At 40.5% G+C, this 288,358-nt stretch overlaps 2 pseudogenes; both read left to right on the top strand.

Annotated features, from left to right (window-relative positions):
* Positions 1-202,755: 202,755 nt before the first annotated feature.
* Positions 202,756-203,285, top strand: LOC138432324 (large ribosomal subunit protein eL31-like; annotated as a pseudogene).
* Positions 203,286-245,779: 42,494 nt separating this feature from the next.
* On the top strand, positions 245,780-248,179 carry LOC138434528 (nucleophosmin pseudogene; annotated as a pseudogene).
* Positions 248,180-288,358: the final 40,179 nt, after the last annotated feature.

Below are 288,358 nucleotides of genomic sequence, written 5' to 3'. Positions count from 1 at the left end.
GGTCTTTTCAAATGAGTCATTTCTTTGCATCAGGTGACCAAAGTACTGGAGTTTCAGCTTCAACATCAGTCCTTCCAATGAATATTCAAGACTGATTTTCTTTAGGATGGACTGGTTGGATCTCCTTGCAGTCCAAGGAACCCTCAAGAGTCTTCTCCAACATCACAGTTCAAAAATATCAATTCTTCGGCACTCAGCTTACTTCACAGTCCAACTCTCACATCCATACATGACCACAGGAAAAACCATAGCCTTGACTAGACAGACCTTAGTTGGCAAAGTAATGTCTTTGCATTTTAATATGCTGTCTAGGTTGGTCATAACTTTTCTTCCAAGGAGTAAGCGTCTTTTAAGCATAGGAGATGATCTAATATGGAGCCATGGTTGGGAACCACTACTGAGGTCAGGAGTTTCACCAAGAACCACACCTTTCAGGGGTTTTTGCTTTGGAAAGACCCTGCTTTGCTAATAAACAGCAGACTGTAGTCTGATGGAATTTTAAAGAAGTTATTTGATCCAAACTTTATGGTGGTCTCATTTATGCCTGATGACTGTCAGCCTTGCAATAAGGGTTGAGACTGAGGTTTTTCAGACTATGGGCAATGGCTTACTAGTAGGGGATGAAATAGATTTTGATGGTTATAGCTGACGGAATAAATAATTTAAAATAAATGAAAGAGAATAAAAAGTGTTTTATGAAAATAAATGAAACAATCAAAAACATCAATTCACCACAAATAACGAGTATTACTTTGTAAAATGTTTTTTTCTGTGTGTGTGTGTGTGTGTGTGTGTGTGTGTATAAAGTTGTTTTTGATCCTGATGTAAAATGTTAAAGGTTCATCTTGATAAAGTTCATGGTCAAATAAAGTGTGTAGAACTCTGACATTTAATGCTAATACTTGTCCCAAATGTGAAATGTTTCTCATTTGTTTTACATGAGAAATGTGGGGCTCTGAAAGATTTCATAACTTCTCCAAGTTCATCCAGATACACCAAGGGACAGTGATTCAGAATTCAGGGTCAGCCCTGTGTGTCCACAAAGCCTAAGCTCCCTCTGTTATACTAAGATGCCTTACTACCATCTACCACCCAGGCTTACACCAATATTTGGCATATCTTTAAGTTTTCTCTCACCTGATGCACAAACTAGACAGACAGACGACTAACAGAGTAAAGTAAAAAAAAAAAAAAAAAATCTTAAGCCTTTTCCCTTTAAACTTCTATTAAGGGAAGGAGGCTCACCTGCTTTTATTTCGGGGCTTCTCACCCTTGGAACAGGAATGTTTTATCAGCTCCAGTCTGGTTCCTCCTCCTCCTATCAACAGAGAGTTGAAGAGCACCTTATATTGTCCTGCCTGTGATAACTCCATATGCTCTTACAGATGATAGCTGGGATATCCTCAAGGAGAACAAATTCACAGCAATCTAAAATAGTAATGGTTCATTCTCTCTGAAGAAGCACAGGTTCCCTTAAAATATTCAAACCCAGCAGGTTTGAGCTGTGAATATATTAAGCAGTGCTGAAATGTTTCTTAAGTAAATTCATTACTGAAATGTAACACATATATAGAAAAGGACTTAAACCATAATGGCACAGTGCAGTGACTTATTATAACCTGAAAACACTCATGTAAACATCACCCACATCAGGAAAGAATGAAGTAGGACACCTAAAAGCACTTCAGTGGCCTCTTCTTGTCACTAATTCCCCACATGAGTAAACAGAACCCAGACTTTTCATCATAACTTGCCTATTTTGAATTTTTTTAGTAAATGGAATAATCATGTTCTTTAATCCCTTTGTGTCTGTCTTTTTATATTCAACACAGTATTTTGAAGCTTCACCCGTATTGTATGGTTATAATTTGTCTATTTCTGTTGACATTTAATATTCCATTACATTAATATACAACAATGGGCTAACCCATTCATCTATTATGGCCATTTGAATATTTTCCAGTTTGAAGCTCTGAGCATTTCAGTGCTGCTATGAACATTTTGCTAGACATCTTTTGGTGAACATATGTTTGCATTTCTGTTATTTATTAGGAGTGGAATTGCTGGGCAAAGGTATGCATATGTTCAGTTTCAATAGTTCCTGCAAAAGAGTTTTCCAATACTACACATTTTTCTTTCCTATCAACAGTGTTAGGAAAGTTCCAGTTGCTTCACACCTTCACCAAAACCTGGTATGTTCAATATTTTTACCCATCTTGGGCCAAGGTTGAGTGTGTGTGTGTGTTCACGCACATATGTGCACGTGTGTGTATCTGCTTCAGTTCAGTTCAGTCACCCAAGCATGTCCGACTCTTTGCGACCCTAGGGACGGCAGCATGCCAGGCTTCCCTGTCCATCACCAACTCCTAGAGCTTTCTCAAACTCACGTCCATATATTTCTTTTTCAAAATCAATTTCACTGTGATTTAATTTACATATAAGGAACTACATTCATTTAGAATATAGAATTCAATGAGCTTTGACAGATATTTACACCCATAAAACCACTGCCTCAATCAGCACAGAATATTTCCATATCCCAGGTTTTCTCATACCCCTTCTTCATTTTCTAGGAGAGAGATTAGAAGAGGAAGGAGCTTCCATTCCTTGTTGTGGGCTACCTTGCTCCCCAGGCTCCAGGAGACCAGGATCTTTTCTTTACTGCTGGATGAATGCAGTTTCCACAGTGCTGGGTTCCTTGTAGGTCACAACTTTCCCCAGCTCTCAACTCAGGCAGTCCTGGCAGAAGACCCAGAAAGCATAGCATTAATCTCATTAATTGTATTTAAACCACCATATGGCCCAGTAATTTCACTAAAAAAGACACATATATCCCAGTGTTCACTGCAGCACTATTTACAGTAGCTAGAAAATAGATGCAACCTAGATGTCCATCAACAGATGAATGGATAAGGAAGATATGGTACATGTACACGATGGAATACCACTCAGCCATAAAAAGGAACACATTAGAATCAGACCTAATGAGGTGGACCAAGCTAGAGCCTATTATACAGAGTGAAGTAAATCAGGAAGAGAAATATAAATATCATATACTGATGCTTACATATGGAATCTAGAAAGATGGTACTGATGAATTTCAGGGCAGCAATGGAAAACAGATATTGAGAACAGACCTATGGACACAGGGGAGGGGAAGAGGGAGAAGGTGAGACCTATGGAAAGAGTAACATGGAAACTTACAATACCGTGTGTAAAACAGGTAGCCAATAGGAACTTGCAGTATGACATGGGGAACTCAAACAGGGGCTCTGTGACAATCTAGAAGGTGGGTTGGGGAAGGTGATGAGAGGGAGGTTTGGGAGGGAGAGGACATGGTTGTACCTATAGGATGATTCTTGTTGATGTATGACAGAAAACCACAAAATTCTGTAAAACAATTATTCTTCAATTAAAAAAAAATAAGTGGCAAAAAAACTATATTTAATTTCAGTTTCTTTCAATTTAAACATAAATATTCACAAAGAGTTAATGACTACCATAGTGTACAATGCAGGTTTCAATTTTACTAAGAATTTGTATCAGAATTATTGCATGTTATACAAATATCTCTCCCTGTTGGTACAAATGAATTTCGTGAACTGAGAGTGTCTTAAGGGCAGATTTTGACTTATTCGGTACATTTCACTATATTTTTTTTAATCAGGAAAGCAAAACTCAAACGTTTCATTCAAATAATCTTTCTACAAGTTTTCAGTAATAATCCTGTGGCAACTCCTTGACTCTTTCTGTGATTTGTGTTAAAACTTCAAGCTTTTGAACTCAAAGACTCTTTTCTTAAAATTGAAATATAGTTGATTTATAATGTTGTGTTAGTTTCTGTGTGCAGTAAAGTGATTCAGCTTTATATACATCCATGCATACAAGTATATGTGCATTCTTTTTCAGATTTTTTTTTCTCTTAGTCGATTATAAGATGTTTTTAATATAGTTCCTTGTGCTGTACAGTAGGACTTTCTTGTTTGTCTATTTTATATATGGTAGTTTGTATCTGCTAATCCCAAACTCCTAATTTAGTTCCCTCTGCTTTTTCCCCTTTGGTCCATAAGTCTGTTTTCTATGCAAAGAGACCCACTGTTGATTTTCATCTCTGGGTCTTCCCATCTGCTATAGTGAGCAAGCCTACTAGTCTCCCTAAGCTTCAGCTTCCTCACCCATATAACTGGGAAATCAGTAGATATGAAACCTATTTAATGAGTGTCTGGCACATCCTAGCCCTTGAACAAACGTGTGTTTTTGCCCACAAATCACTTGATCTATTGAATGGTGCTAATAAACACCCGTATTCCATAGGATCTTATTATCTTATGAACCCTCTGGAAAGTGCAAAGCATTCTGAAAAATGTGAAGTGTTGCTCCCTGTGTTGAGGAGGAAAAGAAATAGTAATAGACATGAGTTGAGGCCTCTGAAATAAGGTACAATTCATACTGAGGGAAAGGGGTGTGAGAGCTGTGACTATGCCAAGCAGCAGCTCCTAACAGGGTGCAGGGGCAGAACTTCTGCCAAGTTCCAAGGAGTGGGTGGAGGAAAAGAGGGAGGAGGTAGGAAATGGGGGGCTGAGCATCAGATATTGGGCCAGGTGTTGCTTGCGTGCTTTATTGACAACAGTGTTCACTGCTGTTTATCAGTTGTCCAATGGAACTCTGACCAGAAACTGTGCTAAAACATTTAATCCTCACACACAAAAACAAACTACTGTTGTCCCCATTTTATAAATACATCTGAGGTTTACTAGGAAAAATAACTTCCCCAGGGCCACATAACTAGCTGACATATGTGGCCAGCTCAGTGTGATTCCATAATACATGCCCTTGACCACTACACAGTGTATCTCTGCCTCCACGTGCTTTTCTCCTTAATCCTCTTGAACTCTGTGAAGTATATTTTGCCACCTTTTATAGATGGGTTTTATATTTCAGAGTTGAAATTACATTTCCCAAATTCATAGATCTGGAATTCCACTTGGAGAACTAGGGTTTTTTGGACTCAGCTATTTTGGCTCCACATCCAGGACACTTTATGTCATACTAGGTAATAATGGTGAAAATAATAAAAACTCACATAATTAAGACCTACTATATGTCAGGCACTATTTTACACATTCTACACGTAGAATTTATTTTATCCTCATACGAAAGTTTAAATTTCTTCATCCCCATTTACAGACAATGAAAAAGAAGCTCAGAATGCTTAACTACTATGCAGGGTGCATAATAAATACAGAAGCTGGGATGTGAACTTGAGCATCGTGGTTCCACAGTCTCTTTTTAATCACTATGTTAGAAGCAACCTCAATGTCAGGGTGTCTCACAGGTGGGCTAACCTCTGGGACTACACAAATGCCTGTGGGCATGATTGAAAGCCACAGTGTGAAATAGGCAACTGCAGAAAGGAATAGTAAAAAGGAAAATTGCAGGTAACAGAACTCTGAGAAGAGCAGCAAGCTCATTAACCAAGAAGGACTGTCATGGTTTTTTATGGTCCAAAGAATTGCTTTGCTTTAATTCTAACACACGAGACTGGCCTTGCTCTATCAACAGTGGAAATCACTCACATCTAGAATTGACATGAGAAACTGATTTATTTTCATTGTTCATTACAGCAATTCAGTGCAATTTATTTAGGACCACTGTCTCTCACTCAGAGGGAAACTCATAACGCAAACACATTAATCTTGGGAGACAGTATCTTGGATACCAGCAGTTTGGATAATTAGATTGTTACTCTCAGCATGCATGGTCTGTTATAAGCAACAAAGGAGCTTATCAGATTCTAATAACCCTTAGTGAATATTATACAAACTAAACACAAAGACATTCACAATTCTCAAATAAAATTCCAAAACTTAGATTCCTCTATGCCTCTTCTGTTTGCCAAGGGGAGGTCCAATATATATTTTCCTTTTGCAACTGAAAGGCCATATTCTCTCATCAAAAGCCTGGCTGGAACATTTTTTTATTAAGCCTCTAAAGGTTCTTCATTAAAGAAAATTTGAAATTAAAAATCGTGAGCAGTGTGACCTTGAAATCACTAGAGCTTATGTTCGAAGTCAAGATCCATCAAATATATTGTAAGTTTCTATTGATTTGTGTAAGTTGAACCCTCAGATACCTAGTGACTTTCAGCCAATAGAATCCCCCATTAAGTGTCTCAGAAAATAATGGTTCAGATAATGGAGAGGCTTTGACACAAAACCTCAAGCTTAAACCACCCTCCTAGTTGGATATGACGGAGAAGGCGATGGCATCTCACTCCAGTACCCTTGCCTGGAAAATCCCATGGACGGAAAAGCCTGGTAGGCTACAGTCCATGGGGTCGGGAAGAGTCGGACACTACTGAGTGACCTCTTTCACTTTTCATTTTCATGCATTGGAGAAGGAAATGGCAACCCACTCCAGTGTTCTTGCCTGGAGAATCCCTGGGACGGCAAGCCTGGTGGGCTGTCATCTATGGGGTTTCAAAGAGTCAGACATGACTGAAGCGACTTAGCAGCAGCAGCAGCAGCAGTTGGATATGAAGAAGCATCTGGGATTGATAATCCTCCTGCTATATCCCCTGGCCAACAGCAAGATGTGACTATGTCTTTGACATAGACAATAGAATATATATTTGGACATGCACTCAAAGAAAGTGACTGGGCCAGGTGGTCAAACTCTCAGAAATATAAAAGTCACCCAAAGTTCACAAACAGCTGTTGTACTTCAGAGATACTGGAAGTTATGTCTCCTTCTTCTGTGCATCCACTCTCTGATCTACATTTTACACTACTGAGTTCCATTCTACTACCACGATTTTGTGGATATGACCTAGATTTTTTATTCTTGTGAGTTACCTCACTCCTCCCCAGTGGACTGAATCATTGCCCCACCTACCAGTGACATCACCTATCTCTGACCTCAAACAGTTGCTGAATGTTTGAGCGTAGAATTCCAGGTTGCTTAGATGGATTATCATTTCTGACTAACTCAGCTTATTTATTTTTTTGCACAATGTTCTATTAACCAAGGAGCTATGTGGCCCCAAAGATTGTCCTCCTATTCTATCTTTCAGCAAGTGGAGGAAGAGAAGGCCAAGAGGACAAGAGGATCCTGCTGCTACAAAGAAATGCTTGACAATACTGATGTAAGGGAAATGGCAAGGCCTGAAAGAGTTAAAGCCGTTCTACATGCTTGTGCTGAGGGTACCACTCTCAGGCTTCTGCTCTTCTCCTCGTGTGTTTTCATCCAAACATAAAGATGTTATTAGTCTTTTCTCTTGCCTTGTCATTGCTGCACATGTTATTGTTATTGTTTATAAAACCTGCCTCCCATTTCCCATTGTTTGCCCTTGTGTCTCCATCTAAGCCACTTCCCAACCTGGAATGCTCTCCCCCTGCCAAGATATTTCTCTTGATAGAGAAGGATTTCCCCTTCTGTGCTCTCTCAGCACAATGCACGTGCATTCCTGCTCCGAGCACATGGCATACATATGGCAAACACTGATTCTCAGCCCAAGGTGAGCCAGGATTTTAATCCACCCTGTGGGTCCCTTTTCCTGACCTTTAAGAAGAGTATGATGATACTTAACTCGCAGGTTTATTGTAAGAATTAGAGGAAATGACATATATAAACCTGTTGGGGAGAACTTTCACCTTATAGGCATTTTAAGAAATCAACACCCCTTCCCTGTTCACAGCTTTCTTCCCTGCTGACTTTGTGCTGTTACAAAACAAGAAATGGCCCTCAGTAACAGTTTAATGGACATAAATATTATTTATTGAGAGTTTACTATACGTAACATGCTGCTTGTGACACTTTACCTTCTTTAGCTCGTTTAATCTTCATGAGATATTCATGGGTTCGGTTCAGTTCAGTTCAGTTCAGTCACTCAGTCATGTCCAACTCTTTGCAACCCCATGAAGCACAGCACACCAGGCCTCCCTGTCCATCACCAGCTCCCAGAGCCTATCCAAACCCATGTCCATTGAGTCAGTGATGCCATCCAACCATCTCATCCTCTGTCGTCCCCTTCTCCTCCTGCCCTCAATTTTTCCCAGCATCAGGGTCTTTTCAAATGAGTCAGCTCTTCCCATCTGGTGGCCAAAGTATTGGAGTTTAATCTTAAACATCAGTCCTTCCAATGGACACCCAGGATTGATCTCCTTTAGGATGGACTGGTTGGATCTCCTTTCACTCCAAGGGACTCTCAAGAGTCTTCTCCAACACCACAGTTCAGAAGCATCAATTCTTTGGTGCTCAGCTTTCTTTATAGTCCAATTCTCATATCCGTACATAACTACTGGAAAAACCATAGCCTTGACTAGATGGACCTTTGTTGGCAAAGTAATGTCTTTGCATTTTAATATGCTGTCTAGGTCAGTCATAACTTGATTATGAGTATGAGGTCGCTCAGTCGTGTCTGACTCTTTGCGACCCCATGGACTGTAACCTACCAGGCTCCTCAGTCCATGGAATTTTCCAGGCAAGAGTACTGGAGTGGGTTGTCATTTCCTTCTCCAGGGGATCTTCCCAACCCAGGGATCGAACCGAGTCTCCCGCATTGCAGGCAGACGCTTTACCGTCTAAGCCCATGGGTTAGGTTCCATTTATTAGTCCCATTTTGAAAAAGAGAAAACTGTGGTGCAGAAAGCTCATGTAACTTTCCCAACTTACTTTGCAAAGAGAGTGAAGTTGAGATTCAGCCTGGGTTGTGTCATCTGAACACAAGCACTTATCTTAGTGTGTCACCTTTAGTGACTGATCATTAAATATTTGTTGTGTGTTGGAAGTGCAGCTCAAAATACCACATCCTTTCTCAGAGTCTTTCAGCCCACAGTGACTTTGCTTTTCTCTGGGCTCTCTTTTGCTCTGTTAGTGTTTCTCATTAAGTGGTTAATCACTTTCATATTCAGATGTTTTTCATTTTTTCACCCAGGCCACCCCAACTAAATTGAAAGCTCCTGACCTAGCACCCAATAACTTCTAAATAAATACGGATCCCCTGGATAATGATTGACATGACCAGCATTTATTATGGAATATGTAAGTCTGAATATGTATGATTTGGCATGCTGCGGTTCATGGGGTCACAAAGAGTCGGATACGACTGAGCAACTGAACTGAACTGAACTGATTAAAACAAAATAAATTTAAATGAAACAGTAGTATTCATTCATTTTTTCATTCAACCATCAAAGTACCTACAGTATTTTAGACAAGCCAAGAAAAATTATGGACTTTGAAATGAGCAAAAAAAGTTTTGATTACTATATCTCCTCTCTAGCACATCTTTTCAGGGATTTTCCTCTGCCTTTTATTGACTTTGAGCTATTTCACAACTTTGTTGGTTGAAGAATACTGATAATAATGCAAATGATTCTTGTCCACAGAAATGCAAATAAATTATGGCTTGTGGAACACGATTGATTACCGCCCTGTGGATAGGCTAGTTTTATAATAATTTTAAGGTTCATTTCATTTTCCCTTTCTGTCTATATATTTCTCATTCTTCGAACACTCCTTGAAGTTGCTGTTGCCTCTTACTAATTTCCTCATTAATTAACTAAAGCTTCTGATATGAGCTCATTTTACATTTGCTTTATTTATATTTACTTATATTTGAAATTCATGGTTTTACCCTTTCGAGGAAAATATCTTTTTATAGACATTATAAAGTGCTCAAAATGAAATGTCTATCCAATGTCCTAAGTAAGCATGCGAACTTCCAAACACAAATCTAGATTCTGTCTCTTAACTAAACTTTCTACAGTCTCTTTTCACTTTGGATGAGATATTTTTTTAAATGAGATATTTTTACATACTGTGAAATTCACCATTTAAATTACACAATTCAGTGGGTTTTATTATGTTTAAAAGGGCTTCCCTGGTGGCTCAGAGGTTAAAGCATCTGCCTGAAATGCAGGAGACCTGGGTTTGATCCCTGGGTTGGGAAGATCCCCAGAGAAGGAAATGGCAACCCACTCCAGTATTGTTGCCTGGAGAATCCCATGGACGGAGAAGCCTGGTGGGCTACAGTCCACGGGGTCGCAAAGAGTCGGACACGACTGAGCGACTTGACTCACTCACTCACTCACTGCTGCTGCTGCTGCTGCTAAGTCGCTTCAGTCATGTCCGACTCTGTGTGACCCCATAGCAGGCAGCCCACCAGGCTCCCCCGTCCCTGGGATTCTTCAGGCAAAAACACTGGAGTGGGTTGCCATTTCCTTCTCCAATGCATGAAAGTGAAAAGTGAAAAGCGAAATTGAAGTCGCTCAGCCGTGTCTGACTCCTAGCGACCCCATGGACTGCAGCCTACCAGGCTCCTCCGTCCATGTGATTTTCCAGGCAAGAGTACTGGAGTGAAGTGCCATTGCCTTCTCTGCACTCACTCACTATTTTGTTTAAAAGGTTGTGTAACCATCACCACTATCTAATTCCAGATCAATTTTATCACCCCAAAAAGGAATCCCGTATGCATTAGCAGTCACTCCCTATGGCCCCCACACTGATCCCAGGCAAACACTGATCTACTTTCTGTCTCTGTAAAATCCTCTTATCTGAACATCTCCTTTAAATGGAGTCATAATTTGCATCTAGCTTCTCTATCACTTTAGCATGATGCTTTCAAATTTTATCCATGTTATAGCATATATCAATACTTCACTCCTTTTCATGGCTGAATAATATTCCATTGGGAGGATATATTACATTTCGCTTATGCATTCACCTGTTGATGGACATGTGGGTTGTTTTCATTCCATGGGGGGGCTATTATGAATGCTGTTGTTATGATCCTTTGGAAACAAGTCTCTTTTGTGGACGTACGTTTTCAATTCTCTTACGTATATATCTAGGGGAGAAATTTCTGGGTCATAAGGTAACCCTCTTTAATTTGTTGCAGAACTGCCAGACTTTTTCCTGAAGTGGCTTCCCTGGCAGCAACATAGGAAGTTTCCAGTTTCTTCACACCCTTATGGAGGAGACTTCTTTTTGCAAATAGTAAAAGAGGAACACCTGAGAAAGCAAAGCCCTGAAAAGCAGCTAAGGTAACGCTTGAGTAATTACCATGTTACTCATCTCACAGGCCCCTACAAAAATGCTGTCCTCCACTAAAACTGCTGGGCTCCACTGGCTCTTTCTCCAAAGGATTACTCTTGCCTCTACACTCTGCAGACCCAACTATGACAATTTACAGGTGAATATTAGCTTTTGCATTTTCTCATTGATATTTTTGCTTGGCTCATAGGAGGAGGCTGGGTGACATTATTCCTGTCCAGCTCCAACTTAACATATCCAGACCTGGAGACTACTGGGAACCATCAGGAACTCAGAAATATGACAGTGGTCCTGTCCTTCAAGCCAAATCCTCCTGGGGCTGAGCTGATTGGCTATACCATTATCATCATTTTAAGTCTTGGGAGCCCTAGGACTAAATTTTACTTAAATAGCACAGCTCTTTAAGCCAGCACTGTGCCAAAGCCCAGGCTAGATATTAAGAAAATTGCTCTGTGGGCAAATATGAGTCCTAATAAAAGGAGAAACCCTCCAACATTTCTCCAGGCAGTTTGCCAGTGCCTGTGCCGTGGCTGACAGGTAAGCGTGGGAAGTGGAGGGAGAAAATGTGTGTGGGCTGGTCAGAATCTGTGCGAGTTCAAGGATTTTACTTTTTGGCTGCCTCTTCCAAGGCGTGTGCTGTGAGTTACATGACTAGCTGGGCAACCCAGGATCCTCACACCCATCTGGTGGCTCTTGCCAGCTCAGTACGTGTTTCAGCCAGCCTGTCTAGGATGGCAATTGAGTTTGCTGCTGGAAGGCTGAGCTTTGGTGTGGTTTCACACCAGGCCTCTCAACTGTGCCCTTTAAAGTTTCATCACTTCCAACCAGCTGTTATTTCACTGCCTGCGGTTTTCTGTCTAACAGTCTATAAGAAGATTAATAGTTCCTTGGTTAATGGGATCATGATTTTAACACAAGACTGCAGTCAGCTCCAAGGGACTGCCGATAGAATTCTCTTGCCAGCTGAGGGGTTCGTGGAATTTTGGAAAACTGAAACTGGCTTCCTCAGAATGCAAGTTCTATTTCTTTCTGAGATGGTAATAACAAAGGTAGTCAGGTCCTCCATGTAAATCTCCTGAGCACAATAATAACTTCACACCAGTTATGACAGATCAGTTCCCCTCAGGCCTTTTGAGTCTGTCTTTTGAGCTGAAGAAATAAAAGAATTCATTTAGAGCAGTGGTTTTTCAGCAAAGAGAACAAAAAACAGTTTTTTGCACATTGGTCTTTTTAAAATACAAATACTCCCAGGTGACACTTATGGCAAAGAACCCACCTGCCAAAGCAGGAGATGTAAGAGACACAGGTTCAATCCTTGGGTTGGGAAGATCCCCTGGAGAAGAGAATGGCTACCCACTCCAGTATTCTTACCTGGAGAATCCCATGGACAGAGGAGCCTGGTGAGCTACAGTCCATAGAGTCGCAAAGAATCGGACACAACTGAAGTGACTTAGCATACATTCCCAGGTTATTCCATGGTTCTCAAATACATCAACTCCTTTGCAGGTGAATCAAGTTGGTTCAATAGTCAGCAGCATCGATGCTTCCATCTCTGGGAGATGGAATCCTCTGAGCCCAGCGACTGCCTCTCTTAAGTCCTGCCCCGACATCCTCTCCATGGACTCTGCTATCATTCCCTGTGGAACTCCTTTCTGTCCTCAGGAACTACTATTTGGGCTTATCAGTTTCCTCATTGTGTGTGTCCAGTCTCCTCAGTTAACTTATAATGGAAGATGATAAAGTAGTAAATTCTAATTGGATAGCTGTGAGTGCATTTGATTTCACTTAATCTTGAGAAATGAGAATGATAATTCCCATCTTACAGATGATGAACCTAAGGCCCCATACAACTTAGGTCATTTGTCCAAAGTCACACAACTCATGGTCAAGCTTAGATTCAAACCCCAGTTCAGGTGATTCCCAATCTCTGGCTTGATCTGCCGAACTGTATTTGGGGATAAACCCTATAGAAACGCTGCCATGTGTCCGGGTTCTCTAAAACTATAGTGTAGTTATCTTGCTCTGTTAAAGAATTATGTTCTCAAGGTTTATGTTCCTGATGTGGGTTCTCTGACAGATATATAGATGTATCCTTGGACCCTAGATGCCATGCATAATATATCAGGTCATGTCAGGTCAAAATGAGATCAGTACTATAAGGTCATAAACAAAGACATATTTTTAAAGCCTGAACTGGCTTGTCATGAACACATCTTTCCATTTCCAGCTAGATTCTAACCAAACAATGTTAGATTACATTAAGCCTTACATATATGGGAAAACCCATTTTCCCCTAAACCAATTAACGGGGTCATCTTTCGCAATTATCGCTATAATCAAGCTAATGTGTTATTAAGAAGACTGAAATAATTGGTTGTGATCTGGTTACTTTGGTCAATAAATAATTGAATTGAGTGACCATTAAGGAAAATTTAATCCATTTCTCTGCACTGAGTCAGTCCACAGTATTCAGTGTGGTGGAATATGAAGCTGTATGTGCTGAATTTTAGAGCTAATATGAGTGTTCTGATGTAATTTACTTCCAACTTTGCAAGTAAGACCAAACACCATGCTGCCTCTCTGCACGTTTCTTTATAGTTTCCAATATGCTTTATTGGTGTTCTTTTTCCTTTCTTGAGATGCCCAATGCTCCCTCCCAACTTTGTCATGCTAACTCCTGTTAGCCCAGTTATTTCCTAGTCATCCTTTGAATCTACATTCAATTTTAATAAGAGAAAGCTGACCTGAAGCCCCCTAACATGTATTCTTATAGCATCAAAATATCCCTTTCATATCAAGCATTCTAGTTGTAATCTGATGTCTAATTTCTATCTCTTCTGCCAGTATGATAACCATAAAGGGTAAGAATCAAGGGCTCTGGGTTTTGGTTATGTTTTTGGAGGGAGGGAGTTTTTTCTTCATTATATCCCTAACACCCTCCAGAGTGCAATCACATAGTAGGGGCTCAATAAGTGTCTGTAGATTGAATGACACTATGAAGGCACAAATAAATGAAGGGTAAAGACAAATAACATTTACTGAGTGCCTGTGTGTGTGTTTAATCCTCACAACAATTTCATGAGAAAGACATCACACCCATATGTTTTATCAAAAGAGGTAACACACTTCAAGGGGTTGATTTTTTTTCCAGCAAAACTTGAACTCAGACTTTTCGTAAAATCAGTCTGTAAGAATGTGAATCCACTGCTCTTTCCACCGAAGCTTTCCTTTATATGTTTACATACCACTGCGTCCTGAATCCCACTTTCACTTCTTAAGGGGAAGCTCAGGTGTGAGTTGCCTCTTGGGCATTTTCTGGATTCGCAGCCAGTGCCACTATGGGTCCTGCCTCAGTAAGCATCTCATTGTTGAAGGCTCTTTGTTACTTGAAACACAGCTTTCTTTGTGAATTCCATTTCTGCTTTTCCTCATCACTTCTCCTAACAGTAACCCACAGGTAAAACAATGGTCTGAGGATTTTGCTAAACCCTACGCCCAAGCCAGGAGACAGCAACATGGTTCTTGGTGAAAATTTAAAACAAGGATGGAAAAGGTAATTTTTTGAGAGGCCATTAGGAGAAGCATTATAGACAGAAAGGCAAGCCCTAGAGAACATTTATATGAATGAAGTTTATCTTCTAACCAGGGAATATGTTAATGGAAGTGCTGCTGCTACTTAAGAAACAATAAAAATGCAACCGAAAGTCTCCCAGCTGCCCCCAGGGAGAGGCAACCCTTGGGCAGACAGATTACACACTCCTCTGTGCTCAAACTCCTTCACAGGAAGCATCTTCCAGGGCTCAACATTAGCTCTGCCCACAGTCAGCAAGAACCACAAGCTATTTTTATGTGAACTCTGACTTTTAAAATGTCTACAAAGTGATGAAAAATTTATAAAGTATATATGGGCTATCCACTTGCATCTGTCTAGCTATTGGGCTATTGAGGCAAAGTTGAAAGGCTATCTTTAGTGATGGGATTTCTTCTCTTATTGGATAAATTTCCAAGGTTCTAGGTCTACTTGAAGACTCTATATTTATCATGAATACTTTCCCTCTTTGTTTCATGATCTGTTTGTGTCAAAGATTGGTTCCCAAGTAAATTAGATAGCTTAGGAGACCCCAAGACATCCTCTATTTGACCAGGGTTGTCAGATTAAGCAAATAAAGCTATGGGATATTCAGGAAAACATTAATTATTTTGAATTGTCCATACACTGTAGATTGAGAGAAAAGAAAAATATGGAAATATATATATTTGATACTAAAAAATTATTTGTATTTTATCTGAAATAGCTGATAAGTATCTAAATTACATATTTCTTTCTTTAATATATTTCTCTGCTGAGTTGGCTTTCCTGACAAGTTACTTATTTTGCAGAATTTGCTTATAAAATTTCTTACAGTTACAGTCTAAGTTCCCCTCATATTGTAACATAGCTTATACAGTGGTCACATCCAACTTACTTTGTTTTTTGTCTATTGAACATTCTCTGTTGAGAAGCTATGCTCAAATTAACATTGTAAGCCAGTATACTGAACATGTACATGCATAAAATGAACAACGTAAGACTTACTCTTATAATCTGATTTTTTTTTTAAGCACACAGTGCCATCTTTCATGGCATAGCTTACTTTTCCATTCTTCAGGAATACATTGAATCACTTGATCAACAATTTTTTAAATGTTGTTCACTGACAAAAAATGAAAGAGCATGATCATCAAATTTCAATCCCTTCTTCAATACTACACATACTATAAGAGTATTTAGTAACATCCATATATTAGAATTGAATTTTTCAAGGGATAAAATCCATTTCAAAAGATAGACATGGCAAGTACTGTAATAATTATCCACTTCAAGTCAGATTTTCTTATTCTGTTCATAAGTAAGTTTGTCCTTTTAAGAACAGCCTTAACACTTGAAGGATAAATTTTTCTGTCATTTTTCTTTAACACATTCAATGAGTTCCTTCAAGTGATGGAGTCTTCAATAATACTGTTTGCTTTTCTCTTAATTTGCATAATCTTACTGCTAAAGAGATATTGAAAACTGTAAGTGATAAGAAGTAAGTAGACTTCCCTTAACAGATTACTTAAAAGTCAATAAGATTTGGGAGGAGGCATCCCTTCAGAATTAAAATATACTTTTAGTGCTTTGAATATACTGAGGATTCTCTCAGTTGCATTTGTCAAAGACAGTCAATGGGCTTTGGGAATGTGAGAAGATTGAAAAATACTAAATGACAACAAGATCACAAAAATCCTTTAATTGCTCAATTCCAACCATACAATATGACTTCCCTGTAGCTCAAATGGTAAAGAATCAGCCTGTGATGCAAGAGACAAGTGTTCAGTCCCTGAGATGGGAAGTTCCTCTGGAGAAGGGAATGGCAATACATTCCAGTATTCTTGCCTGGAGAATTCCATGGACATAGAAGCCTGGCAGGCTATGGTCCATGGGGTGGCAAATAGTCTGACACAGCTGAGCGGCTCACACACGCACACACATACACACACACACAACCATACAAATACCAAAGTACAAAGATTTCATGACAATTACTTCAATGTCAATAGAAAGACCATCAAATGCTATTTGACAGCATGACATAGAATATGGGCAGGTCAGCTAACACCTTCCATAGAATCATCTATGTTTCACTTCAACACTGATTGCATGTTGTCTGTCCTTGTCTTCAAATATTTACTAAAATTGGTATTTATATTACCTCCTCAAAGGCAGTAAAAATTTTCTAAGTTCTAACTCAACTTGAGAGCCTTTGCAAAACTTTGCTATTATTTTGAACTCTCATCTAAAAGGGATTTTATTCACAATAGTCTTATAAGCAAGTCTTTTCAAGACAATACATTTATTAACACATATGCATTTATGTGTGTGTGTTCAGTTGCTCAGTTGTGCACGACTTTTTGCAACCCCGTGGACTATAGCCTGCCAGGCTCCTCCATCCATGGGGTTTTCCAGGCAAGAATACTGGAATGGGTTGCCATTTCCTACTCCAGGGAATCCTCCTGACCCAGGGACTGAACTCAGGTTTTTTGCATATCGTCATTGGCAGGCAGATTTTTTACCACTGCACCACCTGGGAAGCCCACATGTATATATACTATATATAACATACAGTATTTCACAAACAGAGGAAACTTTTTCTGCAATGCGATTACTTGCATCCATGGCTATGCCTTAAGAAAAAATCTCTGATAATCTCTATAATTATGAATAGAGCTAGAATGTTTTTAATAAATATTATTGTAGACTGCATTCAGCACTTGAAAATTTGCTTACAATTTTCAAATCTGAAAATACTTCTGGAAGCAGCTTTCGGGCTTCCCTGATATTTCAGCTGGTAAAGAATCTGCCTGCAATGCAGGAGACTCCGGGTTGATTCCTGGATCGGGAAGATCCCCTGGAGAAGGGGTAGGTTACCCACTCCAGTATTCTTGGACCTCCCTGGTGGCTCAGATGGTAAAGAATCCACCTGAGACCTGGGTTCCATCCCTGGGTTAGGAAGATTCCCCCAGAGAAGGGCATGGCAACCCACTCCAGTATTCCTGCCTGGAGAATGCCATGGAGAGAGGAGCCTGGCAGGATACAGTCCATAGGGTTGCAAAGAGTTTGAGCAACTAAGTAGGGCAGAGCACAGCAGTCCCTTCAAACACTTCTTCAAGGCTGAAAGACTAATGATGACATACAGCGCAGAAGGGGCCATCTCTCACTTGCCTTCCTGGGAGGCTGTCACCAGATGGCTCCTCAGTGCCACCTGGATTCTGACAAGGTCTGAGACTTTCTGTCTCACTCCTACTTAGAGTAGAGCTGCAGGCTGCTAAATGGCTATCTGCAGCAAGAATGGGCTTTTCAGCACCAGGATGTCCCACCATTCATGGCATAGTGTCTAGACCCTCTTATTCTGGTGCTGCCCTATTGAACAAGGGACACAGAAAACTAGCACACTTGCTCCTCTTGCTTTCGCTATCTCTATGTATAATAAGCTATTTGAATATTATAAGGGATCATTGTTTCTGTACCAACCAAATCTGTCAGCTTTGCCTGACACAATCCCCATGCTAAGTCTTTCCATTGCAGAGTGCACATCCAGTTCACAGGAAACTCTCAAGCATGTCTTTGGATGCACTGAGAGCGGGGATTGATTCCAAGCAAGGAGCAACTCTCTTTTTCTCTACCATCAAAACAGTAAGACAAAAATATCAATCATCTGTGACCACAGTGATGCCCTATAGCAAACAACCTCAAATCTCAGTGGCTTAAAATAACAGTAGTTTATTCTTATACCTATGGATTGTTTGTAGCAGCAGAGTCTTTCATTCTCCTTATACCAGGTGGCTAGCCAGGCATGTTCTTCCCATGACAAAAGTGGAGAAACTGACAGGCCTGCCCATACACATTCCAAGCTCTTGCTTGAATCAGTTGCTAACACCCTATTGATAAATCGAGTCCCATAGTAGAAGGATGGATCAAGACACAGGAGAAGCATACTCCACCCATGGCCATGGACAGGGAAGGACTTTTTTTTAATGATAGGCTAATTTTCCACATCCAAGAATCACTCTGTGTTACAGGTTCAAGGGACACAAAACCAGCTCTCAGGTTAGCTCTGTTACCATCTCTCTCTAAAGGCGAAACATCTGTTGCTCCTTATCTTAGGCATGGTACTAAGCATAACTCTTTTCAAAGAAATCCTTGCCAGAAACCCTCCCCTCATCTCCACCTATCTAGACTTTTTTATAATCCCCATGAAGATTAGGGGTATAGTTGATTTCTGATTCCCTTCTTGGAAGTCCTGCAGGGCGATGCTTTGCAACTCACTTCAATATCTAATATTCGGTGCATAAGGGCCACTAGCACACCTTCCATTGTAGCAACTTCTTACACATCCAAAACCTGGGAATGCACGCTGCAGATGATCAACTTGGGGGCTTGAGAAAGAAAGTGTAACTCCAGTAAAACAGGGCATTTGCCATCTCTCTTAATATTCAATCTCCTGTTGGTTAGATTTTGAGAAAAAAAATAAACACACACAAAGCTGCATAATCAGGAATCCTGGGGAAAGTCCTAGAGAGAATGAATTTTCAGCAATGTTAAATCCTCCATGTCTTTCCTGGTTTTGCCACCAATGAGAACTCATGTCCCCTCTCTTCAGGCATCACCTGCCCAGAAATTAATTTTCATTGTGTGGCAAGTATACAATTCAATGGAAAGCCATCCCACTCTATTTTCTACCTAAAACTCTGCTTCTAATTGCTCTTCCATGTGTACAGGAACAAACCTTTCCCTCTCCTTTTACTGATGGCTCTTTCTCACATTGAGTGAAAAAGAATGAAGCATTGACAGCAGTCAAAGGAAAGAAGAGACAGACATATATTAAACAAAAGAAGTACCAGTGTCTTCATCAACCATACCTCAGAACATTAAGCAGTTTGGAATAAGCCATACCCTATAAAAACTGGGATGCAGCTTAAGCATATCCTTCTATTGAGGACTGGTGCATTTTGACCGTGTCAAAGACATATTAATTAATTAACAATGGACCCACTAAAATAATAAATTCAATTAAAATGTTTTGAGGAGCTGGGTATTCGTAGGCATTTAAGAAAATAAGAGTGAGATTGCTAGGTGAATGCCTTACAGGGTTATCTTTTCAACTGGACAAAAATTATTTGCATCTCAGCAAGACTGACCAATTAACATTGACTTCACAAAATATGAGTCTTTAATTAACAATACATAGCAGAGCCATGAAAGGTACATTTCCAAAGATAAATGGTCCTTCTTGGGCTTGTTAAATCATACCCCAGGACATTTTTAGAAGGTCATTTTGTACTCCCTTGGCCATAAACAAGTTTAGGAGAGCTTTTCTCAATAAGGATATCTGGGCATGTTTATGCATTTGTGGATGAGGTTTGGTGAAATTCTATTTGCAGAGGGATTGAGGAGCCTCCTGGGAAATCATTCATGCTATTCCCACTGGTGAGTTGAGCTGTGTTTGGGCAGGTCTAGCAGTGGCGTGTCAAGGGCAGGTCAGTGGGAGCAATCCTCTCTGAGTGCTGGCAATAAAGGGATATACTGTCTGTAGAGGATTTAACAACAGTAATATAACCAACTGAAAGTTCATCTGCTTTTGATTATCACCTTGCTCTAGCAACTCTGAACAACATGAGTGATAAAATATTCATCCCACTAGGGCAGACCACTCCCACCTCTCTCCTCGTTGGCATGGAACTGATGTCTGGGCACCAACAGGAAGATATTATGGAAGTGCGTGGCAGTCGGCTAGAGGAAACAGAACATATTGTAGGGAAGGTAAGTTAGACTAACTCGGAAACAAACTCTCGCCTCGTGATAATATGATCTGGCGAGGCATTCTGGGTGCACGATTGTTACGTGGGTTGAATTGTTTCTCCCCCAAATTCATGTGTTGATATCCTGTCCCCCAGTATCTCCCAACGTGACCTTATTTGGAAGTAGAGTCATTGCAGATGTAATTAGCTAAGTTCAGATAAGGTCACTAGGATGAGCCCTAGGCCATTGTGTCTGGTGTCCTTATACAAAGGGAACGTTGGGACACAAAGACACACGCACACAGGGAGAACATCATGTCAAGGTAAAGGCAGAGACTGAGGGAGTGCTTCTAAAGCCAGAAAACCCCCAGAAACTAGGAGAGAGGCGTGGATCAGATCCTTTCTCACAGCTCTTAGAAGCAGCAAAACCTTGATCTCTGATTTTAACTTTCAAAACTATGAGACAATAAAGGTCTGTTGTGTAAGCTGTCCAGTCTGTGGTACCGTGCTCTAGCAGCCCTGGGGAACTAATTCAGTAGCCCCAGGCCTGTTGTAGCACTCATCACATCCGCAGCCCTTGTCCTGGTGCATGGTAGCTATCTACTAAGACGGCAGCAGTTGGGCTTAACAGTCAAGGTAAATTGCACTTCAATATATAAAGCTCTTTATAGCTTATGAAGCCACTTCCATCCTCGTGTGGTAAATTGGCCAAGTATTTCCAGAGAAGAAAACTTCGTTTCAAAGAAAGCAAACTATTTGCTCAAGAACACAGAGTTTGTATATTGACCCTAGAGCCAGGGCTCTTGGCAAATGCCTCTTTTTTTCAACTGTCTCCTTGCATGATGACTGAGTAATCTCCTAGATCTCCTAGGATATGGAATAGAATTATAATAACATAAATATTCTTTCTTATCTAATCAGAAAACTAATGTATTTATCTCAAGGGCTGGGCAGGTTTATGCTAACTGGACAGTCCATGCGTTTGGAGTGACTTCTACAGGATTTAGGTACCAAAACTGAGTTGTCTAGTTCATATGCCCCCACACCTTCCCATGGGAGGTTCTAAGAAGATGGTAGAAGTCCAAACACCAGTTGAGTATGTATGTACTTATTTATAAAGCTATTAGGTTGAAGAAGTTTAATAGAGATTATCTTCACTAAAGCACAAATTACCTTTCTTCACCATAGGAAATCAGTCACATGGCTTCTCTTGTTCAATTATTTCTCATTAATCAAGATCTAACTTAAGGGATTTCAGAGAAGGGATGTATTAATGTCAGGTGTACTTATTGCACAAATCTCCCTGGGAACAGTTGAGAGTTGGGACGGGGAGTTGAAGTTAAATTTGATTTAAAATATGGAATTAGGGTATGCCGGTGGGAAGAAAATAATGGACAAATGCAAGTAGATAGTCTGTAAGCTCTAGTTCTGATATAATATCATACACTATTATCTTTGTAACTCAGAATTTTATTCAGTCATTCATTCATCAAGTATTTATTACAAACTCATTAAGTGCTAAGCACTGTTCTATAAACTGGGACTCAGCAGTGAGTAAAGCAAAGTCGCTGCCCTCCTGAGTCTAATACAGGGATGAGGAAGATGGATAATACACCAAGAAGCAAATACAGTTGTCCTCAGTATCCACAGGGAATTAGTTCTAGCACAGCCCCCAGATACCAAAATCTGGGGATACTCAAGTCCTTTATATAAAATGATATCATATTTGCATACAAATTATGTGTATCTCCTGTATGCTTAAAATCACCTGTGGATCACTGGTAGTACCTAACACAATGTAACCGCATGTAGATAAATGCAAACACAATGCAAATATTGTATAAATAGTTTCTGGTGCATGGAAAATTCATGTTTTGCTTTTTGGAGCTTTTTAGAATTAAAAAATATATTTTCAATCCTCAATTGGTTGAATCCAAATTGAGGATGCAGAAACTGTAGATATGAAACCGAGATATGAAACTGAGAGCTGAGTGTATGCCTATATACTGGGTAGTAATAATGGCTATAAAGAAAAGTTAAACCAAATAAGGAGAAGTGAAACCTCTGTTGTATTTGTATAGTAATCTGAACAAAGTGAATCAGAGAGATGTGTAAATATCTGAAAGAAGAGCTTTTGAAGCAGATAAAACAGCAAGTGCAAAGGCCCTAAAGCAGAAGCTTAGTTGACGTAGGAGGGAGGCCAGGATGGAAATACTCAGTGCATAATGACTGATTAAGTGGTCAGGGACTAGCATATTTTGAGTACAAGTTTACATTGTGTAATAAAGGGAGAAAGATTATCCATAGCATATGTTATCTTTAATTTTTATGTTTACTCAATTTTTAGCTTTGTATGTCTTTTGAGAAATCATAACAAAAACATAAAAGCTTTCATTTATTGAGTTCTGCCTCAGTGTTCAACCCTACACGAAGGGCTTTACAAATATGATCTCACTAACCTTTACAACAACACTTAAAGGTAGATATTGTTATTCCCATCTCACAGATGAGAAAACTGAGGCTGCAAATGTTTAAATGACTTTGTTATCATTGTAAAACTAGAAAAGGAGCATGAAGATTCAGTGAGGCTGGACTGATTGCAAAGCATTTGGCCCTTAAACACAAAACTTATTCTTACAGGTCAAGTTTTGACTTAGAGGTTACATTTTATCTGAAGAGAATTTTTAAAATATGCAGCTTCTTGCAGTATTCTCAAGCTCCATAATACTTGAGATGGACTATATTGCTTCTCAGGTTCATTCAAAATATACTTTTTGGTGAATGGGTTTTCTCTCCATCTTTATGCCTTACTGTATGTTTTAATTCTGCTTCCTTTGAGTATGTTTGTTCACATGTTCGTTAAGCTTGTGTTGACTGCTTACTGTGGGCTGGATGCTCTGCTGGGGCCACAAATTAAAACGAGGTGGCCCTGACCTCGATAAGGCCCAATCCCCACCTATCGGCAAAAAGGCAACATTGTGGGTTTGGGGTAGATCTCCAAGCATCCTACCAGCAAGAACAAGATGGTACTCTCAAATTAAGCAGTTCAAGGAGAGATTAGTAAAGTATGTATGGAGACCTTTTATGACTATTTAGGTGTAGGCAGAATGTAGGCAAATTGCAATGAACAGAGCAGGACCCTGGTGCACTAGGGAAGCCGACTCAATAGCAATTGCAGGCATTTTTCATTTATGCTAGGATACCAAACTGAGTTTCAATAAACTTTTTTGCTTTGAAAATCCTGCCAAATTTAGTGTGTGAATGCCCCTAAGATTCTATTTTTGATAAATGAAAATGCCCTTAAGAAAATGTGTTGCATTTTCCCCTTGCTCCCTTTTCTATCAACATCAAAAACCTCTTGCTAACAGTAGCCTTCAATGATTTCAGTTACCTTTAATGGAAAACTCTCAAGTGCTTTTTGTTGCCATTTTCAGTTTCCCAAAGGCGCCATTTTTATGCCAAAGAATTCTCTGCTTACAGTAATCAAATCATCTATTGTTTGCAGTAAACGAAAGAAAGACTTGTATTTTATCACTAGGATGAAACTTCAACTCAATTCAACTTTGTGCCTCTCCATTTCAGAGACATGCAGAAAGTATTGCTTTCAGGAATGTATTATTTATCTGTTGCTGCATAACAAATTACCCTCAAAACTCATAGATTTTTTTTAAAAGAATTATTATCTCAGGTTCTATGTATCAAGGACTCAAGAAATATTTAGCTGGATACTTCTGACTTTGAGTCCCTCATGATGCTGTAGTCAAGATGTCAGCTTGGGCTGCAATAATCTGAAAGTTTGACTGGAGCTAGAAGATCAGCATCCAAGATGACCCACTCTCATGGCTGTGGACAGGAAGCCTCAGATCTTTGTCTCAGAAGCCTCTCCATGGACTGTTTGATGTGCCCTTAGGCCACCATGCTGTCTTCTTTCAGAGTCAATAACCCAAGAGAGAAAAGCTGAAGTTCCAGTGCCTTTTGCAAAGCTACATGCCATCACATTAACATATGCTAGTTACTAGGTTCTCACACTGATGAAAAGGAGACTTAAACTCCACTTTTTGAAGAAGTATCATAGAATTTGCAAACATAGTTTAAAGCCATCACCAGCAGCATATGGGTTCACTACTCATGCACCCATTTAATCAAAAGATTTACTGTTGAATGTCAATCCTTTTTATTTTCTTATCTCTTAATTTCAACTGCTTGCACTAGCCTGTGTCACCAGCCTTGGTAGTCTTTGGTCATTACTAGAGGAATACTTTGCATAATTAGAAAGCACAGGAAAGCAAAGGAATAAAAATAGAGCCATATTAAGGAGGGACTATATTTATCATGATAAAGCCCAATATTATCATCAAAGAAGGACTTCACCAAGTGCTCTGATGAATAAGAGTATAAATGCTGGTTTCTTTACAATCAAATCTAGCCTTTTGAATGGTTTATTGAATTTGTCAGTTTCTTTAGGCTAAGTTTAATAAAAAGATTTATCAATAGATGTGTGAAACAACATATAAAGAAGTTGCAACAATTTTTAGGAAATCCACAAAATCAGGCCACATATTTGCAAGATTCTGGAAAATGGTCCTTCACAAAGGGAAAAGATAATTGAGGAATGAAAGAGACACATTCATGGTGACCAGTAACCCAGTAGGATGGAGTGTGGCATTTATGTTTCTGTGTTCCATTTTAGATTCACTGCAGGGTTTCATGACTGTCTCACCCTCAACCAAAAACCACCACCCTTAACATTGTACCATTAAGTGGAATAGCAATGTGCTTATGTTGACCTGGAATATAAAGAGGTACAGGCTGGTGAAACAAGGCACTGGTGAAATGAAACCAAAGATTAACTTTAGTACTTTTTTCATTGGCTTGTGCAGTGAGAAGAGTATCTCTGACTCACCCTTCTGTCTCTAAGATCATAACGAAAATAGTTCTTATATTTGGTTTCCCAGGGAATAAGATTAAACTTGCAGAAACATGATTACAAAGACTTTATAGACTGTCCCATGGAACTTCAATGCTTAAAAGAAAATTTAACTTAGCAAATTCAAGTCTCTGTGATATCTACAGCTGTCTAATCAGTTACCTTTCTCAATCCATATGGCCAAAGTTTGGACATATAAAATACTGGTTCTGTGTTTGCATTTTAAGAATAAAGAGTAGCCAACATTTCTGATCAGTGAGGCCCTACCTAACCCCAATTTACAAGTTAAAGCCACTAGGGGAAATACTGGTTTATTAATATAAGGTATGTTAAAGTGAGACCATTCTGGTCTTAATTGCAACTGAAGTATCTCTAAGATAGGTTCAGTTTATCAAATTAGGTGTGGGACAAACACTCAAACACATAATTTTCAAAGTAATGATAGAAAACAAGTTTCACCACTCTTAACCCCTTCAGTAATATCAAGGCTATAAAAACTGTACATTGTGTGAAGTAACAGGGATATTTCTTCAGAAAGAGCTGTTGTCATCCTGAGTCTCTAATTCCCCCAGAAAGGAGGGAGAGGAGTATTACCTTCTTTACCTAAAGTCCAAAGAGGAGGCTTTCATGAGACCACTTGGACACTTTCAAAGAACTACTTTTTCTCTAAAGTTGCTAACACAGAGCTAATTTCATTCTAAATCATTCATAATTTCATCCATAATTTTTATCAATGTCTTCTAGACATTCTGATTTTGTGAACTGAGACTGTCGCCATGACAAAGTTATTGAGAGGATATCTATTACCTAAGAATGACTGAAAAGTCCAGAGACTTGAAAAGTTTTCATTCTGTGGCTTCATAGAAGATTCTCATACAAAATACACTTTAAAGGTAAAGAAGAATAAAAAAAAAAATCAAACTTGTGTTTCATTACATATGTTTAGCATATCATTTATATATGTAATGAGATCAGTGACTTTTTCCCCTATAAAACTAGACCATCTCCTTCTGACTGGAGATGCCAATTTCCACATCCGAAGTATTTCACATTCTAGTAAATTTCCTAGAATTGAAAGTGTTCATTATGATGACTGTAGCTGGGGCTAACAGAGTTGGGCAAGGTTAACCACAAATAGATGTTCATGAAGGTAGAGTTATCATGCATTTTAAAAAGTTCCTACCAACTCACTCATGTCTTTAGCTCTGCAATTAGACACTTCTACCATTTATGAGTTTATATCTTTTTAAATGTGAACTACTGGGAGTGCTTCCTCCTTTCTTGCTTTCTTATCTATTATCTTAACTGATTATGAGAATGAACACATTAAGTAGGTCTCATCTGACCTACCTGCCAAGTGTAAATGAGTGTGTTAGATCCATTATTCAAAGAAGATTTTAAAAGGAAGAATGAAAATAAGGATATGAAGCTGAGAGAAAGGAAAGGAGATAAGAGATTCCTTCAGGGGAAAAAATGTTCAATAGACAGAAGATAAATTTTATTTGCTGAATATTGTCTGGACCTGATAATGGAATCCAGTAAGGTTTACTGTGATCTACCTCATGGACCACTAGACAATCACTCAGATATGCACCCATTTAAATAAGACCATGGCTACTGATACTGTTAATGCCTTTCAAAGTATTTGATGTCAATGAACTCTAGGCATTGTCTCAATAAAATGCCTTGTGGAAGGACTTGACTTATTGGAGTGGATAGAAGTTTTTTCTGAGTGGTCTAAAAGGAAAATAATTGTACAATGAGCAAGTAAATGGAAAGAATCAAGATCTCTGTCTCCAAAATGACAGTAGACATGATGACATGAGGCATCATCACTTCTCATGGATCTAAAGCTGGAAAAGATCTCTCAGTATTTGGCATCCAAACACAAGTCTTCCTTCTTTTTGACACTTCCTCCATCCATAGTAACTGTGAAAGGAGTCAAGTGGCTCTTAAAGAACCCCCTAAAAGGCCAGTGGTGGAATTGGTACTCAGTCCAGAGATGAGAAAGATGAGACTTTTTTGTGGGTATGTGGAAATCCTCATCAATCGCCTTGAGGACAACAGACAGATACCACTTAAAACGCAGTTTGAGAGACTTAAATTGCATACCCAAGGTTGGCATTTTTCCATTGTTACTTCCTAGAAATCAGAGTCATTAATCAATGAAATGGAATGACTATAGAATGCCTGGAAACAAATGACCAAGATTAGCTACTGCTGTATTCTGTGTCTCTTCTTTGTCATCCCCTTGGCAATAATTTCATTCTCTATCTTAGCAGTTTCTTTGGCTCCAGTGGAAGGCTCATGTCATCTCACTGAAGTCTGTTGTCCGTTGATTAGGACCCTGGAACCAACTGTTTCAGCCTTTTAGGCTCAAGATTCTGGCACTGTTCCCTAAGTGTAAAAATGGAGTCAATTTGGCGCAGAGATGAACCAAGGTTTGAAAGGAATATGTGCTTGAAACTGGAGTGGGGTTACCCTGAGTGTATCATTGGTTTCACTGACATTAAAATACAATACTTCTTTCACTTCAGTGCTCAAGGTTGAGGGTGTGTTCCACATTCCCAAATAAATTATGTCTCAGATACCAGCTGGGTATGTTTGTGATGTAGGTGATGACCCTTACCCTCAATCATTCACCTCAATTTGCGCTTGGGCATCTGTTACACATTTGATCTATTCCTTTCATTATTGTTATTATTGCTCCATGTCAAGAAGAGTATGTAGACTGAATATTGACTTGCCAGAAATAATAGCTAAAACGTGCAGCTTCACACTATGAGGGAAAGTGGTTTAGCACAAACCTCAGGGTTGGAGAAGAGGAGTTCATTGAATGAAGGTCATCCTTGAGCAACCTTATAAAGAAAAGGGAAATTTTGCTTATAATAGTTAAATTTTCCTTCCTTGAGCAAAACCAATCTAGTCAAAAAATAACTGGAATTAAGCTACAGTTAGGTTGTTCTCAGAAATGAAAACAATATCTGTAAGTGAGAATTTTCTAAAGTTGTTAAGAGGTATCCACTCCAGTACTACTGCCTGGAATAATCCCATGAACAGAGGAGCCTGGTAGGCTACAGTCCATGGGGTCGCAAAGAGTCGGACACGACTGAGCTACTTCACTTTCACTTTCACTTATGAAGAGATTCACTAAAGTTAGAATTGGAAGATCTAGTGGACTGCTCACATGAACTTTGGGTTGAAGTTAGGGGCTTCCTGATAGCTCAGTTGGTAAAGAATACCCCTGCAATGCAGGAGACCCCAGTTCAATTCCTGGGTCGGGAAGATCTGCTGGAGAAGGGATGGGCTACCCACTCCAGTATTCTTGGGCTTCCCTTGTGGCTCAGCTGCTAAAGAATCTGCCTGAAATGTGGGAGACCTGGGTTCGATCCCTGGGTTGGGAAGATCCCCTAGAGAAAGGATAGGCTACTCACTCCAGTATTCTGTCCTGGAGAATTCCATGGACTATACAGTCCATGGGGTCACAAAGAGTCGGACACTACTGAGCGACTTTCACTTTCACTTTCTGAAATGATTAAACCACAATTCATCAAATGTTACGGTAGAAGAAACCCTGGAGGTGATGGCATTCAACTCCTTAATTTGCAGATAAATGAATGGAGACCCACAGAGGAAAAGTGGTTGGTGAAGGTCAAATTGAAATATTGGCTGAGCTGTAACCAGAATCCATTTCTCACCTCCGCTCGTTGCCTCAAAAAAAAATCTTTACACAACAGCTGCTTCACATAGAGAGGTTAAGTTCGGTTGAGATCAAAACACTTATTTTGGATTATTTTTATCAGTCAAGGTCCAATTAGAAAAGCAGAAATCATGCTAAGTGTTTGAAAGAGTGGATTTGATACAAAGACTGGATTGTGAAGAGTGAAAGAACAAAAAGAAGTAGCTGGAGTAATCAGATATTAGAAACTTCAGGAAGAAGTTACTACCCCCAGGATTGAGAGGAGAAAAGAGACGGAACTGGACATTCAAAACCGAGGAGACAGGAGGAGAGAGCCTTCTGCCTCCCCATCTCAGGATGCAGAGCAGAGTACAAACGTCTATGTATGCATCAATCTACTAAGTACTTTATTCTGGAAATGCTAAAATGAATAAGAGAGAAACAGATTTTCACTTTGGGAACCAAAGGAAGGTCTTTTCATAATCACTGTTAAGACCTGATTTTGTTGTTCAGTTGCTCAGTCGGGTCCAGCTCTTGCAAATCCATGGATAGCAACATGCCAGGCTTTCCTGTCTTTCACTGTCTCCTGGATTTTGCTCAAACTCATGCCCATTGAGAACAATGAATAATAGGTTCACCAACCCAATACGCTCCCCAAGGTTTGAAAGGTAATTTTAGACATGATAAGTGCTAAAATAAAAATATAAAAGGGTTATCTAACAGAAAGTAATAGGTCAGAGGTAGGTTGGTCAAGGAAGGTCTCTCTGAACAGGTAGCACTTTAAGTAAGTCCTGGTGGAAAACAGGAATGAGCAAAGGGAAAATCGGTTCAAAGGCCCTGAGGCAGGATCAAGTTTAGTGAGTTCAAAGAACATAAAGAGAGCCAGGATTGATGGAGTATAGTCTGAAGGCAGAAGGGCAGCATAGTAGATTAGGTTGTATTTAGAAAATATTGATTTTCCCTACCCCATCTCCTGTACAATGTCACAAACCTCATTCCATAGTTCATCAGGCACTCCATCTATCAGATCTAGGCCCTTAAGTCTATTTCTCACTTCCACTGTATAATTATAAGGGATTTGATTTAGGTCATACCTGAATGGTCTAGCGGTTTTCCCTATTTTCTTCAATTTGAGTCTGAATTTGGCAATAAGGAGTTCATGATCTGAGCCACAGTCAGCTCCTGGTCTTGTTTTTGTTGACTGTATACAGCTTCTCCATCTTTGGCTGCAAAGAATATAATCAATCTGATTTCGGTGTTGACCATCTGGTGATGTCCATGTGTAGAGTCTTCTCTTGTGTTGTAGGAAGAGGGTGTTTGCTATGACCAGTGCATTTTCTTGGCAAAACTCTATTAGTCTTTGCCCTGCTTCATTCCACATTCCAAGGCCAAATTTGCCTGTTACTCCAGGTGTTTCTTGACTGCCTACTTTTGCATTCCAGTCCCCTATAATGAAAAGGACATCTTTTTGGGTGTTAGTTCTAAAAGGTCTTGTAGGTCTTCATAAAACCGTTCAACTTCAGTGTCTTCAGCATTACTGGTTGGGGCATAGACTTGGATAACTGTGATATTGAATAGTTTGCCTTGGAGATGAACAGAGATCATTCTGTCATTTTTGAGATTGCATCCAAGTATTGCATTTCGGACTCTTTTGTTGACCATGATGGCTACTCCATTTCTTCTGAGGGATTGCTGCCTGCAGTAGTAGATATAATGGTCATCTGAGTTAAATTCACGCATTCCAGTCCATTTTAGTTCACTGATTCCTAGAATGTCGACGTTCACCCTTGCCATCACTTGTTTGACCACTTCCAATTTGCCTTGATTCATGGACCTGACATTCCAGGTTCCTATGCAATATTGCTCTTTACAGCATTGGATCTTGCTTCTATCACCAGTCACATCCACAACTGGGTATTGTTTTTGCTTTGGCTCCATCCCTTCATTCTCTCTGGAGTTATTTCTCCACTGATCTCCCGGGCAGAGTGTATTTTCCTGTCACTTGATTTAGATCTTGGTCATGTGACTTGCTTTGTATTTAGCTGACATGACCTGACCAAAGATTCTGAAATTTTCTCATGTAGTTGTGCTTATCCTTTTATACTCCAGCATTTTACCATAAGAATAACATGCCTAGGATAGCTGCTGGTCTAAGTAGAATAAATGACATTCAGCAGATCTAGACACAATTTGCAGTCTGGAGCCAAGCCTAACTAAGTCCAGCTTAGATCAGCCATCTCTAGCCAACCTACCAGTGTTATTGAATGCTTATTATTGTGTGTCACTGAAATGTAGTGTATATTATACAGCAGTAACTAACACATTGGTACAAAATAAAATCAGAGAAATACTCAGAGGCCTTGAAAGCCACAGTGAGGATTTCATAGTTTTGAGAATTTGAGTTTTTTAACACAATTATGGGGCTCTAAAGCAAAACTGTGTTTGTTAAATGAAAGAGTTCTATGTAGCAGAGAGATATTGGCTTTAGCTCTCAGAATTAGAAAGTTATGTGGGGGAAAATATGAGGGTATAAGTGACAGCCTCCATTATCTTGATAAATTATACCTCCATTCAATCAAAAGTGCAGAAAACTAGTCCAGTTCAGGCAGACGTCAAAATATAAGGAGACCCAATCTGCTTACAATGTGTGAGATGTGGGTTCAATCCCTGAGTTGGGAAGATCCCCTGGAGGAGGTCATGGCAACCCACTCCAGTATTCTGGCCTAGAGAATCCCCATGTGCCAGGGTCCAGCCCCGGTGGATCCAGGGTGATTCGAAGGTGGGGGGACGGCGTCGGCATCTTTGGAAAAATGCATATTTAATTACAGATATAGAGAGAGATTAGAAACGGATAGTGTAGTAGGAAGATTAGTGGAGAAAGAGGCTGAATAACTTGGATTACGTGGAATAGCATCCATGCTCCAGATGGGAATTCAGCCAGAAAAACGAGGAGCAAGAAAGAATGACATGGGGGTATCAGTCTTTCCAGAAACTGATCCGATTTCTTTATTTTTGGGTTTGCTTATATACCTTTTGTTACACATGGGGATGAATACAGAGTCACGTGGGGGTCAGCAGTCCTGACCTTTATCAAAATCAGATGCTTCACATAAATGTATAAAAAAGGTCTTAGGGATATTACATCATCTTCTGGCCATGAGTGAGACCTGCTGACATTTTATGATCCTTTCTTTCTGATAACCAAAAAACTTATTTCTTCCAAAGGTGTTTTTTCTTAAACCAGGTACCACCCTCCAAATAAAGTTACATTCCTATAGGGTGAGGGTGTAGTGAGTTACAATCAAGAAAGGAATTTATTTAACCCAAGGTTAACATGCTTAATCTTAAACGTTAATACTTATTTCTCCTATATGTTAGTTATATTCATTATAAGGGCAGGGAATATGGAGATTTAGCAGCAAACATCAGCCCAACAAATGAAAAGCCTTTCACCAATGCTCCCCTTAAGATCTATTTAGTCTTAAGATAGTGATAAAGTTACATTTTTACATAGCAAGGACACAGTGATTTATAACAAAGCACAGTGATCTATTACAAAAGAGAAAAGCCATTAACTCAAAAGTCTAGTATTGCTAACATCAAAAACTACTATATTTCCTTTTCTATAGTCCAAATACATTGATTAATATATTCCCAGGTGCCTAAGGATATGGAGCCCTGGAGGCAATCATTGACTCAACAAGAAGAAAAAGCCCTATGCTAATTAAGACTCTCAAAATACTCCAAAGCTCTCTGTGCTGTTGATGGTTAAGAGGTAGTAAACAATCATGTGGCAGGAGTATGGATAATCCTGTCACACAAGCTAGTCCGTCAGCAGAGAGGTTTGACCTGAGACATCCTTGTCCCACCCAGGGGAGGGAATTAGCAGCAATTATTGACACAACAAATGAAAAACCCTTCACCAATATAATTCCTAACCAACCCAGTATACTAATAATTTCCAACTCCCCAAAAGAATTTGCCTTTAGTAAGTCTAAAACATCTCATGCCTCTCAGATTGGGAGGCTGTAAACAATCACATGTGGCCAGAGGAACCTATACAGGCAGGCTAGATAACCTTCAGAGGAGTCCGTAAGCTGAAACACTCTTGTCACGCCCAGGAATTTTTATTGCCTTGGAGCTGCACGTTTACTCCTTCTCCGAGAGAAACGGTTATGGGGGAGAGCATAAAACAGACTCTGGTTTGGGGGTAGATGCTCGGGAACAGGGGGTTTCCTGAGGCTTGATCAAGCCTTTGCGTATGCCAAGCCTCCTTCCTCATGACCTTTGCCATGGGTGGAGTTCCTCACGCTGGCCCCCAGCACCCACGGATGGAGGAGCCTGGAGGGCTACAGTCCATGGGGTTATAAAGAGCTGGACACGACTGTTTGACTACGCACAGACACGATTTGATCAAGAGAGATTCGTGACACTGTTTTCGGCAGCACAGCATGGAATAGGTGGAACACCAAACAGCAAGCATTGTGTCCAGGAAAACAAAGAGAGACCCAATAGCTGGGAGATGCCTGGAAATAATAAGACAGGAAATAGGTCCCAGGCAGATGATCTAAGAAGGTCATGCAGGACAGAGGAGCCCCAGGTTCCCAGCTAAGCTTCTGGCCTCAGAAAGAGCTGGACTGACAGGCTGAACCACAAAGAGGCTCAGCATTTGAAAGGGCTGAAAAGTGAAAGTGTGAAAGTGATAGTTGCTCAACTGTGTCTGACTCTTTGTGACCCCATGGACTGTAGACCACCAGGTTCCACTGCCCATGAAATTCTCTAGGCAAAAATACTGGAGTGGGTTGCCATTTCCTTCTCCAGGGGATCTTCCTGACCCAGGGATTGTACCCTCATCTCCTGACTCTCCTGAATTGGCAGGTGGATTCTTTACCATCTGAGCCACAAGGGAAGGGTTAATCCTAAGATTTCTACTGAAGTCCTCAATGCTTCAGCCATCTTGTCAGGAGCAATCAGAGGCTGTAGGAGAAGAATAACTAACTACACCAAGGGGCACTGGTGGCATCATGTTCTGGTGTAATTCTCTGCCAGCAGCTGCCTTTACAACCTTGAGAATTTTTCTCTTCTTTACTTCCAAGCATCTTTTGCCTACTAAGAACATCTTGTTTTCTTTGGTGAACTACCCATCTCTTTCCAATGCACTCAATCCCAGCTCATCCCAGTTACAGTGTTAAGAACAAGAATTAGGTACAGCCAATCACAGCCAGAGAATGTTCTCCAGGAATGCGCACATGACCTACTCTGGACCAGCTCATACACCCTGGAACTTTACCTGGAGCAGTGAGTGATGAGACATTCTCTCTGCTGAGGTTGTAACTTGGAGCTGTTGCAAAGTCAATTGGTTACCATTTAGGAAGAAGCTATGAAGGAATAAAGTCAACAGAGAACAGAAAGATGAAACAAGATATTTTGGCAACATGATCTGAACACCTGAATCCAGCTGCTCCTGAAGATGATGCTGTTCTACAGCTTTTCAGTTACAGAAGCCAACACATTTCCTTTTCTGTCAAGCTGGTTCAGGGTTTTCTGTCATTTACAGACAAATGAGTCAGGGAAGTCACTTCACCTCTCTGAAACCCTCTCTGCTCTCAGCTGTAAATTGATGGCTCCTAAGGATGCCTTCCACTTGGAGCAGCCTTCAGACTTTGATTGTGAGACAGAACAAAACAATTCATGTAGATTGTCCACAGCCTCCTCCCAAGAGAGTCATGTATCCGCCAGCACATACTCCTCCCTTCCTTTCATCCTCCTTTGAATGAGAAAATCTTCCTCCTTGCTAGAAAAAGGCTTAGTCAGCCTACATGATAAATAAACGAAGAAAATTGAAGAGGAAAGTAAGGGATGAAAGTAGGGCTAGCCCAGAAATTGAGAGAGGTTTTGTGAAAGACTGTATCCTTACCCAGAGTGTGTAATCTGTGCAGAGTGTGGTGGACATAAACACAAGTCAGAAGTTTCCTATGTGAGTTGCTATGGATCCACATTTGTCTTTTGAAAAGTGCAAGTCAAGGATTTGGCTGACTTCCGCAGGACTATATTTCTTTAATCATTAGTGTTCTCTAAGGCTGAGCCCCAGAGTGAATGAGTTTTGAAGGGTCCTTGTGGACCACCACTCTCCTTCTGACACTGTGACTGCTCCCTCCATGGGAGTGTTGCGATATATCCTGAGCAGTGCTGCAGATGGCACTGGGGAGAAAAGGAAGGTGCGCTCACCTGAGCAGCTGTGTCTGTGGAATGCCAATGAATGAACTGTCAGGAGATGGTTCTTAGGTTTCCCAACTGTCATATAGGCTAAAAAAATCAATTGATGAATGAGTGGTTTAGCCAGCTCTGTGGTTAAGCATTTGTAGTGGCACTTGCCTAGTTGTTCCAGACATTTTAACAAATAAATTGGATCAAATGCTTGGCAGTTGATCAATGGCTCAGGTCTCAGCCATCATGGTGCATGCAGCTGCTGAGACACAGTGGTCACCAGTGCATTTGATGCAAGCTCTGCGGGAGCTTCTTCTGCTATTGATTCACCTTCACAAAGTTCACAAGCAAGAAAATTGCATTACTAAGAAATTACATGAAAAATGCATCATTAGGATTGTGCAGGTATTTAAAAGTAAAAGATGTGTACATATGTAAAGATTAAAGAACCATCAAGAAGAGATTATTGGACCTTTCAAGAAATAGTTTGATAAGTCTTCTGAGAGAACACCAAATTGCATTATTTTGGTGATAAAAACCCTCCAATTATCTACTATTAGCTGTCAATTTCAGTAGAAAGTCTTATTATTCATGATCCTCCATGAGATAGTCCAAATATGTCTTTCTAGTCTGATATCCTTCTGGACTTGCGGTTCACTTATCTCCTCAAATTGTAGACTAAATTGAGCTTACATGTGCTTTTTTTTTTTTTTCCCAGAAGGGGGAAGGTGGAAAGATCTACAACTTGTATCAAATACTAGAAAAGGTGAAGAAACCCAGAGAGTCTACAAACCACTGCTCCAGGCCAGGGGTCTGTGAATCTGGATGGAAAAATTAAATCTTCATTTTTGCTAATCATTTTAACTAACTGAAATTTATCATTTCTTTTGATTGTGAATGTAGGCAACAAAATACAGTAAGTGATTATAGTACCTATTATTTTGTTACCAGTAAAAATTATAGATCTTCTCCTAGCACACTGCTGGTACAGCAGACATCTCAAAATATCACACATGCTTATCACTGCTTCAACATTATGGTAGTTCTTAGTCTTGCCGCTAGATCTAGTCACTGAATGCATTAATCCAAGAGCACAGGTGTGTTTTTTAAATCATATACCTTAACTTTTTAATATTTATTTTGATAACTGTTTTTAAACGTAGTTTTTTTAGTACTTTTCATGCAACTAAAAGCACTGCTATGTATAACATAGATGACTAATAAGGATTCACTACAGGGAACTTTACTTAGTCCTCTGTGGTGATCTAAATGGGAAGGAAATCCAAGAAACAGAGGATATATGCATATATATAGATATGCATATATAACTGATTCACTCCTATATAGCAGAAAATAGCAGCATTGTAAAGCAAGTGTAATTCAATAAAAATTCATATAGGTGGAATCTAGAAAAATGTTATAGATGATCTTATTTGCAAAGCAAAAATAGAAACACAGATGTAGAGAAAAAGTGTATCAATACCAAAGGGAAGTGGGAAGTGGGAGGAGTTGGGAGATTGCGACTGACACCATCGATTCTATGCATAAGACAGATAAATAATGAGAACATACAATATAGCACAGGGAATCCTACTTAATGTACTGTGTTGGCCTGAATGAGAAAGAAGGTCAAAAGCAAAGGATTATATGTATATGAGGGCTTCCCAGATGGCGCTAGGGGTAAAGAACCCGCCTCCCAATGCAGGAGACATAAGAGATGCAGGTTTCATCCCTGGATGGGGAAGGATCCCCTGGAGAAGGAAATGGCAACCCACTCCAGTATTCTTGCCTGGAGAATCCCATGGACAGAGGAGCCTGGCAAACTACAGTCCATGGAGTTGCAAAGAGCAGGACATGACTAGGTGAAGCAAGCAAGCAATATGTATGTGTATGGCTGATTCATTTTGCTACACACTATAGTTGTAAAGCAACTATATTCCAGTAAAAATTAATTAAAACAAAACTTTTGTTCCTGTTTTTAAAAAATAATATAAACAAGATATTAATCTGCAAAGTGGATCCATAGACTTAGTCATATTGCCAAAGCACATAGTACAAAAAAAAAAAAAAAAAAAAGATTAACAACATTTGATCTTAGCTTACTATCCCCAACTCTCTCTCCAGGCTGAAACAGCTCCTAGTTTGACAAGTATTCCAAGCTTTCTGATTACAGCACTTTTGGTCCACCCGTTTGTGCCAAATCCTGCTCACCTTCAAGAACCATCTTAAGTGCCTCTTCAATGTGAGACTCTTTTTTTTTTTCAACCACCAGAGAGGTGACTGCTCCATCCTTTAATTCTCTATGGCCATGTGCTTGCAACTCTCCTACGTCATTCTAAATTAAAAGCTTGGCGACATAGCCTTACTCCACATGGTAGAAGAGCATGTACACTTCCACCAGCCAGTCTGGATCTGAATCCTGTCTGCATTCATTTCCTGGCGCTGAATAAAACTCTGGGTGCCTTTGTCTCCTCACAGTTCTAGATGCTCGAAATCTGAGATCAAGGTGTTGGTAGTGGTGGCTTTTTCTCTCTCCTGGGCTTGTATTTGGCCGTCTTCTCCGTGTGTCCTGATGTGGTTTTCCTTTCTACCTATCACATTCTGAGGCACTAGCATTCAGACTTCCACATATGACTTTTAGAGAGACACAGTTCAGCCCACAGCACTATGTATACCACAACCCAGGTGTTTTACCTTAGAAAAAGTTCTCAACATCTCTTTTAGCCTTGATTCCCTTGCCTGTAAAATGGAACTTATTTCATGTAAGTGGTAGAAATTACAACTGTTGTAGGAATGAAATGAGTCATCTCCCACAAAGTACCAGGAACAATGCTGGGACGTGCCAGCAAAGCTAGTGGTGGACATTTCCAGTACGCTTGCTGGACAGTTCCTAGAAGGCAAACGTGACTTCATATTTGTCTCTTTCTTCTGTTGTTCCTGGGACACTGCTTTTAACATGATAAATATATTTTGAGTTGGTCACTTAATTAATTTTTCAAGAACTGCTGTGTTGATGGGAGCTAAGAGAGCGATCCTGATGCTGCTGCGTCGCTCCAGTCGTGTCCGACTCTGTGAGACCCCACTTTCAAGCATCGGAGAGAAAGATCCTGAGATACTGACAAAACATGATAAGCTGCATGCAGCTCAGAGAAAACCTAGCCCCATTTTTTTCTTGCCTCTCGAGAACCAAAGGCCCTTTTGAAAATGTGAACTCTTGTGTGCTCAGCCTAATCTACGCAACAGCACTTAAACCCCATAAAAAATGTCTTCTCTCTACAGGAATTTCAGGGAGTTAGAGGTCTTGTTTCTGTGATAAATTTAAACAGGGGATGTTATCCAAATTTTGTAACCTAAGTAAAAGGAGAATTCTCATATCACTGGGGATATCTTCACATTGAACCTGGTTCTAATTTTATCCTATTAATCTTAAATGAATAGACTACTTTGGGGATATAGATGATGTTATAGGAAGTAGAAAATGCTCTGAGAACTCAGTGTAAAAACCACTTAGTTCAATTGTTTCTACTCTTGTTTAATATAATACATATATGCTTACAAAGCTTGCCCATGCTTAATGGAAACTTTGGAAAGACATTTTGTTTTGTGAGAATTTAAGTTGATAGGCTGCCATGGAATCAGCTTTATTTTTGTGAAATTGCCTTATAATTATTAGAAACTGGCTCTACATGGCTGCCTCAAATGAATATGAGTTCTGTGAAAATAATTTTCCTAATATTTGCATAACATACTTTAAAAAACCAACAACAACAAAAGACCTTAAGATGGTTAAATGTAATAATATTTTATTTCATATTCTTATTTTAATGGTGCTTTTGGCTCCAAGCCCTTCATTACTACCATTTTCTTTTTTTTTTTTAACTTTTTATTTTTACTTTATTTTACTTTATAATACTGGATTGGTTTTGCCATACATTGACATGAATCCACCACGGGTGTACATGCGATCCCAAACATGAACCCCCCTCCCACCTCCCTCCCCACAACATCCCTCTGGGTCATCCCCGTGCACCAGGCCCAAGCATGCTGTATCCTGCATCGGACATAGACTGGTGATTCGAATCTTACATGATAGTATACATGTTTCAATGCCATTCTCCCAAATCATCCCACCCTCTCCCTCTCCCTCTGAGTCCAAAAGTCCGCTATACACATCTGTGTCTTTTTCGCTGTCTTGCATACAGGGTCATCATTGCCATCTTTCTAAATTCCATATATATGTGTTAGTATACTGTATTGGTGTTTTTCTTTCTGGCTTACTTCACTCTGTATAATCGGCTCCAGTTTCATCCATCTCATCAGAACTGATTCAAATGTATTCTTTTTAATGGCTGAGTAATACTCCATTGTGTATATGTACCACTGCTTTCTTATCCATTCATCTGCTGATGGACATCTAGGTTGTTTCCATGTCCTGGCTATTATAAACAGTGCTGCAGTGAACATTGGGGTACATGTGTCTCTTTCAATTCTGGTTTCCTCGGTGTGTATGCCCAGCAGTGGGATTGCTGGGTCATATGGCAGTTCTATTTGCAATTTTTTAAGGAATCTCCACACTGTTCTCCATAGTGGCTGTACTAGTTTGCAGTCCCACCTACAGTGTAAGAGGGTTCCCTTTTCTCCACACCCTCTCCAGCATTTATTGCTTGCAGATTTTTGGATCGCAGACATTCTGACTGGTGTGAAGTGATACCTCATTGTGGTTTTGATTTGCATTTCTCTGATAATGAATGATGTTGAGCATCTTTTCATGTGTTTGTTAGCCATCTGTATGTCTTCTTTGGAGAAATGTCTATTTAGTTCTTTGGCCCATTTTTTGATTGGGTCATTTATCTTTCTGGAATTGAGTTGCATAAGTTGCTTGTATGTTTTTGAGATTAGTTGTTTGTCAGTTGTTTCATTTGCTATTATTTTCTCCCATTCAGAAGGCTGTCTTTTCACCTTGCTTATATTTTCCTTTGTTGTGCAGAAGCTTTTAATTTTAATTAGATACCATTTTTTTTACTTTTGTATTTCATCCCATTTTCCCCTACCGTAAAACACTCTGAATATGATTGGATTCCGAACTGAGCTGGTCTCTGGTGCAATAACATTCGTGACTCCTTTTTCTGTGAGCAGGGAGGGGACAGGCAGGATGGAAGGGAAGGAGTCCCTTTTCTCTCTGTGGGAATAAGCTCTGGGATTGCCCTTTAAAAGAAGAATCTTTTCTGGATGATTTTTCTAGAATACATCCTCCTCCCCATTCATGATCCGACTTTGACTTTATCAACTCTCTAAAGCCACTTTGTTTGTAAAATGTTAAATAAAATATCTATTGGGACATTTCTCTTTCAATTCTAGAGTGTAATTTTACCAAGATTGAGAGGACCAGGGAGTCTATACAGAAATCTCTGAATGAAACTCAATAGAAATTCCTGGAGGCAGAGCCAGGGGCAGAGCTGCCAGGAAGCAGACCCCCAGGCAGTTATCTCTAGACCAAACAGGACCCTCCTGCCAGCATTGAGCTGAATTACTCAATCCATTTCCTAGGGTTCTTTGCACCATCTCCGTATCATTGAAATGCCCATCATCTGTATAAGTGAGGTTCGTACTTCACCACCTTCTTATAACTTTTATCAACTTCTGAAATACAAATTTCAAATTAGAGGATCTATGTCCTACTCTAACCCTATTTCCATGCAGGTGGGAAGCAGTAAGGATACAGCAGGCAGCCTCTGACATGGCCCTCAGTGATTCCTACCTCCTGGCTTTCACATCCTTGTGTAATCTCTCCCTTTGCATGTGGACTGGATGCAGTGATTTGTGAACAGAATATGGCAGAAGTAGTGGGATCTGAGATATCACTTCTCAGATCAGGGTACAAGAAGACTGGCTTCCCTACTGGATGCACTCTCTCTCGTTCTGTCATGGGTGGCTCACCCACCACTAGGCCAGTCACCATGTCATGAGGTGGCCCTGTGGAGTCTTCCTGTCTTTAGACTTGAACTAAAGCATTAGCTTTTCTTGGATCAGCCTGCCAGTTCCACATGGGGAAAACCCAATGCTGGCTAACTGACAAAAAATCATGTGAGAGTACTTAGCAGCAGAGTGTGTTACTCAGGAGTCTCCAGCAAAACAGAACCAATAGTGTGTGTGTGTGTGTGTGTGTGTGTGTGTGTGTGTGTGTGTGTGTGTGGATTTATTATAATGAATCAGCTTATGTGGTTATGGAGGCTGGGAAGTCCCAGGATCTGCCATCAGTAAGCTAAAGACCCAGAAGAATGGACCATGCAGTCCTGAGCACCAGAAGAACAAAATGATGTTCAGTTCTAGTCCAAAAGCTAGTAGGCTGAGTCAAGAAGATTCAGTGTTTTAGCTCAAGCCTAAGGGCAGGAAAAGACTACTGTTCTAGTGCAAGGCAACCATGCGGGAGAAGTTCCCCTCACTTAGGGAGGGTCAGTCTTTTCAAGACTTCAACTGATTGATGAGGCCCACCCACTTTGGACTTTAATCTCAATCAAGAATACCCTCATAGGCACACCCAGAAGAATGATTGACCAAGTATCTGCCCCAGTCAAGCTGACGCATGAAATTAACCGCTGCACTGACAGCTTCAATACGTCTGGGTGACAATTGTCATGGCCAGCAGACTGACAGTAACCTCCAGCAAGACCTAGACAGAATTGCCACGAATGACTTTTCTTGGTTTACGTGTGTCTCAAATATTGAATGGGACCAAAAATAAAAAGCTATCCACTGTACATCCAATATTCAAATCTGGCTGGGTACCCATTCACAGGATGTGCTATTTATGTGATGGGGGTGTGTGAGCCACAGCCAAGAATTCCTGGAGTATCCCAATGGCTAAAAGATAAACGTCCACATCCAGAGATGGTACAGAGGGTAGTTTCTCAAATTTTAAGATTCATTTGAATTTCCTAGTAATCTTGCCAAAATGCAAATTCTGATTTTTAGATTTAAAATGGGGTGACTGTGAGGGTTCTGGAATTGATGCCCCTCAGATACCCAGGGACAACCTTATATGTTTTGCTCTGCTGCTGAGCTGATGATCAGAAATATGAATATAGAAAATTGTGTCTGAACTGGTGAGTTGGACAGGAAGCAAGGTACCAAGTGTTCAGGATAAACAGAAGAGAAAATTACTAACCAAAATGTGCTTAACTTTGAGAGGGAGACATGCAGCCACAGTCATGACTCTGTCACAGTCATATGGCATAACTTTTGGTCAATGATGCAGCAGGGCCAAAATATCTTCTGTGTCCTAAATTCTGCTGCAGTTGCTATGGCAACACTCTCCTGCATTTAGCCTAGGAAAAGATGACAGTGAGATGCAGAGCATGGTTTTTGTTTCTTTTTTTTTTTTTCTATTTCTTAGAAACTAATGAAGGTTAGGGCCTGAAGGGAGCATACCTCTGGTCCTGCCACAGGTAAGAATCACATGGAAAGATTGTTTCCACCTTAGAAAGGCAGAGTTACTCTCTCTCTGGAAAATAAAGCAGACGTAGATTTAACTTTTTCATTCTGGGAGGCAGGGAGTATTCTTTTAAGAGACAAGGCAAGATTAAATAACAATTAGGGAGCTAGATATTTCTGGAATCTTGACATAGGAAGCTCAGTCAGGTGGGCCAGTCAATCCTCAGCACATATCTCACCTTAAGAAGGCTCTCCCTGCCCCAACTTGACACTCTCCCGGGTCTCAGCATGAGAGTAGAAAGCAGGGTAAGTGTGCAATTCTGGCACTCTGGGAGTGGTGAGGAACCTTCTCTACAGTAGATCCATCATCTCAGGTTCAAGTTGCCCTGGTGGATGTAACAGAGCTCTTCCTGCATTTGCCTCAGCCAGGCACTAGCTGTGTGACCTTGGGAAGGCCATTCACTTCTTACCGTATCAGTCTCCACATTTATTGCTCCCCCCATGATTAATGTCCCCAAGCTTAATAAATGGGGGATAGTAAAGCTCTTTTGAACGTCTGGAAGTTCACGGTTCACCTATTGCTGAAGCCTGGCTTGGAGAATTTTGAGCATTACTTTACTAGCGTGTGAGATGAGTGCAATTGTGCAGTAGTTTGAGCATTCTTTGGCATTGCCTATCTTTGGGATTAGAATGAAAACGGACCTTTTCCAGTCCTATGGCCACTGCTGAGTTTTCCAAATTTGCTGGCATATTGAGTGCAGCACTTTCACAGCATCATCTTTCAGGATTTGGAATAGCTCAACTGGAATTCCATCACCTCCACTAGCTTTGTTCGTAGTGATGCTTTCTAAGGCCCACTTGACGTCACATTCCAGTATGTCTGGCTCTAGGTGAGTGATCATAACATCATGATTATCTGAGTCGTGAAGATCTTTTTTGTACAGTTCTTCTGTGTATTCTTGCACCTCTTCTTAATATCTTCTGCTTCTGTTAGGTCCATACCATTTCTGTCCTTTATCAAGCCCATCTTTGCATGAAATATTCCCTTGATATCTCTAATTTTCTTGAAGAGATCTCTAGTCTTTCCCATTCTGTTCTTTTCCTCTATTTCTTTGCATTGATCCCTGAGGAAGGCTTTCTTTTCTCTTCTTGCTATTCTTTGGAACTCTGCTTTCAGATGCTTACATCTTTCCTTTTCTCCTTGGCTTTTCGCTTCTCTTCTTTTCACAGCTATTTGCAAGGCCTCCCCAGACAGCCATTTTGCTTTTTTGCATTTCTTTTCCATGGGGATAGTCTTGATCTCTGTCTCCTGTACAATGTCATGAATCTCAGTCCATAGTTCATCAGGCATTCTATCTATCAGATCTAGTCCCTTAAATCTATTTCTCACTTCCACTGTATAATCATAAGGGATTTGATTTAGGTCATACCCGTATATTGTCACCCTGCTTATTTAACTTACATGCAGAGTACATCATGAGAAATGCTGGACTGGAAGAAACACAAGCTGGACTCAAGATTGCCAGGAGAAATATCAATAACCTCAGATATGCAGATGACACCACCCTTATGGCAGAAAGTGAAGAGGAGCCAAAAAGCCTCTTGATGAAAGTGAAAGAGGAGAGTGAAAAAGTTGGCTTAAAGCTCAACATTCAGAAAACGAAGATCATGACATTCAGTCCCATCACTTCATAGGAAATAGATGGGGAAACAGCAGAAACTGTCAGACTTTATTTTTTTGGGCTCCAAAATCACTGCAGATGGTGACTGCAGCCATGAAATAAAAAGACATTTACTCCTTGGAAGAAAAGTTATGACCAACCTAGATAGCATATTCAAAATCAGAGACATTACTTTGCCGACTAAGGGCCATCTAGTCAAGGCTGTGGTTTTTCCTGTGGTCATGTATGGATGTGAGTGTTGGACTGTGAAGAAGGCTGAGAGCCAAAGAATTGATGCTTTTAAACAGTGGTGTTGGAGAAGACTCTTGAGAGTCCCTTGGACTGCAAAGAGATCCAACCAGTCCATTCTGAAGATCAGCCCTGGGATATCTTTGGAAGGAATGTAGCTAAAGCTGAAACTCCAGTACTTTGGCCACCTCATGGGAAGAGTTGACTCATTGGAAAAGACCCTGATGCTGGGAGGAATTGGGGGCAGGAGGAGAAGGGGACAACCGAGGATGAGATGGCTGGATGGCATCACGAAATCGATGGACATGAGTCTGAGTGGACTCTGGCGGTTGGTGATGGACAGGGAGGCCTGGCGTGCTGCGATTCATGGGGTCGCAAAGAGTGGGACACGACTGAGCGACTGAACTAAACTGAACTGTAAGAGTTTGAAGGGCTTCCCCGGTGGCGCTAGTGGTGAAGAACCCATCTGTCAATGCAGGGGATGTAAGAGAAGCAGATTTGATCCCTGGGTCAGGAAGATCCCCTGGAGGAGGGAATGGCAACCTACTCCAGTATTCTTGCCTGGAAAATACCATGGACAGAGGAGCCTGGCCGGGGGCGGGGGCGGCGCTACAGTCCATAGAGCTGCAGAGTCAGACACAACTGACATGACTTAGCACAGTGCAAAAACTTTCAAAATAGCAATTGTTAAGGCATTTTGGTCAGAATTACAAAGCTGGCTTCTGAATCCTTTCTCCCCTTTGAAATGGCAAAGAAAATATTAGTTGTACCTACAAAAAGCCCCTTCCCCAACTCCTTTCATCACCGACTGTACCCACCCAAGAAGGGTCTGGACTGAAGGTAGAAACAAGGCAGAAACAATAGGTGCCACTGGCCTCTAATGTGCAATATTTTGTCCTGAACCTTCATCTTTTCTCAGGGACCTATCTATGGGATTCAGAAGGAAATGGCAACCCACTCCAGTGTTCTTGCCTGGAGAATCCCAGGGACAGGGGAGGTTGGTGGGCTGCCATCTATGGGGTCGCACAGAGTCGGACACAACTGAAGCGACTGAACTGAACTGAACTATCCTTTGATATTGGACTCAGACACGTGACTTTCTCTGGCCAAGGGCACATGGACAGAAGTGACAGTGTGCCAGTTTCAAGCCTTTGCTGTCACCATGAGAAGATCACAACCCGGTCAGCTCTCTGGTCCTAGGAGGAGGACGGGAAATAGAGCAGAGTTGTTCTGGCTCCTTCCCAGACCTGAGGAACATCGCCAACAAGCAGAGCCCAGCTGGGATGGACAGACCCCCTCACCCATCCACAGACATGTGAACCAGCCCAGTGCAGGTGAGGGAGTTGGCCACCAGCCCAAGCTAGACCCACAGACCCCCAGCTGATCCAAGCTGCAAGAGTGAAAAGATTGTTGCCTTATGTCTTTGAGTCTGTCTTGCAATGGTAACTACCTGGTCAATTGTCTCACTCAAGACCATTTGCTTCAGGCCATTTTCTCACAAAAGGAAGGAACACTCCGACGACAGAAGTTCAAGTTAGGCTGGTGTTCATTGAAAGGACTGATGTTGAAGCTGAAGCTCCAATACTTTGGCCACCTGATGCAAAGAGCTGATTCATTTGAAAAGACCCTGATGCTGGGAAAGATTGAGGGCAGGAGGAGAAGGGGACGACAGAGGATAAGATGGTTGGGTGGCATCACCGACTCAATGGACATGAGTTTGGGTGGAGTCTGGGAGTTGGTGATGGACAGGGAAGCCTGGCGTGCTGCGGTTCATGGGGTTGCAAAGTGTCGGACATGACTGAGCGACTGAACTGAGCTGAACTTAGAGAGTAGCCTTGCCACTCAGGGGTGGGTAAACTCTAATTTCATGCTGGGGTAGTTCCCCCAATAACTAAACCCAGCATCTTCTCAGGTTTATATAGTGTTGTGATTGATATAATATTTGTAAGATTTTATATATATGTATATATATATATATAGTGGAATTGACTCGTTATAGCAGTTACATTGTAGGCACATATTAACAAGTTATGTTCTTCTCACAGTTAAAAATAAACATCAATGGTTATTTAAGGTTCAAGTTTATTTTTTAGTAAGTAACGGAACTTGTATGTTCAAAGAGCAACATCAACACGATCGAATCACAGTGACTGTTTTCCCACTACTGGATTAAGCTTGCTCTGCGGCTAGCTCTTCCTCTGCCCTGGAAATAATCTACGATAGGCACTGAATTTTATCTGCCCATCCTCAGGTAATAAAACCACTTTAGTTGACCCCCGTTTCTCAGTTTATCTCCTTTCAGTATTTAGTGTGTCCAGCAATAATCCAACTCTCAATTCATTTATAAATCAAGCTTCCCTCTTTGCTAGTCAGACCTGCTTCAAGGCAGGAGTCTCCCAGAGGAAGGAAGGCACGATGAGCTTCTTCATTTCCCAAACTTTCAGTTTCTCCTGATGTTTCTTTCACCCACTAAGATTTCCCTACCTTAGGGAAGGGCAAGAGGGGGAAGAAGACAGGGCAAGAAAAGAGCAGAAAACTCTTATTTCACTGACACTGATCTTGTGGTGGTGCTTCCTGGCTGGGGCGTATATACTATCACGGTGTGCTTAGCTTGAGTTTGGGGGGACACGGCTCCACAGGGCTCCCCCACCTGGAGGTCCCTGGCACAGTAGTGTCTCATCTTCCCTGCCTGGCACATGTGTGATGTCTCCCACTGTGCAGGTTCCCCGGGCCTAACTGCAACCTTCCTTTGGGTCTGCAATACAGACCATATCTGCCAGCCTGATGTCCTTTAGATTCTCTCATGGGGGTCAGACACCATCTGCCAGACTTGAGGGGTCACATATCCAGGATTCCAATGACCTCCTGCAGCCCAGCTTGTTAGGAAAGAGAGACTTCCTCATCCCTCCTCCATGAGAGATGGGAGCGGGAACAACAACATAGCTCCCACCAAAGAAATCCCTTCTCTGACGTTCAGCTTCTTTTGTGGCCTCTCTGACCTCTCACAGGCCAGGAGTAGGTGGTCAGCCAAGGTCCATAAATCAGTACTTAAATAGCCACCTACGAGGCAGCGGCAGCCTTTGACTCTAGAATGTGACAGAAATGACACCTATGTTGTAGGGCTCCACCAGCGCTAAGACAGAATCCCATTCCTGCATCCTCTCTCTCATACACACACACACTCACATACTCCTTCATCTTCAAAGTTCAGCCAAAAAGGAAAGCAGGGAAGCCCACCATCTTGTAGTCTGCTGAGATATTTCTGAGGAAACTAGTAACCAGGTGTCATGGTTTCCCCATCTCCCCCCACCCCCCATGCTCTCACTTATAATCGTTCATAGCTGCATGGATTTGACATTTCCATTCCCACCCATGATGCAAGCTCAACACCTTCTGAAGGGGAGAGGGCCTTAGGCGAGACAAAGAACCAAAAGAAGACAAAGGCAGGCAAGAAGGCAGTTTTGTAATCATGCTGCTGCTGCTGCTGCTAAGTTGCTTTAGTCGTGTCCAACTCTGTACAACCCCATAGATGGCAGGCCACCGGGCTTCCCCATCCCTGGGATTCTCCAGGCAAGAATACTGGAGTGGGTTGCCATTTCCTTCTCCAATGCATGAAAGTGAAAAGTGAAAGTGAAGTCGCTCAGTCGTGTCCGACTCTTAGCGACCCCATGGACTGCAGCCTACCAGGCTCCTCTGTCCATGGGATTTTCCAGTCAAGAGTACTGGAGTGGGGTGCCATTGCCTTCTCCTTTGTAATCATGCCTGATACCAAACAGTCCAGACAGTTCAGAGTTTTCATCAGGTCACTTCTCCACCCAACTGTGTCCTCAGCTGCCACACTATTAATTAAAATTCAGAACAAATAAGCATTTCAGGACTTGAGCAGTTTCTGGAGATGCTAGAAAAAGCTTGGAAAAGTCATGGAACCAGAGACACCAAACAACTATTCCAGATGGCCGGCACTACCAAGATGACTTGGGCAATCCCACACATGCAAAACATTTCTCTCCCAGAAAGACTGTTGAAATAATCATTTTCAATGATTCATTAATAGTTAAAAGCTTATGGCTCTTTCTTAGGCAATTTTGGATTGGGAAGTCTTTTCTTTCAGAAGATCAGTTAATAAGAAAGGAGATATGCCTTGGTGATGGTGATCAATGGCATTGTTGTGGCCTGTCCACTGGCTGCGGTTTCCACATTGTTTTACTGCTTCTCCAGGTGACCAGCCATGTAAAAGGGTAGTCTTGAACTAAATTAAAGAAAGGACAAGGAGGTGAAGAGAATGTGAAAGTACTAAATTAAAAAGGACAGGAAACAATAGTGCGAAGGAATCTCTCTCCTTATTCATTTTGGTGTTATTTCTTCTCAAAGAGAATAGCTAGCAAATGGGAGGAAAGGAGACAGAGAGGGACACATTAGTGGCTCAAGGCATTCAGGGAAAGAGAAAAGTGAAACACCAAGGTAGAAAGAACTGAAGCAAGAAGGAAGAATTAGAGAATTACCACCAATAAGAAATTTAGATTTTGTAAACAGAAAAAAAACACCCATATAATAAATATTAGTTTAAGTGCCTATCTGCCAAAATTTAGTCTCTAAAGCATTTATCTTGAAATTGTTCATTATTACAACAAATTAGAAACAACATAAGTGACCAATAGTATTTTAAATGGTTAAATAAATGATGGTCATTAAGACAATGATATGAGGGGGGAGGGGGGGGAAGGGATAGTTAAGGAGTTTGGAATGGACATGTACACATTGCTGTGTTTAAAATGGATAACAAATAAGGTCCTACTGTATAGTACAGGGAACTCTGCTCAATATTATGTAGCAACCTAAATGGGAAAATCTGCCTGCAATGCAGGGGACCTGGGTTCGATTCCTGGGTTGGGGAGATTCCTGAAGAAGGGAATGGTGACCCACTCCAGTGCTCTTGCCTGAAGAATTCCATGGAAAGAGGAGCCTGGTGGGATACAGTCCATGGGGTCACAAAGAGTCGGACACAACTGAAGCGACTAACGCTAAATGGGAAAAGAATTTGGAAAAGAGTAAATGTATGTATGTGTATAACTGAATCACTTTGCTGTATACCTGAAACTATCATAACATTGTTAATCAACTGTACTTCCATACAAAATTAAAAGTTTAAAAAAGACAGTGAAATGATAGGTAGCTATTACAAATTACATATGCAAATATACTTATTGAAAGAGCACTACATACATACTATGTTAGTAACTAAGGAAGACTGTAAGAGCAGACTGTAAAAAGTACAGGCAACCTGATCAAAACTGAAGGAAATAAGTTATATATGTATGTGTGTGCGTCTAATCACTCAGTCATGTCCGACTTTTTGGGACCCTATGGACTATAGCCTACCAGGCTCCTCTGTCCGCAGGATTTTCTTGGCAAGAATCCTGGAGCAGGTTACCATTTCCTACTCCAGGGGATCTTCCTGACACAGAAATCAAACCATGTCTGTTGCATCTCTGGCCTTAGCAGGCGGATTCTTTACCACCGCGCCCTATTCAGATATATGTGTGTAGAAAAATGTCTGGAAGGATGTACGCCAAATCATTACAAATAATTATTGTTAAGTGATGAGATTATAGGTGATTTTAATTTTTCATTTTTCCTTTTTGAATATTTTTACATATTATCCAATAAAAATATCTACATGTTTATCAAGTAATTAAAATGTGTAAAATTTTTATAAAAATAGGAAACCTTTCCAAGAGAAAGAGTCTTTCACTGAGAAGCTGTACCTACATACTGGATCTCAAGGCTGATGCAAACTGTCAGTTTTGCCACCAGAGCTGAGACCAGTAACAGCTGTAAGGCAAGGGGGCCTCTTACTCTAAGGGAGGAAGCAGTCGGAGACAGGCTTTCTTATCGCCTTTTTTTTTTTTTTTTTTTTGCTGCTCCCCTGAGTGCTGCAGCAGAAGAGAAGGCTGAGGAAGGAAATATTCCATGTCTTTGAACTCCTGCTTATGCTATTTGTTATATATATATATATATATATATATATATATATATATATATATATATATATGTATGTATGTATATACCATAGAGTCCTAGGCTATCTTTATAACAGCACAATGGTATAGTTGACTTACAATGTTGTGTTAGTTTCTGGTGTACAGTAAATTAATTCAGTTATGCATATACTGGGGAGCCAAAAAGTCCCTTCAGCTTTTAAATAAAAATAAAAGACACATTTTTCATTTTCACCAAGAACTTTATTAAACAACAAATTTACCATTTTGTTCTACTACGTTATGCTATTTTTCAGGCAATGTCATCTTTCCAAATTTTTTTAGTGTTTTTGAGCAAAGAATTGTTCCAGATGCCCTTTACAGTTCTTCGGTGAACTGAAGTTTTTTTCATTGAGAGAATTTTGTAAAAACCGAAATAAATGGAACTCTGAAGGCACAATGTCTGGTAAATATGGTTGATAAATCAGAACTTCCCAGCCAAGTTGTAAAAATTTCTGCCTGATTATCAGAGAAACATGCAGTCTTGCATTATCCTGATGGAAGACCATGCATGTTCTGTTGACTAATTTTGGACACTTCATTGAGTACTGCTTTCAGTTGGTTTAATTGGAAACAGTACTTGTTGGAATTCATCATTTGGCTTTTCAGAAGGAGTTCATAATAGAGAACTCCCTTCCAGTTCCACCATGTTCACATCACCTTCTTTGGATGACAATTGGCTTTTGGTATGATTTGTGGTGGTTCATTTCATTTGCTCCACAATCTCTTCCATTTCACATTATTGTACAGTATCCACTTTTCATTGCCCATCACAATTTGTTTTAAAATGAAACATTTTTGTCACATTTCAGTAGAGATTGGCATGTGAAACCCAAGGATCAAAGCAATTAATATAACAAAGCTGCTGCTGCTGCTGCTAAGTTGCTTTAGTCATGTCCGACTCTGTGCGACCCCATAGATGGCAGCCCACCAGGCTCTGCAGTCCCTGGGATTCTCCAAGCAAGAATACTGGAGTGGGTTGCTATTTCCTTCTCCAATGCATGAAGGTGAAAAGTGAAAGTGAAGTCTCTCAGTCATGTCCAACTCTTAGCAACCCCATGGACTGCAGTCTACCAGGCTCCTCCGTCCATGGAATTTTCCAGGCAAGAGTACTAGGGGAGATGATTTTCAACACTTGATTTGGATATTTTGAGTATGTTAGCAGCTATTTGTCACATGGCATAATGTTGATCATTCTCAGTTAATGTCTTGATACGATCACTATCAACTTCAACTGGTCTACCCAGCCATGGAGAATCATCCAGCGAGAAATCTCCAGGACAAAGCTTTTTGTAAGCCATTTTTTACATATTCAATTAGCCACAGTAACTTCTCCATTTCTTGCATTTTAGTTGCAATTTAGCCTTTCTTGAAACCATAAAGCATAATATGCCAAAAATATTACTTTTTTCTTTCATCTTCAATATTTTAATAAAATGACTACACAAAAATTAACCAGTTTTGATAATTGTTTTAAATGCATTGCTGATATAACAGCTGTTGCCATACAATCTAGCAAAATTGTTTCAAATTAAAAGAAATGAAGCACTATTAGAGCTATTTTATAGAAACAACTAAACAAACCTTTAGGCCAACCTAAATATACGTATTCTTTTTCATATTCTTTTCTATTATGGTTTGTTACAGAATATAAAAGATAGCTCCCTGTGCTACAAGGTAGAATCTTGTTGTTTTATATATATATATATATATATATATGTATATATATATATATATATGTGTGTGTGTGTGTGTGTGTATATATTAGTGTGTATCTGCTAATTCCAAATTTCTTAATTATCCCTCCCACTCTTTCCTTCTGGTAACTGTAATTTTGTTTTCTATGTGACTCTATTTCTGTTTTGTAAATAAGTTCATTTGTGCCATATATTAGATTTCACATATAAATGGTATCATGTGGCATTTGTCTTTCTCTTTCTGACTTCACACGGTATGATAATCTCTAGGTCCATCCATGTTACACGGCACTATTCATTCTTTTGTGGCTGGGTAGCATTCCATCCTGTATATGTCCCACATCTTCTTTACCCATTCATCTGCCTGTGGACACAGGTTGCTTCCATATCTTGGCTATTGTAAATAGTGCTGCTAGGAACATTGGGGTTCATGTATCTTTCTGAGTTAGAGTTTTCTGCGGATATATGTCCAGGAGTGGGATTGCTGGATCATATGGCATCTCTATTTTTAGTTTTATAAGCACAGTGGTGCACCTTTGAGGGGCACTGGGATGTTATAGAAAGAGTGATTGTCTAAGATATAGAAGTGGTGGATCCCGGTTCCAGCTCTGCCACTAAATTTGTTGACCTCAGGCAATTTCAATTCAATAAACATTTATTAAGTGTTTTTTTGGTATGTCAGACACACAGCTAAACACTAACATGCAAAGATGAATACAATGCTATTTCTACATTTTAATAACCCAAAGCATAGTCAGGGAGATAAGCAAACAAATGTGTATCAAACAATTTGATATACATTATAGTAGAGATATAAATAAAATATTATGAGATTTCAGTGATGGGGAAGCCATATCTTCAGTCAAGGTAGGCAGGGTTTGGACATTAGAAAGAATGTTACTTAAGAGGTGGGCCTCTAAATGTAAGAGAAGGACACAGCAGGCAAAGTCACTTTCCTTTTTGGATCTCAGTTTTTTCATCTTGAAATGACAGCTGGACTGGAAAAACTGCCAACCTCTGCATTTCTCAGGGTGGATTGACTGCCCACCATCCTGATAAAAGCTCCAGCCTTCGTTATGTGGCTAATGCTGTCCTGAACTCCTAATCACTCTGTTCAAGCAAGGTACTGGGTTACTGAAATAGTTCCCCTAAGTTGAGAATTTGGATTAAAGCAATCATTTGTGTTAGAAAAGCTGGCTTAAAACTCAATATTCAAAAAACATTAAAAAAAACTCAACATTCAAAAAACTAAGATCATGGCATCTCGTACCATCACTCCATGATAAATAGATGGAGAAACAATGCAAATAGTGACAGAGAGAGAGAAATTAAAAGATGCTTGCCCCTTGGAAGAAAAGCCATGACCAACCTAGACAGCATGTTAAAAAGCAGAGATATTACTTTGCCAACAAAGGTCCATCTAGTCAAAGCTATGGTTTTTCTAGTAGTCATGTATGGATGTGAGAATTGGACTATAAAGAAAGCTGAACACCAAAGAACAGATACTTTTGAACTGTGGTGTTGGAGAAGACTCTTAAGAGTCCCTTGGACTGCAAGGAGATCCAACCAGTCCATCCTAAAGGAAATCGGTCCTGAATATTCATTGCAAGGACTGATGCTGAAGCTGAAGCTCTAATACTTAGGCCCCCTGATGGGAAGAACTGATTCACTGGAAAAGATCCTGATGCTGGGAAAGATTGAAGGTGGGAGCAGAAGGGGATGACAGAGGATGAGATGGTTGGATGGCATCACTGAATCGATTGACATGAGTTTGAGCAAGCTCTGATGATTGGTGATGGACAGGGAAGCCTGGTGTGTTGCAGTCCATGGGGTTGCAAAGAGTTGGACATGACTGAGCAACTCAACTGAACTGTGTTAGAAAAATGTCTCCAAACTCGGAAACAAAGCCAAAATGATGACTGCAAACTCAATGCCATACTGACACCTTGCCCCTCTGGCCCAGTAGTGCTTATTTAATTCTATAGAAAAACGTACCTCTGTTGACATTTCTATTTACTATTGATTAGAGCTCAGACTCTGTGAGGTTATGTGCTAACTTGCAGATTTTTGTCTGGTAGAAATGCAAATTACTTTTGTTCAATAGAAGAGATGACCCAAAGGTTACAGTTGTATTGTCTTGTAGGCTATTCAGCAGATTTCTCTCTCACTTACACACACACAAACAACCGCTCCCCCCCCCAACACACAGCACATGCACACATCATATTTATGTGTATTTAATCCCTACTAGATTCTGTAAACCCCAGGTTCTTTAATGTTGCTTGCAGCTTTATCATCTTACTTGTTGCTTTAGTAAAAACTTAATACATTTCGACACTTGTTCATCTATATTTGAATGAGTCATGGCTTTATATTTTTTAAAATGATGATTTGCCATATTTTAAAAAAAAAGATTGCTTCCTTCTTTTTCTGAGAATCAGTTGCAGAGATTTTGATCTTTCCAATATTTGCTGCAGTGGGCTCCTGTTTTGTGTGTGGACTCACTTTGTTGTTGTTGTTCAGTAGCTAAATCATTTCCAACTCTTTGTGACCCCAGGAACTGCAGCACACCAGGCCTCCCTGTCCACTATCTTCTACTTTAGCTGGACTCACTTTAGCTGTCCACATTTACTTCTTGCTGAACCAAGAGAGTGCAGCACTGTAACAGCATCATATTTTAGGATTTGAAATAGCTCAACTGGAATTCCCTCACCTCCACTAGCTTTGTTTGTAGCAATGCTTCCTAAAATTCACTTGACTTCACATTCCAGGATGTCTGGCTCTAGGTAAGTGATCACACCATCATGATTATCTGGGTCGTGAAGATCTCTTTTGTATAGTTCTTCTGTGTATTCTTGCCACCTCTTCTTAATATCTTCTGCTTCTGTTAGGTCCATATCATTTCTGTCCGTTATTGTGCCCATCTATGCATGAAATATTCCCTTGGTGTCTCTATCTTCCTGAAGAAATCTTTAGTCTTTCCCATTTTATTGTTTTCCTCTGTTTCTCTGCACTGATTACTGAGGAAGGGTTTATCTCTCCTTGCTATTCTTTGGATCTCTGCATTCAAATGGGTATATCTTTCCTTTTCTCCTTTGCCTTTCACTTCTCTTCTTTTCTCAGCTATTATTAAGGCCTCCTCAGACAACTATTTTGCCTTTTGCATCTCTTTTTCTTGGGAATGGTCTTGATCACTGCCTCCTGTAAAATGTCATAAACCTCTCTCCATAGTTCTTCAGGCATTCTCTCTATCAGACCTAATCCCTTGAATCCATATGTCACTTTCACTGATAATCATAAGGGACTTGATTTAGCTCATACCTGAATGGTCTAGTGGTTTTCCCTGCTTTCTTCAGTTTAAGTCTGAATTTGATAATAGGGAGTTCATGATCTGAGCCTCAGTCAGCTCCTGGTCTTGTTTTTGCTGACTCTGTAGAGCTTCTCCATCTTTGGCTGCAAAGAATATAATCAATCTGATTTTGGTATCGACCATCTGGTGATGTCTGTGTGTAGCAAATTTGGAAAACTCAGCAGTGGCCACAGGACTGGAAAAGGTCAGTTTTCATTCCAATCCCAAGGAGAGGCAATGCCAAAGAATGTTCAAGCTACCACACAATTGCACTCATCTCACACGCTAGCAAAGTAAAGCTCAAAATTCTCCAAACCAGGCTTCAACAGTACGTGAATAGTGAAATTCCAGATGTTCAAGCTGGATTTAGAAAAGACAGAGGAACCAGAGATCAAATTGCCAACATCCGTTGGATCGTTGAAAAAGCAAGAGAGTTTCAGAAAAAAACATCTACTTCTGTTTTATTGACTACACCAAAGCCTTTAACTGTGTGGATCACAACAAACTGTGGAAAATTCTTAAAGAAATGGGAATACTAGACCACCTTCCCTGTCTCCTGAGAAATCTGTATGCAAGTCAAGAAGTATCAGTTAGAACTGGACATGGAACAACAGATTGGTTCCAAATCAGGAAAGGAGTATGTCAAAGCTGTATATTGTCACCTTGATTATTTAACTTATATGTGTAGTACATCATGAGAAATGTCAGACTGGGTGAAGCACAAGCTGGAATCAAGATTGCTGGGAGAAATATCAATAACCTCAGATATGCAGATGACACCACCCTTATGGCAGAAAGCAAAGAAGTACTAAAAAGCCTCTTGATGAAAGTGAAAGAGAAGACTGAAAAAGGTGGCTTAAAACTCAACATTCAGAAAACAAAGATCATGGCATCCAATCCCACTACTTCATGGCAATTAGGTGGGGAAACAGTGGCAGATTTTATTTTTTTGGGCTCCAAAATCACTGCAGATGGTGACTGCAGCCATGAAATTAAAAGACGCTTGCTCCTTGGAAGAAAAGCTATGACCAACATAAACAGCATGTTAAAAAGCAGAGACATTACTTTGCCAACAAAGGTCCATCTAGTCAAAGCTATGGTTTTTCCAATAGTCATGTTTGGATGTGAGAGTTGGACTATAAAGAAATCTGAGCAGCAAAGAATTAGTGCTTTTGAACTGTGGTGTTGGAGAAGACTCTTGAGAGTCCCTTGGACTGCAAGGAGATCCAACCAGTCCATCCTAAAGGAAATCGGTCCTGAATATTCATTGCAAGGACTGATGCTGAAGCTGAAGCTCTAATACTTTGGCCACCTGGTGGGAAGAACTGACTCATTAGAAAGACCCTGATGCTGGGAAAGACTGAAGGCATGAGAAGGGGACGACAGAGGATGGAATGGTTGGATGGCATCACCGACTCAATGGACATGAGTTTGGGCAAGCTCCGGGAGTTGGTGATGGACAGGGAAGCCTGGCATACTGTAGTCCATGGGGTCTCAAAGAGTGGGACACAACTGAGTGAGTGAATTTTACTGAACTGAATGGAATCAGGAGAGTACTTAGGGTTTGTCCTTCTGACAGTGATCAAGGTGAAGTTAGCACCCCACACATACATGCATGTGGGCATACATGTACACTTACCCTGCCGCCCACATACACACAAGATCTGGTTTGCTGATTTACTGAATCTTTATTAAAAATAAGGTAGATTTCTGAGACATCTTTATTTCCTAAGATGATCCTCACTTTTGGAGGTTATATATTTTTACATATGACCTTCAGATTGCTTTTACCCTGCAGCATTAGTCATATGGTGTCTTATATTTCATAAAAACACTTTTTTGTATGCTATCCCACTCATTCCCTTAAATTATTCCTGTGTGAAAGCAGAAAGTACACAACCATATACAAAACAGATCACTAATTAGAACCTACTGTATAGTCAGGGAACTGTACTCAATGCCCTGTGGTGACCTAAATGAGAAGAAAATCTTTAAAAAGGTGGATACACATATATGTATGACTGATTCACCTTGCTGCATGGCAGAAACTAACACAACATTATGAAGCAATTCATCTCCAATAAAAATTAATTAAAAAATAAAATGTGATGCTACCAACTTTCTTTGTCTGACTCAGAGATGGATTGATTAAAAAGAGAACAATAATTCCAAAGGCATACTCTTTATGGGATTTTAACTAAGGTGAAAGTGTGAATAAGAAAACATTAGAGAGTATATAGAGTGAGAGAAAGACTGCAGAGAAAATACAGACAGTAAAATAAATTTTCCTATAAAACAAGGAAAAGGAAATAAAATGAAAATCCTCAGTCTAGTATCTCTGATTATTAACTGATGGGATATAAGATAAATCTGCATATTAGAGGACATAATTATTTGCATTTCTCCACACTGGAAATAAGAAGCAAGATTAGCATTAAAAAAAGATGGAGAAGAAATAGATGGAAGACAGTGATCTTCGGGACCAAGTTTAAAGTCAAAGAGGATAGTTCTTGGTACAAATTTAATCATGAATTACCCAGATCTGCTTTTCCTTCATCCCATGTCTCCATTTGCATTCTGTGCTTTTAGTCACAATGGGAATCCGTGTTACATAATGTAATTAATTCATATTTCAAATGGGAAATCATTTTTTTAAAAGCGGCATGTTATCTGGCACTGAAAAATCTAGCAAAGTCCCTGGGATCATTTGTGAAGTGTTTATAAGGACATGGAGAGTAGAATGTAAGTAACAACCCACCTGGGAAGCATACCATACAGTCCAACTCCTGCAAACTTAGAGTTTTCTAAAACCTCTCAAGCTAACACCATTCTCTAATCAAACTAACCACAGTTTTCAGGAATTCTTTCACATCTACCTTCTAATTAATTACTTTTGGGAGCTAATTAAACACATGAATTTGGGGAGTTAATCTAAAGAAAAGATATTTATTAATAAATAACTGATAACTCACTTTTAACAATTAGATACCCCAAGAATTGAGTGACATTTAATCAAATAGAGTACTTGTAAAATAGTACTTTTTCTGATATTTTTGTTGAATAAGTCAATTTGACTATCTTAATTTTACAGATGAAAGAGACACAGAAAAGTAACTCACTATGCTCACTCAATGAATCAAGACATTATTGTCAGGGCTATATTCTGACCTCATCCATAAGCCCTCAATCTTTTCTGAGGTTCAAAAAATACAATCAAAGCCTTCCTTTGTCTTTCCAGGCAGAAAAATATTACAAAATTTTTCCCCTGTAATTTAGAAAACACCTCAATTGAAGCACTGTCACATTGCATTTCAATTAGTTACTTGCATTATCAATCACATCAATTCACCTTTCCCAACTTTGTATCTGTGTGTATGTGTGTGTTATTCTCTCAGTTGTGTCCGACTCTTTGTGGCCCCATGGACTGTAGCCTGCCATGCTCCTCCATCCATGGGATTCTCCAGGCAAGAATGCTGGAGTGGGTTGCCATTTCCTTCTCCAGGGAATCTTCCTGACCCAGGGATCAAACCTAGGTCTCCTGCATTGCAGGCAGATTCTTTACAGTCTGAGCCACCAGAGAAGCCCCATTTCATCTCTAATTATCTAGAAAACATGAACAAAAAGTACAATGGTCAAAAAAATTTGGAGAAAATCTGGATTAAGCATAAGATATTTCTTTACTGCAAGACTTCTCAGAGGCTTTGAAAGTCACAATGTATTATAAGTCTAAAGAATGAGATAGAGTATTTCTCAAATTTTTTGACTAAAAGACTTTTTTACTCAAAACACTAATGAATCTGTCCAGAGTCTAGCTCTGTGCTGTGCTGTGCTTAGTTGCTCAGTCATGCCCAACTCTTTGCGACACCATGGACTGTAGCCCACCAGGCTCCTCTGTACATGGAGATTCTCCAGGCAAAAATTTTGGAGTGGGTTGCAGTGCCTCCTCCAGGGGATCTTCCGAACCCAGGGATGGAACCCATGTCTCCCACATTGCAGGCAGATTCTTTTTCTGTCTAGGCCAATAGGGAAGCCCAAGAATAGTGGAGTGGGTAGCCTATCTCTTCTCCAGGGGATTCTCCTAACCCAGGAATTGAACCAGGGTCTCCTGCACTGTAGGCAGATTCTTTACCAGCTAAGCTACCAGGGAAGCCCAGAGTCTTGCTCAGAGAAGCCCATTTAGGAACTAACTGATATACTAATCTTGAGTGTATCTTATTCACTGTGTATTCACAGCGACTACATGGTGCCTGGCACATAGTGGGTACTTTCTAAGTCAACGATTTCTCAGTTTATTTTCAACTCAGGTCTTTGAAACTCCATACTCACATATTTAACTGCCTATTGACATCTTCACTTAACCTCATGGGCATCTTGAACCCACCATTTCCAGAACTGAATTTTAGATCTTCCACTTGCAGCCTTCCTGTCTCAGTAACTGCCAGCTCCATCCTTCCAGTTGTTCAGGCCTAAAACCTTGGAGTCATTCTTCACTCCTTTTTCTTATCAATTCACTGTAAAGCACCATTTTCTCCACTTTAACAATATATCCCTAATCTGACTACTGGTCACCATCACGGCCACTAAGCTGATCCAAACCACCACCATCTCTCACCTGGATTCCTGGGATGGGTTTCTCCCACCTGGCCTCCCTGTGTGTACTCTTGTCTTCTATTCTTGAGCCTCAACATGGCAGCCAAGAGGATCCTTTTATTTATTTATTTATTTTACTTTATTTTACTTTACAATACTGTACTGGTTTTGCCATACATCAACATGAATCTGCCACGGGTGTACACGTGTTCCCAATCCTGAACCCCCCTCCCATCTCCCTCTCCATACCATCTCTCTGGGTCATCCCAGTGCACCAGCTCCAAGCATCCTGTATCCTGCATCGAACCTACCCTGGCAATTTGTTTCTTATATGATATTATACATGTTTCAATGCCATTCTCCCAAATTACCCCACCCTCTCCCTCTCCCATAGAGTCCAAAAGACTGTTCTATACATCTGTGTCTCTTTTGCTGTCTCACATACAGGGTTATTGTTACTATCTTTCTAAATTCCATATATATGTGTTAGTATACTGTATTGGTGTTTTTCTTTCTGGCTTACTTCACTCTGTATAATCGGCTCCACTTTCATCTACCTCATTAGAACTGATTCAAATGTATTCTTTTTAATGGCTGAGTAATATTCCATTGTGTATATGTACCACTGCTTTCTTAGCCATTCATCTGCTGATGGACATCTAGATTGCTTCCATGTCCTGGCTATTATAAACAGTGCTGCAATGAACACTGGGGTACATGTGTCTCTTTCAATTCTGGTTTCCTTGGTGTGTGTGCCCAGCAGTGGGATTGCTGGGTCATATGGCAGTTCTATTTCCAGTTTTTTAAGGAATCTCCAGACTGTTCTCCATAATGGCTGTACTAGTTTGTATTCCCACCAACAGTGTAAGAGGGTTCTCTTTTCTCCACACCCTCTCCAGCATTTATTGCTTGTAGACTTTTGGATCGCAACCATTCCGACTGGCGTGAAGTGGTACCTCATTGTGGTTTTGATTTGCATTTCTCTGATAATGAGTGATGTTGAGCATCTTTTCATGTGTTTTAAAACAAAGTAATATCATGTCCCTCACAAGCTTGCATTGGCTCCTCTTTTCATTCAGAGTAAAAGCCCATCTTACAATGGCGTGAAAGGCCCTACATAATCTGGGTCTTTGTTACTTCTCTGTCTCTGTTTCTTTCCTCCAAATTCACTGCCCTCCAAGCTACTGGTCAAATAGACCAGATACTTTCCTGCCTTTGGCCTTTGAAACTCAGGTTCCTCTGATTGGAGCATACTAGACCCACAGCCAACTTTCTCAGTTGTCAAATATTTTCTCAAGTATCACCTACACAATGAGGCCTACCCTGACACATGTACTTAAAATTGCAACTTAGCCCCATTCCATCCCCTCCACTTCCCCTTACCCTGCTTTTGAAAAAATTTTTGTTCCATAGCTTTCGCCTCTCCTGCAGTTCTACATAATTTACAAATCTATACATTTTTTTATACCTTCCTTCATTAGAATATAGGCTCTGTGTTTGATTCCATGATAACACTCAATGGACAAGAACAGTGGAGGGTATAAAATACATGTTCAGTAAGTGTTTATAGAATGAGTGAATGAGGTATAAATGAAATTCAATGCATACTGGATACTAAATAGGCTCAGACTAGTTCACTGTGAATTCTTTATGTAGCTGAGTTCTACTGGCAGAAAGCCAAACACTATGAGGCTTTTTCCCTTTCAAATGAAATCAAGATTATATTTATGGATTAATCAGACAAGCCCAGGGTGCATTAAGTCTGTGTTTACTTAACCTGACCAAGACAGAAACCACACAGAAGGCTTGGTAGTTAGCAGAATGTTGGTCTTGATGAACTTATTGAAATGTGATTACATGAAAGAGTGATGTCCAAGAGAGTTATGGAAAGAAATATTAAAACCTCCAATGATATCAGTTCAGTTCATTCACTCAGTCATGTCCGACTCTTTGTGACCCCATACTGCAGTACGCCATCTTCCCTGTTCATCACCAACTTCTGCAGCTTGCTCAAACTCATGTTCATCAAGCCAGTGATGCCATCCAACCATCTCATCCTCTGTTGTTCCCTGTTGTCTTGAGACTTCAGTCAAGTACTGCATTTTGGACTCTTTTGTTGACTATGAGGACTACTCAATTTCTTCTAAGGGATTCTTGCCCACAGTAGTCGATATAATTGTCATCTGAATTAAATTCTCCCATTCCAGTTCATTTTAATTCACTGATTCCTAAATTGTTGATGTTCAGTCTTGCCATCTCCTGTTTGACCACTTTTAATTTGCCCTGATTCATGGACCTAACATTCCAGGTTCGTATGCAATATTGTTCTTTATAGCTTCAGACTTTACTTCCATCACCAGTCACATCAAAAACTGGGCATTGTTTTTGCTTCGATTCTGTCTCTTCATTCTTTCTGGAGTTATTTCTTCACTCTTCTCCAGCAGTTTATTGGGGACCTATCAACCTAGGGAGTTCGTCTTTCAGTGTCCTATCTTTTTGCTTTTTCATACTGTTCGTGGGGTTCTCAAGGCAAGAATAATGAAATGGTTTGCCATTCCTTTATCCAGTGGACCACATTTTGTCAGAACTGTACACCATGACCCATCCATCTTGAGTGATCTTACACAGCATGACTCATAGTTTCATTGAGTTAGATAAGGCTGTGGTCCAGGTGATCAGTTTGATTCATTTTCTTTGATTGTGCTTTTCATTCTGTCTGCCCTTGGATGGATAAGAGGCTTATGGAAGCTTCTTGATGTGAGAGACTGCAGAGGGAAACTGGGTCTTGTTCTGATGGGTGGGACCACGCTCAGTTTCAGTTCAGTCGCTCAGTCATGTCTGACTCTTTGCAATCCCATAAACTGCAGCACACCAGGCTTCCCTGTCCATCACCAACTCCTGCAGTTTACTCAGACTCATGTCCATTGAGTCAGCGATGCCATCCAACCATCTCATTCTCTGTCATCCCCTTCTCCTCTTGCTTTTAATTTTTCCCAGCATCAGGGTCTTTTCAAATAAGTCAGTTATTCGCGTCAGGTGGCCAAAGTATTGGAGTTTCAGCTTCAATATCAGTCCTTCCAGTGAACATTCAGGACTGATTTCCTTAGGATGGGCTGGTTGGATCTCCTTGCAGTCCAAGGAACTCTCAAGAGTCTTCTCCAAGTTTGAACCACAGTTCAAAACATCAATTTTTTGGTGCTCAGCTTTCTTTATAGTCCCAACTCTCACATCCATACATGACTACTGGAACAACCATAGCCTTGACTAAACAGACCTTTGTTGACAAAGTAATGTCTCAGCTTTTTAATATGCTGCCTATGTTGCTCATAACTTTCCTTCCAAGGAGTAAGTGTCTTTTAATTTCATGGCTGCAGTCACCATCTGCAGTGAGTTTGCAGCCCATATAAATAAAGTCTGATACTGTTTCCACTGTTTCCCCACCTATTTCCCATGAAGTGATGGGACCAGATGCCATGATCTTCGTTTCCTGAATGTTGAGCTTTAAGCCAACTTTTTCATCAAGAGGCTTTTTAGTTCCTCTTCACTTTCTGCCATAAGGGTGGTGTCATCTGCCTATCTGAGGTTATTGATATTTCTCCCAACAATCTTGATTCCAGCTTGTGCTTCATCCAGCCCATGATGTACTCTGGATAATAAACAGGGTGACAATATACAGCCTTGATGTACTCCTTTTCCTATTTAGAACCAGTCTGTTGTTCCATGTCCAATTCTAACTGTTACTTCCTGACCTGCATACAGATTTCTCCAGAGGCAGGTCAGGTGTTCTGGTATTCCCATCTCTTTCAGAATTTTCCAGAGTTTGTTGCAGTCCACACAGTCAAAGGCTTTGGCATAGTCAATAAAGCAGAAGTAGATGTTTTTCTGGAACTCTCTTGCTTTTTTGATGATCCAGCAGATGTTGGCAATTTGATCTCTGGTTCCTCTGTCTTTTCTAAATCCAGCTTGAACATCTGGAAGTTCATGGTTCACGTACTGTTGAAGCCTGGCTTGGAGAATTTTGAGCATTACTTTACTAGCGTGTGAGATGAGGGCAATTGTGCGGTAGTTTGAGCATTCTTTGGCATTGCCTTTCTTTGGGATTGGAATGAAAACTGACCTTTTCCAGTCCTGTGGCCACTGCTGAGTTTTCCAAATTTGCTGGCATATTTATTGCAGTGCTTTCACAGCATCATCTTTTAGGATTTGAAATAGCTCAGCTGGAATTCCATCATCTCCTCTAGCTTTGTTCATAGTGATGCTTCGTAAGGCCCACTTGACTTCTCATTCCAGGATGTCTAGGTGAGTGATCATACCATCGTGATTATCTGATGACCTATTTTGTATAGTTCTTCAAACTATATTGGGGCCATGCTCAGTAAATCTTTAATCCAATTTTCTGTTGATTGTTGGGTCTGTGTTCCCTCCCTGTCCAGAGCTGTGTTCCCTCAGGTCAAAGGACCTGAGACAAAAATATCCTGGAGGTAATGAAGAAAATGGTGACCTCCTTCAAAAGGTCCCATGCACAGGAGCTTTGATATATATTTTCTTCTGAAAAATAATATAAAAATCAGCTTTACTAGTATATCATTTACTCCTTGACTCTGGTTTTCTCACTTAAGCCATGTATCTTGTAGTATGTTTAAGACGACAAGCATCTGGGGAAGAAAGGGGTTCACAGCCAGTGGCTCCTTCCCTCATTTGTTCCTTGTCAGCATCTTGTGATATACAATAGTTGTGCTTAGTCACTCAGTCCTGTCTGACTGTTTGCAGCCACATTGACTATAGCCCACCAGGCTCCTTTGTATGTGGGGATTCTCCAGGCAAGAATACTGAAGTGGTTTCCATGCCCTCCTCCAGGATATACTAGTTAAGTATCAGTTTTAAAAATGTATAATTTCTATTATTTGCCCAGCATTACATAAAATTAGACCAAAGTTATGTACTAAATTTTGTCCCCCCCAAATTTATGTGTAATGAATTTGAACCTCCATTGTGATGGTATCTGTAGATGGGACTGTTGTAATTAGGATTACGTGTCGTCCTGAGAAGTGGGAACCCTGCCTAATGGGGATGGAAGTGAAAGTGAAAGTGTTAGTTGCTTAGTCATGTCCAACTCTTTGAAACTCCATGGGCTATAGCCCACCAGGCTCCTCTGTTCATGGATTTCTCCATGCAAGAATACTGGAGTGGGTAGCCATTCCCTCCTCCAGGGGATCTTCCAGACCCAGGGATCGAATCCAAGTCTCCTCCATTGCAGGCAGATTCTTTACCATCTGAGCAACCAGGGAAGCCAATAAGCACCCTGATAAAAAGAGATACCAGAGAGCTGACTCTCTCTCTGAGGGAAAGCCATGTGAGCACACAGGGGAAAGGTGGCTATGTACAAGCCAGGAGGAGATCTCTCACCGAGAACCGACTCTACGGGCACTTTGATCTCAGATTTCCAGCCTCCTGAACTGTGAGAAAATAAATTTCTGTTGTTTAAGCTACCAAGTCTATCATATTTTGTTATGCAAAACAATACAAACAGTACAAGTACAGTATGTGTGTGCCTAGGTATTAAAGGAGAATTGGTTTCAGGATGCCCAGCCCTTACCAAATTCTGAGGATGCTCAAGGCCTTTAGTTAGCCCTCAGTACCCCTAGTTTCACATCCATGGATTCAACCAACCTCAGATCATAAATGTAGAACACACAGTTGGCTGAATCCTCAGATGCCGAAAACTGGATTCAGATGACCTGCTGTACTTTGTATATTTCTCCCATGAAATCATGGATTAAAAGTAATACTAAAAGTGCAAACAGAATGAGCATAAAGAAAATGGTGCAGTGAGGCATTGCCTCCCCTATGAGCTCTTCATTAGCCGTATTACCAGGTAAAAATGATGATCTAATAATAATGATCCAAAATGTTGATAATTATTGAAAGCAAGTGAGGAAAGTGGGGGCTTCATTATACTATTCTCCCTACTATCATATATTTTAAACTTTTTTTCATATTTAAAGGCTTTTTTCATTAAAAATTAACTAAAAAGAAATATCAAGAACATTACTTGAAATGTACACTTACATCCTATATCATTAACACTAAATTTCTCTCTAGTATTTATTGTATATTGAGAGGTTAGCTAATGAAAGCGGTAAAGCCTCAGAAGAAGGAACACTTTCCAGTTTTGTGTATTTCATTTTGATGTTATCATCTTCACCTTCTATATTTCTATGTATGTTTTATTACATACACATCAGCACCACAACATAGATGAATGGTTTATAAGTAACAACATACACATGTAATAACATACACATGTAGTGGGAGTACAAGCTCCGGCATGTTTATTGAGGGAATACAAAAAACAAAAAAAAAAGTTTGAGTTCTCGCTGCTTGAATGATAAGAGCAGAAGAGGTATATAAAACATAAATATGGAGAATACAAAATAGTTATTAAGGCTCAAATTAGGGAGGAGAGAGCTAATCATGTTAGGATTATCTATAAGGTTAATGCATGCGTGCATTACTTATATACACACATATTATTTGTAACATGCATAAAGCTCTTTGAAATCCTTTGGAATGAAACATAAAACAGTATATTATTAATATTACCACTATATTGCATGCTTGTGTTTCTATATAAAGCTGCCAAAGGGGTTCTTTAATGGTCTCATTTTTCATGCTACTTATACTAAACTCCATTGAAGAGACATACATTAATCTAAATGATTGAGATGAATTTTAATTTAATTGGACAAGACTAAAGCTTGGAGTGACTAAAGAGCAAGAAAAAGAAATCAGCTCAGCATTCTGAAAAATAAACCTGAAATGACCTGGGACAATGGAGAACATATTTTTTGTACCCTTACATACTCATTCTTCAAATCGATGGTATACAGATGTCCTACAGCAAAGCACTCAGTGCAGTGGAAGGGCTAGTGTGAGGCTGAAAGAATCCTTTATTTTTATCTTTATGTGATAATGGTTATTTTTATTTTCAAGCATGATGGAATACTCTCACTTTGTAGTCTTAAATATAAGCCAAAAATATATCTCATTGCTTTCTCATCAAGAGCACCATGATTTGTTTTGCTGACTTCAGTATGGAAACTCAATTTTTCTTTTTTTTAAATTAGTTGGCCAAGTGGAAACAGATGGATGAAAGGGTTGCTATGCCCTGTGGAGGGTAGGTTGCCCAGAAAAGTAGAAGAAGAATCATGACTGTGGGAACAATGCTGTTATGTTACATTTCTGCTTTCACTGCACACTCATCAGTTTTCCACAAACTACATGGATTCTTGTAAGGTTAAGCCATACTTCGCTCCAGAAGATAAAGACGTCATACTTATTAAAAGAGGTTGTAGAGACCACAGTCTGTTCACAGTTGGGTGCCTAGGACTTCTGTCCTGACATCTCATGCTTTCTCCTCCTCCCATTCCACCCCTTTTCCCAGTCCTATGCTAAGTCCCTTCAGTCATGTCCAACTCTTTGCAATATCCATGGGATTCTCAAGGCAAGAATACTTGAATGGGATACCATGCTCTCCTCCAGGGGATCGTCTCAACCCAGGGACTGAATGCACATGTCCTGCAGCTCCTGTAGTGCAGGCAGACTCTTTACCACTGAGCCACTGGAGAAGCCCCTTCTCAGTCCCACCACCTCTATAATATTTATAATACACAGCTGGAAAGTTTATCTCCTTCCAGGCTGGGATGTTTGTGTCTCTCAACAAGTCTGGGGATTTACTAACAAGTCCAGCCCTGATGACCACATGCCCAGAGAAGTTGCACTGGCTTTAGTACCATCTCATCAAGAGATTCAGGACTTAAAATTTCTCAACCACAAAATCAGCTTCCTTACTCATGTGGCAAATCAAGGCTGCACAGAGGTCAGGAGAACCCGATATGCTTTTGAAATCTGCCTGTGCTATCTCACAGTTCCTCAGAGAACAAGTTGTGAGAACCTGGCCATGTTACCTACTGCTCAGTTGCAGTTTTCTCTCTGGAAAGCTAGGATGCTGGTGTATTAACATCATAGATATACAGGATAAATAATTAACTTCTGCAAAGCACCTAGAGCAGGCCCTGTGTCTGCAGTGAGGACTCAGTGAATCATAACCACTACCAAGTAGCAACAACAAAACTATAGTACAAATTGTCCACATCCCAGGAACCTGAAGTAAAATTTGAAATAAAATAATTGTATTAGTTTTCTAATGTTGCATAACAAATTGCTACAAGATTAGTGACCTCAATCCTTACAAATGTATCTTACAGTTCTGTAGGTTAGAAATCTAACCCAGGTCTCATTGTTAAAATCCAGGTTTTGACTGTATTCCTAGCTGGAGTCTACAAGAAGAACCCTTGCCTTTTCCCACTTCTGGAAGCTGCTCACTTTCCTTGGCTTTAGATCCCTTCCTCCACCTTCAAAGTCATCAGTGAAGTGTTGGGACTTTCTCACATGGCACCACACTGACCTCCTTTCCCACCTCCCATCTTTCAATCTTAAGGATCCTTGCAATTACACTGGGTTCACCCAAGTAATCCAGGACAGTCCCCCTGTTTGAAGGTCAGCTGATTGGCAACTTTAATCCATTTTTGCCACATAACACATTCAAAAGCTCCAGATACTGTGTATTTTTGTGGGAGCAGGCAGTGCCTTTATTCTACCAACCAAAATTAAACAGAACCTCTCTGTCTCCAAAGTGAAACATATAGATTTTTTTTTTTTGACCAAAGAATTGCCAGAAGGAATGATAGTATAAATAGGAAACTACTAGAAAGTAGACAGCTTCTCCTCAGCAAGGGATGGAAATCCTCATGACCCCCTCAGTACAAAAGTTGTTATCTTTTCACAAAGAATCTGTGAGAACCGTGAAACTACTACAACACCCTTCACCAAAGTAATTCACAGAGAACTTTAGACCTGAGAAGAGTCACCCTTCAGGTACCTTATGGATTTATGGATAGAAAAATTAGGAACCAGAATACCTAGCGTGAAACAACCATACAAGTTGAAGCTCGTTATAAGTTTGAAGACTGTATCATTGCAGATTCATGACCAAGAATGCTCATGATCTGTATCCCGCCAGGCTCCTCTGTCCATGGAATTCTCCAGGCAAGAATACTGGAGTGGGTAGCCATTCCCTTCTCCAGGGGATATTTCTGATCCAGTGTTCCAACTTGGGTCTCCCACTTTGCAAGCAGATTCTTTACCATTTGAGCCACCAGGGAAGCCAGAGAATGCCTTAGGATTTACCAAAGCTAGAGGAAGTGACCAGGGTTACAATCGTACTGTGGGATGTAGACAGCTTCGGCCAACACAGTATCAACCAGGAGACAAAAACAGAAGAGGACTCACACCATACCAAGACCAGCTGGGAGTTTCTCCAAGGCCTTTGGTGGGAGGATGGGTGTCAGTGGTTAACATCCAGAGCCCCGTCATGCCCTCTTTCTGAACCTCTGCTTGTTCCGCAAAGGCCAGTGGTGCCTAGCAAATACTTCCCAAGTCTGTCTCCAGTAACAATAATGATGCTTCTCATTTGTACAGTGATTTTCAGTTTTACAAGCATTTCACAAATATGACTTCCAAACAAAACATTTTCGTGGTATATTAGTACATTTAGAAAATAAAACTCTCCTCAAATTACTCCCTTCATGCCAAAAGTAACAAGTGCAGAAGTAATTAAGGTTTTGGTTTAGACATTACCGGGGATTATGTCATTGGTAAGAAGTGAAAGGTTTTTGAGCATGAAGTCAATTTAGCAGGCTGCCAACAGTCAATTTAGGCATCTTCTAATTGCCTTATCTTTCTTTTCTCACTTCAGGAAGGTGACTCAAAGTCCAGTTTGGAAAAGCCCTTGCTCCCCTAAGCTGATAATCCTTTCCATGACCATTATATATCCAAGGAATAAGACACTTTGGATTTTTCTTTTTACAATAAATTTTTTTTCTGCAGATTAACAACGATGGTAATAACCTTTAGCAAGACAAGCAAGATTTCTGAAATCAATGCTATAGTTGAAGAGAATTTCCTTCAGAATAGAAAAACGCCTCTTCAAGGAGAATTAAGGCAAGGTTCCTCTGAGAAGCAGCAAAGGAAGAGTTTCCTGTCCCCTTTTGCAATGTCATAAATTAAGAAGATCAATTCTGCCATTTCAATTTGCATTAGTCTGAAGGTCAAGCAGAAGCACATAGTAAATTCTATTTTTGATTCCATAGATTCCACAGGTTCTTTCCATTATGAAAACCTTGGTTTCAATCTCTACCTCCCCAAAATGTTTTCTCCACCATTAGTAAGTTATTCTCCTAAGTGGAAGGTTTGCCTCTGTTCATTAGGTCCAATGGGAGGGAAAAAACGCTAGTTGTTATTTATTCCTTCCTAAATTCTGGATGTATCCAAACATCCTCAACTAGTTAATACTGAAAAGGTTGTTCAAATTCTCTAACCACTTGCTTGGGAACATAGCATGAAACCCTCTGAGGATAAGGCGAAGACATTTTTGTGTCATTACAACACATTAGGGCGGAGGAAATGCCACAAGGCACGACAGCATATTATTCCCGCTCACAGGCAATACAGCGACCTGAAATGTTTGTTTGGTCTCTCTAACTGGATGGCATCACTGACTCAATGCACGTGAGTCTGAGTGAACTCCGGGAGTTGGTGATGGATAGGGAGGCCTGGCATGCTGCGATTCATGAGGTCGCAAAGAGTCGGACACAACTGAGTGACTGAACTGAACTGAGCTGAACTTGCCTACTTGGCTTAATGAAAATCATGTTAAAGGAAAGGGAGAGGATGGAAAATAACACAGCAGTCTATCATTGTCAGATACTCCCAACATTACATTAGATGCATCTTCAATGTGCTAAACCACAATCATAGAAGGGTTTTAAACAGCTATTAAGCACTAGGACCATGATGGGAAAGAAAAGTGTCATGGACGCTGTTACCACCCACCCTGCTCCCTTTTAGCTGCCAGCACACCTGTCTACCAGCTACTATGAGCTCTCTGCAGCCCCCTTCTCAGGAAATCAATAACACCTCTCTCCCTGAGACCCCAGGCAATGACTGATCAGGGACAGGTTATAAAAGGCTGACTGCATGCCTCAAGGCGAAACCACTCTCCAGTGTTTTTCACTCTATGTGTCCTTAACCTATTTTCACAAATTCCTGCTCTGAGTGCACTGGACTTCTCTGGGAGGGATTGAATTTATACATGTGTGTGTTATTGTTTTCCTTTTGATAAGAAAAATGGCTGGCCACTTCACAGAAGAGGTGGGGACAGTGGGGTGGTCTGCCTCACAAGTAGTAGTAGACACTCCCCACCTCACTCCCATATTCCCAGCCCTTCTGGAATCCATCGGGAAACATTTCCCTCGCAAGACCTCCCTGCATCTCTGTCTGAGGGTGATTTCCTACCACAGGCAAGTGCTCTGCCACAGGCAGGGCTGGCTAGAGGCTTGGGTATTGGCCTGACCCATAACAAATAAAGGATGTTGGTGGTGGTGGTGCTGGCCTTCTCCTGCAGCCTCACACTAGCAAGGAATAGAGGTTTGGAGGGTCTGAATCCAGAGATTCCTGGTAATTTAGCCAGGGATTCTTCCACAGAGGAACTTTGAAGAGATAGGAGATGATGAGTGAGGATGGCTACCATGACAGTGAGGCCTCCCAAGCATTTGGACTGTTTGGAAGTCAAGGACTTTGCCTGCATGTTGGGCGCAGCTGATGGAGGTCTCTCCCATCTGAACTGCTACACAGCCCTACAGTGTAGTTTGCATAGCAACATAAGATTGGGGTTCCCCAGAACCAGATGCTCATGTATTTCCAGCTTCAGTGCAGCAAATGAGGGTGCAGTGAGCCTGCAGGGAATCAGTGCTCCTGTCTCACCTTCTGGAGGTGGATGTTCAGCAATGCATTCTGGGAAGGGCTGGGATTGGTGCCCTTTGTCCCCTAACCTGGGAAGGGCCTGCCTGCTATATATATTTTTCCCCTCATTCCCTTGGTATTTGGAGTCAAACAAAATCTACTCAACTGAGTTTGGAAATTCTAAGAACCAAAGTAAATATATGAAGGCAAGTATGCAATGATTTCACCTGACTGCAAAAACTTTCATATTTTAGAAGAAACTAGAGTCAAAATTTTAAATATTAGAAACTGTGATTCTTTCCATGACATATTTCCAAAACACTTGACTGAAACTCAAACCACAGAGGAAATAAGATATGGCCAAAACTTCCAGAAAGAGAAAGGATGAAGCAAACGGAGCAGCTGAGAGTAGATGCATCATCTCTGGCAAGTCAATTAAGAACATTTAATTATGCACACGGCAAAGTGCTCTGCACAATATCCACCAAGCCTTCTGCATTATGGCCAGAAACAATAAACAAGGCTGTAAACAACCATCATCAAATGGCTCCACTGAGGTCACACAGCCATCTTCAGAAACCTCGGACGATCTTTTCATTTTCCAGCTAGTCACTACATTACTGCCTTCCATGGAACATGAAAGGTGGTTTGACTGACACATCAACTTCTTCAAATTTCCATCCAAGGACAATACAGAATCTTCTTTAAATTGTACCAGAAAGCCACTCCACCCAGGGAGGGTGCCATGTTTAGCCCTGAGCCTCTATCTCTAAGGGAAAGTCAAGTCTTAATTTGAAGTTTTATGCATAAAATGTTCTACTTCTGAACAAAGCCCTGAAATTCTTGACAGGTTGCAGCAGGAATGAGATAGAGTGGAGAGTAGAGCTGGGGTGCGCAGGCAGGGGCATGGCTCTAAATCAGGTTTATTGATTGCAGTTTAGGAGCTTTTATTCCATTTCTCCTCCTATGAATTCACACTCAGTTACCCCACAGTGCTGGGCTCACATCATCTCTTTTATCCTTCTTTCCACCATATCTGTGGCTCCCCCATCCTTAATAACATCAACATCCTTGTCTCTCATGACCTGGAGTTGCATGGGATCTGGAGGACCTTTGGCAGGGAGTGGGTGGGATTAACACTAAAATGAAAAGATGCCAAGACCATGAGTCCAATATCACCATTTTATCCACATAACTGCAGTTTCCCATGTCACAGTTTGGAAGGCAAACAATCCCCTAGCCTGAGAACACCACTTGCCTGAATTTTCAAAGGCTCTAATTTTCAAGAGGATAGTTCCTCTTCATCTTTGTTAAGACTGAAGATCAGGTTGTATCCAAAGGGTCATGCTAGTTGCTTTATCCTCATGACTGTAGCTAGAGCTTGGTCCTATTCCCATGGAAATAACCTCATTGTACTGTCTGGAGGCTAGCAGCTCTTTTTTTCTTTGAATAAACTTCAGTGTAGACATCCACACTTCCACCTTCCCCTATGGAGGGCCAAGTGGGAAAGGGCTCCCACACTCAGCCAAACACTGGGTCCCCACCACCTTCCCCTGAGTCTAGGTGTGCACACTGTCTGTTGTTGAATGAAGCACAATCTGGAATCAAGATTACGGGGAAAAATATCAATAACCTCAGATATGCAGATGACACTACCTTAGGGCAGAAAGTGAAGAGGAGCTAAAGAACCTTTTGATGAAAGTGAAAGAGGAGAGTGAAAAAATTGGCTTAAAACTCAACATTCAAAAAATTAAGATCATGCCATTCAGCCCCATCACTTCATGGCAGATAGATGGAGAAACAATGAAAACAGTGACAGACTTTATTTTCTTGAAAAAAAAAAATCACTGTAGATGGTGACTGCAGCCATGAATTTAAAAGGTGCTTACTCTTTGGAAAGAAAGCTATAACCAACCTAGACAACATATTAAAAAGTAGAGACATTATTTGCTGACAAAGGTCCATCTAGTCAAAACTACGGTATTTCCAGTAGTCATGTATGGATGTGAGATTTGGACTATAAAGAAATCTGAGCACCAAAGAATTGATGCTTTTGAACTGTGGTGCTGGAGGAGACTCTTGAGAGTCCCTTGGACTGCAAGGAGATCCAACCAGTGCATCCTAAAGGAAATCAGTCCTGGGTATTCATTGGAAGGACTGATGCTGAAGCTGAATCTCCAATACTGTGGCCACCTGATGCGAAGAGCTGACTCATTTGAAAAGGTCCCAATGCTGGGAAAGATTGAAGGCAGGAAGAGAAGAGGATGACAGAGAATGAGATGGTTGGATGGCATCACCGACTCGATGGACATGAGTTTGAGTAAGCTCCACAAGTTGGTGACGGACAGGGAATCCTGGCATGCCGCAATCCATGGGATCGCAAAGAGTGGAACATGACTGAGCGACTGAACTGAACTGGTTATCTATTGCAGTGTTACAAATTCCCTACAACTTAGTGGCTTAAAACAACAACCACTTGTTTTTGCCTATAAGTGTGTGAGTCAGCTGTGTGGTTTGCGGGCCTGGGCCAGACTCATTCATGCCATTGTCTGAGGGGCTGACTGACCTCGGATGGCTTCACCACATGTCTGGGGTTTGCCTGTCTGGTAGCTGGAGTGACAGCAGGGACTGAGTCACATGCCCTATGTCACTCAACAGACTATCCCGAGATGGTTCACATGGGAGTGGTAGTATTCCAAATGAAAGTCCCATGGTGTTTGTTGTGTAGCAGTTGAAACACGGAGATCTATACCTATATTTCCAACCATATTAAAGAAAATAAACAAGATTTTTTCCTTATCGACACATTTCTTCTCTGGTGTCATCTTTTGAGTTGATCAGGTTCAATGGTAAGGTAAGGAATAGATACTCTTTGCACCTCCGTGCTTCTCCTCTCCCTCTCAGGCAACAAAGCCGTGGAAGATCACTTTCTCTTGCACATCTCCTGTGGCCTAGGCTTGCAATTAGTACAGGACTAAGGGAAAATGGACTGTGCCCTTTGTTGGGAAGAGCTGCAAGTCCACATAGAAAAAGGCAGGCACACCGTGCAGATTGAGCAGCAAGCCCATTTTTGCACATAATCTGTCCCACTAGGCATTTGGGATTTCCCGGTATAAGGAAAAGTTTCTCTCTTCTGAGACCTGACCTTATACGTTGTCTCAGGAATAAGTGGACTTTCTTTCAGAGAATCTTCATCTTGTAATGAGTGTGCAAGTGTTGTCACTCAATCATGTTTAACTCTTTGCAACCCTTTGGACTATAGTCCACCAGGCTCCTCTGTCCATGGGATTTTTCAGGCAAAATACTGGAGTGAATTGCCATTTCCTCCTCCAAGGGATCTTCCCGACCCAGGGATCTAATCCACATATCCTGTATCTACTGCACTGCCAGCAGATTCTTTATCCACTGAGCCATTGACTAGACTATTATTGCATTATATTATATATCGTTTAATTGTACTTGCATATAATTATACATTTCATCTTAAATGTTACATATAATAAATGAGATAACATACAAAATTTAAAAATGGGAGTGGTCAACTCTATCCACTGCAGCTGGGAGAACTTTTAAGATAAGACCTGAAGAATCTCCATCAATCGATGCCTAAGAGTTGGTCTGCTTAAGGCAAAACCTAGGGGTCAAACCCGCATCTCCTGTATCTCCTGCATTGCAGGCAGTTTCTTTACCCCTTGAGCCAGTGTGTTAAAGCAGATGCCTATAACCTTCAGAAAAAATGGTGAACCTGATCTGAACAGGTAATTCAAGTCTGTTACCCTGTGGGGCAGAGGAGTTCAGGCTGAAGAAAGGGGACCACACTAGCAGTGAAGAGAGAAAGAGTGTGGACAAGCAATGCCCTCCAAATGCTGCCTGCATCTCTGCAGTCCTCCCCTGGTCCTGGGGCACTGGGCTTCATTCCCCAGAGCTGCTGAGGTCACTGTGACTTGTGGAAAGAGGGGACATAGTCAACCTACACCCGTTGCCACTTCCAGCTCAGATATTCTCTGGAAAATGAGAACTGCATGATTGTGTTGGAAGGAGAGAGGGAGTGGGAATAGGAGAGACCTACTTCTTTCTAATGCCAGTCTTCATCAACCCATGTTTGTTAAGATAATTGCATCCTGACTCTTCTCACATTCTGAGCAGTGACCCACACCCATCCTCCCCATTACTCTGTCCTGGAAACTAGAGCTTCCACATTAGTGGCGGTGCTCCCACAGGCATGTTTCCATAGCCTGACATGAGGATAACAAGTTACACTTTGCGCATGAAGGTGAACTTGTCAGCTGGACATAACATTTGAATTTCTAGCATCAAGGAGGCACTGGTCCCCGAAGCCATCATCACTTTACATCCCTTCTCTGCTATAACAAAGACATTTCTTCTAAATGCCTGAGCATTGTTTTAAGCGTGATTATTTTTAGAGTATTTTTTTCCTAAGTCAAAAATCCAATACAATTGTCTCATTAATTTATTCATTCATTCCACAGTATTTTTTGATGACCTACTGTGTATCAGGTATTGCTGTAGGAGTCAGAGATACAATGGTTAGGGAGACCCAAAATCTTCCCCTTTTAAGAACTATTGTTTTGACTGATAAAAGAATAAGTTAATAGCAATATTATTAGATAATTGCTTTAAAGAAAAAGAAAACAGATAACGAGAATTCAATGTGAGGGAGCACAGACTCAGAACTAGGATGGTTGGAGAGGGCTTCTCTGAGGAACTGACAGCTGAACAAAGACCTAAAGGAAGTGGGAGAGTCATGTGACTGACTACCAGAGGGAAGAGAGTTCCAGGGAGATGAAAGGTTTCCATTGCCTAGGACTTGCAAAATCACTCGGGAAGAAAAAACTGATTTCTTATGGTCCGTATTTCTTCTGCTCATCAAATATTTCACAATGGTTAAAACTATTTTAACATTTCTCAGTTTATACTTTTGCTAATTAAACTGACAAAAACATGATCAAATTAGAAAATGTGTGAAGTTTTAGGGGAGGGCCTGCCACCCCAGCACGTTCTCTTTCTAAATGTCTCCCAGCCCGTGTAGACAAGGTCCTACTTGTAGTCCTGAATGAATTAATGTCTTTACAACTTAATTCTAAAAAAAAAGAATCAAAACCATATTTGCACACTCTCTCTCCACAGCTGTGATCCATGGGGATATAAGATAATGGGAGGGCAAACCCAGAGACCAATCTCTATAGTTAAGCCCTCTCTCAAACACCTGCTCAAGGAGAGGCCAAAGGTAAGGTCAGGAGAGGAGGGAGGAAGCCCCCGCATATACAGCCAGCCCCTCTAAGAATTCCTACCTCTATGCCCAGCTGGCTGAGAACAAGCCATTAGCAACACATGCAGATGGATGCCATGAAGAAAGTCAGGAGGCCATGGTAGAATGAGTCTTTAAGAAAAACAAACCTCAGGAGGTGCCCAGAGATGAGAAGATGGAATGGAAATTTTCAGTCCTGACCCTCCCAGAAATGCTCATGCCCTTGGGAGACATCAGGCTGACAGAACTAGAAATTAAAGGGTTCTGACAGGTGCCTTCACTATTTAACAACAGTTGTACCATGTTTCCCCCTTTACTTATCTCCCCATCATGGCTCTCCATGGCTTTCTCTCCTTTCCTTCTCAGTCTCTCTCTCTCTTTTTTTTTGGCCAATCATCTATCAATTGCTTTTATTTTTGATCCACTTCAGACTCTTCTTTTTCCTTACTGTTTATAAAGTAAATATATAAAAAAATAAAAGTCATCAGTTCAGTTCAGTCACTCAGTCATGTCCGACTCTTTGCAACCCCATGAATCGCAGCACGCCAGGCCTCCCTGTCCATCACCAACTCCCGGAGTTCACCCAGACTCATGTCCATTGAGTCAGTGATGCCATCCAGCCATCTCATCCTCTGTTGTCCCCTTCTCCTCCTGCCCCCAATCCCTCCCAGCATCAGAGTCTTTTCCAATGAGTCAACTCTTCACATGAAGTGGCCAAAGTATTGGAGTTTCAGCCTCAGCATCAGTCTTTCCAATGAACACCCAGGACTGATCTCCTTTAGGATGGACTGGTTGGATCTCCTTGCAGTCCAAGGGACTCTCAAGAGTCTTCTCCAACACCACAGTTCAAAAGCATCAATTGTTTGGTGCTCAGCTTTCTTCACAGTCCAACTCTCACATCCATACATGACCACTGGAAAAACCATAGCCTTGACTAGATGGACCTTAGTCAGCAAAGTAATATCTCTGCTTTTGAATAGTTATACAGAAATCCGATGAATGAAATGGTAGCTTACCATCTACAACAGTGCTTCTTCTTCTCTGCTCCAAATCTGAGGTAACAGTGCCACCCACATCTCCTACTGGTGGCATCTTCCATCAGTGCTGTGCTCAGTCGCTTCATTCGTGTCTGACCCTTTGTGACCTATGGAATGTAGCCCACCAGGATCCTCTGTCCATGGGATTCTCCAGCCAAGAATATTGGAGTGGGTGCTGTGCCTCCTCCAGGGGCTCTTCCCAACCCAGGAATCGAACTCATATATCTGGTGTCTCCTGCATCACAGGCAGTTTCTTTACCCATTGAACCACCTGGGAAGCCCATCTTCCATCAGTAAGGGCTTCAGATTACAGCTTTATATTGCGTAGAAAACGTCACAATGTGTTCCTAGTCTGTGAACTAGTAATTAACCTCCTGGGAATATGTGCTTGGGTACTAAGTAACTTAAAGGAGCCAAGAAGTCATATGCATGCCAGTGTCCTTTGTAGTGCCATCTGTAATAACAGAACGTAGAAAGCAATATAAGCATACAAAATAGTTTAATGCATTAACAAACTTTGTTAAAGTGACTCAATAGGAGACTATGTGTCTGTTAAAAATCATAATTATAAACACTGTGGAAACATGGAAAACTGTGTTATGTGAAAAGAGCAGAACACAAAATTCTATAATCCTCTAAGTACAGTTATGGGAAGCCAAATTGGAAAAGAGGATTCAAAACTAAGACTAGTTTTTCTCTTACATCAGAGTGGTGAAAATACAGACTTCTCTTTAAAAAATCTTTTAATGTTGTTATACTGTTTTTAATAATAAATATGTAAATAATACCAATAAAATATATTATGGAATCTTTATTAGAATGTCCAACACCAATCAATCATAATTCCCCACTAGTAACATCACAAGACAGTTCTTTTAATGTATTTGCAATAATTTTATGTTTCCCCATCCTTCCCATGTCACCTCCTTCTGAGATCCAGTTAAGGGTGTGAAACATTATTTAATTCCGGTGACTCTGTTTTACCTTGAGCAGTCAGTTCAGTCAGTCAGTTCAGTTGCTCAGTCGTGTCCAGCTCTTTGCAAACCCATGGACTGCAGCATGTCAGTCTTCCCTGTCCATCACCAACTCCCAGAGTTTACTCAAACTCATGTCCATTGAGTTGGTGATGCCATCCAACCATCTCATCCTCTGTCATCCCCTTCTCCTCCTGCCTTCAATCTTTCCCAGCTTGAGCAGACCTGTTACCTATCTTCCATATCATGGTCACACTTTATCCAGAAAAGTTTATCCCTCACCACATCCTAAATGGCATCTGCTAAGCAGTCACCTTGCTCATTGACTAGCCTGCATCTCTATCTCTTTCCATGAGTGTTTGGGATACCATATCTCTTTCCCTCCATCTTCAACTCTTGCCCACCTTCTAAGTCTTTAACATCTCTACTGACCACCTCATCCCTCCATGATCTCTTCAAACTTCAAATTCCCCCAAAACTGATCATCTTTACCATGTAATTCATATTACATGCTTGTTTCACAGCTTATTCTTATCTGTCCAACATTACTGCAAAATCCTTGGCGATAGGAACTATGTCTACACTTGACCTTCAAGCAAATCTCCTCTCAGTGCTTAGTCCAGAGTTACTGAATAATAGTGTTTATTGGGTGATCTATAATGGAATAGACTTAAGGGATCATCTGGGAACTGATGAATAGATTTCCATACCTTTTCTGCATCTCATCATGTGTCAGACATATTCAAGTGACCCAAACTGAGCCTCATTAACTCATTGTGAAATGCATGTGGACATCCATAAACATGAAGCTCTCTGTAGCTCATTTTTAAACCTATTAACAAGCACAGATGAATATGTATTACTAACGGGATCAGTACTTATTTGTATGGTCTTCTAGAGTAGATTAAAAGCTATAGGCAATATTATTAATAACCTAATTTATCTGTGGAGTAAATTTGTAGATTTAATGTTGTGGTTATAAAGTTCAGCATGAAGAGGTTTTTGAAAATAGATGCTTTGAGTAATTTTATCTGACATATTAAACCATGAAAAGATCTGAGTTAGAATTTGTTAATAGAACACTTAAGCATGCATATTAAATGAATCATGTTTGTCACTTTTCAAAAAGCAGAGTGTTATACATTCCTAAATGGAAAATTTATGCTGTAGAATTAATAGTATACGTTGTTGCAGATTCATAAATCACTGACTATATTAAAGCAAAATGATCTGGTAAAGAGAAATTGAGCTATAGAGTTAGGAAGCTTGGGGTTCACATTTCATTCTTGCATGTGACCTTGAGGAAGTTACTTAACCTGTCTGTGCTTAAAATGCCTCATCTGAAAATAGCCCGATGCTGCCACCTTCACAGTGTTACTCTGAAGACTAAATAGTATTATATATGCAAAGCACTCAGCACAAGGGAAAGCAATCAATAAAAGATATGTATTATTATTGTTTCTACTGTTTTAAAATTATTACTGTTTTAACACAAATGAATGCCATCACAAAATTATTATTCTTATAAGAATATTCTTATAAAAACTGCACCAAAGTTAATATGAAGTTTATGAGTATTTTCAGCTGGACAAGGCAAAGATAATTTTTAAGACCCTTTTGACAAAATGAACTCTTGCTAATGTTGCCCACTGCAGCCAGCACAACTTTATTAATAACAAAGAGCCTTAATGGAGCAATACTGTAGCAAGGAACCAGATTTCTCTTTTGAAGAAATCATAAATATTATTGATCTATTTTCCTTTCTCTTTTTTCAAGAAAGCTAACTGGAAGCATGTTCAGTCCTAATGGACCAGTGGTGAAGGAGAAGGAATTGTTTTCTTTGAATCAGTCAGAGGAGGCTTACCTCCCACATCACCTATAGACAGAACTCTACCTCCCTGCCCAGCGAACCTTTTAAATGGCTGGGCTCTGTCCCTGAGCGCAGTCTATTACATGGTCCTTAATACACCACCTGGAAAAATATTCAGCTTTAATTAAGCTTGACAGTCTCCAAATACAATGGTGTTTAAGCAGCAAAGATTAAGTTTGTTTTCAATATGAGAGAAAATGGCAATTAGATGGAAAAGGAAACTTCAAGAATGCGGTCTCCCATGTGTGATGCTTTTGGAGGCAACTAATGAGAAAGAGAGACAGAGAAGTAAGCAGAGCCATGTTTGTCTAAAATCCTCTTGGAAGCAGAGAAATCCTCTCTGAACCAGAGAAATCATGAGGGTAGAAGAAAATGATGTAGAACATTATAACGATCGTAATCATGAGGATAACACTGTAACTGCACAGAGCAGAGCATTTTTAAATCTTGCAATTTTGAAACCACTGCTTTGTATCCCATTTTATCACAAATGTACAGGAAAAATGTCTCGAAAGCCTCATGCAACCCCAGACTGACCAAAGCCAATGACTAGTTCTCTGCACCACTGAACCTCTGAGGACTTGCCAATGCTGCTATTCCCGCTGCTGCTCGTTTCCTCCTTGGGTTACAGACTTTCTCCATCTCTTCAATCTCCCTTGATCTGTTCCTGCCTCCACATTCCAAGCCCCATTCTCTTCCTGAGCATCAGTTCTGCTTCAGGATGGCTTCATGGAGAAGGTCAGGTTTGAATAGAATTTGAAGGCTGAGCAGATTCAAATAGTCAAAGCAGTTAAGTTTGGAAGGGATGAATTGGGAGATTGAGATTGATGTTTATACATTACTATTAATAAATATAAAATAGATAAGTAATGAGAACCGATTTCATAGCACAGGGAACTCTACTCAGTGCTCTGTGGTGACCTAAATGGGAAAGAAATCTAAAACAGAGAGTGGATATGTGTACATGTGTAACTGATTCACTTTGCTGCACAGCAGAAACTAACACATTGTAAAGCAACTATACTCCAATAGAAATTAATTTTAAAAAAGGAACAAGAAGAGAAAAGGAAGAAAGAAAGGAGTATTACAGGTAAAATGATGACCATAGGCAGAGTGCAGATTTGCACAAGAGATGTTTGGATGACAGTGAAGGTCTCCAAAGAATTCTTACCCTTTTCAAAGCAGACTTCCAGGGAGAGGATTTTTTCATGTTGTAGTGAAATGAAAATCTCAGTCATGTCCAACTCTTTGAAACCCCATGGACTATACAATTCATGTAATTCTCCAAGCCAGAATACAGGAGTGGGTAGCCTTTCCCTTCTTCAGGGGATCTTCTCAACCCAAGGATCAAACCCAGGTCTCCCACAGTGCAGGCAGATTCTTTATCAGGTGAGCCACCAAGGAAGATCAAGAATACTGGAGTGGGTAGCCTATCCCTTCTCCAGCGGATCTTCCCAACCCAGGAATCGAACCGAAGTCTCCTGAATTGCATGCATATTCTTTCCCAGCTGAGTTACCATCTTCTAGGGTCTTCTGTTTTTCTAAGTGCCAAAGGGCACTTTCTAGTGCTTACTCTGCAAAGTTAAAAAAAATAACTCAAAAGGCAAACCCTTCCTTCACCCTTAACTCTAATGACACCAAAAACACTGTTTCAGAGGCTCCATTCACAGAAGTGTTATATCCCCCAGAAATTGGTCCCCTTGCCTAACTTTACCAGAAACACTCCTGGGCACATGGGGTATGATGATATTTGCTCTGTACTTCATTCTGAAGCAGTAGTTTGATTCCTACTGAGTTCAACTGCTGGTTTTCAAACTTTTTCTTCAAAGGAAGATCACCTCACCATTCTCACAGTTTTGATTCCTTGACTTCCTCTTCAAAGAAAAGAAGACAAAGGCACTTAAAGGAAGTTATTACTTTATTACCAAATTCAGACTTAAATTGAAGAAAGTAGGGGAAACCGCTAGACCATTCAGGTATGACCTAAATCAAATCCCTTATGATTATACAGTGGAAGTGAGAAATAGATTTAAGGGCCTAGATCTGATAGATAGAGTGCCTGATGAACTATGGAATGAGGTTCGTGACATTGTACAGGAGACAGGGATCAAGACCACCCCCATGGAAAAGAAATGCAAACAAGCAAGATGGCTGTCTGGGGAGGCCTTACAAATAGCTGTGAAAAGAAGAGAAGTGAAAAGCCAAGGAGAAAAGGAAAGATATAAGCATCTGAATGCAAAGTTCCAAAGAATAACAAGAAGAGATAAGAAAGCCTTCTTCAGTGACCAATGCAAAGAAATAGAGGAAAAGAACAGAATGGGAAGGACTAGAGATCTCTTCAAGAAAATTAGAGATACCAAGGGAACATTTCATGCAAAGATGGGCTCGATAAAGGACAGAAATGGTCTGGACCTAACAGAAGCAGAAGATATTAAGAAGAGGTGGCAAGAATACACAGAAGAACTGTACAAAAAAGACCTTCATGACCCAGATAATTGCGATGGTGTAATCACTCACCTAGAGCCAGACATCCTGGAATGTGAAGTCAAGTGGGCCTTAGGAAGCATCACTATGAACAAAGCTAGTAGAGGTGATGGAATTCCAGTTGAGCTGTTTCAAATCCTGAAGGATGATGATGTGAAAGTGCTGCACTCAATATGCCAGCAAATTTGGAAAACTCAGCAGTGGCCACAGGACTGGAAAAGGTCAGTGTTCATTCCAATCCCAAAGAAAGGCAATGAAAAAGAATGCTCAAGCTACCGCACAATTGCACTCATCTCACATGCTAGTAAAGTAATGCTCAAAATCTCCAAGCCAGACTTCAGCGATACATGAACCGTGAGCTCCCTGATGTTCAAGCTGGTTTTAGAAAAGGCAGAGGACCAGAGATCAGATTGCTAACATCTGCTGGATCATGGAAAAAGAAAGAGAGTTCCAGAAAAACATCTATTTCTGCTTTATTGACTATGCCAAAGCCTTTGACTGTGTGGATCACAATAAACTGTGGAAAATTCTGAAAGAGATGGGAATACCAGACCACTTGACTTGACTCTTGAGAAACCTATATGCAGGTCAGGAAGCAACAGTTAGAACTGGACATGGAACAATAGACTGGTTTCAAATAGGAAAAGGAGTACGTCAAGGCTGTATATTGTCTCCCTGCTTATTTAACTTATATGCAGAGTACATCATGAGAAATGCTGGACTGGAAGAAACACAAGCTGGAATCAAGATTGCCAGGAGAAATATCAATAACCTCAGATATGCAGATGACACCACCGTTATGGCAGAAAGTGAAGAGGAACTCAAAGCCTCTTGATGAAAGTGAAAAAGGAGAGTGAAAAAGTTGGCTTAAAGCTCAACATTCAGAAAACGAAGATCATGGCATCTGGTCCCATCACTTCATGGGAAATAGATGAGGAAACATTGGAAAGAGTGTCATACTTTATTTTTGGGGGCTCCAAAATCACTGCAGATGGTGACTGCAGCCATGAAATTAAAAGACGCTCACTCCTTGGAAGAAAAGTTATGACCAACCTAGATAGCATATTCAAAAGCAGAGACATTGCTCTGCCGACTAAGGTCCATCTAGTCAAGGCTATGGTTTTTCCTGTGGTCATGTATGAATGTGAGAGTTGGACTGTGAAGAAGGCTGAGCACCGCATTGATGCTTTTGAACAGTGGTGTTGGAGAAGACTCTTGAGAGTCCCTTGGACTACAAGGAGATCCAACCAGTCCATTCTGAAGATCAGCCCTGGGATTTCTTTGGAAGGAATTATGCTGAAGCTGAAACTCCAGTACCCTGGCCACCTCATGCGAAGAGTTGACTCATTGGAAAGCACTCTGATGCTGGGAGGGATTGGGGGCAGGAGGAGAAGGGGACAACAGAAGATGAGATGGCTGGATGGCATCACGGACTCGATGGACGTGAGTCTGAGTGAACTCCGGGAGTCGGTGATGGACAGAGAGGCCTGGCGTGCTGTGATTCATGGGGTCGCAAAGAGTCGGACACGACTGAGCGACTGAAGTGAACTGAGCAAGCTGTTCAAAATACCATTGTTATCTCCTGAGATCTATCCCATGACATATTAGGCAAACTTTGATTCAGAGTCTGCAAAGATAGTGATTTTTAATGTTAGTGAAAGAAAGGGAAACCATATTATGCATTTGGTTAAATCCTTATTTTATTACACGGAGCATGGTCATCTAGAGCATGGTCAGTGCTCTCCTGAAAGAGAAAATACCTTCACTGGATGAATTCTCCCACTGAGGCATCCTGAGTTTGAAGCTAGAAATAATCTAACCTTCCCAGCCCATGTCTCCAAAACTAACACATCTCCAAGAAGAAACACCATTTAATACATTTTTTGAGGCACATGTGGAGAAATACATACTATGTCATATGCCCATGTGCAAAATTACAAAAATCATCACTCTTTGCAGCTCATAAGTATAGAACATATTTCAAGGTTCAGTGGCTTAGGTCAGAAGTTTGCTCTTCATCTTCTTATAAGCTTATTTCTGAATGTATGAGCTTATGCTAGACATACTGTAATCTCTTCTTAGCTCCAATTCCATCTATTTCACTTCATAAAATATCTTTTAAAGGTATTTATAGACTCCATAGTCAAAGGATAGAACACAAGCATTGTTTGTCTGCTTAAGACACTACCTCTTTCTTTTGTTTTGGATTACATATAGTGTGCACATCATAAATCTATTTCAAAAGTTCATTTTTCCACCTGCCTTTATGACTATCTCAGCATCTTTCTTTACCAAAAGATGTCTTAATGCCCACAATAAAATGTGTAATCCATACTAGTTACAAACTTTAGAAAAACCTATGAACATCTGCTTTAGATTATGATGGCAATAGTTCCAAAACCAACTGGGAAATCAGATAAAATACTAAAATACTTACTTGAAGGTATTGGAGAACTGCCAAGGTAACCAGGACTTGAGAGAGCAAGAGTCTATAGAGATGGGAAATGTAGGGAGGTGAGCTGATCTTCTGTGAGTTGCTTTTGCCCTCAGGACATTTGCTGTATCTTGTCTTTACAATGAGTTACAGTCTGAGAAACTGGGCAGAGAGCTGTGGCTCAGAGACAAGAAAACCACTAGAACACTGGAATCTCAGGAATAGAGAAAAGAAACTACAGTTTGGAACTGCCTGGTAGGCAGTAGTAAAGTGACCAAAAAATCTGGAGAGAGGGGAACATAAACAAATTCTCAAAGTTTAGCAGAAAACTGCTGAAGACATCAAAGTTTCCAACAATCTGATGTGCTGATAAAACAAAAAGTACAGTTTCGGTACAACTGCCATTGATAAACATCCCTTGCTTTTATCCTTAGGAGGAGGGATGAGCAAGGTGGTAGGGAAGCCTTAGCAAACCTTCAGTCTGAAGGTTTGCTATTAAAACCTTTCTGATTAGATTAAGAGAGTTGGGATCCCACACAAGCTGCCTGTCATAGAATATGGTGAAACCTCTCTATAAGAAATTACCATTATCCTGAGTCGCTGTAATTTTCATGTGCAATGTCTAGCATGCATCCAAAAATCACCAGGCATACCAAAAGAGAAAAACAAGATTATAAAAACATAAAGTAAAGAGAAACCCACACATGACCCAGTTATTGAAACTATATAGAAACAGATTTTTAAATAACTATGTTTAATATATATATTTTTTAAAAAATCAGACAGCATGAGAATTTTACCAGAGAACTGTAATATAGTTTTTCAAAAGCATCAGATAGAAATTTTGGAACTAAAAAATGATAATAATTGAAACTCAGAGTGAACTGAATGGAAAAAAAAAAAGAACAGAGAATTGATGAACTGAAAGATTGATAAGTATAAAACATACAGGCTAAATCATAGACTGCAAAAGAGATAAAGATATAGAAAGGAGCAAAATAAGGAAGATTCTGAAGTTAGGACACATCTGTAACTGAGTCCCATGAGGGGATGATAGAATGTGACAGAAAATATGTTTGTATAGTTTATAACTGAGAAGGTTCCAAGAATTCTGAAATATAGGAAACAATTTCAAGAAGTGCTACAATCATCAACCGGGATTAGTATAATAAAAACACAACTAAGTGTATCAGAGTAAAACTGAAGAAAAACAAAGGGAAAGAGAAAGTCTTGAAAGAAGCCAGAGGAAAAAAAGACATATTTACCTTCAAAAAACTAAAAATAAGAGACAGTTGAATGTTTTGTATAAAAATGTAGAAGCCAGAGAATAATGGAATATTACATTTAAAATAGAAAGTGAAAAAGAACTCAAAAGCCTCCTGATGAAAGTGAAAGAGGAGAGTAAGATCATGGCAACTGGTTCCATCATTTCATGGCAAATAGATGGGGAAATAGTGGAAACAGTGGCTGACTCTATTTTGGGGGGTTCCAAACTCACTGCAGATGGTGATTGCAGCCATGAAATTAAAAGACGCTTACTCCTTGGAAGGAAAGTTATGACCAACTTAGACAGCATATTAAAAAGCAGAGACATTACTTTGTCAACAAAGGTCTATCTAGTCAAGGCTACGGTTGTTCCATAGTCATATATGGATGTGAGAGTTGGACTATAAAGAAAGCTGAGCGCAGAAGAACTGATGCTTTTGAACTGTGGTGTTGGAGAAGACTCTTGAGAGTCCCTTGGACTGCAAGGAGATCAAACCAGTCCATCCTAAAGGAGATCAGTCCTGGATGTTCATTGGAAGGACCGATGTTGATGCTGAAACTCCAACATTTTGGCCACCTGATGTGAAGAACTGACTCTTTTGAAAAGACCCTAATGTTGGGAAAGATTGAAGGCAGGAGGAGAAGGGGACAACAGAGGATGAGATGGTTAGATGGCATCACCGATTCAATGGACCTGAGTTTGGGTAAACTCCAGGAGTTGTTGATGGACAGGGAGGCCTGTCGTGCTAGGTTCATGGGGTGGCAAAGAGTTGGACACAACTGAGCAAGTGAACTGAACCTTTAAAACACTGACAAAAAATAACTGCAAATCTAGACATTCATACATAAGTGAAAATATCCTTCCAAAATGAATATGAAATAAATTTTTCAAACAAACAAAAATCGAAGGTATTAATCACCAATCAGTTCAGTTCCATTTATTTCAGTCACTCAGTCATTTTCAACTCTTTGTGACTCCATGAATCGCAACACGCCAGGCCTCCCTGTCCATCACCAACTCCCGGAGTTCACTCAAACTCGTGTCCATCGAGTCAGTGATGCCATCCAACCATCTCATCCTTTGTCGTCCCCTTCTCCTCCTGCCCCCAATCCCTTCCAGCATCAGGATCTTTTCCAATGAGTGGAAAAGGATCCTTTCCTTGCATGAGGTGGCCAAAGTATTGGAGTTTCAGCTTCAGCATCAGTCCTTCCAATGAACACCCAGGACTGATCTCCTCTAGGATGGACTGGTTGTATCTTCTTGCAGTCCAAGGGACTCTCAAGAGTCTTCTCCAACATACTTGCATAAAAGATATATTGAAGGGAATGCTTAGGCAGAATGATCCCTGATGCAAACAGGGACATAATTCAGGGAGGAAAAATGAACATCAGAAAAAGTAAAAGTTCAGAAAAATAAAAATGAATATTGAGAGTGAAATAAACATAAATAATACATATTTACACATAATATACGGAGAAGGCAATGGCAACCCACTCCAGTACACTTGCCTGGCAAATCCCATGGACGGAGGAGCCTGGTAGGCTGCAGTCCATGGGGTCACTAAGAGCCGGACACGACTGAGGGACTTCACTTTCATTTTTCACTTTCATGCACTGGAGAAGGAAATGGCAACCCACTCTAGTGTTCATGCCTGGAGAATCACAGAGCGGGGGAGCCTGGTGGGCTGCTGCCTCTGGGGTCGCACAGAGTCGGACACGACTGAAGCGACTTAGCAGCAGCAGAAGTACACATAATATAAATATTGTTTTTGATATTTTGAATATATTATTTATACAGATATGTATGATATATGTCATATAAAATGCATATATAATTTCATATATCATGTATAATTTATATATTATAAATGTACACAATACACATAACATTCAAAATATCTTAATTATATTTATATATAATATAATAGTGCCAATTATTATGATGATAATAATACAAAAGAAAGGGCTAAATGAAGTTAGAGTATTAGAAAGTGCTAATGTTATTTCAGAAAAGATAACATGATAATAAATCAAGGATGGATTTTGTAATCACTAGGGCAACCACTAAATAACAGTAAAAGGATATATAACTGAAAAGGTAATAAATAAAATAGGAAAAAATGAAAAAAGAAATTAGCATAAAGTTGATATCAAAACCTGACAAGATTATTGTAAGAAAGAAAAATTATAATCTTCCCCATGAACATAGATGCAAAAATGCTTAACAAAATACTGATATATCCAATTATGCATAAAAAGGTAATACATTATGCTTAAGTTGATTTTATCCCAAGAATGCAAAGGTAGGTAATATTCAAAACTCACTTAATGCAGTTCCCACATTAGCAGAAAGAAAAAAAAGACGGGGGAGAAGTCAGCCATAGACAGTACATTTTTAAGAATTTACCATCTATCACCAGATGTTTAACCTCAGTCTCTGTGTTCTTCTCCTTAAAAAAAAAAAAAAAAAAAAGCCCTACCTCAAAGTCCCCATTGGAATGAGTCTGAGTTTGTTTCCCCACTCTCTTGATTGGTAACTGCAATAAACACTATACTTTCCATCACCAAAAAATAAAAAAACAACCAATCACCATTTAAAATAAACTATTGGAAACTAGGAATAAAATGAAACTACCTTGATCTCAAAAAAAGTATCTACAAAAAAACCCACAATGCATGTACATCATACTTAGTGGTGAAATATTGAAAGCTTTCCTTTTGCACTTGAGAATGAAACAAGGATGTCAGCTACCACCACTTCCATTTAACATTGTACTGGGAGACCTAGCCAGAAACAAACAAAAGTCACACAGTACTGAGAGGAAAAATAAAACTGTCATTATTTTCTGATACGATTGTATAAATAGAACAAAAAGGAATCTATAAACTATTATCAGAATTAATAAATTAATTTAGTAAGTGTTCTGGATTCCTGGTCACTATACAAAAATCAATTGTCGAATGCAAATTAAAATCACTATGAAATACCATTACATATCCATCAGAATTGCTAAAGTGGAACAAAAATGAGTATTTGAACAGTTGGCAATGATATAAAGCAAAAGTAATCCTGGGACTATAAATGTGTACAAGTAGTTTGAAAAACTGATTAGCAGTATCTAAGAATGCTAAATATATCCAAACCCAATTTATTAACAATTTGAGCCCTAAATATATACACAATAGAAATGCACCCAGATATGCATCCTCCTCCAAGAAAGAGAAAATATGTATACAAGTACTCATAACAGCATCATCACAATAGCCAAAAGCTGGAAACAACTTTTCTATCAAGAATAGAATAGATAAATAAATTGTGGTGCACTGATACAATGAAATATTATGCAACCATGCAAATATAGAACCTAATTCTACATGGATGAATGCTACAAATAAAACGCTAAATGAGAGAAGCTACACAAAAAAAGCAAATATCCCCTAATTCCACTTGTATAAAGTTTTAAAAGAGCAAAATAAACCTATAGTGATGAAAATCAGAATGGTGATTATGTTTGGGGATGGCGATTTCTGGGAGACATCATGAGGCAGGCTTCTCAGGGGTTGGCAATGTTCCATATATTGAGTTGGGTGGTGGTTAAATGAAAGGAAGAAATAAAACTTACCTCCTTGCAAAAATGTATTGAGCTGTATGCTTATGATTTGTGTATTTTTATGTACAGTCCATTCTGAAGGAGATCAGCCCTCGGATTTCTTTGGAAGGAATGATGCTAAAGCTGAAACTCCAGTACTTTGGCCACCTCATGTGAAGAGTCAACTCATTGGAAACAACTCTAACGCTGGGAAGGATTGGGGGCAGGAGGAGAAGGGGACGACAGAGTATGAGATGGCTAAATGGCATCACTGACTCGATGGACGTGAGTCTGAGTGAACTCCGGGAGTTGGTGACGGACAGGGAGGCCTGGCGTGCTGCAATTCATGAGGTTGCAAAGAGTCGGACACGACTGAGTGACTGAACTGAACTGAACTGAATTGATGTATCCTTCAATATCCTTCAATAAAATATTATCAACTACATCTATGAAGATTAACCATTCCTTTGTAAATTGGTACAACTAATATAGAAAACAGTATGTAGGTTCCTCAAAAAACTGAAAATAGAGCTTCCATATGATCCAGTAATTCCACTCCTAAGCATGTATCCAGAGGCTATGAAAACACTAATTCAAAAAGATAAATGCATGCCAATGTTCATAGCAGCATTATTTACACTATCCAAGATATGGAAGCAGTCTAAGTGTCCACCAACAGATGAATGAATAAAGAAGATGTGCCATATATATAAATACATACATACACATGCAGACTAGGAATAAAATAATAAAATAATGCCATTTGCAACAACATGGATAGACCTAGAGGGTACTAGGCTTAGTGAAATTAGACTGAGAAAAGCAAATATTCTATGCTATCACTTATATGTGGAATCTAAAAAATAAAATAAATGAATGTATATAACTAAGTAGCAACAAACTCACAGATGCAGAGAACCAACTCATGGTTACCGGGGAGAGAGGGAAGGAGACAGCGGTAAGATAAGGCTATGAGATTAAGAGATACAAACTACTACATATAAAATAGATAAGCAGCAAGGAAAATATTGTTCAGCATAGGGAATATAGCCACTGTTTCTGTAATAACATTAACTGGAGTATAATCTATAAACAACTGAATCATTATGTTGTACACATGAAAATTAGTACAATATTATAAATCAACTATACTTCGGTTAATAAAAACCACTCCTTTAGAGAATGTCTTTATGAGACAAGAGATTTTGATAAGATTTATGTAAAATGGAAGACATTTTGAATGGAAGGGTTAAATAAACACAATGGGAAAGGACAGACATGTGAAAATGTAAGTTTTAACACAGAAACAGGGAGACGTGAGTGTCTATCTGCAACAGAACTCTGGCTGTGTGTAGGCTGTGGAAATCGCTGGACCCATGAGAATTCTCATTCTCCATCCCTTCTATAAGAGGTCTGGAAGTTACACAGGGGGAGTTGCCATATAGCCCACCTTCAAGTTCCTGTAAGTTCCTGTAAGTGTATTTTGCCCCTCTGTCAGTTGGAGCCTTGCTTTCTCCATTATTAGTTGGGACAGTCTCTGTGGAAGGGCAATGGTGATAAAAAGCCTGGGATCAGAAACCAGTGCAGCTGGATTCAAATTCTGGCTCCCTCAAGGTGTAAGGCTTCAGGTAGATTAGTTAGTTATCTCTCTGTGGTGATACAATGATGGTAACAGCAGTCCCTAACCTTCAGCCTAGCTGTGGGCATAAAAAGATTTTATTCAGGTGAATTCCTTACCAAAGTATTTGGCAAATAGGATATTCTGAAGAACGATTAGCTATAGTTCATCAACTTCTGAGTTGTTATTTAGGAATAAGTGAGTAATATGTCAGGCCCTCCTTAAGTAGCTCCCATACAAGGAAAGATAGACAAGGAAACAACTAGCTACACGCAATCTGATAAAGCTGAGCAATGAGCATGAAGTAGAGATTAATTCATCCTAGTCATGGCAATCAGAGCCATGACATTTGAGTGTCACAGACATCTAGAAATTTAATCCAAATGGATCAAGGTCAACTAGCATATCAAGAGTGAGGTCTAGTACATTTCAAAGGTAAACAGTAAATATTTTAAAATATCTCTTGGTTTAAACATTCTAATCTTGTCATCATTATTGGTCCATTATTTGCCAAAAACGACAATGAGTTATTCCTTTAAAAGCTAAAAAGGACAACACCAACAAATTGTCTACAAACTTAAGCTGGTGATATGTGTGTTCCAAGATAGAAAAGAACCCTGGTGGTCAGTTTTAAGGGCCCAGTCTAGACCTCTAATTATTTTGACCCAGTCTGGACCAGTCTAGATTTAGAAGAAAGTTGTGAATTACATGAAATGTGGCCAACTAGACACTACCTCCATGCTGCACAGATTGAGGGAATGTTCAGAGATCAAAGGAGGGACCAACAATAATATGTTAAGCATTAAAGAAGAGGTCTTCTCTGAAACCACAGACGCAAGCAGCATTCTGTCTGGCATTCCTTAGTCACCACTAACTCCCAGCCTCACCAATTATTAATATCTGGATTAATGCTTTTTATGCACAAGGATTCTTCCTGTACCCAGGGCTTTGACCTGGAGCCATGGATAACAAACGGACATACAATCGTGTGATTTAGTTAGCATTGATGGTGTGCTCCAAATGGGAAACCCAGTCTTCCGTGCTGTCTCTCAGAGAGTATCACAGTACCACTGAGGAACCTGAGGGCCCAAGCATAGAGCTGGAGTGGGGTGAAAGGTGAGGGATGGAAGCGAGGCCAGGCAGGGAGATGGATGGGAAAGCAGAGGTCTCAGAATTTGGGGTTCTTTGTCCAGCATTCAAGGACTTTCTATTGTCCTCTTATAATTTTCTCAGCTCTGCGTAAGATCCCGAGGAAAAATTAGTGAACACGATGTAATTCCTCCTCTTTAGTTTCAAATTCTAGGTAGAAATAAACACAAACAACTACAAAAAGATGCAATAAAGATTGTTACAATGTGCAATGGGAAAAAGAGAGAGAGATGATCAAATATTCCTAGGCTGTGTGCTAAGAGAGGAGAAATGCCATTGAAGTGAGTGCCAAAAGGATGAACAGAAATTTAACAGAGGAAGTTCCACTTGCACAAAATCCAGAAATACACAAGTGTGCTCTCTCTATATCGGCTCTGGGATTAGCATCAGCATTATATATGCCAGTTTCTTCTAAGGTGAGAAAGGTTACCTTATCCCTGTTGAAAAATGCTTCAGTGATCCTAGGACCAGGATCAGTAACGAACTTGGGATAATTAAGTTATAGGACTCAGTGAACAGGGTTCTGGGTCAGAAATCCAAAGAAGCTGTTTGTTTTTTCCTTGGTCGTCAACTCCCTCCTTTTCTCCTCCTCACAAGCCAGCTCCTTTTCCTTTGAGACACGCGTCAGGGGGGAACCCCAATAGTTTGATTGGTGGGATTTCATTCTTGGAGTTTTAAGAACTTCACTCCTGAAGTTTTAGACTTGAAAGTCATGAGTCATTTCCATTGCTCAATTTTGCAATAAGATAGATTTTTAAATATTGACCCCTTGGAAAACTCAATGTAAACATATGATATGTGAAACTAGTATCATTTGACTTGAAAATTAAGTTGATTATTTACTTTCAAGTGCACCAGTCTAGTTTCCTATCAGTGAAAAGAAAAGCAAAGAGTAAGAACAAGGTACCATCCCACTCATTGCTATGGAGATCCAGTGTTCTTATGGGGGATTTAAAGAACGAGGTGAAGTGAGAAGGCACTCAGGCTCCCTGAAATTAGAGGTGTTTTCTAACCAATGGAAGTCACTGACTGGAGTTGACTCTTTTCCTGCTATGAAATTTTGAATTATATAAATTTTTACTATAGTCAAGTGATTCTGACCTTGCAAATGAGTGCCAAAAATGCATCAGTCCATAAAATGACTTTTTTGAAGTCTACCAACTTTAAAATATTAAGCATTAATTCAAAATTGCTCTGAGTTAGGTGATGCTGCTGTATTTCAAAAAATGAAATAATCTGCCTCCAAAATTTAAAGGAAAAAAATGTAATAGATATTTTCACAAAGTTTTAACACTGAATATTTGAAACAGAGAATATAATAGGAGAAATACTAGGAAATATTTTCATGAACTTTTAACACAAAATATTAAGACCTATTACATTCTGTCATCAGCAATGCCAGTGACCTTGCAAAATGGAAAAGGCATCAGATAAACTGCAACAGTGAGTTCCTCCTATAGGATCATCTCCAAGTAATTTAGACTCCAGGAAGCTTCAAAGAAAAGCACTGAAATCTTGGTTTACACTGCACCAAGCAAAATTTGGAGGATATGGGAAGGACAAATGCTTAACTCTTATTCAGAGGAGACAAAGCCTATTATGATTCCACCTCTTCCACCCCATTATTACAGGAATTTCTCTTGTAAAAGTTTGACTGTTGCTATCTTGACTCTAAGAATTGAAGATGACAAAAATAGCCTTTAATTAGCCAGTTACAAAGTATGATAATGGCTTTTCTTCACCTCTGGGCAGTTGCCTTGTGATGGTCTGACATGTGTACCTCCAAGGTCATTCCACAGTCTTTTGAAACAGTAATTTGTTTACTGCCAGTGTTTTAAAATTTTTTCTGTTCGAGTGAAAGAATCTTGGGTGTGAGAGGTAAGGGACCCAGCTCCTGCAAGCCAGCAGATTCACTCAAAGGTCCTGACCCGTGTGAAGCGTGTCCTGGCCTGTAAACACGTCAGAATGACATTAGCTGTGTATTTACAAAGCACGGCCCTGAGTGGGTCCATTATGCCTGGTCTAATGGAACTGCATTCCTCTAAGTGCTTTTTAAGTTCTGTAGGCTGCATGGCCAATATCCCTTCGGGGTACCCAAATGCTTGATGGCCATAAATAGCAAGTGGGGCCTTCCAGGGTGATCCTTCACTGCACTGAGCTACACTGAGACAGGAGGCCCTGTCCAATATGTCTCTGTCACAATCTTGTCCTTTTGTCTGAGCCTCCATTACTCTTATTTATTCAACTTTCCCAAATAGAAAAGCAGAGAACAAACGAATCCATCTTTCCATCATTTGACTGACTATCCATCATCTGCTACCATCAGTTACTCTCATCAGTTGACTATGTCCCATCCACACACACTGTGCTAAGCAGTTCCCTGGGCTAACTTAAACTACCTCCATTCCTAATCCAATGAGCTAAGTACAATTGCCACAATTTTACATAGAGAGAACCAAGCATCTTACAAAGGTAGAGTGTGTTACCCTGTTCATTTACTACCCCAAGGTCAGCTTTGAGAAGTTAGGTAATTTTCTAAGTTTTCAGAGCTAGTAAGTGGTACAACTTGAAGTTCAAACCCTACTCTTTCTTTCCTCTGTAGCCCAATGCAGTTTGGTTTTGTAGATCTTAAATCCTGCTAGAATCCAGAAGGAAATAGCAACCCACTCCAGTACTCTTGCCTGGAAAATCCCATGGATGGAGGAGCCTGGTAGGCTACGGTCCATGGGGTCGCAAAGGGTCGGACACTACTGAGCAACTTCACTCTACTCTCTAGAATCCAGAAAGATTGCCATGACCACTTGCTCTTCACTTTACAAACTGAATTTTTAACAAGTTAAGGTTAAAGAGCTAATCCTCTGCAGTGTGTATGTGAGAGTGTTAGTTGCTCAGTCATGTCTGATTCTTTGCAACCCTGTGGCCTATAGCCCTCCAGGGTCCTCTGTCCATCGGATTCTCCAGGCAAGATTACTTGAATGGGTTGCCATGCCTCCTGCTTGGAGAATTCTTTACCTTCTGAGTCACAGGGAAGCCCAGTAGACAGCAGAGTATAATCCAGTTCAGGACTCTCTTGTCACAGGACTCTTGCCCATACACCATTGAGCAAACTTTCACCTGATTTCACTTAAGTGAAAAAGCTCTAAGGACCGAAGAAGGTCCACTGGCATGGGCATAAACATAAATCCACAATGTAATAAAAATGTAATTATAAAATAATCCTAACTCAAAAAATAAAAATATCTTTATCATCTATTTGTTTTCATTAGTTACTAATATTTTTACAGAGCCACTCATTTCTGACAAGTCAATTATCTAAGATCTTCTACCTCCATTAAAATCAGCAGGGTTCTTGAAGCAAGTGATAATAGACTTGATTTTCTCTAACTATAAATTTGTGTTCATGTTTGTGTATGTCTGTGCTTATATATGCAAAAGAAGAGAAGCTAAAGGCAAAGGAGAAAAGGAAAGATATACTCATTTGAATGCAGAGTTCCAAAGAAAAACACAGATTAAAAAAAAAAAAAAGCCTTCCTCAGTGATCAATGCAAAGAAATAGAGGAAAACAACAGAAGGGTAAAGACTAGAGATGTCTTCAAGAAAATTAGAGATACCTAGAGAACATTTCATGCAAAAATTCGCGCAATAAAGGAAAGAAATGGTATGGACCTAACAGAAGCAGAAGAGATTAAGAAGAGGTGGCAACAATACACAGAAAAACTACACAAAAAAGATCTTCATGATGCAGACAACCATGACGGTGTGGTTACCCACCTGGAGCCAAACATCCTGGGATAGGAAGTCAAGCGGGCCTTGGGAAGCATCACTGTAAACAAAGCTAGTGGAGATGATGGAATTCCAAATTCCAAATTCAAATCCTAAAAGATGATGCTGTGAGAGTGCTGCAGTCAATGTGCCAGCAAATCTGGAAAACTCAGCAGTGGCCACAGCACTTTTCATTCCAATCTCAAAGAAGGGCAGTGCCAAAGAATGTTCTCATTACTGCACAATTGCACTCATCATACACACTAGCAAAGTAATGCTCAAAATTCTCCAAGCCAGGCTTCAACAGTACAGTACATGAAATGTGAACTTCCAGATGTTTAAGCTAGACTGAGAAAAGGCAGAAGAACCAGAGATCCAACATCCATTTGATATCGAAAAAGCAAGAGAGTTCCAAAAAAAATCTACTTCTGCTTTATTGATCTACACAGTCAGACTGTGTAGGTCACAACAAACTGTGGAAAATTCTGAAAGAGATGGGAATACCAGACCACCTTAACTGCCTCCTGAGAAACCTGTATGCAGGTCAAGAAGCAACAGTTAGAATTGGATATGGAACAAAAGACTGGTTCCAAATCGTGAAAGGAGTACATCAAGGCTGTATATTGTCACACTGTTTATTTAACTTATTTGCGTAGTACATCATGAGAAATGCTGGACTGGATGAAGCACAAGCTGGAATCAAGATTGCCGGGAAAATATCAATAACCTCAGATACGCAGATGATACCACCCTTATGGAAGAAAGTGAGGAGGAACCAAGTCTTTTGATGAAAGAGGAGAGTGAAAAATTTGGCTTAAAGCTCAACATTCAGAAAACTAAGATCATGACATGTGGTCCCATCACTTCGTGGCAAATAGATGGAGAAACAGTGGAAACAGTGGCAGACTTTATTTTGGGGGGCTTGAAAATCACTGTAGATGGTGACTGCAGCCATGAAATTAAATGGGGAGGGAGGTGGGAGGGGGGTTCATGTTTGGGAACGCATGTAAGAATTAAAGATATTAAAATTTAAAAAATAAAAAGCTAAAAAAAAAAAGACACTTGCTCCTTAGAAGAAAAGCTATGACCAACCTAGACAGCATATTAAAAAGCAGAGACATTACTTTGCCAACAAACTTCTTTCTAGTCAAGGCTATGGTATTTCCAGTAGTCATGTGTGGATGTGAGATTTGGACTATAAAAAAGCTCAGCACTGAAGAATTGATGCTGTTGAATTGTGGTGTTGGAGAAGACTCTTGAGAGTCCCTTGGACTGCAAGGAGATCCAACCAGTCCATCCTAAAGGAAATCAGTCCTGAATATTCATTGGAAGGACTGATACTGAAGCTGAAGCTCCCATATTTTGGCCACCTGATTTGAAGAACCTCCTCATTGGAAAAGACCCTGATGCTGGGAAAGATTGAAGGCGAGAGGAGAAGGGGACAACAGAGGATAAGATGGTCGGATGGCATCACCGACACGATGGACATGAGTTTGAGTAAACTCTGGAAGTTGGTGATGGACAGGGACGCTTGGCATACTGCAGTACATGGGGTCATAAAGAGTAAGACATGACTGAGCAAGTGAACTGACCTGAACTGAGAGATGTCTTACACTAATACTAGTAGTAATGCCTAATCAAAGTGTTTGACCTGTAGATATTCTCAATCAGTATTTATTGAATAAATGAATTATTTGTTGGTCAAATGGAATTTAAAATAGAATTCTAATATGTAAAATATTAACTTTCATTTAGGCACTGGGCTCCCAATTGTGATTAATAATACATTAATCATGGGCAAAATATCCTGAAGCATTAATATGTACCAGCAAAAATTTGTCCTTTAAACACTGGAACAAGAGAAATATTTCTGGGGAAAAAAGACATTTAGATAGTCCTGAGAATTACTCTGAAGTTAAAAAAAAACATAGCATACTCAGAAAGAAATACCAATATAAAGTAAAATAGACCAATGGATTTGATTCCACTATGAAAGTGAAAGTCACTTGGTCGTGTCGAACTCTTTGCAGCTCCATGGACTATACAGTCCATGGAATTCTCCAGGCCAGAATACTGGAGTGGGTAGCCTTTCCCTTCTCCAGGGGATCTTCCCAATGCAGGGATTGAACCCAGGTCTTCTGCATTGCAGGCAGATTCTTTACAAACTGAGCCACAAGGGAAGCCCTGAGTCCACTACTAGTAGTCAAATATGAAGACACAAATCTATGCTATCTACAGGAAACTTCCAGTGAACACATAGTTAGAACCTTACACTATATCAGAGTCCAGTTGATCAATCCTCTCAGCCCATAAGAGTGTGTGTGTATATATATATATATCCCATGTTTTCTCATTGCCTTTCTTTTAAACTTTGTGCAGCAACACGATGTCAGTGTATTGAAAAGTTCTATGAGAACCCAAATTTCACAGCCTCCAGATAAACCTAACATGGAGCCCTAAATCCTAGGTCAATATTGTCATATGCTGTTACTGAGCTCCAACAGAAAAGATAAAGATGGTTTATATCCAAGTCTGACAACACTACAAACCACATATGTTTTCCTAGTGGCAATTCATAAAACAAGAATCACCATGATGCAATAAGAGAGCCCTGTTTACTAATGAATGCTTTTATCAATGTTTTATCATGCGGCGGGTCAATAAAAAAGGCAGCATAAAAATAAATTAGCCGAGGATATGAGGTCTTCCCTTCAGAAATACAAAAGCTTTAACGTCTGCAACCCAGACCAGGGCTGCTGGATCACTGGAGTCTCTCCCGCACTGAATGAGCAGCTTCCATCTGCCAGTGGAGCTGGTTCCTGTGGCGACAGAAGGCTTTCTATATATTCCAGTTACAAGATCAGCTTGGGGAATATGCTTGGTGGGGTCACAGGTCATGTGCTCAGGCAAGGCTTGAAGCAAATAGCAACAAGCCAAAACCTTCAATAGAATTTGCCCCATCAATGTGAAGAAAAACCTCACCAACTAGGCGGAAGCTCAGTAAATGGCACTGCACCTAGAGGCCTTTATAGGAGGTGGATTCTTCGACTGCACTTACAAGATGGCAAACTATATATTAGACAACAGCTATGTCATTGGCTTGTTGTCCACAAAGCTCATTCATTTTCACACATACTGAGCCCTGCAGAAAGTGTCTAGGTAGTGAAGATGCCCCAAAATTGCCCTGCAAGGTCCTTAGCAAGCTTATCTTTATCCTTCTGTATATCTCTTCATGGACAAGGCAATGGCACCCCACTCCAGTACTCTTGCCTGGAAAATCCCATGGATGGAGGGGCCTGGTAGGCTGCAGCCCACGGGGTCGCTAAGAGTCAGACACGACTGAGCGACTTCACTTTCACTTTTCACTTTCATGCATTGGAGAAGGAAATGGCAATCCACTCCAGTGTTCTTGCCTGGAGAATCCCAGGGACAGGGGAGCCTGGTGGGCTGCCGTCTCTGGGGTCACACAGAGTCAGACACGACTGAAGTGTGTTAGCAGCAGTAGCAGCAGCATATATCTTCATGACCCCAACCACAGTAACTTCTCACTCCCCTGAGCCCTCAAATCATTTCCAACCTGAGTCATCTGCATGACATTCACATTACTGCTCCATACTGTGGTGGTTAGTACTTTTCTGGCCACCCACATCCATTCAGAGCCCCCAGGAAAGAGGCCTAACTTCTGATTTGGGCAAGTCATGCTGATCAGAGTTCATCTCAGAGCTTATCAGAGTTCATCTCAGAGCTTTGGCTTGAGCGATGGGAAAGAAGTGTTGAGTTATTATACAAGGCTTAAGCCCTGGAGGAATCATCCACAGGGAGCCTGATAATGAAGCCTTCAAAGGAAGACAGCAGAGTCCAGCTGACAGAAATATGAGGACCTTGTGGCTTAGTTTAAGTCTCACATCCTGTAATGCCCAAAGTCAACCTGAAAACTTGAACTTTCCGATTTCAGTAGGACAATAGATTCCTATTTTTTACCTAACCCAATTTGAGCTGTGTTTTCTTTACTTGGAAACATGATGGTTAACTTTATGTGGCAACTTGACTGGCCTAAGGGATCCCCAGATAGCTGGTAAAAAATATTTCCAGTTGTGTCTACAAGGGAGTTTCCATAAGAGATTAACATTTGAATCAGTTGACTGAGTAAGATTATCCTCACCAATGCAGGTGGGCATCATCCTATCCATTGAGGGCCTGAATAGAACAAAAGGATGAGGAAAAGGTGAGTTTGCTACTTTTGCTTGAGCTGTGGCATCCATTTCTGCCTTCAAATGTCAGTGTTCCTGGTTCTCAGGCCTTCAGAATCAAACCAGGGCTTATACCATCAGCCTTCCAGTTCTCCAGCATTTGAATTCACACTTATACCATCAGCTACCCTGGTTGGCAGGCATCTAGCTTTAGACTGAATTAGCATCAGCTTCTGTGGTTCTGCATCTTGAAGAAAGCAGATCATGGGACTACTTTGACTTCATAGTCATGGGAGCCAATTCCTGTAATAAATTAGATAGATTAATGATAGATATATAGAGATATAGCTTATTGGTTCTGTTTCTCTGGAGAATCCTCACTAGTAAGGAACTGAGAAGATTGTCATAGTTCCTCAGCATAACTTAACCTCACCAAGAGGGAAATATTCAGTAAAGTTCTGAACCTAGTACAAATATGTGAACTTAAATGTATTGCTTTATTGATCTTCTGGATTGTTCTATTCCATTTGATACTGAAATTAGAAAGTAGGCATAAATTCATGATGGCAATCGCAAACCCACTGGGTGGCTCCCGGAAGTCTGGTGCTCTCCAAGTCAGGCTGGTTGTGAATTTTTGACACCCTATGCAGAACTGATCACCCTTACCTCATTGCCTGGTTATTCAGAACTCACAGTCTAAATTGAGACTGACTTAAAAGATCATATTAAATTACTATTTTCTTTTTGTTGTTGTTTTTGTTCAGTTGTTAAGTTGTGACAGACTCTTTGAGACCCCATGGTCTGCAGCACACCAGACTTGCCTGTCCTTCACTATCTCCTGGAGTTTGCTCAAATTCGTGTCCAAAATGGTTAAAACTTCTGAACCCCAAATAAAGATATATGGGTATTTCCTATAAAATTGTGGCCATTTGGTCACTTCTTTCCACAGGTGGGTTAGTTCCACTTACAAATCTACATGAATTTCCCTGGGTAATTTGTTTCATGGAAAGTTGCCTAGTAGAATAACAAATTTACTTCAAATTTTAGGACTACTCAACATACAAACACTGTTTCCACAATTATATATTAAGAAGTTAGTAAAAATACAGATGCATGTTCAATGTGTGCGCAGACATATACAGCCACTGAGGTAACCACACAATCACCTTGGTCAGAAAAGCAACCCGTTGACTTCATCTACATTCAAAACTCACTGAGGCGCCGTGCATTATGAATCGTTTCTCAGTTCCTCTGAAGCCATAATTCTTCATTGAACATAATCACTTTGACCCTACTAGTGACATGTTGATACCTTAGGTCTTTCCTGGTGGCTCAGACTGTAAAGAACCTGCTTGCAGTGCAGGTGATCCATGTTCAGTCCCTGGATTCGGAAGATTCCCTGGAGAAGGAAATGGCAATCCAGTCCGGTATTCTTGCCTGGAGGATCCCATGGACAGAGGAGCCTGGCAGGCTACAGTCCATGGGGTTGCTAAAAGTTGGCCAGGACCGAGCAACTAACACTTTCCTTTTTAGAGCATTGAGGCTTCCCTGATAGTTCAGTTGGTAAAGAATCTGCCTGCAATGTGGGAGACCAGGGTTCAACCTCTGGGTTGAGATGATCCCCTGGAGAAGGGAAAGGCTATACCCACTCCAGTATTCTGGCCTGGAGAGTTCCATGGGCTGTGTAGTCCATGGGGTCGCAAAGAGTCTGGCACCACTGAGCGATTTTCACTTTCACTTTTTAGGGCATTATTGTTTACTCATCCAAAGTTTATCGGTGCCTGTTGTGCCAGGCAATACTTCCAGGAGTTGAAGCTACAGTAGTGAACTTGGTGGTCAGAGTTCCAGCATTCATAGAGTTGATACTCTAATAAAATGATAGGCATACATAAATAAATAAATGATTATGATTATTTCAGATAGCACAAAGCATTATCAAGAAAACACAATAGGATGATATGAAAGAGAGTGACTCTGCAGAATGGAAGAAGTTTCACTGGGTGACTGGTTTTATTTTTATTTTATTTTTTTTTTAATTTTAAAATCTTTAATTCTTACATGCATTCCCAAACATGACCCCCCCTCCCACCTCCCTCCCCACAACATCTCTCTGGGTCATCCCCATGTACCAGCCCCAAGCATGCTGCACCCTACGTCAGACATGGACTGGCGATTCAATTCTTACATGATAGTATACATGTTAGAATTCCCATTCTCCCAAATCATCCCACCCTCTCCCTCTCCCTCTGAGACCAAAAGTCCGTTATACCCATCTGTGTCTTTTTTCCTGACTTGCATACAGGGTCGTCATTGCCATCTTCCTAAATTCCATATATATGTGTTAGTATACTGTATTGGTGTTTTTCTTTCTGGCTTACTTCACTCTGTATAATTGGCTCCAGTTTCATCCATCTCATCAGAACTGATTCAAATGAATTCTTTTTAACGGCTGAGTAATACTCCATTGTGTATATGTACCACAGCTTTCTTATCCATTCATCTGCTGATGGACATCTAGGTTGTTTCCATGTCCTGGCTATTATAAACAGTGCTGCGATGAACATTGGGGTACATGTGTCTCTTTCAATTCTGGTTTCCTCGGTGTGTATGCCCAGAAGTGGGATTGTTGGGTCATAAGGGAGTTCTATTTGCAATTTTTTAAGGAATCTCCACACTGTTCTCCATAGTGGCTGTACTAGTTTGCATTCCCACCAACAGTGTAGGAGGGTTCCCTTTTCTCCACACCCTCTCCAGCATTTATTGCTTGCAGATTTTTGGATCGCAGCCATTCTGACTGGTGTGAAGTGGTACCTCATTGTGGTTTTGATTTGCATTTCTCTAATAATGAGTGATGTTGAGCATCTTTTCATGTGTTTGTTAGCCATCCGTATGTCTTCTTTGGAGAAATGTCTATTTAGTTCTTTGGCCCATTTTTTGATTGGGTCGTTTATTTTTCTGGAGTTGAGCTGCATAAGTTGGTTGTATATTTTTGAGATTAGTTGTTTGTCAGTTGCTTCATTTGCTATTATTTTCTCCCATTCCGAAGGCTGTCTTTTCACCTTGCTTATATTTTCCTTTGTTGTGCAGAAGCTTTTTATTTTAATTAGATCCCATTTGTTTATTTTTGCTTTTATTTCCAGCATTCTGGGAGGTGGATCATAGAGGATCCTGCTGTGATTTATTTCTGAGAGTGTTTTGCCTATATTCTCCTCTAGGAGTTTTATAGTTTCTGATCTTACATTTAGATCTTTAATCCATTTTGAGTTTATTTTTGTGTACGGTGTTAGAAAGTGATCTAGTTTCATTCTTTTACAAGTGGTTGACCAGTTTTCCCAGCACCACTTGTTAAAGAGATTGTCTTTACTCCATTGTATATTCTTGCCTCCTTTGTCAAAGATAAGGTGTCCATATGTGTGTGGATTTATCTCTGGGCTTTCTATTTTGTTCCATTGATCTATATGTCTGTCTTTGTGCCAGTACCATACTGTCTTGATGACTGTGGCTTTGTAGTAGAGCCTGAAGTCAGGCAAGTTGATTCCTCCCGTTCCATTCTTCTTTCTCAAGATTGCTTTGGCTATTCGAGGCTTTTTGTATTTCCATACAAATCTTGAAATTATTTGTTCTAGTTCTGTGAAAAATGTGGCTGGTAGCTTGACAGGGATTGCATTGAATTTGTAAATTGCTTTGGGTAGTATACTCATTTTCACTATATTGATTCTTCCGATCCATGAACATGGTATATTTCTCCATCTATTAGTGTCCTCTTTGATTTCTTTCATCAGTGTTTTATAGTTTTCTATATATAGGTCTTTAGTTTCTTTAGGTAGATATATTCCTAAGTATTTTATTCTTTTCGTTGCAATGGTAAATGGAATTGTTTTCTTAATTTCTTTTTCTACTTTCTCATTATTCGTGTATAGGAATGCAAGGGATTTCTGTGTGTTGATTTTATATCCTGCAACTTTACTATATTCATTGATGATCTCTAGTAATTTTCTGGTGGAGTCTTTAGGGTTTTCCATGTAGAGGATCATGTCATCTGCAAACAGTGAGAGTTTTACTTCTTCTTTTCCAATTTGGATTCCTTTTATTTCTTTTTCTGCTCTGATTGCTGTGGCCAAAACTTCCAGAACTATGTTGAATAGTAGCGGTGAAAGTGGACACTCTTGTCTTGTTCCTGACTTTAAGGGAAATGCTTTCAATTTTTCACCATTGAGGATAATGTTTGCTGTGGGTTTGTCATAGATAGCTTTTATTATGTTGAGGTATGTTCCTTCTATTCCTGCTTTCTGGAGAGTTTTTATCATAAATGGATGTTGAATTTTGTCAAAGGCCTTCTCTGCATCTATTGAGATAATCATATGGTTTTTATTTTTCAATTTGTTAATGTGGTGAATTACATTGATTGATTTGCGGATATTGAAGAATCCTTGCATCCCTGGGATAAAGCCCACTTGGTCATGGTGTATGATCTTTTTAATGTGTTGTTGGATTCTGATTGCTAGAATTTTGTTGAGGATTTTTGCATCTATGTTCATCAGTGATATTGGCCTGTAGTTTTCTTTTTTTGTGTCATCTTTGTCAGGTTTTGGTATTAGGGTGATGGTGGCCTCATAGAATGAGTTTGGAAGTTTACCTTCCTCTGCAATTTTCTGGAAGAGTTTGAGGAGGATAGGTGTTAGCTCTTCTCGAAATTTTTGGTAGAATTCAGCTGTGAAGCCGTCTGGACCTGGGCTTTTGTTTGCTGGAAGATTTCTGATTACAGTTTCAATTTCCGTGCTTGTGATGGGTCTGTTAAGGTTTTCTATTTCTTCCTGGTTCAGTTTTGGAAAATTGTACTTTTCTAAGAATTGGTCCATTTCTTCCACGTTGTCCATTTTATTGGCATACAACTGCTGATAGTAGTCTCTTATGATCCTTTGTATTTCTGTGTTGTCTGTTGTGATCTCTCCATTTTCATTTCTAATTTTATTGATTTGATTTTTCTCTCTTTGCTTCTTGATGAGTCTGGCTAATGGTTTGTCAATTTTATTTATCCTTTCAAAGAACCAGCTTTTGGCTTTGTTGATTTTTGCTATGGTCTCTTTTGTTTCTTTTGCATTTATTTCTGCCCTAATTTTTAAGATTTCTTTCCTTCTACTCACTCTGGGGTTCTCCAACTCTTCCTTTTCTAGTTGCTTTAGTTGTAGAGTTAGGTTGTTTATTTGACTTTTTTCTTGTTTCTTGAGGTATGCCTGTATTGCTATGAACTTTCCTCTTAGCACTGCTTTTATAGTGTCCCACAGGTTTTGGGTTGTTGTGTTTTCATTTTCATTAGTTTCTATGCATATTTTGATTTCTTTTTTGATTTCTTCTGTGATTTGTTGGTTATTCAGAAGTGTGTTGTTCAACCTCCATATGTTGGAATTTTTAATAGTTTTTCTCCTGTAATTGAGATCTAACCTTAATGCATTATGGTCAGAAAAGATGCTTGGAATGATTTCGATTTTTTTGAATTTATCAAGTTTAGATTTATGGCCCAGGATGTGATCTATCCTGGAGAAGGTTCCATGAGCACTTGAAAAAAAGGTGAAATTCATTGTTTTGGGGTGAAATGTCCTGTAGATATCAATTAGATCTAACTGATCTAATGTATCATTTAAAGTTTGCGTTTCTTTGTTAATTTTCTGTTTAGTTGATCTGTCCATAGGTGTGAGTGGGGTATTAAAGTCTCCCACTATTATTGTGTTATTGTTGATTTCCCCTTTCATACTTGTTAGCATTTGTCTTACATATTGCAGTGCTCCTATATTAGGTGCATATATATTTATAATTGTTATATCTTCTTCTTGGATTGTTCCTTTGATTATTATGTAGTGGCCTTCTTTGTCTCTTTTCACAGCCTTTGTTTTAAAGTCTATTTTATCGGATATGAGTATTGCCACTCCTGCTTTCTTTTGGTCTCTATTTGCGTGGTATATCTTTTTCCAGCCCTTCACTTTCAGTCTGTATGTGTCCCTTGTTTTGAGGTGGGTCTCTTGTAAGCAGCAAATAGAGGGGTCTTGTTTTTGTATCCATTCGGTCAGTCTTTGTCTTTTGGTTGGGACGTTCAACCCATTTACGTTTAAGGTGATTATTGATAAGTATGATCCCGTTACCATTTACTTTGTTGTTTTGGGTTCGGGTTTATACACCCTTTTTGTGTTTCCTTTCTAGAGAATATCCTTTAGAATTTGTTGGAGAGCTGGTTTGGTGGTGCTGAATTCTCTCAGCTTTTGCTTGTCTGTAAAGCTTTTGATTTCTCCTTCGTATTTGAATGAGATCCTTGCTGGGTACAGTAATCTGGGCTGTAGGTTATTGTCTTTCATCACTTTAAGTATGTCTTGCCATTCTCTCCTGGCCTGAAGAGTTTCTATTGAAAGATCAGCTGTTATCCTTATGGGAATCCCCTTGTGTGTTATTTGTTGTTTTTCCCTTGCTGCTTTTAATATTTGTTCTTTGTGTTTGATCTTTGTTAATTTGATTAATATGTGTCTTGGGGTGTTTCGCCTTGGGTTAATCCTATTTGGAACTCTCTGTGTTTCTTGGACTTGAGTGATTATTTCCTTCCCCATTTTAGGGAAGTTTTCAACTATTATCTCCTCAAGGATTTTCTCATGATCTTTCTTTCTGTCTTCTTCTTCTGGGACTCCTATAATTCGAATGTTGGAGTGTTTCATATTGTCCTGGAGGTCTCTGAGATTGTCCTCATTTCTTTTAATTCGTTTTTCTTGTTTCCTCTCTGATTCATTTATTTCTACCATTCTATCTTCTATTTCACTAATCCTATCTTCTGCCTCCGTTATTCTACTATTTGTTGCCTCCAGAGTGTTTCTGATCTCATTTATTGCGTTATTCATTATATTTTGACTCTTTTTTATTTCTTCTAGGTCCTTGTTAAACCTTTCTTGCATCTTCTCAATCTTTGTCTCTAGCCTATTTATCTGTGATTCCATTTTGATTTCAAGATTTTGGATCATTTTCACTATCAATATTCGGAATTCCTTCTCCGGTAGATTCCCTACTTCTTCCTCTTTTGTTTGGTTTGGTGGGCAGCTCTCCTGTTCCTTTACCTGCTGAGTATTCCTCTATCTCTTCATCTTGGTTATATTGCTGCGTTTGGGGTGGCCTTTTTATATTCTGGTAATTTGTGGAGTTCTCTTTATTATGGAGCTTCCTCACTTTGGGTGGGGTTCTATCAGTGGCTTGTCAAGGTTTCCTGGTTAGGGAGGCTTGTGTTGGAGTTTTGGCGGGTGGAGCTGGGTTTCTTCTCTCTCGAGTGCAGTGGAGTAACCCGTAATGGGTTACAAGACATCAAAGGTTTTGGGATAATATTGAGCTGCCTGTATATTGAGGCTCAGGGGATTGTTTCTGTGTTGCTGGAGAATTTGCGTGGTATGTCTTGTTTTGGAACTTGTTGGCCCTTGGGTGGAGCTTGGTTTTGGTGTAGGTATGAAGGCATTAGATGGGCTCCTATTGCTTAATGTTCCCTGAATTCATGAGTTCTCTAATGTTTTCAGGCTTTGGATTTAAGCCTCCTGCTTCTGGCTTTCAGTTTTATTTTTACAGTAGCCTCTAGACTTCTCCATCTATACAGCACCGATGATAAAACATCTAGGTTAAAGATGAAAAGTTTCTCCACATTGAGGGACACTCAGAGAGGTTCACTGGGATATAAGGAGAAGAGAAGATGGAGGAGGTAGTTAGAGGTAACTGGAATGAGATGCGGTGAGATCAAAAGAGAAGAGAGCAAACTAGCCAGTAGTCACTTCCTTATGTGCGCTCTATAGTTTGGCCCGCTCAGGGGTATTTACAGAGTTATACGGGGAAGAGGAGAGGGAGGAAGTGGACAGAGGTGACCAGGAGGATCAGAGAGAGGAATGAGTGGGAGAGAGACAAATCCTGCCAGTAACCTGTTCCTTAGGTGTTCCCCACCGTCTGGAACACACAGAGATTCACAGAGTTGGATAGAGGAGAGATGGGGGGGGGAAAGAGACAGAGGCCACCTGGTGGAGAAAAAGGAGAGTCCAGAGGAGGAGAGAGTGGTCAAGCCAGTAATCTCGCTCTCAGGTAAACTGGGGTAGTGAAGTTTGGGTTTTTAAATGTACAAAATTGGCAATAAACACCTAAGAGCAAAGATTAAAAATCTAGAGTAGAGTTTGGATTTTCAAAGATACAATATTAAAGAGAAGCAGAAGGAAAAAGGAAGAAAGAAAAAAAAGAATTATTAAAAAACAAACAAACAGACAATCAAAAAAAAAAAAAAAAAACCATCAACAACCATCCAAAGACTATATATGGTGTTTGCCTTAAAAAAAAAAAAAAAAGGTCTTTAAAAAAAATTAGTAATAATAGGTTATAGAAATAAAAATTTAAGGAGAAATAGAAGACAACAATTAAAAAAAAAGTTAGAAAAAAAGCAAAAAAAAAAAAAAAGGAGTGGTTTTAAAAATATTAAAATATATATATATATATATATATATATATATATATATATATATATATATATATCTTGCCCTTTCTGGTATTATGGGCCGTGTGGGATCACTTCCAAGGTGGTTCCCTCTGATTAACTTCTTCTGTTTGCTGGTTTTTTAGGATCACTGGTTCAGTCGCGCTGTGGGGAGGGGGGATGCTGCAAACAAATAGCACTGTCGTGTGCACACAGTATCTCTGCTCCGCTTGACCTGTCCTTTCTCGCGGCGCACAAACCGCTCTGGCTCTACGATGCTCAGCCGGGAACTGTCTGGGGCCGGCCCTAGGCTGCGTGCACTTCCCCGGTCCAAGCCGCTCAGGTTCGGCGCTCAGGCAGCCCTCAGAGGCACAGATTCGGCTGGAACTGCGCTTTGTGCCCTTCCCAGGTCCGAGTAGCTCAGGAGTTTGGCGAGCGCGGTCGCCGCGGCTTGTCACCTTTTCTGCCGCTGCTGCTCAGCTTTCTGGGCGGACTGCTGGCGCACCCCGTGAGGCAAATTGTGACTGTCCAGCTCCCCCAGAAGTCTTAGCAAAGGAGCCTGCTTGCAGTTAGGTAAGCAAAGTCTCTCCGGGTCTGCAGTTGCCCCTTTCCAGACCTTACGGCTCTGGCTGCCTGTCCCCGGCGGGGGATGGTCTGCAGCCGGCTTTTTCCGATCCGTCCTTTGTTCTGTGCTCGGTCCTGGCGGGGTCTTATGTTCGAGCTTTTCGCGTGGTAGCTATCCCACAGTCTGATTTGCTAGCCCAGGTTAGGTCGTTCTGGTTGCGCGTGGGGCGTTCCTGCCCGATTCTTACAAAGCTCTGCAGCCCGCGCCTCCCGCGCGTCCCTGCCCTGCCCCCACTTCCCAATGGCGGATGCAGGCGTCTGTGCTGCTTTTCCGCTGGGGGAGTTACTGGTGGGCTTGTAATCTGTTGGTTTTAATTATTTATCTATTTTTCCTTCCTGTTATGTTGCCCTCTGTGTTTCCAAGGTTCGCCACAGACTCGGCAGGGAGAGTGTTTCCTGGTGTTTGGAAACCTCTCTTCTTAAAATTCCCTTCCCAGGACGGGCTTCCCTTCCCGGGACGGAGCTCCCTCCCCACCTCCTTTGTCTCCTTTTTCGTCTTTTATATTTTATCCTACCTGTTTTTGAAGACAAAGGTCTGCTTTTCTGGTTGCCTGATGTCCTCTGCCAGCCTACATAATTTGTTTTGTGAAGTTTGCTCAGCGTTGAAATGTTCTTTTGAGGAATTTGTGAAGGAGAAAGTGATCTTCCCGTCCTATTCCTCCGCCATCTTTCCCTCCCTCAAGGGTGACTGGTTTTAAACTATGATATGTTGATTGCACCCATCTGAGAATTGATGTATATAAGTACCCTTTGCCATCTCATTTTTGAACCCCATATCATATGACTATTTTTCAAATCCGAGTAAGAGGTTCAGGATATTATCCATTTCACTGGAGATTATCTGCTTGCTCCTTTTTCTTTGCTTCCTATACTGTCTTTCCTTAGACTGGAAAAGACCTTTTCCTTCCTCTGGAGGGCTCTCCAGGGGGTCCTTGTGCCCCTTTCTAGTATAATCCTGTATTACAGACTTGCCCCAATTTTAAAAATAGTCATTGTACGCGGTGATCAGCTCTTCCACACACGGGCAGGAGTTTAACAGTTGGCAGCCAGAGTCAGAAGACCACAGATGTACAAAGGTGAACAAAATGACAGAGCATACATATCTATTGATCTATATCACCTCTGTCAAAAGCAGCCACAGATGTGGTACAAGTGCATAATCGCTCCTGAAGTAATGGGATGAATGTCTCTCTTTAGACAAGACTCTTAAGCATGGCTATCTAGAGCACCAGTGCCCTCTCATGGATGAGCTGGGAAGCATCTCCCACGGAATATGCACACCCTGGTACACCCCAAGACAGAGCCAGCACAACACACGACACCTCTCAGCCGCCGCCCTCCTTCACAGATGAGAGGGATCACGGGAGGCTGTCAGGAGAAGCTGACTTGGCTCTCTCATTCCTTCCCCTCCAAAAGGAATCTCCACCTACCGGGTGTCTCACTCCTAAAAATGTTTGAGCGTCATTTTTAAGGCTTCCATTCCAACCAAATATGAATCTTCCTAAAATGATTCACTTTCAGAACTTATGAGTCACTTACCAGTTAGTGAAAAAGAGTTTGCGCAGCTCTTCCTTAATGGGGGACTTTGACCTCTGGTCAGATCTCAGGAGACTGGGCAGCTCAGAATGCTGGGAAGGGTTCAAGTGGTAAGGGTCTGCCCTCAGGATAAGCTTAACTTACTAGATTCATGAGGGTGATCTTAGTTAATGTTCACACTAACTGAAAATGCATAAACTATTATTATCCTAAAATATTTTGCAGGTGAGGAAATTGATCCTTATGCCAGAGAAACTGGCATATGGTTAATGTTCAATAGATTAGTCCCTCATTTATTCTGCTATTTTGCTCAGCAAGGTAGATATTCTAAAAAGATATTTGTAAAATGCCTACTGATATGCAAGTGGGGAAATGCATGATGGGATAAGTTTAGAGGAAAATATGACCCAACACACCATTTCTTGAATATGAGATCAATTTGATTTTTTATCCAATTCCCACTTTTAATTTAACGGCTTGAGAAAAATCTTAGGTTTCTAATTAACAAAAGGCATTTATACCAAGAATTGTCATATTTTGTTGTTGAGTGGCTAAGTCAGGTCTGACTCTTTGCAACCACATGAACTGCAGCATGTCAGGATTCCCCGTCCTTCTCTCTCCTTCTATCTCCTGGAGTTTGCTCAAGCTCATGTGCATCGAGTTGGCAATGTCATTCAACCATCTAGCCTCAGGTGCCCTTTCTCCTGTCCTCAGTCTTTCCCAGCATCAGGGTCTTTTCCAATGAGTTAGCTCTTTACATCAGGTAGCCAAAGTATTGGGGATTCAGCTTCAGCATCAGTCTTTCTAGTGAATATTCAGGATTGATTTCCTTTGGGATTGACTGGGGTGATCTCCTTGCTGTCCAAGAGACTCTCAAAAGTCTTCTTCAACACCACAGTTCAAAAGCAACAATTCTTCAGTGCTCAGCTTTCATTATAGTCCAACTTTCACATCCATACATGACTACGGGAAATACCATAGCTTTGACTATATGGACCTTTGTCAGCAAAGTGAAATTTTACAGAGATTTTTTTCTAATAAGAATATTTTCCAAAGATATACTAACTCTTATCAAATCTTGGGTTAACATCTAACCCCATCATGAAACATATCTCATCAAATCGATAGTTAATGCAATCTTGGAAAATGGGGTTAAAGGAAGCCAGTATCTACTTGTAAACAAAAGTCTGAGTTTGCTGGGGGAGCCAGAGACCTAATTGCAATGTTATTATGAGCAGCATTATTATTATCCTCATTATTATTAGAGTCTGTGATAATAGGAGTCAGCAGAAGCAGGCCTTTAATGGCTTTTTGTAGGACCAGGAATGCTTAATTCAGGATAAGAAAAGAGAGGCCACTGGGAGGGTTTCTCCCCACACAGTTTGAAAGGTGTGCTTTTTCTCCTTGAAGAGTGAGAGTGTGAGAATTCAGCTATTTATTCCCATAAGCATACTGGCCGTTTGGCAAGGGGAGCTTGCTTGGAAGTATCCCAGCAGCAATAGGAGAAGCCAATTTCAGATTGAAAAGTATATTAGGAAGTCTGCCTTATGGATAATTTATAGGCTAATAACTGAGAGATGACAAAGTATCTTTCCTTGGGAGTTTTGAGTAACAATATCCCCCTTTAGAAGAATTAATGCTATAGAGATAAATAATCATGAATTAGATGGCTTAACCAAATTCCTCACAGTAACACAGTTGCTAAGTGACAGAAATAGCACCTGAATCCAGGTCTCCCATCATGTCCAATGCTAGTGCTCTTTCCACTACTCCATGTTGTCTCTCCCAGGTAGGCCACAAGACTCTGGCCAAGTCTTAACGACACAGCCAGTTACTGTTTGCTGATTGCAATTATTTTTTCTACTTTGCTATGGTCCTTTTAATATCTAGGCAGCACTGCTTTTTATTATCACTCATGGAGCTGAAGTGATAGTTTCTTGTCTCCCTGTGTTCCGCAGTTCCCATTGTTTCGTGGCCAGTGTGTGTATGGAGCTATCACTACATGACCGTGGGTCATGCATTCACAGTCGAAAGTCAAGTCAGTCTTGGCTGATACAATGTCAAGTTGCAGGTCAGTCTTGATTGGCACCAATATATCATGGAGGAGTAAAACAGTGATTGATTCTTCTACAAAAAAAATTTCATAGGGCCTGATTTTCACTCCCAACAAACCAGAACTTCTTTAAAGGAGTCCATGAGGACCAGAGTCTCTAGTCCAGTTTATCTCCTTGTCAAAGTGTGCTTACTATCAAGAAAGTTTATCACATTCCTGGTGACTTGTTTGCTTCCCTTGAGAAAATGAGAGAAAATGCACCAGGAGACTTTAAGATAGAGATAAAGATAATATGCCTCTCTCCTTCTCTAGGCATTGGAAATATATTGGAAATATATTGAGGAACAGAACAGATAATGCTGCTTTCCAGCATTTATGCTATTAGTAGATAATATTCATTTAGGTCATAAAATTGTATGCTGTAAATGACACAGTTGTCAATTCTATTATGTGTATTTGTCTTTAAAAAATTCAATTTCATGTTCGTATTAGAAACTCAATTTCTGATCTAAAGCAGGAAATTTTTTCAGTTTATAGACCTTGTTAAGAAATTAACTAGTTAACAATAGCATACTAAAACTATATAAAATTTGAAGGTTTTCTTTCAAATTAAATTTCACTTATTCCTCCATGAAGTAGCCATATCAAAGCTCTTTTCTTTCCTCTTTTTCTGACTCCCCACCTCTTTCCCAGCCCTCTTGAGGGCTAATACATAAATGAAAGATCATGGAACTCATATCTGTCAAGGACCCTGAATTATATTTCTGGAGAAAGTGTTTATGAAGAAGGAGGCCCTCAGTGATCTGCCTTATCTCCATCCAACAGGACCCTGGCTAACTGAGACCTGGTTTTGGCATTTCCTCTAATTTCACAAAAGGAAAATAAAGAAGTTACATTTGAACATGTATGTGCTATCTCAGTAGAAAGCTTCTTATCTCCCCCACAGCTGCCTGTAAGCCCCAGAAGGTTTCAGGGTCAATGATTATCATCTCTCCATTTAGACACTTTGACATCTGTGAATATGTTGACCTTGAAGATTGGACCAAGTCATTCATGACAGAAGTTAATTTGATTGCTCAGTTCTGACCTCTCCTGAGGTCTGGCTTTTGTCTTCATCACTATATTAAGATAGCGATAACCTCCTCGGAGTCATAAAAATGCTCTGATAAGCTTTATCGATCCTGGATTTGAAACTGAACAGATAACCAAAGTGTATTATGGTAAACTTTTAACCTACTCCCTAAGACATATGTCCACCAAGACAGGACAAGAGTTCGTGATTTTTTTTGTTTCTATTAAAGACTTTTCTCTCATTTGTTTTTACATTAGTAATTATTGCTTTAAAAGTAATACAACCTACTCAGTATTTTTTTGCCAGCCTCTGGCAAGAGTAAAAACTATTATAAACAGGATATTATTGAAAATGCTCCTTGTAGAAAATGTTGGACTGTGAAAAAAGTGGAAGATAATAGTAAATTTTAAAAAATAGCTTATTTTTTATTTTTTTAAATAGCTTATTTTAAATAAATGTAGGCAACAGATACTCATTGCCTACCTTCAGACAAGTCCTATAGTTTCCAACCTAGCATTAGAACTGATCGCTATCTCTTTGAGTAGTTACAGATATGAAAGTCCTAAGAGAGAAAAAAAAAAAAAAAGCATTTTTTGCTGTGATGCTCTAAAGGAAAGACTGACTTGGAAGTTAGGCAGAACTGGGCTCAAATACTGGCTCTACAGCTTACCAGCTAGGTAGTCTTAGAAAGATAAAGAACCAAGTATAATTTCTTCACAGGTAAAATGAGGATAATAGAGAATGAAATGCAACCTACTCCAGTATTCTTGCCTGGGAAATCCCATGAACAGAGGAGCCTAGTGGTCTACAGTCCATGAAAAATGAGGATAAAACCCCCTTTTGTTATTAGAACTCAGAGCCACCCCTTCCTTCAAACATACAGATCCCAAAGGGACAGCGAAACCCACAGTCCTCATTCCCATATTTCCTCATTAACCATGCCCTCAAATTCTAATTAATAAAGTAACTATATATTAAAAACATGCCTTCTGTTGTGATTAGAAGGTTCCTAATCTGAGGTAGAGATATTATTGACCAAATGCTTTCAGATTGGCAGACACAGGATTTATGTAAAGGAAAAGAATTTGAATAAACTCTAACATATCAACATGCCTAGAATGGGGAGATCATGTGCCTTAGAGACTGGGAGCAGATGGCACAAGGTCAGGAATTTGGTTGAGGTAGTAAGGAACAAGTCTGTCCCTGGTCAAGTAGGGAAGGTGGGAGCAAGATCTAAAAGTGGAGCAGAAGGGAAGGGAACAGAGCACAATCTTTTGTGTTTTTTTTTTTTTTAAGCTTATTTTTTTTTAATTGAAGGATAATCGTTTTACAGAATTTTGTTGTTTTCTGTCAAACCTCAACATGAATCAGCCATATGTATACGTATATCCACTCCCTTTAAGGACAAAGCCCAAGGACAAGACAAATGGATAAGAACCAAATGGGTCCAAGACGGTAGACAAGATGACTCCCACTACACCTTGAGCCTCAGTACACACTCACTGTAATATAACAGCAAGCTAAATGACACACCCACAGGCATCATGACTGTTCAAAGTCTAACCATAATGGTCAAAAGTGGGCAGAGGCTTAATTCCTGGTAATCTCTACTCCTTCCTCAAAATAGCTGAAATACTCCTCCCACTCATTAGCCTATGACAGTACCCAACCCTATAAAAGCTGACAACCCCATACACTGGCACTACTCTGGCCTTCTGAGATGACTCACACTCTGTCTGTGGAGTGTGTTTCTGTCTAAATAAATCCACTTCTTACCTATAATTTTGTCTCTCACTGAATTCTGCCTGCAAGGAGACATCAAAAACCTGAGCTTCATTAAGTTTTGAGACCAAATGTGTGATCTCAGTTAAAAAGACTTGTAGTGTTCAAGTCCTAACCTGGATTTGGACTGGTTTGAGTCCCAATATGCCTGCTAGGTCACTTCAGTCATGTCTGACTCTTTGCAGCCCTATGAACTATACCGCACCAGGCTCCTCTGTCCATGGGATTCTCCAAGTGAGACTATGAAGTGGGTTGCCATACCCTATTTCAAGGGATCTTCCCAACCCAGGGATTGACCCCGAGTGTCTTACATCTCTTGCATTGGCAGGTGGGTTCTTTACCACTAGTACCACCTGGGAAGCATATGGGTTCAATTACCAAATCTGAGTTGCACAGTTACAGAAGGTTATAGAAGAAGCCACCGACAGTTCCATTCCAAACAATCCCTGCACTAGACCTCTGACACCCTTATATCTGCTGGCCCTTGAATTATTTTTCACAGTGGTGGCAGAAGTTTCTTATGGGGAAAAACATCCCCCAAAAGAAGACAAATCAGTACCACATTCAGAGGTGGTTGAATAGACCTTCACCTCTCCCTTCCTGTTTGCTGATGCTTGAAATTCTTTTGACTTGAGTGAAACACTTCATCCCATAATTATAGCTAAAAGTCTTCACTTTCACAAGCTTATTTCAGACAAGGTGTTGATGAATATGAGTTTCAGGCAAAATATAATCCGTCACTGAACAAAAGTCAGTGACTAGTTATCAGATCTTGCTCTGTTTTGAGAGACGAAAGAGGTGAAGGGGGCAAGGCCTTGTTCAGCTGAAAGATGATAAAGGGTCTCCACCAGAGGGAAAGTTCATGGGAAATAAATTTTCTTACATCATGGATTTGCCTCAGAGAATTCCTATTGGCAGGCAACAGAAGCTGACTGAGATCTGAAACTTGGTTTAAGAAAGTTTGAGGGTTTAAAAATTGTTTTGTTCTTGCTTGATCAGGCTTCTGCATACACCATAAACATGTTAGGAACAACTCAGGAACTGTTTTCTTTTGGTGGTATTTATTTCTTCTTCACAGGGACAATTGACTTTTTACTGGAATTTTTTTAAAAAAAGCTTCCAATAGATGGATAGCATAGAAGCTAAAAAGGAAACTTCAACCCCAATGAGATGCCTAAAGTTCCTCTGCAACATATTACTTCTCTGATTATCCAAACCAGTCAGCCAGTCCATCATTAAGTCAGATGCTCAGATAATTAGTCAGTCAGTCAACAAACAGTTGGTTAGATATTCAGTCAGTCAGACAGGCAGGTAGACAGTCTGTAAGAACAGGAGCTGTATATGATCTTCCTAACTAACCATCTATTTTCAACTCCACTCATTTCATCCCATATGCTAATTAGCAAACTCACTGATGTAGATTTCAATAAGGATATTTGAAGTTCTAAGTATTCATCAGGCTACTTTAAATGCTGACTAATAACTTATATGTCACAGATCAATTTCTACTTATACACATATCACAGAGCTTACTCTTAATTATTTCATAAGGAAATTACTATAGAGAAAATATGCTTGTCCATCAAGAGAGCACTAGTTAAATTATGATATACCTATAAAACAAAGTACTGTGCAGCTGTAAAAAGGAATGAAGGAATTCTACCAAAAATTTCGAGAAGAGCTAACACCTATCCTACTCAAACTCTTCCAGAAAATTGCAGAGGAAGGTAAACTTCCAAACTCATTCTATGAGGCCACCATCACCCTAATACCAAAACCTGACAAAGATGTCACAAAAAAAGAAAACTACAGGCCAATATCTCTGATGAACATAGATGCAAAAATCCTCAACAAAATTCTAGCAATCAGAATCCAACAACACATTAAAAAGATCATACACCATGACCAAGTGGGCTTTATCCCAGGGATGCAAGGATTCTTCAATATCCGCAAATCAATCAATGTAATTCACCACATTAACAAATTGAAAAATAAAAACCATATGATTATCTCAATAGATGCAGAGAAGGCCTTTGACAAAATTCAACATCCATTTATGATAAAAACTCTCCAGAAAGCAGGAATAGAAGGAACATACCTCAACATAATAAAAGCTATCTATGACAAACCCACAGCAAACATTATCCTCAATGGTGAAAAATTGAAAGCATTTCCCCTAAAGTCAGGAACAAGACAAGGGTGTCCACTTTCACCACTACTATTCAACATAGTTCTGGAAGTTTTGGCCACAGCAATCAGAGCAGAAAAAGAAATAAAAGGAATCCATATTGGAAAAGAAGAAGTAAAACTCTCACTGTTTGCAGATGACATGATCCTCTACATGGAAAACCCTAAAGACTCCACCAGAAAATTACTAGAGCTCATCAATGAATATAGTAAAGTTGCAGGATATAAAATCAACACACAGAAATCCCTTGCATTCCTATACACGAATAATGAGAAAGTAGAAAAAGAAATTAAGGAAACAATTCCATTCACCATTGCAACAAAAAGAATAAAATACTTAGGAATATATCTACCTAAAGAAACTAAAGACCTATATATAGAAAACTATAAAACACTGATGAAAGAAATCAAAGAGGACACTAATAGATGGAGAAATATACCATGTTCATGGATTGGAAGAATCAATATAGTGAAAATGAGTATACTACCCAAAGCAATTTACAAATTCAATGCAATCCCTATCAAGCTACCAGCCACATTTTTCACAGAACTAGAACAAATAATTTCAAGCTTTGTATGGAAATACAAAAAACCTCGAATAGCCAAAGCAATCTTGAGAAAGAAGAATGGAACTGGAGGAATCAACTTGCCTGACTTCAGGCTCTACTACAAAGCCACAGTCATCAAGACAGTATGGTACTGGCACAAAGACAGACATATAGATCAATGGAACAAAATAGAAAGCCCAGAGATAAATCCACACACATATGGACACCTTATCTTTGACAAAGGAGGCAAGAATATACAATGGAGTAAAGACAATCTCTTTAACAAGTGGTGCTGGGAAAACTGGTCAACCACTTGTAAAAGAATGAAACTAGATCACTTTCTAACACCGCACACAAAAATAAACTCAAAATGGATTAAAGATCTAAATGTAAGATCAGAAACTATAAAACTCCTAGAGGAGAACATAGGCAAAACACTCTCAGACATAAATCACAGCAGGATCCTCTATGATCCACCTCCCAGAATGCTGGAAATAAAAGCAAAAATAAACAAATGGGATCTAATTAAAATTAAAAGCTTCTGCACAACAAAGGAAAATATAAGCAAGGTGAAAAGACAGCCTTCGGAATGGGAGAAAATAATAGCAAATGAAGCAACTGACAAACATCTAATCTCAAAAATATACAAGCAACTTCTGCAGCTCAACTCCAGAAAAATAAACGACCCAATCAAAAAATGGGCCAAAGAACTAAATAGACATTTCTCCAAAGAAGACATACGGATGGCTAACAAACACATGAAAAGATGCTCAACATCACTCATTATTAGAGAAATGCAAATCAAAACCACAATGAGGTACCACTTCACACCAGTCAGAATGGCTGCGATCCAAAAATCTGCAAGCAATAAATGCTGGAGAGGGTGTGGAGAAAAGGGAACCCTCCTACACTGTTGGTGGGAATGCAAACTAGTACAGCCACTATGGAGAACAGTGTGGAGATTCCTTAAAAAATTGCAAATAGAACTACCTTATGACCCAGCAATCCCACTTCTGGGCATACACACCGAGGAAACCAGAATTGAAAGAGACACATGTACCCCAATGTTCATCGCAGCACTGTTTATAATAGCAAGGACATGGAAACAACCTAGATGTCCATCAGCAGATGAATGGATAAGAAAGCTGTGGTACATATACACAATGGAGTATTACTCAGCCGTTAAAAAGAATTCATTTGAATCAGTTCTGATGAGATGGATGAAACTGGAGCCGATTATACAGAGTGAAGTAAGCCAGAAAGAAAAACACCAATACAGTATACTAACACATATATATGGAATTTAGGAAGATGGCAATGACGACCCTGTATGCAAGACAGGGAAAGAGACACAGAAGTGTATAACGGACTTTTGGACTCAGAGGGAGAGGGAGAGGGTGGGATGATTTGGGAGAATGACATTCTAACATGTATACTATCATGTGAATTGAATCGCCAGTCTATGTCTGACGCAGGATGCAGCATGCTTGGGGCTGGTGCATGGGGATGACCCAGAAAGATGTTATGGGGAGGGAGGTGGGAGGGGGGTTCATGTTTGGGAATGCATGTAAGAATTAAAGATTTTAAAATTTAAAAAATAAAAAACTAAAACTAAAAAAAAAAAAAAAGAAAAAAAAAGGAATGAAGGCACATTTATGAACGTCTATGGAAATATAGAATGTTTTTTAGGTCATAGAGTCATGAGAAAACAGATAAGCCTAGTCTACTTCCACTTGAATGAAAAAAAAATAGTTTTTCTACTGTGTATATGCATAAGTGTCTCTGGAAAAATACACAAATACTAGATTATGTTGATTATATGGAGGCATAAAACAAGATGAGGGTATTGGGATAGGAGAGAAACATTTCACTTATTTACCTTTTGGACCATTTCAAAATTAATTCATAAAAGATTAAACATTAATAGTTTTTAAATACACTACAGAACACTTTTTTGATATCAGAGCACTTTGTGGGGGAGGCCACAGACACACCAATGGCCAGTGACACTTCTGCTCTTTGACAAGCTGTCCCCACCCAGTGCTGCCTTTCTCCCTGCATGACATACCCTGCACATACTCTGGCTTTGCAATTCTCACCTGTTCCCACCTCCTAGGTCCTCTTCTCATAGGCCACAAAGGTTCCCTGGTCCTTGGCACAGAGAATGTCTGTGTCAGCCCAGCATTGTCTTCTGCCTCACTCACATCCTGCAGAAAGTCCACAAGAAGTGGATAAAGAATGATATGCAATTCTATCCCTACCCCCCACCCCCCACAGTTAAAGGTGAATTCCTCTAGGGACCAGAGCAAATATTCTCAGCAAAAGCCAAAAATAATAAATAGGGCTGTTTTTTTTCAAAAGCACTTAATTCACATCACTTTTTGTTGATGTCATTGCCCTTAAATTAATTTCAAGGGAAAACTGGTGAACTTTTGTCCTCCAGGAAGTTCTCCATTGTCCCTCCTCCCACCATTCTGCTTCCAACTTCTCTCATCCTCTCCCAATCAAAACACCACTAACAACACCCCCTGCTAATCCCTATTTTGCTGTCAGGCTTAAATGGGTCAGAGCCCCAATCGTTGGTGAAACAAAAGGCAGTTTGTTTGGTTTAGATGTGGGAATGTACAAACCTTACTGAAATGCTAGTTTTCATATGCTAATCCATTATAGGAAAGCACCCTGCTGGCTGGAGGCCACTAGCTGGGCAGATAGCCTCAGTTTACAAGAAGGCCTTGGGTAGGGTGGGGCAAGCAGGCTCTTTCCATTTCTAAACACAACAGAGGTGACACGCTGGTAGCACACAAGCTTTATTGGCACACAGACAGCTTTGTGTGATGTACACGGTGTTTTCAAAAATTTTTAATTAGTAACTGATAGCTAAAACATTTGGAGATGTTACAAAATTCCAGATCTAATATCTCTTTGTTAGAGCACAGATGGCCATCCCAGACCTGAATCCCTCAAGCACAGAACACTTGCGTGAGCTGAGTAGTGACAGCCCCTTTAGACAAGGCACACATTCTACTACAACATGGGCCCAGGTACTCACCTGTTCTGGTGGCATCTATGGTTGAGTGACAAACTGACTCCAAAAGTTAGTGTCTTAAAACAACTATTTTATTTTGTTCTGAATTTTTCTTTCAGGCAGGTTTGGCTAAGCTGCAGTCGTCTGAAGATTTGATTGGGTTGGAGATCCAACGTGGCTTCTCACAGGGCTGCAGGTGATGCAAGAGATGCTCGCTGGGGGTTCAGCTGGGGCTGTAGATTGGAGCACCCATCAGTAACCTCTGTCGCATGACAGCTGAGGAGAGTAGGACTTCTTACATAGGGATGGCTCCTCCTGTAGCAAGTATCCTAAGAAAACCATCCATAAACCCATCCAGATTCACCTTGAAGGGACTTAGACAACACCTCTCAAAGTGAGATGTGTCAAGAAATTTAAGTCTGGCTTGAGCTGCCTGGATCATGTAGACTTTTGTGTATAGATTCCTGGTACCTGAATGAATATTGATAGCAACAGTCTCCCCTCCCTCCTAGTAGCCCTCTCTTGATGGAGGGCGGGGGGGGGGGGGGTGCATAATATTTACTGAGTGCCACCCACATGCTATTCCTTTATCTTACAAATATTCCTAGGGCACCTATCATAGGCCAGGTTCTTTCCATACATGTTTGAATTTAACACTTAGAGCAATACTGTGGGATAAATATTATTGCCATTATGCAGACAGGAAAATTGATGAACAAAAATCAAATATATTGGGTGAAGTTGTACAGCTTTGGAAGTGTAGACCCAAGATATTATATGAGTTGTCACAATATGTCACATACCAAGAGAGATAATAATTTTTTTGCTGTGATCCTTGAACAATGTCCCCATGAATGTACAGTAATGTATTTCATTTCCAGCCAGAATAACAGATTGTCCTCAGGTGCATGCATGACTCCCCAGGGCCGTGTCTCACTGAAGATAATACAGGAGTCTCCACTCCTTGAAAGGCAAGTATTTGGAAATTCAGATTCTTGTGTGTGTCAGCTGTACCCTGAAAAAAAAATCAGTGCATCCTAAATGGGGATCTTCCTTCACTCCAGCAAAACTGAACAAGGCTGTAGTTCTGTCTTTTGAGCCTCCAGCCCCCGGCTCTGGAATGCACTCATGGGCATGTATGCATGCATGTAGTGAACTGTTTCTTTTTTTTTTTCTCATCTTGGGTGGCTGGGAATAGATAAGAAACAGATCAAAGAAATAGAGATATAAGAGAGAGGTGGTAAGTGAGGGGAATATTAAATATTTAGTCTCTGAAAAGTGAAATCCTACTCAAAAGTGTGGAGAATATGCCCAAATCTAAGTAGGACCCAAGAAAGCCCTGGACATCACATCTGTGTTTCATACAAGGTTCCAGCCTCACTGGTCTGATCTTTGGCTTGAGATTTTTCATGTCCCTCTGAATCTCTTCTCTTTGCAGCTAGTTCTCTTTCTTTCTCATTCATGCTGTTTCTTGGCATGAATTGGAAGCTTATTCTGTTCCCATACACAAGGAGTAAAGGAGGGGATGAGAATTAATATTTACTCTATTTATAAGACTCTACTTAAAGATCTTCAGACTCTACAAAAAAAAGATCTTCACGACCCAGATAATCACAATGGTGTGATCACTCACCTATAGCCAGACAACCTGGAATGTGAAGTCAAGTGGGCCTTAGGAAGCATCACTACCCAACAAAGCTAGTAGAGGTGAGGGAATTCCAGTTGAGCTATTTCAAATCCTAAAATATGATGCTATGAAAGTGCTACACTCAATATGCTAGCAAATTTGGAAAACTCAGCAGTGGCCACAGGACTGGGAAAAGTCAGTTTTCATTCCAATCCCAAAGAAAGGCAGTGCCAAAGAATGCTCAAACTACCGCACAATTGCACTCATCTCACATGTTCATAAAGTAATGCTCAAAATTCTCCAAGACGCTTACTCCTGGAAGAAAAGTTATGACCAACCTAGACAGCATATTAAAAAGCAGAGACATTACTTTGCCAACAAAGATCCATCTAGTCAAGGCTATGGGTTTTCCAGTAACATGTGCAGATGTGAGAGTTGGACTATAAAGAAAGCTGACTGCCAAAGAATTGGTGCTGTTGAACTGTGGTGTTGGAGAAAGCTCCTGAGAGTCCCTTGGACTGCAAGGAGATCCAACCAGTCCATCCTAAAGGAAATCAGTCATGAATGTTCATTGGAAGGACTGATGTGAACCTGAAATTCCATCACTTTGGCCACCTGATGCGAAGAGCTGACTCATTTGAAAAAACTCTGATGTTGGGAAAGATTGAAGGCAGGAGGAGAAAGGGACGACAGAGGATGCGATGGTTGGATGGCATCACTGACTCAATGGACATGAGTTTGAGTAAACTCCAGAAGTTGGTGATGGACAGGGAGGCCTGGCATGCTGCAGTCCATGGGGTCACAGAGTCAGACACAACTGAGCGATTGAATTGAACTGAACTGAAGACTCTACTAGGGACTGAACATCCAACACAGCATGATATTCATTACAAGTAACAGTGTAGGAGAAATCACCTCCATTTCTCTCTTTTTTTTTTTTTTGGAAGTATGATTGACATATAACATTGCAAGTTTCAGGTACACAACATGACTCAGTATTTGCGTACACTGCGAAGTGATCACCAGGGTAAGTCTAGTTAACATCCATCACTAAATACAGTTATAACTTTTTTTTGTCTTATGAAGACAACTTTTAAGATCTTCTCCCTTTGTGCATCTCTTGATGCACATAGACATCCATGAATAGAAATTTGTGGTAGCCATATTTGGAGGTGATTTACTGTAAGTGATCATGCTATAATCATGTATTCTGTGAAGTCATTTTAAGTTCTCTGAGAACTGGGAATTATTTATTCCACTTTCTAAAACATTTTTATTGTAAAAATAATGTTTACACAGAAAAAATGGCAAATTATAACTGTATCAAAGGGAAAGATATAAAATAAAAGTAAACCTCCTTCCCAATCCCACCTCCAACTGGTGAGGTCTTCTTAGGCTTCTTTGCCTGTTTCCTTTTTCAGTTCAGCTTAGTTCAGTCGCTTAGTTGTGTCCGACTCTGCAACCCCATGAATTGCAGCACGCCAGGCCTCCCTGTCCATCACCAACTCCCGGAGTTCACTCAAACTCACATCCATCAAGTCCATGATGCCATCCAGCCATCTTATCCTCTGTCGTCCCCTTTTCATCCTGCCCCCAATCCCTCCCGCCCCCAATCCCTCCCAGCATCAGAGTCTTTTCCAATGAGTCAACTCTTCGCATAAGGTGGCCAAAGTACTGGAGTTTCAGTAACATCATTTCTTCCAAAGAACACCCAGGACTGATCTCCTTTAGAATGGACTGGTTGGATCTCCTTGCAGTCCATGGGACTCTCAAGAGTCTTCTCCAAAACCACAGTTCAAAAGCATCAATTTTTACATCATCAGTTCAGTTCAGTTCAGTTCAGTCGCTCAGTCGTGTCCGACTCTTTGCGACCCCATGAACTGCAGCATGCCAGGCCTCCCTGTCCATCACCATCTCCCAGAGTTCACTAAGACTCACGTCCACATCATATGAAAAGTAAAAGTGAAAGTTGCTCAGTCATGTCTGACTCTTTGCAACCCCATGGACGGCAGCCTGACAGGCTCCTCTGTCCATGGAATTCTCCAGACCAGAATACTGGAGTGAGTAGCCATTCCCTTCTCCAGGGGATATTTCCAATCCAGGGATCAAACCCAGGTCTCCCATATTATAGATGGATCCTTTACTATCTGAGCCTCCAGGGAAGCATTTACATCATATAAAAATATATAAACTATATCTTTCCAAATAGACTATCATTTTTAAAACATAATACAGTTGACTCTCCGTATCTGTGGTTTCTCATCTGTGCATTCAACCAGCCTCACATGGAAAATACTTGAAAAATAAATTTTCAGAAATTTCCAAAAAGCAAAACTTGAATTTATTATGCACTTATTTACAACTATTTACATTGTATTGTTGTTTACTTGCTAAGTCATGTCCAACTCTTTTGCAGCTCCATGGACTATAGCCCACTAGTCTTCTCTGTCCATAGGATTTCCCAGGCAAGAATACTGGCATTGAAACCAGGCATTGAACCTGTGTCTCCTGCATTGGCAAGTGAATTCTTTAGCACTGAGCCACCAGAGAAGCCCCATTACATTGTATTAAGTGTTATAAGTAATCTAGAGGTTATTTAAAGTATACAGGAGGATGTGCATAAGTTATATGCTAATACTACACCATTTTATTAAAAGGCTTGAGCATCCAAGGACTTTGATATCCATGGCTGATTCTGTACACAGTTCCTCATGGATACTGATTAACAACTGTATTTCCAAAATCTTATCCAATTTACCCCATCAATCATTGTGCTATGTAAAGATGATCATTTTTTGAGGGTTTTAGTTGCATGTTAAGAACTATTATTAACCTATTGATAACTCAGTAAGTTTTAAATTTGTGTTGACTAAATGATACTGAATTTATATGAACTTTCACAAACATGTTGTCCTTGAAATTCTTCTTGAATTTGTCCTTGTTCTTCTTGTCATAATTTTAATTGTCCCTTTATTCTCCATTTTAATTCTTTTTGGCCTTTCTTTTCCCCCTTGGAAGTGCAGTAAAATACCATTAAATATGAAAAGAGAGGAAGGACAATATGAAATAGTGACAAGTCCAAATTATAGAATAATTACTAAGAATCGAAGAGCTGCAAGTTTCTTATACCAACTGCACAAAGGAAAAATGAACAAAGTTTGGAAAGGCTGAGATGTATAGCCAGTTGCTTTCATGAAAAGGTCAAAACCATTTAGTATCAATTATTTGCTTTCAGATGAGAGCATGAAAAACTTGAAAATTCAGCAATCGTTGACTAAGCAGGACTATCCATTGCTGTCTCAAATCTAAAGATACAGCCATTTCCTTAGAAAAGCCCATTACTCAAAGGAGGAAAGAGGTACAGAAATGAGGAGTACAGGTGACGATGCTGGGGCTGGTAAAGGCAGTGCTGGAGGAGAGCTTGTGGATATCCTCAAAAAATGATTATTATGGTACCACTTCTAAATTCCACATGGACTTAGAGGAAATGGTGGATTGTGTACCCTGAAATCCAGGTGTGTATAGTCCCTTTAAAATTTTTTTTTAGAAAATGCAAAGAAAGTAAATTTGGGCCTAAGGTAGCTCCAAAATATTTCACACCCCAAATTAGTGAGGTTCAAAATAATATTTTTCATTATACATGTAATAGCATTCTACTAGCTGCATAATTTCCAGTAATTATTAGGAATCATTCTTTACTATTAATATCTCTGGGATCTCAAAGTATTGGAAATTAACTGTCATGGGCAGCCTCCTAATTATTCATTTTCTAACTGCTGTCTTCAATACCCTAGTAAAAGAATCTCTGACAGACTATTGGAACACTAAATATAGTGGTGATATGATACTAAGTCTTTAAAAAGACTTCTCCTGTCAAGATTTCTGGAAGACAATACCAGGTCAAAGGCACATTGCCCGAAACATGAGGTAGATAGCTGCCCAGAGCATTTAACTGGGGAGTGGGGTGGAGAGAGGGGGAGAGGGTAGACTGTTAAGAAAGAAATCAATCAGAAATGGATTTTTATTCTCAGACTGCTATAGAAAGCACAGACTCCCCTCCAAGTCTTTGTCTTTTTAAATGTGACATCTCATCCATTAAATGCTCATCATGCAATTATTCTGGGTTTGTTTTTTTTTCCAGCTTGCTTCCACAGGACAGCAGTGCTGTGCTTGCAAAACTTCACCATGGAAAATGAATATGGGAGAAAGAGAAGATCTGAAGAGAAGCACAGTGAAGAAGTAGATGCCATTTTTTTTTTCATTAGAGTATAACTGCTCTACACTGTTGTGTTATTCCTTGCAGTACAAGGAAGTGAATCAGCTCCTCCATCTTGGACCTCCCTCCCAACCCACCCCCATACCACCCCTCTAGGTCAACACTGAGCATGGAGCTGACCTCCCTGTGCTATACAGGGGTTCCCACTGGCTATCTATTTCACACACAGTGGTGCACATATGTCAGTCCTAATCTCCCAGTTCACCCCCTTCCCCTGTGTCCACATGTCCATTCTCTGTATCTTCATCTATCTATTCCTGCCCCACAATAGGTGGTATAATAGGTACCTGTTTGATAACTGTACTTCTTTTTTAAATGCCTTCCATACCTGTTTCAGGATGGCTGCTCTCAGAAGCAAAACCCCCACCCAAACAAAGAACAAGGATGCTGGCGTATTCACCCATCAACCTCATCCATATTGAGAGGCATCTGGGCTCTTCCCAGATGCATTAAACACCCAACTCTTCTGGCATCCCCAAAGGAGGCTAAGAGAAAGCCCTCATGTGAAAGCCAAAGAATCGGACACAAGTTAGCAACTGAACAACCACAGTTGCAAGCTTGTAGTAGGAAGTCGTGGGTATGTGCTAGAATGGTGTGTACCACAATTGTGTTGACAGGATATTAACAGAAGCTGCTGTGCCATCCCACCTTGTATTTGCTCACTATTCCCAGACCATGTCCTCTGCAGGTCTTTCTCACCTTCTCCAAGCATTTGTAAGTTATATATATTTTATTCTGTACTGAGAGGAGTAGTGCTGTGGTGCTGTAGGAGACTCTTGAGAGTCCCTTGGATATCAAGGAGATAAAACCAGTCAATCCTAAAGGAAATCAGTCCTGAATATACATTGGAAGGACTGATGCTGAAACTGAAGCTCTAATACCTTGGCCACCTGACGCAAAGAGCTGACTCACTGGAAAAGACCCTGGTGCTGGGAGAGATTGAAGGCAGGACAAGGGGAGATGACAGAGGATGAGACAGTTGGATGGCATCACCATTTCAATGGACATGAGTTTGAGAAAACTGCAGGAGATGGTGAAAGACAGAAAAGCCTGGTGTGCTACAGCCGATGGGGTCACAAAGAGTCAGACACGACTTTGAGACTGAACAACAACAACAGTAAGAGCAGAGAATATAGGGGAGAGCCCTTGAGCATGTAGTGATGTTAACAAATCTGATTAAGAATTATTTTGACGAGGTTTGGACGACAGGGGAGGATTCGTGCAGAACTGGTGGGAGTTCAGGATAAAATTCTTGTCTTGTATTTGCAACCAAATAACACTTCCCCTTCTCCTTTTGGCAACCACAAGTCTGTTTCCTACATCTGACTCTATTTCTTCTTTGCCAATAAGTTCATCTGTACTATTTTTTCTAGATTCCACATATAAGCAATATTGTGGAATATGTTTCTCTTTCTGACCCGCTTCACTCTGTATGACAGTCTCTAGGTCTATCCATATCTCTGCAAATGGCACTAGTTTGTTCCTTTTTATGACTGAGTAATATTCCACTGAATATGTGTACCACATCTTCTTTATCCATTCCTCTGCTGATGGATATTTAGGTTGATTCCATGTCCTGGCTATTGTGAATAGTGCTGCAAAGAATATCGGGATATGTGCATCTTTTCAAACCATGATTTTCTCTGGATATACGCCTAGGAGTGGAATTTCTGGGTCATATGGTAACTCTGTTGTTAGTTTTTAAAGAAACATCCATATTGTTTTCCATAGTGACTGTATCAATTTGTATATTTTCGAGCCTAATCCCTTGTCAGTTGCTTGCTTGCAAATATTTTACCTCATCCTGACAGTTGTCTTTTGTCTTGTTAATGATTTCCTTCGCGATGCAAAAGCTTTTAATTAGGTCCATCTTGTTTGTCTTTGTTTTTATTGTCATTACTCTAGAAAGTGTGTCAAAAGAGATCTTGCTGCAATTTATTTCAAAGAGTGCTTTGCTTCTGTTTTCCTCAAAGGATTTTATAGTGTCCAGCCTTACATTTAGGTCTTTAATCCATTTTGAGGTTCTGTGTGTGTGTGTGTATAGTGTGAGAGAGTGTCCTAATTTTATTCTTGTACATGTAACTATCCAGTTTCCCCAGCACCATTTATTGAAGAGACTCTTTCTTACAAACTATAAGATGTTAGTTCTGTGTGAGAAATGCCATTGGTAAATTGAATTTAGATTGCTTTGGGTAGTATATAATTTTCACAATATTGATTCTCTCTTCTAATTCAAGAACATGGTATACCTCTCTATCTGTTTGTGTCATCTTTAATTTCTTTCATCAATATCTGATAGTTTTCTGCATACAGGTTTTTTGCCTCCTTGCATAGGTTTATTCCTAGGCATTTTATTCTTTTTATTGTGATGGTAAAGCAGATTGTTTTCTTAATTCCTCTTTGTGATCTTTTGCTATTAGTGTGTAGGAATGCAAGGGGTTTCTGTGTATTAATTTTGTATCCTGCCACTTTACCAAATTCATTGATGAGCTTTAGTAGGTTTCTGGTTGCATCTTTAGGATTTTCTATGTACAGTGTTATGTCATCTGCAAACAGTGATAATTTTACTTCTTATTTTCTAGTTTGGCTTCCCCTAAAAGAAAAAAAAAAATTATCAGTAACCTAAACTTATCTTCGACCCCATGTGCTCCAGTCTCCAGATGGTGTTATACTAAAAGAAAGAACTGGTTCTAAAGAGTAGACACAAAGGAACTTGAAACACCTCAAATCTTTTATTAGTTCATTGGACTTTTATGCACAGAAAACCATTTTTATAATTCTCTCCATCTCTGTCTTCTCAGTATCATTCACAGCAATGATAGCTGTTACCCCACAACTTTATTTTTCCACTCTTCACTTTCCATACCTCAAAATTCTCTAAATTTCAATCCTCACAATTTGTATCTCTCCCCAGACCCCTACTGCCTGCTTTTTTTAAGATCAATTAAGACTCTATCATTTGAGGGTGGGGGCTTGGTAGTTGTTCATTTTCCCATTACGTGTAATCTCTCAGCAAATGCTATCCAGAAGCATCTTTTCTTCCCTCAGGGAGTCATAGTGAGGTATGTGCATGCTGGGGGCAGTGAGGAGGGTGTACATACGAAGGGAGGAAGGTAGTGAATACTGGTTTGTCTATCAATCTCTACCTATGTCTATTGGAAAAGCACTGAAACATACATAATAGAGAGCTCCTAGTTTCCTCTTGACTTCTACCTTCACCCTCTTTTCTTTCTTTTCCCCAAATACTTCTTCTAGCTCATGAACTTGGAATAGGCAATAAACTGCAAACTTGAACTAACAGTTCTTGGAGAATACTTTCCTGGTAGTCATCGAGTATAGAATCTAAAATAGGAATGACTCTCAACTATGGGTTTCAGTTATAGTCGCAAGCTGCTACCTAAAGCAAAATGGCAAGGGCAGGGCCTCAGCTTCTCCCATCCTGTAAAACTCCACCTTGACTTCCTGTGGGGAGTCCCTAGATCCTCAACTGCTCCCTGAATCAAGGCATCAGCTGAATAAAGCCTTATCAAGCTCTATTCAAGTCCCTTAATTATTTTCTTTTGACTTTATATATCTACGCACACAAAGTACAGATGTACATATTCATACACATATGATGTGGGTAAAGACAAAATTATAAAGCACTTTCACATTCACAGTACTTACAGAATACCAATAACTTTATGAGGTAAGCATGAGTGTGAATTATTTTCCTCATTACGCAAGTGAGAAAATTAAAAATTGTTGCTACATATATAAACCTGGGCTTCCAAGTCCCCTGAATTTCTTTGTAGTACATCTTAACATTCCATGTTAGTTTTGAGGATTCCTAAAGCACTTTGCCTACCACTCTTTCTTCTAGGTGCATAGGGAGCACCATAAAATTTAAAAGAAAACATAGACAACCCAGTGTTTTGGCACCAATTGTCAAACCCTGCAGTAGGCTCTATGTGTGTATCTGTGATTATGTGTTTGCATGAATAATGTGTGATCAAATATAATCCTTTCTCATTGTGCAAAAGTAGTAAATGCAGAAAATTATAAAGAAAAAAATCACCTTTAATCAATTAATCACTGTTAATAGTTGGTGTATTTCTTTCATAAACACACACATTCATGAATCTTAATACTCTAACATCACAACAAGACATGGATACTACAGGAAAGGACAATGATAAGCCAATCTCATTCCACAATAGCAATACAAAATTCTGAATAAAAATAGTATACAGTTGAATCCAACAAGTTATAAATATGATAATACACCACGAATGAATTGATTTATTCCAGAGTTAGTTTGATTTGACATTATACAAACCATTAATGCACCATATCAAAAGATTGAAACAAGAAGAAAGTATGACCTCAATAGATGAAGAAAAAGCATTCAAAACTTCATTCTCATTCATGAGAGAAACATCAGTGAAAAGAGAAGGAACTTTCCCTAATCTGATAAGTGTATTTACCAAAATAGCATACACATTCAATAGTAAAATACTAAAATCATTCGATAACTGCTTCTCTTCAATATTTTCTTGGAGGCTTTTGCCAGCACAGGAGGAAAAAGGAGAAATATAAACATACACTAATTGGAAAGGAACAAACAAAACTGTCACTATTTACATTTAATTGTCTACAGAGAAAAATCAACGTCTACGGAGAAACATGTTAGAATTAACTAGAGAATTAAGCTAAGTTTCTGGATGTAAGTTCAATACACGAAAGAATTTTATTTCTGTGTATCAACAACAAATAATTATAATATCTAATATGAAAAATGAGAATCGTGCCAAAGATCTTAACAGACATCTCACTATAAAAGATATACAGATGACAAATAAGCATATGAAAAGACACTCCACGTCACTCATCATCAGAAAAGTGCAAATTAAAACAATTAAAATTAAAGTGTTAAAATAACATTCTACACACCTATCAGAATGGCAAAAATCCAAGATACTGAGAATATCAAATGCTGGCAAACATGGGGCAATAGGCACTTTCATTCACTACTGCTGGGAACGCAAAATGGCACAGCCACTTTAGAAGACAATTTGGCAGTTTCTTATAAAGCTAAATATACTCTTACTATATGATCCAGCAATCATGTTCCTTGGTATTTACCAAAAGGAATGAGGAAAAACTATATCCACACAAAAATATGCACACAGATGTTTATGGAAGCTTTATTCATAATTATCAAAACTTGGAAGCAACAAGATGTCTCTCAGTAGATGAATGCATAAGTATACTGTGGTGCATCCAGACAATGGACTATTATTATTCAGAGCTAAAAAGAAATGAGCTACTAAGCCATGAAACGACATGGAGGAAACTGAAGTGTGCATTACTAAGTGAAAGAAACCAATATGAAAAGGCTTTGTACTATATGATTCCAACTATGTGACATTCTGGAAAAGGCAAAACTCTGCAGACATTAGAAAGATGAGTGGTCAGTAGGGGTTGAGAGACGAGAAAGGAATGAATAGGTAGAACAGAGAAGATTTTTGGAGAAATTGAAAATACTCTATGATACATAATGGTGAATATGTGTCATTACACATTTTTCCAAATCCATAGAAAGTATATCACCAAGTGAAAAAGTGAAAGTTAGTCTCACGGTCGTGTCCAACTCTTTGTTATTCCATGGACTGTAGCCAGCCCAGCTCCTCTGTCTATGGAATTCTTCAGGCAAGAATTCTGAAGTGGGTCGCCATTCCCTTCTCCAGGGGATCTTCTGGACCCAGGGATTGAACCTAGGTCTCCTGCATTGCAAGCAGATTCTTTACCAGCTGAGCCACTAGGGAAGCTGTATCACCAAGAGTGAACCCTAATATGAACTATGGACTCTGGGTGAGAATGATGTGTCACTGTAGGCTCATCATTTCTAGTGAATGTGCCACACTTGTTGGAATTCTGGGAGAAGGAATTAATCATATGATAGAAAGCATAAGTGGTTCTTTCCCTGCTGACATCACAGTAATAAGCTACTATTTCTGTTTTGTTCATAATGAAAGCTGGTTTTTATTTTATTCTATTTGGAAAGACTACTAAGAAAGGGGCCACATGGTACCCTGAGCCTGATCTCTGGCTTGAAACAGCCTTAAAATTTTGAAATCTTAACAGTGATGACAGAAGCTGGGAAAAAGCTGCCATTGCTAACCTACAGTTTTCTGAGTTGCAGTAGGCAGAGCTTTGAAAGCACCTCCAACACAGGCATTCCTTTTTCTGGAAGTCAACTCAAATGGGCAGGACATCCATGCATATGTCAAGCAGGGCCCAATCAAATAGTGACTTGGCAAAGCCGAGGGCCCTGTGTGATTATGCGGAGGTGAGTGCTGTATCCAGTTACCTTATTACCGGCTCTCTGATGTCTCTCCTAGATGGTGCTGTGCCTCACCCTGCTGGTTTCCTAACAGCTAGGAGCACTCTCATTTTTTAATCAGGTATTTTCTTTTAATTATTTACCAGATTTAAAAAAAATAGTGATTGTTTCTCTTCACCCCCAACATGTCAGTTTCCCAAGGATGCTGCTGCTGCTGCTAAGTTGCTTCAGTCGATTCCAACTCTGTGTAACCCCATAGTGGGAGACAAATTTGTGGAACAGTAATACGCTGGAACACATTTCCCACCTCTGCTCTCCACCACCCCCAGCAGGAGGAGCAGGACCAGGGGCCAGGCAGGTATCTGGGACTACACAGCAGAGAGGCGGTGTGACTGGTCTCTTTTATTCTCCCCACTGCCAGCTCATTCAGACTCTCTCTTGCAAGCTTCCCTACACTATCCTCCCTTATTTGTCAAGGGACGCAGTATCCTCCCCATCTCCAGGAGGGGAAGGCTGGGTACAGAGCAGGACTGAGGAAGCACACAGCAGATCTGGTAAAGGCCACCATCTTCTGCTTCTGTTGCACATCCTGGCTCAGATCCCATGGCCTGAGCAATGGACCTCATCTTAAGATGCTTTTGAAATTCAAAGAACTTGCTGTTGTCTGCCACTCTCAAGAAGAGGAGGTATGTTGTTGTATGGCTTTTTCTGGCTTATGTGTTTAAGTTATACTTAAGTTATTCACCATGGGGGCAAGGCAAAGATGATTCCTTCTAAGAAAACTTACGAGGGCTTCTCTGGTAGCTGAGATGGTAAAGAAAGTGAAAAGTGAAAGTTGCTCAGTTGTGTCCAACTCATTGCAACCCCATGGGCTATACAGTCCATGGAATTCTCCATGCCAGAATACTGGAGTGGGGAGCCTTTATCTTCTCTGGGGGATCTTCTCAACTCAGGGATTGAACCCAGGTCTCCTGCATTGCAGGAGGATTCTTTACCAGCTGAACCACAAGGGAAGCCCAAGAATACTGGAGTGTGTAGCCTATCCCTTCTCCAGTGGATCTTCCCAACCCAGGAATCAAACTAGGGTCTCCCATACTGCAAGCAGATTCTTTACCAACTGAGCTATCAGGGAAGCCAGATGGTAAAGAATCTACCTGTAATGAGGGAGACCCGGCTTCTATCCCTGGGTCAGGAAAATCCCTTGGAGAAGGGAATGGCAACCCACTCCAGTATTCTTGCCTGGAGAACTCTATGGACAGAGGCGGGCTACAGTCCATGGGTTCACAAAGAGTTGGAAATGACTGTGTGACTAACACTTTCTTCTTCTTCACGTGGGGTTTGAACACCTGGGGCCCTGTAGTTACCTGGGCTTCTCCCCGTCAGGTTCAAAAGACCGAGAGCACCCCTTTCTCTAGTCAGTGTATCTTTTCAGCAGCCCCACAAGTCCCTTCTTCAATTGTGATTCTGAACCACTTGGGGGTGACTGCTTTCACTCTGAACACCTGGAGAGTCTGACAGTTGACCTCAGGAAAGAACCTTTTACATTGTGTATTTCTCCATGATGTGGCAGCTGTTTAATTCTCCTTTTTCACGTTACCAGTGTGAATGGAGTGGAGCTGGGAGCTGTGTAATGGACCCACAATCAGAATAAATTGCTCTAGAGACGGTGGGTTTGGGGCATGAGGACAGACTCTTTAGCAAAGCTGCACAAATCTTTTGCCTTAGCTGGCCAGAACAAAGCTGGTGGGGGAAGACAAACCTAACAAAGTCCAAGGCAGGAACTGCAGGCTATGAGAGATGACAGGGCACACACAGAAGCATATGAACTGTGCCACTAGAAAGATGAGAAGACAGGGTCATGACTCCAGCTGGCAGCATGCTCCAGGTGCACGCTTTCAGAAATCCCATCTGTCCCATAGTAACGGGTGGCATCCAGACACAGTAGAGTGGTCGTCCTTCCTTCCCTTCCTGACACATCCCAAGTTTCTCATTTAAATAACTATGTACACACACACACACACAAGACTGGTCTCTCTGACATGAAAGTCTTTCACGTGAGAATCCTACAATGGCTTTAGAGAGTCAGTTCCAATTGTCTTTTTGGAAGATTTACTGCTTGGGACAAAACCTCCCTCTGATAAGGACCATTCTTTAAGTTCAGCTTCAAGTTCAGCTTCTGAGATCCTAGGGTTAGGCACACTGTTCGTATAAAATGTCTCCTGGGGGTTATCAGGCAGATCCAAAGGTTCTTTGGTGGTGTCCTAAAGAAGGATGTCCAATTTCTTCTCCAGTTTCTCACTTTCAAAGTCTAAGCCATTGGTTACCCACCAGTCAGAGCCTGAGAAACTTCATCCCAGGTGTCACACAGCTCCTGGATCTGATCCACAAGTTTCTCTGCCTTCTCCACTGTGACATGCTTCATGGTGAGTTTCTGGGAGTATGCTCTTTTTAAATTATGCTCATGGGAAATCAGAACTCTGAGAATTAGAAGAGTGCAAGAAGGACAAGGAGGATGACCTAAACAGAAGACCAAAAAAAAAAAAAAAAAAAACTTGGGTGGGCTTGGTAGAGCTCAACTTGAACTAAAGGACTAATGACCCACATATGGTTTTACTTCACTCTAAACAACACAGAGTCAAGAAACATTTTAAATGAAAGGAATCATGCTTTCTTTGTAATACATAGGGAGAGATGCAGTGGAAATAGCTTCCTTCTCCTTCCATCCTGGCTTCTTGTTTATCTTTAAGGATGTGTCATTATTGTAATTGTATTGTAGGGACCACACATTTGTGAGTTTGGGTCGGGGTGTCCCAACAGGGACACAGATATTTTTAAATTTTCAATGACCTGAGGAAAAGGAGGGTACAAGGGAGAAAATTCAGACTTAGAAACCTGAACTTAGAAAGAAGAAGAATAACAAATTCTTCTCATTAAAGCCTTATTTTCTCGGTTGTGGAACCTGGAGGCATATTTCTGGAGCCTTCCAGCCTGTGAGAGGAAGATGTCTTCTGCCATAAGGAGGAATCCAAGGGAAAAAGAGAAGCAGACCCTAAGGTCACCTGAGGAGCTGGGCCCAGAGCCTGTGGTTTCTGAAAGCAGTCAGCCCTTTGAGTGGAGTATCCAAACCTTCCTTTCATTTCCCAGAACACAAGTCAGGCTCTAACATTTAATACAATGTCACAGAAGGCTTGAGAGAGGAAACTTTCATTGGATTTTCTTAGACCAATGGTTCTCAAAGTGCAGTTGCCAGTTGAGCAGCCTCAGTATCCCCTGGGAATGCAAATATTTGGGTCTCATCCCACATAACTGAACCCAGAACTGAAAGGGGCAGGGCTCAGCAGTCTATGGTTTATTAAGTGCTCCAGATGATTCCAATGCACACTCAAATATGAGGTTCACAAGGTCTTCCATAAGGTCTCAGCCAGGTGAGGGGTATCATGTAAAATATCACTTTTAGTGTCTCCTCATTTGAACCCTCTGCCTGGTGAGGTCAGAGGCATAGTCATTAGGCTGGTCACCTGATATTTCTAGCTATCTGCTCTCTGGGCATATAGTGGGGTTATATTTCCTGGCCCTCTTGTGGTTGATCAGAACGACAAGCTTGCCAATGAGTTATAAAGGGGGCGGGGGGTGGGGGGTGGGGGGCTTTAGTTGGTACAGTGGAACCCTACAGTGCATTCTCTTCCCCTTCATAGTGATGGTGAACAAATTGGCTACCCCCTCAGCCTTGATCCTGAAACAAAGAGATATGAAAAGCGCCCCTAACTTGTGCTGCTCCAAGCCACTAAGATTTGGTGGTTATCTATGGCGACTTCACTTTCACTTTTCACTTTCATGCACTGGAGAAGGAAATGGCAACCCACTCCAGTGTTCTTGCCTGGAGAATCCCAGGGACGGGGAAGCCTGGTGGGCTGCCGTCTATGGGGTCACACAGAGTCGGACACGACTGAAGCAACTTAGCAGCAGCAGCGGCATGGCTGCAGCATAGCTTGTATTGGCTGAATAATATCAGGACAACTGATATTTCCTGAAGCTGTGACCACATGTCCTGCCATTTCTATCTGTTCTGTAATTTCGAATAGCTGGTCCCATTGTTAAAACACAAGTCCCATTTCTGTTGATCACATACAGTTTGTTGATTATATCTTTCCTGATGAAATATGAAACATATCCCTTGTCCCCCCATATGGTCTAAAACAGAGCTAGGGACACAGTTGGAGTTTAGCATATATTTATTTTTGATCCCTCATAATCCACATCATTTTTTTAAAAAAGCAGTCTCCTTTTACAGCCTATGTTTCTCTCTGTAAAAATTCATCTACGGCAAAGCACTCCTCATTCTTTCCCCTTTAAATGGTTTCTTTCCCTCCTGATAGTACTTAAATCCAGCATGTGAGTCTCCTGTTTTGTTTTAATTATTAACCATGATTAGATACTCCAAGGGTTCTGGAACAACCAGGCAATTGAACACGTATAATTTTCCTGATTATTTCCCTGACTCAACCCGGAACAAATAGAAACAAACAACAGAAGTCAAAGAGGGAATGTTTGTTTTCTCAGCTAGATCATTGTGGATTTACACCTCTTCCCCATTTGCACTAATGAGAGTAACATGAGTAATTCCCCCACAGTGAACACAGCCCCTGAAGTCCTTTCAGTGCTTTCTAAAGTAGTAGCAAGAATTTAAAGCTATTCTAGTGCATGCAACTAAAAAATACCAAGTACCTTGTAGCCTATGTGAACCTAAACATCTTTCCAGAATTGGGGCTTGAGCGTTTGGAGATATGGGACTGAGTCTCATCCTCCCTGAATCCTCAAGGCTTAGCATAGAACCTGACACATTGCAAGGACTCAGTACTTGTTATCTGTTGAATGAATGAATGAATGGAATCAAAGTTTTCCTTTTAATTGTTTCACGTAGAAGAAACTAAAGAACAAATCTTGGTTAATGACCCCTATAGGGGAAATAGAATTACCATATTTGTGCCTTACTCTATTCAAGTATCACTCTTTGTTTAAAGGTTTTTGCTAACTACCTATTTTATGTACAGCATAGGAAGCTTAGCTTGGTGCTCTGTGATCAACTAAATGGGTGGAATGGGGTTGGGGTTGGGAGAGAGGGCCAAGAAGGAAGGAATATATGTATACATATAACTGATTCATAGCAGAAATTGGTTCAACATTGTAAAGCAACCATATCCCAATTAATTAATTAATTTTATAAAAGGTTTCTGCCTAACCAGTGAACCCTGCAAATGTGTTTATCTCATCCCAGGAACCCATTCTGCCAATATCTTTTCACACAATAACAACTCTGTTAAAGACAGAAACCTTTATTTAAACAGATGATGAACCTGTGACCAGAAGACTAGGAACATGACAATAATTCTTACAATAATTTTCAGTAAATATGATGATAACAATTAAGCATGCAAATAAAAAAACAATGAAAAACAAATATTTAATCAAAGAAAGCATCACTAGAACAAAGCTAGTGGAGGTGATGGAATTCCAGTTCAGCTATTTCAAATCCTGAAAGATGATGCTGTGAAAGTGCTGCACTCAATATACCAGCAAATTTGGAAAGCTCAGCAGTGGCCACAGACTGGAAAAGGACAGTTTTCATCCCAACCCCAAAGAAAGGCAATGAAAAAGAATGTTCAAACTACCGCACAATTGCACTCATCACACACTCTAGCAAAGTAATGCTCAAAATTCTCCAAGCCATGCTTCAACAGTACATGAACCATAAACTTCCAGATGTTCAAGCTGGATTTAGAAAAGGCAGAAGAACCAGAGATCAAATTGCCAACATCTGCTAGATCATCGAAAAAACAAGAGAGTTCCAGAAAAACATATACTTTTGTTTTATTGAAAACACCAAAGCTTTCAACTGTGCGGATCATAACAAACTGTGGAAAATTCTTCAAGAAATGGGAATACCAGACCACCTTACCTGTCTCCTGGGAAATTTGTATGCAGGTCAAGAAGCAACAGTTAGAACTGAACATGGAACAACAGACTGGTTCCAAATCGGAAAAGGAGTATGTCAAGGCTATATATTGTCACCCTGCTTATTTAACTTATATGCAGAGTACATCATGAGAAATGCCAGGCTGGATGAAGCACACGCTGGAATCAAGATTGCCAGGAGAAATATCAATAACCTCAGATAAGCAGGTGACACCACCCTTATGAGAGAAAGTGAAGAAAACTGAAGAGTCTCTTGATAAAAGTGACAGAGGAGAGTGAAACAGTTGGCTTAAAACTCAACATTCAGAAAATGAAGACCATGGCATCCGGTCCCACCACTTCATGGAAAATAGATGGGGAAACAATGGAAACAGTGACAGACTATTTTTAGCGGGGCTCCAAAATCACTGCAGATGGTGACTGCAGCCATGAAATTAAAAGACGCTTGCTCCTTGGAAGAAAAGCTATGATCCACCTAGACAGCATATTAAAAAATAGAGACATTACTTTGCCAACAGAGGTCTGTCTAGTCAAAGCTACAGTTTTTCCAGTAGTCATGTATGGATGTATGCCAGGGTCCAGCCCTGGTGGATCCAGGGAATTCGAAGGGTGGACAGAATTGGTGAAGAGAGATTTATTTAATTAGAAATAGAAGATTAGATTAGGAAAGAATAGTGTAGTAGGAAAATTAGTGGAGAAAAGAGGCTGAATAACTTGGTTTACCTGGAGAACTAATAAAACCTTGAGACAAGAGGTTTGCACCATCTATGTTAGGCCACCGGCGCCCATTTGAATAGTGGAGGGTGCCCTGCCTTGGGCTCCCTTTCGCATGAGTCTTAGAAGCCAGGGCAAGTAAGTAGACATGGCAAGCCTCCACGCCCCAGATGGGAATTCAGCCAGAAAATAAAGAAGACATGGTGAGTCCAAGCTGCTTTGGTGAGCGAGGCCCCAATAACTTTATTTTTTAAAAGAACTTTTATACCTTTCCCACAAATGATGTTGTGTACATTATCTTCTGGGCTTGGAGACCTGTGAAACATTTTAAGACCCTCTTTTGATAAAGGCTGCTCAACCAGAAAATTTATTTTCCCTTGAAGTGTTTTTTCTTTATATTTCTTATCTATGTCAGCCTCAAAAAGTATCAAACAAAGTTACATTTTCACAAGCAAAGGTGCAGTAAGTTACAACAAAGAAAGAACCAATTAGCTCAAAAGTCTGATGTGGTCAGTTTCAAGGCTACACTTGTTTTTTTGTTACATTCTAACTATGTTAACAAATGTGCTCCCAGGTGCACAGTAGATAAGAGATATGGGAATTTAGCAACAAGCATTGGCTCAACAGTGAAATCTTACACCAGTGCTACTCTAATAACTTTTAACTCTTTGAAAGGCTTTATGTTTTAGGCTTCCCGTGCCTCTCACAGTTGGGGGGGCGGTGGCTATAAACAATCACATGCGTAGTTGTAAAAGTCCAGGTAAGGCAAGTTAGAGAGCCATCAGAGGGGTTTGAGCTGAAACACTCCTTTCATATGCAGGAGACTGTTAACTGGAGCCCTAAGTTAATTCCTTTTAGAGGAAGGTGATCTAGGATGGCCCCCTGTTATGTCAGAAGAGTGGAAAGCACAGTACAATAAGGCAGGCAGACTCTGGTTTTGGAGGGTAGATGTTCAGGAACATCTTCAGGGGAACCCCTGAAGCCAGATCACGCCTTTGTGTATGTCACGCTTCCTTCCTCATGACCTTTGCCACAGGCGGGATTTCTCACGCTGGCTCCCGGCAGATGTAAGAGCTGGACTATAAAGAAAGCTGAGCACCAAAGAATTGATGCTTTTGAATTGTGGTATTGGAGAAGACTCTTGAGAGTCCCTTGGACTGCAAGGAGATCCAACAAGTCCATCCTAAAGGAGATCAGTCCTGGGTGTTCATTGGAAGGACTGATACTGAAGCTGAAGCTCCAATACTGTGCCACCTGATGCGAAGAACTGACTCATTTGACAAGACCCTAATGCTGAGAATGATTGAAAGCAGGAGGAAAAGGAGACGACAGAGGATGAGATGGTTGGATGGCATCACCTACTCGATGGACTTGAGTTTGAGACACCTCCAGGAGTTGGTGATGGACAGGGAAGCCTGGTGTGCTGCAGTCCATGGGGTCACAAAGAGTCAGACCTACTGAGTGACTGAACTGAACTGAAGAAAGAATGATGAACTCTACAGTTTTATGCTAAGCAGTCAACGTACCAACAGCATAAGGCTCTCAGTGTTCTCTTGTGGCCATAGAGATCTCAAGAATTCACCCTGGGATATTTAAATATTTTACCTGACTCTGATCCCATTGACCGAAATAGACCAAAGGACTCTATTCTCTGGAAGAGCTCTGACAAAGGAAATCTTAGGGGAAACGAGATGACTCTTCCTATATTATCATGTCTTTCTTCATGTCTATTCCTATATAGAATACTTTTCTGGGTAGCTAGGATTTTGAAGTGCAATGAGATAACTTGTTAGCTTGCCCATTAACTTGCTAAAGCAATTCATTGTGCCCTAATTAAAGATTCGGTTGAAATACAAGTTTCTATTTTCAAATATAATTAATCACAGAGTAGGGTAGTTGATACTTCAGTGTGAATTAGCTTCTATACCATGCATTTCCCCCTGAATCCTCTGCCCACTTAGAATAACAGAATAATAAGCAAGTCAGTTATACTCAATACTTATTCTTTTCCTTATATATTAATAGTATGTGAACAAGTATTGTATTACAGAGAGCTTAACAGTGAACAGAGAAAGAATTTGTCCATGTGACTTTTTTTCCACTTACTAGAATTAAATCATTAGAGCACAAAAGTTCCTTTACATCACCCTCTTTCAATTAGGATTATTAGTTGCAGCAACAGAAATCAACTCTGGTTGATTTGAAGCAGAAATTGAATTTACTATGAGAATATTGAGTAGTTCACATAATCACCAAAAGCAAAGGACAGCCAAACTCAAACAGTGTGGGCAAGAATGCCTCAAATCAGGCCAAGGAACTAGTGAGGTCACCAGTGTCAATGGCTTCAAACCCGGGATGTTGCAGCTTTCACCACCTGCCTGCTGGTAGGGGTGCTAGAGATCACTGTGACCCTCACTTCCACCACTCCCCTGGAAACACAGTCCCCCTGCTCTGCCACCACTACCCAAATGGGTATTTCCTGGTCTCCACTAGCTCCCATCTTAAAGTTTGTGGCACCTTCTACTGATGAGCTGAATCCTACATCTTCACAGTAGCAGCAGAGGTGGCTGAGAAAGGCATTTTGATGCCTGATGTGGAAGGCAAATTCTATATCCAATGAAGATTCTTGAAGTAAAGATAGTGACATTTTCTTAAAAATTAAAGATTTTAATAACCTCCAAAAATTAAGTTTCTGTCATAGAATATTCCCATTTTGATACATTTGTTAACATAGCCCCTCAAATCTGTGTGTTTTTTACCTAAGTCAAACTATATGCCATGCACATTCTTACCTTCAAATAGCTTGCACAAGTGAAGCAACTCTTATGAATTAGGGAGAGAGGATGGGAATGAACATGACCCAATTTTTCTAGTACTGAATAAAACCTAACATGAGCTGATGAGTTGGAGAATTAAGAATCTATAGAGAGAGGAAAAAAAAAAAAAACATGCGATTTAAACACAGGGATGAATACTCTTTTCTTTCCTTCAGGTCAAGACTCACTCCTCAACTGTTATATATACACTGTTGTGTGATTGTTGTGAAATTTCCCTCAGTGTTTTATCTATTTTTACAATATGTTCTTTCAGGAACATCTGGAGGATACCAGGGTTAAGGAATGTCATGGATTATATGCTGTTAATGCCTGCTTCCGCCATCTTTTAGCATTTGGGATCAATGAAACCAATGGACAGAGCACAGGGAATTAGAAGCTCAGAGGTCATTCCTGCAATCATCACTGAATAACCATCATGGGCACATTTAGAACATTTAAGGTTTAAATGTCTTTGATAGAGAAAAGCAAGTTTTAACACCTGAATTCTCTGTTCTCTGTGTTTCCTTAAATACCTCCATTTCAGAACAAGTAGTGCGGGTCTAAAAAGCCAAGTTGTTCAGTTCCTCAGTTGCGTCCAACTCTTTGCAACCCCATGGACTGTAGCATGCCAGGCTTCCTTGTCCTCCATCATCTCCTGGAACTAGCTCAAACTCATGTCCATTGAGTTGGTGATGCTCTCCAACCATCTCATTCTCTGTCTTCCCCTTCTCCTCCTGCCTTCAATCTTCCCCAGCAAAGGGTGACAGGTGAATTCAGGGAGTCATTGCTTGCCTGGAGAGGAATGCCACATGGAGTCATGTTAACCGTGACAAGTGAATTTCAAAATCTGAGTGGACATTCAGTCACTTAGACTAAGTGCCATACAGTAATATCCTCTACAACACTGCTGACAAGCATTTATCCCAAATTCTACTTGAAACCGCCATGGGGTCCAGTGATTACCAGAACCCCATGGTCTGCTAGGTGGCGCCAGTGGTAAAGAATCAGACTGCCAATGCAGGACACGTAAGAGACACGAGGAGGGCATGGCAACCCACTCCAATATTCTTACCTGGAGAATCCCATGGACAGGGGAGCTTGGCAAGCTACAGTACATAGGGTCTCAAAGAGTCAGACATGACTGAAGCGACTTAGCATGCATGGTCTGCTAAGTCAGTACACCCCACTGTTGAACTATGCTCATTGGGTGAAATTGCTCTCTGCTGGTAAACCTCATTTCCACACAATGGTCTTACTTCTAACATGGAGTCAGAAGAACCTGCTAATGACAGTGTTCCAAGTATATGAGGATATCTCCTTGTCATCTTATCAAACATCAAGTTGTGTCAAGTCCACCTCCTCAACACATCTGGTAACTTCCCATTCCTCTCCATTCTCATTTTCCATGATATCCTCTCTCATGATTTACTCCTGGTTTCCTGGGAGATTTTCCTGCTTCCAGGTTTACCTCCTGCAATCCATTCTTAATATGTTAGCCTGTTTACATTTTCATCTTAAAAAAAAAAACCTCGGATAGTTTCTTACTGCCTTCTTCAAGATAAAGCTCAATTTATAAACCCTGTTCAGTTCAGTTCAGTCACTCAGTCGTGTCCGACTCTTTGCGACCCCATGAATCACAGCACGCCAGGCCTCCCTGTACGTCACCAACCCCTGGAGTTCACTCAAACTCATGTCCATTGAGTCAGTGACGCCATCCAGCCATCTCATCCTGTCGTCCCCTTTTCCTCCTGCCCGCAATCCCTCCCAGCATCAGAGTCTTTTCCAATCAGTCAACTCTTTGCATGAGGTGGCCAAAGTACTGGAGTTTCAGCTTTAGCATCATTCCTTCCAAAGAACACCCAGGGATGATCTCCTTCAGAATGGACTGGTTGATCTCCTTGCAGTCCAAAGGACTCTCAAGAGTCTTCTCCAACACCACAGTTCAAAAGCATCAATTCTTAAACCCTGTTAGCCTTTTATTATTTATCTTATTGCTTATTTATCCAGGTTCATCACTCATCATCACACAATATCTATCAAACTCTGAATGACTTTGAGTTCCCAAACCCATCTTGCTCTCCCACATGAACCTTAATACATGCCCTCTGCCTGTAATGTCTTCTTTCTCTGTCAACTAGACCATTCCTGCTCATCTTTTCAGGCTCCTCTCTCACTATCCCCCTCACAAAGCTGAATCAGGAACCCCTCCCATGCACTCTGCTCTTAATCCATGCTCTAAATATTAATGCACTGCATTAAAATTATCTATTCACTTGTCTGTCTCTACCACTAAAATGTAGTTTTGTGAAGAAGGGAATTCTATTGCCTTACCTACTACTGTCTCCCTGGAGGACACTTTAGTTCCTGGTACATTTCAGAAACATCGTTATTCTATGCTGAATAAACAAACCAGCTTCTTCAGTCTTTTCTCATATGACTTTCCTCACCCATGATCTTGGTTGCTCCCTTACCACCATCCCATATATCCTCGGGTGTTTATCAATATTTCACCTAAAATTTGATTTCTGAAGTCAACCTGGATCCTGAGGTCATCAAATGGAGGAAATAACATTAGAAAAGAAGTCTAAAATTTTACGTGACCTGTATTTTAGCTCTATTATTTTTTCAGCTCCTCTTATTCTGAGGTCACTCCACACTTGGTCAGAATTCTAGATGTGGTATCGTAATAAGTTGATAGTTCTGCCAAACACCCATAGGAGTGTTTGTTTCTCCATCTGGGAGTTAACAATAATATAGCCATCCATCGTATATCATATGCATTAAACAGAACTTAATAGATATTAATAAAATATTGATACACTTGTTTATCTGGCCAAATATTTGAAAATAGCCTGGAACATTTCAGGTGGTGACTTCATCTTGGAATCCTGTGATGTGAAAGTCTTTGCTGAGTTATGTTGTTTAGTAAATACTTTGTGGGTTACTTCCTTGACATATATACAAAACAATTTTATTATTGAGTGGCTGCCTCAAACAGTGGCCTCAGAGAAACCTTTTCATCTTGACAGCATGAAGGGAATTTATTCAACGTATGTAAAGGTTGTTCCCCAAATATTCCATTTTCAAGTTCTCAGTCTTAACAAATTCCCTACATATAATGCTCTTAAGATTGTTTATTTCTTGATCAATCCATTGTACTTTATTCTTCTAAACATTCCTAATTGGTTCTCATTATTCATTTTTTCTCTCCAGCTATATCAACATCAGCAGTGAGTCTCATTTCAGTCTGATAGTCAGCTGGATCTGTCCTCATAAACATTTCTTCTATGGCTTCATAGAGTTCTTGTACATGGTTCAACCATTTTCAAAATATGAAAAAAGTTTCATATTTTAAAACTTTTCCCCTTCAAAAAGGTGAATATGCCTGCCAAATGCATAAATTCTGTCATTAAATAACAATGTTCACATAAAATTGTTCAGTTCTTGCAAATAATCACTGCATTTTTCCATCACTTATAACAGTATTAACTTGATTAATTAATACCTCCATATTAATAGGCGATATACAAGTATGATTATGTGAAAGTTATGGCACGCTGCACTTTGAGAAAACTTACCTAAGCAATTTAGATGATGGGAGGATGGATGGACAGACAGACTGCCTGACTGACTTTATTTTTTTCCACTGCATGTTTTGAAGCTTTAAGAGGAAACTTTTTTCTCTTTAAAAAAAACTTTCACTGGGCATAGAGTTATGAGAATGCAATTTAAAGCAGCCTTTCTGGAGAATAGCACCAGCTGAACAATTACAAGTCTATAATCTTAAGCAACTAACCTCACCTGTTTGGGTCCAGTTTCCATATCTGCAGAAAGCAAAAAGTTTTATGAGTTTTTTTTTCCACTTCCAAATTCTTGTGATTCTATGATGTTAAAAATCATTCTGCAAATAGTAACTCATGTGTGTGGTATATATTTTATTACAACTGAGGGCAAAGTTGTGTAGAAGAGAGAGTGGTGGTGTGGGAGAGAGAACATGGCAGAGACAGCAGATGGAGCATAAAAATTAGTATTATTAATTGTAACAACCTGTTTTAGTCAGAGGCCAGATGAACAAAGCCTGTAAGCCAGAAATCCAGAAATGGGGTGGATTTCCCAGGACAAAAGAATCACAATGACAAAACAAGACTATCTGGATAAGAATACTGGCTGAAAATAGTCAACATTTATTGGGCAAAGAATGCTCAAACTACTGCACAACTGCACTCATCTCACATGCTAGTAAAGCGATGCTCAAAATTCTCCAAGCCAGGCTTCAGCAATATGTGAACAGTGAACTTCAAGACGTTCAAGCTGGTTTTAGAAAAGGCAGAGGAACCAGAGATCAAATTGCCAACGTCTGCTGAATCATTGAAAAAGCAAAAGAGTTCCAGAAAAACATCTACTTCTGCTTTATTGACTATGCCAAAGCCTTTGACTGTGAGGATCACAATAAACTGTGGAAAATTCTGAAAGAGATGGGAATACCAGACCACCTGACCTGCCTCTTGAGAAATCTGTATGCAGGTCAGGAAGCAACAGTTAGAACTGGACATGGAACAACAGACTGGTTCCAAATAGGAAAAGGAGTATGTCAAGGCTGTATATTGTTACCCTGCTTATTTAACTTATATGCAGAGAACATCATGAGCAATGCTGGGCTGGAAGAAGCACAAGCTGGAATCAAGATTGCCGGGAGAAATATCAATAACCTCAGATATGCAGATGACACCATCCTTATGGCAGAAAGTGAAGAAGAACTAATGAGCCTCTTAATGAAAGTGAAAGAAGAGAGTGAAAAAGTTGGCTTAAAGCTCAACATTCAGAAAACGAAGATCATGGCATCTGGTCCCATCACTTCGTGGGAAATAGATGGGGAAACAGTGGAAACAGTGGCTGACTTTATTGGGGGGGGGGGGCTCTAAAATCACTGCAGACTGTGATTGTAGCCATGAAATTAAAAGACGCTTACTCCTTGGAAGGAAAGTTATGACCAATTTAGACAGCATATGAAAAAGCAGAGACATTATTTTGCCAACAAATGTCCATCTAGTTAAGACTATGGTTTTTCATGTATGGATATGAGAGTTGGAGTATAAAGAAAGCTGAGAGCCAAAGAATTGATGCTTTTGAACTGTGGTGTTGGAAAAGACCCTTGAGAATCCCTTGGACTGCAAGGAGATCCAACTAGTCCATCCTAAAGCAGATCAGTCCTGGGTGTTCATTGGAAGGACTAATGTTGAAGCTTAAACTCCAATATTTTGGCCACCTGATGCAAAGAGCTGACTCATTTGAAAAGACCCTGATGTTGGGAAAGATTGAAGGCAGGAGGAAAAGGGGACGACAGAGGATGAGATGGTTGGATGGCATCACCAACTCAATGGGCATGGGTTTGGTTAGACTCCGGCAGTTGGTGATGGACAGGGATGCCTGGCATGCTGAGGTTCATAGAGTCAAAGAGTTGGACATGACTCAGCAAATGAACTGAACTGATTGGGCAATTATTCATTGTAGGATTAAAAGAGTTAATACTTGCTAACGCACTAGAGCAGCACTTAGCATATTATAAGTGCTCAATTAATACTAGCTGTTTCTCTCAACAGTTGTACATATTTTACACTCGGTACAAATTATTATGCGACTCCAACATTATCTTCAAAACCTTGATCTGTTGCTAAGGCTCAGAAAATTGGAATGTCCATTGACCCATTGGAATGTGGAAATTCCTTTTACTTCCTCAGCCTCTCCCAAGATAAGAGTGTCAAAAACTAGTGAAGAGAAGTGAGATGATTCTAAAAGACTTTTCTTATCTCTACAAAGACCAAGGCTATGGAAGTGAGTAGACAGAAGTGTTTAGTGGGTGTGTCTGGGGTGACACTTGAAGGGAACTTAGTGACATATATCAGAGGACTTCCTGGTACAATCCAGAGAAGAGAGATAGAACCTAAGTCCCACAGGAGGTAAATGGATGTTCTGAGCCTGTGGTGGCCTAGGAATTTTCATTGGTCCTGCCCAACTTGCACTCTGGTGAACTGTAGTCCATAGTGTTACTTGTCAATGAGATGGGTGCTTGGGAGAAATTCACGTGAGCAGGAATGGCCCTTCCTCTACCTCTGGAGTAACATTTCCAGGTGTGCCACATTTCAGGTGACCTTGATGGCTCATAGGAAGCATGAGCTGAGGGGTCCTTGCATGGAAGTAATACTTATCTTGTTAAGCTAAATTTATTTCCAAACGTCCTAAGGAAGCCTGATGTTTCAAATGAAAAAAGTAATGATTCAGTGAAGTGAATGATCTTCCTGTATAGTGAGAATAATTATCTGTTTTATCTATTGGTATCAGTCTGTGTCCTCTTCCACCACACCCCCTCCCCGCCACCTTTATTTTTTTCTACCGTGGGATATAGCTCTACTGCAGTAGCTTCTTAAAAAGTGACTCCAAAATTTAATGTGCACCTAGATATAAGAATATTTGTGATCTTTTTCATAGGTGGCAATCTTGGTAACACAAGAAGCATTCCCATGAGCTTCAGCTCTTTACCTAAGTAGACAAAATGTGTCTGTATATGCATTTATTAGTATAGACTACTATGACAAAGAATTCTGATTTTTCAAGGTCTTAACACAATTTTGGAAATTTTTTTCTTGCTCATGACTCAGTTTGAAATGAGATTTTCCCCCAAGCCATGACTCAGGGTTCCAGGCTGCTTCCTTCCTGTAGCTATGGTTTCATGGGGAGGGGACTGAGTACAGAGGATATGCATCCAATATTAACAGCTCAAATGGGAATAGTATGTATCACTTCTGCTCACTTACCTTGGAAGAGAATTAATGACATGACTTTACCAAGATGCAAGGGGAACATGAGATATGTATTCTCTGGCTGGGCAGCCACTGAAAAGGAAAATAGTGATACTTGGTCAGTTACCCATCTTTGTCACTGTTGTCCATAAGATCACCTCTGCTCCATGATAGAAATGTGGGAAGTTCACCATCACTCAAAAACTACAGAAATAGGCAGATAATATAAAAAGCAGGTGTGATCAGAGACTCACCCTTCATATATACATAAATATTAGGTCTAGATTTGGTTTTATGATTGCATTTAATTTCTTGACTTTGAACCACTAACCCAATCAGAGAAAAAAAAATGAGTCTATTCTATTTCAGTGAATTATACCAAGCCTGGTAATTTTTTTAATTTGCTTGTTGAAATCTTGGTCACTGATTGAAATTTCAAGTTTTCCAGCTTTCAGTCTCCCATTACAGTCCCCTACTTCAACTCTCACTTAGATATAAGCTTCAGACTACCTGTTTATTTAACTTATATGCAGAGCACCTCATGTGAAATGCTGGGCTGGATGAATCACAAGCTGGAATCAAGACTGCAAGGAGAAATACCAATAACCTCAGTTATGCAAATGACACCACACTAATGGCAGAAAGTGAAGAGGAACAAAAGAGCCTCTTGACGAAGGTGAAAGAGCAGAGTGAAAAAGCTGGCTTAAAACTCAACATTCAAAAAATGAAGATCATGGCATCCAGTTCCATCCAAGTGTTCCGAAGTGAAAGTCGCTCCATTGTGTCTGGCTCTTTGTGACCCCATGGGCTATACAGTCCATGGAATTCTCTTCCTCAGAATACTGGAGTGGGTAGCCTTTCCCATCTCCAGGGGATCTTCCTAACCCAGGGATAGAACCCAGGTCTCTTGCATTGCAGGAGGATTCTTTACCAGCTGAGCCACCGGGAAGCCCAAGAATCCTGGAGTGGATAGCCTATTTGTTTTCCTACAGATCTTCCCCATCCAGGAATCAAACCGGGGTCCCCTGCATTGCAGGCAGATTATTTACCAACTGAGCTATTGGAGAAACCCAGTCCCATCACTTCATGACAAATAGATTGGGGAAAAAATGGAAACAGTGACAGACTTTTTTTCCTTGGCTCCAAAATCACTGCAGATGGTGACTGCAGCCATGAAATTAAAAGACATTTGCTCCTTGGAAGAAAAACTATGACCAAGCTAGACAGCATATTAAAAAACAGAGACATCACTTTACTGACAAAGGTCTATATACAGTCAGTGCTATGGTTTTTCCAGTAGTCATGTATGGATGTGAGAGTTGAACCATAAAGAAGGCTTAGCACCAAAGAACTGATGCTTTCAAACTGTCATGCTGGAGAAGACTCTTGATAGCTCCTTGGATTGCGAGGAGTTCAAACCTGTCAATCCTAAAGAAGTCAACCCTGAAGAGTCTTTGGAAGGATTGATGCTGAAGCTCCAATATTTTGGCCACCTGATGAGAAGAGCCAATTCATTGGGAAAGACCCTTTTGCTGGGAAAGATTGAGGGCAGGAAAAGGGAGTGACAGGATGAGATGGTTGGAGGGCATCTCTGACTCAATGGACATGTGTTTGGGCAAACTCTGGGAGATAGTCAAGGACAAGGAAGCCTGGTGTGCTGCAGTCCATGAGGTCACAGAGTCAGACACAACTGAGCAACTGAACAACAATAGGTATATAGTTTCAGAGTGTGCCATGCTCATCTTTCCTTGGGCAGAGAAGGCAAAAAGATGATGACTCCTCTGCTTGCATGGCAGTCATGAAGCCAGGAGAGAATGCTGTAAGAAAGAAGCATTCAAAGATCAAAAGTTTTTGAAATAAAAATCAAGGGAGCAGAGGAGAAAAATATCAGTGCAAAGTTTTGAAGGTAAAGTCGAGAAAATCTCCCAGAACCTTACTGAAAAACTAATGTAGAAAATAAGAATAAAATGTTAACAAAACTGGAAGATGAGTAGTTTAGAAGTTGAAATAGCTGAATAATAGGAAATCCAGAAAGAAAGTAAAGGGAGGAAATGTTTAATAAAATAATTCAAGAAAATTACCAAGACCTGGAGAATATACTTTCTGCATTAAGAGAGCCCCTTAATGCTCAGCACAATAGATGAAAACAGCCTCATAATAAGGTATATAATTGCAAAATTACAAAACACTGAGATTAACAAGAAGATTCTAAGAGTTCCAGAGAAGAAATAGAAATTCGCTTACTATGTACTATTACTTAAAATTGTTCTAGATTTTCAAGAGCAACACTGGAAGTTTACACACAGAGGAAGAATGTCTTCAAAATTCTGAAGGAAATTAACCTACCCAAACAATCAGTGGATAATGATATGAGAAGGGGAAATAAAAACACTTTCAGATAATCAATGTATCCAAAAACTTACCTCCCACGAACTCTTTCTCATGAAGCTATTGAAGAAAGTATATTACCTAAAGGTGAGAATAAACTACTAAGTAAGAATTCATACAACACAGGTGATAGAAAAAACAGCATAAACACACTCACACACACACACAGAGCTCAGGAAATCTTCAGGATGGTAAGTTGTTTCAGACAGTAAAGAGTCCTCCTGCAAGGCAGGAGACCTGGTTTGGATCCCTGGGACAGGAAGATCTTCTGGAGAAGGAAATGGCTACCAACTCCAGTATTCTTGCCTAGAGAATTCCATGGATAGAGGAGCCTGGCGGGCTACAGTCCATGGTTTCACATAGAGTGGGACACTACTGAGCAACTTTCACTTTCAAGAAGGATCCCAGAATGGTTGATATGCATGAAGTACAAAAGGAAATAACAAGAATGGAAAAGTTCAAAAAATTGAGTCAAATATCTTTGATTGAATATTTCTACCTCTCAGAAATGAACCAATGTTTATATATTTGCATCTGCAAAGTCATGTAAAAGGATATTAGTTGCAGCATTAGTTGTAAAAGCAAAAGACTAGAAGTGATCTAAATAGTCATCAGAAGGAGTCTGGTATCAGTTTCATCCACCTCATTAGAACTGATTCAAACTAGAGCCTATTACACAGAGTGAAGTAGACCAGAAAGAAAAACACCAATACAGTATACTAATGCATATATATGGAATTTAGAAAGATGGTAACGATAACCCTGTATGTGAGACAGCAAAAGAGACGCAGATGTACAGAACAGTCTTTTGGACTCTGTGGGAGAGGGAGAGGGTGGGATGATTTGGGAGAATGGCATTGAAACATGTATAATATCATATAAGAAATGAATCGCCAGTCCAGGTTCGATGCATGATACAGGATGCTTGGGGCTGGTGCACTGGGATGACCCGAAGGGATGGTACAGGCAGGGAGGAGGGAGGGGGGTTCAGGATGTATACACATGTATACCTGCCGGGGTCCAGGCCCCACAGGATCCAGGGGAACCTGAAGGAAAAACGACGTCGGCGGATGATTTAGAGAGAGAGATAAGGAAAGAATATTGTAGGTAAAAAAATAGAGGAGAGAAAGAGGCTGATATTCCTTGGTTTACATAGAAAGCCAATAACTTCAAGACAAGAAGTTTGCCCTGTTCACGGAGGCTACAGGTGCCTTCCCGGTCTCCCAAGGGAGTGAAGACGCAGAATGTCTTCCGGTTCAGGTCTTAGAAACCTGGGCAGATAAGTGAACACAGGGAGCCTCTATGCTCCAAGGGATCAGCCTGAAAAAGGAAAGTAAGAGAGAAAAAAAGAGAAAAAAGAAAAACACGGGGTGACCAAGCTTCTTCAAGAGAGGCCCATTGTTTTTATTTTTTAAAGGGTCTTTTATACCTTTACTTGTACATAGAGGGAGATGAAAGATGCAAAGTCATACAGAGTCAGCCCAAACATTACATCTGTTTTGTCTTTATCGAAACCAGGATTTTTTCTTCAAACCTTTCCCATAAACAATATTGTGTACATTATCTTTTGGCCTTGGAGGCCTGTGAACATTTTATGACCCTCTTTTGATAAAGGCTTTTCAACCAGAAAACTTATTTTCCCTTGAAATGTTTTTTCTTATATTTCTAATCTACGTCAGCCTCAAAAAGTATTAAACAGAGTTATATTCTCACGAAGCAAAGGTGCAGTGAGTTACAAAAAAGAAGCAATTAGCTCAAAAGTCTGATATGGTTAATTTCAAGGCTACACTTGTTTTTCTTACTTTCTAACTATGTTAACTAATGCACTCCCAGGTGCACAGTGGATAAGAGATATGGGAACTTAGCAACAAGCATTGGCCCAATAATGAAATCCTACATTAGCACTGCTCTAATAACTTTTAACTCTTTGAAAGGCTCTATGTTTTAGGCTTTCTGTGCCTCTCACAGTTGGGAGGCTGTAAATAATCACATGCGTAGCTGCAAGAGTCTGGATATATCTGCCAAGCAAGCTAAAATGCTAACAGAGGGGTTTTGATTGGAAATATTCCTCTCATGTCCAGGAGACTTATTAGCTATAGCCCTAAGTTAATTTTCTTCAGAGAAAGGTGGTCAGGAATAGACCCCTGTTAATGTCAGAGGAGGTGGTGAAAGTCATGAAATAGTAAAACAGACAGATTCTGGTTTGGGGGTAGATGCTCAAGAAAGCCTAGGGAGCCCGTTGAGTTCTGAAGCCTTGCTTAACAGTTCTCTTCCACATGACCTTCTCATGGGTGGGATCTCCCGAGGAGGGAGGGGGGTTCAGGATGTATACACATGTATACCCGTGGTGGATTCATGTTGATGTATGGCAAAACAAATACAATATTGTAAAGTAATTAGCCTCCAATTAAAATAAATTTAAAGTTAATTTAAAAAAGAGTCTGGTAAAATAAAGGTCTAATACATAATGAAATACTATGTAGCCCTATGAACAAAAATGGGAAAACTCAGTAAGAACAGATGAAGAATGGTCTCTAAAATACATAGCTGAGTAGAAAAGGTAATTATAGTTAATAATAGTGTATTTTATATCTGAAAGTTGATAGGAGAATTGATGTTTTTGAACTGCTGTATTGGAGAAGACTCTTGAGCATCCCTTGGACTGCAAGGAGATCCAATCAGTCCATCTTAAAGGAAATCAGTCCTGAATGTTCATTGGAAGGACGGATGCTGAAGCTGAAACTCAATACTTTGGCCACCCGATGCAAAGAACTACCTCATTGGAAAAGACCCTGATGCTGGGAAAGATTGAAGGCAGGAGGAGAAGGGGACAACAGAGGATGAGATGGTTGAATGGCATCACCGACTCAATGGATATGAGTTTGAGTAAACTCCATTAATTGGTGATGGACAGGGAGGCCTGGCATGCTGCAGTCCATGGGGTTGCAAAGAGTCGGACACGACTGAGTGACTGAACTGAACTGAAGACCACAATTTAAAAAGATAAGGTAAAACATATATATAGTGTGCCACCATTTTGCAGAAAAGGAACAAAAATAGAATATGTGTTTACATTTTTATATGCACATAAAATAGTAGTGGAGAGAGAAAACACCAAAAAAAAGATAAAATGAGTTGCTCTTTTACTTTCCTCATAGTACTGTCATTATGTGAAATTACCTCACAGGTTGATTGATTTGATAAACTTTTCTGTTTCCTCCACTAGAATGCAGGCACTACAGGGGCAAGACTCAGTCTGATAAATTCACATCTGTATTCTCCACAACTAGTGTCTGGCGCACAATAGATGCTCAATGAATGCTTATGGACTGTTTGAAAGAAAAACAAGCCTTTTTTCTGACCATGATGTGACCTTGTAAATGAATGATGAACAGGGATCACATGACTTCAAAGGATATTCTGGCTTCAGGGAAAAAACAACAACAAAAATTCATAAGAAACTGCTAATGGAATAACAAGGAATGTAAAATGTCAGCCTTCATCTATTGGTGATTGTTACAGAATATTCTGTCTCTGACTGAATGTTCCACAAACAAGCAATTAAGGTAATCTTCATCACAGGAGGTAACTGGAAGAAGTCAAAGCCACAACATGTTTCAAACAGCTGGGGAACAGCAGAAATACTGGAGGGAAAAAAACACACAACATCCTGCGAGCTGGTGTTTTCATAGAATTTAAAAATAAATGTCAGGAGATGGAATGTGATCATTTACGAGGCACCAAATTAGATTCTTGGGTTGCTACAGCTGTTCAGAGGAGAGGACGGAGACTTCTACATGTTACCTTGGCAATGAATAGAGCAATGACTTGTGGATATTTGTTAGCTTGTAAACATCAAGATTCCAACTCACAGGTCATAATAGAAGAGAAAGAAAAACTTCCAACTAGTTTATAATGTGTCCTAGTCTTAAATGTATAATTAAAATTAAAAATATTCTCACCAAATTCTACACAATGGGACATAAAATCTTTCTGATTTTTCAAACTCTTTTGAGTGTATTGTTAACAGACACACCCACTCAGACATTAACAGACCTTCCTCCATGCCCCTCCTTACCCCTAGTTCTGGCTTAATTCTCTTTATTTCCTTGATTTGAGATCATGCAGCACTTTACAACATAGATTTAACATCCTCACACAGTGTCCTCTGCTCTCAATGACCTCTATTATTCCAAAAGTAGTCATTTCTGAACATAGACTTTTCCCATTCTATTTGCCTCAAGAAAGGTGAAAGCAACAACTAATTATCTTCTCATGGTTTCTACTAGCAGGCACCATTCCCAGTTTCAGCGGTGGTTTTTCATTTCTTATTAGCCCAAGTGTAGCAGATGCTATCAGTGTAGGCCCCTGCCCAGTCTAAATCATCTGAAGTCTGCTTAAAGCAAAGATGTGCTATCGACCTCGAGCTCTTTTATTCTGACGGTGGGAGTCCCCTCAGCTGACCCTGGGCAGACCCAGAACCACCAGAGAGAAAGTGCCCCAGGAACAGCTCCCAGCTGGTGACTCAACATTGTGGAGATCCTGCTGAGGTGGGCTTTACTCATACACTGAGCTCCCCAGGGACCTGCTTGAGGTCACACAGTCTTATCTGATTGCCATCCCTTCCCAGTCTCCTTAATCCCCTTTTGGTGTCTCCTGGGATCTACTCTCAAATAAACTACTTGCAGCTGAGTCCTTGTTTCACTGTCTACTTTTGAGAGAACCCAGCTAAGACAACAAACTAGGATATAAATGAGATATAAAAAAAGAATTTTTTTCAAATAAATAAAATTGAGCTTCTGTATTTCCAGAAGTGTTTGCAATTTCTTAGGGCCCTATCTTCTAATATTATATTCATACAAGACTAATTTTTGAATTTGAACAACACCCTTCTGAAATTCAGTAATAATGTTTTCCCAAAGAAGAATTTTAACCCCTTGGTAATGGAACTTCTAACCATAACATTCTTGCCATAACAGATTTTGTAGTTAAAAAAATAGATAGCCAACACTTACTCTAAACTAGACTTAAAATAGTCACTTACTCCTCCAAATTAACTTTCAGCTAGAAAAATAATCAGTATTATATATCTTAGTCATTTTACTACTATTGCTTCACAAAAAAAGATTGGATGGTTTCTAAGATTGTGTCCTGGTGCAATGGTCTGAATGTCACGTACTCCCAGAACTCATATGTTGAAACCCTAATGCCCACTGTGACGGTATTAGGAGGTGAAGCCTTTGAGAGATGCTTAGGTCATGCGGCTGGAGCCCTCATGAATGGGGTTAGGGCCCATGTAAGAGACTCCGCAAGGTTTCCTAGCCCCTTCCTTCAGGTGAGGATACAATGCGAAATCTATGACTCCCAGAAGAGGGCTCCTACCCAACTACAATGCCACCCAGATCCTGGACTTTCAGTTTCCAGAACTGTGAGACATAATTTTCTGTTGTTTATAGTCTATCTAGTCTCTGAGATTGTGTTATAGCAACCCAAGCAGATTTTTGTTGTTTAATTGCTAAGCCATGTCTAATTCTTTATGACACCATGGACTGCAGCACACCAAGCTTCCCTGTCCTCCACTGTCTCCCTGAGTTTGATTGAGTTCATGTCCACTGAGTCAGTGATGCTTAATCCAAACATATTAAGTAACCATTATACACCTTTAAAGCTATATTCGGATGGTGACAGCAATGACAAGAAAAATTGCATAGGTAATAACATTTGTTATAGCATTTCCTAATTAAGCAAGTACTTTCGCTAACAAGTAGACCTCTGTATTTGACCAGTATGTTATACAAACATAGGATCTCTCCAATGGAATTTATTGTCACTAGGCAGTCTGTCCTTACAACACAAACAGAATACAATGTCATGCAATGCCAATGGCCAGCCTCATGAAATAACTCCTTGCAACTTTAATAGAAAAGGCTTATTAAATCCTGAGTGATAAGAAACCAGATGGGAAAGGAAATACATGGAGAGAGAAAAACAAAAGAGCAAAAGATCTTCCTTGGCTAGCATACTATTCCTATTGTGTTCATTACTAACTGAACAACTTATTGATAATGCATAACAAAACAAACAATTTAATTGTTTCTCACCACTCCCTTCTAAACTTGCTCCATTAACTCATTCAGCACTGTCTCTGGATGAAATCCTGGACCTGTCCTATAGCATTTCAGATCACTCAGAAAGTAATCAAATTGTTACTTCACTAGGGTATGAAAACATCCGGAGTAGTTTGATAACCACACAATTCTCAGTTCAATTCAGGATAATTATAAAAATCTTTTGATAATTAAAGCTTTTTCCTATCTCCACCAGTTCAGATCTGACTTAGGTACAGAAGTCTAGAATGAGGGAGTGAGTGGGCTGGCTTCTTCACTATTTTCTAGCTTCACTCCTGCTCAGTGACTCTGGTCTTTCTAGTTTCCAGTCCCTGTGAGGATGCAGTAGATGAAACAGAAAGAGAAATGCGGGCTGAGAGTCCATCTTGACTGGCACTTGGTTATCATCGTTGTTACTCTCTGAACATGATGGAAGTCCACAGCCAATTCTCTTTTGAGAGTTCCTCAGTGATTCTCTGCTGGAGACTCCTACTTGGCAGGTCCCTCGACTGGAAAATGCCTTTCTCATGGCTTATCAGTTAAGACTCTTCCCCCACCCCCAGGGCATTCTGGTGCTAGTCCCTCTGGTATTAGTCCACCCTCTAAGACTTCAATTGGACAAGACACTTTTTAAGACAACCCAGACCAATTTTCCTTTGCAGGGTGCACACCTGAGGAAAAGCATGGAAAGCATGGACCTTTGCCCTTGATCACTGAATGAGCAGTTTGTGCCAGATGTAGCTCTGGGGCATCCCATTTTTCTGCACATGCCCTCCTGCCTGTAGACTTTTCCTGGCAAGAGTCCAACCCCAGTCCTTTGGTTCCCAGTCTCCAGGGGATGCAATAAAGCTCCTCTCAGACAATTTGAACTGAGAGAGATACAACTACACCTCTCTCCATGGGAGCAGAAAGTCAGTGCCCCCAAACTGCAAAAACCCTCCTGCACTTTGCCTCTTTCTGCCCTGGTGATGGGTGGTAGGCTAGAGCTGGCCAGATGTCTGTAATATCTTTGAGCAGTCTGCATATGTGCTCTAATCATTTTGTCAAGGAAATTTGGGTATTTGGGGCCTGCTTTATTATTCACAGCTTTTGTAGACTCAGCCAAAACTAAAGAAAAAAGGTCTCATTTTAAATACTATAAAATAACATGAAATGTAATAATGGCCTAATGAGAAGGAGAAAATTATACTCAGTAGACATTTTGAAAGGATAGTGCTGTATTTGTTTAGAATAAATTCCGTGAGAAAGAAACTGAGGTCCCCAAGCAACCCAGTTGTGGGTAGAACCTCCTTACATGGCAAAGACTGCAAATTTTTTTAGACTGTGCTAGGGAGGAGGAAGATGAAATAAAGCCAATTAAGTGGAGAAGACTATCTAGACCAAATATACCCTGCCTGTTATCACTATGGGGACTTTAATATACATTAAAGTATTGACATACCCATACTGGCCTTTCCCAGCGGCTCAGCAGTAAAGTGTCCACCTGCAATACAGGAACCGCAGGTTCGATCCCTGGCTTGGGAAGATTCCCTGGAGGAGGGCATGGCAACCCACTCCAGTCTTCTTGCTTGGAGAATCACATGGACAGAGGAGCCTGGTGGGCTCTAGTCCATAGGATCACAAAGAGTCAGACAAGACTAAAGCAATTTAGCATGCATGCAGTGATAAAATGCACTGAGAGGGTTTCTAGTTTAAACCAAGGGAAAGGCTAATTTTGTTGTTTTTAGGGTCCAGATAGAGTCTGATGGTTCACGCAGTGTGGAATACAGTAATGAGAGAAAGCATGATTAAGCTAGAGCTAGGCTTCTCTGGTGGCTCAGATGTTAAAGAAACTGCCTGCAATGCAGGAGATAGGGTTCAATCCCTTGATTGGGAAAATTCCCTGGAGGAGGGCATGGCAACCCACTCCAGTACTCTTGCCTGGAGAACTCCATGGGCAGAGGAGTCTGATCACCAAGACTGGACAAGACTGAATGACTAACACTTTCACTTTTCAGGAAGGCAAAGAACTCTTAGGGATCATCAAGACAGTACCAGGCTGTAGAACTAGAACTTTACCCATTGTTAACCAGAACGCTGAGTAGTGGGGCATCCCCCGCCCATCTACCTTAGATGAGTGAGAAAAATAAGACACTAGGTTCATTCCTAAAACTGACCTTCTAAATTCCCAGAGGAGATAATTAAGATTATATAGTAGAATTACAGACTACATTCAAATCCCTTCTCAATCCCTGGTTCTGCCATTTTAAGTGATCTTGGCAAGTTTCTTGATACTCCATTCATGTGTGTGCATAGTCTCTCGGTCATGCCCGACTCTGTGTAACCCCATGGACTGTAGCCCACCAGAATCCTCTGTCCACAGGCATTCTCCAGGCAAGAATACTGGAGTGGGTCACCATGCCCTCCTCCAGGGGATCTTCCCACGCCAGGGATCAAGCTCAGGTCTCCTGCATAGAAGGCAGATTCTTTACCACCTGAGTCACCAGGGAAGCATTCCATTCATGACTTTTGCTTATTTATTTATAAAATAATGCTAATGAACATTTCACAAAATTATTCTGAAAGAGGAATATACACGGGTAAAAGTACCCGGAGTATGGTAGGCATGTAATAAATTACAGTTTCCTTTTTTCTTCCTCATTTTCCCATCATGAATAAAAGGAACTAGGTGGTTGAATTGAGAATAAACTCAGTAAGATTTAATAATATGACATGCCTTCCCAAAATAAAATACAAACTCAGATTGTCTTTATAGAAGCAGCACATCTGGAACAATGAAGATGACGACCACACTAACACATCAGACCTTTTTTTTCCGTTCTGAGTACAACACTTAAAAAAGGGTGGAAACTATTTGAAGCATCTATAGAAGAAGGCAAATGAGGGTGATTAATGGCGTCAAAGTGATTTCATTTGAGGCATTATCTTTGAAAATTGGAATGTATCCCATGAAGAAGAGAAAACTTGAGCAGGGAGACAAGAAGACTCTGATGGTTGAAGGACCAATATATGGGGAAAGGAATTAGATTTGTTCAGCAAGGTCCCTAACACCAATGTTGTAGCAGAAAGAATACTAGATGGAGGTCAAGAGAATTCCAGCTGGAATCCTCTGCTGGCCAGTTGTGGGATCTTGAGAAAGTCATTTTATTTTTCTGGGCCTAAATTTTTTCATCTACAAAATGGCTATTAACTATATCAGTATCTTTTATAATCTTTGTTTAAGTATCAATAGTAAATAGATTTTGCATTGCAATTCAACAGAAGCACAAACACATACATATGTAAAACAAAATTTTGCAAAGCAAAATATGCCCTTGCTACAGCTGATGTACTCTGATATCCTATTCTGTTCCATTTCTATAAAATGCTGGTTGAGCCCTACTAAAGGGTTTTTATATATGCTAGTGGTTTCTCCAGTTTGGAAAACATTGGAATATGACATCTAGAAAGTCCTTTATAATTCTGATCTTTGATAATTCTATGAACAGTAATAGATCATGGAAAGTTTATAGAAACTCATTTCATTTAATATATAAAATGTCTTCCAAATGGTCAGATGTCCAAGGAGATAGTGGGATTCGCATAGGGTGATAGGCTTTCTATCTTGGCAGGCATCAAGCAAAAATTGAATGACCATTTATTAATAGTTGAATTTTACAGAAGGGATTAAGCGCTGTGTGCTTGATCTATACAATCGTTGATTACTCTGCCAGTGCGAAGCATAAGTGATTTGACAATTATCATGAACATTTGCTTGCAAATGAAAACTAAATGTCAATGTAGACAAGTATTTAAAAATAAGGCAATGTCTTTACCATTATACTTTCTTTCCCAAATATTTTAGAAAAACTACAAAGGATTAACAAAGGATAATTGAGGAATCTGAGAAATAGAAGTTGTTTACTGCTCATCTGTCAAGAGCTATTCCAGCTTTTGCCTGGGAAATTTTGTTAATGTTTTGTCCAGCCTGATTTTTCCTACTGCTTTAAGAAAACCATATTGGAACTACTAAACATATGTACTTGTTCAGAAATCAGAATACCCCTGGATTAGATCACACAAATAAGAAGAATCATAAGATTTATGAAAATATTAACCTCTAATTAAAACATACATTTGCTTTACTTCCCTGGTGGTTCAGATGGTTAAGCGTCTGTCTACAACATGGAAGACCAGGCTTCAATCCCTGGGTTGGGAAGGTCCCTGGAGAAAGAAATGGTAATCCACTCCAGTACTATTGACAGAGGAGCCTGGTAGGCTACAGTCCATGGGGTCACGAAGAGTTGGACACGACTGAGCAATCTTCTTCAATAGAGCAAAATGTCTCCATCTCTTTCAGAGAATTTGTGACCATGCCTATGAAAAGGGAGGAAACAACTTGATACATTTCCTGTTGTAGAATTAGAGACCGTGACAGAAGTTGATAAAGAAAGATATGGGTATAGCTTCTCATCCCATCATGACAATAACATTGAATGTCAGGTAACTGATTTGTACCTAGAACATGTAACTCCTTCCTACAAATTCAAGTTTGGCTTATGCCCTGAAAGTGTACAGCTCGCCAGATGAAAGGAGAAATGGTCATTCTTGGGAGAAGGCCTGCTTCAGTAACTGTGTCCACTTTTCTCAGATGCGTATGTTGTCCTCAGAGATCATTTAAATTTTGCTGTCGTTCAGGGAGGGGGTAAGCGGCCAGCACACTTAGGCATGACCAAGGCTTCAAAATGGTATATTCTATTTATTTTGAACTCATTATGTTTATGATTCCTGCAACTGGTTATGAATTTTCAACTGTACTTAAATGTAACTATTAATTATCTTTTTCTAGTTGAACCAAAAAGTTAAATTTCCATCAGATCCATTCAAGTTGTTTGGCTCCACAATTCACTTAATTTCCAAATTTTCCTATTTAAAACATTTTGGAGTAATGAAAAACAAATTTATAGCATGTCTGATAGATTACAATATTTCTGTCTAAGCTTACTTCAAAAGGAAAAGTAACCTCTACTAACATTTTGTTTATCATCTCCTTCTCTAATATACACAATTAGTAATGGCCTTAGGGAGTCGGGGGGTGCTTTGTAGGCCTTCAGAAGAGAAAATATATAGACCCGGGGGCCCTAGATCATAGCCCTTAGTATTGTGGCTGGCTTAGGCAGCAAGAGACTAGAAACATGGTATATTAATGATCTGTTGCTGCATAATATTTAGCTTGTTAAAATTCAGTGCCTCAAAAGAATAATTATTTAGCTCATACATCTGTGAATTCATCAGGTGTTTCTGCTGATCTGGGCTCGTTTGATTCATATGTCTTCAGTTTGCCCTGCTCACCTATTTGCTATGTTCCAGCAGCCAGAATAGAACTTCTAGGCAAGGAAGGGTTTTGCAGTAATCAGACTTTAGTGTTTAGAAGTGAAATACTCAGGGCCTATTTCACTATAGTTACAGTCTATCTCCAATTTCCTTTGTGACAATTGTAATAGTCTATATTTGAATTCATATTCAAGTTTACCAAATTATATTTTTATGTAATTTACTCATTACTCTCATTTACTCTTCCCAACTTGGACATGGAAAAGAATTTTACAGGTGAGGATATGGAAGCTTGAAATGTCAGGTAACTTGCACAGGATCAAAGCATGTTTAAGTAATAGCAGAGATGGATCCCCAGTTCTAACTGTGATCTCTTTGGAATGCTTTCTCTCTTTTGTTTAGTTGACAATTTCCTACATATCTATCTTTGACCTAGCTGAAAAGTTGTGACATTAAAATTCAAACACGTAACTGATGACAATTGCTGTAAATCTAGGTAAGCAAAGAAAATAGATAAGAAGAAATATGGTTGGTGGGGAGACAGGAGGCCTCTTCCTGCACACCTTAGAGAGGGGAAGGGACTAAAATTATCTGACAGATGGGAGGGGAAATGCCAAAATGCACTACAGATGGGGAAAAGTATTTAGAGATCTTATCTTAAAATTCAGAGAGAAGCCAAAATAAGAACTTTTAACTGGGACTTTAATAGACTCTAAGGAAGGTGTTTTCTGACTTGCTAGACCCCATAGTATCAGAGGTGACAATGAGAGATTGATCGCTGCTATTTGGACAGGAAGACCCAAAGGTAAGTGTGGGCCTAAGGGAATGTCTAGATAAGGGGCTGCTGAGGAGAGAGAGTGTGTCCATTCAGGGTCCTCCTGAGAAAACCGCTCTGTTGATCTCAGCTGCCAGGAGAACTATGATGCTTTATAGTGAGGAAAATTAGATTTTCCAGTCCCATCAATTTTGCCTGATACCTATGGGTCAACCAACGCAAGAGTCAAAAGGAGAGAGAAAGAACACTTGCAGGGGTGGCCATGGGGGTGAAGAGGAGGTGGGGTGACTGAGGAGGAGGAAGAAAGCTGACCTGCGATGGAGAGAAGTTGCAGGAGAGATTAGCAGGTTGTTGTGCCAGGTGCAAAGGAAAGAGTTATGGGTCACAGACATGGAAAGGCAGGCAGGAAATGAAGTATAACCTGGTATTCTGGGGCCCTGAAAGCTGCAGTGGGCTTCCTGAGAGTGGAGCCCTCCCCTCTGTTTCCTCAAGAAAGAAAAAAAGGTTCAGAGAAGTACTGGGACCTGCCAGAGCCCTGGCTGGTGGAAGTCTGCCAGGACTGAAATGCAGGTGGCCTCACTTCCAGGCTTGAGACAGAGCTGGAAGCAACAGGAGGAAGCATTGGTGGAGACTAGACTGTGCCAGACGCTGCACCCAGGGCACTATATGAGCAATGCTCACCACAGTCCTGTGAGGGACACAGACTTTTCTCCATGATGATGCAACCGAGGAGCAAAGAGATAAAGTGCTTACTCAATGTGCAGAGGTAGGAAGCTGAAGATCTGAGATGGAATCCAGGCTGGCCCCCAAACCAACCCCAAAACCGTCAGTGTGAACACTGAGGCCTGCTGCCTGTCCTTCCATGAGGAAGTAATTAGGATTCCAGTGACCAAAGAGTATGTCAAAGCCAAATCACGACAAAGTTACATATAATAGCTATTCCCTTTTCACATCCCCCTTCCCCTTTTGGTATATATATAATATACTTTTATATATAAATATAAAAGTATATATAATACACTTTTATCTGAAAGGAAAGAACACAATAAACAACGTCAGAATTTTAAGACAAGGAAAGCTGGAAACACCTAGAGACAAAAACTTTTACAAAATTCCATAGTGTTTCCAAAATAAATAGAAGGAATTACTCCTGAATTTCATAAGATTTTCACTATGAATTTCATTTCATATGAATTTAATTAGTTAAGGTTTTGATCAAGAAACCAACTTGATTAATCGATTATTTTGTTAATAAGGATAAGAGAAAGGAATTAGACACTGAAAATCTTCAACTCTAAAGTAAAGTATAAAAAATATATTGCAAGTAGACTGGCAGCTTTATTCACCCTCAGGATGATGTATAACGCCTTATCATGTGTAATTAGAAAGTCCATGGCCAACTGCTTGTATATCCATCCATCCTGAAAGAAACAGTGATGCCCATTAAAGAGGGAAGATCAATGCCACAGAGTCTCCTGCACACAGGTCTAAAGGAGACTGTTAGGGAAATTAAATAAAGACTTTTGTTTAGATTTCAGAGACAAAGCAGAGCAGGCCTCTGACCTTGCTTCTGACATACCTGGACACTGTCCTGACTGCTGCTGTGGGTGCCAGCCACACCTGCTGTGAGTGAGGAAAGTGAAAGTGAAGTCGCTCAGTTGTGGCCAACTCTTTGTGACCCCATGGACTGTAGTCTACCACGCTCCTCCATCCATGGGATTTTCCAGGCAAGAGTACTAGAGTGGGTTGCCATATCCTTCTCCAGGGAATCTTCCTGACCCAGAGATAGAACCCAGGTCTCCCGCATTGTAGACAGATGCTTTACTATCTGAGCCACCAGGGAAGTCAGAGAAGCACAATAGATAGATAGGGAGGGATCTCGGAATTTGTTAAGTCCCGGGAGGAGGTCTGGCCAACCACTCCCTGATTTAGCAACATTCTAAGATTTGTAGAACTAAGCAAACAGCATTTAAAAAATTAACATAACATCAGAGCTGTAGTTCAGCTCACAGATTGATGATGATAGCAATTTGCATTCTGGGATTATAAACCAGAATCCCAAGTAGCAATCTTTGAGGTCTCACCCATTGAGCCAACATGCTGCCCGGGACCTTTTCCCAACTGGGACTCCAGATGTTCTGTGACATGGAACTTCCCAGTGAGGTTTGAGTTCGGATGTTGGTCAAAACCCAATTTGGTGATGTATCCTCTGCTCTATTTCTCTTTTCTTTTAATGTTAGTAAAAGTAACTAACTTGAAAGTAAACTAGATATTGAAAGTAAACTAGATAATTCTCCAATAAATATTTGTATTATTTATTTGTGTATAACGAGTGGTTTATTTTGTTAAGAAATCCTTTGAACCTGAAATGAAAATGAGGCACTGGACAAGACAAAACAGAGGCACTGGACAAAACAAAAGGAAAGGATTTTCCTTTTTTTGATTTTTAGTTTCTTTAAGCAAAGAAAGCAAATGAGATGGCATGGAAGTTGAGTGACTTGAGTTGTGTTCTAACACTGCTCCTAACTGTAACTGTTGGCTCAAGAATGACTAAGTTCAACTCAGAGATGAAAATGAACTTTGAAGGCTTCTGAAAAAATTAAAATCACAAGAGGTATACAATCCAGGCCACTGCAGGTATTGACAACAGATTACTTTGATAAAAAGGAGTTCTGGTCTCTTCCAGGGTGCACAGTGGCATTTGAACAGTGGGGAATAAAGAGGCATGAACTAATTCTCAGACTGTACAAACAAGTATTGCTCACTGACATCTAGGATTTCAAGGGCATCCCCTGTAAGAATTTCTCACCTTCCCCAAATCATCCCATTCTCCCCCTTGAAATTTCATTTTTAGAATCTCATCATTTCTTCAGTGTGCTAGTTCTAGGAGGAGAACACATATTGATACTACAGAAGGTAATTATAAATTATTAGACATCAGATGCTGTTTTGCATCCACTGAGGACATCATGTAATATATCCTTTGAATTTGTCAATGTGGTGAATTATATTGATTGATTTTCAGGCAAGCTCTCATACCTGGCATAAATACAACTTGGTCATAATGCCTTTCCCTTTTTATATATTTTTGGATTTAGTTTGCTAATTTTTTTTTAGTACAGAGTTTATGTTCATAAATGAGATTGGCCTGATATTTCACTTTCTCATAATGTCCTTGCCAGGTTTTGATATCAAGGTTACACACATATACTATTTTTCTGTTGCTGCCATAACAAATCACCAAAAATCTAGTGGCTTAAACAACACATATCTCTTATCCTTCGGTTCTGAGGTCAAAAACCTGACACAGATCTCACTGGCTAAAGTAAAATCAAGGAGTCAGAGCTGCGCTCCTTTTTGAAGGAAGAGTCTAGTTCCTACTCATTCAGCTGCTTGCAGAATGTAATTCCTTCAGATCGTAGGACTAAGATTCCTGTTTTCTTTCTGGCTGCACACACACAGTGTCATTCCCAGCTTCTAGAGGCTTCTGTATATTTGCCTGAAAACCCTTATCTTCCATTTTCAAAGCCAGAGCCCTGTTTTGTCATACCTCTCTGAACCTTCTTCCTGATCACATCTTGCCCTGTCCAGGAGAAACAGAGCCTCTGTTTCAGCCAAGAAAGTGTCCTTCCTTTTAAAGTCACTTCAGTTCAGTTCAGTTCAGTTGCTCAGTCATGTCCAACTCTTTGCGACCCCATGGATCGCAGCATGCCAGGCCTCCCTGTCCATCACCAACTCCTGGAGTTCACTCAGACTCAAGTCCATCGAGTCCGTGATGCCATCCAGCCATCTCATCCTCAGTTGTCCCCTTCTCCTCCTGCCCCCAGTCACTCCCAGCATCAGAGTCTTTTCCAATGAGTCAACTCTTTGCATCAGGTGTCCAAAGTACTGGAGTTTCAGCTTTAGCATCATTCCTCCAAAGAAATCCCAGGGTTGATCTTCAGAATGGACAGGTCGGATCTCCTTGCAGTCCAAGGGACTCTCAAGAGTCTTCTCCAACACCACAGTTCAAAAGCATCAATTCTTCAGCGCTCAGCCTTCTTCACAGTCCAGCTCTCACATCCACACATGACCACAAGAAAAACCATAGCCTTGACTAAACGGACCTTAGTCGGCAAAGTAATGTCTCTGCTTTTGAATATGCTATCTAGGTTGGTCATAACTTTCCTTCCAAGGAGTGAGCGTCTTTTAATTTCATGGCTGCAGTCACCATCTGCAGTGATTTTGGAGCCCCCCAAAATAAAGTCTGACACTGTTTCCACTGTTTCCCCATCTATTTCCCATGAAGTGATGGGACCGGATCTAAAGTCATTTAGGATAGTCCAGGCGGGTCATGGTGGAGAGGTCTGACAGAATGCGGTCCACTGGAGAAGGGAATGGCATGAACAGTATGAAAAGGCAAAATGATACGATACTGAAAGAGATACTCCCCAGGTCAGTAGGTGCCCAATATGCTACTGGAGGTCAGTGGAGAAATAACTCCAGAAAGAATGAAGGGATGGAGCCAAAGCAAAAAGAATACACAGCTGTGGATGTGACTGGTGATAGAAGCAAGGTCCAATGCTATAAAGAGCAATATTGCATAGGAATGGAATGTCAGGTCCATGAATGAAGGCAAATTGGAAGTGGTCAAACAGGAGATGGCAAGAGTGAATATTGACATTCCAGGAATCAGTGAACTAAAATGGACTGGAATGGGTGAATGACCTAAATCAAATCCCTTATGATTATACAGTGGAAGTAAGAAATAGATTTAAGGGCCTAGATCTGATAGATAGAGTGCCTGATGAACTATGGAATGAGGTTTGTGACACTGTACAGGAAACAGGGATCAAGACCATCCCCATGGAAAAGAAATGCAAACAAGCAAGATGGCTGTCTGGGGAAGTCTTACAAATAGCTGTGAAAAGAAGAGAGGTGAAAAGCCAAGGAGAAAAGGAAAGATATAAGCATCTGAATGCAGAGTTCCAAAGAATAGCAAGAAGAGATAAGAAAGCCTTCTTCAGTGATCAATGCAAAGAAATAGTGGAAAACAACAGAATGGGAAAGACTAGAGATCTCTTCAAGAAAATTAGAGATACCAAGGGAACATTTCATGCAAAGATGGGCTCGATAAAGGACAGAAATGGTATGGACCTAACAGAATAGAAGATACTAAGAAGAGGTGGCAAGAATACACAGAAGAACTGTACAAAAAGGACCTTCATGACCCAGATAATCATGATGGTGTGATCACTCATCTAGAGCCAGACATCCTGGAATGTGAAGTCAAGTGGGCCTTAGAAAGCATCACTACGAACAAAGCTAGCGGAGGTGATGGAATTCCAGTAGAGCTATTTCAAATCCTGAAAGATGATGCTGTGAAAGAGCTGCACCCAATATGCCAGCAAATTTGGAAAACTCAGCAGTGGCCACAGGACTGGAAAAGGTCAGTTTTCATTCCAATCCCAAAGAAAGGCAATGCCAAAGAATGCTCAGACTACCACACAATTGCACTCATCTCACACGCTAGTAAAGTAATGCTCAAAATTCTCCAAGCCAGGCTTCAGCAATACGTGAACTGTGAACTTCCAGATGTTCAAGCTGGTTTTAGAAAAGGCAGAGGAACCAGAGATCAAATCGCCAACATCCGCTGGATCATGGAAAAAGCAAGAAAGTTCCAGAAAAACATCTACTTCTGCTTTATTGACTATGCCAAAGCCTTTGACTGTGTGGATCACAATAAACTGTGGAAAAAAGAGAAAGAGATGGGAATACCAGACCACCTAACCTGCCTCTTGAGAAATCTGTATGCAGGTCAGGAAGCAACAGTTAGAACTGCACATGGAAAAACAGACTGGTTCCAAATAGGAAAAGGAGTACGTCAAGGCTGTATATTGTCACCCTGCTTATTTAACTTATATGCAGAGTATATCATGAGACACGCTGGACTGGAAGAAACACAAGCTGGAATCAAGATTGCTGGGAGCAATATCAATAACCTCAGATATGCAGATGACACCACCCTTATGGCAGAAAGTGAAGAGGAACTGAAAAGCCTCTAGATGAAAGTGAAACAGGAGAGTGGAAAAGTTGGCTTAAAGCTCAACATTCAGAAAACGAAGGTCATGGCATCTGGTCCCATCTCTCCATGGGAAATAGATGGGGAAACAGTGGAAACAGTGTCAAACTTTATTTTGGGGGGCTCCAAAATCACTGCAGATGGTGACTGCAGCCATGAAATCAAAAGACACTTACTCCTTGGAAGGAAAGTTATGACCAACCTAGATAGCATATTCAAAAGCAGAGACATTACTTTGCCAACTAAGGTCCATCAGGTCAAGGCTATGGTTTTTCTTGTGGTCATGTATGGATGTGAGAGTTGGACTGTGAAGAAGGCTGAGTACGGAAGAATTGATGCTTTTGAACTGTGGTGTTGGAGAAGACTCTTGAGAGTCCCTTGGACTGCAAGGAGATCCAACCAGTCCATTCTGAAGGAGATCAACCCTGGGATTTCTTTGGAGGAAAGATGCTAAAGCTGAAACTCCAGTACTTTGGACACCTGATGCGAAGAGTTGACTCATTGGAAAAGACTGTGATGGTGGGAGGGATTGGGGGCAGGAGGAGAAGGGGACAACCGAGGATGAGATGGCTGGATGGCATCACTGACTCAATGGACATGAGTCTGAGTGAACTTCGGGAGTTGGTGATGGACAGAAAGGCCTGGCGTGCTGCGATTCATGGGGTCGCAAAGAGTTGTACACGACTGAATGACTGAAATGAACTGAACTGAACTGATTTAGGATAGTCAAGATTTAGGATAATCTTTCTCCAGGACCATAATTATATCTGCAAAGTCCCTTTTGCCATTGCATGTGACATATTCCCAAATACTAAGGATTCGATCATGGACACCCTTGGGGTGCCATTATCTTGCCCACTACAGCCAGTAAACCAGAGAATTTATTATCTTCTCCTAGTCTCTGAAACTGTTAACGTTAAACTGGAGGTTTTTGCTTCCTTGAATGTTTGCTAAAACTTTCAGCAAAGCCACAGAAGTCTAGAATTTCCTTATGATAATGTATTTTTATGATTAGTAATATTATTCATGGTAAGATAGGTTCTTCTATAATAATAAGTACATCCAAAGCATCAGTGATGTAGTGCACCAAAGACTTATTTTTCCCTCACTTCACACTTGAACACCAGTTGGGCAGATCTTTTTGATGGCTACCCTCCAAGCTGCCACTTGGTGATGCAGGCTTCTTTCAAAAAGTGAGAAAACCAAAATATGCATCAATAGTAGAATGGATAGTTTGGTATATTCATACTTGGGAACAATATATAGCAATGAAAATGAATAAATTAGAATATTCAGCAGCTTGATGAATCTTACAAACAATGTTGTATGCAACAAGCAAGAAATAAAGAAGTCATGTAGAATTATTCCAATTATATTAAGGTCAAAGTCATTCGAGAATACTGTATTTTTTAGAAATGCATAAATAAGAAGTAAAAGTTAAACAAAAAAGAAATTATAAGTAAGGATACTGGTTATCTCCAAGTGAGAAAAAAAAAAAGGTTTAGAGGTTCCAAATCTTTTTGGCACCAGGAGAATTGTGAAAATTCTTTGTGAAAGACAATTTTTCCACAGACCCAAGGGAGGGGGGGATGATCTCAGGATAATTCAAATATATTACATTTATTGTGAACCTTATTTTTATTATTATTACATCAGCTTCACCTCAGATCATCAGGCATTAGATCCCAGAGGTTGGGGACCCCTGCTCTAAAATACTCCAAAGTCATAAAAGACATAACATGTTAGTTGCTCAGTTGTGTCTGACTCTTTGTGACCCCACAGACTGTAGTCCTCTGTCCATGGACTTCTCCAGGAAAGAATACGTTCCTTTCTGTAGGGGATCTTCCCAACCCAGGGATCGAACCCAGCTCTCCCACATTGCAAGCAGATTCTTTACCATCTGAGCCACCAGGGAAGCCATCAGAGTACTCTAAATTCTGTTAATAAGCCCTCTTTCATGGAAACTTGGAAGCTAAGAGACCATCTTAAATTGTGATAACCACAATCAGAAGCTTCTCCTTGCCTTAACAACAGAGTGCATCTTAAAGATATCAATATATAACCCACGGATATGAGACAATATCTATTAAATTATTTTAAACAGCACTGCATGCAAGAAAGGGGTTTTTCATATGGAAAAGAGTTTTGAAATGGGAAAAGGCAAAGAGAAAATGTTTTCTCTCAGCCCTCACCTGACGGGGTAAGAAGTTATACTTCTGTTTCAGCCCCTACTCTGGCCAAACATGTTCATTCTCATCACTTTTATTTCCTAATTCCTTGTATGTGTGTGCACACATGTGTGAACTGACGCATACCTACACATATGTGACTTACTCTAAGGAGTGACTTTCACAATGAGTACAATATGAATTGTTCCCCTGAGAAATCATGCCTCTGTGTGTGTATATGTGTTCATGTAAATTGCCTTTTGTATTATAGCCATTTATAGGTTTTCCATTATAGGACTCAAGTTTCAGTACACATCCTTTAATAATCACACTCAAAATAATCATAGTTTAAAATCACCAAACAACAGACTGGAAATGGGGCAGTCACATTTTACAGTCAATGGAGCCAAATTTGGGGGTCTGTTACTGGTTGGCTGTGATCATACACAGGTTTAGATTGTGTTCTCTTCAGTTCTCTTAAAGTCTTCAGTTTTCAAACTGCTTTCCTTGGAACCCCAGTAATCTCTTAAGATATAATTATATGTTTTATGAACAAAAAACAAAAGTGTCTTTGCTTCAAAGTGGTTGGGAGAAAAGGATTAATCAAATGATGTTAAACTGTTCCTTTGACCACTTGTAGTCTCAAATGCATCATACATCTCCAAGTAAGGACACAGGAGCAGCATTTGCAGATTGATTTTTGGCTTGCGTTTGGAAATGCTACTCTGGACTGCTGCTGCTGCTGCTACTGGAGAAGGAAATGGAAACCCACTCCAGTGTTCTTGCCTGGAGAATTCCAGGGAGAAGGGAGCCTGATGGGCTGTCATCTATGGGGTTTGGAAATGCTACTCTGGACTAGTGATTCTCAAATAATATGAACAGTAACACATATCAACAGAGCCAAAAATAATAAAGGAAATTCCTTGATGGCTTACTCTACTTCAGTCAATTCAGTTCAGTCACTCAATTGTGTCTGGCTCTTTGTGACCCCATGGACTGCAACACACCAGGCTTTCCTGTCCTTCACCAGCTCCTGGAGCTTGCTCAGACTCATGTGCATCAAGTCAGCTATGCCATTCAACCATCTCATCCTCTGTCATCCCCTTCTTTCCTGCGTTACTCTACTTATCCATTCCCAATTGCCATTGAAAAGAAAAAATATCAACGGAATTGTACGCTTGTACTTATACACTGAAAGCATTATAATATTTTGATTCATTTTATAGTCTATCAGAAGACTTTCATAGCCTATGACAGACAAACTTGAGGAACATGGCCCTGGAGCATATAGCTCTTTTGTGAATATTTAACTGGCTACAATTTAATGGAATTGATTGCAAAGATATAAACTTAGTCTTAAGCATTGATTATGTCAAGCTAAATGCAATAAATTATAGCCAGTAACATGGTGGGGGGAAAGATATTTTCTGTCTTTAATAACTGTAATTTACTATCTACTGTACTAATTCTTGACTTTAAGAATAGGGTTTCTCAGGTGGCGTTAGTGGTAAAGAACCTGCTTGCTAATATAGTAAACATAAGAGACCCGGGTTCAGTTCCTGAGTAGGGAAGATTCCCTGGAGAAGGAAATGGCAACCCACTCCAGTATTCTTGCCTAGAGAATCCCACGGACAGAGGAGTCAGACAGGCTATAGTCCATGGAGTTGCAAAGAGTGACTTTCAAGAATAGTATTTCCATAATCATCTATAAAGTAAAAAATGTCAACTGTTTTGCGAGTATGCCACATGATCCCCAAAGTTCCATCCCATTAAAGAATTAAATATCTCATAAGCTTCTTAATGAAGTGTGATGGGACATTTTTTTTTACCCCGTGGTTGGAGTTACTTGCCTTCAAGATAACTGAACTCAATAACCTGACAGAGTGTCAAAGTGGGGGAAGAATTTCTACTTGTTAAATAGTTTCCTTCTAAGGAACATGGCACAAACAACCAGGGGGCATCTAAGAGGAGGGCTACTGAAACCACATGTTAGTCATCTATAACAACAGCCAAAAAACCACATTTGTATTACAAGACTAGTGAGAAAAGACTTGCAATATAGCAGATGTGGGCTCCAGAAATGTTTTCATGATTGTGTGCAATCCTTGTTCCTAATCTCCTTAGATTCATCTCGGCTGTTCTAAAAGAGGGACTGAGGCATTAGTCTTACCAAAGGCCAAACAGGGCCACAACTTACTTATTAACAGCCCCAAGCAGATGTGTCTCTGAACTACTGAAATCTTTTCTCTACAATTGATTTAAGCCAATTTCTCTTTTCTTCCATCCTCTCCCTCCAAACACACACTCTGCATATTTACTCTCTGAGAATCACCTGTTCACTACATACTTACTGCATAGCCATTTGGTCTCCAGACAGGAACAAGCTGCTGCTATTGAAGTATGTTTTAACCAGAAATATATATGAGTTGCTGGGCAATTTGCTTAGCCTGAGAGCAAGCAGGCTTGCAATAATTAACTGGAGATGGTCCTTTTAATTTTTCATAAGTTTATTCTTGGAATGGTATGAACTCTCCTACTATTAATTTTTGGAGATAATGCTTTATATTAGTAAATGTATCACTGATGTTTATTATGAAAACCCCTGTGAAGTATGTGACCTTACTGTGTCTGTCAAAACAAAAAATAGAGATGTTCTAACTAAGAATACAAAATTGAAGTTAAACCTGCTTCCTGATATCTGAATGTGTTTATTCTTCCTAGAAAGAAGAGGGAACAAGTGACAAGAAAATCATATTTTTAATAGTTGAAAATGTTTTGTTTAGTGGATTCATTAATTCCTCAAATATATATTGAAGATTTGCTATGTGCCAGACAAAATGCTGAGTTGAGGGGAATAACCAAAAAGCACCTCCAAACTTCCTCACTGTTTTTCCTATTTCATACTACCTTTAGCTTAATGCTTATTAAGTGAAGGTCATGAGTCTTCCTAGTCCTCATCAGTATAGCATCTAACATGAAGTCTTGTAATGAAAACAATGATGAAGACATTTGCTGACACTCACTAGGCATTTATTTGCATGTGCTATATTTACATAATTCACTCATTTAAGTGGGCGCCTTTGCAATCTACATTTCTCAAATAAAACACAGAGATACAAATGTAACTCTCCCAGGGTACTGGAATCTGGTGATCTGATACCAAAGAACACACTGTTGATTCTGTTTCACAAATCAATTAATGATAAACTAGGGAGAACAAACTTGAACTTTCTTTTGAAAGAGGAAAGAAGCTTGCTGAGCTGTCATAGAGAGGACAGATATCACTAGAAGAGGAAATAACACATACTAAGCAAGAAACTAGCATTACAATCATGCAAGACAATAGTCACCACCACCTGTAGCTACTGAGTATATGAAATGTGGCCACTATAAATTCAGACATGCTGTAAAGCACTTAATTACTTTCAAAGACTAGTATGAAAACAAATGAAAAAAATATTTCATTAGAACAAGGGAACTAAAAACTAGCAGAAAGCCATTAATAAGATGGAATTAGTAATCCTCATCTATCACTAATTACTCTAAATGTAAATGGATTTAAATTTTCCAATCAAAATGCACTGGATAGCTGAGTGGATTAAAAAACAGTACCCAATTGTAGGCTCACTACAAGAGAGTCACTTTAGCTCTAAGGACATACATAGGCTCAAAGTGAAGTGATATAAAAATACATCTCATGCAAGTGGAAATCAAAAGAGGACACTTATACACTTATATAAGACAAAATACACTTTAAATCCAAAACTGTAAGAAGAGACAAAGAAAGTCATTATACAGTAATAAAGAGGTAATTCACCAAGAAGACATAGTAGTCATAAATATACACTCACTCAACATTGAACCACTTAAATATATTAAGTAATACTAATAGATCTAAAGGGAAAAATAAATAACAATACAATAATTATAGGAAACTAAAATACCTCACTTCCAACAATGGATAAAACATCCAGACAGAAAATCAATGAGAAAACTTTGGATTTGGACTATACTTTAAATCAAATGGATCTAACAGACAAATACCTGGTAAAACAGCAGAATATACATTCTTCTCAAGAGCAAATAGAACATTTGGGAACAAGTGCATATGATCTCTTGAATAGATCATATGATAGGATGCAAAACAAATCTTAGCAAATTTAAGAAGATTGAAATTAGACCAATTATCTTTTCTGACCAATTGGTGTGACAAATTGGTGCCAGAAGAAAGCTCTCATCCTTCTAGGGAACAAAGCCCAGATGCCTGAGATGGGAAGTTATGCACAGGAAGCTCACCTGCAGGTAAACATAGGCTGACCAGGACCATCTGGGTCTGAGCATCAGTTCTGCTACCCATCATTACCCTTATTTGACCAGAGTTAGAAAACAGAAGCACAGAGAACTAAACTTCCTCAAGATCCAATAGTTAAAAAGCGGCAGAGTGTTACAGGATTTTAGAGTTCTTTTGCTGCTTAGGAGTCCTATTCAGCATCCTAGCCTCAACATCCACATTCTTAAGTAGGATGCTATTTTGCCTTTCAGATAAAGATGATCAAGGATGCAAAAGAAAGTCCATTACACAGTTAATGCAATTCATACATGATATATTTATGTTTGAAACCACACTTGACTGACCTAAAATCCTGCACTCTTTTCAATGTAACATACTATCTCTCAAGTTCTAAAAAATAAATATAAATTTGGTAACTCCCCTTACCCAGAGTAGCTTTCTCTAAAAGCCCATGGGTCCCAGTGAAATTCCCTTTCATAATGGACTAATAGCCCACATTTAACTCTGTATTGTATGCCCTCTCACTGTGCTTTTTATGATCTGGGAACTCTAATATCAGAAACACAACACCATCTACTTACAGTAAACACACAACCCTTCTTTATTATTGACAATCTCTGCTATTGACTTTCTCTTTGAGTGGTCACCTTAATAAACAAGCAATTACTGGGAAATGAAGGATCAACAATGTGTTTCTTTGTGGGGCTAATAAATCTTTGGATCCACTTTCTCAACTTCTTCTTCTACTTTATTTTTCCCACTGGCCTGAGTCCACACAACCATACAAGGGAAATAATGAATTTATTGATCAATTAGAGAATCAGAGGCCCTGATTTAACATTCTACATTAAACAGGAACTAATTGCCCAGATCCAGATGCTTTTAAAAACATATCTCAGCAATCAATAGGTCAATGACTATGTTTTAGCTAGCAGAGCAGCTTGGGGTGGGTCAGAGAACCCAAGATGCTTTACAAACTGTATCCAAAAGTCATGGAAACTCCGGGTTCCTCCTGCCTTGTCACGGGGATGTTTTGTTTCCTTCATAAACATTTTCTGAGATAATGACTCCCGCAGTCAACGTCTCTTATGGATCCCTGAATACCTGGGGCAGAGAAGCATTAGAAGGCTTATAGAATCAGTAAGAAAGAACCAGAAGAGCACAGAGACATCCAGGGCTTTTTGCACTTGAGCAAAGACTGAAAACAAAATAACGTGCACCAAGATTGGGGGACTGTCTCCACCCAAGAGAAAGCAGCCGTTGATAAATGATGATGCTTTCATGGAACATGATAAAACAAGAATGCTTAGGAGGGCCTCCAAAGCATACACACAATGACCCATAGCCTCCATTTCTCTCCCTTCATCATCTGACCCTGAAGTCATCCTGCTCTAATGCCATCCTCATTTTCTAAAGAAGTTGTGGTTTCACCCTGCCTGAAGATCCATCGCGTGTACCTACCAAAGATAGAGAGTCTGCATAGGCAGAAAGTCTCAGTTTTTGGCCCACTCCCAGTGGGCTGGTCATGAACATAAACCCCATAAAAACTGAGGGTTTAGTCTACTCGTTACCAAGACTTCCAGTATCTCCCCAGACAGTGTACACAGCTCCCTGCTTGCCCTTAATCTCTATAGATGTGATGAAAAGGAAAACAGGCAGCTTATTTCAAACTCAAAGAAAAGGATGGCAGCACCTTGCCCTGCTAAACTGCCTAAAAAAGAAGAGATGGGATTTCCCTACAAGGAGTCATATTTGTGGTTCAAAGGAGGCTGAGTGGGAGTGGCTAAATGAGTGACTTTAGTGGCTTTAGTAACTAAATGAGTTAGTGACTAAATGCTCTCATCTTTTAAAACCCAAATGCTTATTTCCATGCAGGTGTTCTAGGGGGAAAGCCTGAATAAGCAATTGAAATAAAGTGTAATCTGTAAGCAGATTTACCATCATAAACAGAAGCCTTTCAATATCTCTCATAAAACGCATCCCATGAAAGCACTTTTCCCCTAAGGAAAAACAAGAAGAGTGGGACTGAATGACATCTCTTGTTCTGAAGCTTCTTTGTCCTATGATTTATTTGAAGAGGTCCAGAGAGCCACTTTTTGCTACAAAGGGAGAAAATACCTCAGCTCCTCAGAGAAACAACTTGTTTTCATTGTTATCAGAAAGTCTCCCCTTCCCAAAGTCTTCTTTAAACACCATAGCCAGCCTAGGCCAGCATCTGAGCTAGTGGCTTTTATAGTTTTGCAGAGGGTGCTTTCTATCTGGAGACACTACAGAAGAAAACTCATTTGCACCACGGGAGCAGGTCTCAATCAGACACACTACCTCCAATACTATCATTTATTGACAAGAGCTACCAAAACAGTCCTATACGTGTTACCCTAATTAATCATCCCAACAATCTTCTAGTATCAACTTGATTTTGTAGGTGATAATGCTAAGGTGAAAAGAGATTAAACAGAGTTCTTGGAGTTACACAGGCAGGAAGTAAGGAAGTAAAATATCTAGCCCAAGTGGGAGTGACTCCAAACTCCATGACCAGGACCATTCAGTTGCACTGCTTCCAACACTAAGGGTCCCAAACAGAAAGCCGAAATGAAGATGCAGCGTAAGGACGCTGGTTTCAGTGCTCAACATGGCCACCACATCCAGAAGACCATCCTAGGAGACAGTCCCTTCCATGAGACTGCCAAGTGAAAAGTCTGTTTCTTTCTTATTTGAAGACGTGCTTAGATTCACCACACATGTTTTCCTCAGAAGTCTCATCTGGAAATGGGTCTGGCTGCACACACTGTTGACACATTTGCTTTCTAGCTCCTTGTTCTGAGGCTGACTTTCAGCACTTCTTGGCAGGCTGAAGGCTCTGGCTCCTCCTCCCTCTGGCACCTCCCTGGGTCAGAGGTCTTATGATGAGAATTAGCTCATATGTCTCCTCATCTTTCTTAAAAACATGTTCATTTAATAAACACCCTCCTAATGAAAATTCTGTTTGTTTCATGAAGCATATCAATGACCCCACTGGAAAATGTCCTCTTTTTAACATGTATCTAAGAGCTGGGAGACAAGGAGCACCCTTTCTGAGGCTTACCAAAATAAAAGAGGGGCCTTCCCTCATAGCTCCGTTGGTAAAGAATCTGCCTGCAATGCAGGAGACCCCGGTTCGATCCCTGGGTCAGGAAGATCCACTGGAGAAGGGATAGGCTACCCACTCCAGTATTCTTGGGCTTCTCTTGTGGCTCAGCTGGTAAAGAATCCGCCTGCAATATGGGAGACCTGGGTTCCATCCCTGGGTTTGGAAGATCCTCTGGAAAAGGGAAACGCTACCCACTCCAGTATTCTGGCCTGGAGAATTCTATCGACTATACAGTCCATGGGGTCACAAAGAGTCAGACACAACTGAGTGACTTTCACTTCACTGACTAAGTCAGTGGGATTAATTCAAAAATATCTTTTGATTTCAAGCCCCAGATTGGAAAACAAAAAGGTAGAAAAGTAACAGGAAGTATTTATTGAGGTCTAACATTGTTCATCCTGAGACTACAAATGTCTAAAACTTTATAATCTAGTTGCAAAATCAAGATGGATAAAGTTTACATATTAACAAACAATACAAAATGTTATCTAATTAAGAATGGTGCACTGTTGACTGTAAATGCATTGAGTAAGACCAATGAGAACAGGAAAATACAAAAATTTTGAAGGATAGAAATTTAATTCATCAGCACATTGTCAAGAAAAAAATCAAGAAATTAACTTCTATATATACATATCACAAAATTTCTTGACAGGTTATACACAAAACAAGTATGAAAACACTAGAATGCAAATACTATTCATATAAAGGATATACCTGTAAATACAGCTTTAAACCTCTCCTTGACTTACTTAATTTTCTTTCAAGTTGAAAATAAAGAGGCAGTAGTAGGAATTACAACTGAACTATTTTTGACAATAATAAAAGTGACAAAAATCATGATTGTAAAAAGTTAGTTATGTGGATAATATTTCACTGTATAAACACTTTTAGTTGCAGACCTAGAATCAACACTCTTTGAGAGGAACCTGATCTGAATGCAGGACATGGCTGACACAAACTTATTCACTAAGCAGGAAAATTATAGAGAGAAAAATTACGTATTTCATTTAAACTTCATATAAGTAGGAACCTGAGAGCTTCAGAAGCCTGGGGTATTATTTTTCAATTAAGCTTAATACTAAATATAAAGACCTAGGGCAATTTCTAAAGGGAAACGTGATCTTTGAGTTGAAAGGACCTTTGTAGGTAAAGTAATCAGCTTTACAAAGGGAGAAACAGAAATGGAAGAATAAATCTGAAGGTGCTACTGATCATTCAACTGATGACTAACCCTAGAGGCTGAAGGATTCTTATTTTCCCTTTTGGATAAAGACTGGAGCTCCTTTAGGTGAAGTACAAAGATTAAAAACTTGTGTGTGTGTATGTGCTAAAGCAAATTGCAAGCTACAAATATAGCATTTGTTAGCTCTTTTGCCCTCAATTTTAAATCCTCAGTTTAACCTAAATTACTTATTCCAGGTGGCTCCCAGTTACCCAAGTTGCTAGGTGGATAAAGAATCCACTGCCAGTACCGAAGACACAGGAAAACATGAGGTTGATCCCTGGGTTGGAAAGATCCCCTGGAAGAGAGTATGGCAAACCCCTCCAGTATTCTTACCTGGAAAATCCCATGGACAGAGAAACCTGATGGGCTACAACCCATACAGATGCAAAGAATCAGACACAACTGAAGCAGCTGAGCACGCACGCACTTATTTCATATTTTCTGCACTCTTTCTCAACTCATCAGGGAAGCTGCAGTCAAACATGACTTAGGCTTTGGGCATCTGAAGACTCCACTGGGTTGGATTTCTGAGATCCCACAGCACATGGTGCCGGTGGTGACAGGGAGCTCAGCAGGGATGGCCACGAGAACATCTACATGTGTCTTCCTGTATATGGAAATCACAAGGCAGTTGGACTTTCTACATGTACTTTCCACTGAACAAGGCAACCAGGTAGAAGTCACACAGCCTATCCGGATCTAACTCTGGGTGTCAGGTAACATCATGTCTACCATGTCTTGTTGGTCTCAGTAAAGTCATATGGCCAAGCAAGCAAGATTCAAGGGAGAGAAAATAGATGCCACTTTTGGGTAAGACATAAGCAAGACCACATTGTAGAAGAGAGTACAAGATGGACGATATCATTGTGACCATCTTTGGAACACACAATCTGCTCCCTGAAGGTCACATGGGCAGAGTTATAAAGGTTAAGTGGCTCTATACTTTATGAAGTCACTGCCAAGGCAGGAATTCTGTTGTGTAGAATCTAAAACTCCTTAGGCACATCGGGTACACCTCCTTTAGGAGATTCTCTGACCTCCCTGGGGGCACTGCTAAGGAAAAAAAAACATCCCTGGAAACACAGACCGTTAATGCCCTTCTCCTTGGGATATATTTCTCCCTTCTCTCAAGAGAACTCAGCATAGCCTATATTATGAGTTGAGATTTTTAAAAAACAAAAATCGACAAAAAAGTTTCTTCATGAAACTTCTCTTCCTTCTCTGTAACCCCCTGAGACATGGGAACACTAAGTTCTGGCTTCTTGAGGTTGAGAAGAAGGGGTGGGAAGAATCAGAGAGAGTATAGTCAAGGACAAGCTCCTCAGAGGGGAAGGAGATCAGAAAAGCATGATGATGTCTGTCGTGGAAAGCAGTCCTATGGGGTAGCCCCAGTTGGTTCAAATTGTATTCCTGATCAAGGAAAAGTTCAAGGAATATTGCACATTTTTCTGAAAGATATAAAGTACCACAATATGCTTTATCCCTCAGGTGATAAAGTACAAAGGAAATGGAGCCTCTCCACTCTTTCCCAGAGCACTGTGGCTTCCACCCTTAATGTCCCAGAGACCTCAGCCTCACTGGGACATTTCAAGGGCCCCCTGGAGGAGGGAGCGGCAGTGGTCCAGCTCAGTAGGGAGGTGCTACTGGTGTGAGTGAGTAGAAGGCAGAAATGCTGCTCAACATCCTACAGGGCTCACTTGGATCAGCCCACAACAACAAAGAAAATGTTGACCCCAAATGTAAATAGCAACAGGGTTGGGAACCTACCATAAATCCATCCAGAAACATTTTTAGAGATTTCTCCAAAGTGTCAGGGGTAACTGTATGCAAGGGAAATCTCTTCATGGTTTTCTAGAAAGGACATGGGAGACCATAAGACAAGCTCTTAGTTAGATTCCCAGCCTTCTTGGGACTCAGCTGTGTGTTATGACTCTTGAAATTTTGAAAAATTATTTCTTAATTCAACTCTAGCCAAGCCATTATCTCTGTTCTTTCCCCCTTTCCAGTTTTTTTATGACACTAATTTCCTCACCACCCTCCTTTCTGAAATCCAGTTGTCAGGTGTTGGTTGTTGTTTGTTTAAGCTATTTGCTACCTGGTGAACACGTGATGCCAAATTCAGTTGGGTATTTCTAAAACAGAGAGGTGCTGAAATACTCTAGGTAACTGTTATCATCTAATTTCAACTGTTCTTCCTGCCTTGACCAGGGAGCCCATTCCTGTCTTGTTGCTCCTCCACAGGTCTTGGGCCCACCTCCTCCTCCATCTCAGCTTGTTTCATATGATACACTTCCGACACAGTCTTGCTTTCGTTTAGTACCAGACATCTTTAACACAAGGCAGATTAGTCCAAGTGTGACAACACAGTAACACTCAAAAGATAATGTGAGAGTTGGTGGGAAGAGATAAATGCCAACTAGTGTGCCCTTAGCCTACCAGGGAATAAGAAATTAAAAAAAAAAAAACTGCGTTGGAAAACCGCAATAACTATTTAATACTATCACAATTTGTTTTAGTATATTATCCTTCCAAATAGTCCCCTAATGGCCTGAAAGATTTGAAACACTTCCAAAGCATTAAGAGTTTTCTGTATTCAGTCACTGGGCAATCTGGACTTTAGGCCTCAGTTTGGCCAGAAGCCAGAGAATACCAACTGAGAGCGACTTAAATTTGCAAACTCTGTAGTAACCCAAACAGCTTAGCCTCAGAGGTCAAGATGTGGGTTCTATCAACACCATAAATTTGGATCTCTTGTGCACACTTAGCAAAAGTACTGCACATATATGGGGAATTTTTCATATGTCCCTTCTTGCCACACATTTTTTGGTTTCTTGTGTTTTTCTAGATCCATTTTCAGTTTAACAAGGTGATGCCATCACCTTCTCTCAGTAAGATGGGTGTTGAGAATTATAAATGGCTCCCACTTGTAAAGAAGTGATGTAGCAAACACCCTGTCTGTATAATGTCAGAGGAGTGGAGTAATCTTTCTAAATATTAATCTGTGTTTCAACCTCATTCTGTACCCACCAAACACTTTTAATTTTATCCTGATGAATTCTTTCCTCCCTGTAACTGAACAGATGTGAATCATCCATTGGGAAAACACAAACAATGATCAGGGTTAATATGAGAGACAAAAAGAGTCCAGGATTCATTTTTTACTCATAAGGACTATAGAAAATTCAAAGATGATAAACGAGATAAGAGGAGTAGGCAGGGCATCAAAAACAGGGAAGATAAAATGAAGAAACGTGAATTCTTAGGGAAATAATCTTCTGGAGTATAGCAGGGAGCCAAGTGGAAGTGTACTCAGTCCTGAATGGAACTTCTTAGACCTATGCATGCAGGGCCCCTAGTCTGTCCCCAGTGAGGGTCCACATGGAAATGAAGACTGTCTGGGCCTTTAGAAGCCCTGTCCAGGTTTTCAACTTCCAGAGTAGAGATCACAGGGGTGATGGCAACTTGAAGGGGAGATTTGCTAAAAGGAAGTAATTTGAAGACTGACCTGAGAACTACAGGAAGCATACATCCTTTTTTTCAGTATTATACTCCATTTATAGTTATTATAAAATGCTGGCTATATATTCTGCTGTGAAGTATATTCTTGTAACTTATTTTATACATAAGAGTTTGTCTTAGTCCCCCATTCCTGTATTGCCCTTCCCCCTTCCTTCTCCCTAATGGTAACCACCAGTTTGTTCTCTATATCTACAAGTCTGTTTCTTTTATATTAAATTAACTAGGTTGCTATATTTTTTTAGATTCCGCAGATAAGTGATATCATACAGTATTTGTCTTCCTCTGTCTGACTTATTTCATTAAAAATGGCCTCAAGGACATCCATTTTCCTGCAAATGGCAAATTTTCATTTTTCATGGTTGAGTTCAGTTCAGTTCAGTCACCCAGTCATGTCCAACTCTTTGCAGCCCCATGGACTGCAGCAGGCCAGGCTCCCCTGTCCATCACCAACTCCTGGAGCTTGCTCAAACTCATGTCTATTGAGTAGGTGATGCCATCCAACCATCTCATCCACTGTCGTTCCTTTCTCCTCCCACCTTCAGTCTTTCAAAGCATCAGGATATTTTCCAATGAGTCAGTTCTTTGCATCAGGTAGTCAAAGTATTAAAGTTTCAGCTTCAGCATCAGTTCCCAGTGAATGTTCAGGATTGAGTTCCTTTAGGATTGACTCGCAGTCTAAGGGGCTCTCAAGAGTCTTCTCCAACACCACAGTTCAAAAGCATCAATTCTTCGGCCCTCAGCTTTCTTTATAGTCTAACTCTCACATCCATACATGACTACAGGAAAAATCATACCTTTTACTAGATGGACATTTGTTGGCAAAGTAATGTCTCTGCTTTTTAATATGCTAAGTTGGTCATAGCTTTTCTTCTAAGAAGCAACCGTCTTTTAATTTCATGGCTGAGTATTTCATTATTTATATTTTCATTATTTCTATACCTATATATATATTCCAATCTTCTTTATCCATTCATCTGCCAATGGATACTTAGGTTGCTTCTATATCTTGGCAAATGTAAATAATGTTACTATTGAACTGGGGTGCACGTATCTTTTCAAATTAGTATTTTTGTTTATTTTTCAGATATATACCTAGGAATGCAGAAGGAGAAGGGGATGACAGAGGATAAGATGGTTGGATGGTATCACCGACTTGATGGACAACTTTTATGAGTTTGAGCAAACCCTGGAAGCCTGGCATGCTATAGTCCATGGAATCACAAAGAGTTGGACACCACTGAGCAACTGAACTGAACTGAAATTACTGAGTCATATGGTAGTCCTAGTTTTAGGTTTTTGAGAAACCTTTATACTGTTTCCCACAGCTTCGGCATCAATTTACTTTCCCACCAACAGGATAGTAGTGTTTACTTTTCCTTCTATCCCCATCAACATATGTTATTTCTGTTCTTTTTGATGGTAGTCACTCTGACCAGTGTGAAGTGATATCTCACTGTGATTTTGATTTGCATTTCCATGATGATTAGCAACTGTGAACATGTTTTCATGTGCCTGATGGCCATCTGTATTTCCTCTTTGGAAAAATGTCTGTTTAGGTTTTTGGCCCATTTTAAAAATCAGATTGTCTGTTAGTTTTTTGGGTTTTTTTTTTATGAGTTGTAAGAGTTATTTATGTATGTTTGATATTAAGCCCTTATCTATCATCCCATTTGAAAATATTTTCTTACATTCAGTGGGTTGTCTTTTCATTTTATCAGTGGTTTCCTTTGATGTGCAAAAGCTTTTAAGTTTAATTAGGTCCCATTTGTTTATTTTTATTTTTATTGCCTTTACTGAGGCTTCCCTGGTGGTTCAATTGGTAAAGGATCTGCCTGCAATGTAGGAAACCTGGGTTTGATCCCTGGGTTGGGAAGATCTCCTGGAGAAGGAAATGGCAACCCACTCCAGTATTTTTGCCTGGAGAAGCCCATGGACAGAGGAGCCTGGCAGGCTATGGTCCATGAGGTTGCAAAGAGTTGAGCAATTGGGCAGCTAGCAGTTTCACTTTCACTTTTGCTTTAGGAGAGGGATCCCAAAAATATTGCTAAAATTAATATTAAAGAGTATTCTACCTGTTTTCCTCTAGTAGTTTTATGATTTTCAGTCTCAACATTTGGGTCCTTAATCTATTTTGAGTTTATTTTTTGTGTATGGTGTTAGAGAATGTTTTAGAACATTTCCATTCTTTTACGTGTAGTTGTCCAGTTTTCCTAGCACCACTTATTGAAAAGACTGCCTTTTCTTCATTGTATATTCTTGTCTCCTTTGCTGTAGATTAATTGAACGTAAATGCATAGGTTTATTTTTTGGCTTTCTATTCTGTTCCATTGATCTATGTGTCTTTTTTTGTGTGTCAATACCATACTGTTTTGATTACTGTAGACTTGTTGTATAGTCTGAATTCAGGGAGTGTGATTCCTCAGCTCTGTTCTTTCTCCAAATTGTTTCAGTCATTCAAGGTCTTTTGTGTTTCTGCACAAATTTTAAAATTACTTGTTCTAGTTCCATTGATATTTTGATAAGAAATGTACTGAATCTGTAGATTGCTTTGGTAGTATGGTCCATTTTAACAATATCAAATCTTCCAGTCCAAGAACATGCTGTATCTTTTCATCTGTTTGTGTTAATCTTCATTTCTTTCATTAGCGTCTCATAGTTTTCCAAGGATAGGTCTTTTATCTCCTTAGATATATTCTTTTTGATGAGATGGTAAGTGGAATTTTTATTTAATTTCTCTTTCTGGTAGCTCATTGTTAGTGTGTAGAAATGCAACAGACTTTTGTATATTAATTTTGTATCCTGCAACTTCACTGAATTTGCTGATGAGTTCTAGTAGTTTTCTGGGGCTGTCTTTAGAATTTTCTATGTATGGTTTCATGCCATCTGCCAACAATTTGGATTCCTTTTATTTCTTTTTCTTTTCTGATTGCTGCGACTAGGAGTTCCAATACTATGTTGAATAAAAGTAGCAAAAAGTGGGCATTCTTGTCTTGTTCCTGATCTCAGAGGAAATGTTTCCAGTTTTTCATCATTAAGTATGTTAGCTGTGGGTTTATCATATATGACCCTTATTATGTTGAGGTATGCTCCCTTGGTGCCCCCTTTCTGGAGAATTTTTATCAGAAATGGATGTCAAATTTTGTTAACAACTTTTTCTGCATCTATTGAGATAATAATATGGTTTTTATTCTTCAGTTTGTTAATGTGGAGCATCACACTGACTGATTTGTGGATATTCACATTAAGAAACCCACAAAAGGTTACATGTTTAACATTGGCTGTTCAGGGAAAAGTGATAGCTAATTATTAACTGGTTTTTTTAAAATGATTTTCTCCTCTCTTTTCCCTCCTTTTTCTCCTGTCCTCTTCTTTTTTCTCTTCTCTTCCTTTCACCTTCTCTTAACATGGTGCAAGAAAGGAGAAGAAACAGACTTCTGTGGCTTTCTTCTGAGTTGTTCACTTGACAGTCAGTTCTTTCTGTCCTTCATCATGCTACCTCCAACCCCATGGCTGTTCAGTTCCCAGGATGCCTCAGCACAGACACCAGTGAAGAGTTGGATGAGGGACAAGACACACCCACCTTCACTGTTCTGGCCCTCTTTTCTCCACCAGTATCATACAGAAGGCATTACTGAAGAACTGAAATAGCAAGGGAATTACAGAACAAGGGAGGAAATTATTTGTATCCTGAGAAGTGAAAGTCACTCAGTCATATTTGACTCTGCGACCCCGTGGACTATACCATCCATGGAATTCTCCAGGCCAGAATACTGGAGTGGGTAGCTTTCCCCTTCTCCAGAGGTAGCCTTTCCCTTCTCCAGAGGATTTTCCCAACCCAGGGATAAACCCAGGACTCCCTCATTGCAGGCAGATTCTTTACCTGCTGAGCCACAAGGGAAGCACAAGAATACTGGAATGTGTAGCATATCCCTTCTCCAGCAGATCATCCAGACCCAGGAATCAAACCCAGGGTCAAACCAACTGAGCTATCAGGGAAGCCTAATTAAGGCTTTTCTACTGGTCACAAAGAGCCTCCGTGGATATTCTAGCTTCCTAACTTTGCTATTATGTACCTTTTTTAAAAAGTACCTTCTTCTAATCCTCATGTGAATTTCCATCAACATTATAAAAAAAAAAAACCTCACCCACTACCCAAATTTTTGGGTAGCAGCTAATTTTTCCAATGACCTCACAGTACTTCATTTTGTCAATGCTCACATATTTATTAATATATTAGCATAAGCTAGGAGAATTCCTACTTCTACTTCTGCTTTATTGCCTACGCCAAAGCCTTTGACTGTGTGGATCACAATAAACTGTGGAAAATTCTGAAAGAGATGGGAATACCAGACCACCTAACCTGCCTTCTGAGAAATCTGTATGCAAGTCAAGAAGCAACAGTTAGAACTGGCCATGGAACAACAAACTGGTTCCTAATCGGGAAAGGAGTACATCAAGGCTGTATATTGTCACCCTGCTTATTTAACTCATATACAGAGTACATCATGTGAAATGCTGGGCTGGATGAAGCACAAGCTGGAATCAAGATTGCTGGGAGAAATATCAAAAATCTCAGATATGCAGATGATACCACCCTTAAGGCAGAAGGTTATGAGGAACTAAAGAGCCTCTTGATGAAAGTGAAAGAAGAGAGTGAAAAAGTTGGCTTAAAAACATTGGATGGTATCACCGACTGTATGGACATGAGTATGAGTAGGCTCCGGGAGTTGGTGATGGACAGGGAAGCCTGGTATGCTGCAGTCCATGGAATCTCAAAGAGTTGGACACAACTGAGTGACTGAACCAAACTGAACTGAGGGGGATTCCAGCAGAATAGAGATCAAATGTATATTCAGTATTCGGTAAGTAGACTTATCCAAAGCCCCATGTTCTTCAAAGTCTTTCCACCAATGTGAACTATAGCCTTGCTTCTCTGTTCTTCTGATTGCCCAAGGAGAAATTGTTAAGTCAGTTAAACAGATGAAAACACACACATGCGCGTGCACACACACACACACACACACACACACACATTCCCAAAAGCAAATATTATTTTTCAATGACAATCGAGACTAAACCTACCAGAAAGAACACGAACACTGTTCTACTCTGCCATGATTTGTAATGTCAGTTCTGTCACTACAGAGTTTCCTCTTTCTTTTACTATTCCTAAGACTTTGATTTGCCTCTCCACATCACACACACACACAAACACACACTTTGAGACCTGCTGGTGCTAAAAACAGCTTATCACTGAGAGAGACACTTCACAATTGTCTTTTCCTTAGCTCACCAAAGATGCTGCTAAAACTTTGAAATTCGTTTTTGGAGGAATGTAATCACATTCTTAGGCAAGAGCCGTCTTCCAGTCTAGGGAAGAAGACAGGAGCAGAAGTCACTTTTATTCTTTCAGTTATATTATCAATATCTTAGCCCATTGTAGCATTTCCTCATCCTTGCTACTGAAAGTATAAGGCAGGACAAAAAGAAATTTTCTCTTCTGTATTGAAGAAACCTCTTTTAGTTGCTGGGGTTCTCCCCAACCACCTGAATTCAAAGGATTTGGGGGAAAAAAATCAACCAGCTCCAGGAGGAAACTGATTGAGATTTGAAGCCTACTAGTCTCAGCTTTGTCCTCTTTTCTCACAAAATCAAATTGGGAGACTGGTCCCTTCTTCCCATCACCAAATGGAAAGAAGATGGGCCAGGTGTCCCCTCCTATCCCACTTACAACTCTTCATGACATTGTATTTCTCCTCAGGACTCATATAACTCTTTTTCAAGGGTTTCCTATGCAAGAAAAGGTAACAGTAGCCACAGAACCTAGTGATGGCCAAAATTACAGAGAAAGTTATGTTGAAAAGAAACTTTCTTCTAGGGACAATATGAAACATTGGGAAAAGATTGGTCTTTGAAATTAAAGAGATTTGGAGATAAATCCCAGTTACATAGGATATAACCTTAGATTAGGCTCATTTTATAATGTTGGAAAACAGGAATAATAATACATATCTCAAAAGGTGGGTCATAAGTGACTTTGCCTCTGTAAAGAGCTCCAATCTGTGCACATAGCAGTGGAACAGACATTAACCTGCTTCATAACACTTCGTTGCAAGAAATGTCATAGTTGTAAGAAATGTCACTGATTTGTCAAAATCAATAAATCAGATCACTTCTCATCAGGGGTTGAGAAATTCAATCTCAGGTTCTATTAGAAACAGCATTTGGACTGAGTTAAATCACCTATTGCCATAATAGAAAACTAATAAATAATGTCTAAAATAATGAAAGTTAGCTTATAGTGCTGCATCTATATGGAAACACTGGTATAAATTGCAGAAGAAAAGAAGAAAAGTGGTTCCATTAGGGGAAAAAAATGACATGATGGTAATCGAGTAAGTCAGGGAATAGTTTTTATTGTTATAAATTATGTGTATAAATCTGAACACCCACGTACTAGTTTCCATATGTACAGAGTTTCCTTTATGTCTATTTTCTCAACTCAGAGTCAAAAACCCTAATAGTCTGAAAGCCCCTAAATGTTTCTTTGTTCAAAACATTTTGCAGTTAGGCAAGTATACAGAAACAAATAATGCCATAACAAAAACATTGTCTGTGATTTCACTATACTCAACTATTTTCTTAAGTGTTGCCTGAACAATACTCACACTCTTTTCTAAAGTCTATCATTAACCCAGTCTGGGTCGTTACATCAGTTGCTTCATTTCTGAGCCGTGTGTGTGTGTGTACACACTTAGTGGCTTGGTCGTGTACAGCTCTTGGTGACCCCGTGGACTGTAGTCCATCAGGTTGCTCGGTCTGTGGAATTTTCCAGGCCAGAATATTGGAATGGGTTGCCATTGCCTCCTCCGGGGGATCTTCCTGACCCAGGGATTGAACCCAAAACATCTCTTGTATCTCCCGCATTGGCAGTTTTTACAACTGTGCCACCTGGGAAGCCCCATGAGCCTGAGTATCCTTATCTATAAAGTTTAATAGTTTTCAAAGTTTCCTTCCAAAATCTGATAGCATTTCCGTTTTTGTCACTGGCTATCAGAATGGAGATTTAATGAGCTTGGAAGAGCTGTTCAAATTAAAAGGGTTGAGAGCTGAGAAGAGTCAGCTCAGAATAGAGTTTGTGTTTGCATCCCTTTTGCAATAGCTGTTCTTCTTGTATGCAGTTCCATGACCTTCTGTTCTCATTTTCTAGATTCCTATAATACAAAACAGACCCTATTTCAGGACCTGTTGAAGTCCTCTCTTGCCTCCCTCCCAAAGCTCAAGAAAAGAGAGAAGCAGCATGTACCCTGTGGGACCTGCAGAAGCTCATAGGACATAAATGGAGCTCCTAAGAGAGAAATGAGCGGTGGACATAAAGATAACACTTGAGACTGGATGTTTGCAGATTTTCTCAGAAAAACTAAGAACCACATTTAAGGCTGAACATTATACTAGTATTTCTTTATTGAGATCATATTCAGTTCAGTTCAGTCGCTCAGTCGTGTCTGACTCTTTGCGACCCCATGGACTGCAGCAGCCTACCAGGCTCCTCTGTCCATGGGGATTCTCCAGCCAAGAAAACTGGAGTGGCTTCCCATGCCCTCCTCCAGGTGATCTTCCCAACTCACAGATAGATCCCAGCTCTCCCGCATTGCAGGTGGATTCTTTACCATCTGAGCCACCAGGGAAGCCCAAGAATACTGGAGAGGATAGCCTATCCCTTCTTCAGGGGATCTTCCCAACCCAGGAATCAAACTGGGGTCTCCTCCTCCTCTCCTCTGCAAGTGGATTCTTTACCAGCTGAGCTACTAGGGAAGTCCACATATAGGTCCGTGGCTATGATTAAGTGCCTGAATTTTAATTAATGTATATGGATTAAAAGCACAAATGTATGGGTCAAGGAGGGGGAACAAATGAACATTTCATTATTTTCAAATTGTATCATAGTGATTAAGGCCAGAAAAGGAAAGTGAAATTTTCTTCTCCTCTGTGTTCCACCCCTCTGTCTCTAGCTGTGTTTTGGGCACTCCTCCTCCCCATTTTCCTGAACATCAGTTTTCTTATCTGTAAAATGAGAAAATTCCATTTAGGCAGTGACCCTTAGATCCTCATGTATTCCTTTCATAATTTCACCAAACTGATAGATAAATCTTCTCAATCACATGGAGCTGAACAACAATTTCCCCCTCTCACATTCTAAATTTCCCCTCTCACATTGCCAGAATCATTCATGGGAACTTCTCTTTACAGAGCTCAGGGCTTTTTTCCTATGATTCAAGCAGCTCATGATGGAAAATGCTAACATTCAGACAAGATTTTACCACCTGGAAAGATGGCAAGTTGAACAAAAGAAGAGTCAGCCAGTATAATTTTGTGAGAAAGACCACTATCTCTGCCAATTCAGTACTGAAATATTCAACTTTTGCTTGAAGTTAATAATCTCTATGCACCCATATCATGTGTAAGAATTTCTATGGGAGAAGCTCACTTAGACCCAGCGCATATTCTTCTGCGGCTTTGCTCAGCAACTGTTTCAGGCTCTTAGGAAGTATAGGAGAGTCCTGAGTTCTGTCCGCCATCACATTATTGTATGTTCCTCACCTGTGTTTCTTCAAAAGTACACGTAGGAGGCAAAATCTCGGACCCAAAATACAGGGGTAGAAGAAATATGATTTGTTATATTTTTCTCTATGTGTTAGTCATTCAGTCGTGTCCAACTCTTTGTGATTCCTTGGTCTGTCCGTGGAAATCTCCAGGCAAAAATACTGGAGTAGGTTACCATTCTCTAAGTTTAATTTTTATTCTGAGTTCCCACGGGGCTGTCTGATGGAAGTGTAATGAAATTCATTTCACAGTTAGTTCTGACCCTACCCCTATGGATGCAGATACAGGCTGAAAGGATGTGAGAATGACGGAACATGTTGCATGGCTGGACCAGATGTGGTCTGTCTGCACCGGCATATGTTGAGCTGAGATATTGCTGCCGCTCTGTCTCTCACTTCCAGCTTCTGGTCCACCCCAGGTCTGAATGCCCCTCAGCTGAATCCTGGGGCCTTTGAATTCCACAACAGGTTTGTTTCTGCTCCTTCTCTTTCTGGGGAGTCTGAACTACCTGCCTCTGGCCCTTCTTATCTAGATGAGCCAGACAGTCATTTCTACTCTGTAACTCTCTCAGTTTAAGAAAACTTACCCACAACTTGAAAGTAAGACAAAAATGTGATTGGGAGTTCTTTAATTGTGGCATATCATCGAACAATCTTTAAGGGATTATCTGAGGTACCATGGCAACATTTCTCAACTGTTTTTTTTTTTCTCACTTCCCCCCAAGGAGAAAACTCTAATTATATTCTGATTTAATTTTAGTTAATTAACTTGAGCTACTTAATTTAATTAATAATCAATTGGTTTCATTAGTTGCTCTGATTTACCCCTAAGAAAAAGGAAATAAATTACATGTTGCTTAACTTTAAAAGTCATTGCTACCTGACCTTTTGGAGGTCATTCACAGATTTTTGAAGAGACTCCAGGTAGGACACTTGACAGAGGGATGAATCTTGGGAGACTCAGAGCTGTCCCCATCTGATGCAGTAAGTCAGCGTGTCAATTCTTCTGGTAACTCTTTTTCTAACCTATGTTAACCAAACACTGGAGGCAGAGAATACACTACACTTTCTCTCTCAAATTTTGCTCAGTTGCCTCTTTGAGTTTATTCACCAGAAATGGGTGAGCAACAGAAAGGATTGTTTGTCAAATATTTCTACACTTTCCTTTATCAACCAGAAAACAAACTTTAGGGAGCCAATTTGTTTTGATAAGCCAAAACTTATCTTTGTTAAGCATCACATCATTTCCTCTATTCTACGCCTTTTCTCTTTCTACCACCTCCCACCTCCCTAAAATAGCTTCAGCTCAACTTCAACCTTTTCCACAGAAATTACCCTCATAAAAATACCTAGGATTACTTACACCCCAATGAAGCTCCAATTTAACGTCTTACCTTCTCCAACATTTTTATGTCCTGACTCTAACTATGGAAGCTTTTACAACCAGTGTAGAGTACTCCAAGCCTCAGTGATTGGGTGAGGAAATTAAGGTGGGAGATGGTGGACAGAAGAGAGCTGATTCTATAGCTCCACAATAACATGGTCAACAGGAAGTAATGCGGCAAAGAAGCTGACAAGTGATCTCAGATCCCGCAAGAGATGTACTAATATTTGCCAAGTTACTTTGCTTTGCCAGCACTTTCAACTCTCATTTGGAGTTCTAACAGAAATACAAATTCTGTCAATTGCTCTGGTATTATGAAGAAAAAGCATTACAAATATAAAGGGGGTGGTAGGCTCTTTTGGTGTGTGTGTATTAATGGGTTCTTACATTACTCTTAATATGTATGACTGTCTCTCTCCCTCTGGTATGAGCAGGGAAATGCTGAAGATCCTCATAAATATACAAACAAAGTGTCAAAATTAAATGAGTTTTATAAAAAGATAATTTTATTTTTAAAATAAAAAGAAAGTGATTCCTGGTTCCAACCATGACAGAATTATAAGTATCAGACTTACCCTCACAGGGTAACAACATAGAGAAATTGTTTTGGACTCTAAATGTCAGAGAGCTTCAAAGATGTGAAATGCATGAGGTAAATTCTTCATTCTCTGTAGCTTTTGATTTGGAAACACTTTCCAAATTATACCACAAAGACAAGATCAAATAAAGAACAGAAGTCTCACCAGGCATAGGAAACTAAATTCCACAATTGCTTAGGTAGCTGGGATTTGTAGAGGGCAAAGTACCAAAGAGGAGGGATTTAACAAGAGAAAGGACTCCCCAACATCGGTAGGATTCTCCTTAAGTCTTTGACTGAATATTAAACTGCAGAAGTTTAGGCCAGTCTTCATGTATCCTGGTAGAAAATAGCTAGGGAGGGAAGAGGTGCCTGGAGCTAATAGTGATTCTATATTAGACAGGTCTGAGATATGGAACTCTGACCAGCCAGAATGGATAAACCTCACAAACCACCATGAATGGTAGTTGAGATCTGAGAATGGCAATGCTTTAGGAGGAAAACTACATTAACCTTAGATTAAGGACAACACTAGACCTATCCTAACAAAGGCTAAAACAAAATTGGACAAGGTCTAACTGATGTGCGAAAAAATTAACTCCAAGGAAGGTAAAAGTTCAATAGTCTTTAGAGGAGAAAAATAAAATCAAAGCTCTCAGCAATGTGGCATCTACAATGATCAGCATACAATAAAAATTATAACACATTAATAGAAATACATGTGAGCTATAATCAAAAATAATTAATAAAATGGACCTAGAGATGATACTAGGAAATTTGGAAAACTCAACAGTGGCCACAGGACTGGAAAAGGTCAGTTTTCAATCCAATCCCAAAGAAAGACAATGCCAAAGAATGCTCAAACTACCGCACAATTGCACTCATCTCACACACTAGTAGAGTAATGCTCAAAATTCTCCAAGCCAGGCTTCAGCAATACGCGGACTGTGAACTTCCAGATGTTCAAGCTGGATTTAGAAAAGGCAGAGGAACCAGAGATCAAATTGCAACATCCAGTGGATCATCAATAAAACAAGAGAGCTCCAGAAAAACATCTTCTTCTGCTTTATTTACTATGCCAAGGCCTTTGACTGTGGAATACAACAAACTGTGGAAAATTCTGAAAGAGATAGGAATACCAGACCACCTGACTTGTCTCCTGGGAAATCTGTATGCAGATCAGGAAGCAGCAGTTAGAACTGGACATGGAACAATAGACTGGTTCCAAATTGGGAAAGGAGTACGTCAAGGCTGTATATTGTCACCCTACTGATTTAACTTCTATGCATAATACATCATGAGAAACACTGGGCTGGATGAAGCACAAGTTGAAATCAAGATTGCTGGGAGAAATATCAAAAACCTCAGATATGCAGATAATACCACCCTCATGGCAGAAAGTAAAGAAGAACTAAAGAGCCTCTTGATGAAAGTGAAAGAGGAGATTTTAAAAGTTGGCTTAAAGTTCAACATTCAGAAAACTAAGACCATGGCATCTGGTCCCATCACTTCATGGCAAATAGATGGGTAAACAATGGAAACAGTGGCAGACTTTACTTTTTTGGGCTCCAAACTCACTGCAAATGGTGACTGCAGCCATGAAATTAAAAGACCCTTATTCCTTCGAAGAAAAGTTATCATCAACCTAGACAGCATATTAAAAAGCAGAGATATTACTTTGTCAACAAAGGTCTGTCTAGTCAAAGCTATGGTTTCTCCAGTACTCATGTACTGATGTGAGAGTTAGACTATAAAGAAAGCTGAGCACCAGAAGAATTGATGCTTTTGAACTGTGGTGTTGGAGAAGACTCTTGAGAGTCCCTCAGACTGCAAGGAGAGCCAACCAGTCCATCCTAAAGGAAATCAGTCCTGAATATTCACTGGAAGGACTGATGCTGAAGCTGAAACCCCAACACTTTGGCCACCTGATACAAAGAGCTGACTCATTGGAAAAGACCCTGATGCTGGGAACGATTGGAGAAGGGGACAACAGAGGATGAGATGGTTGGATGGCATCACTGACTCAATGGACATGGGTTTGGGTAAACTCCAGGAGCTGGTGATGGACAGGGAAGCCTGGTGTGCTGCAGTCCTTGGGGTCGCAACCAGCCGGACACGACTGAGCCACTGAACTGAACTGAGAGATGATATGGGACTTCCCCAGTGGCTCAGCGGTAAAGAATCCGCCCGCAGTGCAGGAATTGCAGGAAATGCAGTTTAGACCCCCTGGGTCAGGAAGATCCCTGGAGCAGGGCATGGCAACCCACTTCAATAGGCATGCTGAGATGATATAGATGTTAAAGTTACCATAAAAAGACTTTATAACAGTTATTAGAGATACTTTCTTTGATTCAAAGGAAAAGATGGACGTAATGATCAAAGAGATGAAGAAAGCTCAGCAGAGAAAAAGAAACCATAAAATAATTTCAGGTAAAATCAAAAACTGCAAAATGCAATAGCTGAAATGAAAATTTTACTGGGTAAACTAACAAAAGAGTATATATTGCAAAAGAAAATATCAGTGAATATTAGTATGAGCCAGAAGACAATGACAAGAAATCTTTAAAGTACTAGAAGGAAAAGGAGAGACTGTTGACCTAGAATTCTATATCAGCTGAAAATATCCTCTATAAATAATAGAAAAAAGAATGATAAAAACAATTGCCAAGAGAATTTTCCCCTGAAGAAAGAAATATAACAGAAAGATTTTTGTGCTGAAGGGAAATGATATCAGATAGAAACAGAAACCAAAATGAAGGGTTATAGCATGTCAGGAAGCATGTATATGCAAGTAACTAGAAAGTATTGTTCTCATTTTTTAAATATAATTTACTATTCAAAGTGCATAAAAATGTATGATAGGGTTTATAAAGTGCAGAGGTAAAATGAAAGATAACAAATAGCACTAAAAATGGGACAAATCAATTAAAACATGCCATAGTAAGTTTTTTTATATTATACTTAAAGAAATATGCTAATTCAAGGTAGACTATGGTGATATAAGGATGTATATTGTAATCCCTATGGCAATCACTAAAATGGCTAAGAATCAGCAGGTAAGTTAAGATAGAATATTGTTTTAAATACTTCATTAATTAAAGAAGTCAGACATGATGAAAAGAGGACCAGAAAACAAAAAAGGCAATGGTGATCTTAAATTCAAACATAGTAACTATTTCAACTGTGAGTGGACTACAACTACAATTAAAAGGTAAAGATCACTGAACTAGACAAGTAAAAATATACCCTTTTGAACTCAGAGTTCCAAACAATAGCAAGGAGAGATAAGAAAGCCTTCCTTAGCAATCAATGCAAAGAAATAGAGGAAAACAACAAGATGGGAAAGACTAGAGATCTCTTCAAGAAAAATAGAGATACCAAGGGAACATTTCATACAAAGATAGGCACAAAAAAGGGCAGAAATGGTATGAACTTAACAGAAGCAAAATATTTTAACCAAGAGGTGGCAAGAATACACAGAAGAACTGTACAAAAAAGATATTCACGACCAAGATAATCTCAATGGTGTGATCACTCACCTAGAGCCAGACAACCTGGAATGTGAAGTCAAGTGGGCCTTTGGAAGCATCACTACGAACAAAGCTAGCGGAGGTGATGGGATTCCAACAGAGCTATTTCGAATCCTAAAAGTTGATGCTGTGAAAGTGCTGCACTCAATATGCCAGCAAGTTTGGAAAACTCAGCAGTGGCCACAGGACTGGAAAAGGTCCATTTTCATTCCAATCCCAAAGAAAGGCAATGCCAAAGAATGCTCAAACTACTGCACAATTGCACTCGTCTCATACACTAGTAAAGTAATGCTCAAAATTCTCCAAGCCAGGCTTCAGCAATACATGAACTGTGAACTTCCAGATGATCAGGCTGGATTTAGAAAAGGCAGAGGAACCAGCAAATTGCCAACATCCACTGGATCATCAAAAAAGCAAGAGAGTTCCAGAAAAATATCTATTTCTTCCTATTGACTATGTCAAAGCCTTTGACTGTGTGGATCACAACAAACTGTGGAAAATTCTGAAAGAGATGGGAATACCAGACCACATGACCTTCCTCTTGTGAAACCTGTAGGTAGGTCAGGAAACAACAGTTAGAACTGGACATGGAACAACAGACTGGTTCCAAATAGGAAAAGGAGTACGTCAAGGCTGTATATTGTCATCCTATTGATTTAATTTATATGCAGAGTACATCATGAGAAACACTGGGCTGGATGAAGCACAAGCTGGAATCAAGATTTCTGGGAGAAATATCAATAACCTCAGATATGCAGAACACCACCATTATGGCAGAAAGTGAAGAAGAACTAAAGAGCCTCTTGATAAAAGTGAAGGAGGAGTTTTAAAAAGTTGGCTTTAAGTTCAACATTCAGAAAACTAAGATCAGGGCATCTGGTCCCACCATTTTATGGCAAATAGATGGGGAAACAGTGGAAACAATGACAGATTTTATTTTTTTAGGCTCAAAACTCACTGCAGATGGTGATTCCAGTCATGAAATTAAAAGGCACTTGCTCCTTGGAAGGGAATTTATGACCAACCTAGACAGCATATTAAAAAAGGGAGACATTGATTTGCCAACAAATGTCTGTCTAGTCAAGGCTATGGTTTTTCCAGCAGTCATGTATGGATGTGAGTGTCGGACTATAAAGAAGGCTGAGCACTGAAGTATTGATGGTTTTGAACTGTGGTGCTGGAGAAGACTCTTGAGAGTCCCTTGGACTGCAAGGAGATCCAACCAGTCCATTCTGAAGGAGATCAGTCCTGGGTATTCATTGGAAGGACTGATGTTGAAGCTGAAACTCCAATACTCTGGCCACCTGAGGCAAAGAGCTGACTCTTTGGAAAAGACCCTGATGCTGGGAAAGACTGAGAGCAGAAGGAGAAAGGGACAACAGAGGATGAGACGATTGGATGGCATCACCAACTCAATGGACATGAGTTGGGTAAACTCTGGGAGTTGCTGATGGACATGCTGGCATGCTGTGGTGCATGGGGTCGCAAAGAGTTGGACACAACTGAACAACTGAACTGAACTGAAAAAGCGTACGTTAATATGTTGTTTTCAAGAAATGGACTTCAAGTATAGATACATGTTAAAAAAATAAATGAAAGATTGGAAAATTATACCATGCAAATAACTAATCAGAAGAATGCTAGTGGGGCTACACAAGAAGTAGAATTCATAACAAGAAGTAATAGCAGCAATAAGGGCTTCCCAGATGACACTGGTTGTAAAGAACCCACCTGCCAATGCAGGAGATATAAGAGACGTGGGTTCAATCCCTGGGTTAAGAAGATCTCCTGGAGTGGGGCATGGTAACCTATGTCAGTATTCTTGCCTGGAGAATTTCATGGAGAGAGGAGCCTGTGGGCTACAGTCCATGGAGTCACAAAGAGTCGGGCATGACTGAAGAGACTTAGCACACAACAGAGTAAAGATAAGCATTTCATAATGATGCAATAACAATTTATTAAGAAAGGATAACAATCCTAAATGTGTTTTCATCTAATACAAAGCTTAAATATACTCAGTGCAAAAAACTGACAGAGCTAATCTGGAAAGAGACAAATTCTAATTAAAAATGGAGATTTTAACTTTTCTATTCCAGTACTTGATTAAAACAAATGCATTTAAAAACGCTTTCCAATAAGAGCCCAGCAGAATGGCTCCCTCAAAGAAAGGTGGCAAGAAGAAGGGCTGGTTCGCCATCAGCGAGGTGGTGGCCAGAGAATATACTATCAGCATTCACAAGCACATCTATGGAATGAGTTTCAAGAAGTGTTCCCCTCAGGCACTCAGAGAAATCTGGAAATTTGCCATGAAGGAGATGGGAACTCCAGATGTACACACTGACACTAGACTTAATAAAGCTATCTGGGCCAAGGAATAAGGAATGTCCCATATCACACTGATGTGTGATTGTCCAGAAAATGTAATGAAGATGAAGATTCACCAAAGAAGCGCTTTATGTTGATTGCCTACGTACCTGTCGTCACTTTCAAAAAGCTACAGGCAGTGAATATGGATGAGAACCAACTGTTATTGTCAAATAAGGTTGTAGAATCACAAAAATTAATAAATAAAGACTTGAATAAGATTATTAGCCAATTTAACTTACTGATATTTATAGAACACTACACATACCAACTGTGGAATTCACGTATTTTCCAAGCACATGTGGAATGTTTATGAAATAGATCAGCTGCTGGGCCATGAAAGATCTCAGTCCACTTCAAAGAACTGGATTCATACAAAGCATGCTGCTGCTGCTTAGTCACTTCAAATGAGTCCAACCCTCTGCGGCCCCATGGACCACGGCCCGTCAGGCTCCTCTGTCCATGGGATTCTCTAGACAAGAATACTGGAGTGGGTTGCCGTTTCCCTCTCCAATGGTTAAGTAAGAAGTGAGTGAAGTGGAGTCGCTCAGCCATGTCCAACTCCTTGCGACCCCATGGACTCTAGCCTACCAGGCTCCTCCATCCATGGGATTTTCCAGGCAAGAGGACTGGTGTGGGTTGCCATTTCCTTCTCTGCATACAAAGCATATTTTCTAAAAACAATAAAAGTATGATACAAGGAGTCAATAGCAAAAAGATATCCTTAAACATTTGGAAGCTAAGCAACAAAGTTCTAAATAACTCATGAATCAGAAAAGAAATACCCAAGGAAATTAGAAAATATTTTGAACTGAATGATAATGGAAGCAAAATACAACAAGACTTAGAGGAATGCAGCTAAAGCAATGCTTAAACGGAAATATCTAGAAAGGACAAAAGATTTAACAGCAATGATCTGAGCTTTCATCTTAAGGAGCTAGTAAAAGAAGAGGAAATTAAAGTAAAAGGAGCAAAACAATAAAATGAAAGCAAAATAGAAATCAGTTAAGTAGAAAATAGATACAGAAGTGAGAAGAGGTCTCTTGAAAAGATTCAGTTCAGTTCAGTTCGAAATACAAACCTCTATCTGCTGCTGCTGCTGCTAAGTCGCTTCAGTCATGTCTGACTCTGTGCAACCCCATAGATGGCAGCCCAACAGGCTCCCCCGTCCCTGGGATTCTCCAGGCAAGAACACTGGAGTGGGTTGCCATTTCCTTCTCCAATGCATGAAAGTGAAAAGTGAAAGTGAAGTCACTCAGTTGTGTCCGACTCTTAGTGACCCCTTGGACTGCAGCCTACCAGGCTCCTCTGCCCATGTGATTCTCCAGACAAGAGTACTGGAATGGGATGCCAGCGCCTTCTACAAACCTCTATCTAGATGTATCAATAAAAAATAAGGAAAACACGAATTACCAAATTTCACTTATGAAAGAAAGAAAGGACATCATTCCAGATTCCACATACATTTTAAAAAACAATAAAAACAATCGGGAACAACTTTATGCCAATAAATTTGACAAGCTAGTTAAATGAACAAACTCCTTGAAAGACACAATTTACTAAAATTATATAACAAATTAGAAATCAAAAACGCAATGTCACTTATACTAGGACAAAGAAATGAAATAGACATAAATCCAGCAAAATGTTTTAAGATTCTATGTTCAGGTAGTTACAGAACAATGAGAAAAGAAATTTTTAAAGCTATAAATAAATGGAAAGATATTCTATGTTCATGGATTAGAAGTCTACATTGTTAAAATTCAATTTTTCCAAATTAAATATAATTCAACATAATTCCAATCAAATCTATGTAAGTTATTCTGTAAATACTGACAAACTGGTTCTAAAGTTTGTATGGAAAGGCCAAAGGCCTGGAATAAACAACATAATACTGAAAAAAAAAAAGATTGGAGGACTGACACTACCTGATATCGAGTCTTACTATAACGGTACAGCAATCAAGATAGCATTCTATTGTCAAAATAATAGACACGCAGATCAATACAACAGGATAAAGAGTCTAGAAATAGACTGACATAAATACAATCAGCTGACCTTTGACAAAGCAAAAAAGATTCTTTGGAAATCAGATAATCTTTTCAACAAATGGTGCTAGAAAAATTAGATGTCCATGTGCTAAAACTGTGAACTTAGACTTTATACATTTCTCACAAAAAAATTACTCAATGCAGATCATAGATCTAACTGTAAAATGCAAAACAATAAAAACTCTAGAAGATGGGAAAATATATATGACTTTTTAAATATACAATATCAAAACCACAACCCCCAAAAGAAAAAAGTGATAAGTAAATTTTATTAAAATTCAAAACTTCAATTTCATTAAAATTCAAAACTCCATGAGTGACACTATTGAGATAATGAAAGAACAAACCACAGATTGTGAAAAATTATTTGCAAATGCATGTCTTACAAGAACACATAATAATCATAGAACTCATAAATCTCAACAATAAGAGAACAAAAAATACAATTAAAAATGGGCAAAAGATCTGAACAGACACCTCACCAAAGAAGATATACAGATGGTAAATAAAGCATGTGAAAAATTGTTCAACATCATTTGTAATTAGGAATTGAAACTTAAAATAACTACAGGATACAACTATACATCCATTAAAGAGTTTAATTTTTTATTAACAAAAGTATAATATGAATTGCTGGAAAAGATGTAGAGCAACAGAAACTCACCTTCATTGCTGGCAGGAATTCAAAATAGCTACTTTACAAGACAGCTTGGCAGTTTCTTTCAAAGATAAATATAATCCAACTATAAATTCCAACAATCACAACAATATAAATATAAATTACATTTATCTCATTGATTTGAAAACTTGAAGTCACACAAAAACCAGCATGTGATTGCTTGTAGCAGATCTATTCCTACTTTACAAAAATTGGGAACAACCAAGATGCTTAAACAAGTTGTTATGTCCATACAACGGACTACTATTTAGCAATAAAAAGGAATAAGTTATCAAGCTATGCTAAGACATAGATGAATTTTAAATACATTTTGCTAAGTAAAAGGAAATAGTCTGAAAAGACTACATAGTATATGATTCAATTTCTAGAACATTCTGGGAAAGACAAAACTAGAGAGAGCGTAAATAGATAGGTGGTTGCAGGTTTCCTGGAGGGGAAGGGGCAAAAGATGATTGAATACATAAAATACAAGAAAATGTTTAAGCTGGTGAAACTATTCCACATGATATTGCAATGATAGCTACATGACTCTGAATTTGTAAAAATCCATAGGGTTTTGTATAAAGAGGGAATCTTGAGCTTCCCCAGTGGCTCAGTGGTGAAGAGTCTGCCTGCCTGTGCGAGACATGACAGGAAGGATCCCACATGCCAGGGAGCAACTAAGTCCTCAACTATTGATCCTGTGCTCTACAGCCTGGGAGCTGCAACTATTGAGCCCACGTGTTGCAACTAATGAAGCCTAAGCAACCTAGAGCCTGTGTTCCACAGCAAGCAAAGCCACTGCAATGAGAAGCCCCTGTACCACAGCTAGAGTAGCTCCCCACAGCAACAAAGACCCAGCACAACCAAAAAAATAAATGAATAAAATTATTTTTTTATAAAAGAGTGAGCCTTAATGTATGAAAAAAAAAAAAAAATATATATATATATATATATATATATAATCAGGTTGTCAGAGGATACCAGGATGGAATACTGAGGGTGACAAAATGATCTGATCTGTGATAAAAATGCATGAAACAATCTCACCAAAGGGGATGGAGAGAAAATGCTGACCTAAGTCACTTTAGAAATGCAAAGTATCTTTAAGACTGAAGGCAAAAAAGAACTGTACATCAGCACTGTGTTCTAGTAGATAAAGTTGCTTACCATGGAGGTATGGGTTAACAATCCCAAAAGTACTACACGTGCGTACTGGATTGAACAATGTAAGTAATTGACTGGAAGATGGTGGCAGCCAGATTTCTCTCCCTGTTAGAATGGGAGGCTTTGCACAAACAAGAGACAGATTGATCCATGTGGCAGTCAGTTAAAGTTGATGACACCATTAGGAACTCATGTTTAGTTTAGAACAGAGACATACGCTTATATTAGAAATATTGCAGATATATACATGAGCATATATACACACATATATTGCCATACTCTGTCAGCTGAGAAGTCCTAGAATCAAAAATATCAAGCACTAAGTAGCAGTGAGCACCCTTCCTGTCCCCCAATTTCCACCACTTTATCTATTCACTAAATCCTTCAAGACACACAAGGTGCCCACCCCTTTGATCTGTAAGTATCCTGTGTACCCCCGTTTTCTCCCTTCCCATGTTCTGAGATGATCTCCTAACAGTTTTTTTTTTTTCTTTCACCTACTTGACATGAAGTTGCTCACTGTTTTGCATCATCTCTGTACATGGTTGCTAACATTGTATTCATGGTAGGAGAGGTTGTATTCAATTCCTAATTCCTATTAACTTTCAAGTTTCTCAGTCTCAATCTGAGCAGTTAACCAAATTTCTCTCCTATAAACCACATGGACTTGCTTTTCTTCTTATGAAATAAGAACAAAATCAAAAGAAATAATGCCAACAAAACTGCCACTTAAATAAGAAGAGATATGTTGTCTTTAATGACAAAATTACTCCTTCCAACAAGAATACTATGCAACATCAAAGCTGGGTCCCAGTATCTGGTAGCTTTGGCAGGTTCAGAGCCAATTCAAGCTCCTGATGCTTATTGCTTTTTCTGTACTACCTTTGAAAGCCCAAGAATGATCCAGAAGTGTTAGTGTTAGTCGACTTTTACGACTCCATGGACTGTAGCCTGCCAGGCTTCTCCATCCATGGGATTTTTCAGGCAAGAACACTGGAGTGGATTGCTCTTTCCTTCTCCAGGGGATTTTCCCAACCCACGGATCAAACCCAAGTCTCCCACTTTGCAGGCAGACTCTTTACTGTCTGAGCCACCACGGACCAGAAGAGGACAACCAAGAGGGAATCTCAAGACGTTGTGCTGAGATGGGGAGGGGAGTAAACTCACCCTTGATCTTAATGACTGCAACCATTCCTTTGAATTAAGTTTTTGTAGTTTCAGAAGAACTGGAAGACTGCCATTCCAAAGACACCTGGGCTCTTATTTATTAATCTGCATGAACCTGTGATAAACTGTTCTTTCAATTCTTAGAAATCAAGAGGGGAGTGAAAGCATGAGAAACGCTGGACTGGAAGAAACACAAGCTGGAATCAAGATTGCTGGGAGAAAAATCAATAACCTCAGATATGCAGATGACACCACCCTTATGGCAGAAAGTGAAGAGGAGCTAAAAAGCCTCTTGATGAAAGTGAAAGAGGAGAGTGAAACAGTTGGCTTAAAGCTCAACATTCAGAAAACGAAGATCATGGCATCTTGTCCCATCACTTCATGGGAAATAGATGGGGAAACAGTAGAAACAGTGTTAGACTTTATTTTGGGGGGCTCCAAAATCACTGCAAATGGTGACTGCAGCCATGAAATTAAAAGATGCTTACTCCTTGAAGCAAAGTTATGACCAACTTAGATAGTATATTCAAAAGCAGAGACATTACTTGGCCGACTAAGGTCCATCTAGCCAAGGCTATGGTTTTCCCAGTGGTCATGTATGGATGTGAGAGTTGGACTGTGAAGAAGGCTGAGCGCTGAAGAATTGATGCTTTTGAACTGTGGTGTTGGAGAAGACTCTTGAGAGTCTCTTGGACTGCAAGGAGATCCAACCAGTCCATTCTGAAGGAGATCAACCCTGGGATTTCTTTGGAAGGAATGATGCTAAAGCTGAAGCTCCAGTACTTTGGACACCTCATGTGAAGAGCTGACTCATTGGAAAAAACTCTGATGCTGGAAGGGACTGGGGGCAGGAGGAGAAGGGGACGACTGAGGATGAGATGGCTGGATGGCATCATGGACTCAATGGACGTGAGTCTGAGTGAGCTCCGGGAGATGGTGATGGACAGGGAGGCCTGGCATGCTGTGATTCATGGGGTGGCAAAGAGTTGGACACGACTGAGCAACTGAACTGAACTGAACTGACTGAGAAGAATCTAGAAGAATATTACTTCTCTGCTCTCGTTCTTCTGTTAAAACAACACCCCTATATCTCTTGGAGAAGGACAAGGCAACCCACTCCAATATTCTTGCCTAGAGGATCCTGCGGCCAGAGGAGCCTGGCGGGCTGCCATCTATGGGGTGGCACAGAGTCAGACACAACTGAAGCAAATTAGCAGCAGCAGCCTATATATCTGAGTTAAGAATAACAGCCATATTCCTACTTACAGTTGGCATACTAACATCCTAAGCAATTAGAAAGATAAGTATGAAGTGCATGGAGCATTTGAAATCACCTTCAGAGACAACGATGAACACAGAGGGAACTTGATCTAAACAGCTGATTAATGAAAAACTGAATTAACTTTTTTGACTAACAGTTTAACAAGGAGGAGCCTGGCCAGACGAGGGTTAAGAATGCATTTTTAGGTCAGAATGAGAGAGAACACTGGAGAAGAAAAAATATATTAATTGACTTAAGAGAGATATTAAGTAGATGAAGTGAATTTTTGTAGGAAAAATATACACAGACTCTCTGAAACTAGAACAGAGCATCAGCAGGCAGTATTTCTTCCAAAACAGTTGTAATACCTTTAGAGTATGAAGGTGGCCCTGAAATTCAGAATGATTTAGCTACAGGGTAAAGCTACTACATCAAAACATGCTTTGATATAGTGAACTGAAATTCTCATAGCATCTGACATATTATGATCCAAAAATGTTCTAAAAGAACAAAAAATCCCTTCTTTTATGGATCAAATGTTATCACTCTTAGCTACACCTTAGAATTCCATTAAGTCTTTTGAAGCACAAGCTGGAATTAAGATTGCCAGGAGAAATATCAATAACCTTAGATATGCAGATGACACTACCCTTATGGCAGAAAGCGAAGAAGAACTAAAGAGCTTCTAGATGAAAGTGAAAGAGAAGAATGGAAAAGTTGGCTTAAAACTCAATATCAGAAAACTAAGATGTTGACATCCAGTCCCATCACTTCCTGGCAAATAGATGGGGAAACAGTGGAAACAGTGGCAGACTTTATTTTGGGGGGCTCCAAAACCACTGCAGATGGTGACTGCAGCCATGAAATCACAAGACGCTTGCTCCTTGGAGGGAAAGTTACGACCAGACTAGACAGCATATTAAAAAGCAGAGACATTACTTTGCCAACAAAGGTCCATCTAGTCAAGGCTATGGTTTTTCCAGTAGTCATGTATGGATGTAAGAGTTGGACTATAAAGAAAGCTGAGCACTGAAGAATTGATGCTTTTGAACTGTGGGGTTGGAGAAGACTCTTGAGAGTCCCTTGGACTGCAAGGAGTTCCAACCAGTCCATCCTAAAGGAGATCCATCCTGGGTGTTCATTGGAAGGACTGATGCTGAATCTGAATCTCTAATACTTTGGCTATCTGATGCGAAGAGTTGACTCATTTGAAAAGACCCTGATGCTGGGAGGGATTGGGGGCAGGAGGAGAAGAGGACAACAGAGGATGAGATGGTTAGATGGCATCACCGACACAATGGACATGGGTTTGAGTGAGCTCCAGGAGTTGGTGATGGACAGGGAAGCCTGGAGTGCTGCAGTCCGTAGTGTCACAAAGAGTCGGACTTGGCTAAGCAACTGAGCTGAACTGAACACAAACTCTACCCATACTACTTGTATTTAATTGTTCTGGATTGTTGTCCAGCCAACAGTAATTTTTATAAGTGTCCCCAAGTAATTATTATTTGCAGTCAGGGTAGAGACGTGCTAATCTATAAATTGCAGATGTAAAGAATGATACATCTTCCCCAGGAGCACAGCACCAGCAAGATAGACCACAGGCAGATCTTTCCCTGGCTCAATTTATTTTCGATCTTTTACAGTTTGTAGTTTCATGTTCCCAATGCAAGTACACAGGCACCTGGTGGCTGGGCTGTCACTTGCATTCTAGCCTGGGACCCCACAAACATTAGGGATGGCCCAAACCTCAGTCACATTCTAGAGAGAACTGTGTACCTCCTTCAACATCAGAAGGTCCATTTGCAGTCAAAACCACTTTCAGAAGAACAAAGGAAGACATCTTGGGGTGAATCTAGAGATAGAATGCCAGGCACTTCAACTCAGGTCTGGACCTTCTGCAACCTCTTCCAAGATCTTTACTGAGACTCTTTTCTCTGGGCTTCCTGGGAAGACAAACTCCAGCTGCTTTCAGAGAGAGAAGCTGAGATTAATGAAGAGGAAGAATGTTAGTCAATCCAGGTGCAGCAGACAGCCTGGGCCACCCCACGTACCCTGACTGGGGCTCAGAATCCCTAAGGAGTTCTGTTCATCCCTATTGACCAGGTTAGTTTGTGCCATTTTTCTGGGCCTTAATTTTCTTGTCTGTGAAAGGAGACAGTCGCACCACCTTCCCAAGGCACTCCAGGATGGACAAGTGTTCCGGGGTCCATTTTTGCAGCCTAACTAAGAACCTTTCTGTGTGGGGGGTGAACAAATGGATGCGAGAGTGGTTCTGACCCTGTGTGCACAGAGGTCATGTGGCCATGGAATCCATGAGTCCTGAACATGCCACGTGATTATTTTGGCCCTCACTGGAGCATTAAGGCTACACAGCTGATGTGCTGTAATAGGGAAGGACAAATCATATTCCTTATTGGATCTGTTTATTTTACTTTGAGCGTTGTATTTTATTGCTTCTGCTACATGTTAAGAATGTTGCCTATAGCCTGAAATATACAGGATATCCCATTCTCAAGGCTCTGACATGTAAAGGTATAACACCTTTCCATTCATATGGAGATTGAAAGTTGCAAAACAAAGAATGTTTGTTTTGTTGGAGGTCTACAGGACACCATGAGCTAACCTAAATGGACAATTGCAAGAACAAACCAAGAAATTTGTCACAACCAGGCACATCCCTTCCTCCCTTTCTAGTATAAAAGAAACCTGAATTTAAACTTAGGTAAGGTGGTTCTTTGAGACACTACTAGTCCATCATCTTCTCAGTCTGCTGGCTTTCCAATTAAAGTCGCTATTCCTTGCCCCAGCAACTTATCTGTCAATTTATTGGCCTGTCACATGGTGAGTAGTATGAAGTAGAACTTGGTAACAGTGTGAGGCCCACAGAAAGACTGAATTTGGGAGAAAGACTTCCCTTTTTTATGACCCCAGCACTCTCTCATCTTGCTGTTCTCTCTCACCCTCAACAATCCTAATTGCCCTCACCCACATTCTTAGTCTATATTCAGTACAAGGGTGCCATCCTTGCCCTTTGCTTAGCCACTGGTGGTTCTACTCTGGAGACAATACAGAATATGAGAGGAAATGGGCTGGCAAGGCTCTGGGAAGTGAGACACAAACCTTCCCCCACCTGCTAGTGCTCCCTCCCCAGCTTCTCAACACCCCACCTAACAGAGCTTGAATTTTTATATAATTTATATTAGATTGTCATCAAATTAGAATGTGTTTTAAAACCCTGGCTATTTATACATGTTTGTTTCATTTCAATTTTTTTAAGTAAATTTCCTCTTTCTGAAAATATCATAGACTTAACTTGAAAAAATTCAGATTTCAAGAACCTCTCTTGAGCATCTTTAAATTTCTTTTAAGTTCAAGTTTCAGAATAAAAAAGAAAACCATGTGATGGCAACTAAACCACTGAGGAAAACAAAACAGATAACTCATTCAAATGTAAACAGAAGGTAATTTAAACCATATTTCACAGATAATAGATACCATAAATCCTTATCTGACCCACTCACAAATAATTTTCCAGATAACAAACAGCTGACTTTTATCGATAAACTCCCCCGTCTCCATTTTATTCTTATAGTTTACACAGATTGAATAAGGGTAACTGCCTGATAATGCTGTGGAATTTTCCTTAATTTCTGTGCCCTTTCATTTCTAGTCCTGACACTGAAAGAAACCAGGGACGGCTCTTTGACTCTGGAGCGGATTAACAGACCACTTTCTCTCAATTTTTCTTCTATTACATTTCCCTTTGCCCTACCTTGGTCAATAAATAGGAAGTCACCTTTAGAATATCTTACTTGAGGTTCCATGCTTAGTTGCAGTTTATACCATTAACTAGTCTGCCTTCATAAACAATTCATATCTGAGGTCCAGTTCATATCCAGAAAATGCTGGACCAGGACACAGCCATTTTAACGAGCAAAATAGATCTCACCACAGCCTATTCACCCATGTTGATTTACAGCAGTAATGATAATGACTGAAATGTTCAAATTTCCTAAGGCTGCTTATACATAAACCAAGCCCTCTCTCTTGCTAGCTCTCTCTGTGCATGTGTGTATAATTTACTTGCCGCCTTTTGCCGCAAATTGGTTTAAGAGAAAAATTTACCAGTTGACACAACACGTCTTGTGGAAAGATCCCACATTCAGCAAACTTAATTAAGATATAAAGACCAAGACTGAACGCTAAGCCAGTTAAGCTATAGTCATTGAGTTCTGGAATCCGGGAAATCTCTCTTAGGAATTTAAGCACTTCAGTTTCAGGAGAAGAGTTTGAAGGCAAAGTGGGCTGTATATTTCCATTTAGTCACTCTGCGGTGAGCTTGATCACTTTAATGTGGCCCACTAAGGGTCACTCGGAGTGAGTAATGAGATGTACTCAAACAACATAAGCTTAAATATACATCCGACCACAAAGTTTCCTCAGATCTCAAGGGTCAGTTTTCTCCCCTTTGTGGCCATGTTGGCTTTTGAGTTATGGTTATAAAGTGTCTATTTTAAACAGTAAATAAGTGATAATGCTGAACAGCTGCAGGGCACAGCCTAGAAAAATGATTGACGGCACAGCTGTCAGCTCTGCTTTCTATCACTGCACCGCTCTGAAATCCACTGTGCCTGCTTAAATGGGGCACATTAGCAGTTTTACGGTGACTAATAGGATCACCACACAGTAATTCAGAACCCGTGGCACATCTCTGCAGGGGAAAGATCAGATTTCAACAGACAAAAGTCATTAGGAAGGCAGTGATAGCCTGGGCATTTCTTTGCATAGCGAAGTTCTCCTATCTGAAATTTTAAAATGCATAGCTAAATAAAAATTCCACTTTAACCCCTTCCAAACCTGAGTCCCTGGGTCTACTAATAAGCAAGCATATCTGATGTTCTCCAAGGAAATATCAGACTGAATATGACGTATCTTTACACTATTGAAAAGCACAGAAAAAGAGTCCCCTTGTATCAGAGTAATCTTTTGTTTGGGAAAGTCACCGAAATGGAATCTTTTTAATTACATTAATGCAATGTAAGTTTCACTCAGAAGTTTGAGACACATCTGTAACTGGACTTTTTTATATTGTGATGGAAACTTGAGACTCTTAATAAGCAAATGAAGTATTGTAGTGTCTCTTTCTTCATCCTTGGGATATTATGAACAAGGGATAGAAATATTTGCTTAAGAGTCATGGACTCTTAAAGCCAAATTTACCTGGTTTCAGTGCATCCACTACTGAAACATCCCCTATCCCAGACTCACTGGTAATAATCTACCAATGTCCTAATCTAATTAGAGCACCTTATTTTGGGTGTTTTCTGGCTTTGGGGATAGAGTAGTGGTTAGCAAACTGTGTTTTGGGGATGGCTATCAGTTTTTATAAATAAAGCTTTATTGGAAACAGCTATACCCATTCATTTGTTGTTGTTGTTGTTGTTGTTCAGTCAGTCATGCCCTGCTCTTTGCAACCCAATGGACTGCAGCATGCCAGTCCTGCCTGTCCTTCACCATCTCCAAGAGTTTGCTCAAACTCCTGTCCGTTGAGCCAGTGATGCCATCCAACCATTTACTTATGTACCATTTATGGTAGCTTTTGTACTATGATTAAAAAAACTCTCCAGAAAATGGGCATAGAGGGAACGTAGCTCAACATAAAAAGCCCATATACAACAAACCTACAGCTAACATCATACTCAATGGTGAAAAGCTGAAAGCATTTCCTCTAAGATCAACAATGTAAGTAGTGAGAGGATGTCCACTCTCACCACGTATATTCAACGTAGTTTTGGAAGTCTTAGTCACAGCAATCCCAGAAGAAAAAGAAATAAAATGAATCCAAATTGGAAAAGAAGAAAAACTGTCACTGTTTGCAGATGACATGTTACTATACACAAAAAACCCTAAAGATACAAGCACCTATTCTTAATCAAACAAACCATCTTCAGCAGAAGCCAAATTAGTTAGTTTGGATATGTAACAGGATTACCATCCTTGTATGTTTCAGGTTTTTAATGATGGCCTTTAACTCTGATTTCCCCTAGAGGTAGTGTATTGGTTTACTATTTAGACAGAGAGAGGGAGTTCTAAGAATTTCCATCCAGCTCTTTTAATCAAAAGGGCCACTGCTCCAGGATGAAAGGCCATTATAGGGATTCTGCCAACAGACGTGTGTGTTACAGATAAAACCGAGGACATAACCACACAATGTGTTCAAGGTCTCAAGGACTCTACAATGGGGAAGGACTTGGATAGAAGCTCTCCTTAGTTTCCAACCCCCTGAAACCCTATGCTGACTATGGCTTTCTGGGTTTCCAGGAATAAGTGTTGGCTTTGTCCAGTGTCCAATAACCCCAAAAATGTTTGGGTATTTTCATTTCCACAATCCATTTGCACCAATACATATCTGCCAGCGCCTTTAGTGAAGTCTAGGAGGAAGCGTGACACAGCACACTCTAATGGGCCCTTCCACCAGGACAGCTGACCTCGCTTTACTCTGCATTCTCTCTGTGCACAGACTCTCAAGTCTGAAAACTGGACAAGGAGATTACAGTCATCATGTTTTTTTGTTTTGTTTTTTAATTTTCTGTACCTTCTGATGTTTCAAAAGCTTAAAAAATCTTGCTGACCTGGAAAGACTGCTGTTCCCAGATATAGTTAATTGTTAGAAATAGCAAAGGTCTCAACCTGGAGTAGTATTTCAGATGCAAAAAATAAATCCCTCTGTGTCTATATCTTTTCCTAACCCTTTAAATCTCACAAAGACAACCAAAATTTCTCCTACCTGAAGTTACCTTGACCAATCCATGGCTGTTTACCAGACAACTAGAGACCACCCCTGCAAACCAGGGCCTGATGACATTATTCAAACTGGTTAAGTCTAAACTGTTTACACTGCCTGCCTTGTCCTTCTCTCAGAAACCCCAGTAAAGGCCATGGTCTGGGCTTTCCTCTCACCCCAGTTCTACCTCTTGATCAATATCCTATAATAAGCCATAGTGGAAAACCCATAAACGTGTGTGTGTGTGAGTGTGTGTGTCTGTGTGTAACTGTATCACCAGAAACTAACACATTGTAAATCAACTATACTTCAGTTTAAAAAATTAAAACAGAAAACTGCCTCATGCTTCTCCCATGGCTGTGTGTGGCATACCCTTCTCTCAGGAAATATAAGTGATGAAGATCTCTCAAGGCCGCTGGCTTCTCTGTGCCATCATTCAGCTTTATAAGACCCAGGAAGAGAACAGGATTATGCCTCTATTCCAGCAGGTCAAATCAAGCCATTTTCAGCAGGTTACTGTTTTATCGGTTCTATAAATCAAATTCTATTTTAATGGACTGCCGATTCATTTCTACCCTACAGCCCCAAGATCAGTTAATGATCATCAAAAATTCCTGGGGATTTCTGGTTCCGAGGCCATGTCTGTTGTCTAGCGTGGTACCTTCAGACCACCTTTTGGTTTCCACATTCAAAGCAGAGGACACATTTACACATCATCTTGTTCTAAATCCTCAACCTGTAATGAATAGACTTATAGGGGGAGGGGGGCTGAGGATGGGGAGTAAGTATTTTATTAAAGATTTATTTTTTAAAAAAAGGAGCCAACACTAAAGTACTTAAAGTGTTGGTGCCGTTTTTTACCAATATATTTATCAATAGGACATAGCTAGCATTTGCAGAGTATATACATGATAAGTCCACTCCAACATCCTCACCTTCCAAGAGCTGGGATTTCTTCTTCCACATAATACCAGGGATTTCGGCATCTCAATTTCATTTAACTTGGCCACCACTTAATCCAGAGTACAGATGCTAAAACAAGCAACCAGGTAGAACCAATTCTTACCACCTGAGCTAGCACATTAAATCCAGAATACTTTCCCAGAGAGCCCATATTAATAAATTTAATGTTATATTCTTTCTCCCTTTATATAGCTACCTAAAACTGCATTTTCAGACTTCAGAAGATCTGTAACTTGGCAAAGTTTTTCAGTGTTTTCCCCAGATATCATATGATTCACAACTGTTTTGCAACTATGTGTCATTAGCTGCAAGAGTCCAGGCCTCAATACTCAGTTGGGTTTTCACAGTCTTCAACCCCAACCAGAGCATATAAAACATTCCAGACTCCTCCATTTCCTTGAAAGTCAGTTGCCTGCAACCATTCCTGGTACCAGTTTAGGTATCATTCAGGATTCTCATGCGAAAGCAACAGTATCAACCCTGAATGATATAGGTAGAAAAGAAAATTATTAAAAGATATTGCACTTCTCATAGGATTTTTAGGAAGGCTGACGAACAACCTTTAGGGATATATGATCAGAAACATGCCTGACATCATGTTGTAGAGCTGCTGGTGGGGATGCCTCAGCCATGGTGACTAGATCAGAGCCTAAATCGTGCCCCACACAGACCTCCCGCATGGATCCTAGATGCCACCCTGAGCACCGCAGCTTCTGCTGCTCCACCGCTTCTTCCTGAAATCATTACTCCCCTCAAGGAGAACCCTCACAACCTTTGCAAGTCCAACAGATGCCTCAAATTTGTCGATCCCCATGATTTAGTTGCAAGAAAGTCTGAAAAACTTAAAAATAGATTTCATAAAAAGAAGTGAGATCTACCTCTCCCACAGGTTTACAAAGTGAAGGAATCCCCCAAAACTTGCTACAGCTTTCACCTGTAACACAGAACAAATATAATTCCTCTTTACAAATCATCACCTCCAATATAAGAAAACAGCTTCAATTTCCTTTCCTCTTCACCAGGTTTTTTACCTTTTTCATACTGTTCATGGTGTTCTCAAGGCAAAAATACTGACGTTATTTGCCATTCCCTTCTTGCTGAGAAGGAGTGACTCATTGGAAAAGACCCTGATCCCGGGAAATATTGATGGCAGGAGGAAAAGGGGACAATGGAGGACGAGATGGTTGGATGGCATCACTGACTCGATGGACGTGAGTTTGAGCAAGCTCCAGGAGTTGGTCATGGACAGGGAAGCCTGGCACACTGCAGTCCATAGGGTTGCAAAGACTAGGACATGACTGAGCTCCTGAACCAAACAACTCACCTGGCTTAACACCTCTGCCTCCCTTTAACCCTTCAGGTGACAAGATTCCAAACTTCAGCCTTTGCTGGTCATCCTCTGTGACCAGCAGATTGTCAATACCTCATAAACTGCTTAATACTAAAAACTATTATTTTTAATATAGTCATCTCCAGTTTTCGTGGGACTTTGGTCAATGCTGAATTCTTATTGCACTAAAAGCACTGGAATATTTGTGGTATTATTTTATTGAAGTATAGTTAATTTACAATGTTGAGATAGTTTCAAGTGTACAGCAAAGTGATTCAGTTATACATATATATATAATTTTTCCATTATGGTTTATTATAAGACATTGAGTACAGTTCTCAGTGCATACAGTAGATCCTTGTTGCTTATCTATTTTATATATAGTATGTATATACTATATATAATCCCCAAACAATAATTTATCTCCCCCCACCTAGTGAAAGTTAAGCTTTCACTATCCTCTTTGGTAACCAGAAGTTTCTTCTATGTCTGTGAGCCTATTTTTATTTTGCAAATAAGTTCATTCATACCATTTTCTTAGATTCCACATATAAGTGAAAATATAAGTGTAAATATCATATGATATTTGTCTACCTCTGTCTGATTTACTTTACTTAGTGTGATCATTTCTAGGTCCATTCATGATGCTTTGAATGGCATTATTTCATTTGTTTTTGTGGCTAAGTAGTATTCCATTGCATATATTTATCTATATGTTTACCTATTAATCTATCGATGGACATTTACGTTACTTCCATGTTTCGTCTGTTGTAAACAGTGCTGCTATGAACATTGGGGTGCATGTATCTTTTCAAACTAGCATTTTCTCCAGATACATGGTCAAGAATGGGATGTGTTATGTTTTAAGATGGAACAAGGGACTCACTTCTGGACACATCTTGGCCTATCCAGGGGATTTCTGCTTAGTTGTTTATTTGGTGTCTTTCCATAAGCTTCTGGAATGGTGACTTTTTGAGGAAGTCAAATCCCATATTTCTTTTCCTAAGGTAATCTCATAGCTTTACAGCTCAGTAAGGAACCTCATGGGGAACATTTGTAATAGCTTCTTGGTCAACATCTGCAACACGCTAGGCATTTAACACACCAAATGGAGTAAATAGAGAAAGAAAAAAACTATAATTTTGTAAATGGAAAGCACTAAGAGAAGAAGTCATTAGTTTGTTTTTGTTTCATGATGGTGGGTTTTGTTATTTGGGGTTTTTTTTAGTTCTCCATTTGCAAAGTTAAGAGGCAAATTTAGAGAAACATGATGAAATTTTAATGTCTGTTAATTTGCTGAAGTGGTAGAAGAAATATGAGTAGCAATTGGAAGAGAAGATAAGCTTTATTATAATAAAGTTTTTATACTTTATAATTGACTTCACTGAATCTATACTTAGAAAAGATTTAACTCCTCTAGAAGACAAATGTATCAGAAATGAGCAAATCTCTTCAAGGAATCAGAAGTTAATTGCCAACATAAATAGGACATTGAAACTCTTTCTCTGATGTTTACTTCTTTAGCTTCCAGGTAAAGAGACATTTGTGCTTCATTTATGAACATTGATTTTGCTTAAAAACTTATGTACAGTGACTAAAGTCAGCCTCTAAAATTTCTGAGCTAAACATGCAAAACTTTACTTTGGCTTATGAAATATATAGCAAACACATAGTATTTATCATGGGCTGAATACCACACGCATACACACACACACACACATTTTTTAATCTGAGGCAATCTAATTTAATCTGTGGCATGGAGAAGTAAAGTAGTAACTTGCCCAACGTTTCAGATCTAGTGACAAGTGAAGCTGGAATTTGAACCCCAGCTGGCTGACTCAAGTCCATGCTTTCACCCATTATGCTTATGTAGCAAAACAAATCAATATATTTCAGTCAGTTATAAAGAAGAAATAGTATACTGATCAACTTTTTCAATCCCTGGGAAAACTGACTTGAAGCATGTCTTAAAAAATAATAAGGCAAGGATTTTTACAACGCTGTGTGAATTGTGCATGCCAATTTCCTTTGCCACACCAAATATCAAGGAGAGCAAAGTAAAGTTGCATGTTATGAAGAGTACAGGGTCTCTTGGGGCTTGGAACTTATCTTTACAGTTTTCAGGTTGCCAGTTAATGACTGCAAGTTTTTCAGACTTGAGACATATGTCACTCCAGAGCACCTCACTCAGCCATAAAAACTGATGATAGTCAGTTCATGTCTCAGGTTAAATAACAATTTATCAATCCATATGACAAATTTAAGATGGTATTCAGAGATATAGCCACATAGATATGCCCTGATTTGTCCCAACAGCCAGACCAAAAGGATACCATATCGACATCAGAAAATATACTTTATTTTCCTACCTATTCTGCAATCTACAACCTGGCTCCAGTGTGATAACCCAGAAAGCAACATGTTGATTGTCATCATACATGCCAGAGGGACCCAGGGAAAAAGCAGTAGGAGTCAAATTTGATTTGAAAAAGATGGAAGAAATAAAGAGTGAGCTTCTGAAGGTTATTTATGGGCTTCTTTTGCCCATAAGGATTATTTTATAATACGACACAGAGCTTCAAGTTTAAGCCAACTAAATATCTTGCATTAGCACTTTTGTTGGATTTCAGAAGAGGGACCAGAGAGATATTGATCCCGCTGCAGGCATTTTGGTGTGTATCGTTGGCTTGTTCACATGCTAACACAGCAAACTCAGTGCCACATCTCTTCTCCTGGTATCTCACCTTATTGTTTTACTAATGTCACATTGCTCATCTCCACTGTGTCCTCAACTTCCCTTTTGTATAATGTGAGAAACTAAAAGAATCTTCTTCAACAGGCTTATGATTCTATAAGCAATTAGTTGATACTTGATCCCTACCATTTCTTTCTCCAGTGTATTTTGTTTTAGCTTCAGACCCGATCCTGAGCACACAGCACACACAGCACATGGGCACAAGATTTATTTTAAGTAAGTTTGGTAGCTCTTTTCTGGATATCCCTGTGCCAGTACCTGATCAATTTATATATAATAACACCATTAGATTTTTACAAATTGTTTCATACTTCTCGTTGATGCTATTGAATGAACACATTGACTCTATCAATACAGCCTTCAGTAAACGCCAGAACAGCTGGCAATCTTAAACATATTAATCTAGAATGCTTTCCCATTAAAGTATTAGAAGTGTTTGGCATTATGTGATAATCTAATTAAAAACAAGCTATGTTTCTATAGATGTTGTAGTTAGACTGAAAAGAAAAAAAAAATGTAAGTCCTTGTCTAAAATCTTCAATTACATTTTTGGCACTAGAAGAGAAACTTAATTACCTTTTGCCTTCAAGAAGTTTAATTTTTGTCAGCCCCTGGTGAGTTCAGAAGTGCTTAGGGGAAGAGACGGATACAGAACAATAAAGGAAGAAATCTTTCTTGAAAATTCTCAGTAGAATTGACTGACTATAAAACAAGGGGTTCGGAAGCTTCAAGGAGAGGAAATGTCAGCTTGGAAGCAAATGATTCACCTTACCAATTTAAAAAGACTTTAACCATTTGCCTGTTATGCCAGATACTGTGCAGATACCTGTGGATGGTGAGCGAAAAGAAATCACCAGTCACTCTTTCCTTTGAAAGTTAGTGTAACCTCACTGAGGCCTGGAGAGAAGAAAGGTCAGAGCTTTTAGGATGCTTTTCCAGACCTTCCTCTCTACCATTTTGGCTTGGGGGCCAGCAGATATGCTTAACATGCAGGCAACATCTCTGACCCCCAGGAGATGATGCTCTGCTCCAGGGGGAAGTCTACTCATCAATAACAAGAGCACAATGCATCTTTAAAGTTGCCTTGAGTATTAAATAGACAATGTCTGTAAAATGCTTATCTATTAGTTCTGGATTCTGGTTCTGCATGAAGGGAAAATGGAAGTCACCACTCCATACCAAGTGAAAAGCTAAACAGACTGAAAAAATCAGCAACTCTTCTTAGATCTGCAAAGAAGTGAAGTTACAAGGCAACCTGCTACCCCCAAAATTGAAGGGACAACCAGGTGAATACAGAGAGTCACAATTCACTATAGCAAAAACTCAAGAGCTGAATTATCTTTGGGACCAGTGCCAAGTAAGAAAATTACAATTGTAAATGATGAATTGCTCAAGCTTCAGTGAGGACAAGTTACAGAGATAAAAAGTTTAGTGTTATCTGTTGAAGCTCCAGGAGGTTTCCATGTAAATATCAAATAAATATTCTCTTGTGCTTCTGGCAAGAGAGAAGAAGAAATCATTTCGAACATACCAGAGCACTCGGTTCTCCTTAGCAATGAGAAACTATTTAACCAAAGCTTAACCTGGTGAGATTTTTTTATCAGAGCCTAACTAACCTGGCAGAGGAGGGGGAAGAAAACCTTAAATCCTGTGAATTCTACTCAGTCTTTCTAGTGGTGAGAAAATCCTGAGAAGCACTTATGTAGTTCACAATTTAGAGGCACATGCTCACTAAAGATTTGAGACCTGCTCCCATGATTACCACACACACAGATCCCCTGCACACCTAACTACTAATGTTCTTTTCACAGAACTTCCTTTTACCCAGTACATTATCTCCAGTTATCAAGAAAAAAATTGCAAGGCATAAAGACAAAACCATGCAGTTTGAAGAGACAGAACAAACATTGGAACTGGACATGCCAGGGGTATTGGAATTATCAGACCAGGAATTTCAAACAATTATTATTAATATGCTAAGGACTCTAGTAGGTAAAGTAGACAATATTCAAGAACACATAGACAATATAGGCAGAGAGATGGAGAGCCTAAGAAAAAAAAACAAAAGAAATAGGAACAAAAAATGTGCTCTTGATGGACACAGCTGAGGAAAGAATCTCTGAACTTTAAGATGTCAACAGAATCCTCCAAAACTGAAAACAGAACAAAACTCTAAAAGAAAAAACAGGATATCTAAGAATTGTGGGACGACCGCAAATGGTGCAAAATACATGTAATGGAAATACCAGAAGGAGATGAGAGAAGAAAACAGAAGAAATATTTGAAGCAATAATGACTGAGGATTTCCTTAAATTAAAGTCAGACACAAAACCACAGATCCAGGAAGCTTGGAGAACACCATGTAGGATAAATACCAAGACAAGAACTAAACTAGGTATCACACATTCAAACCACAGAAAATCAAAGATTAAGAAAAAATCCTGAAAGAAATCAGAGGGGAAGAGGCAACTTACCTATAGAGGAACAAAGATAGGAATTATACCTGACTTCTCAGAAACCATACAAGCAAGAAGAGAGTCAAATATTTAAAGTGTTGACAATGTATGGCAAAACCAATACAGTATTGTAAAGTAAACTAAAGTAAAAACAAAAATTAAAAAAAATAAATAAAGTGTTGAGAGTAAAACAACCCACCAACCTAGAATTCACTGCCCTCTGTAATAATCTTTCCTTCCAAAGTGAGAAGAAATGAAGACCTTCTTGGGCAAACAAAACTTCAGAGAATTTGTAGCCAGTAAACCTTCCTTGCAAGAAATGTCAAAAGAAGTTCTTTACAGAGAAAGGAATTAATATAAGTCAGAAACTTGGGTCCACATAAAGAAGAAAAGAACACAAAGGAACAACTGAAGGTAAAACACCAACTCTTCACTTGTTATCCTTAATCGATCTACTGGTAACAATTTGTGCAAAATACTAATGACAACACTGTATTTAATTATGTATACTTACATATACATAACACTGAGGGTATAGCCCTTATTTGAAAGTGAACTTGAATTAGTTGTAAATATATGTTGCAAGGAGCTTCCAAGGTGGCCTCCATGGTAAAGAACCCACCTGCCAATGCAGGTTAAGAAACAAGGGTTCGATCCCTGCTTCAGGAAGATCCCCTGAAGGCTGGCGTGGCAATCCACTCCAGTATTCTTGCCTAGAGAATCCCCATGGACAGAGGAGCCTGACCGGCTGCAATCCATAGGATCTCAAAGAGTCGGACAAGACAGAAGCAAATTAGCACATACACACATTAATGCAAACTCCAGGGAATGCTAAAAACTGTTTTTTTAAAGTAAGCTTAACTGATATGCTTACAAAGGAGAGAAAATGGAGTCATGTAAAATCTCAGTTAAAGCCACCAAAGGCGGGGGGGGGGGGTGGTGGGGGGTGGCGGGAGACTAAAAGGAACAAAGAACAAGGGCACAAATAGAAAATAATAATATATATTAGATATAATTCAATTGTATCAACAACTTCTCTGAATGTCAACGATCTAAATGCACTGGTCTAAAGACAGAGGTTGTCAAAGTGGTTCAAAAAACAAGATCCAGCTGTATGTTGTTTACAAAGAAACTCATTTAAATAGAAAACATCATAAATTACAAGCTGATAGAGGGAGAAAGATATGCTTTGCTAACACCGAAATCATATTGAATATATTCTTTGCCGCCAAAGATGGAGAAGCTCTATACAGTCAGCAAAAGCAAGACCAGGAGCTGACTGTGGCTCAGATCATGAACTCCTTATTGCCAAATTCAGACTTAAATTGAAGAAAGTAGGGAAAACCACTAGACCATTCAGGTATGACCTAAATCAAATCCCTTATGATTATACAGTGGAAGTGAGAAATAGATTTAAGATACTAGATCTGACAGAGTGCCTGATGAACTATGGAATGAGGTTCGTGACATTGTACAGGAGACAGGGATCAAAACCATGCCCATGGAAAAGAAATGCAAAATGGCTGTCTGGGGAAGCCTTACAAATAGCTGTGAAAAGAAGAGAAGCAAAAAGCAAAGGAGAAAAGGAAAGATATTAAGCATCTGAAAGCAGAGTTCCAAAGAATAGCAAGCAAAGATAAGAAAGCCTTCCTCAGGGATCAATGCAAAGAAATAGAGGAAAAGAACAGAATGGGAAAGACTAGAGATCTCTTCAAGAAAATTAGAGATACCAAGGGAATATTTCATGCAAAGATGGGCTTGATAAAGGACAGAAATGGTATGGACCTAACAGAAGCACCCCATCTATGGGGTCGCGAAGAGTCAGACACGACTGAAGTGACTTAGCAGCAACAGAAGCAGAAGATATTAAGAAGAGGTGGCAAGAATACACAGAAGAACTGTACAAAAAATATCTTCATGACCAAGATAATCATGATGGTGTGATCACTCACCTAGAGCCAGACATTCTGGAATGTGAAGTCAAGTGGGCCTTAGAAAGCATCACTAGGAACAAAGCTGGCAGAGGTGATGGAATTCCAGTGGAGCTATTTCAAATCCTGAAAGATGATGCTGTGAAAGTGCTGCACTCAATATGCCAGCAAGTTTGGAAAACTCAGCAGCGGCCACAGGACTGGAAAAGGTCAGTTTTCATTCCAATCCCAAAGAAAGGCAATGCCAAAGAATGCCCAAACTATCGCACAATTGCACTTGTCTCACATGCCAGTAAAGTAATCCTCAGAATTCTCCAAGCCAGGCTTCAGCAGTACGTAAAACGTGAACTTCCAGATGTTCAAACTGGTTTTAGAAAAGGCAGAGGAACCAGAGATCAAATTGCCAACATCTGCTGGATCAGGGAAAAAGCAAGAGAGTTCCAGAAAAACATCTATTTCTGTTTTATTGACTATGCGAAAGTCTTTGACTGTGTGGATCACAATAAACTGTGGAAAAAAGAGAAAGAGATGGGAATACCAGACCACCTAACCTGCCTCTTGAGAAATCTGTATGCAAGTCAGAAAGTAACAGTTAGAGTTGGACATGGAACAACAGACTGGTTCCAAATAGGAAAAGGAGTACGTCAAGGCTGTATATTGTCACCCTGCTCATCATGCAGAGTACATCATGAGGAATGCTGGGCTGGATGAAGCACAAGCTGGAATCAAGACTGTTGGGAGAAATATCAATAACCTAAGATATGCAGATGACACCACCCTTATGGCAGAAAGTGAAGAGGAACTAAAAAGTCTCTTGATGAAAATGAAAGAGGAGGGTGAAAAAGTTGTCTTAAAGCTCAACATTCAGAAAACTAAGATCATGGCATCTGGTCCCATCACTTCATGGGAAATAGATGGGGTAACAGTGGAAACAGTGGCTGACTTTATTTTGGGGAGCTCCAAAATCACTGCAGATGGTGACTGCAGCCATAAAATCAAAAGACACTTACTCCTTGGAAGGAAAGTTATGACCAACCTAGATAGCATATTCAAAAGCAGAGACATTACTTTGCCGACTAAGGTCTGTCTAGTCAAGGCTATGGTTTTTCCAGTGGTCATGTATGGATGTGAGAGTTGGACTGTGAAGAAGCCTGAGCACCAAAGAACTGATGCTTTTGAACTATGGTGTTGTGGAGAAGACTCTTGAGAGTCCCTTGCACTGCAAGGAAATCCAACCAGTCCGTTCTAAGGGAGATCAGTCCTGGGTGTTCTTTGGAAAGAATGATGCTAAAGCTGAAACTCCAGTACTTTGGCCACCTCATGCGAAGAGTTGACTCATTGGAAAAGACTCTGATGCTGGGAGGGATTGGGGGCAGGAGGAGAAGGGGACGACAGAAGATGAGAGGGCTGGATGGCATCACTGACTCAATGGACGTGAGTCTGAGTGAACTCTGGGAGTTGGTGACAGACGGGGAGGCCTGGAGTGCTATGATTCATGGGGTTGCAAAGAGTCGGACACGACTGAGCGGCTGAACTGAACTGAACTGACTGAACAGTAATCTGAATACGGCAGCAGAATAATTTCAGACAGATCAGACTTCAGAGCAAGAAAAGTTCTAAGGGCTAAAGAGAGGTTTTAAGTATGATAAAGGGGTCAATTCTCTAAGAAGACATCACAGTTCTTAAAGAGTATGTATCTAACATAGGGCATCAAAATATGAGAGGGAAAAACTGACATAACTGCAAGGAAAAACACATAGGTCCACTCTCACAGTTGGAAATTTCAAAATCCTGCTCAGAAAAAGACAGATCTAGCAGGCAGAAAATCTGTAAGGACACAGTCAAACGCAACACCTCCATCAGTGAATTAGGTATGATTGACATCCATACACTACTTCTTCCAACAGCAGCACAATACACATTCTTTTCAAACTCGAAGGGAGCATTCACCAAGACAGCCCACACTGAGCCAAATGAGGCTTATCCCTAAGGGTGTAGATGTGGAAAGAAGTAGTTGTCATTGCTATGGTTGTCATTATTATTTTTAGGAAACAGTGTGAGAGGAAAACATTTAAACCCATAGTTCTGAGTAGAACTACATTCTCGAACACTGGAAGCAGATCAAGATGAAACACGAGTACAGTCTGTTCTGTACAAATAGTTCACACACGGTCATTAAATAAGGGAACCATATCTATATGATGAGCTACTTCTGTCAGTTCACAGGTGAATTTTCCTAGGAAAAGGACACAGAACAGAAAGAACCTCCAGCATCATGAATGGTGCCTGCTGCACAAGCAGGGAGCCCTTTCAGCTCAGTTTAAGAAACCTTAAGATATGTGCCTGCAGCAAGGGCTCCCCTCCCATCACCCCCAGCCTCATAGCATCCCCTGCTGGTGGCAGGTGGGCTCAGGGGCTCACTTCCAAGTGCATCTCTGAGTGCCCACAGGCCAAGCATCTGCACCCTGTTGGTTTTGTGCATTTTCTTATCCATGAGGCCTTTTTCATAAGGCGTGTGGTTAGAGTTGTACACAGGTTTTGAACTGCCTACTCCAAATCCTGATTTCTCCATAAATTCTCTTATGTTTAATACACAAAGTGCTTTTTTTTTCTACAAATGCATATATTGTTCTGTAGCAGAAGGATCTACAGCTGATTTCCAGCAACAGGATTTTCATTACATGAATAGCCCCATTTGCAAGAAAAGGCTGAATGCCAAACATTTATTTCTAAACAGAACAATTCTCTGTAAATACTGTATATCATGTTCCCACTAGGCTCAGAGCTCACTACTACTGCCATAGAGAATCAGAGCCTCGCGAGTCATCGGATCTGCCCTCTGTGATCTTACGAACTGCCAATGGGGGCTTGCAGGTACTTGTGCTGGGCAAGCGTAAGACGCAAGGCATTTTACATTCTGTGATACCTCAGTCACACAAGTAATTAATGCTCTGGACATGCAAAGGAAGAGAGATTGCTCTCTGGGCTAAGTGACTAGGGACATTTTTAAAATAAAAATGTTCTTTACCTGGATTATTCATTCACCCAGCCAGAATATTTATTGAGCACTTATTGTGCCCTAAGCTCTGTGCTAGGTGCTGGAAATCCTAGGAAGATCAAGTCAAATATCGGCCCCTGTGCTCATGGAGCTTATAAGGAAGACAAACCTTAAATAAAGAAATGTAAGAATTGTTTAATTTCTATTTTACTAATGGATCAAAATAAAGAAAAAAACCTTGAAGTCAGAGGAAATTTTATTAGAGGGGTGAGAAGAGAGGAGGTCATTCTTGGGGATTCTGTTAGATGGTTTTCCATGTACTTAATTGTCATAACTTCAGGCCTCTCAGTTCCATGGCAGCCAGGGAGGCCTTGGTTCCTTCCCAGATGGCCACCGTGGCGCTGCAACATTTTGCATTGGTTCATCCTGAATGCTAGTCATAAACTCTGATGAAGGAGCCTCCTCACCAAGGAGCGCTGAAACTGCAGTCTTCCTTCTTCTCTTGCTCTCATACTTAGGAATCACTAGTCATCCGGATACCCTATCAGTAAATTTGCTCTTGCTGCTCAGAGCTGCCTCCTCACATCAAGAGGCAAAACGCTACCTTGAACCTGGGCTCACACACTCGGCCCTTGAAAACTCTGGGTAAGTATCACACCCCTAGCTTTGCGTGGGAGAGTTGCTTAGGAAAGAGCCCTGGACATCTGAGCTAAAGGAATCCCAATATTTATTGGGGCAGAGGATGGGGGGAGAGTGGGAGGGTATGGGATAGCTTGTTGATGTGCTAATTTGGTCTTGTCTTTACAGTCTCTTTTCCCTCACACTCATCTCCACCTCCAATTCCATGCAGGTAGCTGGGCTTTTGTGCTTCCTGAATCTAGAGAAAGTTGTTTTGCTAGGCAAAACAAACAAACGACAAAGCTTCTGGAAGACAATGTCTCTTTCATTCTCTTATGAAAGTCTCAGTTTTTAAAGAGATTGGGGTAGGCAGTTCAGAGAGGATGGTAGCAGGTATTCCTAAAGAAATTGGGAGAGAACTTAAAGCTTCTGCAGGGAACAAGCGCAGCAGAGAACTGAGATGGCCCTACGTTGGCTGGAGGGCTGCTGGGTTTCCATTCACAGCTGGCTTCCTCATTTCCTTTGAGAGGCAATGAAGTGGGGGCTACACCTAAATTCAAGCCTTAAGCAAGATTTTTCCTTTCTTTCCTCCAGCATGGATCGAAATTCCAGAGCTCCTGGAAGCATCAGACCCCTATGTAGTCTTGGACTCTGATTCTCAGCTCCCTTTCTCAATAAGAACACATACGTGACCCTGGAAATAGACGGGGAAAGTATGCTAATAATCTCACCTGAGATTAAACTTGCACCAGCCCTGTGGAATGAGGGGGGGGGGGGGGGGGTTGGAATCAGATGTGATTTGATTTCAAATAAGTAAAGTTTTATGACAAGCATTTCAGACGTATCTGTCTTCACAGCCTAAGAGTCCTATCCACTATACTTAATCTCTTTTTCCACTCTTTACTTTGTACAACTAAATAATTAATTGCCTTGATAGCCTGTCACTATGTTGTTCTTTAATTGTTAAACATGTGTTAATAATTCAGAAATCTGCTGGTGACCTCCCAACACTTCCATGATTCTCACAGGCCTCAAAGCTCTTTGAAAGTCGGTCGTTCTTGAATGCAGAGTCAGTTAAAAGCTTTCTGGTTTGGTCCACTCTCTAGAAGGCATCTTGTTTGCCAGTAAGGTCCTAGGGTTAAATGGAAGACAGAGTTCAAGGATTTTGAAGCTCCGATTCAATTATAGTCAATGAGTGTAAGAGATTCAGCTATGTCACCGTTGAGTGCATTCACCCGGCCCTGGGGAGTGCCTTTTTTTTTTTTTTTTCCTTTAAGCTAGAGAACTCTGTCATTGGAGAAACTTCACTCCTGGGATTTAGGGTTGCCAGACCCTATTAGTCAATTTAATCCCCATTTCAAGCAGCAATAGGTGAGAATGAATGGATAAAGTGGTTACATACGGCTTCCAGGAGATTAGCGCTCCATTTTGTCCACTGGTCATTTCCCCACACCATGTTCTGTTCTTGAGGCAGCCTGATGTAGGGGTAGCTGAGCTCCAAAGAGGAGCTGCCCTTCCTTCTGCTATGAAATCTCATCAGATTTCCAGGCACTGGGTGGTCAGGGGGAAAAGTTTATTACTTCAATACAGATTTAGTATAGATAGAAGTCCCTCAGACTATCAGGTCTTTGTCATATGCACTGATTATATGGTTTTAAAGATATAAAAGATCTAAAACATTAAAATAAAACACCTTACAAATAAACTAGGAACAAGAATCTTGTCCAAGACCAATTAGAGTGGGTATGGAGAAAACTGGGGCGTGGACCCAAGTCTCAATCTGGCGTTGTATTTGTCTCACTGTCTCTTCAACTAGTCAAAAATAATTCTACTTTATTTCTAACCCTTCCCTGAATCTCAAAGATTTGCTTTTTTTCGCTTGCATCTAATTTTCTCTGTGGCGTTTTGGGAGCCCTCCAGGAACTGAGCATCAGCAGGAAGATTATTTTAAGCTGAAAAATCTTGGTATTCGGCAAGCTTTGAATATCATTAATTTCCATATGTTCTGAGGGTTATTAAATGTTTTTCATGTGTTTTTATCCCCCATATCATTTCCTTCTTGGGTTCTCTCCTGACTGGGACAGTACCGCCGACCCCAGTAAAAGGTTCTGTTGCTTTAGTGCACTACTGTTCTTAAATGATAGTTAACATTTGACATCTGGGATCTATGTCTGCTGCATAAGTGGCTCTGAGCCAGACTCGATTTGCTGCTTTCATCAAACTATTTGTCAGCCTTTGAAGTTGGGACATGCAGTATTATTCATTTGTGATGTCATTGCACTAGGCAGAACTTTCAAAGTTAAATCCTCTAAATATTCATGATGAACATTTTTGTCAAATACTAAGGATCACCAAAATTAGTTGTGGCACTGACTGCTGAAATGAAATGATACCTAATTCTGAGGGTCGGTGCGAAAGCTCGGTTCTCATCTCCTATGCAATACCAGTACTCGGTATCAGCAGGTATCAGAAGTGACCCCTCGGGTTACAGAGTACCAAGCTCTTAGCAGGATGCAAAAGATGTTCGGCAGGCCTGGAGTTTTCCCTGAAAATAATCAGAGAATTTTAGGAACAGACCTAAGCACTAAAGGTCCACCAATTCTTATTCCAAGGACCTTGAGGATGAGCCTAGAGAGGCAATTTCAAGAATCTCTAACTGAAATTACTACCTCCAAGAAATACCCCCACTCCCGTTTTCGTTGCAGGGTTATTCACAATAGCCAAGATATGGAAACTACTATTAAGTGACCTTCAATAGAGGAATAAAGAAATTGTGGTGTGTATGTTCAAAAGAATATCATTCAGCCATAAAAAGAAGGAAATCTTGCCGTTTGTGACTACATGAATAGACTTGAGGGCGTTATGCTCAGTGAAATGAAGTCCAACAGAGAAAGGCAAACACTGTATGATTTGATTTATATATGAGATATAAAGATGCCAAACTCATAGGAACAGATAGTAGAGTGGTGGTTGCCAAGGACTAGGGGGAGGTGAGTGAGAAATGGGAAGATAACAGTCAAAGGGTACAAACTTCCAGTTATAAGACAAATACGTTCAGCATGGTGACTCTACTTAACAATACTTCTTATATACTTGGAAGTTTCCAAGAGAGTAGATCTTACATGTTCTCACCACCAAAAAAAAAAAAAAAAAGGAGAGAATTATGTGGGGTGATGGAGGTTTTGTGGGCTTTGTGTGTAGGCTCAGTTGTGTCTGACTCTTGTGACCCCTTGGACTGTAGCCTGCCAGGTTCCTCTGTCCATGGAATTTTCCAGGCAAGAATACTGGAGTGAGTTGCCATGCCCTGGCTCTAGGGGTTCTTCCCAAGCCAGGAATCAAACCCACGTCTCTTGCAACTCTTGCATTGGCAGGGGATCCTTTATAACTATTCCACCAGGGAAGCCCAGATGGAGGTGCCAGCTAACTTCATTGTTGTAATCATTGCCCAATATATAAGCATATCAAATCATCAAGTTCTGTACCTTAAACTCACACATGCTATCTGCCAATTTTATATCAATAAAGAGAAAAAAATTAAAAGGAAAAAACTTAGGCGAATTCCTTCGGGAAACACCGAAGAATTCTTAATGAAGGCTTTACTGTGTAACCAAGTAACTATGTGACCATGACAAGATACTCTTGCAAGGAAAGCGTGTCATAAGCTCTTCAGGAGCCTGGAATGTGAACGGCCTTGGCACAAGACAGAGTGGACCATCCATCATTCTTCCTACCTAAAAGCTCATGCCCACGTTTCTGGCATGAGTAAGATACAGCTCTGCCGGGGTGCAGCCCTGGTGGATCCAGGGTAATTCGAAGGTGGGGATGGAGTCGGCATCCTGGAAAAAACTTATTTAATTACAGATATAGAGGGAGATTAGAAACAGATAGTGTAGTAGGAGAATTAGTGGAGAAAAGAGGCTGAATAACTGCTTTACATGGAATACCAATCACCACCTACGCAGGCCACAGGCGTCTTTCCATTCTCCCAAAGGAGAGGAGGCACTGAGGCCTCCCCGGTCCAATCTCAGAAGCCCAGGCAGACATTAGCAGGCTTGGTGAGTACCCACATTTCAGATGGTAATTCAGCCAGGAAAGCGGGGAGCGAGAAAGAAACGACACGGGGGAATCAGTCTTTCCAGAAACTGATCCAATTTCTTTATTTTTCAGGTTTGTTTATATATCTTTTTGTTATACATAGGGATGAATACAGAGTCGCGCGGGGGTCAGCAGACCTGACCCTTGTCACAATCAGGTGCTTCATATAAAATTATACAAAGGTCTTATGAGTTTCATCATCTTTTAGCCATGAGGTCTGCTGACATTTTATGGCCCTTTCTGATACTGGTCAGTTAACCAGAAAACTTATTTATCCAGGGGTGATTTTTTCTTAAATCGGGTGCCACCCTCCAAATAAAGTTGCATTCCTATAGGGTTAGGGTGTAGTGGGTTACAATTCAAGAAAGGAATTTACTTAACAAGATTAATCTTAAAGGTTAATACTTATTTCTCCTATATGCTAGTTATATTCATTATAAGGGCAGGAATAGGGAGATTTAGCAGCAAATATTGGCTCAACAAATGTAAACCCTTCACCAATGTTTCCCTTAAGATCTATTTTGTCTTAAGATAGTGATAAAGTTACATTTTTACATAGCATAGTGATTTATAACAAAGTACAGTGATCTATAACAAAAGAGAAGATTCATTAACTCAAAAGTCTAGTATTGCTAACATCAAAAAACTACTATATTTCCTTTTCTATATTCCAAATACATTGATTAAGATATTCCCAGGTGCCTAAGGATATGGAGGCCTGATGGCAATCATTGACTCATCAATGAAAAAAGCCCTATGCTAATACTCCAAACTCTCTGTGCTGTTTATGGTTGAGAGGTTGTCACACACACGAGCTAGTCTGTCAGCAGAGAGGTTTGACCTGTGACATCCTTGTCACACCCAGGGCAGGGAATTAGCAGTAATTATCGGCACGACAAATGAAGAAAAAACCCTTCACCAATATAATTCCTAATCAACCCACTATACTATACTAATGATCTTCTAACTTCTCAAAAGAGTCTGTATTTAGAAAGTTTTAAAACATCCCGTGCCTCTCACAGTTGGGAGGCTGTAAACAATCACATGCGGCCGGACGAGCCCAATCAGGCAGGCCAGAGAACCTTCAGAGTTCATAAGTTGAAACACTCTTATCACGCCCAGGAATTTTTATTAACTGGAGCTGCAAGTTAACTCCTTCTCTGAGAGAAATGGTTATGGGGGAGAGCTCCCCGTAAAGTACTCTGGTTTGGGGGGTAAATGCTCGGGAACAGGGGGTTTCCTGAGGCTTGATCACGCCTTTGTGTATGCCAAGCTTCCTTCCTCATGACCTTTGTCATGGGCGGAGTTCCTCAGGCTGGCTCCCAACACAGCTCAGATGAAGTATTAATAACATTGAAAAACTAAAAAAGACCTCCACTGTCCTATGGGAACCAATCAACTTTCTTCATTCTATGATGGACAGACATATTAAAAAAATTTCCACAACTTGAAAGATATCACCATTAAAAATGTTTGTTACTCTCTGCCTGTATTCAAGGATCCCTGTAGTAAATTTCAATTAAGAGTTAGTGATCTAGGGAGAAAACTCACCTCCTGGTGAATGAATATGTATCCTTTTTATCATCAGATGATTTAAGTTAAGTCCTCACTTCATTTTACATTTTTGACTGCCTAAGAACTCATTAACAAAGTGAGTATTATAATAATAGTAGCTATTTCAGCCTAGGTTTATCCTTTCATATATAAGTTTTCATTCCTTATTATATGAGTCTAATTACTTTTCTTTCTTCTATTGTCACTCATCTCAAAGATGCTTTATAAATAGGCAGGGTCTAAATAATTACATTAAAAAATTAATAAGGGCAATCTAAAAGTCACATTAATCCCAACTTAATTCCAGACTCTGTTGTGTGCACAGCTCACAGTCAACTTCCACATACCTTGAAAGTAAAAGTGTTATTTGCTCATTCATGTCTGACTCTTGCAACCCCATGGACTGTAGCCTGCCAGGCTCCTCTGTCCATAGGATTCTCCTCCAGGCAAGAATACTGGAGTGGGTAGCCCTTCCTTTCTCCAGGGGAATCTTCCTGACCCAGGGATCAAACCTACATTGCAGGCAGATTCTTTGCCGTCTAAGCTAATAGGGAAACCATAGCCTCTGAGATAAGTCAGCCTGACAGGGCTAGCCAGGTGGTTGTTGTGGGAATCCTGTCCAGCAGTGAGAGGAGTGAGCAAGAAGGAAGGCAGAGAGACACAGACTTCCCCCCAACCCCCAAGCCAAGGTGGCTGTGGAAGCGGGAAGGGGACAGCTAGGGTTGGACATGAGCCACCTTATCTGCATGGAAGTTTTTTAGATTCACTGACCTCAAAAACATTTAGAGCTGAATTGAAGGAGTCACGGTGTATCATGCTGTCCACAACATGGAATGTTGTCCAGCGCAGTAATGCTCACAGATGCAAACGGGAAAGACAAGATGTTTGCCTCCACCTCAACTACATTCCTATCACACACATGATGCTTTCTGCTTGGAACAATATGAAATTTTTAGAGCCCTGATTCCTTCCTTCCTTCCTACCTTCCCCCTTTTCTTCATTTCTTCTTTTTTCCCTTCCTTCCTTACCTGCTCCTTCCCTGTTGTTCCTGGGACAGAGCCAAATGTCTGTGGGGATCTTGCTGTGGGTGGTCTCTATGAGAGGCTGGCAGCTGTGCAGGATTCCAGACAGGCTGGCTGGTTTCTTCCCCAACATCAGGCACAGTCTATGCTCAGCAAGTGTGCGTGGAACTGAGTTGAGTCCTTTCCAAGAGACCATGAAGATTATAGAATCTAAAGACCAATGAAATCTATAAAATATTCAGTGTATCCATTCATTTGAAAACAGAAATCACGTTGAGTGGTAGAGGGAGTCAAGAATGATTCCCTATCTAGGCCATTCAGATGTGAGTGCTCCATAAATGGTCACTCAATAAAGATGAACTTTGCTGAGAAAGGTGAAAATCAAACAAAGCAAAATTCCTTTTTCAAGTATATATCAAATGCAGTGATTCATTTGGATTCAGATGTGTATATATTTCAGGTTGACTGATAAAAGGTGACTTAGAGAGACACAGAAAGTAATTGCATCCCTGACACTGAGTGTAAAATGCAGTGACGGTCTTTATTAATCTGGGTAAGGCGTTTATGTCTCTTGAAAGACAGTCATGGAGTGGTTCTATCATTCTTTACACAAGTTAGCTCTGGTCTCTCCCCCACCCCCAACTCTCTGTGCTCTGTACAGTCAGTGACACAGATGGCATTACTTTTTAGAAAGAAGACTGCCTCCAATATTAGTCTTCCAAGCTAAAATGTGATTTAAAACCTCTCAACCAGCACTTTATTCGTGGCAAGATGCATCGCCTATCCCTTGAGAAGTCATGAGTACAGTCTCCCTTTAAGGGCACTTAAAGTGGACTGAAATTGAATAATCTTTGCAATTTACTATGGCTATTTCCCTCTGGTAGAAAATAAACTTAGACCTGCAGAGAGCTCAGAGAATCACAGCAAGCCAAAGATTTGGGGTTTGGAGAAAAGCCCACCATCGTTTCCCACTCCCTATAACCACCCACCTTCAGGCCACAGATGAAAGAAAAGTATCTGTGCCCACAGATAATTTGAATGATTTCTCTGAATGTGACTCATTTAGATGAAACATATGGAAACTCACTTTGGCAAAAATGAACCAGGAAAGGTGGGGGTGGGGCAGGAGGAAAAAAATAATCTGTTTGACTAAATTACATCAAAAGCAAGGTTTCCTCTTCAACATTACTTATATCCTCAATGGGTTATTCCACATTTATAAAACAGCTTATGTTCCATATAGACCTTAGGAATTGTTATGTTTCTTCTCATTTGTATTCAAAGGAGACACAAGGAAATCTCTAGATGTAAAATGTGATTATGTTCTGGAATTTGCAATACTGAATTTTTTCACTGGGCTGACTGAAAGAAAGTGAAAGTGTTCTTTGCTCAGTCATGTTCGACTCTTTGTGAACCCATGGACTGTAGCCCGCCAGGTTCCTCTGTCCATGGGATTCTCCAGGCAAGAATACTGGAGTGGGTAGTCATTCCCTTCTCCAGGGGATCTTTCGAACCCGGGATCAAACCCGGGTTTCCTGCATTGCAGGCACATTACCACCTGAGCCGCTACCGTAATCAAAATATGGACCCTCCCAATCTCCATTTCCTTGGTGTGGTGTAGGTTTACTCCACGTTATACAACTTGTGCTCCTTAAGAACTTTATCCCTTGACTTACTGGTATTACTGGAAAAGTTGTATCAACACATAAACTAGTCACGGTAAGAACTACTGGCCCAAATGTTGTGATGGATATGGACTCACTCTTATCTCAACATGACACCGACAACATGCACATAAGGGAGCAGTTATACTCAGTGTCAGGCAGGATGCCGCACACAGAATGGTATGTCTGTTCCATCCTTATTCTGAGGAGCATACAATATCTGGTGGCCACAGATAAAGTTACAGATGCAAATTAGAATCATTTCACCAAAGCACGTGAGTGCACGTTAAGGAAGGGGCTCCTCATCTTTAGAGGCTGGGTTTGTGGCAAATTCTGTGACTCCCCCTCTCATGTCCCTTAATCCTACCATCTCTTTGTGCTTTGGATGACTCCACCACCAATTATCTGCATCTCTGGACTTGAGAGCTTTTTCCAGAGCCATAGAAGATCGCCCTACCGACATGTGCAGGCTAAGAGTGCTGGAAAATTAGCGCATCTCCAAAGCAACCCTCACCAAGGACCAATGAGAGTTGGACGATAAATACCTCAGCTTCCTCACCTCTAAGTGGAATCACTCTGAGGCATGTGCTTTCTTCCGTTTCCCAGTTTCCCCAAGATTAAGCTCCAATTGCTCACCTTGGTAACTAGTGTACCAATTCATCCTTGGTTGACTGCCTTCCCATCCCTGTATCACTTTCCTCATCCTTGTCAATGTTCCATGCAACTCCTAAAGAAGCTCTTTGCACTTGAATCTTTGCCTCAGGTCAGCTTCAGAGGTAACCCAACTTATGACAAGGTGAGTCCACCCTCTAGGTTTGTCAGGAAATGCATCAGTGAGGAGCCACATCTGGACAAGAAAAAAAAAAAAAAAGGAAAGTATTCATCTCTTCTATGACCAAACTTGAGAGGATTCGTGGTTGTGCTGGTGTGACAGACACTGCTGGTTACATACTCCTCAGCGATTATTCCTCCCTCCATAGTCAATACAAGTCAATTTGGTTTGGCCACAACAAGCTCAGAGTAGCTAAACCCCTCCCTCAGCCTCTGAGGATGAGCCAAGCTCCGTGCAAGTCAATGGGACTGTTCTATTAGCATTTGCTGATAGTCTTCGGGGAAGGGCAGTTGACTGAATACCAGTCCGTGAGGCATAAGCAGGACTTTGCTGAGGAGATCTTTGTCCTGTAAATAAACAGAGAGCTAGAAAGAGGGAGAGCTTCATTTTTGGCCTTCACCTTCCTTCCTATTTGGGCCACCTTTGGGGGATGCTTGGAGTTATTGTAGTCATCTTATCCCCGTGAGAGAAAAGTCGTTATATTGCTAAACCAACCCCAAAACTTCCTACCTCCAGACTTCATTTATGTAAGATAAAAGTTAGTCAAGATTTCTGTTGCTGACACCCCCATGTATCCTGGTTGATGCAGATGCAGTTCTAGAAACCAAATCAACAAAGAAGGATGGCTTGCAAGGAAAAGGGCTCAAAGTAGCAGTGGAAATAGGAAATCCCATATCATACTTTTCCCATGTATCATTTTCATAGTTCACTTTAAATGTTTAAAATGAAGAAGACTGATGTTAATATTCCATTTCTCTCCAGGGAGACTCCTCCCAGAACTGTCTCTATGTGGTAACAAAATTTTTAACCCAGCTTGGGTCCTCAGGCCTGCTTCCGAATTCCTTCCCCTGCAGGTTCCTCCCTCACCTCCTTTAGGCCTCTGCTCAACTGTCACCTCCTCAGTGACAATCCCCTATGAGATGACATTAGCTTTTATCTCATCATCTCTTCTCAAGGAGAAAATATATGGGGTAAAATGAAATTCATCCCATGAAGCAGGAAGGTTATTACTGTCATTATAATTGGTGCATTAAAGCTTATAATGTGGCCCAGAGTGACCAGGTTATTAAAAGCTAATGCTACAGATTCGTGCACCATCAAAGAGACTGGCTGGGTCGATGCAAGATGCCATTTTCAAATATGAAACACACAGAATTATTGGGCCCTTATTTTAAAGTCCTTTTAGCCACCTATTTCCAGTAATAGTAGTTAATATTAAGAAATCATCCTTTTGGTTGATCAAATTTCTTACAGAGTTTTTCTGCTTTCCTTTTATTTTGAGGAGATGGATATCTTAACTCCCATATTTTAAAATTGTCACCAAATCACGTGTTTCCCCTTAGGAGGGGAAAGGAGAATAGCTCTGGGCCAATATATCTCCTCTTTCCTTGAAATCTCCACTTGAATGACACAAAGCACCCAAACTTCATACCACATATGCAAGTCTTAAAAGTTATTCACACATCCCTCTCCTTGGCCTTTCTCTACCTGTACAGGATAGAAAGCTAAAATACTGCATTTCCAAGCCTCCATTTAGCTAAGGGAGGTCATGAAACTTAGATCAGGCCAATGTGATGTCAGAAAAGTTCCTGGGGAAGAGAATCCGACCCAAGTAAAAGGGAAAATCTTTGCTAGGATACAGCCCTCCACCTCTTGGCCCTTCTGCCAAGATTCTACTTGTAAAGCAGGTACCAGGGCAGGGTCACAGCAGCCATCTTGAACCATGAGGAGATAAGCAAAGGGGTAAAGGGCTACACGTCACAGTAGGTAGACAAGAAAGAACCTCACTATCCCTGAACTGTTGAGCTACTTTTTAAGTCCTAGAATGTGTTACTGTAGGCTCTGTTCTGCAAACCACACACACTCCTGACCATTCCAGTAGAACTTTCTGTTCTTTGCAGCTGATCACTAACATAAAGACAGGGACTGAACTCATGAAACCCCCTCTCACTTGGCCCCCTTTCCATTATCTTTTTCACAGTAAATAATATTTACATCCTCCTGAACATATAGGCCAGAAACTTAGGAGCTATTCTTGACAATATTCCCCCTTTCACATCCATATTCAAGTCATCATGGCCTAAATGTCCAACCACAATCATCATCTTAATTCCCAGTTCCAGATACCACTGTCCTTCATCAGAGTGACTGTGACAGCCTCCTTGATTGTCTCCCTCTCAATATGAGATCCTCACATTGAAGGAAACGAACCAACAGGGAAGGTGTCTTGAGCTAGAGAGTCTCAGTTTGAAGAGGTCAAGTCTTTCCTCAAAGGAAGTTATTCTTTCTTAACGGTTCTCCCAGTCATTGGGTCACAAGGATTTATCTCTTCCCACCTTCACATCTAAATAATGTGACTCAACCAAAGGAAGCAAGGAGTAGAGAGAGACTATATTTTGTGAGAGTGAGAGAATAAATATGTGTTCCTGAGGGAGGGATGTCTTTTCAGCCTAGAATCTGGAAAAGGATCTTTGTCTAGTTACCCTATAAGGATGATGAGGATGGACTGGAGAAAAACAGGGTGAGTAACATGTGACATTTTTCTCCACCTTCACCCGAAGATGCTGAACTCCATTTTATTCTATCCCTTTCAAGAGCCCAACTTGGGGGTCAGAAACCACAGATTTAAGCCTCCAATCTGCACTATGTGAACTTGGTGACATAGGTGGTCATTTTAGCCTCTCTGAATCACACATTTTACTTTGGCAACTAGAACAAGGTACTCAATTGGTAAAGACTGAACCCATGCAGAAATGTGCCAAGAATCAATGAGCTTATATATATGTACCCCATTTGTGCTTTGCAAAGTTTATATACACATTAGTTCATTTATTTGGACTTCTCATTCCCCAGACTCTACACTCTCTTCACTGTGTTTAGAAACCATAGCGTTATGTATTATTTCACTCCTAATGAAAGAAGGTAATTCTCCCAAGGGCCACACCCTGAGTACCAGCCAGCTTTCCTGAAACTCCAGACTTTCTATGTTGGCTTCCCCCTCTTTTACATGGCATTTCCTCAAGCCCCTCGTGAAACTATCTTCCTTGGACCCAATTCAATGGTGTCCTGGGGAACAATTTACCCCCAGAAGTAAATTACAAGTTATATTCACAGGCACTAGCTGCTTATCATACAACTTTCAGGATCTTTCACACAAAACTAAGTGTGACAGGGAGAGACATACTGACCTTCTTTGATCAGGAGGTCAGGGTGCCTTGTGTTTATATCTGTGTTTGAGGTCACCAATCCCAGTAGAGGTTGTGGCACCTGCAGGTGTGACATGCACCCTATGTGAGACAGCCCCCACTATTCCTGGAACCAGCCCCAAATCCTCACCATCAACAATGCAGTAACTCATGGTGGCAGTTCAGATGTTAAGTCATGTCTGACTCTTGCTACTACATGGACTGTAGCCCGCCAGGCTCCTCTGTCCATGGGATTCTCCAGGCAAGAATACTGGAGTGGGTTGAACTTAAAGAAAAGCTAATCTCATCACCTTATTTCACAGGTGAGGAAATCTGAGACCCAAATGGGGCAATGCTCAGAGGTAAACCCAGTCTCACGTTTCTAACAGGTCCTCTCCCAGACCTGCTAGTTCACTCTGTATGGTTGTTAAAGGTCATTCACAAAGAAGCACTCTTTTGCTTTCAGCCTTCAGCCTCTGAAGATCCCCTCTGGAGCTATATTTAACATGCCATCTCCTTTCTGTCTGCTTATTCAACCATAACAAAATATCATAAACCGGGTGGCTTAAGCAGTAGAAATGTATTTGCTCACAGTTATGGAAACTAGAATTCCAAGATCAAGGTGCCAACAGGGTTGCTATCCAGCAAGAGTTCTCTACCTTGGTTGCCGTCGGTTGCCTTCTCCTATGGCCTTGCCTCTGTGTGTGCATGTGGGGAGAGAGAAATAGAGAGAGAGAGAGTGGGAGAGATCTTCCCAATTTTTATAATACAAACAGTTCTATCAGGTAAGGACTCCACCTCACTTAACATTAGTTACCTGTTAAAAGCCATATTTCCAAATACAATCACATTGTATTAAGCATATGGATTAGTGCGGATGTGCATGCTAAGTCACTTCAGTCGTGTTTGACTCTGTATGACCCTATGGACTGTAGCCCCCCAGGATCCTCTGTCCATGGGGATTCTCCAGGCAAGAATACTAGAGTGGGTTGCCATGCCCTCCTCCAGGGGGGTCTTCCTAACTCAGGGACTGAACCCTCATCTTTTGTCTCCTGCATTGGTAGGTGGGTTCTTTACCACTAGCACCACCTAGGAAGCCCCATGAACTACTGGTGGGAACACAGTTGAGCCTCTAGCACTTTCACCACCCACTACTCAAGAGTCTGATTTTATAACCCTTGAGCTCCAACTAGGCATTTGAAGAACATCAAACTGTATTAAGAATATCACTTATTGTTTTTAAATATACGCAGAACATGACAATGGTTACAACATTTATTCTTCTAGACCATGCAAAGTATTCATTTCACTCAACATGTGCTAAGTCACTTCAGTCATGTCCAACTCTTTGCAACCCTAAGGGCAGAGGCTTACCAGGCTCCTCTGTCCATGGAACTCTCCGAGCAAGAACACTGGAGTGAGTTGCCATGCCCTCCTTCAGGGAATCTTCCTGATCCAGGGGTCAAACTGGGTCTTCTGCATTGCAGGTGGATTCTTTACCACTAGTGCCGGCTGGGAAGCCCTCACTCAATATGCTGCTGCTGCTAAGTCGCTTCAGTCGTGTCCGACTCTGTGCGACCCCATTGACGGCAGCCCATCAGGCTCCCCCGTCCCTGGGATTCTCCAGGCAAGAACGCTGGAGTGGGTTGCCATTGCCTTCTCTGCTCACTCATTATACCAGCCCCCAATTTACTGTGTCTGCGTAGTGAGTCCTGAACGTCTGTTTTGCCTAAAAAAGGAAAACAGACAATTCAGTGTATCACTCCCTAACTTTAATAACATCTGGAGACAATATGACAAGGTTGATGTACTATAACACTTGTTAAAGTGAAACTCAACCCACATTGCTTTTACAAACCACCAGGCAGCCAATTAAACATCCTATAGCCCATGAGCTCAGTGTCTGCTAACAGAAAGGCCAAGCAACCTCATTACTGGCAAGATTAATTTCATCACTTTTTTGTGCTAAGTGCCTATGAGTCACTCCCAAAATTTAAAACACAAATACAAAATATTAATGGAAATATTTCCCAAATGTGTGGAATTCCTCATGGCTCTCTCTGCCCACTCATTTCACCTCTCCTGGGTCACCTACCTACAAAACTCTACTGGCAACCCGCATTTTAGAAGACATGAGTTTAGGAACCTCAAAAACAAAAATAACAAGATGTGCCATCTTCTACATATTTGCAAATCCAGGATAGGGCATGCATTTGAGTCCTCTGATACAACAACTGGCATTTGTTCTCTCATTGGAAGCTTTGCAAAAGAAAGAGAAGGAAAAGACAAAATTTAATTCTAATGTAGAAAGCAATCTGTTTTACAGCTGGAGGCATTCAGAAATGCGCAGCATGGAACGATGCTGTTTGTGCTGAGAGGTGTCTGGGGCGCTGAGATCCTCCCAGCTGGGAGTGCCTTGGTTCAGGTGCTGAAGCATGAAGTCCCCAGAGGGCCTGCTACTCCCTCTTCTTCACCATCCCCCAGGAAAGCTTTACTCACAAAACATGCACTCTGACCAATGACTGAAGTATATCAACTAGAATACATGAGAATACATAGATCTTAAGGAAAACACATGATCCTAATTTTAGGTGTTTGAGAAGCAAAAAAAAAAAAAAAGAATTTGAGTTTGCCAAGAAACATTATGGTGATAACCCTCTTACTTATATGTGAAACCCAAGGTCTATCCTGACTTTCAGACAATTAAAAAGTGATGCTCACAGCAGGGCTCTGGGCCCAGGTGTGGGTAACAGTATTTAGCAGGTATAGACATACCGTATACAAGTTCAGTCGCTCAGTCTTGTCTGACTCTTTAAGACCCCATGGACTGCAGCATGCCAGGCCTCCCTGTTCATCACCAATTCCTGGAGTTTACTCAAACTCATGTCTATTGAGTCAGTGATGCAATCAAACCATCTTATCCTCTGTCATCCCCTTCTCCTGCCTTCATTCTTTCCCAGCATCAGGGTCTTTTCAAATGAGTCATTTACAACAGAAATATAACAGTGTTGGTTAGTAATCATCTTAATGGGCTATAGATACACTTAAGTTAGAACGTAATATTCTGAAGTCGTTTCCTGAAATAAGACCTTTTACCAAAATACATTGCAAATGTAAAATGAAATGATAAAGGACTAGAAGGAAATGTAAACAAGTATTGTATTATCTAAGGAGGGAGGTAGTCTTTCTAAGTATGATACCAATGACAGAAATTACAACCGTAATAGATTTGACTGCCTAAAAGCTAAAAGCAATCAAACAAATTAAAGGGGGGAAAACATAAGAGCAACAAAGATTACTAACATAGAAAAGTACATCAACAAAATTGAAAGCCTAAAAATAACAGAGAAAAAAACTTGGGCAACAAAGGAAACAGATAAAGAATGAATAAACTTAATGTGGTGGTGGTTTAGTCTCTAAGTCATGTCCAACTCTTGAGACCCCATAGAGTGTAGCCTGCTAAGCTTCTCTGCCCATAGGATTCTCCAGGCAAGAATACTGGAGTGGGTTGCCATTTCCTTCTTCAGGGGATCTTCCCAACCCTGGAACTGAACCTGAGTCTCCTGCATTGCAGGCAGACTCTTTACCGACTGAACTACAAGGGAAGCCCCAAACTTAGTGTACACAAAGCAATTAAAAATCAGGAAGAACCCCTGTGTGATTCCCTCCTTTGTGACTGTATCTCCATCCACTTTCTCTCCTACCAAGTATTAGTCAGTACCCCAAGGACAGTTTGGTTGAAATGAACATGAGTCCTTGAGGCCCAGAACTGACCAAAAGTTGTGATTTTAAAGTGGGTTATAATGGAAGAAGGCTGAGCACTGAAGAACTGAAGGCTGAGCATCAAAGAACTGGTGCTTTTAAACTGTGGTATTGGAGAAGACTCTTGAGAGTCCCTTGGACTGCAAATAAATCAAACCAGTCAATCCTAAAGGAAATCAGTCCTTAATATTCATTGGAAGGACTGATGCTGAAGCTGAAGCTGGCCACCTGATGCAAAGAGCCAACTCATTAGAAAAGACTCTAATGCTGGGAAAGATTGAGGGCAGGAGGTGAAGGGTTCGACAGAAGATCAGATGGTTGGATGGCTTCACCGACTCAATGGACATCAGTTTGTGCAAATTACAGGAGATGGTGAAAGACAGGGAAGCCTGGCATGCTGCAGTCTATGGGGTCGCAAAGAGTTGGACATGACTGAGCAACTCAACAACAATAATGGAAGATGACCTACAGTTATCTTGAAGAATAACCGATACAAAAGATAAATTGCACATTATTAAAACAGTGGCAATGAATTCTGCAAGCAGTGAAATTTGGCAACTTTAAAAATATCTATATAGCCAACAGTTTCCCTTGGAAGCTTTGAAATAGCACCACTTGTGGCTTAGAGTTAAGGGATGGTTCAGGGCCCATGCATATTAGTGGACAGTACTTGGTTGGTGTGAAGGAAGATGAAGAATCAGAAGATGAAGAGGAGAAGATACATCTCTAAGTATGTCTGGAAAGAGATCTGCTCCTGAAAGTGGCGGCAAACTTCCACCAAAGAAAAAGTCAAACTTGCTGTGAAGGTGATGATGATGAAGATAATGAGGAAGCTGAAGAAAAAGTTCCAGTAAAGGAATCCATATGAGATGTGTGTGTGTGCTAACTCACTTCAGTTCAGTTCAGTTCAGTCACTCAGTCGTGTCCCACTCTTTACGACCCCATGGACCATAGCATGCCAGGCCTCCCTGTCTATCACCAACTCCCAGAGTTTACCCAAACTCATGTCCATCGAGTCAGTGATGCCATCCAGCCATCTCATCCTCTGTTGTCCCCTTCTCCTCCTGCCCTCAATCTTTCCCAGCATCAGGATCTTTTCAAATGAGCCAGCTCTTTGCATCAAGTGGCCAAAGTATTGGAGTTTCAGCTTCAACATCAGTCCTTCTAATGAACACCCAGGACCGATCTCCTTTAGGATGGACTGGTTGGATCTCCTTGCAGTCCAAGGGACTTTCAAGAGTCTTCTCCAAGACCACAGTTCAAAAGCATCAATTTTTCGGTGCTCGGCTTTCTTTATAGTCCAACTCTCACATCCATACATGACTACTGGAAAAACCATAGCCTTGACTAGACGGACCTTTGTTAACAAAGTAATCTCTCTGCTTTTTAATATGCTGTCTAGGTTGGTCATAACTTTCCTTCCAAAGAGTATATGTCTTTTAACTTCATGGCTGCAGTCACCATCTGCAGTGATTTTGGACCCCCCAAAAAATAAAGTCAGCCACTGTTTCGTTTCCCCATCTATTTCCCAAGAAGTGATGGGACCAGATGCCATGATCTTCATTTTCTGAATGTTGAGCTTTAAGCCAACTTTTTCACTCTCCTCTTTCACTTTCATCAAGAGGTTCTTTAGTTCTTCACTTTCTGCCATAAGGGTGGTGTTATTTGCATATCTGAGGTTATTGATATATCTCCCAGAAATCTTGATTCTAGCTTGTGCTTCATCCAGCCCAGCGTTTCTCATGATGTACTGTGCATATAAGTTAAATAAGCAGAGTGACAATATACAGCCTTGACATACTCCTTTCCCGATTTGGAACCAGTCTGTTTTTCCATGTCCAGTTCTAACTGTTGCTTCCTGACCTGCATATAGGTTTCTCAAGAGGCAGGTCAGGTGGTCTGGTTTTCCCATCTCTTTCAGAATCTTCTACAGTTTATTGTGATCCACACAGTCAAAAGTTGGCATTGTCAATAAAGCAGAAATAGATGTTTTTCTGGAACTCCCTTCCTTTTCCATCATCCAGTGGATGTTGGCAATTTGATCTCTGGTTCCTCTGCCTTTTCTAAATCCAGTTTGAATATCTGGAGGTTCATGGTTCACGTATTGCTGAAGCCTGGCTTGGAGAATTTTGAGGGTTACTTTACTAGTGCATGAGATGAGTGCAATTGTGTGGTAGTTTGAGCATTCTTTGGCATTGCCTTTCTTTGGGATTGGAATGAAAACTTACCTTTTCCAGTCCTGTGGCCACTGCTGAGTTTTCCAAATTTACTGGCATATTGAGTGCAGCACTTTCACAGCATCATCTTTTAGGATTTGAAATAGCTCAGCTAGAATCCCATCACCTCCGCTAGCTTTGCTCGTAGTGATGCTTCCTAAGGCCCACATGACTTCACATTCCAGGATGTCTGGCTCTAAGTAACTGATCACACCATAGTGATTATCTGAGTCATAAAGATCTTTTTTGCACAGTTCTTCTGTATTCTTGCCACCTCTTCTTAATATCCTCTGCTTCTGTTAGGTCCATACCATTTCTGTTCTTTATTGATAGTCACTTCAGTTGTGTCCCACTCTGTGCAACCCTATGGACTGCAGTCTGCAAGGCTCCTCTGCCCATGGGATTCTCCAGGCAAGAATACTGGAGGGGGTTGCCATTCTCTCCTCTAGGTGATCTTCCTGACCCAGGGATTAAACCCACATCTAAAATGCATAAGAATCAAACCAGAATGACAAGACTCAAAACTATCGACACCAAGATGAAAAGGTCAAGAATCTCAAAAACATAGGGAAACTCCTAAAACACCAAAAGGAGCTGATTCTATAGAACACATTAAGTAGAATGCAAGCAAGCATAGAAAGAGCTGTTTCTTTTCCCAAAGTAGAACCCAAGTTCATTAATTATATGAAAAACTGCATCTAGATGACTGACCAGAAGTATGTTCAAGATCTCTGGCAGTAAGAGAAATGTCTTTTAAGAGGATAGCTTAAACAGTTTGTTAAAATTTTCCATCTTATTTTTGTAACAGTTTATAATCTGACTGTCTTTTTTTTTTTTTCAGTTGGGATAGTGGCATCTTTATTTGTACTAATCTGTTACAGGAAGGGATTGGTTTGTTTTATTTTATTTTCTAATTGAAGTTTCAATTTAATTTAAAGTTTAAAATAATTGATGAGAAAAAGATGAGTCCCCCAATGGGAGAAAATTATAGTCAAAGGACACACTCAGATAATTTACAAACACAGAACCCAAATATTTGGGTTTTTTAAGTATAATGTCCTTAGTAATCAAAGAAATGAAAAGTGTAAATATACATATATTTTTTCATTTACTAAGTTGACAATTTAAAAAGAAATAATGGAAGCAATTTTGGAAAAGAATGTGGGGAAACTTATAAACTGGGGCTGGGAATGACAACTTATCAGTTTATTTCCAAGTTTATAACTTTGCAGTAAGAATCAGAAGTCCCAAAATTTACATTTTGTTTGACACTGGAATTCCAAACTCAACCTAAGGAAACAACAGTGGATAATTGCAAAAAATGAAGCTATAACACCCATGACCATGTTGTTTACAAGAGGGAAATAATATTGGGAATATCAATACAATATATTGTATTATATTTATACAATATAAGTGTATTGTATAAATACACTCATACAATAGAATATGAGGCAGTGATTTAAAATTATATCAGAAAGGCATTTACCACTATTAAATTTTGATAAGTTCCTAAAAAATAAAAACCTTTATTAAGCAAGAGAGTTCCAGAAAAACATCTATTTCTGCTTTATTGACTAACCAAAGCCTTTGACTGTGTGGATCACAATAAACTGTGGAAAATTCTGAAAGAGATGGGAATACCAGAACACCTGACCTGCCTCTTGAGAAATCTGTATGCAGGTCAGGAAGCAGCAGTTAGAACTGGACATGGAACAACAGACTGGTTCCAAATAGGAAAAGGAGTACATCAAGGCTATATATTGTCACCCTGCTTATTTAACTTCTATGCAGAGTACATCATGAGAAACGCTGGACTGGAAGAAACACAAGCTGGAATCAAGATTGCAGGGAGAAATATCAATAAACTCAGATATGCAGGTGACACCACCCTTATGGCAGAAAGTGAAAAGGGACTAAAAAGCCTCTTGATGAAAGTGAAAGTGGAAAGTGAAAAAGTTGGCTTAAAGCTCAACATTCAGAAAACGAAGATCATGGCATCCGGTCCCATCACTTCGTGGGAAATAGATTGGGAAACAGTAGAAACAGTGGCAGACTTTATTTTTTGGGGCTTCAAAATCACTGCAGATGGTGACTGCAGCCATGAAATTAAAAGATGCTTACTCCTTGGAAGAAAAGTTATGACCAACCTAGATAGTATATTCAAAAGCAGAGATATTACTTTGCAACTAAGGTCCGTCCAGTCAAGGCTATGGTTTTTCCAGTGGTCATGTATGGATGTGAGAGTTGGACTGTGAAGAAGGCTGAGTGCCAAAGAACTGATGCTTTTGAACTGTGGTGTTGGAGAAGACTCTTGAGAGTCCCTTGGACTGCATGGAGATCCAACTAGTCCATTCTGAAGGAGATCAACCCTGGGATTTCTTTGGAAGGAATGATGCTAAAGCTGATGCTCCAGTACTTTGGCCACCTCATGTGAAGTGTTGACTCATTGGAAAAGACTCTGATGCTGGGAGGGATTGGGGGCAGGAGGAGAAGGGAACTACCAAGGATGAGATGGCTGGATGACATCACTGACTCGATGGACGTGAGTCTGAGTGAACTCTGGGAGTTGGTGATGGACAGGGAGGCCTGGCGTGCTGCGATTCATGGGGTCGCAAAGAGTAGGACATGACTGAGTGACTGAATTGAACTGAACTGAATATATGTATAAATATATAAATGATAATACCCATATAAAAGAGTAAAAACGTATAACTAAAACGCTAGCAGTTACAAAATCACAAATGATATTTATTTTGTTCTTTTTGCTGTTTTACTTTTTTTTTGCTTTTTCATAGTTTCTACATTGTCTTCAAATAGCATATAACTTTTATAACCAAAAAAAGGTGTTTTTTTTTTAAAGAAAATTTTACAAGCATAAGGGAAAAACCGGTAGTCCAACAAGCTTATGTGTTTCCCACCAAAGTAAATGGCTTTCATTTACGGCTTCCAAAGAGCATGCTGCCTCTCTTTTTCTCCCCTGATCTGCATCCAACTCTGTTATAATTTCCTTCACATCATGTAAAAAATTACCCAAAACTCCAAGCTCACTCATTCAATTAACTCCCTACCTCTTCCTTACTCAGTATTCAATTAACATTGAATCACTTTAAGTCTTGCTATTTTAAAACCTGCTCTAGCTAATCTTTTTTTTTTTTTTTTTTTTTTTAATGATCAGCTCTGGGTTTTACTTCTCAGCCTTCAAACATCTTGAGAACAACGGGATCTTTGTTAACAAGTCACTTGGTTGTTCTGCGCCTGTTCTCTGGAGTTCGATAGGTATGTAAGACAAAATGGAACAACTTGGACGCTTCCAACTCAGAGCAGTGGTGTGCCAAGGAAAGCAAAGAAAGCAGGCCTGTTAGGGCATGAGCATACCTGACATGGGTCAGGGTAAGGATCTTTCTTTAAATGAATTACCTCACACAGTTTTGTAGGAAGCACACTGCAGGCTCATGCTGTATGGGTCTCTGGCCCTTGTCTGCAGTCAGCTCCCTGTTGTGACTTTGGACAAGCAGTTTAATTGCTCTGTGTATTCTTTACATCATTTCTAAAACTATGGTATTATTTCTAGATGACATCTAAATTGATGGGCCTTCCTGTCCCTTTTGACCCAAATTGTGTTACTCTAAGGGCTTCCTTGATAGCTCACATGGTAAAGAATCCACCTGCAATGCAGGAGACCTGGGTTCAATCCCTGGATTGGGAAGATCCCCTGCAGAAGGGATAGACTACCCACTCCAGTATTCTTGCCTGGAGAACCTGATGGACAGAGGAGCCTGGCGGGCTACTGACCATGGAGTTGCAAAGAGTTGGACACAACTGAGCGACTAAGCACAGCGCAGTGTTACTCTAACAAATTCATCAAGTCTATATAATCAGCCAAGCCCCCTTAAAGTATTAATAGCTCACCGCCCAGTATCACTACAAATACATTTCTCTTTGTTGCTGTGTGTACTGAAACTATCTAGCCTACTTCACAACTATTACATATTCATTATGTCCTATAATAATAGATTCCTTTGATCCTTTTCCTCTATTCTCCCATCCTTCATTTTTTTCCCTGTTCCATCCATCTTCTTGCTTTGATTCAGGCTACAGTGAGTCACTTACCCTTACAGACTAGGGAAGAGCCCTTTATTTTTTTTAACCTGAGGGAAGTTAGTCATTGGAAATACTTTGATTTATTGCAACCTATTGCATATATTGTTGTTTCAAAGTAAAAGAGAGGCAATCAGAAAGCAGAAGAGCAAAAATGATAAGCGTTATCAGCTAGATGGCCCAAGCATGGGACTAATTTCTTGCAAAGTTCACAAACACAACACTGTTCTCAAATCAAAGTAAGACTCTCCTGACTCTCTGATCCAAGAGAAGAGATCAATACTAACTACATGCTGGAAAGGGTGTGGACCACTCATCACTGGTGGAAATGTGCAATGGCACAGCCACTCTGGGAAAGAGTGAAGCCGTTTCTCACAAAACTAAATCTGCATTTACCACATGGCCTGACAAATACACTCTTGGGCACTTGTGCCAGAGAAATGGAAACTGATATTCACACAAAAACCTGTACACAGATGGTCAGCTTTATACACAATGTCCCCAAATAGGAACCAACTGAAATGTCCTTCAGTGGGTGAATGGCTAGAGATTCTGACGCATCTAAACCATGAAATACTACTCTGCAATAAGAAGAAGCAAACTATTTTTCAATATTTATTTACTTTCATTTATTTATTCATTAATTGGCTTTGCCAGGTCTTAGCTGCAGATGGGATCTTCAATCTTCTTTGCAGCATGCAAGATCTTTAGTTGCAACATGTGAACTGTTAGTTGCAGCATGTGGGATCTAGTTCCCTAACTAGGGATCAAACCCAGGTCCTCTACACTGGAACCTGGAATCACAGTCACTGGACCACCAGGGACGTCCCAGGAACAAACTATTGACAGCTTAACAACACATGAGAACTTGCATGGATCTGAAGGGAGATACACTGATGGAGAAAAATTCTCAAAGGCTATACCTATATGATTCTTTGTCAAAAAAATTTTTGTTGGAACTATACTGCTGCTGCTGCTAAGTCGCTTCAGTCGTGTCCGACTCTGTGCGACCCCATAGACAGCAGCCCAACAGGCTCTGCTGTCCTTGGGATTCTCCAGGCAAGAACACTGGAACTATAGTTGATTTATAATGTTGTGGTAGTTTCAGGTGTCTGGCAAAGCGATTCACATTCTTTTCCATTTTAGGTCATCTGTATGATTCCTTTTACACATCATTCTCAAAATGACAAAATTATAGAGTTGAACAGCAGATTAAGGGTTGCCAGCTCTGATTAGTGGGGAGGGGGAAGAGAAGGAGGAGGTTGTGGCTACTAAGGGAACTTTAGAATGGAACTATCATGTACCTTCAGTGTGGTAGCAGCCACACACATCTGCCCAGCTGATAAAATTACAAAGGAAGGCAATGGCAACCCACTCCAGTACTCTTGTCTGGAAAATCCCATGGGCAGAGGAGCCTGGTAGGCAGTCCATGGGGTCGCTAAGAGTCGGACAGGACTGAGCGACTTCACTTTCACTTTTCACTTTCATGCATTGGAGAAGGAAATGGCAACCCACTCCAGTGTTCTTGCCTGGAGAATCCCAGGGACAGGGGAGACTGGTGGGCTGCCGTCTATGAGGTCGCACAGAGTCGGACACGACTGAAGCGACTTAGCAGCAGCAGCAGCAGCTATACACAAATGAGTGCGTGTAAAACTGGTAAAAATCCAAATAAGGTCACTGGATTGTGTCAATATCATCAATATCAATTTCCTGGATTTGATATTGTACTATAATTATGCAAGATGTCAAGAGAGGGAAATCAATGCTAACAGCACATATATGGACAATAAAGAGCCACCATCAACTTAAGAGTATTGAATTTTTCCTGTAAAGCCTTTTTATCGAATGGAAATGCAAATCTCCCCTATAGTCCACATTCCCTGAAATTTTAAATTATTCCTAACTTTAGGTGTTCTATTTTGTGGTGGTTGTCATGGTGATGTTTAAAGAAAGGGAGAACTATAAAGTGCTATACAAAGATCCTATGTTCTCCAAGTCACTGGAATAGTATTTCCTTTCTGTAGCATATGCCGTTGGTTCCCCATCCCCAGGCTTAGCCAACCCCAGTGGTCACCTGCAGGCAAAACACCCGAAAGCTGATTCCTCAGGAGCAACCCTCAAGCAAGAAAGGGCAGGAGTTGGTGGCTCTGTAGCATCTTCCTCCCTGGGGAGTGGGAGGAACCTGCAGTGAAATCTGTACTATTCCTCAAGGCATCCCCAGCAGGATTGAACCTCAGTTGGCCACAGCATTAATCTGCCCATGGTCACACCTTTTACTGGCTCTTCTTTCCTTCCTGTGTCTCTCTCCCCTCTCCTTCATTCCATCTCCCAAATAAACATCTTGGACCCAGTTCCTTATCACAGGGTCTACTTTTGGAAGGACTCAAATTCAGATGCTCACACGAAGGATACCTAGATGCAAATTACAGGGCCTGTTCTCTAATTTTACCTTCTCTGATCAATACCAAACCCCAAAAGAAACTGCCACATGCTTCACGGAGATTTAACACAATTTGTCTAAGACTGAAAACAGCATTTCTGGTAAATACAGTTTTGGACATTTTTAAAGCTCCTATCCTAGCTGTTGTTTAGTTGCTAAGTCATGCCCGACTCTTTTGTGAACCCGTGGACTGTAACCAGCCAGGCTCTTCTGTCCATGGGATTTTCCAGGCAAGAATTCAAGAGTTGGTTGCCATTTCCTTGGGGATCTTCTTAACCTAGAGATCAGACCTGCGTCTCCTACATTGGCAGGCAGATTCTTTACCACTGAGCCCCCAGGGAAGCCCTCCATCTTAGTTTCCTGGTAACAAATACAGACATTTAGCCACTAGGCTGTTTGTTTACCAACTACCTATAAAGGCTTTTTTATACAGGTTACGTTTGCTGAAGCAAATCTGCATTCAGTGTGTATGTCTTTAGAAAATGACAATACTTGTATTCTAGACTCGAGAAGCTCAGCCTGGATCTGCAAACCCAGTGGTTTCATCAAAAGGGTCAAAGTGTTGGCTAGTTTCAAGAAGCCCCCCTTAGTGACTCAGGAAAGTCTGAAAATGAAGAAAGTGAATGGATACTTTGGGATCCTGTGTGTGTGTGCTAAGTCACTTCAGTCATGTCTGACTCTTCACAGCTCTGTGGACTGTAGTCCACCAGGCTCCTCTGCCCATGGGATCTCCAGGCAAGAATGCTGGAGTGGGTTGCCATGTTTTCTAGGGGATCTTCCCAACCCAAAGATTGAACCAGAGTCTCTTATGTTGCTTGCACTGGCAGATAGGTTCTTTACCACTAGGACCACCTGGGATGCCCTTGGGATCCTGTATCTCATGCTAAATATAACCCACCTAGACTAATAGCCAGCTTGAATCCTGTTCATTAGTATCTTGAAACACTCTTCTCTGAAACTTGGCTGATATCAAGACTGCCCTCCACTGGCATCATTTTCAATTATTTTTCTGTAAATATGTTTATATCTGGGTATATCTGGTTAAGTAGGCAAATATCTTAATATACTTCTAAAGTCTTGGAATAAGATAGCTGAAAAAACAAATTGGGAGTCTGAATATTTAAAGCCCAGTTCTGTGTGTACCTGGGGAGCAGGGGTAGGGGCTGCAATTCTGACCATGTCCCTTGGACTTCCTGTGTACGTTTACTTACCAGCAAAATGGAGAATTTTAATTAGATGAGAATGAAAAGCCAAGTTTTGCTCAGTCTTGACAAGTCTTTTATTCTAGACAGTGCTTTTGTTTCAGAGAAATGGGATCCGCTGACAGTATTATTCGCTATGCGCTGATTCATTCACTGAGCATCCTCTGTGTAGCGAGACTGTGGATGGGACACTAAGATATTCCCATACATCAACAGATAGGCCTGCCCCAGCATCTTAGCTTCATTTGCCCCAGATCCAGTGTCCCAGGAGCGAGTGTCCTACAGGTCAAGTTTAGGTCATGCGCTGGTCCCCAGCCTCTCCAAAAAGACTGAGAAAAAAATCTGGCTTCTGTTGACTTCCATGGAGGCTAGCTAAGGGAGCAGCTGTCACCAGGAATTGGGGGCCACTAAGATAACACACAGTAGCGAGTTGCCCCAGTAAGAAAACAGGATATTTTTTCTTTCTTTCTTTCTTTTTGAAGTATAGTTAATTTAAGCTTGTTCTGGTATACAGCAAATTGATTCAGTTATACATATATATGCTTATTCTTTTTCACATTCTTTTCCATTTTGGTTTATTACAGGATACTGAATATAGTTCCCTGTGCTATACAGTACAACCTGTTGTTTATCCATGTTATTTGTAATACTGTGTATCTGATAATCCCAAGCTTATAATTTATCCCTGCCCCTTCCCCATTGCCCTTTGGTAGCTATAAATGTGCTTTCTCTGTCCTGAGTCTGTTTCTGTCTCATAAACAAGTTCGTTTGGGTCATATTTTAGATTCCACACATAAGTGATATCATGTGATATTTATCTTTCTCTGTTTGACTTACTCCATTTAGTATGATAATCTCTAGTTAATCTAGATCATCTCTAGCTGCAATCTCTAGCTGCAAATGGTATTATTTCATTACTTTTCATGGCTGAATAGTATTCCATTGTGTATACATACCACATCTTCTTTATCCATTCATCTATCAATGGACAAATAAGTTTTTTCCATATCTTGACCATTGTAAATAGTGCTGCAATGAACATTGGGGAGCATGTATCTTTTTGACTTAGTTTTCTCTGGGTATATGCCCAAGATTGAGATTGTAGGATCATACTGTAGTTCTATTTTTAGTTTTTAAAGGACCCTCCATGCTGGTCTCCATAGTAGCTGCACCAAATTACCTTCCCACCAACAGTATAGGAGGGTTCCCTTTTCTCCACATGTTCTCAGGCATTCATTAGGAAATCAGGATATTAAAGGAAGAGGAAGATTTGGATGTTAGTCACCCAACAGCTGGCACATTTCCTCCACAGCTGCCTCCCTGAGTTCTCCAACACAGTTCAAATATATGACTGCATATGTGCATTTGGAAGCGAGTGAGGAACCATAAACTTCATCCTGTGTACTAATGCTCTGGCTTAAGCAGAAAGAAGTTGAGTCCAGGGGGTCTCTCCCACTAGAGGATGGATTACTCTCAACATCATTTTTCATGATGTTCTCACAAGAGACAGAGCCATGAAGAAGCTGTAAGTACTTGCTGGGGTCCGCTTTTCGGGTCTGTCTGACACTCAATATATTGTTACCACCACATCCTCAAAGATGCCGGCAGAAAGGATGTCTAAGATAATATCCAGAACAAGAGTACTATTCAGGGCCTGTGGATATATAGGGAACTTCCCAGTGTTGTATGGGTGGACACCTCTGGCCATGCTGGCTCAAGAGGGCAGAGAATTTAGCTCTCCTCTGACTGATGTCATCAGGCTGCAAAGATCCTCGTGCCCATTTAGCACTGGACTCCTCTGTTTCCACCACTGCTTTTTGCACCACCTCCTCTCTCGATAACCAAACGAAAAAGTGAAAGTGTTAGTCACTCAGTCGTGTCTGACTCTTTGTGACCCCATGGACGATAGCCCACCAGATTCTTCTGTCCGTGGAATTCTCCAGGCAAGAATACAGGAGTGAGTGGCCATTCCCCTCTCCAGATGATGTTCCCAACCCAGGGATCGACCCTGGGTCTCCTGCACTGCAGGCAGATTCTTCACCATCTGAGCCCCCAGGGAAGCTATCAGTGTAATTGAAAGGACTCTAAAAAAGAAAGTTTAACATGTGCTCAGTCCTCAAGTGTTTAAAACTAAATTTGGTACAGAAATGCAAAGGACTTAGAATAGCCTAAGGAAGTTTGAAAAGTATCTCAAATATATCAAATCGTACTTTCAAATATGCATAGCTCATCTTATTTCAATTATGTTTCAATAAAATGTTTGTTTGTGTTTTTTAATGAGGAAAATCACCATGTGGATATCACGAACATTCTGTACATAGGCCTGTGCAAAGGCTTAGCCATGAGCTCATTTATGACGGTGCCCCTCTGAACCTCACCCACCCAAGAGGGAAGCATTGTCCTCTATTTTTTGGTTATCATCCCTTGATATTTTTAAAAATACACTCACTATACATGTAGCTTACTTCTGTCTATGTTCGACCTTTGTAGAAACAAAGTCATAGTCAATATATTATTCTGTGATTTGCTTTTCTTGTTCTACACTTTGTCAGTAATATTCATGCGTGTTGATATATATAGTAGTAGTCTATTCATTTCACTGCTATATAATATTCCAAAATGATTTTATTCATTCTATTCTTAATAGTCATCTGGATTGTTTCCAGTGTTTTACTGTTTCAAAAGACATTGTTGTGAGTATATGCACAGTGATTTATCCTGGGCACATGCTTAATCATAGACTTCCCCAGACATAGCATAGCATATACACATCTTCCCCTTTATTAAATAATATGAAATGATTTGCAGGTACTTGTATTGATTTACCCTCTCACCAGTAGCATATGAAAGAGGTTGCTTTACACCCTTAACAAAACTTAATATGTTCAGACTTTCTTCAGTTCAGTTCAGTCACTCAGTCATGTCCCACTCTTTGCAACCCCATGAACCACAGCACGCCAGGCCTCCCTGTCCATCACCAACTCCTGGAGTTTATCCAACTCATGTCCATTGAGTCAGTGATGCCATCCAACTATCTCATGCTCTGCCATCCCCTTCTTCTCCTGCCCTCAATCTTTCCCAGCATCAGGGTCTTTTCAAATGAGTCAGCTCTTCACATCAGGTGGTCAAAGTATTGGAGTTTCAGCTACAACATCAGTGCTTCCAATGAACACCCAGGACTGATCTCCTTTAGGATGGACTGGTCAGATCTCCTTGAAATCCAAGAGACTCTCAAGAGTCTTCTCAAACACCACAGTTTAAAAGCATCAGTTCTTCCAGTGCTCAGCTTTCTTTACAGTCCAACTCTCACATCCATACATGGCTACTGGAAAAACCATAGCCTTGACTAGACGGACCTTTGTTTGCAAAGTAATGTCTCTGCTTTTTAATATTCTGTCTAGTTAGTGTTAGTCACTCAGTTGTGCCCAACTCTTTGCGCCCCATGGATTGCAGCCCACCAGGCTCCTCTGTCCATGAGATTTTCCAGGCAAAGATACTGGAGTGGGTTGCCATTTCCTTCTCCAGGGGAATCTTCCCAACCCAGGGATCAAACCCCGGTCTCCTGCACTACAGGCAGATTCTTTACCGACTGAGCTACAAGGGAAGCCCTAAGATTAGGGTGTTAGCAGGGCCTGCACTCTCCTAATCTCATCTCAGGTGGTCCCTCTCCTAATCTTGAATGAGTGAAAGTTGCTCAGTTGTGTCCGACTCTTTGCAACCCTGTAGATTATACAGTCCATGGAATTCTCCAGGCAAGAATAGTGGAGTGGGTAGCCTTTCCCTTCTCCAGGGGATCTTCCCAACCCAGGGATCAAACCCAGGTCTCCTGCATGGCAGGCAGATTCTTTACCAGCTGAGCTATCAGGGAAGCCCTAATATTCTGTCTAGGTTGATCATAACTTTCTTTCCAAAGAGTAAGCATCTTTTAATTTCATGGCTGCAATCAACATCTGCAGTGATTTTTGGAGCCCCCCCAAATAAAATCAGCCACTGTTTCCACTGTTTCCCCTTCTATTGCCAATGAAGTGATGGGACCAGATGCCATGATCTTAGTTTTCTGAATGTTGGGAACTTTAAGCCAACTTTTTCATTCTCTTCTTTCACTTTCATTAAGAGGCTCTTTAGTTCCTCTTCACTTTCTGCCACTAGGGTAGTGTCATCTGCACATCTGAGGTTATTGATATTTCTCCCAGAAATCTTGATTCCAGCTTGTGCTTCCTCCAGCCCAGCATTTCTCATGGTGTACTCTGCATATAAGTTAAATAAGTGGGGTGACAATATATAGCCTTGAGGTACTCCTTTTCCTATTTGGAACCAGTCTGTTGTTCCATGCCCAGTTCTAACTGTTGCTTTCTGACCTGCATACAGGTTTCTCAAGAGGCAGGCCAGGTGGTCTGATATTCCCATCAGACTTTCTAAATGTTATCAATCTGGGGTGTATAAAATGACATCACAAGCTAGTCTTTAGTTTGCATTTCCTAAGAGGGCTTCTTTGCCTGTCTGTCCTCCCTGCCAGATGTTCAGATCCTGAAATACAGGATGCACACATAATGGGTGGCTCCAGCACGTAGCAGGGGGTGTCGAGTATGAATGACCACCTAACATTAGAGGAATGAATACATGATGGTAATTTATGGGCTTCCTGATCCTCAGGGCTCGGAGGGAAACAAAATATGATGTCAGAATGTGGAAGAGAGCAGGGTAGCAAATGGTTTGTTGATCCCATCTCTTGCCAAGTTAGATCTCACAGACCCTGGTGGGAGAGAGTACAAGGGAACAGAAGTGCAGAGCTGGGAGGAAGGAGTCCTGCCTCCTTTTGCTTTAAATCCTCTGTCACATACACTGGACCTCACCTTAGAACATTAACTGGGGTTAAGAATGGAGGAGGAAATGATGCTACTTTGTTGCCTCTCTCTGCTTCAGAGTGACTGGCACCCAGGACCAAGAATTGGGACTGGAGATTCCTCTGCCACCTCAACCAACCACATCTCAGGGTAATTTATTTGATGTCTACCTCCATTTCTCAGACAGAGACCAAAGGTGGGCCCCTCTAGACAGTGAGTAGTGAGCAGGGCAAATGCTGAGTATTATTAACAAGTCCACTGAGAACTTGCTGGTGTTGGTGCCAGGCAAAGCCCTTGCAAGCAGCCCCACTGGGCTGCTGCTGTTGCGATGGGCTATAACACCAGACTCCCACCACCTACCTGATTCCCCTTCTGCCTCCCCCAGCCAATGGCAGTGCACTTCTAGCAGTTGCCTCTTTGCAAGAATCTGCACCAAAATTAAACCCATCAAACTGTCAACCCCATTTCTGGGGCTGCTCCCATGTCAGCCTATGTCATGACAACCGATGATAGAAGTGCCACTATTCAGGCTTCATGGGGAGCATCTCTTTCCTTTTTTAAATCTCTTTAAAAAGAAGCTGAGCAAGGTGTCTGCTGTGCAGGGCAGTGAGGGATGCGAAGGCACGCAAGCAGGCTCTATATCTGCTGGGGGTGGCACTTCCTCTAGAATTTAGGAAGCCAATCAGGCAGGGAACTGGGTTCTGAAAAGAACAGCCTTGGGAGGGAGGGAAGGAAAGGGAAGGGACCAACAGAAGTCTTGTCTTCTTCTCCCTGGGGTCCTCTTCTTAAAAACCACCCAGCATACTTCTTCGCAAATGCAGAATGATAGCTCTGTGTAAAATTCAGCCTTGCATTGCCGGGATTGTAGGGGAGTGCCCACCAACTGGAGGGTCTTTGTCCCAAGGCCACTTTAAAGCTTCTGGAAAAATTGAAGATTCTCTCCTCCACCCCTTCCAAGTGCACTGGCATTTACAATGTGGAGAGAGGGGGTGGAGTACAGCTAAGAGCTTCTTACCCCAACACAAACAGCCGCCCCTTTGACAGGCCTGTGATTCAGGATTGCTCAGAACAGAGAACCTGGGGGAACAAACAGCATTAGCTGAGTCCCTGCTGCGACCCTGTCTTCTAGGAACGTGCATGCCCGTGCGCACACGCACACACACACACGCTGTCTGTATACTTATGATGACCAAATGGCCCAAAACATAGATTAAGCATGTTCACATTCAGCATCTGAGCACAGAAGAGGAAGTAATCTTAGCATCCATCTTAGCATCCTCTCAATTTAGGAATGAGCAAACTGAAGCCCAGAGAAGTCACTTTCCCAAAATTACAAAGCCTGATAGTGACAAATAAGGGAAGGGATCCCTGAATCCTTTGCTCCTGTCTTTGGGGGCTGAATTTGACCAAACAAGAGAAGCTAATCAGGAATGCTTTCTCTAGAGAAACACAGAGAACAATGAAACATTGCAGAGAATCACTTCCAAGGGAAAAGGTTTATCTGAAGTGCTTCTGACAATGAGAAAAGATCAGAGAGAACTTTGAGAAAGGACTTTTTTAGAATGTAAACACTGCAGCTTTACTTTATTGAAAATAGGGTTAGAGTGAATGTTGAGGGAATCTTTGCAATATGGGCAATGCCAAGGATGGATGAGACTTTAGTCTTCAGTCATGCCAAGGACATCACAGAATGTCCTGTGCAGCTTGCTGCTGGGTGGCCAATCTTCTGGGAAGAGATCCTGTCTTGGGTAAGCAGGTATTTGTCAATAGCCAGGTTCTAAGCCAGCTCCAGAGCTTTCTACAGACATAAGAAGAGACTGCAGAATAGCAGTGTGATATGAATGATAATAAAAAACACTGGTTTTCACTTATTGGGCACATATCGTATGCCAGGCACTCTTCGTAACTGCTGCTAAGTCGCTTCAGTCGTGTCTGACTCTGTGCAACCCCAGTACTGGAGTGGGTTGCCATTGCCTTCTCCGACTCTTCCTAGAACCTCATGTTAATGGTTGGATTCAGCCTTAACAGAAATGCTGAGTAAATGCTAGTCCTCTCTTCTTCGCACTTACAGATAAGCAACCTGAGAAAGTCAAACAGCCACTAAGTGTCAGAGCAGATATAAATGACTGTCCCAGATCATACTTTCGACCCTGCTGGTGTCCTAGGTGGGGATCTAGAGCCATTTCGACCCTGCTGGTGTCCTAGGTGGGGATCTGGAGACATTTCAACCCCACTGGTGTCCTAGGTGGGGATCTGGAGACATTTCAACCCCGCTGGTGTCCTAGGTGGGGATCTGGAGACATTTCAACCCCGCTGGTGTCCTAGGTGGGGATCTGGAGCCATTTCGACCCTGCTGGTGTCCTAGGTGGGGATCTGGAGACATTTCAACCCCGCTGGTGTCCTAGGTGGGGATCTGGAGACATTTCAACCCCGCTGGTGTCCTAGGTGGGGATCTGGAGCCATTTCGGCCCCGCTGGTGTCCTAGGTGGGGATCTGGAGCCATTTCGACCCTGCTGGTGTCCTAGCTGGGGATCTGGAGCCATGTACTCTAGATCCGCCTCTGCCAAGGGCAAGCCAGCTCCCTCAGCTGTCCCCCAGGAGGTGAAGATTCTGGATCTGGCTCTACCATAGATGTGTGACTCCGGGCAAGTGTGCAGTCGGAGTTATCTCAGCAGGCATGGGCTGCCCAAACCCTGCACGCTATAAAGGTCTTCAGCCCTGAGAGTGCTGAGAAATAATCTCCGAGTCATGGGAAATTCCTGCTTGATTAGAGTGTCTCTGTATACCTAGGCTCTTGGGCCACACCAAAGAGTTTATGTTAACAATGTGACTTATAATGGGGGTCTTTGCCACTTTTTGTCAGTTTGACCTGAGAAGTGGGCTGGAGACTGAAGAACTAGAGTCAGTCATGTGGGCATTGCCTGCTTTGGGGAATAATTCCCCAGAAGAAGCCCTGGATATCAGGCTCAGGTGAGCATCTCTGGCTAGCAAAATTTTGCACATGTCGTCACACTCTTGTAACCAGGCAAATTAAACCCTGTCCATTGACCACACAAGGACACGACAACTAAAGGCTCACGGGAGCCCTGGTTTTTCCTGGACTCCACCCTCAGGTTTTTTTTTTTTTTTTCTCTTGCTGATTTAATGTGTATGCTTTCATTGTAATAAACTGACTGTGAGTATAACAGCTTTTCCATTTTTCTGAGTTCTGTGAGTCCTAGCGAATTGCGGAGCTAGAGGGTGAACTTAGTGACCTCTGACATGTGTCTAACTTACCCCTCTAACCCTTTGCATCTTCATATGTTACATGAGGGAGCTGACCTGCAGCCCTCCGTGACTTCCAAGGGTTCTCCAACTCTGTCTTAAATTCTGCTTCACAATTGTCTCTTTTTTCCTAGTCCCATATGCCCTATTTGCAGTTTTATCTGCACTAGGGGTTTCTCTCCTGCTGGTCCTTGCTATTCTTCTCAAACAAATAAACCTTTGCTGGTAGAGAAAGTGGTATTGTCATGTCTTCAAAAATATGTTGCAAAGCCCCTCAGTATCCATCCATCCCCTCTTTCCATGGTAATGGAACCTATTTTACCTGTACATACAATAAAGTAAATTTCCCAGCTGATATGGACTGAATGTTTGGGTCTTCCCAAAATTTATATGTTGAAATATTACTCCTCCATGTGATGAAATTAGGAGGTATGATTACAATCTTTGGGAAGTAATTAGGATTGGTTGAGGCCATGACTCCAGTACTCTTGCCTGGAGAATCCCGTGGACAGAGGAGCCTGGCGGGCTACAGTCCATGGGGTCGCAAAGAGTTGAACATGACTGAGTGACTAAATAACATAATGATGAGGGTGAAGGCTTCATGAATAGAATTAGTGCCCTTGTAAGGGTTATGAGAGAGCTCCATGATCCTTTCTGCTCTCCTCTGTGTAAGGGCACAACAAGAAGTTGGCCACCTGGAAAAGAGTTCTTACCAGAATCTGACTATGCTGGTACCCTGGCTCAGACTTCCAGCCTCCAGAACTATGAGAAATAAATTTCTGTAGTTTATAAGCCATCAGTCTATGGTGTTTTGTTATAGCAGCTTAATCTAAGATACCAGCCTTCCTGGCAGGTAGATGTGGCCACGTGACTAAGTGCTGACCTACAGTGCATGAATAAAAGTGTAATTTATGACTCTTGGGAAATACCTTAAAAGCAGAGGGTATGCCATTTTCATCCCTCCCTCCTGCCTGTGCCTGGAATGCAGGCACAAATGGTGATGGTGGAGTCTGAAAGGCTTCTTTGTCCATCAGGAGGAAGCCACATTCTAAGAATGGCAGAATAAGGAAATGAAAAAAGTCTGGCTCCCTGGGGATTCCATTAAGACACCTCTCAGCCATGAACTGTCTCCTCCAGAACTCTTTTTCATGAGAGAAAAATAGCATCCATCTTGTTTAAGCCATTATTATTTTGGATTTTCTGCCAATGGAACTGAGCTTTTCCTAACCAACACAGACTGCCTCTCCCACCTAATGAGAGGTTTAGCAGGGCTCCCCATCTGAGCCCATCTAGTGCCTGTGCAGGAAAGCCATGATGATTCATTTAAAAGCACTCCATTCAGAATATGATCTTCTCCAATTTCCTACAAATTGAATTACTAAGAGACCAATTGGATTTTTCAAGTCCCTCAAAATGTTCTTTTTAGATGTTCTTGGTATTAAATAGTAACAGAATTTAAATGGCATCAACAAAACACGTAGACGTGACTCTGATGATAAGTTACATAAATCCGGGAGGCAAAGAACCTCAGCAGTGCTGACAGATGCAGCAGAGATGGAAACCAACAAGCAAGAACACGTAGATTTGCCTCTAGCCTCCACCATCTTGTGCTGGGTGACCATCTATTCAGATTCTGGGGCACCTTCCCTGTTCCTAGAGAGAGGGAAATCTAAACAGTTGAAAACAGTAAACGAGTAAGAACTGTGATATTCTCATTTCCTGAACCCTGTGGTCTCTAGACCCTCAGCTCCTTGAAAACAGAAGCTGAAGCTGCATCTTGCTGCTGCTGCTGCTGCTAAGTTGCTTCAGTTATGTCCGACTCTGTGTGACCCCATAGATGGCAGCCCACTAGGCTCTTCTGTCCCTGGGATTCTCCAGGCAAGAAGATTTTCCAGGCAAGAGTACTGGAGTGGCATCTTATTCATGGTCAAATACCTCAAGCTGAGTACAGTGCCAGGCACAGAGCAAGATCAGTGACAAGGGGCCGGGCTTTGAGCCCTAGCTCCACCAGCTTCGTATCCTGAGCTCCTATAAACATCCTCCTTTTTGTGACCGTGTATTAAGCCCTTACCCTGTGCCAAGCATTGTGCCAGACACTTTATCATCAACTTCACTAAGCTTCTCAGCAAGCTTATAAAGTAGGTATTGCTGTTCTCCCCATGTTGCGAATGAAGCACATGAGCCACCAAAAACTTAAGTATCTTGCCCAAAGTTATTCAGCTCCAAAGAGTGGACTAAAGATTCAAACTCAGAAGTCTGACTCAAGAATTCAAGCACTTCACTCCACTCCACTGTAAGAGGAAACCATGACACAGATGATGGTGGTGATGTTATTAATATTATTAATATTACTACTGATTCGAAAGAAGGGGGGTAGATAACACTGGTGGGGAGCCTGTGTTTGTGCCTGGATCAGGACTATGTTTGATCATTTTATCTATTTTGTTTCATTTCATCTACACAGAGACTTAGGCCCAATGCACAAATGCATCAACTCCCCCAAGACATCACCACTGTAATAGTAGCATCTGGACTTCATTTCCAGTTTCCCTGACCTCCAGGCCCACATCACTTTCATTTCTCAGTGCCACCTCCCTGCCCACAACAGGTGGAATGGCCCCTGACAATCACATCAACTCTTCCTGGAGAACTAACATTTTCAATGCCAACAGGAGGCAATCATCATTGAGGAAAGCTTTAATTTAAAAGTATTAATAATTATATTATTTAATATTAAAAGTATTAATAATTATATTATTAATTATTAATAATAATTATTAATTATGAGGAAAGCTTTAATTTCAAAGTATTAATAATTATATTAATAAAAATCATTTACACCCCAACTCATTCCCCCCAAAAATATCTAAGGCAATGTGAAAGGCTGCACAAAAGGTTAATAAGATAATTATTGTTCATGGAGAGGGAAGATGTGGCTAATTAGTCTTAACAAAATCAGCTGCGTCTTTGGCACAGGGATGGTCATGGGTCTGAGTTGGTGTTCAGACTCATGAGACACAGAGACTTTGACCTCATACCATGTTCACTCAGTTGCTGGAGAGAGACTGAACTGGGAATGCAGCAGGTATAACCCTTCCAGCTCATGAGGAGAACAAGTAGCCACCCAAGTGCAGAGGTTCCTTTGCCCCCTCACCTACACGGAACATGCCTGGCCACCAAGAACAGGAGTCTGGTGTGTGGGATCATCTTGCCACAGCAGCACAGAGCACCTTGGCTTCCCATTGACATTTTATACCACCCTTATCCTGTAGGCTCAGTGCATGTTCACCAACTCACAGGGCTCCCCCCGCCCAGAGAAAGTCTCCCAGATCAGAGACATAGCAGTCTTTATTCTTCTTGTTTCTGTAGTTTCCACCCAGAAACACTATGAGGAAGACTATCTCAGAGGTCACCCAGGACTGATGCCAACTCTGGACCTCAGGTATCAAACTCAAAGATGAAAAATTCAGAGTTATATTGTATGAGCTCTACAGCAGTGAGAACTGAGCTGAAAGTAATGACAAGGCCCAACTCATGTTGGCTTAAACACACAGAGGTTTATTTTTCACAAAGCAGGGATGTGGTCCATGGATGAAGTCCGTGGAGTCAGTCCAGGGATGCAGTCCTGAACTGGTGCAGCAGCTGAAGAATGAATCCCAAGGGTATCAATTTCCATCCATGCTGTTGCCTATGGCTACCACTCTGTTGCCTATGGTTACCATAACAGGAAGCAAAGGCTCTCTCCCACAATCTCAGAAAACACCCCCTCACACCTCACTCATAGCATCACAGCCACCAGGGGATAGCTGCAAGGGAATCAGGGAAAGTGAGTGTTTGTAGCTGGGCATAGAGCTGCTCCAAACAAAATGGGGTTCTGTTAGTAAGGAAGAAGGGAAGATTGGATAATGGGTAATTAGGCAGATAATCAGCAATTTCTCTCACACACAGCAACCTTGAAAAGAGTTCTCAAAGCCACCAGGCCCCCATTTTAGGCAGCCTGCTCTGCACACATGGGCCTCTTCCTGGAAGGAAAATCTCCCTCCCTCCTACCCAGGCCTCTTCCTCTTGCTCCCATGAGACTGCACTGAAAAACACAGGTCTCTTCCTTCACACACTCCTCATTCCCTGAGCTAGCTGTCAGCCTTTAGGGAAACCACCAAGGAATTTATATTCCAGGCCTAATTTTTAGAGCTTCGGCAAGGGCCTGATTTTACAACTGGAATTTAGAAAGAATGTTCAAGATCACAGCATTTCTCTGGCTAAGTTGGGACCACCATGCCCTCAGGCAGGTCCCTGGGTTTGCTTCATTTTATTTTGCCAACAAAATGCTGGCCTTGAAATCATGTTCCAAAGACAAAATGGCTAGCATGACCCAGATATTTCTTCAGGAATCTGGGTGCCATAAATGGAGTGTACGTTAACCTAGTCTAATGAAAGCTGGCTTTGTAGGTAGTGAGCTCCCTGATATGGAAAACAGCCAACAGGTTGGCCCGCCACTTCTTAAAGGCAGCAAAATGTGCATGTATCAGAAAAAGTTTGCAGTTTCCATCCAGCTCCAAAAGTCGATGCTTCAGCTCTTTGTGGTTTGCTTTAGTTTCCCTCTTAAAACAGCATCGGGCAAAAATTGTGGGGCTCCCAACTTAGAGATAGATGAGTCACAGAGTTTAAAAATTGGGTTAAAGAAAGTTTGGTGGTAAATTCGTCTTGGGGTTGACTGGGATGAAATTCTAGATGGTTCTCCTGGGCATCAATTTAGAAGTTTTCTTTAAAATCTTGTGAGAAGAGATGCCTCACAGCAACTTTATAAGGGTTGTTGGTATCTGGTCTCTCAAGGATTTTCCAAACCAGCTCAGATTTCAGAAAGGACAGACTGAAGGGATAGGAAATTGTGTAACTACTGTTAGCTATAAAACTAACAATATAAACTAATCTTTCCTCTCCTTCAGGTGGGGGAATCTGAGAATGGAAAGAGAAGGCATTATTGAAGGTAAAAGAGGATATCCTTAGAATAAAGTTTTAAAAATCTTAATCCTAGGGTTTTAGAACCTACAAGTCCTGTGAGCAAGGTGTACAAGTCTCTATTGTGCTCTAAATCAAATCAAACCTGCTTCTACACAAGTAAATCCTAAGATAACAAGGAATATTTGGAGAAGATAGATAAATGTAATTTTTTTGTCATTGGAAGAATATTTAGAAACTAATAACCCATATGTGGTAGATTGATTACAAAAGCAGGGTTCAATTATTCACCACTTTCTATAGCCACACCTTTTAACTTGTGAACTTACAGCTCCATCTGTCAAGATAGAGTCTGTTTCTCCAGGCTGGATCTGGTCCAGAACTTCTGACCAGTAGAATGTAGCAAGAATGACAATGTGTCAATTCTAATTCTAGGCCTCAAGAGAACTTGCTCCTTTCTGATGTTTTTCAGAACCTTACTGCTAACATGAAAGCAAGGTCAGACTAGCCTTCTAGAGGATAAGAGAGCTCATAGACAAGAATCCACTTATCCCAGCAAAGCCAGCTTAGATCAACCTACAGCCAGCCAGCCTCCAATCAAGTGAGAAAGACCAGCCAAGATCAGCCAAGTTGCCTGCCTGACCCACAGCTAACCTCAGAGACAGGAAGGAGTCTGTCAAGGAGCTCATAGATTAGTGACCAATTGTTGTTGGTTAGTCTCTAAGTCACATCTGACTCTTTCAACTTAATAGACTGTAGCCCACCAGGACCCTTCTGTCAATAAAATTTCCCAGGCGAGAATACTGGAATGGGTTGCCACTTCCTTCTCCAGGGGATCTTCTTAACTCAGGGATCGAACTCGTGTCTCCTCCATTGGCAAATGGATTCTTTACCTCTGAGCCATCAAGGATGCCTTTGTGAGCAATAATAAATGTTAATTATTTTAATCCAAAGTTGGAAAACTTTGTCCAAAAAGGACCAGATGGTAAATATTCTAGGTTTGACAGGCTTTATGTACAGTCTCTGTTGCATATTCTTTTTGCGTATTTTAAACACTTTAAAGGTAAAATATTTAAAATGATTCCTAGTTTGTGAGCCCTATGAAAACATGCCACAGGCTGTATTTGGCTCATGGGACAGTTTGCCAACCCTTGTTTTAAACCACTGAGCTTTGGGGTGTGTTGTTATACAGTAATAGTTAACATGCCATGTGGGTTTTGTGTGCTTTTATTTCTTGTTCCCTTGCAGACAGAAACTAAACCATCAGGGTAATTGCCTCTGAGATGAAGAGACTGGTTGATATTGGACACAAAAGGGCCATTGATCAACCTGGAATCTTAAAGCTGATATTCTCAGTTTCTTGAAACAACCTAGATGTCCATCAGCAGATGAATGGATAAGAAAGCTGTGGTACATATACACAATGGAGTATTACTCAGCCATTAAAAAGAATACATTTGAATCAGTTCTAATGAGATGGATGAAACTGGAGCCGATAATACAGAGTGAAGTAAGCCAGAAAGAAAAACACTAATACAGTATACTAACACATATATATGGAGTTTAGAAAGATGGTAAGGATAACCCTGTATGCGAGACAGCAAAAGAGACACAGATGTATAAAATGGACTTTGGGACTCTGAGGGACAGGGAGAGGGTGGGATGATTAGGGAGAATGGCATTGAAACAGGTATACTATCATGGAAGAAACTAATTGCCAGTCTATGTTCAATACAGGATACGGGATGCTTGGGGCTGGTGCACAGGGACGATCCAGAGAGATGATATGGGGTGGGAGGTGGGAGGGGGGTTCAGGATTGGGAACTCATGTACACCCGTGGCAAATTCATGTCAATGTATGGCAAAACCAATACAGTATTGTAAAGTAAAATATAGTAAAAATAAAAATTAAAAAATATGTAAAAAATAAAAAAATATAACATCAAAAAAATAAAAGATAATGACATCTTAGCCATTGAATGAATTCCGATTGATTAGATATGAGCAAGGGTAAAAGGACTGAAAACCAGCACTAGAATCATAAGATAAAGATGATAATAATAACACCTTCCACATATAAAGCACTTAACTTCATCAAAACACTTTCACTTGCATTATTCCCTTTGATTTTCAACAGTATATTTTTTAAAATAAAAATGCCATGTTTATGAAACTCAAAATAAATAAATAAATAAAACAATAGCCTGAAAGTTGGTCTTTAAGATGAGGAAGATTTCTGAATTTCAGGGACTAATGGCTAAGATTATGGGGTTCCAGAGGAGGGTGCCTGATCAGATCCAAAAAGTTGGATAGGACCAACCTTGCATCAGTGGGATCAATTGCTGGAGTGGAACAGAGAGGCTGTTCTGCAGCAGAGACCAGCCAGGAGCCAGGGACAGAGTGAGTCTGCCCCTTCCCCTACAAGCATGAAGTCAGGTACCCTGGTCACCTATACCTGCAGAGAGCATGCTATGGAGAAGGGTAAAGGAAGGGAGGGAAGGAAAGAAGGGGAAAAACGGAAAGAAAGAAAAAAGGAAAAGGAAGATTGAACATTTATTTAGTCATGCTTACAGAGAATGAATAGGCCATTTTAAGTCATGTGACTGGACTGAGATTATTGGATTGGACTAAATTTAGTTTTTCCTTATGACTCAGTGGGTTGGAAACTTAAATAATGATAGTCACTTGTAGGAAATAATATATGCCGAATTACGTCCCTGCAAACACAGGGGGCTTCCCTGGTGGCTCAGATGGTAAAGAGTCCGCCTGCAGTGCAGGAAACCCAGGTTCAGTTCTGGGTCAGGAAGATTCCACTGGAGAAGGGAATGGCAACCCACTCCAGTATTCTTGCCTAGAGAATTCCCTGAGTGGAGCCTGGTGGGCTATAGTCTATGGGGTCACCAAGAGTCAGAAATGACTGAGTAACTAACACTTTCACTTTCAAGCATAGATGGAAATCCCCCAGCACCTGTGAATGGGACCTTATTTGAAAACAGGGTCTTTGCATGTGTAATCGAATTAACTTAAGGTCATTAGGATGAGCCCTAATCCAATATGGCTGTGTTCCTATGAGTAGAGGACATAGACATGCAAGAGAAGATGATGATGTGATGGAGGGGCTGAGATTGAAATTATGCAGCTGCAAACCATGGAACATGTAGGATTGCTAGCAATTCAGAAGCTAAGAGAAAATCATGGATCCTGTGAGGAAAGCCCTGGGTGCCAAGCTTGGCCCTCCTGACCCCAGGATTTCAACTTCCAGCCTCCAGAATTCTGAGGGAACAAGTAAGTCTCTCTTGTTTAAACCACCCAGCTTAAGGTATTTTGGTACAACTGCCACAGGAAACTAATTAATGCAGAATCCATTTCTTTTTCAAAGAAAATAGTCACATCTCCTAATTAATACTGATAATGATTTCAACACTGTTTTCCTTAAACTCACTTCTGAAATTCAAAGTAGTCTTCAAGGGTCCCTCAAACTAGGGCAGAGATGGAAGCATTATTCTACACCACAGAGTGGACAAGATGAACATGGAGACCTAGGGCGATGGCATATTCTCTGAAGGCTTCTGTTTGGGTTTGGGTTTTGAAAGGGAAGGGCTGGGTTTTTTAAAGTGTTTTCTAAGAATACTTTTTCAGGGTCCTAACTGGTGTGCAGTTAAGGTCATCTAGACAGCCAAGACTCCTGAACCCCATCCTCAGAGATCTTGATTCACTTTGTTTAGAGAAGGAAATCCAAGAATCTACATATTTAGCAAGCACCTTCTAGTGGTTCTCAGGAAGCAGATAGAAAAACCCTACCCAGAAGCAGCCAGGGAAGACCCCAGCTTTCAAAGGTGGCAAGGAGGTCCCATGCTTCTCCTGTCCACTTGGGAAGCTGTCCCACTGTAAGGACTGGCTCTTGGGCATAAAGATGCTCCTCACCTGTAGCGTATCTTGGGGAGGAAGAGAAGCAGGGCTGAAGCAGCTTCATCCCTGGTCCTCTCTCCTTTTCCAAATTAGGACCCGGGACTAGACTCTGGGAGAAAGCCGCCCCCTGGTGGCCATGCTTGGTTTTCCAGGTACTCATGTCAGGAGCTAACCATCCCCACATAAACAGGTGACACTCTATCAATAATACAGGGCAATGGAGCAACTTACTGTGATCTTGACTCATATGGTAATAAATATGAAATAGGAACACAGAGACGGAACTTCCACAGGAAATGGTAATTGGATTTTATGGGTCTTAAATTTCATACCAGAAGAGAAAATCACTAATGGGCTCTGAAGAGCTAAAGCCAGGGTCTTATTTTTTTTTTAAAAGCTCTTGCAGAAGAAAGCAAGACAAAAGTGTAGAACACAGGGTAGAGTTAGGATGAGGTCAGTGGGAGTCAAGACATTTGGAAAGAAAATCTCTGTGTAGTTTTAAGAGGAAAGATTTTTGAGCAATATAAATCAAATGAAATTAAGATTTTTAAAGTGCATTTAATTTTTCAAAGCAGCAAACAGCTATTACAAATGAATTGTGTTTTCTCCTCCCTACCCCATTTCATGGGTTAAATTACAAAATAGAAAAATAATGAATCCCATTGTTCAGTCCTTGGGCCCAACCAATTTCTATTGTTTGCAAGCATCTGTGTATTCATGATAAGATAATTTCATAATCTGACCAAACACCTATTATATGTCAGGCCATTCACATGTTATCTCTGATCATCTGAAAACTTCTACAAGTTAGATACTACTAATCATATTTTCAGATGAGTAATTGATGTTCAAAATAGTTAAATAAACTCACAGTATATAGTGAATGAGGTAGAATTAGACTGAGTCTAAAACTCAAGGACTTCTTGAGTTCTTGCTCACTTCTCTGAAGAACTTGACATGTCTTGAAACTTCATTTTCCATACACAAAAAAGTAATTATAGGAATGGGAATCAATGTTAAATGGGTGTGAGTCATCTCACAGGGGTAGCAAAATGTTCTAAAACTGGGTTGTGGTGATAGTTGTACAATTCAGTAAACTTAATTAAAATTATTAACTTTCACACTTAAAATTGGTAAAGTTTATGACATGTAATCTATATCTCAATAAAGCAAATATAATATGAAAGAAGAATTAATATATTGAAACCAAAAGTAGAATGATAATAAGATGTGTGTGTGTTAGTCGCTCAGTGGTGTCCGACTCTTTGCAACCCCACAGACTGTAGCCCACCAGGCTCCTCTGTCCATGGGATTCTCCAGGCAAGAATACTGGAGTGGCTTGCCATTCCCTTCTCCACTCCCTTTTCTCTTATAATAAGATATAAGAGTCTAAAAGAGGGACATCTCTGATGGTCCAGTGGTAAGAATCCACCTTGGAATACAAGGGACATCAGTTCAATTTCTGGTGTCCCTTGGAAAAACCCACATACCATGGAGCAAAAAATCTTGTGCCCCACAACTGCTAAGCCTGTGTGCTTGAGCTCTCAAGCCACAACTACTGAGCCCAGGTGCAGCAACTACTGAAGCCTGTGCACCCTAGGCCTGTGCTTCACAACAAGAGGAATCACCACAGTGAGTAGCCCTCACAACACAGCTAGAGTAGCCCCCACTCACCACAGCTAGGGAAAGCCAGCACACAGCAAAGAACTAGTGCAGCCAAAAATGGAATAAATAGAGTCCAAGGGAGATACGCCTGGATAAATTCATTTCTCCATAAACTTGGAAATAAGATTAAGGGTAGCCCTGATGAAGAGAGAATTGCCCTCAGCAGAGCAGGCCCAGGACTTTATGGTAAAGATAGATTTGCCTACATCAGGCTTTCTCTGTGACTGAATTTCTCTATTCAGTGATAACCACTTTTTCAGTGGTTATCCAGTTATCTGTGGCTCTTATTTTTGCCCTCCTAACAAAACCTATTTGCAAAAATTTGTTTATACTAATGTGTAAATGACTAACTTGTACCTAAAGGATCTCCTTTCTGAAGGACATACAAGTAATTTTAAAACTCCAAATATGTAATCATCCTTTCTGTACTGAAAAACACAACAGAACATTTCACTGGGATGTCCAAGTTATTTCAAAATCAACAAACAAAATTCAAACCCGTTATTACCGCATTCCCAACTGCCCCACTGGTCTGGACTCTCCCCATTCTAACTTTCCTAATCCATGTTTCCTTGTCTCCTAACATAAGTCTCAGCCACTCGTAATGTCCTCCATCTCCAAGTACTTCTGGGAAATTCCAGAGATTATGTCTTATCAGTTCTTAGAGCATCTGAACCTGTCACATGACATCTGCCAATTTTTATCTTCTGCTGCTGCTCCAACCCCCTCCATCAGATGCATAAGCAGTCCTCAACCTTTGTTGAGGGACCAGTTTCATAGAAGAAAAATTTTCCACCGACTGGGGGTAGGGGGATGGTTTGGGGATGATTCAAGCTCAGTAGGGTTTGCACTCCTATGAGAATCTATGCCGCTCAGGTGGGAATGCAAGCGAAGGGAAGTGACTGGAAATAAAGATGGAGCTTCGCTCACTTGCCTGTCATTCACCTCTTGCTGTATGACCCAGTTCCTAATCAGTAGTGGTCCATGATCCGGGGACTGGGGATCCCAGAGATACGCCTCATCTTTGCCATAAAAGCACCATTTTGTTACAGATCACCACTTCCACTGTGTCATTCCTTTACCAACTGGCACTCTGCTCTTGATGGATACTTATGCGTCCTCTGGATGAGGCTGCCCACACAGGCATCTCTGTTGGCACATGGGGACTCAGAAAACCAGAGCTGTGTGCTGTTCTATGTTGAAGTAGGAGAGTTCTCTTTTCCTCTCTCATGTGCTACCCTGTTAGGAAAGTCTCAGATCAGTCCTGTCCTCCTCCCCTCATGCTATGGAAGGAAATCCAGAACCAAATCCAGGGATATTGTCTGAACAAGATCTTCTACTAGGAAGGACCATCAAATAACATACTTGCATTTAATAAAAGGAAATATTACCAAAGCACACATTTTTCATCTTGATGGACAAATCATCCAAGCTTCTTTGCTGTATGTCACCTAGAGCAAAATCACACTGGAGCCTACTTTTATAGCTGCACCTGCAGTGAACTGACCCATCTCCGCAATACCTCCAACTACCCCCAGCTTAGGGACCGGAGAAATTAACCCCACATTGCTGTAAATAACCTGGGCACAGGACAGAATACTGCAAAGCTCCTTACCACAATAAAGCTTCGAAGATATTCACAAATGTCAATTAACAGACAATTGTGTTTTAATTTGTTTAAATCTTCTTATTAGCCTGCTGGAAAGCTACCCTTCTTGTTGATCTGAATGGATTTGGAGGTTTTGGCTTCTGTTCCTTCTCCCCTGATTTTAATCCTGTGCAACCCTCTGAGTATTATTTTTTCAGATTATTCTCTATCAGCACTTCAAAATATCAGCCTTGGTTTTGTTTTGTTTTTTTCCTCAGTCCAAAGAAGCAACATAAATCTGTTGATTTCATTGACATCTCCTGGGGTTCTAAAGAGTCTAAAAATATTGAATGTGACCCCTACATGATCCTCCTAAGTATTATGATCTCTTAGAAGCATTTCTTTATTTTCACTGTCTCATTGTACCTATTACCCAGTACGCACGCACACTTTCACTCTGGGATTTCCAATTCCCCTTCTCTTCACTCTATTAATTGCTCCTTTCTGTGTAGACAGGGTTTGCAATGTATTTCCCTAAACAGCCTGCATGCTTTTGTTTCATTTACTATTTTCAGGAGGAAACCAGACAAGGTCTTTGGAATTGCCTGCCGTGTCTTAGGAAATAAAAAGGAAGGACAAGCCCGTGGTAGTGCTTTCCACCCATCAGGATACCAGATGAAACAGCTAAATCTGCTTCCCTGCCCTGGCACTCACACCCGAGATGCTGAGGCGGGGCCCAAGCAGCACCAGCCTACCACAGCCCCCTTGAGGAGCCCCCTCAAGCAGGAAGATGCACCTGGCACTCTATGAGTCGTGAAGAAGGGCATCCTGAAACAGTCCTGTCCTTGGCAGAGGTGAAAGTCTAGCTGGAGAAGTAAAACCCACAGACGGGAAACGGTGAGGGAAGAGGAAGTAGCTGCTACACTCCTGGAGGCTGATTCTTAGAGAATTGAAGGAGGGTGGGAGGAGGCATCTGGAGGAAGTGAGGCTTGGGCTGATCTTTGAATGAGCGGGATTAAAAACAGGCAGGAGGAACAGGAAAGCATTTGGGGTAGTGGGTGAGCAATTAGAGAAATGACGGAAAGGAGGCTGGGGCCAGTGAAGCAAAAGCCAGCACCTTCAAGGGTAGAAAACAAGGGGTCTCCTTGGACCAGAAACACTGAGGATGCATAATCCTAGAACAGGAGCCCTGATCCTAGAGGAACAAGGTGAGAGAGCCCGGACCAGGACCCAGAGAGGGCAACTCGGAAGGGACCCCCTGGCAGCACCTGTGGTCTTGAAGATGGAGGCGATCCCACCCCAAGAGACCCCACAGGAAGGGAGCCAGGGGAGGCCCAGCCTGACCAAGTGCCACCTGCTGCCACTCCCCAGTCTCATGCTGAGCACTGGCTAGGACCACAAGCTATCAGAGGACCTCTTGGTGGCTCTGAAGGTGAGCAGCAGACACCTGGATGGACGGGGACAGAGAGCAAATCTGGAAGGGTGCAGATAGGAGTCAGTAAACGAATCACCTGGAGGCAGGGCCAGCAAGTCCTACAGCAGCTCAAGCTGGACCTGATGGGTGTTTAAGCTCAACATAGAGGATGCTGCTTTCTGAACAGGTGAACTGCAAGCGGCCCTCTAGTCCCCCAGGTCTCTGCTCAGATATTGCATGAGCGCCCCAGACCCCAAACACATTCTAACACATCAACCCTGTTTTATTTCCCTGGCAGCTCTCATCTGCAACAACGCTGTTCCCTTTGTTGATTTTTATCCTGTGCTCCCAGGAGAGTCAAGTTTCTCAAGAACCTCTCCTGTTCCTCACTGAGAACAATGCCCGAGTCCTCACTCATTGAAACCTAGACAATGATCACTCTTGGACAGAACAAAACACACAAGCCCAAGATACAAATTGTGCTAAAAGCACACTCATGTCTATGAAGGAGCTAGGGAGCAGGGCGGGAACTGGGAGGGACAGTGGTAAAGACTTCTTTTCCGCTAAATGTCACAGGGTGACATGTTCTTCCCTGGTCATATCAGGTGGCCAAAAAGTATGAGAGATGGGGCTCCCTGCCACCTCCAGTGAACTGTCTCTGCCCTTACTTCATGGAGCTGGTAAGGTTCTCCAATCTGACAGCCCAGATACTACCTACATGATGTCTCTCTCTCTCTCTCATTTGCTAAAGCCCGGGAGGCAGCTCACAAAGCTCTGAGCTCCGAGGTTCTTTCCGGCTGCTGGGTCCCCAGCCATACATGGATTTCTGCTGCACCCATTTCCTGGGGGAGGAAGGTCTGTTCTGACATCAAACAGTCCGTCAGCATCCCTATTTCAGAAACTGCTGGCATGATGAGTGGGCCGCACAGAGGTAGTGGGAGACGATTAGCTCATCTCTAATTATATGGGATTTACGATTAGGCAGCAAGTTTATTTTGGAACACTGCAATAACAAGAGGCACAGTACTGGAGGACGAGGGGGCGGAGTTCTAGCTTGGCCTTTAGAATATAATGGCTTGTCATTGCCATGGAAACCAGCTCCCTGGGAGTTTGCAGGCACCTTGTTCTATAATTATAAGAGATCTGATAAGGGCTGGGGGGGTGGGGATGGTGGTGTGTGTGTATTTTTTTCTTTATAAATCGTATTCAGTGGCTGAAAATAGAAGGACCTGGAGAACAAAGCCTGTTATTAACCACCATCTGCTAAGAAGCGGCTGCACTTCAGCTGCCTGGAGAGGCTGTTACTGCAAGCTCTGCAGATGTGCCCAGAATGCCAGGAGTTGATCTGGACGAACTGTGCCTGCAGAGGAGAGGGGTGTGTCCAGTCAAATCAGGTGGGAAAGGGATTTCAGGCTGAAATGACTCTGGTCGGGCTTGTTGGGATGGATGTACCCACTATCTGAGGGGGAGCTGCCGACATTCCTCACCCCAGGAGAACGGGCAGGATCTCCTCCCTCCCTCTTCCCACGTACCCCTCACGCCCAAATTTCATGGCCAAGTGCAATCCCAGCCATCCCAGCCTTGGGACTTGGACTTTAGCACATTTCTTAAGCTTTCTGCACCTCTGTTCTTTTGCAATTAAAAATTCAATTCTTAAGAGGATTAAACAAAATAATTACGATAAAGGGAACATGTTCGGCAAACCGTAGTTTGTCACCCACAACTGGACTCTCGGGAGAACGGAGTCTTACTTTGAGAGAAAATTGCCCTTCATTAAAAATCAGACCCCCTCTCTTCCAGTTGAATGCTTTTATCAATAATTCCACAGTAGAGATGAATCTGTGCACAGAGCAGCAATGGAGATGTAGACATAGAGGACAGACTTACGGACACGGGTTGGGGAGGAGAGGAAGAGGGTGAGATCAACGCAGGGAGTGCCCCGGATGCAGATGCACTAACATAAGTAGATAGACGGCCGACGGGGATTTGCTGTGCGACTCAGGAAACTCACACGGGGGCTCTTAATGACCTAGTGTGGGAATGTTTGGGAGGTGGGAGGGAGATTCAAGAGGGAGGGGGATATATGTACACCTATGGTTAACTCATGTTGATGTATGACAGAAATCAGACCCCCCAAAAAACTGTAATTCCCACAACAAACCTGGGAGGTGGTATTATTCACATTTTAAAAGCTAAATAAAGACCTTATGGCTCAGAAAGAAAAAGTAATAATAATTCCACAGTAGATATTAAAGAGACTAGGATTGGGACTTCCCTCGTTGTCCAGTGACTAGGGCTTCATGCTCCCAATGCAAGGGGCTTGGGTCTGATCCCTGGTTAGAGAACTAGATCCCACATGCTGCAACTAAGAGTTTGCAAACTTGAAAAAAAAATTTTTTTTAAAGATCCTGTATGACAGAACTAAAGATTCTGCATGCTTCAATGAAGATCAAATAACTCATGTGCTATTTGGCACAGCCAAATAAATTAATAAATAAAAATATATAAATAAAAAATAAAGAAAACAGGGATATCTTATAACAATACCTTTGATTTGTATATTATTTTATAGCTTAAAAGTGTTTTCATCCTCTTTTATTGGGGTGTATGTTGCCTTAATGGAGAGAGCACTGTCTGCATTGATTCATTTATAAGGAAGCCCAGGCAGTTTGGAAAGTTGTTTTTCTAAAGGGCCTTCCCTTTTTAAAAATGGGTCATGGTCATTAAAAATGAAGCCTAGCAGCTCTAAGGCTGTGTATGTTAAGGGCACTGAGTCAATAAAATCTCCAGGAGCTTTTTTCTAAAGCTATTCAAACTCTAAAGAGTCCATCCAATTACCTTCTAAAAGCAGGAAATGGGTGAGAAGAATAGAGGACAATGCTTCATTTTATTCATGACCCAGCCCACCACTGTATTCAATTTGTATTCTTTAAAATCCAGAGACACATTTGGGGAGAAATGTTGTTCTTGCTCTCTCCTATTATCAATATAAATAATTCCCATGGATCGCTCATCACTTCTGGAAATAGGAGAAGAATGCTTACTGCTCAGTGTCTACTATCAGCTAGGATTATGTAATGTTTCAAGTAAGAGAATCCCAAATGAACAGTGGTTAAAGGGAGATCACGAAGCGTTTATCCCTCAAGCAGGGCTCCAGAGGTAGAGCACAGGACTGGCTGGGGCGCTCTGTTCATGGTGTTCTTAGGGACTCATTTCACCGCTTTGCTGTCTCCATGGCCTGGCCTCCTCCTCATGGTTCACTGGGGTGGCTAGGGCACTGGCTCTCACAGCCACATTCCACAGAGTTGGATGGAGAGGGGACAGAGCGTACAAGTTGCCTTGCCTTTTGAAGGAGGTTCTTAGGAGGCTCCATACAACAGTTCTGCTCACATCACCAACAGTGGAGGCTGGAAAATGATGTCTTTTGGCTAGGCCACTGGGTTCCCAGCTTAAAGCCTTGGGTTCCAGAAGCAGGGGAGGTGCCTTTTAGGGAAAACCAGCATTCCCCATCCGTGTTTTTTACACTTTGATTTTGCTTCCACATCCCTTTTTGCCAGGTGACACCCTCAGAGTCATCCTCAATTACAGATTCAACTACATGGAGCCAGGAAGTTTCTGGATGGCCTGAGCTAACCAGGGCCCTTGTGGTAAGTTTGGTTAGTTATTCAACAAACACCTCTGCTGCTCCTGGATGTGCAACCACACTGTAGGAGTGAAGGAATAGTTTAAGCGTCACTTCTAACCTCAGGAGCGTACCTTTCTATGAGAAAACACGACAACCTCAAAGCCCATGGTTGACAACAGCCAGAAACCAGCCTAACCTGGTCTAAGCAAAAGCAGGAACTTACTAGAAAGATCATAGATGACCTCATAGATGACCTCATAGATGTCTAAGACAGGAGACTATGTCTGGATCTCCAGGGGATGAGGATCAGGCCCTCTCAAGCCGTGCAGGCTCCCACTCTCCCTGCCTGTGTCTCTTTCTTGTTGATTGTCTGCTTTCTCTGTAGAGAGGATAACAAGCTTCCGACAGTTTCTGAGCATTTCATTTGGTAGCTTTAGCAGCCTAAGAGAAAGAGAGACCAGACATTCACTCTGGTTCAAAGTCAGGAAACACCAAGAAGAAATCCATTGGTTCACCTTAGTCCAGTGCTAACCCCAGGACAAGCAGGTGTATCCAGGTGGGCAAGGCCAGCTGAACCTCAGGGACAGGACAGGAGGAGGGCAGTTTCTACAAACAGGTGGCTAGAGGGATAGATTAAAAGTATCCATAGCAACAGTCATTCTCCTATGATCAATTTCCACAAGAGGTCAAAGTTCTCTGGGAAACAGCCACAGAGTCATTGTCACTGAGTGCTGCCTCACTTGGCTCTGGCCTCCAGGTTTCCAGGTTACCTTCTTATGTGTCCTGAAGAAACAGGCTCTCTGCCCACAGCTCCAAAATGGCAGACATGTGAACCTTCCAGACCTGGCCCAGGGAAGGGCTCACCTCCAAGCCAGTGGGACATCAACATCCAAGAAAGTATCAGGCTAGATTATTTTGTCCCCCACCATAAATTTGACCCTGGAAAGAGGCCTCTTGAAAAGTGAGCCCAAATGCAATTACATCCACCCAGGAGGAAGTGATGCCTGGGTACTCACACATCTCAGGATGAGTAAGTCCCTAACGGTACTCTGAAAACCCTCAGCATTTCCACCTCAATATTCAACAACTCATAATCACCAGAAGCAGGTCAAATTAAGCTCCCATGAAAATTTTTTTAAAAACTTAAATGTATCCCTTGCCAAAGAAAAATTGACTCCATAGCTACTGTCTGGATATACAGCATTAAATATCCCACCCCACCCTGAGGTCACACTGCTCAGGGTCATTTTTAGATAAGTTAACACCATCTCCTGTACACAAAGTATCTCATCTCCCATTATTTTATCTTCAGCTTTTCTCAAGAGTGAGAAAAACAAAAAGACTAAACATACCACCTGGGTCTCCAAAGCATTCATCATGAAGGATTCACAGCTGTTGCTAGAATACTCCTACTTGCCTCTCTGTGGCTGCCTTTAGATAAACTTTGCTGCTATTCCTCAGAGCACAGAACAGCAGTCTCCCAGTGGCCACCTGACTTCCTGTCAGAGCAGCAAGAGAAAAGCAGAGGTAACCAGCAGGGCACTCAGCTCTCTGTGCCCCAGGAACTGAGCACTGGGCTGCATGACTCACCCAGGCTGTGCAACATGGTCTTTGGGAGCTAACCCAGGAGCCCTCCTCCACTTGGGAGCATCATAGCAGTTAGCGTCTTGGACACACTACTGAACTGTAGACATTTAGGGTCCTAGCCACAGTCCCATGACTTTCTGTGGAAACTAAAGTCATCTAATCTTTCTCATCCTTGCTGACCTCCAAAATAGGATAATGCCTCCTTCAAGAAACACATATTGGTGTATGAAATTCCTCTGAAACTGCAGATAGTGTGACAAATTTTTTGGCATCATAAACACAGAGATTAAAGACATAGCTATTGAAATGAAGAACTACATACAAGCAGGTCTATGCATAGAGACAACAACTTACAGGGCTTTCCAGCAGCCAGTGTCAATAAAGGGCTTCCCTGGTGGCTCAGATGGTAAAGAATGTGCCTGCAATAAGGAGACCTGCGTTCGATCTCTGGTTTGGGAAGATCCCCTGGAGGAGGGAATGACTACCCATCCCAGTATTCTTGCAATGGAGAATTCTTGCCATTCTTGTCCATGGAGAACTCCATGGACAGAGGAGTCAGTAAAAACTAGAGATCAGCCATCAGAAATGGGGTCAGGGTCAGACCCCTAATTCCTATTTTCTTTATTCTCTTCCTGGAGAAGTTCCTTCACTGAGTTCTTACAGGGACCTAACCATCTTCATTTATAAATTAAATGTGTACTTTTTTTGTTTTAAAAAATGAAGGCACAATATTAAAAAATTATATCAATGCTTCTTACTCCTAAAATATAAATTCACAAAATAAAATCCATTTTACTTAAGTTTTTTAAAAACCTTTTTTATCTGTCCTGTCTCTTGCCTCTGAAATCAACCTGACACATCTTTGAGCCAAGGACACATGACACCCAGGCTAGCTGCAAACACCCATCCAGCCACAGAAAATACGCGGAACTTCTCTTTCCCCTACTTTCCCTTCTCCAAATCTCATCTCTGCCTCTCAGTGATCTCCTGGCTCTTTAATTTCAACTTCAGTCTTGCCTCTCAGCTTGGAGACATTTGTTCAGAGTTTGAGTTCCTACCTTGTGCCCAGCACTCTTTGCTCACCCATCAAAAACCTGTAGCCACCTGGGGCTCATGGTCCTGTTTACTCCTGATTCCACGAGTTAGAATATTGGTTTCTACTAACAGGTTCTGAGTTGTCTGGACGAGGCATGGTTTAACCCCTTGGGTCTCCAATGTTAACTCCATAATCAAGAAAAGGAGAGAGTGAACATAAATGCTATGTGGAACTTTCTAGAAACCAGATTCAATAAAACCCAATCATCTACAACTGACACACAGACCCCTAAAGCAGAGGCATTTCAGTTCCCACAGCTTCCTTCCATGGACTTTCGATAGAAAATGGTCAAGGTGACCTCAGTTCCTCTTGACATCCTCTTCTAGACGGAGACACTGGGCTGGATATGTCCATTATACACCATAGGGCTGTTCTCTCTGGAGCCATTTAGAAGATTTGGGAAGAGAAAACAAAATAGCTTCTTCAAAACAGAAGTTCCAAGTAATTGAAGCATCAAATTTACTTGGGTTCAATTTCTAGCAATTTTGATGCACCATGTCTGTCCCTGAACAATACTTTGAGGTGAAAAAAATAAGCAAATAGCTTCATTTCCAGTACTAGTTTGAAAATTAGCCACTAGGTGATGGGTTTCATCAACTTGCTTTTTCAGGTACTTTAAAGTGTTTTTAGTTTGGCCCAACATAGAATTTTATAAGAAGAGCAAAATTTTCAAGGTAAGTTGGAAGCCAGCAAGTGACTCTAAATTTCAGCATCTCAACAGCACATCAAATACTTGTGAAGCCAAACAGATGCAAAGGTGCTATAAAACTGGTAACAAAGGAAATTAATCATCCAGTGTTCTCTGTGCAAAATTTGTAGCAACCAAAGCATAGAAGAAGCCCTGAAACAGAAGAGCAGAGAAAGGAAGTAAAAAGAATTTGTTACCCATCCCTTTTCCTTGTAAAACTCCACCTCGGAGACATTGGCCTGTGCTTCCCAAGAAGCTGGTAGCCAGTCTCCTACTGCAAAGAAATTAGTCTCTGAAATGATCTCTGTAACATACAGTAGCAGTCACTAGTGCTGCCTACCAAGTATTTCACTCTCTTTCCTAGGTCTATGATGGGATTGTGTGTGTGTGTGAGTCGTTCAGCCATGTCCGACTCCTTTGTGATGCCATGGACTTAGCCCACCAGGCTCCTCTGTCCGTGGGATTTTCCAGGCAAGAGTCCTGGAGTGGATTGCCATTTCCTTCTCCAGGGGATCGTCCCAATCCTGGGGATCAGACCCGTGTCTCTTGCATCTCCTGCATTGGCAGGCGGGTTCCTTACCGCTAGTGCCGCCTGAGATGCCCATATGATAGGACTGTGCCTCTCCAATCCCTTGAGATTAGATATAGCCATATGACTCACCGGCCCGAGAAAAGTGATGTGTGTCACTTCTGGTCGGAAGCTTTAACACCCAGGACACAAATAGCCACACTCCTTTTGCTTTGGCTGATGTGACCGGAAGCTCTCCAGATAATGGCTTCTCCAACAGTCTGAAGCCTACAGTGAGTACTCAGAAACAGTGAGAATTGAACCTACTATGTTAAGGCTCTGAGAGTTGGGGGTTGTTTGTTACCAAGCGTGACCCCACCCATGCTCATTGCTACTCACCTGTCCTAAAAGAGGGTTGTCAGATATTCCTCAAAAATACCAGACCTTCAGTGGATACAAGGATAAAACACAGGAACTTAGTGTTTTAAGAAATCAAAAGCATTTATATTTTGTAATATTTACATTTTAGAAACTATAATATTTACATTTTAACTATGATAACTATATAGAGGGGGAGCTGTCAGATTTTTCTGTATAGGACCAGATAGCAAATATCTTAGCCTCTGTGTGGGCCATATGGTCTTTGTCGCAAGTACTCAACCCTGCCAATGGCTTACAAAAGTAGTCCTAGACAACATCTAAGTGAATTCCAATGGCTGTGTTTCAGTAATACTTCACTCTCAAAAATACATCATTGGCCACATTTGGCCCATGGGCCATGGGTCTGCCAACTCCAATAGAGAGCATTGAAGGCATCACAGAATTGACTTTATACTGGCTTTTCCCATCGTTCAGCTTCACTTGTTGACTTACACATTTTTAATTACACTGAGAAATTCTTCTACAACTGAATTCAAGACAGGAATCAAAGTAGGAGATAACAATTTGTAGAGCTTCTATTGATTAAATAACTGTGGCCCCACAAGGAAAGATATGGTATAAAGTTAAGAACTTCATCATAAAGGGAATTAGGAAAGAGGCCTTTTCTTCCTATATGAGATCATTAATTTTTTTTTTCTTCCATGGTTGGATATTTACTAGAAATGTAGCATGCACTGAAGCTAAAAAAATGCAGTATAACAACTACCCAAAGGACACATTTCCTTGGCTACCTTGCATAAGATTAAAAAACTTCTTTTTAAAATGTTCAAAAAATATACTGGAAAATAATTGCTTATACAATGCAAATGTAATCTTTTTTTCAAGAAAAACACTTTATCGAGGAATTAAATTTTCTCATAATGAAATAAAGGGCCAATGTATTTCTTATTTTGAGCAGTGACCATTCTGACTACAGATATAAGTGAACAGAATAAATGCGGTTCTGGAACTGCTACCTAATGTAAGAGGGTGAATTATTGGCTCTGAGTTCTTTCTTTCCCCCTCATCCTTGTCAGCTGACTCCACAGTGCACTTCTCCATCCCATTGATGGTAGGCCCAGGCATTTGACTTGTTTTGGCTGACAGAATGTCAACAAAATGACAGTGTGCCATTTCAGAGCAGAGGCCTTTAATGATTTCCTATAAGTTTGCTCCCTGTCTTGTACTTCTGCCATCTTCCATGAGGAAAGCATGTGCTTTACAGCTGCTCTGTGATCTCAAAAATAAGTAACAGACTTGAACCCAACTCTGAGCCTAGAGTAGAACTGTTCCCACTAATCTACAGATCTGTGGGTGGAGAAATTAATGTTTGTTGTTGTACACCACTGAGATTCTGGAGTCATTTTTATGCCATATTATCACATCAATAGTTGACTAATACAGCTATTACTGACCTTTTTATTACTTAATCAGAAACTGTTTTCACAATGACATATGAAAAAGTATAATTTGTAAATAAATGGTCATCAGTTCAGTAACACTGTTTCAACTCACTCAAGAAACTGAGCCATCAAGTGTGATTAAAGCTAAGAATTTCATGTAAGTCATTTTCAAAAACCTCTGAACTTTTCCAGTTTTTAAATAGTGCAACAGGATAGTATTATGAAGTATTAACAAATGTGTCCTCAAGTATTCCCTTTGTTTCTCTGAATTATTATCCATAGGACCTTTTCTTAGCCCACCAGCTAGGAAAGAGACACATTAACTTAGGAAAGAATGTTTCCAACAATGGATCGCAAGCTATTAATGGTTCACAAAATCAATTAAGTAGGTCTGGCTTCCTGGTGGCTCACAGGGTAAAGCGACTGCCTGCAATGCAGGGGATCTGGGTTCAATTCCTGGGTTAGGAAGATCCCCTGGAGAAGGAAAGGGAAACCCACTCCAATACTCTTGCCTGGAAAATCCCATGGATGGAGAAGCCTGGTAGGCTACAGTCCATGGGGTCGCAAAGAGTCGGACATGACTGTGCAACTTCACTTTCAACCAAAACATTTTAAATGAAAATAGAATAGAAAACACCAGACTCATACGTAAAAAGGTAAACATACATAAAAATACATAACATACTTAAAATTGTAAGCATTGCTTTCCAAATATATATGGAAAAAACTGAGGCTGAAATATGATAGGTCAAAATGATTAAAAACTTTTGAGAGACACTACCTTAAAGGAAGTTTATTTTAATGGAAACAGCTGTGCTTAGTAGCTCAATCTTGTCTGACTCTTGCGACCCCGTAGACTGTAGCCTGCCAGGCTCCTCTGTCCATGGGATTCTCCAGGCAAGAATAATGGAGTGGGTTGCCATTTCCTTCTCAATGGAAACAGAGGACTCAAATATTTGGCTCTAGTACAATACTGGACCCTTCCGCCAATTCTAATTAGCACTTTACTTTCTACATCATTCTGAGGCCATAACTACATACAATATAAAATGGAAAAGACCACAGCAAATTATATGCTAAACAGTGAGTTACTAAAGTCATTCCCATTAAAATCAGGACCAAGATAGGAATGTACATTATGACCACTACTTCTCAATAATGTTTAGAAACATTTAGCTAATGCCCAAAAGCAAAATAAACAAAACATGAAAAAGAAGATAAATATCTTTCTTCCTTTTAGATGACATTATTGAATAAAACAGAATTAATTTGATAAAGGAGCTAATTACAAAATAAATATTATAAATTAACATTTTTTATGCAGATTAACAATAACCAATTAGAAATGTAAGTGAAAAAATTCTACATTGTGATTGAAACTGTATATAGGGACAAGTATGTTTTTTAAAGGTATAGTACATAAGTGAAGAGGCAAGCCACAGCGTAGGAAAATATATCTGCAAAGCATATATCCAACAAAAAAACTAATATTCAGAATATAACAAAAAATTCTTTAAAATCAATGAGAAAAAGACAGGCAATCCAAGTTTTTTAAGGCAAAAGCTTTAAACCAGACACTCATGAAAGAGTCTACCCAAATGATCAATAAACATATGAAAGATACTAGGCATCATTAGTCCCAATGAGCTATACTACGTACTCATCATAATGGCTAACATTTTAACAACTGACAATGCTAAGTTGGCAAAAATGGAAACAAATGGAACTCTCACAGTGCTGGCAGTAGCGTCAGTTGGTTACTGGTACTTTGGAGAAGGTCTGGGATTCTCTGTTAGAGTGAATAAGCAAATGTACAATCCTGTTTCTTGCATATACTCAATGGAAATGTGTATATAGGTGCACCAATGTACATGTATAAGCTTGCTTTTAGTATTATTCATAGCAGCCCAAACTAGAAACAGCCCCCCCAAATGTCCATCAACAGTAGAATGGAGGGATAGAAATGTAAAATACTGCAGCCACTGTGGAAAATGGTATGGTAATTCCTCAAAAAATTAAACATAGAATTATTTTAATTCCACTTGTGGATACTCAAAATAATAGAAAGCAGAGATCTGAGTGGATATTGGTACACTCATGTTCATATGAACAATATTCACAATAGTCAAAGAATGGTAGCAAGCCAAGTGCCCATTAATAGATGAATGGATATCTACAAAATAGTTTTATTCAGCCTTAAAAGGAAG

Source organism: Ovis canadensis, chromosome 2 (assembly GCF_042477335.2).
Source record: "Ovis canadensis isolate MfBH-ARS-UI-01 breed Bighorn chromosome 2, ARS-UI_OviCan_v2, whole genome shotgun sequence".
Lineage (NCBI taxonomy): Eukaryota > Metazoa > Chordata > Mammalia > Artiodactyla > Bovidae > Ovis > Ovis canadensis.
Note: the sequence above shows the minus strand (reverse complement) of the source record. Positions and strands in the feature narration are given on the sequence as shown.